General features: G+C 36.6%; 1 protein-coding gene across 10 annotated transcripts; it reads left to right on the top strand.

Moving 5' to 3' along the window:
* Positions 1–20,856: 20,856 nt before the first annotated feature.
* On the top strand, positions 20,857–196,537 carry FOXP4 (forkhead box P4). Of its 10 annotated transcripts, none has more exons than XM_039339780.1 (17): positions 20,857–21,054; positions 70,325–70,547; positions 109,828–109,917; positions 130,939–131,061; positions 136,977–137,063; positions 142,605–142,755; positions 149,872–150,076; positions 152,595–152,699; positions 155,188–155,275; positions 158,246–158,329; positions 161,327–161,528; positions 161,622–161,698; positions 166,852–166,953; positions 182,018–182,139; positions 184,601–184,667; positions 185,717–185,883; positions 187,014–187,158. In XM_039339780.1, the coding sequence occupies exons 2-17, from the start codon at positions 70,341–70,343 to the stop codon at positions 187,156–187,158; spliced, it is 2,022 nt and encodes a 673-aa protein (XP_039195714.1). In that variant the 5' UTR covers positions 20,857–21,054; positions 70,325–70,340. The 10 variants fall into 10 exon arrangements, with proteins under 10 accessions (XP_039195714.1, XP_039195748.1, XP_039195723.1 ...); XM_039339814.1 differs by lacking the exon at positions 20,857–21,054 and adding an exon at positions 21,085–21,314; XM_039339789.1 differs by lacking the exon at positions 20,857–21,054 and adding an exon at positions 21,560–21,991.
* The last annotated feature ends 16,076 nt before the right edge of the window (positions 196,538–212,613 follow it).

The following is a 212,613-nucleotide window of genomic DNA, read 5'->3' on the forward strand; positions in this document are numbered from 1 at the left end:
GCAAGTAGGAAGGTGGAAGAGAAAGAGGAGAGGAGGAGAGTGGTGAGGAAGAAGAGGGAGGAAGAGGGAAGTAAGGCAGGAAGTCAGAGGGAGGATACGGTTTGGGGGGAAATGAGTGAGCAATACCGAAAGTTGTGTGTATAAATTTATTTTACTCTTTATCTGAAATATTTGTATGAGTGTAATGAAAAGTGGAAAATAAAAACTTTTTTAAAAAAGAAATGATTGATTTTACTTCAGTATATTACAAGTACACTACAGTGGAATCACTGAGGTTTGAAGCTGATTTTGAACTGGCTCATAAACTATTCAATGGTGCTATATTCAAAGCAGGAAATGACATATTTGATAAGCAGTAAGCAAGCAAAACTCCCTAAAAGGATCTGCAACCTTGGCAACTTTAAGACTTGTGGCTGAGGAATTCTGGGAGTTGAAGTCCACAAGTCTTAAAGTTGCCATGGTTGGAGACCCCTACCCTGAATGTTTAAGGTACATCTTCTGCTTTGTATTAAGCTAATCATATTCCCAGGTCTATGCGTAATCTTGGAAGAAGTTGTATATGCATTCACATGCATAGACAGCCAAATATAGCTTCCAAGGAACAACATGCTTTAACAATTTGAAAAGAGATATGGTACTTTGTATGCTTTCCCATACACTGTGGAGAACCTTTTTTCAAAGCTTTAGGCAGGTTTATTACATACGTAAATAAAGATCCCATACCTGTTTTGGAAACCTGGACATAGTTTTATGGTTGTCTGTGTGCAGGTGTGCAAGCAAAAGGTCATGATAAGTTAGGATGACCAATGACACACACACACACGCACACACACACACACACACACACACATGTGCATATATTCACATTTATAAATACACTGCATAATCTGGAGGAATAAAAAACATCTCACTTTATTGAACAGGAGTATGACCAAGTGAGATGAGCATCTACTCAGTCTGTTGTACATGTGCTCATTACCAAAACTAATTCAAGGTTCCTGCTTTCTGATCTTTTGGATCTTTTTCTTCAAACTGGATTTTGACTGGACAAAAACAAAATCTGGTTGTTTTTTTACAGCTCTTCAAAGAGAGGACTGTCTTCTATGCAATAGGACCCTCAGAATAAGTTCAGTATGAGGACCACTGCAAAATCAAAGCTGAGAGTCCATTGTTCTGATGCTGAGCTCCATACAGTATATCCCTAAAATGAACTCTGAAAATTACACTTAAAAGAAAGGAGTATACTTATTGAAGATTGTTGTCATTGGGATAAATAAACTCCTGAAGCAGACAGAAGCCTGAGCTTAAGGAAATCCAAACCTTAAAATGCTTGCCACTGAACCAAAAAATGAAAGGGGGTGGGGGGAAGCCACTGTATGGGAAAAATCAACTGTTTCCTGAAAAAAAGAATGTGCAAAAATGCCGACGTATTGAGCTGTGACATATGGTTACACAAGTAGAAACCACAGAGGGGAAAATCATGTTTTCTCTTTCATTATTTATCACTCTCTAACCATCTCCAGCTGGGTGAGTAAACAGCCTCATTGGTCTGTAATGAGAACAGTCTGCTGCCACTGTGCACCCAGCTGCTGGATTCCAAGGGTGTGAGGGCAGTTTGGTATGTATGAGTGTGCCTCACTGTGTGTGCACACAGCTAACCTCACCCAGCCTCCGTCTTGAAAAGTAAACAGGGTCCAAATAAGTAATTCTGAATCCATTTTGCCTCCAATCCATGGCAATTCAGAGTCTATTGTTTCCCTTCTTTGCTCTCTCTATGAGAAGCCTACCATCCTGGTGTGCTCTCTCTTTTCTACTGTCTTGTACTCTTAATGTATATGGGAGATGCTAACTAGTGAATTCTGAGAGGTGTAGTTTCAGTGTATCTGGAACCCATGGGAAAGGCTTAATTAGTATATATTTCACAGTCTTTCCATGCCACATAAGGAGGAGAAGAAATTCATGCAGGAATTTCATGCACTGCTGATAAATTTCTAATATACTTTAAGTTTTTTCCCCTCTCTTTGCAACTCAGATAGACTGCATATCTTCTGGTCCCAGTCTGGACACATACATAAGGGTTGCATCTCAATTAGGAAACCTGCCTTCTAGTGGTTCAGAGGAATTGCTGCCTTGTTCTCTGAGGGAGTGCGAACTGGCTACAGGCTTTGAGTTAAATTAACCACGCAACTCCGTTATTGTTCAGGGGGAATTAGGTGCCCAATTTTCCCCCACTGCCGCATTGCAAATTGAGTCCTAAGTGTCCCGTGAAATAGCTGCATAATTTGTGCATTTAGGAACTGGTGGCATAAATGTGTTCAGAGCTGGAAGGCAACTGAGATCCAGATGGTTTTCCCTTTCCCCTACCTTCTTTTCTTGTCTTGTTAATTTAAATATGCCGCTCTCTTCCATAAATTCATCATTATTATAGTCAATTTAGATGAAGAAAATTGAATGCAAATATCCCTAATATTCATCATATCTGACCTGCAGATCTTTAAACTCTTCGCCATCCCCTCTCCATGTATTTGTGAGATTGAAACCCCTTTTACAAAGGATACATGAAAAAAAAAAATCATTCCAAGTCACTTTTCAGTTCACCTCTTTTCACATATTATAAAGATGACTTTCATCTCAATCTTTCTCTATTACAAAGGGACACAACTTGAATATTGCCTTGAATAAGAGTAGGGTGGGTGAATATACTAAAACGCATCATGAAAGGCATAAATTCCCTCTCAGCCATTTTCTGTTAATTTTGTTTGCTTCTTAGGGTGATACAGCAGTCCCAAGAAGTAAAACTGATGTTGAACTCTGCAACAGAAATGAAGTTAGATGGCAGCTTTTTTATATCTAGCCAGAAGTAAGCTCCACTAAGTTAGATGGACCTTTCTCCAAGAAATGTTTTTATGGGAATGCAGATGCAATGCTGTTGCCAAGTCAACAGGAAAAAAAATGGTCTGACTTTCTGATGATTCTTCCAATCTACAACATGACATTTTTCATGGTTTTGAGATAAAGATGGCTAGTAGTGTAGGCAAGTGTTTCTCAACCTTGGCAACTTTAAGACACATTACTATGCTGGCTGGGGAATTCTAGGAGTTGGTCCACATAGTGTTGACCAATCTGGTACTATATTCAGAGGAGCAAAAGCTGATAAAGACAATGTCCATTGAGAATTTAATTCCAGCGTGGAATAGTTATTTTCTGAGATATCATAGTATTCCTTCCCATTATGAATTGCAATGTTGCTTACTATTGCAAGTCTTATTTGCACAGTTATTTTCCATCTTTTGTTTAATGTGCCTAGGAATAGTTAATAATTCACCTTAACAGGCTGTAGTTTTTCAGGCAAACATCAATAGGTTAAGCATGCTTTGTTGCAAAACGTCAAGAATAAATACTTAGGGCAAGGAAATGAAAGGTGAGAGAGAGAGAAAAAGAAAAAGAATAATGTACAAGTACCCACATAGGTCTCTTTGAATACAATTTTGCACTCTTTCCAGATCATTATTTTCCTTTGAACTCTGAGAGGAGTTAGTTTATGAATGATATTAGATCTATTTGTAAATAAATTGCAAAACGAAATCAATAGACAAATATGATTGGCAGGAATGTTGCAAACAGAATTTACTTTCTGAGTTAATTTGTGCAAGTATGTCTTGAAATCTTCCAGTGAAAAAGAAAAAATAAAATTCTAAAAGAATCTGAAAGAACTCTCTTGCATTTGCCTAACTGTCTCCATAAACCAGTTGATCTGGGTGCATCAGATAGTTCTTAAGATGCTACATTTTTTTAGACATGCAGCCTTTTGATTCTTAACAGTGGCACATCTGGGAGAAATGAGCCAGAAAAAAACTTCCTTATTAATGCCTCTAGATGCCAGGGTAATCTTTACCTGTTGGCTGTTATACAAGCTCTGCCCATTAAAAAAAATATTTGCAAAACCCATGGCTTCTTGGCAAGGTTGACCCAATTATAAGAGGCAAAATCATGGAATAGGCAGTAAATTTAAAGGTACAATACAGGCTGCATTTTTTATTTCTTGTTTTTAAGAAATATGAGATCATTATATGCCTGAGAGAATAATACCATCAGGTAGAGCAATCACACAGAATGTCCGTGATTATGTGGCAGAAAATCTGCCTTATTCCAGCCCTTTTGGTTTGCTGATGCAAGGCTGAAAGGCACAGTGGGCATTTTTTTGCTGATTTTAAACCCAGTGACCTTTTATTTTTTGCTTTTCCTTTTCCTTTCCATTGAATCCAATTGGAAGAGAGATTAACTATGTCTGTTAAAATATCTTACCATTTAGGCAAATTGATTTAGGATGCAGCAATCACTTAATTCATTGGAGCTTACACTAGTTATAAAATTAGAATCATCCTGTGTCTAAACTACCCTTCATACAGACATGGCTTTTCATTTTCCTGAAACTTAATACTTTACTAAAAGTTGATAATAAAAATGGCAATTACAAAGTGGTAGTAATGCACCCATAGTGCTTTCCAGTGAGGAATAAACAGCTTAATCAATTGCTGTTTATTTGAGTAAACATGCTGAAATACTTGGAGACTATTCTTTGTTGTTGTTGTTAATTGCAAAGTTGTGTCCGACCCATCGCGACCCCATGGACAACGTTCCTCCAGGTCTTCCTGTTCTCTACCATCTTCTGGAGTCCATTCTATCTTTCATTAAAAGGTTAAAGCACATGTTTGTTTAGCAAACAACTAGGTCCATGGAAGAAATTGTTGACTATCATAAGCATCTGATACAAGCCGCAATTGTAGAAAAATGACAACCGTTCACCCTTGTCCTGTTTGCAAACATCTACATTGGCAGTGGTGCACATCTTGAACAATTTGGCAATCTTCAGGGAATTACTTTCCTTCTGTCACTTTTACTCAATATGTCTGAGCATTTTTTTTACCAAACAGCATTATAATCCATATACTGTGGGATTACATAAATGGAAATTAACCTCCACATTTTGAGGCATCCTTAATTATACTATATTAGAGATAGGAATACAATTATGAACATAGAAACTCCCTTATCTAGCCCAGGGGCATGAATGGCAGTGGTGGTGTTAAAAAGGATAAGATGATGTCAGTGGTGGGATTCAAATATGTGAACAACTGGTTCTCTGTGTGGATGCTGCTTCTGGGAGTCCATTCTGGGCCTGGGCAACAAAAAATTAGCTACCCATTCTGCTGAAGTGGTGTAAACCAGCTGAATCCCACCACTGGATGATGTCCATGTCCTCATAATTAAAGACCTGACCCTTTTTTTTATGGACGTTGCATGTAAAAATGGGCAAGTTTTAATTGCATGGTAATGGATACTGTTTTGATCTTTTTGATTCCCCAGCCACGAATTCCCCAATCAAACACCAAGTAACACCATTGGTCAATCTAGGCATGTTCTGAAGTATATAAGACCTTTATACCGTCATCACCTGGTGATCATAGAAGCACTATAAAGCCTGTCCTTGTTACTGTTGCACTAGGACAAAAATGATTAAATGATGATTAAAAAGTACTATAAGTCACTACTGAAGAAATATCATACTAATTTGTCTTTTTTTAAGTCAAACATAATTTCCCATATGTCCTTAAATTATATAGCTTTCCCTCCCAAACATACTACTTGGTGGGCATCTTGATACCATTAGATATTAGAATTCCTTTGGTTTTCATGGATGCCACATTTTCAGATCACCAGGAATTAATGCCATGCTAGCTAGCCTTCCTGCAGCCACCTTTTAATGATCTGTTAACAGTTTTCATCTTGGGCCTTTTAATTAATAGTGATCACACAAAAGTAATCACCAATCATCACCTTTAATTTTATATTTGAAAAAAAGGAAGTTTAATTTTAACTGATGGAAAATGGGTTGTTTCTTGACAAGTTAAAGTTCATTTCCTGGTCCATAATGACTTGTGCTTCCTACCAATCAGAGCACAAATCAGAGTTCATATAAAATAGCTGTAGGCTTCCCCTGCCATGGAACTGCATGCTACATAACCTCCTCTAAAATCTCTTCACCAATTCATGGTGAACCCTCAGAGTACCTACTAGCAACCCTGAGACTAGCAGGAAACATTTACCTAAAATATCCTTCTTGACTTTGCAGCTCATATTGCAAAATGTGCACGTGCAAACAAGTAATAAAAAGAAAACTCATGTCTAGCAAACTTTTAAAATCTTTCCTTTGCCCTCCAAATGCTGTTAATTCTTGCCATGTCTGCAAAGACATATGAAGCTTCCATGCAAAACCCTGCTTGGATGAATAAAAGCCATAGACCAGTATGTTTAGTGGACTATATCCACAATAATAAGAGCAATTTCTAATCATATAGAAAAAGGAAAATTTTGCCTTTCTTAAAAATGCAATGGTATTTTGAAATATATGGAACTTCATGTTGATGTTCTTATTTAGGGAGTGAAACAAACATATCCATCTCTCTGTACTGAGACTTTTGGAAAAACAACACCCACAACTGTCTCACATGTTCTTGATTATTGTTTTATGTATTTTGAAATACATACAGAATAAAACTTAAAGGATTCAGTTCCATCCAGAATTTAGCTATGCTAAATCTGGGGTAGGCAATTGCTGGTGTTTTATAGCTCCACCAATTTTGGGTTTGGTTCCACCTATTACTTGATTAAAACTCACCCACATTGACACGCAGCCCTCAGCAGATTATTTTTCAATGGAATGAGGCTCTTTGCTGATAAAAAGTTGCTTACCTTTAATCTATGTAAACACATATCCATTTAGACATCTTATAGAATCATACAGGAGAATTCTATACAGAAAATGTAAGTAAATAAGTATTATTTTTCCATGTCATTCCCAATTTCCATTACAAGCTGTTCTCAAAAAGTGCATATTCTACACAGGCTATTACGGTAATTTGATAAGCTAGTTCTTCGTGATATGAATCTTTGCCTTTGTTAAGGGGAGGAGGGGGAGAGAAGCATTGCATTTGATGGCTCACAGGGACAGTTCATTAAGCAATCAACCCTTTTAATGAAATAGTTCTTTGTTAAAATATTCATTGATCTGCTGCAGTTTTGCATGGAAAAAGGAATGGGCTGTATCCCAAATGCTTTTCTGTCGAGTCTTCCCAAGCGGTTAAAAAAGAGTATGCCCCAGCATTCCAAACATGATAATTCACGCATTAGACCTTGTCAGACAACTTCACAGAGTCAGACCAAGACCTCTGAGTGACACAAAGATTCCCTCCCCCCTTCATTGCATCAGTATGCTTAATGATTATGGAGGTTTCACCTCCTAGAGTATGATCTTCTTTTGAGAGAAGTGAGGAAGAAACACATAAGAGCAACAGAAAGGAAATGGAGTAGAAAGCTGCCATATTTCGTATGAGAACTCACTCAATTCATTTGTAGTGTTGAGTAAAAACCAGTTAGCATCACTCCAGGATTTAACAGAACAACAGAGTTGGAAAAGACTTTGGAAGCTTCTAATTCAACCCCCTGCTCAAGCAGGAAATCCTATAGCATTTCAGACAAATGGTTGTCCAATCTGTTCTTAAAAATCTCCAGTGTTTGAAGCACCCACAACCTCTGGAGGCAACTTGTTCCACTGAGTAATTTTTTTCACTGTCACGAAATTTCTAGGTTGGTTCTCTCCTTGATTAGTTTCCATTCATTGCTTCTTGTCCTGCCTTCAGGTGCTTCAGAATAGATTGACCCCCTCTTCCCTAAAGCAATTTAAAGAAAAAGCATGTATCAATGCTTTGGCTACCATTAAACAACAGGTATGAATACATCAGAGAGTTGCCTGGCATAAATGAAGATTTTCAATTGGTATTCCAAAGTAGATTTAATGATGGTTAGTAAGAGAAAAATAAAGCTGACAAGAAAACTTTCAAAGTTCCAAGCAAAAAAAATGCTCTAATGCTTAAATGTTCTATTTAGCCTTAGTATTGTTTGGTCCATTTGAAAAGGATTACTCACAGCTGACCCTAAAGTAGTAAGAGGAGAAGAATTTAAATCTAAGGAAACAATGCAGACAAGCTCCATGAGTGGTGTTGTACAGACAGCCTGATCTGTATGAGTAACATTATTTAAAAAACAGATAAATGAAAAATGAATCCCCGATTTCCTTTATCTAAAGAGGTGAATGATAAAATGTTTATGGCTGGAAGTGGGTGGCTCTACAGCCTTGATCTTTTCCTACCTGGCATGAAGCAAAGAATAAACACAGGTCAGCTTCTCAGTGATCTGGCATTACATTATTCTCTCATGCTCAAACACAAAACCTCCAAGCTCACCATTTTTCTCCTATAGGCCTGAGGTTCTGGAAAAGTGAAGCAGATTAATTGATTGATTGATTGATGCCATTTATGCCATTTATATGGCTGCCCAACTCATTCATGATGACTCAGGGTGGCTTACAGGAATAAAGCCCCAGATACAAAACCCAACACAGCCCACATCCCTGGCAACATTTAAACAAACCAGATCCCTGTTGAGTAAGCCCCAACTGTAATGAAGCTTCCCAGGTGACGGAGAGATGGTTGTCAGGAGGTGGCATGGGGCATCTGAGGAAAGTGATGTTATTTTAGCATCCTTCCAAAATTAGTTTCCTCATACAACTGGCCACAAATCCTTTGAAAAACAGTGGGCAGCAGAGAACAGAAATCTGTTTTTTGTAGATGCATAAACATGACAAAACAAAGCAAAACCAAATGTCATATCTAGAATAAACCCAGCTTATTGTCTTGCTTGGTGTGGTAGCTTATGTGCACAACAACCAAGAAAATAAGCTTTAGGAGCGGATGGAGAATATCTTTATGAGATGTTCATTAGCTGTGTTGTTTTCCCAGTCCTCATCATTTTTAATTATTGTGGATTTCCAGGAAAAAGTCAGGAAAAGATTTAGGATACTCCCAAATAAAATTTTCATTGAATAATAATGTTTTTTTCTTGCAGAATTGTATGAGAAGTCCAATTTATCATACTCCATTTGTAAATCTCTCCCTTATTTTATACCCTTATTTCTGATGCTTTTTTTCTAAAGGGGAAAGAAAAAAAGAGAAAAGATGGAATAGCTGCTTATAGCTCTTAGAAGCTTCCTCTAGTCTATGAGATCACTCTTACATTTAAAAATTAGACAGCTCCAGTTATTAACTGAAATTCAAAGGAACAGTTAACATTATTGCTTCTAAAAAGTTTTTTAGCAAGCAACAATTTTATTTTATATGAGATGGGAAAATCTTGCTTTTGAAGATAGGAAGAAAATATTTTTATAGTATTCACTTGCTTTGGACAGAGACAATTAATAGCACAAGACTTGGTTGTGCTTGCTAATTTTGAAGTCATTTACAGCTTCTGTTTGTACCAAGATTCTGTCTCAAAAAAAAAAAAAAATCAGAATGAAAGTTCCTCAAGTGAATCTTCACACTCGCTTTTTTTTGGCACTAGAATCAGTAAGGAGGACCACATTCCCTGCGGATATTTGTTTGGGAAAACATGATGCAGTCTCTTGTTGACTAAGTCTAGTGGGTTGGCTTTTCACCCAGTGCTGAGAGGAGTATGTTGTTTTTAAATGTAGAGCCAGGAGATTTCTCATCATTTACAGTAAATGAATCACATCATTTCATTGCCTTATTCAACTGGAATGTGGTAGCCAAGTGAGAAATCCATGGCCACCCACCTAACTGTTCTATCTTAAGCAGGAGGCAAGATTTCACATCCATTTAGGGAAGGCAGGTGATGGTAATACCCATGCACTGTGGAAAGAGCCAATTGAAAAGATGTCTATCACTTTCTCTGGTTTTCAGGCACACACACAAAAATATCATCTCCCTTTTTTCCGTATCCTACAGAGCACATAATCAAGAAAATCACTATTTACAAGCCCAGAGTTAATATAAAGTTGAGTTCTGCTTTTACTTTTTCACTGATGCTAAATTGCTTTAACTTTTCTTGCTCTCATGACTTCCCCAGACTCTTCCAGTCTGTTGATCATGCTATTCTGAATCCAAGATTAGATCCAAATGGGGTAGAAAGTTTAGACTTAGACAGAAGGGTCAAAGCAAATAAGACTGGATTTCACCATGCTTAAATGAATTTGTCAATGTGTTATGCTAACTATTCAGCTTATTATCTCCACATATTACTGCGAATAAGAGAAATCATTTGGTATACACACACACACACACACACACACACACATATATTTACATGCCATTTGTTGATATTGAGGGGAAAATTCTAGAATCAAATTCTAGAAATTCTAGAATCAAAATGCAGATTTGTAAAATGAAAAGGATTTGATTCAAACCCTTTCCTAATTGCTAATTGAACTGCACACACATCCATTCTCCCAAGCAAAAGATTAATGTGACTCAAGACAAGGAGGGCCTTGAATAATATGCAATACTTTTAATAACAGAGGCTAATAATTCTATGATGGAAGATTCAACTTTTTACTTGAATTTCTTGTTTCTAGGCAATTATTAATTATTTTGAAAAAAAAATGTCAGAGCTAATGCCATAATTGAGAGTTATAAAGAAAACTTGAAATATAATATGGGGTCATTTTAGAAAATTGTTGCTGAAACACATTCTTCACAGCTTTAAAAAAAGTATTTATTTAGTATACTGCATGCATGCACATAGCAAACTGCAATTCCTTATTGCCAACAGACAGTAGCCAATACTTCTATATTCTGGAAAATAATACAAAAAAGTCAACAGAAGAATGGGTGGGAAATGGAGGTAAAATGGAGGTGGACATACTTAGATTATGTAATCACAGAATAGTGATACTTATGAATTGTGCAAAGGACAATGAAGGAATTTAAAGAGGACTTTAAAGGAAACATTACAGTCTACAAACTAATACAATCTTTGATTGTATAAACAGAGGCATAGAATCAAAATCACATGAAGTATTAGTGTTGCTTTATAAAACCATAATAAGCCCACACCTGGAATACTGCATACAGTTTTGGTTGCCACATTATAAAAAAAGATGTTGAGATTTTGGAAAAAGTGCAAAGAAAAGCAACTAAGACGATTAAAGGCCTGGAGACTAAAACATATGAAGAACGTTGTAGGATTTGGGTATGGCCAGTCTAGAGAAAAGAAGGACTAGGAGGGACATGATAGCAGTATTCCAGTATTTGAAAGACTACCACAAGGAGGAGGGGATCAATTTATTTTCCAAAGCAACAGAAAGCCATATAAGAAACAATGGTTGAAAACTGACCAAAGAGAGAAGCAGCCTGGAATTAAGGAGCAACTTCCTAACATTGAGGACAATTAACCAGTGGAACAGTTTGCCTTCAGACATTGTGAGTGCTTCATTACTGGAGGTTTTTAAGAAGAAACTGCACAGCCACTTATCTGAAATGGTATAGGTCTCCTGCTTGAGCAGGGGGCTAGACTAGAAGGCCCCAAAGTCTCTTCCAGCTCTATTTTTATTGATTGATTGATTGATCAATTGATTCTGGGAGGCAGAAAGGACAACCAAGGAGAAAAAGTGGAGCAATTTGTTGCTGGAGGAAAGCTTCACTGTGAAGATCATAGTAGTATATAAATAGTAAATGTTTGGGCAAGGGTGGCAAAATTATGGATAGTTTTGAAAACAATGAGAAGTTTCTGTAGATTTAGAAACAGAAATAAATTATATTTAATTCAATATGAAACTTAGTTAATTATTGAAAAAAACAGGTGGGACTTCATGACAAGTCACAATGACTGAGACTTAGTTGTAATTAATTTTTGTTGGATTTTGCCTTAAAGATTTAGTTTTCAAAATGGGGGTGTTATCCAAGAATATAGTACTGAAGGAAAACCATTTCATAGAAACTTTAATTTATAAAACAAAACGAGCAAAACGAAACATTAACTAATAGTTTTGTGCAGACTCTTAGATGATCCATTGCACTTCCCCTTTATTCTGGAGGAAGTGTTTTTGGGGTCTTCAAAACAGTTGTGCCTTTGGATTGCTGTGGATGTTCAGTATCTTCCTTCATTGGACAGATGCACAAGTATATTAACAAGCATTATTTGAGACATGGTCACTTGCTGATACGGTGATATGACATTTAAACCTTAACCTAAGCCTTGAACTTTAAATTTCTCTCTCTGCGTGCACCTATTTCATAATCATTCAGTTGCTTCTTCAAGAAAATAAGGCTAAGGTCTAAATACAGGGAGCAAAAGCAAGCTGAAGACAATTTACCCTAGTCGTGTGGCATAATAATAATAGTAATAATAATAATAATAAAAAGTTGGAAGGGACCTTGGAGGTCATCTAGTCCTCTGCTCAAGCAGGAAATATTACACCAGTTATGGGGAACCTTTTAGAGACTGAGTGCCCAAACTGCGACCCAAAACCCACTTATGCATTGTTGGGTGCTGGGTGGGTGTGGCCCATTGGGTGGGCGTGGCTGCAATGGTAACATCAGACTTGGTGGGACTAAAAAGTTCAATCAATCAATTCCAACTTTGCAAGATCTTTTTTTTTCCTGTGAGAAGTTGAAATTGACTGATTGATTGAACCTTTTTTTTTGTACAGGGTGGTGAAGGCCTAAAGCGAAAAGGTTTTATAAAACCCAGCTAAAGGCCTAGCACTGAGGCCCACGCTCTCATGCGTGCCCACAGAGAGGGCTCTGAGTGCCGTCTCTGGCACCTGTGCCATAGGTTCGCCACCACTGTCCTACACCATTCCAGACAAATGGCTTGCTTTAGCTTATTGCTGTTTAACAGCTGGATTGCCCCTCTGGGTTGGTCAAGTCATAATTTTTTCTTCAGGCAAAACAGAAATGGTAGAATACAGAATTTTTACCAGACCTGCTATGAGTTCATGCATGACAACATTGCCCTCTGCCCTGCTCCCATCCCCCCCATTTATAAATCTTTCCTAATATCCTGGAAGTCTAGCCCATCTTCTCCCTATTACAACCTCACATTGGAGTTTTTCCAGTATGGTATTATCCATAAACTCAGTCTAATGAGACCAGAGTCATTACTCAACTCAAGTTAGCCAACAGTTAAGTCAGGGGTTGTGATCTCCTAGGGGAGTGGGGATACAGGTTAGTTAGAGAAGGATCACAATTTTTTAAAGAAAAAAAAAATCTCCTGATCAGCTTTGTGCAAGCAGAGTTGGAGTGCTGTCAGAACCTGCTCCAAGCTTTGCTCCTCACTTTGTCTCTGCAAGCCCTGGTGAGAATCCTATAGCAATAAACCGAATTATTGAAAGTAGGAAGAAGCCAGTGTGATATAGAGGTTGAGATACTGGTCTGTCATAAGAACCAACCAGGTTAAATCTGCTGTCAGCTATAAAAACTCACCAGGTGGCTTTGAGTCAGTCATTTTCTCACAAAGTTGCTGTTAGGAAAAAAATGGGAGGAGGAGCAGTATAAGCATCACTTTAAACTCTTCTCTATAGAAATCAGATGAACAAATAAATACAAGAGTTACATATATTTCCTGCCCAACCCTAACTGAAGTGAAATAATTTTATTCACAGAAGCAAGAGAATCAAATAATTCATTTATCATTTTGGGTATTTCCAGACAATTAAATCTGAACAGCCATGCACTAAGGACACAAAATACAAGACAAGAGTGCTCACCATTCTCAATTTCCCAACAGTTTCACAGTTTGTAATGGTCTATATAAAGTTTCCCCGATTGCTGAATCCATTAATCTGTCCCCCTTTCCTCATACAAGAAAAAAAAAGTTTCCAATATATTACCCCACCCCCATTAGAAAGCAAGCACTTACTTGATCACCTATTTGTGTTCAACTGTCTGCTCATGTATAAAAGCATGCTTTTGAACCAGCTTGAGTCATTGGGTTCTAGAAAGATCTGTATACATATAATCCTAGACCTCATTTTTTTTGTCCATTGTTTGCATAGCTTGTCCTAGCATGCCTGTTGGGAAGCTGACAATAATGATATTTTAATCACTGAAATCATTTCTACAATAATGTTCCTTAAAATACTGATGTACTGTTGGGCCAGAGGTAGTAAGATTTAGTTCTCAATAAGTCAATACCCAAAGGATGGGGATGAGAAGGGGATAAATGCAAAAAAGTCATTTGCAAAACCCTAACATGTTATTGGATAAATTACACTTTATGCATCTTAGCAACTTTAAGATGTGAGGATTCAACTCCTCAGCTGAAGTCCATGCATATTAAGTTGCTGGGATTAAGGAACACTGTTCTAGCTTCTAGTCTCCTTCCTCCATATTTTTGGTGCTAATATCCAAAGATCTGCATGGCTTCAAGCTCAAAGAAAGCCTCTCTCTCTCTCTCTCTCTCTCTCTCTTTTTTTTTGCTAATAACTAGCTATTTGAATACCTTCCAAAACCAATTTCCAAACAGCCCTGTTAAAGGAATTGAGGGAAATGGACACAAGGAAAAGGTTTTCTTAACAAGGACAATCACGGGGGAAGAGAGTCAATGGCTTAAAAATGGTAGATGCAGCTGGGTATTTGAAACTAGGTCACCTTTTGCATGTATGTAATTTGTATAATACTAAAACTCTTGTATCTGTAACCTTTAGCTGGGTGAAATAGTACATCATAGGACAATTTTTGTACCTCCTATAGGCTAACTTTCAGAATGCATGAAAAATCTGGGACCCATTATTCCTGTAGGATTGAAATCTGGCAAATTTGTGGTTGCTTCAGGGTTACCCTGTTGCCCTGCCAGTCAACTGCAGTCAAGCTGCTTCCATTGCTTTTTGTCTTTGGTTAGATAAGGAAATATCTCTGAAATGATGACTCAAGAGGGTATCTAATGCATATTAAAAAGTGTCTTTCAGATGCTTCTGCCATTTTGATGGTGTTGATACTTCCCCCCACCAACTCCTGCTTCTCAATATGTGGTTTCATTTTAAAAATGCCCACCCTAGAGATATTTGTTATCTGCATTGCTATCCTTTTAATACCAGGCCTAAGACATTTGTTCTATATATTTTTTTATTTTAAATGTTATTCCAAACTGAAAGCAATAGCATTTAGACTTATATTCCGCTTCATAGCACTTTACAGCCCTCTCTAAACAGTTTACAGAATCAACATATTGCCCCCAACAATCTGGGTCCTCATTTTACCAACCTTGGAAGGATGGAAGGCTGAGTCAACCTTGAACTGACCAGGATCAAACTTCTGGTGTGTGGGCAGATACTGAAATACTACATTCTAACCACTACATCACCATGGCTTTGAAAGAGTGTATTTTAAATTATTTTTTCCTATGATCTTTATTAATTGTATTTTATTTTTAGTATTTGTTACTTTAATAATTTTTAAAAAGTTGTAAGGATTTTGTAATCCATCCAAGAACAGGTAGATTAGAAATATAATAAAGGAATCAATGAATGTTTACCTCATTGTGCAATATTAAGAGTTCGGTACACTAGTGTGAAGGGCAGTGATTATTCTATCATAACTAGTTGGTACAATTCCTTGGTAGAGGGCATGTGTTATATATCTCAAATTCTTTGGTTTGAGCTTAGTGTTACTACAGTCACCACAACTATTGACTATCCAAGCTTTGCACATAGGAACTTTTGATCAAATGTAAAAGGCAAGATTTCTGTTTGTTTGTAAGTGGGAAAAATCTTCATAAAGAGTAACTTGCTTGCAGACCTACCCCTTATCTTTCTATTTGATTTTATTTGGACACCATATTTTTACCAACAATTCCATGATAGCTATATATCAAAGCAGATATATTCAAAATAATTTGGACTGGAATCAGTATTTACTGCTGAGTAAATATACTTGGGACAGTATTGTTACAATTCAACAATTGTTCTTGGTATACAGGAGGTCCTTTAACAGTCCCATGTTTTTGTATATTTTTTTATGTGTGCAAGTACTGAAGGGTTTACATTGCCATTGTGTAAAAATAGATTTCTACAAAATGTTACATGATAAATTAGATTACAGGTTATTTTCATGCTTAATCAAAAACCTATCAAACACTACCAAAGTGTTCAGGAAGCAAAATCTTTGTTGTCCAGTGTTATCAAACAGCATTACTATGAACATTTAGATAGGCGTTCATTAAATAATAGGCGCCAATAATAGGCATTCATTAAATAATAGGCGCCAATGTTAAATAAGTCATGCCAGACTAACTTGATCTCCTTTTATGACAGAGTTACTAGCCTGGTCAATTGGGGAAATGCCATGGATATAGTATATCTTAACTTCAGCAAAGCTTTTGACAGCTTCTCATGGCATCCTTATTAACAAAATAGCCAAATATGGCATTGATAACTCAACCCTTAGAGGCGTCCACAGTTGGTTCAAGGATTATAATCAGAGTGGTTGAACATGATGTCAAACTTGCCTGGAGAGACATATTGAGTGGGGTGCTACAAAGTTTATCCTGGGCCTGGTGCTGTTCATGTTTTTATAAATGATAAAATGATGAGGGAGTTAAGAGAATGCTTGCCAAATTTGCAGATGATACAAAGCTAAGAGGGCTGGCTAACGCTCAGAAAAAAGGGGGAGGAAAAAAGGTAGAAGAGTAGGCAAAAACAGAATAAAATTTAACGGGAAGAAATACAGAGTTAGGCATCTAGATAAGAAAAATTCAAGAAACATACACAGGATAGGAAAAATCTAGCTCAAGAGCAATATATATGAAAAGGACTTGGGTATACTAGTAGATTACAAACTCAAGATATCGCAATAGTGTGTTGCAACTGCAAGGAAGGCCAATGACATTCTGAGGAGCACAGAGTTCAGTTTATAAGAAGTAATAATTCTTGGAGTATTGTGTTCAAGGCAAGTCTAGAGAAGATCTACTGAAATGGTGAAAGTACTGGAAATCAAGTCCTACATGGAATAAGGACTTTAGCTTGTAGAAGCAAAGGTAAAAAGGAGACATGATAGCTACTTGAAGGGCTGGTAAATTGAGAGGGTTCAGATGTATTATCATTTGCTTCAGACTAGAACTAGAATAGTAGAACTAACAGGACGATTTAGATAGATTTAGATTATACATTAGAAAGAACCTTTTGGCAGTAAGAGCTGTCAATCATCAGAGCAGATCACAGCACGGAGTAGTTTCTTCCATTTCACTACAGGTTTTTTTTTTTGTTTAATTTGGATAATTTGGAATGATAGTATGCAGAGGTTGGACATGATGGCCTCTTAAGTCCCTTCCAACTTTATAATTCTATGACCAAGTTTCAAGCCAATCAAAGATACCCATCTACTTATCTACTTGAGTATCTGTAATGTAATCTGGAGGAAAGTTTATTTGAAATTCTGGTAGTATTTAACTATGGATATTTTTTAGCACTGCTACTTTGTTGCAAGTGCTTTTTCATTGTTAACCACATATGGCATTAAAATTTTCAAAAAGTATTCTTAGCATAGTAACCATTCAGCTGGTTAGGAGTCAACTGGTTAGGCAAGACAAACAATAAACAATAAGAGCAATGTCTTGCCCAATTCTTCCTGTAAAGAAAAAAAAAACCCAACAACTACTGAGTGAAGGTCTAGAGGCAGCAGTTGCTTCTCTTCATTTCCTCAAACTATTTTTGTTTTTGCAAAAAACTGCAAACTTTTAAATTTTGTCATCAAAGTAGCAACTGCTCCAGCCTTTTCCTTCACTGAATTTCTTAACTAAGCAACCCAATAGTGAAAACTATGCTGGTGAATCTCATAGTTTCTATTCTTTTATAGGAGAGAGCTGGGATGTTAACACCAGATGTTCTGGACTGCAGCCCCCTCTGATCACCTACGACCGATATATGGGTCAGGGCTGACAGGTGAAATCCAAAGTATCCAGAAGATAAAGGATGCTTTCCATAAGTACCGGTAGGTAAAATTCTCTTCTTCACTTAAGTTATGATTGGCAACTTGGCTGGGTCTTCCACCATTAACATGTTTCATAAGGAGAGAGTCCAGGAAGAAAGCTCTTTCAGTAACTGCTTTTTTTTTTCCAAGCAAAGGAGTTAGCTTGTGTTCCCAATTTTCCGCTTGTGCAGCCTTGAATTATTCCAAGAAGTCAGCAGGAGAGAGGAGTATCCTCTTTTCTCTCCTAAAAGTGGTACAGTTCAGGAGGAAAGTGTTGATGAAGATTAATACAATGTGGGAGGGGACTCTCTCCTTTTCTGATTGTTTCTAGGGTCTCCCAGATAGAATTTGCTATTTAAAATTTGATAGTTTTCTCCTTACCCTTTTAGTTGCTTTTCATTCAAAATGTGAGTAGAGAAGGAGTAATCCTGTCATAGTGCTGTCATCTTGATCTGAATTAACTTCTGTCCTAAGGCTGTCTGATCTTTAAGCAAATACTGCATAAAACCCACAGAAGATCATGGACTTTCTGTATCCTGTCTAGCTTAGATTATTTCTGGATCTTTGTTTGGGCTTTACATCCTTAATAAAATCATGAAGTAGAAAGGAAAATATCAGTCTTTTAAAGTGATAAAATATAGTTATGCATAATAATGCACCATATACTCTATATTTTAGTTCTTTATAACTAAAGGAATGAGTCTTGAAAAATTAATGTATTTGTGTATATATATATATATATATATATATATATATATATATATATATATATATAGTATCCAGAAAATAAACTGATGTAATATAAGATACAATCTAAGATATGTCTACTCAAAAGTAAGTGCCTTCCTTTATAGTACAAAATTACAACCAGGTTAAGTGACTTAAATCAAATTTTAGACAGAACTTCATATACTTCCTAAAGTAGCAGCAAACCAAATTCTATTATAATTTTAGTGTTTTACTTACTCTTTCATTCTTTCAACTACATCTATTTATCACAAGTTGCACAGCACTTTTAACTTATAGAGGGATAACTAATAATTTTGTTTCAAAAGTATTGAATTAAGTGTGCTTTTTATTATGTTTTAAATTTTATGTTTCAAAACAAAGTGAGCAAGGATCAAACCAGAATAGTTTGTGATTCAGATATAGCAATCTTGCAAGACTGGAGAAGCATAATGCTTTGGGAGGATAAACTCCAAATTCTTCAGGCGTTGCATTAGCAAGGTAGAAAGGATGTGAAGTCTTCTTTTCCCTCAAACCTCTCTTTCCCTTTATTTTTATATTTGTTTACAATTCTCATATTTATCCTGATGGAAGAAAAACTAACCACTCAGAGCTGGTATAATTCTTCCCACTCTAGCTACATTTGGGTTTGATGTACTACCTTTTTGCCTTCTCTTATCATCCAAGCACTGTGGCAGAGATTAAACATCTGTAGACGTTCCCCCTAGCACGATAGAGAAGCTTTTTCCCTAACTGCAGTAAGTTCTGCTACATTCTTTGACCCCAGCACATATCCCAGGTGCCCTATGACAGCTCCCCTCATATGAAATTATGGCAACTTTCACTGGATTATTTTGTGCACTCCCATTCTTACCAGTGTTGCTTCTTTCAGATTCATAACGCCTTGATGCAAGCCCAGCCTCACAAAAAGAAAATAGTGAGCAAAAGTGATGCCCATAATTTATAGATTACATTTTTTCAGTCTAAAAAAGAAAAAGCAAAATGTTGAAAACTGTTTTATATTTCTATAATTTAATGTAATTGGAAGAAGGCACTTGTTAAGTACAAGCTAGCATGCTCACATTCAGACTATTTAATAATGGCAAATCATTTAAAGCATCTGATTTTAAATTAAAATAATCCAGTTTGAAAATTCACAGTCTGTTTGCAATATATTTATCTGTTTAGTGTTGTGGGTAAATAACCCTGATTATTATTTTTTTTACAAACTAGTTGCCAGCATTTTTACCTATTGACCTGGTTTCAATCAGACCAAAATTTTAAAGGAATTTGGAGAGACCTATAGAACTTTTACAGTGTGAACTAATTTATACTCCAAAGTAATCTAATTTCATTTACTCCTGCATAAGTTTAGATAGTATCCAATTTTAGGGAAGTTAAAAGGGGTGTACAAAATGAACAAATAAAAATTGCCAGTGTTTTCACACAACTCTCATCTTGCTACAATTTTCAGTCATTGCTTAATTTTAGGGTACACTCATTGCTTATCTGCTTCAGTTTTGCATTTTGAATATTTTCATGCATCAACATAAAGCATAAACCTGAGCTTCACACTGTGTTTCTGCAGTCAGCTGAATCTTTTTGCAGAAGACAAAATGCAGGGAAGTCATTGTAAAGTGTTGATGTTGGCAGTGCAATGACGGAGTTAAGCTTCACATGTGAAAATCCTTTATTCATTCTGCCCTCTTTGTAAGAACTTTGCATTTTACACAGTTGATCTCAAATATGCAGCACCGCCTGTATGTCTGAAGAAAATCCTTCCACTTGCATCAGTATTATACATGCAGGTTTGTTAAACAGAATAGATTGTATACAGTGAAATGCTTGGTTAAAATTGATCAGCTAGGACACAATCACGCCACAGGCCATTTCACAAACTACAAACTCAATATCTGCATTCTTTTAGGGATTAATTTATCACAGTGGCCACTCATAAGTATAGAGTAACAAAGCAAGGAGAAAGGCCAAAGAGAGAAAGTACGGATCGCCTTCATTATATTCAGCAGCATGGAGAAATAGCAGCCCGCTCAGGTACTAAAAGAAAAGGCCCCAAAGTGACTTGACAGATCGCAAGAGAGGCCTCGTTTCCTTTAACTCCTCTTGCTTCAATAGCGTCCCTTCCCCTCTCATTCACCTCTTTTATCTCCCCCTCGCCGTGGCTTCCTCTTCTATTCAGGACCCGTGGGCTTGAAAACGAGCTGCACCTGCTTTAGATGAATTATGGTAAAACTGGAAGTAACTCGCTCTCCCACCCCTCCCTTCCAAGCTCTCAAGTCACATCTCCAGTACAGACACAACCCCTGTGATTAGACGCTGATCTCCCCGTCTGAATGGGACAGAGAGAGGAGGGACCCAAGGCATAGCGATTGACTCCCCCCCCCTTGAGACTTCCATTGAGGAAAGCGGAAGAGAAGAAGGAAGAAACAGGCGCCCCCCTCCCCACTACGATACGAGAGAAGGAAACAGCCAAAGCTTGAGCAGGAGAAAAGTATGACCATGCCCGAACTGTGTTAGAGCTTTCTTTTCTCTCTCTCGGCCTCTTTCTCTCCCCCCCCCTCCTCTCTGTGTCTCTGAGGTGTTTAACTTTGGGGGATCTCGGGCATTTCTGCACCGCAAGGGACGAAGCTGGAGGACGAGGCGGCGGCTGCGGCGGCGGCAAGACGGCAAGAAAGAGGCAGCCACATGCGCCGCGAGTGGGGGGGTGTTAAAAGTTGAGTCTCGATTCCGGGCGCCGTAAGATCAAAACAGGTTGGTGGGATTTCTTAGCAACCCCAGCGTCCCCCAACTCTCCCTTTCTCTTAAACTTTCGTTGTTGGTTTACTTTTGAATCCAGGCAAAGGACCTTTTGTAGTTCCTTCCTCTTTTTTTTTTTCCTCCCCTTTGCTGAAAGGGCTGTTCTGCTTGAAGTCTCGAGAAATTACCCAGAATATTTGCGCCCGGGAAACCCGTAAAGTTGCTCAACTGGCCGAGCTGGTGTCCTTTCTCTCTTTCCCCCCCTCCCCAGGTGTTTTGGAAAACAGGTGTCAGGGGAGGCTGAGATTTCTGCTTTGTCGGTTCCGTCTCCCGCCCCCCTCCCCTTGTCCTTCCTTGCAGTGTCCACAGGAGGAAGCAAGGAAAACCCCTCAAGAATGTCGCGGGAGGTTTTTTTTGGGGGGGGGGGAGAGAAGAGAAACGGCGCCGTGAACATATGTAAAGAAGCCACTTGGAAGGCGGCAGCTGCCCCGCCGCTCCGAGTGTTTGCTTTGGATTTCTCGGTGGCTGTTTTTTCGCCAAGGAGGCGCGTGAAAGTTCGGGGCACCCGGGACCCGAAGCGAGCGAGAGACAAAGGGAGGTTCTGACGGAGGCAACTTTTCGGGATTTTGCCGAGCGGGGATTCAGGGGTGCGGAGCCCCAGGATGGATGGGGCATCGGCCGGCGACGAAGTGGCACGTTGGAAGGCTTCCTCTTTGTTCGGGGGCGGGGGTGGTGAGGAGAGGGGAGGGGGCAGAGATAGGAGGATCTTGCTTGTGGGGGGGGGGAAATGAAGAAGCGGCGAGCCTGTGTGTGTGTGTGTGTGTTTGGCTGTTCTGTTTTTGTGAATGTGGCGAGGGGTGGGGAGAAGATGTTGCAAAACCGCTTTGGGGTTTCTCCAGATCAATCAGTTCGGTAAGTGTGTCTGTGAATTACAATTTATTGTGATTGACAGGACGGGTTGACTCCAAGGTTTTCGCGTTTATGGCCGCCTTGAGTACACACCAGGGTGGGGGAGGGGAGGGAGAGGGAGACGGAAAGCTTCGGATCGGGACGGCTGATTCCCGCTCCCCCACCCCCCCCCCCACCTTCAACTTCACTTCGTGGAGGAACTTTTCTGGCAGTAACTTCGATCAAATTCTTGCCTAGCAAAAAAACAAAAACAAAACAAAAAACAAAACAAAAAAAATCCTCCAGCTTTTGAATTCGTCCTCCGGGATTGTAAAACGTTGGGATGGTAGAAATACATTAGCTAGAAAATTCCTCAGTTGGGATAAATTTTAAATGATTTTATTATAAATATTTTTTTTTAATTAATGGGTCTCTTTTTTGCAAGGGTAAGTGGAATGAGAGTTACAAAAAGAACATTTCCTTTTAGTGTGACTTTAAAGGAGATTTTGTTTTGCATACATTTTTATTGCGCAGAATATAACACTGTCAAAGAAGCTCCATCAGTTAAGCGTTGCATTATTTTCTTGTTGGCTTTTCTTCTTTTTAATATTACCTATGACTAGAAATGTTAGTTTAGGCTAAAAGTATCAGGGAAGCTACTGGATATGTTATTATCCCTAATATAGTGTACTAGTTCTAATTCTTTCTAAAGAAAAAGAAGTGACTTCTATAAATGAATAGAAGCACAAAAACGATACAAATAACTATAATGTAAACCCCATAGTTGATTAAAACTTAAATAGCAAACGGAGGGGCACTTTAATCATATTGCTTAGAGCATCAACTGAGATGTCTCCTAATTTAAAAAAAAATCTTGAAAAGCAAAATTTCATTATTAAACTGAATCTGAAATGGACAATTTTACAATAATTGCTTCAGATTGGATGTTTAGTTTGCTGACTAGCCCAGTAAAACCTCAGCCAATATCCCCTATTTTCACGTTTCTTTGGGCAACTGAGAAGTTTTAAGCAAGCTATTGAAAGAATTTTAGTTTGCATGGATTTGTGAAATGTATTAATCAATTTTTATAATATTCATTTTCCCACAACGGGCAAATAGTTTTAAGATCTATTTCCTACCCATATTACTAAAGTTCTGTTTTTTTCCCCCTAGTTCTTCTACACATATGTTTACGCCACCCCATACAAAGTTTTGTAAGGCAGATTAATTTAAATACAATAAGTGCATTTTTTCTTTGATAAGAATTAATGATGGCACCTTCCATTTTTAGTATGTACCTGGAACAAACACTTTCTCTTGAATTTCATATGTTTAAAGCTGTTTAAGCACAATTTTCCTCAAATTCATAATACATAAATAGGAATAGGCATTATATTCTTTTTAAATCAGTATCAAGAGAAGTGTGTTTTGTGGACACCTTCAGGTTAGCTTTAAGCCCTTTATTTATAGATCTCTTTCCAGAGTCCATTGATGACTTCAAATATGTACTGCAGCCAAAAATTGCATTTGTCTCTTGAAGGTAAAGTTTATAAGACAGTCTTCTACTATAGACAATTCCACTTTTTAGCTCTAGATTAGACCTTTAATATTTTCAGATATTGAATGTGGGGGTGGGGACGAGAAATAGAAATATTGCTTGATATAATATAGAATATTATCCAGATGTACTATTACAAGAAAGGGACTTGTTCCACTAATAGGCCATTTTGTATGAAATTGACAGTGTATGATGTTAACACTTCAGCCAATAGAACTCATCAGTTGCATATGTTAGCTTATGCAAAAGCATCAAGCACTCTATTGAGAAAGTTCATACAAAATTAACTTTATTTAATACTATATACCAGTTCATATAAAAGTAAAATCCATTGAGTAACTTCTAAATGATATAAAATATGCCAATGCTAAAATGAAGAAGCACTGTAGTCTTAATTTTTATTGTGTTTTAAAGTAAAACTAAAATCTAAAGGTAAGTGATCCTCAGATAATTTGATTTTAAAATATTTAATCTTTTTCATTCTGAATTAGTAAAAAAAAAAAAAACCAGGCAGATTCTATGAAACTGGGCAGAAAACAATCTGAATCAGATATTTATTGTGCAGACCAAACAAATAAGAGCAGAAAAGTGATTAAGAAAATTATTTTTTCTCATTTGGGAATGAATGTTTTAAAAGTCATTCATTTGGAGATTTCTTAGAAAGTTATTCAAAGTTCAACTGAGTCCTTGAAATGAGTGAATATTTGATATGTGTGTCTGTGTATAATTTATATGTAAATCTGAAATGTGCGGAGTATAGGTTTATAAAAATAATGTCCTAAAACTACAACAGTTTTAATGTGTGTACCTTTCATATAATTAATTTGGGAACAACTTTGCAGTGCAAATTATAATCAAAATCCTAGGTAATCTATTCATTTATGCATTATAAAAAAGAAAAAAAGTTCATTGAGCATTGGGATAGAAAAACTTCAGAATATGAGACATACAGTAGGTATAAGGATGTCTTACCATAGTTCCATTGTGCAATATTGTTAGAAAAGAATTCCCTTCTTCTCAAACTGATAACTTTTTAAACCATAAAGATGCTGAGTACCCTCTTATCCTAATGTCACACTGTTTAAAAATGTAATAAGAAAGTCTGCATTTAGGATTAAAGGATATCAACGAGAAAATAGTTTAGATGAGTAGTTTAGGTCTAAGCATATCGATTTAGATTTAATCATTAACATTTCCATTTATTGTTCCTTTATTAGAAGAGATTAAAATCAAGAACAGAGAAGAATTTTGGTGTATTCCTAACTCAGATTTCCCGTATAGAAAGAATACAAAAACAAAACAAAATCTTAAAATCTTTCTTAAAAAAAAAATCTATAAAGCAAAGAGCAAATAAAATAAGCACTTCAGGCGCTTTCTCTTTTTCGTTTCTAATAACCAAGCCGGGAACTATGTGCAGTCAGTTGTGAAGTTTTTGCCCAAAGAAGCCTAGGAGCATTTCTTTTCTCATGGCACAAGGGATGCTTTTGAATCTGATAATGTTTGTGTGTGTTTTGCTGTGGGGTTGGAAAAGGGATGGGGGGGGGAGGGAAGCTGAAAATATATTTCTGTTAATATGTGGAGAAGAAGATTGAAAAAAGAAAAGATGTTTTATTTTACTTTTAAGAGGAATTATGGTCTGTCCTATGCATACTTACTCAGAAATTAATCTCATTATGTTTAATGGAACTTACTTCCAGGCAAGTGTGTATATGATAGTTTAAATCAAATCTTTGTTTATATTTCAGAAGTATGCTAGTGGAAATTTTTTAACCTGTATGTTACAGAAGACTGAATGTGGGAAAGGAGCACACATAGATTACCCATGTATGCTATTTATTTATTTATTATTCTGTGAGTCTCTTTAGAAAGAATGGAATTGTGTAGATTTTTACCTGACCCCTACCACAGCAAGCAAGGTTTTTTTTTTTTCTCAAAAAGTTGAAGAGCAGAGGGGGGGGGGGAAGGGAAGGGAGGGAGAAAGAGAGAGAGAGAATTTGCTTCTTCAAATCTTCCTTCCCTGGTAGCATGTGTGTTTTTTACTAAGCAAGGCATTTTCTCTCCCTAAGATTGCACATCTGTGCTTTAAGAGGGCAACTTAATGTTACAGCGATACTTGATTTTGAAGTTCTGCAAGACATTAATTGCAGGCTCTTAATAATAAAACTTTAAGATAGAAATAGGTTACTTTATTAATACCTTATGGAGAAGGTCACTTTTGATTGCAAAAATACATTGTTTTATCTGAGGTATCTTAAATTGGATAGCAAACATTTTTAGCATTATTTATTGGCAACTTCAAATCTCAGTGTTGCCCATTTTGATTTAATTATTCTCCATTTGGCATTGTTGTACTCTTCTATAGAACAGGATGCCACCTTTCAAACTTGGCTACTTCACTTGCCTCCAGGGCTGAGTGATTTCCTCCTTACTCTGTGAGTAATTGCTGCAAGGCAGGTTATAGCACACCTCCCAAATGTTTGATAGGAAGGAATGATGATTTAAAGTTAAGTGAGAACTAAAAAAATCTTTCTTCTGGAAAATGTGAGTAATATGTAAGTGTATTCTAAAATAAACTTATTTTAAAAGTTTTTTTAAATTTTTTTAAATTTGCTAATTTCAGGTTTCATGGCTATGCTTCGAATTTGCCAGGTATTCATAGTCACACTTTCTGATTTGTCTTAGTTATATTTTCTGATTCTTGATCCTTAGAAGCTATATCATTTATTAGCTGTAAACAGTTTTCCATAGTAATCAAAAGCTTTTGAAGTGTTTGTTTTGCTTTTAAATTAGAAATGTTAGTTTTCTTATTTGACTTTGTTTTTCTCACATAGCAGTTTTGGACCTGGGGTATATAATTTGCACATGAAATTTAAAATAATGTTGTTGTTTTTTTAAAAAATAAGATCTTATGTACAAAGGATTTTCAAGAAATTTAATCAAGAGTGTAGTAGATACATATTGAACTGATTTTTTTCCTATAAATTCTTAACATGTATTATATACGTAAACAACTGATTATTATTAAATTTCCATCTATTTAAAGTAACTGTTCTTAAAATTAGGATATGCATGGAACAATTTAAATAGCCAAAATAAGGAAGAAGGAAACATTTAAAAGTGTAATTGTGCCTTTGAAAATGTATTTGTGTAGGGTGAACTAAAATTCATAGAGCAGTGATTCATAGCACAAATTTGATTTCTCATTTTGTTTATATGGAAGAATGATTATTGAAGATAAAATGCAAGTACATCTGGTCAGTAGGATTGTTGGATTGTGCTGTGAGCACTATTACTAGATTTTTTAAAATTTTGTATTCCATAACGTGCTCTGTTGAATTGCCTTTACAGCAATGTTTATCACCAAATAGTCTACATTTGTTTTATATCTTTTGTGTCTTTGGAAGGAGACAGGATCAAATCCTTTTATTCCCATTTTCTTTGAGCCTCCTTATTATCCCTCAGTGAGAAAACTTGCAGTAAAAAATGGAAAAAATATGAGAATTTCTGCTTTCCTTTTGGAATTATTACAAATCTTCTAGCTGCATTTTTAACTATGTTAAAACTTAGATCCATTTAAAAACTATAGGCATTTACAAAAACATAAATTTCTAAGGTTTTGAGCAGAAGGAGAAAAGGCACAGTCTTTTGATATATTTGGTAAGCTTTTCTAACTTACTGGCATGACTGTACATCTAACATCACACAAGTTAGGATGGGAGCTGGCACATTCAGGGTAGCAAACAGGAAGAATTTGTTCTAAAGTGACTTAGTAACAGTAGTTCATGAAATAGATATGTAATAAGTAAGAATCTTACAAATTGTAGTGTGTACTATTTACATAGTGATTAGGTCTGCATACCCAGAGACTCAAATGTTATTTTTCAAATGTGTAGCTTGCAGACTCTTCATCTGTACAGTATCTTGGCTATAGCAGCTTGGTGAAATTTAGAAGAAACTGCTACTTACCTGCATAAAAAGTAGAAACTGAAGTGTATTATAAAGCATGGTGCATTAAAAGGATAAAATGATCCATGTGCATATGTGGTGTTAGGCTACAGAGCATGTGTATAGTGTGTTCCTTGAGGGCAGGATAGGAGTGAACATGTTTCTGGATTTATCTGGCGGTATTTGATCCTTTCAAACGGAAACTGTTTGTGTAATGACTCACACATGCAGGAGTGAACAAAGCAGTTTTAGGGAATTTATCCATCTCTGCAGAGGAAGGTAGGCACTGCCTATTCCTTTTTAAAAGTCCAGAATGAGCACCCAGGAACTTAGGACCTTGCTTCAATCCCCCATGGCCCCGTTCAAACAAGTTTAAAAAAGAAAAGGCGGGGGGGGGGGAAAGAGTGTGGCTGAATTACTTCCATATTTCCAGGCAGCGCTAGAATAATAAAGGGTTGATTTTCACAAGCATTGTTGCAGGAGATTTGGCATGCACGATGACTCTGTTTTTAGCTTGGGTTGAAATTTGAATTTGGCTAAGTAATATAATAAATACTCCATTACATGCCAAGCTGCAACTTTGTTGGATGGTACAAACTATTTTTTGAGGCTGATAAGAGGGCTAATTTTGGTGAAGTATTAACTCCAAATATGAATCTGTAATCTGATCCCATGTAGCACATCTTACATTGTATTGCTTAAGGAATTATGGGATTTGTTTACAATAAAATTGAAAATAAAAGACTGTATGTAGCTTTTAACATTGTAAGTTTTCATATATACTTTTTTAAAGTATCTATTTTAAAAGCTCATACTATCTTTAAAGCAATGATTCTTTAATAGTGACTAAATCCAGGTATATTTAATTCAAACATGTATTTAATTTGCTGGTTTTGGAATTGTCTGGTTTCATTAAAAGAAAATGGTAATCTTAGTTTATAGTCCGAATGGCAAGGAAGTCCTTGAAGATGGAATAGATCTTTTAGAAGAACTTTTGTAAAATGTACAATTCCTTGGATACAGTAAACGAAACTTGATGTTATTGGGTTGTGTGAAAGAAAGGTATTTCTCTGATTCTAATATAGAAATAACTAAAAGGGGGAAATGGAAAATAGTACTATAGATTCTTTAGTTCTACAAAATGAAATTACAGAATTTCAGCTATGAGCATGGCATTCAGGAACAGCTAATTTTTTAAATGTAGGAAATATGCCTTTATGGATGTGATGAAAGGAAAGCTTCTACATCTTAACTATAATTAGCATTTATTCCAATATAGCACCTTATATCAAGGTAGGCCAATATTATATTTATTGCAAAACTGCTTGAAATGTCAAGACATATCCACCAGATTCTGATATAATATATACTTAAAACTAAAAAAAAAGTGTCTCTGAGTATATTCTGAACTTAGGATTTATTGCAGTACCAAAACCAAAGTGAACTCTTAGTCAATTTATGGAAGTCCACTCCTAGTGACCTCAAATTATTTTAAATTTCACATGCTATTGTAAATAAAAAAAGGCCTTTGGGTGCTAAATGGAGTTAGAAACCTGATTTGTTGCAGATAAGCTAGAGTTCTAAGTCTTCTAGTAGATCTAAACTTGTTTCAAGTATGTCTTTTCCTAAGATTGATCGCCTCTTATGTATTTACTGTTCCAATATTATTGTTGATTGCAAGTTCTTAAAGTTGGCCTGAATATATCTGAAAGTCCTGAATTTGTGAAGGCTGCTTTGTAACATCTAACAGAATAACAGAACAGAATAGCAGAGTTGAAAGGGACCTTGAAGGTCTTCTAGTCCAACCATTTCAGACAAATGGTTGTCCAATCTGTTTTTAAAAACTTCCAGTGTTTGAGCATTCACAATTTCTGGAGGCAAGTTGTTCCACTGACTAACTGTCAAGAAATTTCTCCTTAGTTCTAGGTTGCTTTTCACAGATCTCTTTGTATAGCTCAGTTGTATCAAACTGATTTAAGATATGAAACATTATGTTTTACATGGGAAAAGGTTGACTGAATTTGGGAGGCAGTTTAGGGTCCTATATATAAGATATAGATTAGAAAAGGATAATGCTAAATATCAAGTGAGTGAAACTTAATATTAGCATTTATTTGTAGCAGTTATTCTGCAATCTGACCAGAACATCAATTTCTTAACAACCTTAATCAATTGGAGTTAAGAAATAATCTTATTTCAACAGTTGCCTGTCCTTTGACTAGTCAAGGCAATAGAAATAGTACCATTAAGACATTCCAATGATTGATTCTAATTCCAGTGTTGTCTCTAGAGTGGTACAGTATTTGACATAAATTGCTTCTAATTAAAACAGGAGGGAAAACTTAATCCAACTAGCCATAAAATATAGTTTTTGAAACTAATTTCAGTATAGTAAAAATTACTTAGAAGAACCCTGAGATCCAGTATGGCTTTCCCGACTTACCCTGACCTTAGAATTTTTTTTTTTTTCATTTTTAGTCTCTTCCTCATACTATACCATATGCTGATAGAGGACTAGTTTATATAGAGATCTGGTATTACTCCCCTACCATCTTGTTACAATTACTGGAAGTGTCCAAATCTACCACCACACCACTGTTCTTTTAAAAAGTGTTTTCCTTTGTATCTTGTAATTGCTTCACATTTGTTTGTCAAGGGTTCCTTAAGTTTCTCAGTAGTGGTCCTTGGCAGCCAGTGGAAGACAAATTGTTGCCAGTACCAAATATTTACAGCAATAATAAATATTTAATTGTGCAAGTCCCTTTCTCCTTCCCCAAAATCAGTTGTATTGGCTTAAGACTGGCTACAAGATCTGGCAGGTTGGGTCTGCTCACTAATGAACAGTGCCCTGGTTTTCCTCTCTGCCTTTGTTTATTACAAGGGTGGATATATTAATCAGAAGGGGTATGGCAGTTCATAATGCCAAGTTATTTTCTTAGCGAGCAGAACCTAACAGACTCTTTCCTCTTCCTTCAAGGAAAAAAAAGAAAGAAAAAAGCTGGCTGACTTTTTCAGTAAATAGAAGGGAAAAGTTGGCACTGCAGGATGGAGAACTATGAGGAAAAATAACAAAAATATGTAGTCACTTGAAAGCAAAGCAAAACACCTAGAAAAAAGTTTAAAGTGGTACATTTAGATCATATCTGTACTTTTAGTTAGACCAATTGACATAGTGACTGGAAAAAGTCTTGTTTGAACCTTGTAATGTTCAGTTTTGTCATGGGATTTTTAAGAGGTCAGAGGAGCATGGACTCGGCTTTTTAAAGTTCTGATTTTAAAATTCTTTAATAAATTACATCCATGATTTTCTTTTCACCTATTTTTGTTTCCGATGTTGCATATCATTTTTAATGGACAAAAGCTTCTCTTTTTTTGTGGCGAACAGAAATTCTCCCGCAAGATTTTACTCAGTGAAATAGGTTTCTTACCTACCATCTTGTTTATTTTGATAAAATTATCCTTTGGTAATAAATATGTATTTACTTTCAAAGCATCCCACATAACTGTTATGTAAATCCTCCAAGTTATCTTTGGCAGAATGAATAATTTCTGTCTCTTCAAACTCTCAATTAAAAATGAAAAAAACCCAACAACCTCTGTTTACCTTCTTGATTTCAAATGGATCCATATCCCCTTCTGTTTATTTTGCACTTGATTGTTTCACTTTTATGTTATAAATGAAGTACTTACTTTTGTGAATTTGTATTTTCATTGATCTTTGAACATAGAACCTTTTATTATAGAATGTTTTGTTTAGTTTTACTGATATCCTCTCTATGGCAGATTATTTCCCCAATATATGAATGTAGAATTGAGATGGAAGCTACATTCATGCAGTATGGTAGGTGAAAGATTTGTTTTCATTGCTGTTCTCTGGACAATCCATAGTCATGCAGAAGAGCAAAATAATCATGGCTTGTTTAACTTTTTAATCATTCCATAGGCTGGCTGTTCGTCCAATTCTTAGCCTTTTTTTCCCATCCATGTCTTTTCCTAATATCATTAGACTATGATCTCCCAAACATCCTAATAATAATGGAGGAGTTTTCCTTTATGCTTGCTTGAGAGAAAGATTTGTATATTTTGCTTATCTATTTATTGCAGTTCTTTATGAGTGCAGGTTTTTTTTTAATGTATATGAATCTGGGCTCTTGAATTTTTATAGACTATTTTCTTTTTGAAAAGTATGTGTTTGTGCCATTTAAAAACAACATTGGATATTCTTGTTGCTTTTGTTTTTGTGCGGTATATCGTCCTATGTTTTCTTTGAGGTGGCATGCTGGTATGAATTTTCCCCCCCTGGGAAATGTAAAGTTTACATCTTGTTTGTTTGTACTATTCCTTTTGTTATTTTGTATTTGTGTGGGTTTGGTGATATAGCTATGAATTTTTATATAATGTATGTATTTTGCCCATGTGTGTTTTTCTGAGCTTTACAAGTTTTCCTTCTGTGACATGGATATTTTTTTGTAGTCTGGGGAAGCCATGATTTGCATTTAGTGATCAATTCTTCTCTTCTGCTTTCAACTCGGAGAAAACCTAGATACAGACACAGTTGTTATCAGAGAAAAGTTGGGGAAAAATGCAAGAAAGTAAAATTTAACTTGAGAAATAGTACCTTTTAAATCTGCTCCTGTCTTGCACTTTTGGACTGACAGAGAGCTGACTCACTTAAAAATAAGCCAAGAGTAACATAGGATTCAGAGTTTCAGGTGTGAAAAGCTAAGCTAGCGTTTCAGAATTTAGTTTAGATTAGGATTTGTTCCCAAATTAAATTCTGATTTGTTTCTTAGATAGATTCAGATATTAAAACAAAGCATGAAGCATATGGTTTGTGGAATAGCATTCTGTATGACCCATGTTAAAGAGATATTCAAAATTACCTAGAGAATTTAGCTCAGAGTGTCACTGGTAAATTCAATTCAATATCAGGCCCAGTTTCAATGATTGATGCAGAATTCTTTTGAAACAATTCCAATCTCTGTTTCTTTGCTATGCAGAATATATACATCCCTTTGAAAAGAAAATTACTTTAGCATTCCATCAGCTCATTTCATATCTAGAAAAGAGGATGATTATTTTACTTGCTCTCAACTTTGACTTACTGTTGGATGTTCATAGATACGGTATGTAAAAGTAACCATAATGTGGGAATTAGTATCCTTCTTTCATTAGGTACCCAGATAACATTTCTCGGCAATATTCTCTGAATATCTGCAAAAAAAAGCTCATTGTGATGAACAAGAGAAGTCAATGTCTGGTAAGTTTTTAAAGTAGAAAACTCAGTGGCAGGGTGCCTTCAATGATGTTATAAATTGCTCAGAGTAAACTGATTTTATTTCTGGAAGGAAAGATTTTATTTCTGGAAGGAATAATCATTACCCATATAAATTCAAAATGTGCAGTAATACTATCCTGTATGGTAAATAACTGTGCACCTTGGTGATATTACAAACAATATCAATGGTCAGCCAAGCCACTATATCTAGAGCAGAGCTAGGGCAAAGTCATCCTATATTATATAATTTTGGCTTTTAGCGATAATTGTTTATCTTGTAGTCTTTTCTCCTTTATCAGGTTTACAGAAAAAGTAAACATATTTCCATCAGTTTCTCACTCCTTTTTTCAAGCTTGACATTTAGTTGGTTTCCTTGGCAGTGACAAGAGGTTAAAGGGTTGGTGATACAGTTTCTTTGGAAGCTGCAGAAGACCTTTATACAGGTAGTCCTCAGCTTACAACCACAATTTAGATAAAAGAATTCCATTGCAAAGCAAGATGGTTAGGTGAGTCATGCCAATTTTGCAATCTTTTTAAGTGAATCCCTGTGGCTGTTAATTGAATCATGTGGTTCTTAAGCAAAACTGGCTCCCCTCATTGACCTTGAGATCCTGAAATCATGGTAAATGCATGCCAGTTGTCAAGTGTCCAAATTTTGTTAGAATGGAATAAAAACTTTATTGTCACTCTACTTTAAATGTACACTAATCAGCATACATTAAAAATGAAGTTTCATTCATTCATATCTCAAAAAAAACCCATTATGCATATACCTACATACACACACATATATGACACAGAGAAACACCACAGTCTAGTTCTAATGTATACATATACATGGCGGAAAAACAGAAGAATCCTATGGATTTACAAGACAAATGGCATAAGGAACAAAGATGTTAACAGAATCTAGTAGTTCTGCTGTAAATACTTTGAAACTTCCTCCCAGCGAGGACCAACAGAAACAGACCATGAAGTAGATGTGTGGGTGTCTCTAACAATTCTCTGAGCTCTAAGCGCATAGTGCTTACAAGCAGTATCCTGAATAAGGGGAAAGGAGTTTCCTATAATGTTAGCTGTCCTTACCACTCTCTGTATGGACCTTCTAGTTGAGGCACTGCTACCACCAAACCAGACAGTGATGCAGTCTGTTAAAAAGCTCTCAATCGTGCCTCTGTAAAAAGTGGCCAAAACAGAAGGAGAAAAATGTGCTCTCCTTACCTGACGCAAGAAATGCAAATGCTGGTTTGCATGCTTCACTAGAGATAATGTATGAAGAGACCAAGATCACATGACCGTTGGGATGCTGCAACTAATGTAAGTGTGAGGACTGATTGTAAATCACTTTTTAGTGCCATTGTAACTTTGGTCACTTAATAAGTGATTGTAAATTGAAGATTACCTCTATATCTGTTATATTACACAACCGCTTTTCAAATGAAGTACCACTAGTATTGAATTCTGAGGGCAAGAGTTAGTCAAGATGTTCTAGATTCTCTATTTTAATCTGCATTTAGCAGTGAACAATTAAGAGTGTACCTGCTCAGGGGGAGCTTTCCCAGTAGAAAACAGGAAGCTTATTTATATCAATTTTGAAAGATCACAAAGCAGGAATAAAATACAACTGATAAAAGTCTTTTCAACATGCTTATATTACATTTGGATATAAATTCTAAGTCCTTTGTGCGTGCTTTCTTTCAGTGAAAATTGCAAAATGTAATATTCAGAGTGAAAAGCTACTTATCTATATGTATGTAAGGATGTCTGAGTACACTTATGTGTATGTTTTGATACTATTGATATCACCAAGATTTCATCTAACCCCTATGTGGAAAGAAATGGAAAAAGAGGATGCCATGGCTATTCTCTCTATTTTAATTATCATTTGTAGTGTATGTATGTGTGTGACTTTCTGTGAACAACATTTGTCTTGACAATGTGTCATCAGAAATAAAGGTTTCTGCCCTTTTGATATCAGCAGAAGTTCTTAGGCTTGTCATGTTTTTACAGGTCAGTTACTAAGTCTATCAACAACTTATTGTTTTACCACCACCCTGATTTTTGTTTTGAAGGAGTAATTGTATCCATGGGAGTTGTAGAGCTATTCCTTGGAGGGGGGAAGCATATCTGTGAAAACTTTGAGAGACTTTGTCCATAAAAGAAATTGGAAGGGAGAATCGTGAAGGAACAAACTGACTGTACTGATTAAAGAAAAGAATTCAAATACTTTTATTGTTATGTGGAAACCGCTTCTAGACTTTGTGCTTAAGGTGGAAAAAAAGGAAATTTTGATTTTGGGTTTTACCAATTAGATAGACATGATATTATCAAAATGGTTAGTTTATATTATTTTGTAAAAGTAAAAAGTTGAGGTTTGATGTTAATATTCTACTTTACTGCACCAAAGGAAGTCAGAAGTCGATGCCTTTTTTTCTTTTTTTCTCCCTTTACCTCACTTCTCTACTCCTTTTCCCCTTCCCTATCTTTCCTGCTATTTACTTTTGTGCTTACATTGTACCATATATTATAAACTAATAAAATTTTTGGAATGCATAAAAATATATAGTTTTTGATAACTACAACTAAAAGTTGGGGCTATGCGTGACTGGTAAACTGGTGGTGTCTTGGGGTTTTCTTGCAATACTTTGTTAATACATTTAATTAATAATTATTTAGTACCGGTTCAGGCTATTCTAATGCCATGGTAAGATGACGACTTTATATTTATGATACTCAAAAACCTTAACAAACAATTATGTGCATGCATATGTTTTGGGCAAGAGCCTGATTTTAGTTAGAGTAACAATAAAAGATCTTGGATTCCATAGTTCATAGGGTTATATAGAAAAAATCCTTCCCAGGACTGTAATATTTCAAACTGTAGGTAGCTAAGTTACATACATGAATATTCCTTCTGGGTACTTCTGTTTAGTCTAGATTACACTATTTTCCCTGATGTGCTGGACTTTTGTCTCTATATAGGCAGTAAATTATCCCGCTATTTACCATTCTATAACTCTTTGTTTTTCCTGACTATAAATTGTTGTAATGTGATTTTTCCCCCCTAACTCTGCTTCACAGTGCATTCAATGCAACAGTTTCTAAAGAGATTGAATTAGCATTATACCGCACATGGATCTGATAGATTGGTACGGCAAGACAGTAATGCAATCAGTTTATCTCAGAAATTTTTGTGCTCTTAATTTTTGTGTGATTAGGGAACTTCTCTTTCAATTCCCCCCACCCCCAAATCTTGTTCACAGAGCTGCATGAATCTGTCTCTACAATTTATCAAATTTGATACTGGTCCTTTAGTCCCGTTGCCCAGGAACAGGCATTTCTTGCTTGATTTTTGATGTTTGGATCTAGATTGGAATAGTTTTCTTCTCTCTTCTACTGCTTTTCTATTGGCTTTATTGGCAGTGAATTATACATTCTTAAACATTGATATTTTACAACATTCTTCTGTTTTAGTATTTGTATTGCATTGTACTGTGAAGAAGAGCATATGAATACTCAAGTCTGGAGAAGAAAGCCTGCCCTATTTCTGAACATAACTCTCTGCATTCTTAATTTTTGGCTTCGATGGCTGGAGGTTCTGTAGTTATAACTCAGAAAAATCTAGCAGGAAAGAGCTCCATTGGCCTCTCTATAAATTGCCTTGTCTAGATGAGTTTATACCACATTTTTCAAAGTACTCTGATTAAAAGTAAAAAAATCCACATAGTTGAGAATGATCTTTATTAACCATGGGAGTATTAAATAATGAGAATTATGGTTAACATTTCCTTACTCTTTATTATTACACGATAGGAAAAAAATCTGGATTGTTAAACCACAGATTCTTGTTATAGTTAAAGTAGGAACTGTGGCTTGATTTCTGATTATAAATAGAGGTAGAAAATAAGATCTAATTTCTCAGTACATACATAATAGGAAATTGAGGTTTAATAAAGTCTTGCAGTTTCTAATCCTGATACATAAGATAAAAGGGAATGAATAGAAAACAGTAATGTTTTAATTCAGAATTGTACAATGATATTTTCCCATTTAATCCTAACAATTTCTTTTTGTCTAAGAATATGTTCAAAGTTTCAGTATATTTTTATTGCAAAAATAAGTTGGGAAACCACTTAGGTAAATTCTCTTTAATATATCATCATCAGTTTAGAAGATAGGTATACTGTATGCACGGTGAGCTTTAGTGAGATTTTTTAGTACAGATGGAATGCTGAACTGTCCTTGTCCCTCTTAGGTGCTCCCATGTGGTCAACTCTGGAGATGTATGTGCATTTTGTATGATTCATTGTTATATAAAATAATGTAAACTTAAAAAGTACCCACGTATTGTTATTTCTCTTCTCTCAAATGTTGGATAATGCATAGATACGCATAGAGCTACTCATTACAAAAATCCAGCTGATCACTAGTCTATGCTATTAATTTAAGTCTATGGAGGTTCTCAGTCATCCAGGTACGGTTGCCCCAAAGGTGCTTTTTTCAGGAGGCAACTGGACTTTCTAGTGTTTCTTTTGAAGACATTTCTCTTCTCATCCAAGAAGCTTCTTCAGCTCTAACTACTCTTACTACCCACCATCTAGTCAGAGCTGAAAAAGCTTCTTGGGTGAGAAGTGAAATATCTTCAAAGGAAACACAAGAATGTCCAATTGCCTCATGAAAAAAGCACCTTTGGGTCTATGCTATTAACTTTACATACTGTGGTCCAATATCCAGAGTTCCATACTGTGGTCCAATATCACCATTGCTTTATTCCCCCCCGCCATGAAATGGGTTGTATCAGCGTGAAAATGAAGTTATGCACTTTTGAACTCCAGATTGATATAGTGTTCACTGAGGTAGAATCTGCTGCCATTATATGCTTGGTATGGTAAGTTGCAACATTTTTTAAACGACTAATATGCTAATCTGAAAATGAAATTCCACATTGATGCCTGTAGAGCAGGGGTGTCAAACTCAATTTCACTGAGGGCCGCATCAGCATTGTAGTTGCCCTGTGGGGGATGGGTGGGTGTGGCCAGAGTGGGTGCAGCCTACTGGGTGGGCATGGATGGAGTGGGTGCGGCCTACTGGTTGGGTGTGGCCAGTTCCACATCATTCGCGTCAAGGGTGCCTATGGGGGCCTGGGCAGGAATGGGACAGATCTGAGGGTCTCTGGCAGAAGGGGGTGGGGGTGGGGCAAGTGCCAAGGCATGGTCCACTGGGGCAAGTGCCAAGATGGCCACCTCAAAATTGTACATTGGCTCCCGTCCGGCCTGGGCCAGGGCCAAGGCAGCGGAGGCCGTTCCCTCACTGTTTCCAGGATGGCTTCGTGGGCCACATGAAACCACTTCGCGGGCCACATCCGGCCCCCGGGCCTTGTGTTCGACATGTCTGCTGTAGAGCTTGTCAGTGGAGAAGAGATTCCTATGTGATTAATAAGCATAGAGGGGAACAATAACCTCATTTTTCCAGTTTGTATTGTGCTGGATTGTGAAAATCCTCTCAGTTCTCAATGGAACTGAAGGCCTCATCATTTTAAGCTGCCAATGTAACTGGTATTTAATTTGCTGCCATGTGGCATTCTTATTGCAGGTTAGAAATTAAATGGATAGGGAGATTCATTTTGTGTTATGGAGATGGAGGTGTTGCTCAAGATATGTGAGAAACTGGTTTTTGTACACATTGATGCTTACTTTACCCGGTGGTTATATATGTTCTAAATCCTTCAGAATTACAAGTCTAATTTGTTTACTCTATAAAATTGTGGTAAAAGTCTTCAGAAAAAGCAATAAAACTTAGAACTGGGCTGCACTATGTGATATATGTGTTTTGTTTTGGTGTTCTTGAGAACAATTTCATATAGTCCCTGTATAAGAAGATAAGAATGCATAGGGATAGCTGGAAGGTGCCCATTTTATGATTATCTTTGTTTTTGTTAATGATTGTCTCCATTTGCTTTTCAGTCTTAATCCACCCCCCAAAAATATTTTTGGCCTTTCAAAGCAATATGGAAATGCTTTCAGCAAAAACTGTTCTAGCTGTTTTTCTGCCTCTGTATATTTTATACTACTTTTATCTTTGGCACAGTTGCATTTGCAGAACTTCAACTATTTTGAAATGAAAAAAAATAGTTTTAGTTACACCTAACATGTATACATGTAATATTTAATGATATAAACTGTTTAGCTTTTGCTTAATAGCTTGTGGGAGAACTAGTAAACTAATTTACCATGTTGTTTCTTGCATGACTGAAGTCGCTGATTCAGTTTCTTTTAAAGTTGAGGAGAAAATAATGTGGCCAGAGTTCCACTAATAAAGTGTTAGTGTTTTGCATTGTATGGACCACAGAAATTGTTATTAAAAACACTGTGGCTTAGTAGAATGAGTGAACTGCCATTATCTACGGTCCACATCTTCTGCACCAAAATGTTTGTGCAGAGATTTTATGTGAAAAATCAAATCAGACTGAAATTATAAAGTGTATAACCTGCAAAAAGCAATTTAAAAGTTTGTCTTTCAGGACAAACAATAAATGATACATACCCAGGGTTGTGGTTGCTTGAATTTATGCAATTTCAATTGGCTTGACTAATACTTAGTCTCGTAACTACATTACAGAAAAATCATGGCAATGTAGTGTTTGATCCTGTTAAAGTTTTGAGTTTCCCAACATTGCTTTGCAGGTTGGGGAATGAGATACCTGAGTTGAGAGAACTGATAAAGCATTCTGTGGGTGTTGTTGTTGCCCACAGTTCATAAGGTGTAGTTTTTGACTTTGTGTTCCTTCCTTGGATGCTAGATTCAATACAGAAATTCTGACCTTCATTTAATCAGAGCTTTTGCCTGCGAATTGGAGATCTGTGGCTTAAAGTCAGGAAACAAACTATAACAGTGGTTCTCAACTTTTTTAATGCCACGACCCCAAACTGGTCGTAAGTCGAGGACTACTCAACCGGTCGTAAGTCGAGGACTACTCAACTGGTGCAGCACCGTTTGCAGAATGGGACTTTTGGCGGGCTCAGCAGGGCAGAGACAGCCTGGACAATTCCTATTGGCTTTGAAAGCCAATAGAATTAGACTCTATTCAAGAGAGTCTATTCTATTGGCTTTCAAAAGCCAATAGAATAAAAGGGAGTAGCACAGCTAAGGAAAAGGGGGAAAAAATGGCGGACTGCGTTGTTTGGCGACCCCCGTGAAATGGTCGTTCGACCCCAAATGGGGTCCCGACCCACAAGTTGAGAACCACTGAACTATAAATTAACATTAAAACAGAGTTCTTTAGTTTCCTATTATTATGTGATATTAATGTTGCTAATTAAGAAGAAAATCTTTTTTTCCAAATATGGAAGAATTCTTCCCTCTGTTTCTCCATGTACCACCTATCTAATATTAGAAGATGACCTTGGTATTTGGATAGGAGTGCAAAGGAGAAGACATTTGTCTAGATACCATAGCCCCAGATAAAGCTATTGCTTTAAACATATAATACCAATTTTATTTTGAAATAGTTCATTGAAAACTAGTGACAAAGTATTCGTGACTGCTAATCAAGACATGTAAAAATAATCATAAAATCCTTCGTGGCCTAATTTAAATTTATAGTTCCATTCTTAAGTTAGCCCATGTAAAATGTATTGCAATAATTAAAATTATGGAAATATGGAAAAGGGCCAAATTATATTTATTTAGATATGAGCACATATATAGTATCAATTTAAAGAGAGAAAAGACACTTCTGTAACTGGATCCAAAGGGAACTCCAAATCAAGACACTTTAGAGGCAAATTCTCCCATACTAAACTCGATGTAACTCATTTGATAGCCATTATGTGTACACCATCTTATTTGGAGTGATTATTTTGTTTATTGGTTTGCATACAACCAATTATTTTAGATGGAATCTGTACAATAATAGATTTGGATATGTCTCTTTTGGTTATCTGATCCAATGGAGGACAACAGAGATAGGCAAGTTAAAAGTTGAGTCTTATCTATATTAGTAATATTTCAATCCATATCTCAGGTAGTCTCTCCCTGTGATTTTATATAAAAGTTAAACATTAAAGAAAATACAAGATGCTTTCTAAAACCCCATTGTTTAGCTACCTAGAGGCATAGCAAAACTCTTCCTTTATCACTTTCTTAAGCCAATCATTCAAGTGCCACAGTGATTGTTTCTGTGACACTATCACATTGTAACCTAGATGAACTGCCCAGAAACATATTAAGGCTGATGGTGTTGAAAGTTGTTATCAGAACAAGCAGAGCTTGTTCTTTCCATCCAGATAATTTTACCAGTTGATCAGTCCAGTTCACTTTTGAAATCTGATTAAATATGAGGCTAAAAAAATAATTTCATCCAAGACTACAGTATATGTAGTTCCCTAGTGACTTTTTTTCCCAAGCACCTTGCTCATTCATTAGCCCATATATGAGCTCTTGAATGTAAGAGGATTATGTTGGATCAGACTAGAATCTTGTCAGATCCATTGTTGTTGATATACGTAACCTTTGATACTGGAAGAATATATAACCAAGTGGCTGGTAGGTATGGATCCGGTGGCGGGATTCAGCCAGTTCACACTAATTTTTTGTTGCGTAGGCCCAGAATGGACTTCTAAAAACGGCATCCACACAGAGAACCAGTTGTTTACGTATTTGACTCCCACCACTGTATGGATCATATTATTCCCCTTGAATTTATATAATTCACTCTAAAAACTCTCCTTATTTATATAGGTCGCTATATATGAGATAATCTTTTTTGTAGAAATAATTCCTCTGATCAGTAGTAGGAATCTGTAGATATAGGAAATGTGAGAATAGAATTTAATCTAGTTCTTACAGTAGACTTAATTTTTCTAGTTGGAATAGTGTCCATTGGTTTATTTTGGAGTTATATAAAGTGGGACACAGATTGGAGAGATTTTTAATATTTGAAGATTTCATCAATTTTCTGCTGACTTACAACTTTGTATATTTTGACAGTTTATCAATAAAGGGTGAAAGTTGAAGAATTTTAGGAGCAATTCTCTGAGACTTATTTTGTTCCACAACATGAGAAAGAAAGAGCTGAGGTGACGCAGCAGTTAGAGTGCAGTACTGCAGGCCACTTTAGCTGACTGTGTTCAGCAGGTCAGCGGTTCAAATCTCACCGGCTCAAGGTTGACTCAGCCTTCCATCCTTCCGAGGTAGGTAAAATGAGGACCCAGATTGTTGGGGGCAATGTAAATATATATATACATTGCTTACTGGTGTACACCGCTTAGAGAGTGCTTGCACTTAAAGCGGTATATAAGTCTCATAAATAAATAAATAAATAAATAAATTTGAATTGGGGAAACTGATTTGTAACTACAAGTAGTTGTACAGTAGATCTTCCTCTTCTTAAATTCTGTGAGTCTTACTTTCATAATACTTATCATTAGATTTATATCCCATCTTTCTGTTTATGTAAACATTATGTAAGGCTTAGAATAATTAAAAATCTAATTAGAATTTAAGATATGATACTTGGATGTCTTACTTCACAAAATACTAAGTCTAAAAAATAAATATATCCTTAGGCTTAGAAACTAGAAGCTCAATTTAATGACTATTAAAACTTATCCCCTGAAGAAATTATGGCTATTGTAGTAGGAGTCATAATCACTAGTTGCATCTGCAAGCTTGTTACTTCAGCTTCCTGGCATGGTTCATTGCTGATGCTTCTCCCATCTGATATTTGAGAGTATTGGACAACAGCCCCTTTGTAGGGACTGGACCCTTACGCAGTCTAGAAAATGTTACAAAGAATACACTGTTTATTAATATGCCTCCCCATTTCTCATCTGAAAATAATTCCAGATTTTTGTAGTGGTTCAGGGCTGGCAGTGTTTTGGTACTTGGGTATTTTTCCAAGCACTCATCTAATTGTAACCCTAAATATATGGTATAAAATTATATTTTATATACAAATTTGTATTATATATTAAATATAGAGAAGGGAAATCTATTATGTCTTGGTTCTGTTAACAAAGACAGCAGAACCCCTTTGTCTGTGAGTGATTAAGCCATTAGCTATAGTTAATACTTGAGATGATGATTTAAAAATAAATGAATGCATTTGACTGCCTCTCTAAGTGGTGGAGCAGTATGTTTTAATTTGCCAATGAACTCTTTCACTCAATGTGACCATATATGAAGACATAGGGAGAAAAAACAGTTGCTGGCTCTGAACTGAATATCCCATGGAATAATTTATCCAAGTGCTGGCAGTATCTTGTATCAGTAAAGAAAGTTAGATAAAATATGTAAAAACTGATTGCCTTTGTCATCTTTAGTATTGAATTAAGGTTATTGTAAATGAACAATCCTATTTGATTAGCTGCAAATGTAAACATATAATATTATTTTATATTAATAAATATGTTATATATATTTATTAAGATGAGAAGCAAGGCAATCTCCTGTACTTTGTTTCTGGGGTTTTTCCATTCAGCTAAAATTTCCTAAGTATTACAGGGTACTTCTCAAAGTTTATAAGTGTCAATGGTAGGTTTCAACAGCGGGAAACACTAGAAACATAATATGTATAAGGGGTTTTATTTCATTGATTTTCTACCCCTCATAAATTAATTTTTACTCTGATACGTTCTCTTTTCTGATTAATTAGGTTGTGAAGAGAAATTATCTCTATACAATGGTAAAACTCTGGTCCAGGCTGAAAGCTTGCATGAGGACATAATGTCAGGAGAAATATTATTTTAAAAATAATTTCTTTATAAAAGATTCTTAAAAGAAACTGTTTTCCTTTTCTGATGCCACCATCTCCCCACCCCCCCTAATTAAACGGTTTGAATTTGCACGTTAACCGCTTGGCGTTTCCTCCGTGCCTCAGATGATTAGAAAGGGATATTCATTTATGCTTTTTAAACGCCACCCCGATTAAAATCAGAGAGATTTTTTTTCCTTCATCAAAATCTAACATCCTTGAAAAATTAATTTGATGCCTCTTGTTATCAATTAATTGAATCTCGTTGGGAAGGAAGCTTGTTCAGCGGGTGGTTAGAGCTGGTCCTTCTGTTCTTAGCTTCTTTTTTTTACATAGTCTTTTTTTCTCTTTTCTACCACTTCTTCTAAACAGTGTGGCATTATGCAACTTTATTATTATTTTACTCTTCTTATACAATGAAGGAATAAAATTTGGGTCTCTACCATCTCCCTCCCTTTTCTGGGATTTCTCCATATAAAAGGAAAATATCTCCTCTATATCCAAAGGGGGGGAAACATTAATATTTAGCACTTTCTTGTTACTAAAGGTGGGTCTTCATTTGCTTTCAAAAGGTGAAATTAGTTATTTCATTTGAATCTCTGTTCATTTAAAAATGTATTGTACCTTCTCTTAAATGTATGCCTTTTCTTTACCAAGGTAGTTTTTAAAACATGGATTCTTTCCACAATTTGAATAGACTTTTTCTTTCAGGTTGAAGTGTAAATAAGTTTTTGTCCCATTTTTATTTTCTTAGCTAAAAAGCTTAAATACAAAACACAAGTTTGTATTTAAGTTTTTTATCTACGTTTTAGACAATTTAAAAATATTTTTAAAAGAAATAATATATAGTACATCTAAAGTTTTGACCTCTCTTCCCGTATTACAGCAAAAGCATGGTTTTAGTTATGTATCCAAATGTACGGCAGTATGCGTAATAGTATGTAATCCAGAGTAGGAAGCTTTACTTAGTTATATTCCACGTTTATCATTATTTTAAATAACTCAAAGTGGTGAGAAAAATTTGCTTCAAACAGAAAGGCATGAGTAGTGAATGATCTATCTGACCATCTATTTCCTCCCCCCCCCTCCACTTTCAAACTCCTGATACTCAAACATAAAGTATCTGTTATCCTGAAAGATTAAAATCTTGTATTTTCTATTTAAAATTAATATTTTTATTCTATGTTTTCTTACCTGGTTGCTTGGGGTAACCTGATTAAAAGCATTTTCAAATTACAAACTGTTTTTACTGCCTCTATACATATATTTACACATGGATGAAAATGAATGCTGGTGGAAGAACATTATGCAAGGCAACTGTGAAATGGTAGCCTGAACTATTTCAGGGATAAGTTTACCAGAAATTCTACATAAGAAAAATATCACCTTTTATCTTGGTTAATTTTTGTCTGTTACTTAATTTATTTTTGAAAAGTGGATCTTTTTTCTAATTCTTGATAATTCTGATGAAAAGTAGAGCTTCAGAGATTTTTCTAGCAAAATCAAAATGTAGAGAATAAGAGTATAAGAAACTTTTCTATTTTCAAGGGAGGAGGGGGTATCTAGGTAGACTTAATGGACAACAGTATCCACGTACTGAGAAAATTGGTACTAGCTATTTTGAAATAGCTTTTCTTAAGGGCAAGTTGTATATTATTTCATCCAACCCTGTACTTTATACATTAAATCCCATGCATGTGAATTTGAATAGGGGTATTTTGTATTAAGTGCACTCAAGTTAACATGAAGCTGGCATAATACTTAGATACTGTAATTTGTGTGGTAGTAAATGCAAAGCCTCTTTCAGAATGGGGATGGGAGACTATTGTTGGTCAATGAATGTCTTTCATTATAGGCAGAAGTAACATTGTTAATATTTGCAAGAACAGAAGGGCATGGAGAGATACAGTGAATGGTTCTGATCTAAACGGGATAAAACCATTTTTTTTTCTTAAAATGTCTTCCCTCCCTCCCTCCCTCCCTCCCTCCCTCCCTCCCTCCCTCCCTCCCTCCCTCCCTTCTTTCTTTCTTTCTTTCTTTCTTTCTTTCTTTCTCCCAAAAAAGATTTACCAGATCGATATATACTGTATGTATGTGTTTATGTATGGATATGCTGGAGGTGTATGAGTGGTTCAATATGTATTGTGCATAGTCTTCATCAATAACTCCAAATTTGTGTGTTTGTGTAAAGATTAGGAACTTTTTTTTTTTTTACATTAAATCAAACCGTTTTGTACCACTTGCTGCAGTGGCTCTCCAAAATTCAGGTAAAATTTTGTTTCCTCATCCTATTTTTAGATATTGGTGGATGCTTTACACAATATGTGTTGAGTTACATACGTACCTCCAGTTTTGAAGCAATGGTGTATTATGCTTTCTGTCACTGAGATTCATTGTGTAAGTTGTGTGTTGCTCCATGCCTAGTCAGAACCTTTAATGAATGCTGTGGGGATATCAGCATAGAATAGCTTTTTAGCCAAGGTCATGTTGCAGCAAGCTATATATTGGAATATTGTTTCACAAAAAATGTGTTATCATAAATGCTTCTGCATGTGTGTATGGAACAACTATATTGTTAACCTAGCCATGAAAATGTTGTACTATGACTGGATAAGATTTTTGCAGTCAAATTATATCATGGAAATATGGTGTATGTGTGTGTGCACCCACACACACTATTAGTTTGAGGTTCTGTCTCAGGAACATTAAAGAAAGTGATTTATCAAGGTTTCTATGTTCTAATATATTTTGTTACAGAATGAATTAAAATATTTAATAACTTTTGCTGGAGGTAGCTTGAATATTTGTGCTGTACAATCATACAATGTATGGATTGGAAGGAATGTAACATCTCATCTACTCCAACCCTCTGTACTCTACAGCTATTCACTAAACCAACTTTGTGAGATGGCCATCCGGCTGCCACTCGAAAATATCCAGCAAGGGAGAGAATATATATTCATCTAGATAGATTGTATTCTGCTGCATAATAGTTTTTATTGCCAAGAATTTCTCCTTGTATTCAGCTTGAATCTCCTCTCTCTCTCTCTCTCTCTCTCTCTCTCTCTCTCTCCCTCCCTCCCTCCCTCCCTCCCTCTCTCTCTCTCTCTCCCTCCCTACCCACCCATCCATCCATCAATAAAATTAATTTGCTGCCCATCTCACCATTCAGGAGACTCATTTCATCCTGTTGGTCTTTTTCCTATTCTTGGTTTTAGTAGACAGTTTAGACTGTTCCATGTTACATAGGACAGCATTTTAAATATTTGTAGAAAATTGTTGTATGTTTCTTAAGTCTTCTCTTTTGCAAGCTAAACATGCTCAACTTCTTTAACTATTCCTCGCAGTGTTTGATTTCCAGATACCATATCATTATCTTCTTAATCATCTTTAGCTTATCTGTCCCTTTAACAATTTACCGGAAGTAGATAGAGAAATGCTTCTAAATCTTTTCTTCCCTTTTAACTTATTTTAATAGTATTTAATCACTCTTGCCTCCTTTTAAATTTTTAACTTTGATATATACTATTTTATATTTTAACATTTCATTGCACACTGCTCAGGATCCCTCTTTGAGATGAGAAGTTCAGAAATGTGAAAAAATATTATTATTAATAATAATAATAATAATAATAATACTATAACCACCTGCTTGAATTCCTGTTTTTTTCTCTCTAGCAAATTAGCTAGAGTGATGGAAAGAGAACATTAATCTCTTACTGTTGGCTTAACTATCTCTAGAAGTAGCCTTTTGATTGTATAGGTAGAAGATCTGCCTTCTGCCTTCTAGCACATACCTCTGTGACTTCTTATGAGAAAGGTCTCATCAAACTCTCTTTAGACGCCCCCTGTAGCTTCTGAAAGGATAGGCAGGATAATTTTGAACAATATGTTCCCTAAGGTAACATGATACCAGGCTACATAAAGAACTATTTATTTATTTAAGATTAATTGTTCTGTATCTTGCCCTGTACATAATGAAGTATAACTACTTTTAAGTTACATATTTTTTACTTCACATAAAATTACATGCCTATATTTTTCTTAAGACATATTTACTGATTTATGCTTGCACTTTCTAATATGAAATTTAAATTTACTATTTGTTTATATCTCATTTTAACCTGTCTGTGATTTTATTTGTGTTTGTCTCAATATTGAATGTGGAATAAGAAAGAGAAGATAGTTTAAATTTCTGAATTCTAGCTAGTATACATTTAACACTTGCACCAGAGGGCATGAAATATTAAGATTCAGGATCTATACATTATTATTAGTAAACAAATTGAAAACAGTAGCCATGTGCATAGAATGAATTGGAATAAAAACTAGTCTTAAATGTTGTATTTAAAAGTGTTGTGTGCGGAATATTAAGTCTTGCTATTGTACATACAATATTGTACAATTTATTCATATAGTTCTTAAGACTGAGTTACAAAAGTAGTTTTAACATATTCAATTAGAAAATCCAGCTAAAATTGATAATGTCCTTTTTGTAGTAGATATATAGACTTGCATGCTGACTTTTAAAAATGAGCCATAAATATTTTTAATACTCTTTTTCTCAGCTACTTTGTTGTTATTATTTTGATGGTTCAAAAATATATATTTGAGGAACTTATTAAGTGAATTGAGAGAAAGAAAAAATTATATAAAGAAACAGGTAAGCTAAAATCCAATAAGACAAAATATTTTTATGTATAGAAAATAAATTTATCTCCCAAAGAACAGCAGTAATATCCTCAAAACAAGCAGATAGTCCAAACCTAAGCAGGCAGTTGAATGAAGCAAATTTAGCAATCCTTTTAGAGCTTTCACTGGGAAGTATCTACTGAAGAGAAATGAAATATTTTGGCCTCAGCCTTTCACCTAAATATATCAGTGTAAAATGCAGAAATAAGGAGAAATTTCCTGACAGTGAGAACAATCACCCAGTGGAATGGCTTGCCTTTAGAAGTTGTGGATGCTCCACTACTGGAGATTTTAAAGAAGAGATTGGACAACCATTTGTGTGAAATGATACAGGATCTCCTGCTTGAGCAGCAGGTTGGATTATAAGACCTCCAAGGTCCCTCCCAACTCTGTTATTCTATTAATGTGCAGTGCAACAAGATGTCAGCTACTGACTAAGTGGCAACTTCCAATCACATGAAATGGCATTCTAAATAGTAAATGTTATAAAATCGTAGAATTATGGGGTTGGATGAAACCACAAGTATCATCTAGTTCAGTGGTGGCGAACCTATGGCATACATGCCAGAGTTCGCCAGAGTAGTAAGCACGTGGCATTTGGAAGTGACAGGGCAGAAAGTGAGTGAGCAAGCGGTGTTGGCCCCCTGGGGATGCCCTGGAGATGGTGAGGGATTGGCCCCGGCCATGCTCACCCAGCCTGCCATGACCACTGCAGTCACACCCACCCAGTAGGCCACGCCCCCCCTGAGGGCACCACAATGCTGATGCAGTCCTGGCACTTTGCGATAAATAAATGGATTTTGGGTTGCAGTTTGGGCACTCAGTCTCTAAAAGGTTCGCCATCTAGTTCAACCCACTGCAAAGTACTGGAAAAACAATTAAACTGTGAATGGGTGATTGTCCAACCTCTTAAAACCTCAAGATTAAGAACTCATGCTTTCTATGAGTAGATTGTTCCACAATTGTACAGATATTACTATCAGGAAATATTTTCTCATATTTAAGCAAAACGTAAGTACTGTACTTGATGTTTGTTTCCGTTATTTCTGGTCCTAGTTTCTGAAAAATAGTTCCTGCTTTCTTGCCTATGATACCTTTTTATGTACACTATATCTTCCCCCCCAATCTTCTTTTCTCCATACTTTGTTTATGTGCGCCTTTGAACCACTCTTGACTCTGGCTGCTACAAGCGCATATCCATGTATTTTTCTTGGCATGATTATTATTTTTTGTTTTCTGTTTTCTTCCTAGGGCTGAGAGAGAATGACTGGTTCAAATCACCTAGCTGGCTTTGTCCATATGGCAAAATTAGAACTCATAATATCCTTTTTCTGGCCCATTGCCTTTAACAACTGGACTAATCATCTCTAATTCCTTCAGCGTACTCCCCAAATACTTGTTCTCAGGTCCTTGTATCATTCTTGCTATTCTCCTTTAATCTGTCCATATTCTTCTGGAACTGTGGTGCCTAGAATTGTATATAGAACTATAGACATGGTCTCTACTGAAGAGTAGAAGGACGGAAGGACAATCTTTGATTCAGTGCAGTAGCCGTTCTAGGAATTGTCTCTTTCAATAAGCAGACACAAGTCTTTGTACTATGTAGTGCTTCCAAGGCACAAAACATGCATCTTAAGTATACAATCTACATTTTCCTCCCAAAATGTGATATCTTACATTTCTCCCTACTGAAGGATTTCTTGTTCCTCTCAGCCCAGTCTTTCAGTTTGTCCATATTAGATTTCTATTTTATTCTGTCATCCTGAGTGTTGACAAGGCCTCTCACATTTGTCAAGCAGCAGGTCAAACCTTTTATTCAGATCATTAATAATGTTGCATAATAAGGAATACAAGTCAAATCCTTGTGAGAACCCCTGTCTTAAATGTGGTTAGTCAACCAGTTTTGGACTTTGTTGTAGTGCTATTCAAACCGCATTTTATTGGTGGTCAGTGGGAACAACATGTGGCCCTTGTCAGTGGCTTTGCTGATTTTGAAGTAGATTATATCCATAGCATTCCGTTCTTTTGCTTTATGACAATTGGCTTATAATGCTTGTTACCCATAGTTTCTGCATGAGTATAAAAACATTTAAGAAAAGAGTTGGATTCCATGTATTTAGTCTCCCCTTTTTTATGCCAGAAATTCTTTTATTATCCGTTACATGTTAATTCATTAATCACCAATGGTCTTAAGACTGCTGTACCCAGTCTCTGCTCCTGGATGTTTGTACCATTGTTGAAAATCCACAATCTCTTTTGCTTGCACCAATGTTGCAATAAGGCATGGGTGTCAAACTCACCACGTCACATGATGTGATTTGATTTACTATATATCCTTATTGAATATAAAATATTTAATATTTGATTGAAATTTGGGTTGTCTTTGCTTTCTTTTATAATTCTGTGCTGATAGACAATATGATGACTGATGACTGAGGTATCAAAAAATATGAGAATCTAGAGGTAGCTTAAATACATATAAAACTCTTGGAATTTCTTTATGCCTGGTACATGTCCAGAGGTTTTGTATCTGTACCATACATAGCTAGGGGATTATGTTAAGGATCAGCAGTTTTTTCTCTTATATCTTTGCAGAGGGACACAGTGGGGAGATTTGACCACTTTTGTCTTGGGCTGCTTCCTAGCTGCAAGTATGCAGGGTTTCCTGTTTCTTCTAAACAGTGAGGCAAGAGCCCTGTGTGTGCAACGTCACTATTTAATTAGTCATCCCTGATTAACAAAACTTGGCGTTCAGCTTCCTTCTGCCCTCATCTTTCCTGGCTTTGAATCAATGGCTTTGATATGCTAATTAGTGAGTAATTTAATTTCAAAAGGCCGCAATTAACAAGGGTGTTGTGGACATGCTGTAGTTAAGCGGAGTAATCTAATTTGCATTAGTAACAAGCAGGGACTAATTAGAAGCTTAATTAGACACTTAGATGGCTCTTGTGTTTACTTTCTTAATGAGATGGAGTGGGGCTCTTTTTTAATCTTTTCAAGAGCTCAGCAGAAAGCAAGCAGTGGGTGAAACTAGAATGCCAACGCCTGGCACCTTTTCAATTGCTGTAGGCAGCAAAAACAGGCCAGTTGCCTTACCCAGCCACTTTACTTTTCTGTAGGGAAAAAGGCTTCCTAATCTAACCTGTAGGTTTTCATATACAAGATTTCTAAAAAATATCATATCTTTACTTGCTGCTGGATTTTGGGTAAGTGAGTGCACCTGTGGATTTTTTGATTTTGACAAATTAGAATTCTTCCTGCTGTTCACTTCTGAACTGGCTGAATGAGGCTGCTGGGAGTTGTAGTTCCACATTTGAAAGGCTATAGTTTGCTCACTCTTTCCAGTTGTTTTGAACACTGAATGATTTTTTACTCTTACTAGAGAAAGCTACACTGGAGCCATTTATCTATCCAATTCAACATCATCTTCCATTTTCTTTCAAATACAGTATCTTTCAAATACAGTTTGGAAATAAAATAAATTAGCACACTTTTATTTTTAAAAAATAAACATAAAATAAATCCAACATATTTGGAAAATGCACAGTTATGAAATATTATGTTTATGGGAAAGGGATTTTACAATCCTAGATATGTCAAGCTGAGCATGAGATGTGGGGCCTTGAATGCAAATAATTCCTAAGGAAGGTGTCCTGAAAAACTAAGCATATGTTTTGGAAGGACTAATTGTTGATAATTGCTAGCTGCTATTGACTTGCCATAATTTTAATTCAAATGGTTGGAGATGCAGGGAACATACTTTTGAGTGAAATGAAAGAGAATCTGTTTCTTCTCTCTCTTCAGATACAATAGCCAAATATTTTCTGTTTTTTATTTTCTGTTAATGTATATATACTCTGCTACGTAAACCTAATTTTAACTAGCCAGTTCTTTTATCTTTAAATAAAAGTCCAGGGAAGAAAGAAGCATAGGAGCATTGGTCATGTACTGGAAGTGCATGTGTGTGTATGTGTATATGCGTGCGCGCGCACATGTGCGTGTGTGCTTTGCTGACATATTGGTATATGGGGAAAACTCAAGGGTGACTGTTGTCCAAAATGTGAGAAATAAAAATTACTACTAGATGAAAGTATACCTGGTAGTGATCCCATTAAAGGGGAGCCTTGACCAAGCCTATCCTTCTTCCTTAAATCTCTTCTAATTTACTGTAATGGTTTAAATTCATTTTAGCTCTTTTAGATTTTGTTTTCTAATCCCTTTCTACATTTTCTGTGTTTGTGTGTTAATTAAAGGGTAAAAAGCAATATGGAACAATCTCAGGTTCTTTTTCTCCAAATCATTTTATGATTAAAGAACTGCTTTTTAAAGTCATTCTGGTGCTTATACCTGGGAACAAAGTGGTTTATACCTGGGAACAAAGTGGTTTATTTCTCTTCATTTAAAATAGACATGTCAGATATCGGGACGATTTTGCCATTGCTGGCAATGGGGTGGGCGTGGCTTCCGTATGATGCGTACGGCCCATGGGCCAGCAGTTTGACACCCCTGATTTAAAAGCTGGGACTGTAGAAATAAAGATACCCAAATAAATTGTCATTTCCAGGGGCTTTTTATCATTTATATATCTGGAAAATACATTCTTGAAAACTGTGTATAAAAGGGGGAGAAATGACATTGCCATAGGTGTATACTACAGGCCACCCAACCAAACAGAGGAAATAGATGAATTTTTTGCTAGTCAGCTAATTAAGGTATGTAGGAAGCACATCACAATAGTAATGGGGGACTTTAATTACCCTGACATCAACTGAGAAACAAACTCTGCACCAAGTGGAAGATCAAACAGGTTCCTGGCAAACCTAGCAGACAACTTTGTTCTCCCAAAAAGTAGAGAAGGGAACTAGGGGATTAGCCATTTTGGATCTAATTCTCACTAACAGAGATGAAATGACAGAAGGTGTTGAAGCCATAGGAACCTTGGGAGGAAGTAATCATGCAATATTGGAATTCAACATTATGGAAACACAAGCAATAGAACACAGTCAAACTAGAGTCCTGGATTTAAAGAGAGCTAATTTCAATAACCTTAGAGAGGGCTTGTGAAGGATTCCATGGATGAGAATCCTCAAGGGGAAAACAACTCAAGAAGCTTGGGAAATTTTGAAAAATGAGATAATAAAAGCCCAGTCTAGCACAATACCAACAAAGAGGAAAAATAACAGCTCTCAAAAAAACCCAGCATGGCTGCATAAAGAACTTTCTGACAAATTGAAAGATAAAAAGGACAAGTATAGAAAGTGGAAAGAGGGGCACATAACTAAGTCAGAATATCAGCAAATAGCCCGAGCCTCCAAAGATGAAAGGAGGAAAGCTAAGGCTTAAAATGAACTAAGGCTTGCGACCAAAGTCAAAAATAACAAAAAAAGGTTCTTTCAAACAAGAAAAAAGTGAAGGAAATGATTGGTCCATTAGTGGGTGAAAGTTGCAAGAAGGTGACAAGCAACAGGGAGAAAGCAGAACTATTTAACTCATTTTTTTTGCATCTGTCTTTACTCAAAGGGAAAAAGCAGACCAACCTATCAAAAATAGTGCCATAAAAAACAGAATAGAAACACAAGTTAAGATAGGCAAGAAAATGGTAAGTGCGCACCTGTCCAGCCTAGACGAGTTCAAATCGCTAGGATCAGATGGATCAGGAACTCTCAAGGAACTGTTCTCAAGGAACTGGCAGATGTGATCCTAGAACCATTGAACTATATTTTTCAAAGTTCCTGGAGCACTGGGGAACTACCGGAGGACTGGAAAAGAGCTGATGTAGTTCCAATCTTCAAAAAAGGGGAAAAAATGGATCCAGGAAATTACAGACCTATCAGCCTGACCTCAATACTTGGGAAGATTCTGGAAAAGATAATCAAACAACGAATCAGCGAACACCTAGAGGCAAACAAAGCCATTACTAAAAGTCAACATGGGTTTGGTCTCCGGAATGGAAGGCTGGGCAGGAAGAGGCGACACCCCTCAACCAGGGTCCATGCCCTCGATAGGTTCCTCCGTCACCCAGAGTCCAGTAGGGGCTGGAGGCCACCTTCACTCCCACGGTAGCTAGACTTCATCCCACTGAATCTCAGGGGCTGTGGCCACAACAAGTCCAAGCGTTACTCATCAGGCATTTGCCCAGGGCATGGCCTCTTCATTCTACCAGCGGCCCCGGCATGAATCCTTAGCTCCAATGACTCCCATCTCACTCCCAGGCAGAAGCTCCAGAATATCCAGCTTCTGTCTATTCTGACTGGTCCTCTCAGGACAGGGAGTCGGATTCTGAGGAGTATGGGCCACGGGAGGTACAACTATCGGAGAATGAAGAATCATCTCCAGACCCTTCCCCCTTCATAGGCCTATTTGACCCAGCGCTATTTAAATTGCTGCTCCTTAAGGTGACTACCTCTGCCAAAATTGATATTGAGCCGGAGCCACAACCAGTTCCTTCCACCTCCTAGGGCTCGAATCCACTATTCTCCAAACCCATTGTCACACAGAGACATATCCCCTGCCCGCCCTTCTTTCTCAATACTGTACACAGGCAATGGGGAACACTGGACAACCTCCCCGCACCGGGGGGAACGGAAAAGAAACTTGTTTAATGTGACCCCCTCCTTGTCAGAACTACTGGAGGTCCCGGTTATGGATAAATCTTTAACACCACTCTTTTCCTCCTCCACGGTGTCAGGGGACATGGCTGAAAACATAAAGTGGAGGACAATAAATCTGAATTCTCCTTACACACGTCTCACCAAGCCTCAGCATGGTCGGTGAAGACATCCACATCCTTCTTCGCCAGAACTTCTATCATTTGGCTTCAAGAGCTCCAAGACATGATTCCCCTGGAACAGAACCTGGGTAATACACTCAGGTGCGGCCTGTCTCTAGAATTTCTGTCCAGACCCCCAGAACGCTTTATTTCTTGCCCAGCCCCAAGGAATCAGGCCAAGTTCAACCTCATAAATGAGGCCATACGCCACCTCTTAGAGATAAGGGCCATAGAATCGATGCCGGCTGGACAACTAAAAAAGGGGTTCTACTCCATCCTTTTCGTGGTGCCAAAGGCCTCAGGAGGATGGAGAGCCATACTCGATCTGAAGGGACTAAATTCCCATCTGATCTACAAAAAATTCAAGATACAGACACTCCAATCTATTCTGGCCAGCATCAGGAGGGACGATTTCCTGACGTCCATTGATCTCACGGAAGCATACTTACATGTCCCCATCCTTCCCGACCATCGTAGGTTCCTCAGGTTCTGCTACATAAACCATCACTATAAGTACAGGGCCCTACCATTCGGCCTTTCATCTGCTCCAAGAGTATTCACAAAAATCTTGGCAGCATTGGCTGCCCGCCTGAGATTGGTCCCAATAAGGCTCCAGTGTTAGCTGGGCGACATCCTCATCCAGTCCATCTCCACTCAGGCGGCCCAGTCAGACCTGACTTTATCCATCAGGGTCCTCCAGGACCACGGGTTCTCAGTGAACTTCCTGAAGAGCCAGATAGCTCCCTCCACTTGCCTCCTCTGGGCACGATCATAGATACGAGACAGTCCATGGTCTATCGCAGGAGCACCAGGACAGTATCTGAACCCTGGTCCTTCAGGTCTGAAGGGAGCATGTTGTGTCTCTGGCCATCCTTTACCAATTGTTAGGGAAGATGGTTTCTTGCATGTCCATAGTACCATGGGCCAGACTACACTCCAGGAGCCTGCAATGGTTCTTGCTTCCGTTTCAGAGACTGGGCACCAGCTCCTTCAACCGGAAGGTCAAAGTTCCATTTCAAACTCTGAATTCCCTTCACTGGTGGACCTCCCCAGCGGTAGCCAGAGGCTCGTTATTCAAGGAGCCAGTCCGGCTCACTCTGTCTACCGATGCCAGTCTGTTCGGCTGGGGAGCTCATCTACAATCACAGTTGGCTCAGGGACGATGGTCCCGAACGGACCTGAAGCACAACGTAAATTGGTTGGAACTCAGAGCCGTACATCTTGCCCTACACCATTTCAAAGACCATGTGGCAGGACAACATATCCTAGTCCTCACGGACAATGTAGCAGCCAAAGCCCATGTGAACCGGCAAGGGGGAACCGGTCCAAGTCCCTCATGACTGAGGCCTGGTTGTTGGGTTTCTGGGCAGAGGCCAACCTCTCATTCAGGACAGAGCACATTTCGGGGGAGGCAAATCGACAGGCGGACTTTTTGAGCAGGTTGACAGTAGATCACTCCGAGCGGTGCCTGCATCCCGACCTATTCGTGGAGATTGGGGGAAGGTTCAGTCCCGCAATACTGGACTTGTTCACCTCTCCAGTGAATTCCCAGCTCCCGAGGTTCTTCTCCCAGTTCCCTTCTCCAGGGGCAGAGAGGGCGGACGCCCCCTGCAGCCCATGGCCCAGGGAACTGTTATATGCCTTTCCTCCTCTCCCTCTGATCCCAGCAGTCATTCGCAAAATACTGCAGGAACAGGCAGAGGTCATACTAGTTGCTCCACACAGGCCAAGACAACCGTGGTTTGCCGACCTCGTGGGCCTTTCCATCTCCCCCCTGTGGAGAATCCCTCCAGGTCGCACTGCCCTCAGCCAGGGAGCCCTGCAGCATCCAGAACACCAGTGGCTCCAGTTAACTGCCTGGCACTTGAGTGGCGACTCCTGGCCCGAGAGTCCTATTCGACAGGAGTAATCACCATGATTCAGGCATCCAGATGCCCCTCTACGAACAGGATCTACGATGCCATTAGGAAAAGCTTTTGTTTATGATGCACCAGAAACCATGTCGATCTTTCGTCCATCACCATCCCGGGGATCCTGGAATATTTGTTGGAGGGGCTCAACAAGGTCTTAGTGCTTAATAGCATCTGCAGGCAGGTGGCGGCTCTGTCAATGGTGCTTGCATACGACAATTCTACTCCCTTAGTGCAGCACCCAATGGTGTGCTTCTTCATCAGGGGAGCGACCAACATGAAACCGCCTGCGGTCCATCGATATCCCTCTTGGGAACTGCTGCAGGTCTTACAGACCCTTACCTTACCACCATTCAAGCCCATTAAGACCTGTACACTGTGGCTCTTGTACATGAAAGTAGCCTTCCTAGTAGCTGTCACGTCAGCCAGACGCATATCGGAACTGGCAGCTCTCTCTGTCAGAGACGACCTGTATGTTTTTCACAATGACATTTCACAATGTCCTTCGATTGGATCTGTCATTTGTTCCCAAAGTAAATGCCTTGTTCCACAGGTCACAGGAAGTGATACTACCAGACTTTTGCCCTCGTCCATCTCACAGCTTAGAATGCCAGTGGCACACTCTGGATGTACGCAGGGCACTACGCCAGTACATCAAGTGGACCTCTGCCTTTCGCAAGTCAGAGGCACTATTTATCTCCTTTCAATGAGGCAGAAAGTTTTGTCATCGATTATAGGCAGGTGGATCAAAGCTTGCATTGCAAGGGCATATCAATCACACTCCCTATCCGTCCCAAGCCGTATCACTGCTCATTCCACCCGCAGCGCTACAACATCAGCAGCCTGGGCAACACAGACATCCATTGGAGATATCTGCAGGGCGGCGACTTGGTCTTCGCCTTCTCTATTCATAAGGCACTACAAGATAGACAAGTTTGTCTCGGCGGATGCTTCATTTGGCCGGAGGGTGCTATAACAAGTAGTGTCATCAAGTGGGACGCAAGCCCTGATTATTTCCTTCCCATAGGGACAGGGCAGCTTTGGTACATCCCATTCGTGGATTCTCCATCCTCATGCTGGAGAAGGGGAGTTGTCTTACCTGAACGCCTTTTCTCAGCATGATGATGGAGAATCCACACTGCCCCTTCAGTGTCTGTCAGGTTCTGTGTCGGGTAGGAGGAGCCAACGCGTCGGACTATCATCTGTATCTTTGCCTTCATCAAGACTGGGTGGGACTCTAGCCCAGCAGGAGGCGTGGCAAGTTTCAGACTTAGTCTAATTAGGCAGGAAGATGAAGTAAACCCATTCATGGATTCTCCATCATCATGCTGAGAAAAGGCGTTCAGGTAAGACAACGCCCCGTCTCACTCCTCTGTGGTTGCAATATCTTTAGTGTGGTTGCCTTGCATATAGCATTGAACTTTGACTCTAGAAATTTTATAAAGATTTGCAACAGTAACTGTCTATCAGTGGTAATATTCTTGGGTTAGTCCATAGTCTTGCTCTGGGAACTACTATAGATAGAATGTGTACCTAAAATCAATAAATGCAGTATATAATATTGAACCTGTTTTAGATGTGTATTTTTTGATCATGTGTTGAATGTCATCTTATCTTTTGGTCATTCTGGTTTAGACTTAGTGGATAATTGCTTCTAATTAACCCATACTTCATTCTTTCTGATAATGATAAATGCCCTTTTTCATAAACCCCTAAAAAAAACCCCCTAAACTGATGGATACATGAATTAGATTTTCTCTTCTCCTGAAGCAGCATTCATTCTATAGTCTTTTAAATATCTCTGTGAAGAAAGACGATTCATTTTACATCTATTTTCCATGTAAATTAAGATTTCTGCAAATCTTTTGGAACATTTCAAAAATGGTTTTGCTTAATATTTTAGAGTCTTGCTATTATATCAATAAATCTCCTCATGTACTTTATCTGAAATTCCGTGATTGTGGTAGATGGCATGAAGATTATGTTTGTGGTTCTACATTTTCTGTGATTACTTTAAGAGTCAAGTGTGTGGACATAGTGAAGGCAGAACCTTTGGTGACTGGAGATTCTGTGGCAGTTGGAAGTGGCATTGGGAAAGAACAGAAGATATGGAGATTCTGGTTGCTCCTTGCAACAAGTATATACTTGGCAAGATAATTATTTACCTGACATTTAGAAGAGGAGAAGCCCAAGGATATGAGGTGATAGATTTTTGCTGGCATAAGAAAACAGGGCCAAATATATGTAGAGATGTATTGGCAGTTGTATCCATCATTTAACTTGATTTGGATAAGGTATCATTGCAAGTCTCAACCAAATCAAGAGAAGTACTGCAATGAGACTGGAATAGAGAACTTGAGATATATCTTCCTGGTATAGGGAATAATGTTCAGAAAGGAGAAATAGTATTTCAGAAACACATTTTAGTTGACTAAAACAGTTTTGATAAACAAAAGGATAGATTAAGGCAGGCATATCAAACTGCAGGCCCGCGAGCCGGATGCATCATGCCGAAACTGCACCCACCTCATTGCCGGCAATGGGGGGAAAGTCCCGATACGTCGCACAATGTCACGTGATGTCACGAGTTTGACATGCCTGGATTAAGGGGACAAGAAATGAAAAGGAAATGTGGCATATTCTTGCTGCTTCTTCTTGCTGAAAAGAATATATACAATATATTTGAGTATATAATTGTAACAGGTTTTTCTATGAAAAACAGTAATTCATGACAACTTAGAGTTTTGTAGAATTTAAATATATTAATGCTAATAAAGAGATGGCATAGTTATTGGTAACTACACTAATGTACCTTCATATATTTAGGATAAAATGTGTATGAAATAAAGCTCCCATTTAAAATTCAAGAGGATAACTTGGGTCCTCAGCTATGTGTATGCTTATTCTCAGTGGGAGATCTGTCCACATAGCAAAACCAACTGATCTCTGCTCTCCCTCCTGGGAAACTCCAGGCATCCATCAGTCTGTTAATTGCACTAATTAGAGAGTGCTGAGGTGTTAATTGGAAAACCCTGGTATTGTGCCTGTTTAGGGGAAGAAAATGTCAATAAAAATTAATTGATGACTTGGCATGGCATGTGCACTTCACAGGTTAGCAGAGAGTCAAAAGATGTCAAGGCAAATGTTACTGCTCAGATTAAGCAATTGTTAATTAAAAAGTAGCAGTAATTAATATGCCTATTTGCCATATGGTATGGGGTCTGTACTCTAATAGTCTTTTTTTCTTCTTTTCTTCTCTCTCCTGGATTCTTTTTCATTGCCAAATAAAAATGCATTTGAAATAAACAAATAAGGATAGTAAAATGAAATGGCAATTATTGAATACATTTATTTTGATTCTACCTAAAAAGAACAGTAATTAGATATTCAGCTACAGTATTTCAATTAATCATTGTAAGATGAGTGTTTGCTCCTTTTGTGAAAATACTTTATATTCGCTTACGTAATTATTTTTTCCAAAGAGCGTGTAAACTACTAGTGTTTATTTAACATTGTCATTTTACATTTTATTTTTTACATGCCTAGCACCAGTTAGACTTTATTTTTACAACAAATAAATGGTATTAGCATCTTTTAAATCTAGCAATTTTCATTGATATGCCATTCAATACAGATCCAGAGTTCCAAGAACATATATTTTTGTGACCATGCATACTATATTTTGATTACAGATCTTGGCTTAATCATTGGTCATATAATCAGGACAAAAGGGGTGGTAATCTCACAGCTATATTCTGTGTCTTCATGGTGCTTCCTCGCAAATGAAAGAAAATGGACCTGCTGTAGATCAGTTGCCAAGGAGCATTTTGCACAACTGTGTCATTTGAGGCGGTAAAATACTTCATAATGCTTTATCTCCTATTGGCGTATTTAAAAATTAAGAATAATTTAGAAGTCTTTACTCATACAATTCATGGTAGACTGGGTCATCAGAATAATAGAATAACAGAGTTGGGAGGGACCTTATAATCCAACCTGCTGCTGAAGCAGAGACCCCATATCATTTCAGACAAATAGCTGTCCAATATTTTCTTAAAAACCTACAGTGACCAAGCACCCACAATTTCTGAAGACAAGCTGTTCCACTGAGTAACTGTTCTGCCAGGAAAATTCTCCTTATTTCTATGTTGGTTGTCTTCCTGATTAGTATCCATCCATTGCTTCTTGTCCTGCCTTCAGATGCTTTGAAGAATAGGTTGACCCCCTCTTTGTGGCAACACCTCAAATTTTGGAATGCTGCTATCATGTCACCCCTAGTCTTTCTTTTCACTAAACTAGGCATACCCAGTTCCTGCAATATGTTTTCGCCTCCAGTCCCCTAATTATATTGTTGCTCTTCTCTGCACTCTTTCTAGAATCTTTTTTATATTGTGGCAACCAAAACAGGATGCAATATTCCAAGTGTGATCTTATCAAGGCATTATAAGGTGCTATTAACATCAGAAAGGATAGTTCTCTTTTTCTTAGCAGAATATTTGTATTCTTCTGACCATATTCTATGAATTGGTATATAGTGCAGAAATAAGGAATTGAAGCAAACAATTAAACCCCCATGCTTATAAAACGTCACATCTTCATGTAAAGTGGACCTTTGATTTCTTAGACATGACATGCAGATATACATTATAATTATAAATATAATTTAAAAAACTGTTACAAGCTGCTCAGAATTGCCTTGAAACATGAGATGGACGGCAAACAAATTTGGTAAATAAATGACATAAAAACACATTATAGAAAATAAGCTTCTGGTAAACTGATTCTTCCCAGTTGTTATTGTTATATAATAGTACTGGGAATGTGACTTTTTAAAGTTATAGTTTCCAGCCTTTTGCTAACATGGCACATTTAAAAAGCAACTTTGTTAGGGTTGTTTTATGATTGTTCTGGGTGTAGATCTACTTTCATGGTTGTGTGATAAATGATTCTTTAAAAACTGGAAGAACAGGAATAAGCCTGTTCTTTCCTCTTCTTTTTCCAGCTGTATTTTTTTCCCCAATGTTCCTGGTGTTTGTCAATAGAGGGTTAACTATCTGACATATGTTTCTAAATCTGTAAACAGCTTTTTTTTTCTTAAATGCTTTGTAGAATATGCTCTCACTTGCTTCAGTACTTTTTCTCTTTACTTGAAAATTGGTTTTCTCACAAAATACATATGCTTGACAAAAATGGTCAAATGCACAGATGTTTGACAATTGAAAGTAATAAATGGAAAAAATCTAAAAAGGAAGAGAGAAAAAACTAACGTGCAGGAATAAAAAAAAGATGAAATATGTAGGTTTAGCTGTTAGCTTTGTGGAAGTGGTAAAACCTGATTTCAATAAAACTGTACAACTTGCATACCAATTCTGCAAGGTATAGGCCAGTGATGGCGAACCTTTTAGAGACTGTGTGCCCAAACTGCAACCCAAAACCCACTTATGCATCGTCGGGTGCCGGGTGGGTGTGGCCCATTGGCTGGGTGTGGCCAATTGGGTGGACGTGGCTGCGGTGGTAATGGCAGACTAGGTGGGACTAAAAAGTTCAATCAATCAATTCCAACTTTGTGAGATCTTTTTTTTCCCTGCGAGAAGTTGAAATTGACTGATTGATTGAACTTTTTTTTTTGTACACGGTGGCGGAGGCCTAAAGCAAAAAGGTTTTATAAAACCCAGCTGAAGGCCTAGGACTGGGGCGACGGCACGCGTGCCATAGGTTCGCCACCACAGGTATAGGCAAATAGAGCAGGCTAAACTGACTCTGGAATGTTCTTGTCAAAACTAGTTGTTCTCCAGGTACCATCTTTTTAGCTACCATCTAAGTCCAAAATAATGGTTAATAGTGACTGCTGGTCCTCAAGTTAATTTCCACATTGGCTAAAGACACATTGTTTTCATGGAAGTACATATGTCTTGGGATCATAGATATGTCCATGCAATTTTCTTTTTAATATGTAGTAATTTAAAATAACTGAAAACCTATTATTTGGTGCATGAGGTGCTGTATGTTAAAGTACTTTTCTTTTAATGGAAATTTTCTATATTATGGTAAGTGTTTCATGCTAATTTCACACCAGAGAGAAGTGTTTATCATGTTGAAAGTATGCTCCTCCCTGATAGTGGAAAGTCATTCCCTATATTTTAATCAAAGTTGTACTGGTTATCCATTTCATTCAGTATTTCCTATTATTGTCAATGCCAGCAGACATTTTTCAATAGAATTGCTACTTATCTTCAGTTATCATTAAAAAAATGGAGATGTCAAATATTGAATCAGGGATCTTCTGCATGTTGACTATGTGCTCTTCCTTTCAGAGTTTATACAAAATAGGCAATGACAATTCTGGTATGATTTTTCAACTGTATGTTTTCCTTCTGGGTCTGCCATGATTGGGATCTTCAGCCAAGCTATTTTCACCTTTACTTGCTTTCCTATCCGTGTATTAACTAAGTCTGAACCTGCTTAGCCTCCAAATCCAGACACAATCAGTTATGTGCTGCCACCTTCTGAAACACCATATTGTGGGCAAGACAAGGCTCCAGCTCTCTCCCCCCCATTTTTATTTTAAAATACAAGTTTAGATAATGCCAATTATATCCATTTTTGTATATAAAAGATGCTTGAATGGTCTATGTTCATACATGACACATGTCAATATTCTACGTAGAGAGTGAAAGACAATATTTTTAATTGAATTTATATTGTAGGCTTCCTTGGATTTATTATTATATTGTAAATGCAAGAAATGCATTAAAAGAACAAGACTTGTTAAATGTGCTATTGATGATTATATCCTTGAACCCAGTGCTATACCAGTAATGAATAATGAATGGCTTGATTGTCTTTCATGCTATCTGTCCATTACATATACTGTATCCTCATTCAAGCACAGCCTTAGATCTAGCCATGGAAAATATAAACAACAATGCATTTGTTATAAAATATATCTGAATTGTAGCAAGACATCCCTTGGAAGGTATACTCCACCTTGTATGAGAGATATAAGAGAATTCTGTGGATATTCATGTAGTAATGAATGTTATAAAAATGAAGTATTTCAAATAAAATGTCTATTTTTGAAAACCTGAGAGAAAGGAACAAAAAGGCTAGTAGAAATATATAAAACAAGAGAAGTTAAATCGTAAATATGTCTTAAGACAATATTTGTCATGTTTACTGCTAGGTAAAGAAAAATGATAGAGCAAGTTTTCTTTCTGACAATTGGTTTTACACCAGAGGTCCCCAATCTATGGGCCGCAGCCCACTACCGGGCTGTGGCCTCTTGCCCACCGGGCCGTGTGAGTGACTGGCCAATACATGTGCATGTGTGTGCACGCTCAGCCCCCCCTTGCACCGGCGGTAGTGTTGCCACAAGCCTCGCTCTGGCACTAGCAGCCCCATTTGCGGAGTGTGCATGCTCGTGGCCCTATTCTGTGCACGCATGTGCAGCCACTTTTGCATGTGTGCATAAAGGTTCCTGCCCTTCCCTTTCCCACTGGGCTGCCAACCCAGAAAGGTTGGGGACCCTGCTTTACACCATGGAGGGTAGTTTCTTATGAATTATGCAACATGTAGAGTTAATACATGCTAAAAGTAAAGTTTGGTTTGCATTTTGTTTTCAAAATGTTTGCTATCTTTTCTGATAACTTTGTAACTTCTGTGTTCCAAGAATTTTGTTTGATTTCATCTTATCCTTTATCCAGCATAATATTATTAACTAGAAATGTATATTTTCCATAAAACCAAGTTACAGTAATGTTCTGTCCTTGAAGTATGTACAAGTATGTCATTCTGTGTCACTCTGTGTGTACTTGATAGTGTGAAGGGTTACAGGAGGGAGTCGACAACTCCACACGTGAATTAATGTTATTCATACACCCTGTGGAAATGACTTTTGAAATGCATATAATCTCAAACATGCAAATGAGAAGCTTGCTTCATCCTGTTTAATATGAATGATAGCTTCTAAATAGCTATTATTACATGCCACATTTCAGCAATTATGTTGTTCCCAGTTTGTCGGTCTAACGTGCCAAAAAATAAAAGGCAAAATCCACATGCAGTAAAGAAAAGGTGGTAAATCCCACCCCTTCTTCTTCTGCCCCTTTTGCTTTCAAACTTTCACACTTTCAAGTGTGAGCTTTGTGCTTCATGTAATCTAGAAAACAGCAGTCTTGAAGGAAGCATGAATACTGTTTTCTTTATAGAGGAAAAAAATGAAAGACCCCAGTGTGTCTGTTTTTTGTTACTGTTAGTTTGATTCTAGACTTCTGAATGTAATTACAATAGCAGAAATTACTCATTGATTATCACTTAAAATTGGTGATAATCAGTTTAAAGCAATTGGCATTTCCTCCTCATATGATATTACCTAGCTGAGTAATGAAATGTTTGCAAGAAAATAACGAAGCTCAGAGAGCACTGAGGACCCCACAGTTCAACCCTGAGCTACAGATTTTCTCTCTCTTCCTTAAATTTCAATTTTCTAAATTACTGAAATACTTTGAATACATATTTGAGTCTGCTTTTACTTTGTAGATGAATAACTCATTTTAATAGTGGTAGAGGAAATACTGATCATGATTAGAAAACATCTTTAAGAGTTTCAACTTAAGAACATAAACAGCAGTACCTTGCAAGGACTTCTTTGAAGCTCCCTTCTCTTCCAGCCTTCCTATATTAAAGACATACTGGTACCAAATGCTGGGACTATCCAGAGACAATTCTTATGATAGACAAGCCTTGCTGGCAATTTACTCAGCAAGTAACCATTTCAGATTTTTGTTCATCTCATGATACTGACTGTGGTTTGAGCTGAGGGCAAAGCACACAAATTACTTTCAAAATTATTAGTTTGACTATCTGGGACAAATAAAAGTAAAATTTCTGCACTGTATTTTTTCATTTGAGGATCTGGGTATTTTTGCTTTGGTGAGAGGGGAATGGGAGAAATGTTAAGTTGTTATTGTTCAAACATTTAGGAAAGCTTTATCTTTCCCAAGATCACACATTCAAACTGGGAAGTGTATTGCCCCATACCAAGCAGGGGAGAACAGCAACACCTTATGGATCTTGCAATAATGAAGATTGTTGTCTGTGTACAGAGCTGAGAGAAGGAATTGATGATTGGGAATTTATATTATTCTCATTTTACCATGGGAGAGGGTGGCAGCATAAGGGCAAGCAAGTTTGCTTTTTGTTTCTCTTCATTCTAAGCCCTAACGTAGTTGAGAGGAAGGATTGACACATAGAGAGATGAATGCCTCCATTCTTCCCCCTCCTTCCTAGCTTTTAAAAGTTGTAATGGAGACTATCCTTTTACAGTTTAGAAGTTTTTAATGGGAAAATACATATAACCTTATTTGCATTATTTAATGTTAAAAAATAAAATTGGATGATATTCTGAACCTTTCTATAAAGGGTAGGAGTAGAATTACTCTCTGTTACTATATTGGAGAATTCAAGTATGACTGTCTTTCATAATGAATTCACATGCCATGGTGTGCTAATGGTTTTGAAGAAGTGAGCAGTCTTTCCCACTGTTGACCTCTTTATGCTGTTTAAGTACTCTCTTGTAATTTTTGAGTAGAGAGGTGTTGAGAGCCAGTGTGGTATAATGGTCAAATATTGGACTGTGACTGGGAAGACCCAGACTCAAGTTTGGTTTCAGCCAAGGAAACTCTCTGGTGAGTTTGGACATGTCACATTTTCTCAACCCAACCCACTGAATAGAATTGATCCTTGAGGTCAGAGGAATTGGAGCAGAGAATCCTGTGTAAGCAGCTTTGAGCTCATTGAAGTAAAGTGGGATACATATTTAACAAATAAATGAATATCTTTGTGTCCTGTGTCTGGAAGAATCATGTATCTTTGGTCATAATTGTGTGTGTGCGTGTGTGTTTCTCTCCTGATTCTTTGTCTTCACAAACATTTTGTGATGTAGAAATTGTAAACTCTCAGCTTTCCTAACTATTTTGCTCTCCAATTGTGTCGGCATGCAGTTCTTATCTTCACTAGCACAGTCATAGTTGCATATTATGGTAGCTATAGGTAAATATTCAGTATCTGAAGACACCATATGAGAAATCTTCTTCTGTATTTGGAACAGTTTCTTACAGTTTCTTTTAACCTAATTTAGCATTGCTTGTCTCTAATGAAAACTTTGAATTAGATAGCTGGAGCAACATTTTTCATGACAGATGATTTTCCAGCTTTATTCATTTACTTTCACTATGCCCAGCATTCTTCCTGCAAAGTGTCACTAATATGAGAGTTCTAGAGCTCCTTTGACAATACTTTCCTAACTACCTGATAGTGTCTATGAAGACACTATGTGTGCTTTCAGATCTCTCTGTGTGTGTTCTTTCAAATCAGTGTTTTGCTCCTGGTGACTGTTCCTGCAGTTTTCTTGGCAAAGATTTTGGATGTGGTTTGCCATTGACTTCTTCCTAGGGCTGTGAGAGAAACAGACTGGTCCAAGATCACTTAGCTGGCTAAGACAGAACTAGAACTCACAGCTTCCCAGCTTCTAGCCTCATGGCTTCTACCCATCACACCAATTTGGCTCTTCCTAATTTGAATACTGTCCACAAATAGGACTTTTTAGGAAATTTGTTGGACAAATGTTAGATTACCTACAGATGCCTTCAATCAAGCACTTTCTCACTGGTTTACATCCAGAAGTGTTCCTGTATAAAGAATGAAGGCAAATATACATTTCCCAGGATCCAATCTGGGTCAGTCACTGGGACCAGAAGTTTAGTCTTCTGTGTTTTCAGATTCATGCTGTAGCCCATCCTCAGGGAACTTCCCTCTCACAGAATGTGTGCTTTGGGCTGTACTATGAGTAATATTTATGTGATGCCTAGATGTGTGTAGTTTTTTAGTTGTTGATTGGGTTATTGTTGGCTGGTTATTAAGTTGTTGGCTCTTGTTTCCTTGTGCTGCCAAGTCCTTTGCTCTTAAGTACCTGATAAGCTGATGGTAAATTAGCACTCCGATTGACTGACAAGGGGCATGTTTCCCAAGCTTCAACCATTTTCCTGGATATTTTTGTACCCGCTCAGCCAACAATCTTAGTAGCTGTGAAATTGAATGTATGCCTTTGTTTGTTGCAATGTTCCTGTACAATTTGCACATATCAGATAGTAGTTGTGCATTACTGCCTGTTTTGTTAACAATGCTTGAACACAATGCAAATGAACAACACTCTGTCTCTGTATTAATTTGGATTGAAAAGTTGGGTTTAACCTGTAAGATCTCATGAGGTGGTGGTTGTGTTATACTACTGCTATATAAATTGCCCAGTTCTTGCTGTATGTACTTTAAGAGCAGATTAGTACCCAATGTAGATGATTTAGTATGCTGAATGCTGAAGTGGGGATATTGGTGTGTGTGTCTGATTAAAATATTTTATGATCCCCTTGTTAATTATAATAAATGTTATATTGTCTATTTTTCCTTTGGGATAGAATGAAAATTCTATTGAAAGATTTGTGCAGTATTTGCACTTAAAACATTGTATTTCCTTATATATGGATATTGGCTGGTTTTGTCTTTTTTTGGGGGGGGGGAAACAGATACAGATGAAATAAAAAATAAAATAAAATAATACATTTATTTTATTGATCAAATTATATAGCCACCTATTTCAGTGAAGGCGACTCTGGCTGGTGCATAACAATAATATAATAATAATTGTTTCTTGGTGACATAGGATTATACAAGTTATAGAAAAGAAAGGAAAAGAAAAAAGAAAGGAAAAGATAGGAATAAAATTCATGTTTAACAATACACATGATATTTACTTGGTATTTGTTAACTAGTACTATATAAAAGGGGCAGAGTTTTTGAACCACCTTCTTGCTTTCTGGTGAAATTGTCATTTCTTCAAACAATTTTTTGTGGTGACTAGAGAGCTAGGTAAAAGACTCCACAATATTATGATTAAACTGAGAGCATCATCAATTCACACTTACATTTTTATTGTACAATTTGCTATACCTCTGTGAAAGAACTTTATACAAGGGAGAGGTTTCTTGACATCAGAATGGGACAGCTTGCCACGGCCAATTCACCACAGTCAACTCACCATGGCCAATTCACCACAGCCAACTCGCCACAGCCAATTCACCATGGCCAACTCACTGTAGCCAACTTATTGCAAGACAACTTCCAACAGCCAACTTGCTACTCCCTATGGGACAATTCCACAATTTAATTTATTTAAAATAATTTAAAAATATATTTTAATTTTTGTCATTTACATTTTATTTTGTACCTCGTTTTGCATCCTTTCTTTAATGACCCTATTCCATCATTTCTTTCATATTAGTATGACTTTTGACCTGTGGCAGGTTGGCCATGGCAAGTTGGCCACGGTGAGTTGGCCATGGCGAGTTGGCCACGGTGAGTTGGCCATGGCAAGTTGTCCTAGACCAGTGGTTCTCAACCTGTGGGTCGGGACCCCATTTGGGGTCGAACGACCATTTCACGGGGGTCGCCAAACAACGCAGTCCGCCATTTTTTCCCCTTTTCCTTAGCTGTGCTACTCCCTTTTATTCTATTGGCTTTTGAAAGCCAATAGAATAGACTCTCTTGAATAGAGTCTAATTCTATTGGTTTTCAAAAGCCAATAGGAATTGTCCAGGCTGTCTCTGCCCTGCTGAGCCTGTCAAAAATCCCATTCTGCAAACGGTGCTGCACCAGTTGAGTAGTCCTCGACTTACGACCGGTTGAGTAGTCCTCAACTTACGACCAGTTGGGGGTCGCGGCATTAAAAAGGTTGAGAACCACTGTCCTAGACCTTCTTGACATCACTGTCTTCTATCTGAAACAATCCTGAATTTCCCTTTTTCTAACAGTCCTGAATTTCCCTTTCTCATAAGAACAATATTGAAAGGAAAAAAGAGATGTATTTGATTGGTAATGTTGGTTCTGCATTGATGGCCTTGTTTTATTAGTTTTATTATCACAGATGTAGTACACCAGAAATTATTTATCAGAACAGGAATGCATAATCTGGTTATAAATTCAATAATACCAAATGGGTCAAAAAACTATATTTTAAACACAAAAATAGTCAGTGTATAAATCTTATTCTCTGCAAATCTCCTTTGCAAAGAGGATAAAGGAATAAAACATCACCTGTTGGAATGCTATCCTCAAACATAATTTGGAACCTGCAGCTCACACTTTTGCTCAGATATCTTGTTATTTCTTTCTTTATAAAGGTGCTGCTAGCAAGTCATGATGGTTGAATCAGCCTCAGAGACAATACGTTCTACTCCTTCCAGTCAAAATGGTGTCAGCAGCCTAAACAATCCGACTGATGGAGGAGGAGGAGGTGGTGGTGGTGGTGGTGGAGGAGGAGGATGTGGAAGAGAGGGAGGAGCCAGTGGAGAAACCAATGGAGAAATGAGCCCAGTGGAACTCCTCCATTTTCAGCAGCAGCAGGTACTGTGGACTTGATTCTTTTATTTTCTTTCTTAATTCTCTTTCTCATTTCCCTTCAGTTAAGTAGGTCTTAACTTTAGGAATATTTCCCTCTTTTTTTCTTTGACTTCTATGCTGCTTTCTGATGGAAAATGCAGATAATGGAAATGCAAATAGAAAAGTTATAAATCAGGTGAATAACCTGTAGATGGTAGGTCTCACGTTATATTTGTTTTTTTGCATTCATAAACATGTTACCCCTGGATGAGAAGAATCATCCTCATGATACTTCTCTGTTGGTGTGGTGATGTTTTTAACATAAACATTCATCCATGAGGATATTTGAGTGCATCTTCTTATTAATAAATCTTGCTAAGATTTCAGGATTTAAGATACAAACCTGGTGCAAGTTGTTCCCCTATGTAGTTCAGAAACCACATGTGGCCATCCTTAGAAATACTAGAAATACTGCTTTGGTGACAAAATAAAAGCATTTGAAATGGCCATAAACACTCTAGAAATATTTCAACACTTTCCACATTTTTGATTTATAAAAGCAGTTGTCAGTTTAGTTATGTGTTTATGCTCTGTATCTCTATGCTTGGTTTCATTAAAACTATTGTTCAACACTTAACTCTTGTGCTTCTTTAGTTTGTTTTATAAATAGCATTTGAACAATGGCTTCAAACAAATTTTGCAAAAAAAATTTGTAAAGTTGTAAAGTTCCTTTCATTTCAGTTATTATAGTCAATAACTTAATAAGCATTCATTAGTACATATTTGAATAATTATTCTATAGGTGAAGACGTGAACAAACATTAATTTGAAATGGTACTTCATGTTTCAAAAAGCAGTGAAAATAAACACGTTAGTAATAGCCTATCCTAACATCTGATGTAATGTAACACATCAAGAAAACATGCATATAAACATATTGCACATCTAAATCCTGTTCACTGTCATAATCTGATATTTGTGTTCCCTCCACCATCCAAGTCTTATATTTCTTTCTTTATTTTTAGATAGCTGTGTATTGTTGTTATGCAGAGGCAATTAAAAAGTTCATGAACATCTAATTGCTTTACTTTGAAGACTTATTAACTATAGAGTTGATAGCACTTCACTTTAAAATGCGATATCATATGTTTGTGTGTGTGTGTGTAAAACCACTCATCTCCCTTCTTCCCATTTCCCCAATTTCCTACTTGCTCAATTTACTATTTGAGTAAAATGAAAGAGAAGGCTTTCCCCAAGAAAATTGCCAAATAACTGAAGATTCCACCAACAGAAAATGCTACCTGTCATCTCAACCATTCAAAGCAATACAGTAAGCAACTTCTGCTTGCAGCAAAAATGTTGTAATGCAACAGTTATGTAATTTGGTGTAGTTGCAGCCAGATAGGGTCCAGGCAAAATCTTTCAAAAGGATTTAAAGATTATTTGAATAACTTGCAATTAGAAAACTTCTGTTCATTAGCAGAGTCACTGGAGGCATCACAAACAATAAACATATTAAAACATACCCATGTATGTTCCTAGGGCATCATAAATATAATAATTTGCCATATCCAATGGCTAATTTTAACAGTGCGGGATATTTTTAAGCACAGTTAGGGAGGTATTGTTAAAGTTCCGTTATCCTGCAGCTATATTAAGTACATAAAAATGGACCAAGGATCATTTGCATTCACTGTTTCTTATTGGAATTCTTAAGAGGGACAGTTTGCTTGCTTGCTGTTTGTCCATATATCTATCCATCCATTTACCCTCTTCTCTCCAAGCCTCTAAGAGGAATTGACAGTGAATGCCTGTCAATGTAGTTCTGCATTACACAACTGAATGTGGTTGTTATATTGCTGTGTATGAGTTGTTTTGTATGCTGACTCTTCTGTTAATTTTGCTTTGCCTGCACATTTGAAAATGGCAGTCCCAGTGATTCTAGAACTGTTTGTGAAGTAGTATGTACTTGCTACATTGTATATTAGGCATTCAATAATATTCCCAAGCAGTGTTCTACTTACCAAGCACAACGTCATCTTATCTATTATAGTGAGAGTGTAATCAATCAAGAAATAGCTGGTAAAATTTTCAAATACATAGATAACTTATGGCTTAGTTAGATAATTAGTGTCTACATATAGAAATGCACTTAAACATGTCATCCAGTTGATTCTTCTGTTAGCTGACTCTGCAGTTGTCTCGAAAACTGCAGTTAAAGAATACTCATCATAGTTTCTCAATGCATTGAACTGAGTTTGCAGAGTTCTATTCTTGGGACTGATTCACTTTAGCATTCTTATTAATAAATTGGAGAAAGAAGGAGAGGGATTGCTTATCAAATTTGCAGATAATACAAAACTGGATTAGTAGTTTAAAACAGAGGTCCCAACCCCTGGGCGGTGGCCCACTACTGGGCCTTGAGCCTTTCAAAACTGGGCCATGGAACTGGCAGGTGAGCACTTGTGCACGTGCGTAATACCATCCAGTTATAGGGTGTAAAAGAACTGATTTGTTAGTAATGCATATGAAATTTATATTGGAATTATTTACTATCTCACTCAATAGATAGCTTGTTTTTATTTCAATCAGCAGAGTGGCACTGCTGCCACCCCCCCACCCCATTTTTGTTGCATGTATAGTTATGGCTGGCTGGTGCATATGTGTGCGCACAGCTCAACTTGTGTGAGTGGCACAAGCAGCAAGCCGGTTCCCCTCTCCCCACCGCTGGGCCACCAAGCCGTAAAGGTTGGGGACCTGCCACCTTAAAGAGACCTCAGAAATGAGGAAAAATAATGTGGCCCCTTTGCCTTTAGAAGCAAAAGGCCACGTTGCTTTATAAAGAAGTGTTGAAGAAGTGCTTCACACAGATTTCTATCAAAGCAGCTCAGTCGTTTGAAACCTTGCACAGAGATTGTATATACTTTATTAAATAATCAGATAATTATTCATTTGCTGTATCTACCATCTCTTGCTCTTCAATTACCTAAGCTTATAATAAATCACTTTATAGTTCCATCTTGTAGTTACTGGTTTTTTAGATCAGCTTTATGGGCTATGTCATAAATCCCTACTATCCCCTGTTTGAAAGATTGGCTATACCATGCTTCCGTAAGTTCCATTTGCTCACAAGAAATTCAAATAATTGTCTAGTGGGATTAAATCATTATGCTACTTTTGATTCTTTCCCTGGTCTTTGCCCTAAAAAAACATGATATTCTTTTAAAAAGCATGTGTTTTCTAATGTATTATACCTTTGACCCAAATTTTAGGCAGATCTTGTCAGGATATTTTTTGTGTGAATTGAAAAGTCCACATGGGGAGTTTTCGCTCACAAAATGTGCATTTACCCATGTTCAGAAATGATGTGTGTGCGCGTGTATGTGTATATATTTCTCTATAGCTCTATCTCTGTCTCTATTTCTATCTCTATCCCAGGAATGACATCAGAACTCTCTTTCCAAAAGAGTGCAATGTTAGGACTACTTAAGATACTGAACAGAACCCTCAAAATCCCAGGCCTCTGGTAGAAGACCTGAGATTGAGAAAGGACATACTCCACATAGGGCTGAGAAGGGTTTTTTAAAAATCAACAATGCAATATGCTTGGACTGTTTTGATATGTTCTTTTAAATAAAGAAGTATGTACAGATCTTGCTACGTTTGCTGCCTATAAAAGAAAAGTGTAGGAACTACAAGGATTTTTCTGCTTGCATTTTTATTTTTTCTTAGACATTTAGATATTTATTTAAAGATACATGTGGATATAGTATTTACACAGCAACTGCCCAGATGTGTCTGAATATGTATGCATATATAAATACATGCTAGTTAGCTCTAAAATAAGTGAAGGGTCCTTGGTGCTCTCTGAACTTGGTTGTTTTCTTGCAGATGTTTCATTATCCAAACTAGTCATTTCTAAAATAAGTTTAAGAAAACATAATATGTCGTCCTCATTTACTAAATAAAGCGATGAGTTGAACTATATTGGAGATTGCCTCCCTAAGCCATACGTATTAGTGTCAGAGCTGTAAAAAATGTCTATGATACTTTAATAGCTAACACTGTAAGTTCATTACCTGATTAACAACTATTTCTTATTCAGTCAAGCCTCTGTTTTCCTGATCTGAAAGGAAATTGTGTGCGTCCTGCTTTTTGGAATCCCCTGCAGAATGATAGAGATGCACTTCCCTCTCCTGTTACAGATGAGTTTGTGCTTGTGGCTTTAGTAAAGTCTGTTTTCATAATGTCTAGAATCTTGGCACTGTAATTCAATTAATTACTTTGTAGGCTCTATTTCACTACGGGTCTAAGTACTGCAGTCTCAACGAGCAGAAAGTCCTTTACTGAGGGGTGCTGATTGGTTGGGCCATTAAAGTTCACAGAAGAAAAATTATGTCATGTTTACACAATGCCTCTCCCAATCAATGTGGGAATTGCCAGATATTTCCAAACAAGAGCTTATACTATGATACAGTTTGACTTGGTGTTGTACTGTGCATGCCAAAGATGTTCAGACTCACCATGTACCACTCAGAGGCAACATATACTATGTTTATGTATTTATTACACTTATTTGTATAGGGTTACAAAAAGATCTGTGGTGTAATTATTTTGAAGAGGTGCTTATGAAACATTCAGTTAGATTAGTTAACCATTGGATTTTTGGATTCCATATGAACTGGCCAAGTGGATGATGGTTCTCTCCAAATATCTTTTCATTTATAAATTATGTATTTTTGAAAATATAAGCAATTGTATTAAGTTTAAATGCTTTTTCTGTTTATAAGATGGCTTGTCTACCTGTTCAAAGTAAGTGCAGAAATATGTTTGCTTCCCTTCCTCTTCTCTGCAGCATACTTAGCATCATTCACTGTACCTTATTAGGCAGATATTTCTTTATTTAATTTATATGCCACCCATCTCACTAGCCAAAGCAACTCTAGGCGGCTTACAGTGCCATAAAATCATAAATACAAAAGTATTGAAATCAACCAAGAAAGACTAAAAACTAAAAGCATGAATAGTAGTAGCCTTTTGTCTTCTCAGTCCACCAACCACCTCCAGTGTAATGCTCTCCCATCGAGGCCCCAAGTCAACCATCAGAGCCAAGATTTTAAGGCTCTTCCAGAAGGCTAAAATGGTTGTGCTAGATCTCACCTCTGGTGGCAAGATTAACAGAGGTCGGGGCCCAGCAGAAAAGACTCTTCTCCTAGACCCCACAGTCTGAAATTCTTTGACCGACGAGGTCTGTAGAAAACCTAACTTATGTCCCTCAGAAAGTGCTCTAAAGGCAAGGAAGGTGGAAGTTGCTTTAAAATGCAAGTCCTATAGGTACGCTATCATAGTGGGATCAGACTGAACAAGATACGTTTGACAGGATTGTTGCAATTTATGTAATGTTCCCTACTCCTTTCTTGTATTGGAAGCATTGTAATTATTGTTGCTATCATTATGGGCAATATTAACTGCAGTTTATTTTTTTTTCCCCTTAGCCTGCAAGGATCATAGTATTGTCTCCATTATACAGGGGGGGAAAATGCTCAGCCTATATCTTCCCTTTGTAGAATGGATTGAGATATGAAATAATGTGCTAAATAATATGGAGGTTTGATGCATTTTTAAGAAGAAGAATGTGAAAAATTGGTCTATTGAAAATTTGTATGTTTTTTTAACAAAATGTTATGTGATTTGTAGCATTCCGAGGGCTGTACAACTCTACGTGGGATATAAGTTATCCATGCCTCCAATATAGTTGAATGAAGTGATAGAAGTGATAGAAGAAATGAATATTCTTTAATGTCCTTTACTTTCTCAGAAAAAGGCAGATCTAGCAAAGATGGTTACTTAAATCTATCCTTCCATTTATGTAACTTAACTGAAAAAGGAGGCTGTAGACATATGTATGTGTGCACAACACACATGCACACTTGAAATTATCCCAAATAATGTTTGCTTTCACTTAAATGCATTCTCTGATGTATATAATTAACCTGTGGAACTCATCAGTGCGAGACAGTACTTAAAGGCAGAGGAAGTTTTGAACACAGATGGCATCTGCAGTGACAATAGCTCAGATGAGAATCATTGGTGCCATCAATCTTCATGCTTCAGGAAACAAGCTGAGCAGCAGCTGGGGTCAGTAATAAATGTCCCCATCTATAGAGTTTTGCACAATTAGGTACTTCATGAAGGATTTACACCTTCTCCAGAAGTATCCCATATCTGCCCCTGCTTAAAAGGGTAACCTAGCCATAAGCTTGTTCCTGTCTGACAACTTCTGTCTTTTCATGGTGCTTTAGACTCCAATACACTTTACCTCAATGCTTTTTCAATGCTTTTTCCTTTTGAACCCTAATTCTCAAGAGGAAAAAGGAGAAAAAGAAAATATAGACTATAAGGAAGACTGCAAGAGAAATATTAGTTTATTTTCAGGTATTGGGCCAGTGCAAAATGCAGTGTCTAATAATCAGTTAAAAAATATCTGTGCTATAAGATGAAAGAAAATTTGTTCTGAATAATTTCTCTCTGAGGATAAATAGGTAATACCAATAAATGAGGAAATTTTTCTGGTATAGGACTGAATGTAATTTAATTTGGATTCATTTGGAAAAATACAATGTCAATGCATCATGGGCTGTGTGTATAATGTTCTTCATCAAATTCACTGATGACAGTTTCTCTTAACTTGGTCTTCGCCAACCTAATACATTTGATAAGTGGGAACTTCATTTCTAGGATAATCTAGCTAGCATGGGTAATGTTGAGAATTCTGGGAGATGAATTTCATTAAGGTGGATAAGATGTTCAAGTTGTGACTATATCTTCTAACTACTTAATGAGCATTCTGGAACCATGAGTATAAATGTATCAATTTAAATGGTGGCACATTGGTTGGAATGCAGTATTCCAGGGTAGTTCTGCCGACTGCCAGCAGTTCAATCCTGATTGGCTCAAGGTTGACTCAGCCTTCCAACCTTCTGAGATTGGTAAAATGAGAACTCAGATTGTTGGGGGCAATACGCTGACTCAATAACTGCTTAAAGAGGGCTATAAAGCCCTATGAAGTGGTATATAAGTCTAAGTGCTATTACTATTGCTAATTTCTTGGAAGGTAGGCTGAACTTAAGTAATAGATGTCCAACAAATCATATACCCTATGAAATGATGTTTCAGAAATGTTTAATATTGCATGGAGGATGGCAGGACACAACATCTGAATGGAACTTAGAGTCTCACAAATATACTGCATGTGCTATGTTGAACTGATACTCTTGGAGTGAAAGTGTTGGCTATGACTCTTCAAGATGGCAACAAATAATACCTTGACAAGCTATATATCAATGTGATGATAGATGGTCACAAATGCTAGCATCATTCATTTGCTTCCATCTGCCTTCTAAAATTAAGAAAAAGTATTTATTCCAGCTTAATTTGCTGTTGCAGCATGGATAGCTGCATGTTAAAATGCGGATAGCTATGAAAGTATTCTAATCCTTTCTTTCAGTTGAAGAAGACAGTCTGAACAAAGATGTCTCAGGCATCCTAAGCTCTTGAAGTGTCTGGAAGGGAAACATTCACCTGATTGCTAAGCAGAGTATGCTGTAACAAACTTAGCTATTTGAATTATAGTGGACCCATTCACATAACATAATAATTGCATATACACAACATTGTGTGTTTCTGGCTTCACAGTCTCATCCAACTGACTAACCAATGGGGAGACGCCTTCCTTAGTCACATATCCAGTTGAGCAACTTGTAGCCCTTGTGCACTAAAACTACTGATATATGAAACAATAAAAACCACAACCACAATCCTTGGAGTTCAAATCAGTCCTGTGTCTACTATCATACTTTCTTCTTGTGGTGACAGAAAGGGGGATTTCCCCTAAACACAAATGTACCTGGCCACCACTATAATGCCTTCACCAGATAGATCAATGCATAATCCTTGTTTCCAATATCAAAAATATTTTGTGGAAGCTGCCCATAATTCCATAAACCACCTACACATCTCATATATCAGGTGAGTTGATTGTGGAATACATTATGTTGACCAACTATTCTTACATGGAGCTGCTCTGGGCAATGTGATATATAGATTTAGTCTACAGTATCCAATATGTGGCAATCATAACTTTATCATAAAGCATGTTAGTTGAAATAATGCTTCTTGTCTCAGTGTATAGCCTCTGGCTTATATTATTGAATTAAATTGTTTTTGCAGATGAGCATTCAGTAATGCATCCTATCATTTTGTTAGAGGGAGAAATTGTCAAATTCCTTCCAAGTGGTAATATATTTTTACAAAATAATTGAACATCTGGCCTAGGAGAAAACAATTACACAACCTGTGAGAGATGTACACCAACTATCTTTCTATAAAGTGACAAAGTCATTTGCTCAAGCCACAGTAAAGGCACTTCTGCATGGCAGCCTTAAGCTGCTTGTTTGTGCTAAAGCCAGCTGGAAATTAAGCTAGCTTAAGAAACAGCTGTCTGGAGTTCAAACTCTTCATCAGCTTTAGCAATGATGTTGGATAGGTGTCTTGTCCAGATGGTGATTGCCATGGCCCCTGATTGGTAGATTCCCCTGCTTCTTTGCCCCTCTCACCTGGTCTGGAAAATCAAGCACCACTCACCATGTGGATAAGTCTTTAAACGTGTGGTTTCCACTTTTAGACCCCTTTTTCATTAACTCCCCCCATATTTGTGGCATCTTCCTTTTTGTATGCTGGCGAACTAGTCTTTTGAAAAAAGGAAAGACCACAATTTCCCCATTCTTCACTTGGGCTGGAAGGGTTCAGCTACCTACGAGACTGCCTGCTTAGAAAAGGGCATGCAGGCTGGCAGCCCAGGACAGAATGCCAGGGCTTGAAGGCATTTGCTCCACAAAGCATAGAAGCCAAGCAGAGTGGAGGCATTTGCTGATAATAAAATGAAGGAGAGTGGGTGGATCACTCAGCACTATTTTTGAAAGCAGAAGTCAAAAAATGCCACTTTTGATGCAGAACAAGGAAAAGCAAGTATAGGTTGCTTCAGCAGTGGGTTGTAGTGAAGAAGAGGGCAAGCTAAGGATGACATTATGCATTACAGTTCTTATCCTCATGTTTGAGAGAGCAGTGTGGAGGAGCCCTAAATGCTGAAGCAGTGAATCTCTGGCTTTTAGATTGCTGTTTGGTCTGAAATACGATTTTTTGATCTTTTGGTAATTTGTCCTTTTTGTATCAATACATAAATAATCTGCAAACTGAAATCAGTTGATAAAGATATTGTGAAGATGTCTATTCCAAACATGGAGTTTAAAAGAAGCCTTTAGATAATATAGAAAAGAATTTTGTTGTGATTATTCCAACTGTTGTACAGGTATAACATGTTCTCTCCACCTCTTCCCAGGCAGACAGAGTGCCCAACTCCTGAGCTTATGGTAAACAAGGTCTGGAAACGTGAGCTGGGCTGTGGAGTAATGAGGTGACAGAAAGAGAGAGAGATAAACAAAGAGAGTCAGAAGTCAGGCATCTGACAGGAGTTTAGACTGAAACAAACAGCATTGGCAAGAGAGCACACGTCACTTTTGAACAAGACAGAGTGTCTGTTTCCATGCAACGGGCAGAACTGAAGAGCTTGTTTAAACAGAGATGAAAGGAGCAGGGAGACGGGCTGACCTGTAGCCAGTGCATGGTCCTGATGTTAGAAAAAAGGAAGAGAGGTGTAAGGAAAAGAAGAGAGTTGCTGAATCCTAATTCAGAGTGTTTTAAAAAGATCTGGGATAGGTAAGTAATCACCTTGAGAATTCCATGCAGAGGTATCAGGAAGTTTGGGCTGTTTCATCAATTTAACAAAGAGGAAAGTAGAACCACCTCTGTTGCTAAATCTGTGCCCTCAGACTGACAAATAGGACAGCTACTTGGTATCTAAGGGAAGAGTATTTGAATCCAAAATCAGAAATCAAATGTTTTGGGATTTATTTTTATTTTTATTTTGGCTAATGGTGGTTACTTCCCACTTCTGGACTCCTGGACTCATAAGTCTAGTTAGTTTTCTGTATCTTCTGAAAACTTATCAGTTTGTCATACTTTTCAACCTCATATTCCTGCTGTTTATGGCATGTCTTTTAGCTTTTCATCTTTTTTTTTCTACAGCCTTTCTCTGTCCACCTTGCCCTTTCTAATTTAATGCAGGATGGTCTCTAAGGAAACATTAAATATTGTGTGCAGCTGTTAAAAAAGCAGAAACAGTTATTTTATGTTCTGCATTTTACTAAGAGTCTATAGTCAGGACCTGTGTTTGTGTTTATTAACTGTAGAGCAGCTTGAAATTGAAAGTACTTTTATAAGTAATAGTACATTTGTATAATAACAGGTACATTTGTATAATAACAATTTGTATAATAACAATGTTCTTATGTAGATATATTGCTAGAATACATTAGGCCTCTGGCTACCTTTGAAAGAGATATTTTGGAACACATGGAGCATGAATACAGTTCTTGTCTGTGATTCATTAAAACAGTCATGTCTGTTTCCAGAATTTTGTGGTTTCATCAAATATGTCTCCTGCTTTCCCTTTGCAGATACTTAAAAAAAATATGTTTGCTTGAATGACTCATATATAGATACCACATTCTTACTCCTGCACATTCTGAAGCTTTGCATAGTCCTTTATAGATATTATCACTTGCCCAGAAAAGCTACCAAAACATATATAGTGGTGCTAAGGAATGTTTTAAAATGCTTCTTCCCACATTTCCTATCCAGGCACCTATAGATCATGCAGATTAATGTTTGAATCTGAAATAGTAGTGCTGCATGAACAAGTTTCTTATGCAATAAAAAGTATTATATATATAAAGCTTCTACAAGTAATCCTGGTACACAGTAAAGCTTTTCAGTGACCTGCATCAGCAAATAGATCTGAATTGATCCTTCACAAATTGCTTGTGGAAGCTGAAACTAAAATACTGAATTCTCAAATCTTGGTAGAGATTTAGTTGGGCTCCTAAGCACATTGTTAAAGAAATAAGTACATGTGTTTTGCAACCGCAACCTAGATCAAGGGTTGTGCTTTTGTTGGAGAACTCTGGGCTCATTTGTGCTCCTTACACTGGTTCATTTAAGTGTTTTTTTAAATAGGAAATATGTTTTAGAACTACTTCTTACATTCTGAAAGACCAGGGGTCAAGAGCACTTGATTGTAAGCAACCCCGATTTGAAATATAGCTCCAACAATGTGCTGTGGCGTGTCTTGTTCATTTGAATTGTGTTCACTTTTAAAATAATTGTGGAATGTCTATTTATAGCCCCACTTGGTGTCTTAGTTCACAAGGGTCAGTATACCTGCAATCTAAAAGCCAGTTTAGCATACCATACACATACAGTTCTGTTGTAATTCTGTTCTGAAATGTCTTCAGGGAATGGGGAGAACAACTCTCATCTCTTTCCAAAGATGAAAGTATTAAATGCAACTTCCAGAAAGGCTTCTGCAGATCTTTTCTGAGAATGGGAAGAACAGAGGAATCACTTCCCAGCTTTCTCTAACAAATTTGATGGTGTTAGGAAAAAAAGCTTAAGTTTCAATGGTGGGGCCCAGTTGAAAAATGTCCTGAGATTCAATAGCATGCACTTATTTTGTGGCAAAGGTCACGGGAGGTGAAAGGTCAGTCAGGGTCATGGGAGGGTTGCCTAGCATCTGGGAACTCCCACAGTGGTTGCTGTGGGAACACAGAGAGACCTCCAGTGTGCTAACATCCTGTAACGAGATTCAGAAGAGCTCCAATCTTTTTACAATAATGAGTTTTTAACTTGGGCTAAGTCCACCCCTCCAGAACCATGTCCCTTTAATCTTTAGGAAAGGAGGGGCGGATACTGCAGAGACTGCAAAGTGAAAAACAAGGCAACATGGTGAAAAATAACCCTCTCCCTCGCTTAATACAACAGGATTGAGGAGGGTAAGAATATAACCCTGAGTAGCAGGCTTAGGACAGAATTATGCTGCTCTTGACTTCCCTAGGAGCCTTTGATAAGAACATCTGGAGAAAGATTAACTCTTCAGAAACCTATTGTTTTTCTCCTGTATTTGCTTGACAGTATGATCAATCTGGTAACTAGAATTCTGACACAAATGTCCTCTCTGCTGGAATGGACAGACTAACGATGTTGTAAAGCCAATGTTTGTTTCAGTGTGTCTGGGATATTTGTAACTGTTACTATGATCCTTTTTCTCTCAAAGCAAGGATCTTTGCCAGATGTCTGCAGGCACAAGTAAACCTATATCACAAGGCAGTTATGTAATGCTGTGAAGACTATCCTTTATAGTGAATTATATTTGACAATTGTTTTCTGTCTATACTCTGCTGAAGCAACATTGAAAATCTCTGACAAAGTACAGAGTAAGTTGTGAGAAAGAGGCTGCATCTTGTTTTCATATCTTGACTTTGAAGGTGGACTAATAATTTTCCTCTATGCAGTATTCCCCTCTCTCCATATATCTTTTAAAGCAGAAATCTGCCAGTGTATATTTGTTATAGATTTGGCCTTCTGATGGACTAACTAGATTAGTAAGTATTGAGTTTTTAAATTCTGCAAAAACATCATTTGTTCCAGTAATCTTTTAAAAAAAACTAAGTGTCAGCTCAGGTGTTGCTAATTTCAAAACAAATTAATAATTACAGTGATGTAATGATATTGAAATGTTTCAATAAATTATATATTTAACATAGTTTTATAATATTTTCTATGGTTTTGAAAGATTAGAAACATGTTTTCTCACACAACTGATTTCTAATTTAGTGAATCCATACTACACATTTGTTGGAAAAGTGTTGTGGATAATTAGGAAGACAGTTCCAAAATGAGCATCTTTTGACTTTTCTACCTTTAAACCTTTGATGTAGTAGTAGCAGAATAGAAATGGAAAGTAGGCTACCAGGTGATCCTTTCTCTATTCTGTACCATGAAAAAAGAAGTTGATGGGATGGGAATGATACATTCAACAACATTCAGAAGGTGTAGAATAAATCAGAGGATGGATAGTGAAATGGTCATTCAAAGACATCTAGAGGGGACCAGAATGATGGAAACATTTCACCATACTAACACAAGATTGAAAATAGATTACTATTTACTTTTAATACTGCACTTATCACCATGGTATAATGAAACATTTGAAAATGGTTGAAGTACATGGTTAGCTATTAATAATTGACAGTGATTTGCTAATCCTGCAAAGATTTCAGAAAGTAGTTGTTCAGAGAAAAGTTTCTAAAACAAAATCAGTATTTTTAAAAGAAGTAAAAAAAAGAATAACAACAAAATAACAGAGTTGGAAGGGATCTTGGAGGTCTTCTAGTCCAACCCCCTGCTCAAGCAGGAAACCCTGCCATAGCAGACAAATGATAGTCCAATCAATGGTCACAAATATACAGGCATCATGGGAGCACAGAAAGATCTTTCTTAATTGATGATGTCATAGATATTACCCATTAAGTGCCCCTGGCAACTGCACTCCACATTACACTTAGTAACTGCACAGTAGTAGGAATGCTAACTGGTAGGGGAGAATGTCATTTATTCTGTAATCCTAAAGCAAGAATATAGTATTCAAAATAGATCTAGGTGGGATGTTGTGACAGAGGAATGAAGCTCAAGAATCTAGAGCCAGTTCCATTGGACACCTGGGAAACTATTTGGGTGAGAAATGTCAAATTTACACAAGCACAGAACTTAAGGGAGAATTTTTATAAAATGTTTTATAGATGGCACCTTGATCCACAAAAAATGTCTTTTATGTACCCTGACTTACAACCTAAATGTTGGAGATGTGGTTGTATGGACGCTACTTATTATCATATTTGGTGGTCGTGCAGAGAGATAAAAGCATTCTGGATTAAGATATGGTGGAATATCCAGAGAATTTTTAAAAGGAGGGTAAAATTTACTCCACAATTATTTTTGTTAGGTATAGTTATTGATTGTGATACAAAGGAGGTTATATTGATGTTAAATTTGATTACAGCTGCGAGGCTGTTAGTAGGACAATATTGGAAGAAGGAATCTTTGCCTACATTGCAGGAATGGTTTCTTAAAGTGTCTCATTTGGCGGAAATGGCAAAGATTTCGGCTTTCTTAAAGGGTCAAACGCAAGAGAAATTTCTTGCTGTTTGGGATAAATGGATAAAATTCATACAATTTAAATTTGATATAAAAAAATACTATATAGTTTTTTCATAATTTTTAACTTTATATATATATATATATTTTCTATTTTATATTCTTTTTTTTATAAATATAAATTTTTTTAACTTTTTTTTAATTAAGCCTATATTCTGCTCTGGGAGGCCCTGGGGGGGGGAAGGGGGGGTTTGGGTAGGGGTGGGGGAAGGGGGGTTTTGTTGGGTAATGTTTGTTTTTATTTGTATATGTTGTTTTTTGTTTTTGTATTGTCTTTTATTTTCTGTAAAATTTATAAAACTCTTTAATAATAATAAAAAAAGAATCTAGAGAGTTAGGACAGACTTATCCTTAAGATTTTTTTATTAGTTTTTTATTTTTTATTTAATTAGTCTGGCAAGCAGGCAAAAGAAGTAGCAGTTCCTTGCTAAGCCTTACCTCCATGGCCACTTATCTAGAAAGCTCAAGAAGAAGCAGGTAATCAACTAATTACTTCAGAGGAATTAGATACTGGTTAGATTAGTGGAAAAGAATATTAAGAACCATTGATTGGTTGCTAAAAAAAGAAACATAATACAAAACTGTAAAAATACTTCCATTTTGCAATTTTGAAAAGAATGAAACTTTCTAAAGTCTAATCTTTGCTCTTAATCTATATATTTTAATGACAACTTATATTTAATGATGTAAGTTTTCCACTACAGGAGATAACTGGATAGAATAAGAGTGTGTGAATCTGTCTATATATATTTTTTAAAATGTGACACACACACACACGAACACACACACACTGTATACACACACATACTGTATATATACACATATACATATAAATAAATACTATATATATAGTTCCTAAAAACTTATTTAACTATTTTTACTTACAAAAAATACAGCTTAAATACTAAAAAAAAATGTTAAAAGTTCTTAAGGGAAATGTTTGCTATATTCTCCTCTATCTACCATCCACAACAGTGTTTCTACCATGTGATTCATATGCTTTCAAATTTTTGAACTTTGGGGCTAGGAAAAGTGGATTTCAGAAACCTTTCCCTTCTATTGTAATAGCTGTAAATTTTCAAGTAAATTTTCTGTTGCTCAAACCCCCATTGGATATTGGTTGGGCACCCTATTGCTTCAAGCACCAAAAGAAAATATCGAATTATTTCATCCCATTATGGAAACAAACTATTCTTTCCTGAGATAATTCTGTTGATTCCAAGTGACTACTTTTTAAAAATACAATGAAATAATACTGGCCCATCTGGAAAAACCATTTCACTGACAAGGTATAATATTTATTTTGTTTTTTTTTTTTTGGAACCAGTTTTATGACAGACATATGTTATACTAATGTTGTGAAAATAAGCTTTTAAAATGGAGCAGTTCATATTAAAGAGAGCTAAGGTGTATCTACATAGATTGGAGAGTAACTTGACCACATAAAACTCTATTCAATGGATCTGATCACATTTCATATATACGTTTGTAAAACATTATTAGAGTATTTTAAGATAAAAATGAAAGGTTGGAGCACTTAAGTGATCATCAGCTTTCTATTACTTTGCCTGATTTATAGTTCCTAAATGAATATAAAACAGATTTTTGTTAGAAAATGAGGAGAGAACCTCATTTCTTCTATTCTTTGTTAGTGAGGTTTTTGACCAAGGAGAGTGATAGATAAAAATTGAAGTCCTACATAGACTTTGTAAGGAGTTGATATCATGTGACTCTAAAAAATAATGAGCTTGGAAGTTAGATACATTTCTTTCAACAAATTGGAAAAATCTGACCACATGTTACTGTTTTTTTATACCATTTAGTTCTGATCATATAAAAATAAGCAGATGTAATTGTGCATTTCAGGGTGATAACATGTCTTGATAATAGTTACCCAAAATATGTGATCAAATGTTTTAAAACAGCTAAATTCGGAATACAATGTTATTTTTTTATGAGGTTAGTATAACAAAAAGTGAAATATGTGTGGCTTTTCCATACTTTTCTGATTGAGAATTTTGTTTAGTAGTTGCACACACATATACAAAGATATTTAGCCATCACACTGTTCCTTTTCAGGATAAGTAACAATATGCAGAGTGCATTAAGAGTTAGAATTATACCATAGAGTTTGATTAGACCAAAAACAGAAATAAGGTTACAATAATTTACATCAACACAATTCACTGTATTTCTTTATATTTTTCTATCCTTGGAAACTGTTCTTGCTTCCATCATGTCCACATATAGCTTCAAACTTTGCTGTTTGACCTTTAAGCTTTTTACCTCTCTTTTGGGGGAATTAATTCCATTCATCCATGACTTGCTCAGTCTTTCCTTTTCTCTCAGTTCTTTCACTCTTCCTTTATATATTTGTTTTGTGATTTGATTCTGCTTCATTTTCATTATATGACCAGATCACCTCAATGTACTTCTTTCATACTGACACTCTTTTTTGCATTCAAGGCACAGTCATTCATGACCCATTCACCTTGATCCAGTCTTCTTTTTCACCATAACATTTAAGTGCCCTATTCCCCATTGCATTAACTTTTTGTGTTTCTCCTAACAAACCTAACTCCCTCTTCTATATTAAAAGTAGCAAAACCTATGCTTTTTTATATAGCCACTTTCATATCTTTCAATATTCATTTCTTAAAATAGGACACAGACTATTCATTATTTTTGATCAACATTTGTATATGTTACACTTCGACCTCTATTATTTACCATTTTAATAATCTTATTATTCCAAAGTACATGCATTTATTTACTTGCTGTGGTTTTTCAGCAGTACCTTGTACTTTGTGATTCCATTTTCCCTGTCAAATACAGCTTCACTGATGTGTGATAAATTGATAGATCTTTGTTGCATTATATACTATACCCAATATTTGTTGCAAATCATTTATGCAACATCTGTATATATTTATATCCCCATCTATAACCTATCTCTGCTGTCACCATAAGCTTTTCATAAATTATCCATTAATATATTAAGCCATCAAGGGGACATTAGACATCCTTATTCCATTGTGAAGCATTCATTAAGCTGCCTTATTCTCATGCATAGTTTATTTCCATAATATGTTGCTCTTATCTTTTCAGAAGTCTTAACCTCTACCTTCATTTTCACATTTAACCAAAATAGTCCATAATTCAGGCATGGTGACTTTAACATTTTTTTTCCGCTAAATTAACAAACATGCAAAGATTTTCTTTCAGAAAACGCTCAGAATTTGCATCATCCTTATATACCTCACTAATTCTTGCAATCTTTCATCATAGGTCATTAAGTCAACCTTGCTTTCAGATTTATTTCCTTTCTTATGTGAATATATGAATAAACTTATAGCTGCATGCAGAGGTTTGGTCAAACTATATATTTAAATAAATCCAGAAGTAAATGTAAACTGACAGAACCTCAGTAGGGTATAAATTAAACATATCGTCTTTTGGCAAATTTGAATGCATGCTTATTATTATGTATTTGTTATTGTTTATATGTAGTTTATAAATTAAAAATAAGAAAGCAGTGAATATGTGAAGTGGAGAAGTTTGGATGGTTCTTCATTTTAATTTGTTAATGAGTGCATGTGTGCACACACACATATAACAAGAGACACCATTGTCTTCGGTCTACAATTAGCTGTGTGATGATAATTTCACTCTGACCTATCTCAGATTAGATATTATTTTTCTGTCTGCTTTAAATGGGTTCTTCTAAGCAGTTTCTTCATTAGATAAAAATACAGCTTACCAACTCTAACAAAGCAGAGGAAGAATTATTTAAAGTGGTAGTTAAAAATTTGTGATGGTTTTGAATTTTCTATATTTCTACATAAATATGACTTAAAATACAAACTGTTATTGCTGCCAAGGAGTGTGGAGGGGAAGGCGGCATACCAGTTACTGGAAGCAAAGGTTTCACATGTCTGTGCCACACCCAAATATTGTGTAGCTTTGGATCATTGTCCTCAATAAATAAGTACAATGTTTTTATCTCATTTGTTTAATTGGGCACTGTTTATCTAGTTTTAGGATTTGGGTGAAGAAGAGATGGTTTTGGTCACGTTTATGGAAAAGTATGAAAAATATAGAACGTTTACAAACCTTTAAACACCACCATATATAAAATATATATATTTGGACATTTTCAGTTGTGATAAAGAAATGGAAATTACATAGAACTTGTGGAGGTCAAAGCAAGTCCTGGAAGAATAAGAAAAAATCTCTGTTAGAATTGACTCAGAATTGTTCAGAGCGGCAAAACAGAAGCCACAGATCATCACAGATTATCTGATAAAAAGTTAAGCTGACACCAGAGTAGTTGTTCATAGGTCTACAGTAGAATATTGTAATTTTGTCAGAAGACTTTCTCTGTTGTCATAAAAGTAATTATCTGCAGTATGTGAAATAATATTTTGATATACATTTTGGAACAAAAGTGCTTTTGACTGATGAAATAAAACCTGACATATTTGGCAATAATCACACAAGAAAGATCTGGACAAAAGAACAAACGTCATATTTAATAGAAAATAATACCTTGCCGACCATTAAGTATAATTGATGGGTGTGCATTATTCTGGGTTTTATGGTAGTCAGTGGCATAGGAAATAATGTAGAAATGGAAGAAAGGATTCAAATATCAACATATGCTAGAAGCCAATGTCTCATTGTTCTCAAATGAAGAAATGAAAGAGATTGGATATTTCAGCAAGGCAAAAATCTGAAACATATCTCCAAATCAATCACAAAATAAAGAAAAAATGGTGTGGAACAGACACCCTAGTCCTGAGAGTTGAATATTCTTGAAAATCTGTGGGAACATTGCATGCATGCATGGAAACCTATTTCTGAAATAGAGATATTCTGCATGAAAAAGTTTTATAAAAAATCCAAAAGCAAAAATAGAAAGAGTCTTATTTAATTACAGGAAATGATTGTACATTATTAATTCTATTAAAGGAGGTATTATAAAGAATATTCAAACTTCAGTACCTGCTGTGTTTCTTCATTCATATATGTTTAATACCAACACAACTTTTTAAAATGTTCAATTCTAGGTGTAGGTGAACATTTTAGTTGTTGCTTAATGCTTAGCATTATAGCCGTCTTATTAACAAGTAGTTCTTGAGTTACAACTGTAATGGAGCTGCCTATCACAGTCATAACTCATAATGGTTGTAAAGCAGTTCAGTCATATAACCCACTTGATATTACAATTTTTTTTGTAGTACTCATTAAGCAAATGTTGTGGTCATTAAAGTGAGCTAGAGGTTTGCTATGGCATGCTTTTGCCAAAAATTGAAAGTAAATTTTGGCAACACCATCATAAAATGTGTAATTGTGACTATGGGATGCTGCAAATGGATGTAAATATGATCTGGCTGCCAAGCATCTGAAGTGTAGTTATGTAACTGTGGGAGGGTGTGTGTGACTGAGGGAACTCCCAATCTGGGTTGTAAATACTCTCCAGGTAGGTCCATCAGAACTTTGAATGGTCACTAAGTGACTGGTTACAAGCCAAGGACAAGCTGTACTCTGATTATTTGTAGTTACACCATAAAGCAGCAGTTGAGAGTTAGATTTACAAACCTGGATGCATTTGCTACACTGGTCTACAGTCCAGAGCATATTGGAAATTAGTATCACTTTGAGAAATTCAGTAACTATAAAGCTCCATTTCTCCCCAAAATATTTACATTATCATAGTAGCTTAGCGTTGGAAATAGAGTGATTTTGAAATAGAAAAAATTTTGGTAGTTGTCTAAACTGAAGTTTGCTTACTGTTTTAGATCTTGATGCATTTTGGATAATTTATATATAGAACAGAGTTCCCCACCCTTTCCGGTTTTGTAGACTGGCTGGGAAGGGGAGAAGGGATAGTTCTGCATGAGCAGTGTGTGCAGCTCCATTTGGGCAAGCAGCAGGCATGCACGTCTGCCATTCACACAAATGGAGCACGAGCACAATGCTCGCCTGCTTCTTTGGCCAAGTGGGGATTCACATGTGCTCATCCACCAGTTCAGAACAGCTTATGTCCCCAGTAGTGGGCGATGGTCTGGGGGTTGGGGACCCCTGATAGAACATTAAATATGCTTTGATTAAATGAACTTATCCAGAAAGGGTTTTAATATGATATATAAAATATTTTTAAAATGTCAAAGTCTTTCAATTTCTTACTGTTAAAAATGTCTACCTTTTCTTTTATTTTGAATACTTCCACTGATATATTTCAATGTATCCAAATAACAATAACCACTACTTGTGATATTAGGTTAGATAAGAACACAACTGGCATTAAGAACTGTAGTGGGTCTCTTTTCCCTTTTAATTCTCGAATTCAGACTTTATATGTGAGCAGTTACATGAAGAATATCTGAAGAATGAAAGAATACCAAGCCAGAATTATGACGGCAATTGCTCCTGTAGCGAAATGGAATTATTTAAGTCTATTAAATTATTGTAGAGTGGTCTCTCCTTTGCCCTCTGGTGATGAACAAGGTATGGTTACATTAGAACATACAATGTTTACTTCTCATAGTGGGTTGTGCAGATAATCCTTTTCTTTTCCCATAACCTTATAGGCTTTATTGCTGGTATTAAACTATAAGTAATTACTAAAGGGATGCTAAGTTATAAAATCCCCTAAAAGATTTTTTTCTTATTTTTTTGTTCTATTTTGTTTGTTTTAGGAGAAGGCAGGGAAAAGATAGTGCCTCATGTCTGCTTTGGCAACTCTCCCAGACTGCTCAGGGCATCAGTTTGTAACCAGTAGCTCAAGTGATTTGTAGCCAAGTTCATTGTTTGGATTTTTTTTATTGTTTTTACTGTCTTGATTTTATCTCCTTTGTTTATTATGTTTTAATTTACAAATAATATATATTTGGCATGTTGCTTAAAGGATAAGCATGCTTCAGTATTACCAATCAATGTAAGCACCAAAAGATCAAAGTAAAATATATAAACCAATTCATTTTTTTAGTAATGGACATTAACTTTCTAAATACAAACTAGATTTGAAATCTGAAAAGAAGGCTATTTAGGCCTGTCAGAAATAAATTAATGTGGGCATTAGGCAGGTGTCCTTTGGGCATCATAGATGGGCTGTCACTGCGGTGAAAATCTAGTCTTGTTTGGTTGAAATGCTCATTATAAAACTAAACATGAAAAGTGAAATATCCAGGTTCATTTTAGATATTAAGATGGCTAAGATAGTATCATTGTGTTTACTTCATGAATATTGATGGCGAACAAGTAAAAGAAACAGATAATTTTGTTCAGCTGGTCATAAGAGTAAGAAGAATAAGGACAGTGCTAGATAAAATAAAGAGAAGCTTAATCTTAGGGAGAAAGGCAAGGGGTATTTCAATAGTATTAAAGAACAGAATAGAATATATGATTGTGACAGCTGTACATTGAGAAAGCATGAGAGAAGGAAACGCATTTTAAACTCTGGATTGGGAGTTGATAACTAAGAATATGATGGACTTCAAGAAGACCCAATCTGTCAGTTCTGGGCCAGAAAAAGGCTGATGACTTGAAATAATGGGAATTTGGGGATGGTATTTGAACAAAAGATTGAGTAAAATAATGATTAAGCTTGTGAAGATTTAAAGTAATTGAAAAAGGGGAAGGCAATAGCTATAGTCAGTGGTGAGATTCAAATATGTGAAAAACTGGTTCTCTGCATTGAGGTGGTCTCCCATGGAGAATGAGACCCACACGCAGCAGGTATCTCGGGATGGGAGCCCAGAGCTGACTCCAGCACCCTCTTTTATTGTTACTAAGGTTTTTACATCACACAGCGTAATCAAAAGATGTATATAGGGGTGGTTACAATATATCAAATAACAGACACTTTCCAGATGCAAGGCTCCTGCAGGTGTTCTTATCACAGTCTGTCCAAAATGGTTGATGAATGCATCCTGTGTCTAGAGCGGTCCCGTTTGTTATCTCTGGGGCCCTTGTGGGAGATGTCCATGGGCATTTGTGCAATTAATCCCACATCTCCTCCTTTTCTGTTTTTTCTTTAATGTTATTCACTTCCAGTTCCAGAAGGGATCTTGATTCACTGATTAAAGCGTCCTTCCTAGTGGAGGGCGTAACATTTTTGCACATTTGCAGGAGGGAGGGAATACATTGAATGCAACAACATAGCAATACAATTAATATCAAAATGGTTACTATAATAGAAATCAAAGATCGTAGCCAGGATCCATCCGGTAGCCAGGACCAAAGGGCACCCCAAATATCCACGGTGCCTGATCCATCGCTGCGTAAGGGATTATTTTGTAGCAGAAATTCCATTTTCCTGGCTGTAGCAGAAATATTAGGTTGAAAATCATGTATATACATACAACAATGAGAATGAATTAAGGCACATACACCGCCTTTTGCTGCTAAAATAATATCTAAAGCATACCGATTTTGCAAAACTACTTCCCTTATTTCCCCCATTTCTTGATTAATCATTTTAATGCTGTTAATTGTTTCATTAAACATATGAACAGTCCAATTGTTAAGCAAATGAAGGTCTCTATAGTTCATGGCAACTCCTAGATTGGGTAGAATCCCTCTGCTGATTTGAGTCTCTAAACTACCACCCAATGTTAGGGGTGGATCCGAGGAACCAGTATCACGTTTGTTCCGCAGGCGTCCATCAGGGAGATGAGGCAAGGCATATACAGCAGGAGTCAAAAGGCCCAGTGTACAGGTGCCTTTCCAATCCTTAGGCACCTGGCGATAGGCTCTACGGCCACATAGTAGCCACATATCGGGTAACTCATAATAACCCTGGTGAGACTCATTAGCAAATGTTATTATGGATTCCATGTCAAGGCAAGCCATGTAGGTACTGATGTTTGTCCATTGATTGCTTTGATAAGTGTCATTTATCTTAGTAAGGTTGCTTTTGATGGATTTGCATTTCTTTGCTGAATTCCATATAATAACTTGTTGACAATTACTATAAGTTCCCAAATAAGTGGCAGTACGGAATAGTCCTGTGCTATAAAAACAAAATCTGGCAGGTTCCATTATACGAGCGCCCACAGCATATGTCATATTCAATGTCTCTGTAGTTATGCTCCATAGCTGCTTCCATCCTGTTTCATTGAACGGGATGGCATGGAAAATAAGGCCACCACGACTGTCACCAGGAATTTGCATGCAGATCCAACAGTTCATGACGTTAAGTGTAAGAGCAGTGCACCTGGCATCCCGTACAAAAGCATTAAAAGCCCACAGTCCCTGATCCTCATATGCCTGGCTGAGGTGGTGTACGTTGAGCCATATAAGGATGAACACAACGAGCTGGAGTCCAAACAATCTCGCCATGGTCGTCTATTGCAGCATAGCCTCGACCCCAGGTAATGAGGGAGGCAGGCCCTTTCCAGGTGGGATCAGGCAAACGTCGATAGTATACCTGGGGGCGTGAAGAATCTGTGGGAGAAGCAGAAAAATGCCTGCTTGCGGCAGTTGAGCCAGGAGTGCCAGAAACATTCAAAAAGTTTAAAGTAAAAAGTACAAGATTAAGAGTGTTTTGTATCCCAGGCAAGCCAGGGGTATTTTCCCCTTTCTTTTTTGCATGCATGTCTAGAGCCCTTTTTACGGTCTGATTGGCTCGTTCCACGATCGCTTGACCAGTGGAGTTATATGGAATGCCATTGATTAAAAAAGGCATCACCAGTTTTTGGGGAGTAATTTGCTTTGTTAGTGCCAATAGATCAGAGGAAGAATTCCCAGAGTGAGGTGCATATGCAGCCTCTGGAATGGGTGGTGCTGGACATGGTAATAAGACCAAGCGTGCCACCGTATCCCCCCGGTTCACTGTGACAGGGAGATTGGTATAAAATTGGACTTTTAGGGTGTCTTTATACGTGGGATCTATCATACCTGGAAGCACAAACACTCCTTGTTCCCGAGCAACAGATGTGGGAAGGATTATTGCCTCCGTTTCTGGAGGCAAGGGTCCAGAATAAAGGGTTTCAGCAACCGTGAGTAGGTTAGGAAAAGTAACAGAAAGATCAGAAGCCTATTTTAAATCAATGCCAGAAAAACATTGCGAAGCTGGAGTAAGATCTGAAAAGGATGCAGCCTTTGGAGAGGGGTTAGCTACAGACCCCTTTGTTAGTTTCCCCGATTAGACTGAGAGGAACGGCACTGATTGGCCCAATGAAAACCCTTTTTACATTTTGGGCACACAGTTTTGGGCTTGGCTCCGGGGATGGCAGCGGGTCGAGCTGCGCCGCCTCCTGGAGCTCTGCATTGTTTTTTAAAATGACCAGATTTCCCACAATTAAAGCAAGTGCCTTGGGGTTGATTCCCCTTTTGGATTGCAGCTGCAAGAGTGTCCATTTGAAAAGCATTGGTTCCCACAATGCGACAGGCTTTAAGAAAGTCTGCCAGAGTGGCCGTGGGACTGGAAACAATTGGTTTAAGAATGGACTGGCAGTCTGCATTTGCATGTTCATAAGCCAATTTTATGAGGATTTCATTTGCTGCATCTCTGTTTGAAATTTGACGCTCAATGGCAACTTGCAGGCGATTCACAAAGTCTGCATAGGATTCAGTTGCAGTTTGGCGAATGGCAGAAAAAGATTGAATCGGGGTGCCAGACTCATCAACACGAGCCATGGCAGAAAGAACACAAGCATTAATGATAGGAAATGCAAAGGGAGTAAAAGTTTGAGCTTGAGCATTAAGGGTAGCAAAATTGCCTTCTCCAAAGAGTTGTTCTGCTGTCCATTGTGAACCTGGGTGATTAGCTCTGCTTTGTGCCTCTCTTTTATATTCAGATTCAAAAACTACGTATTGTGTTCCGTTAAGAAGCATGCGGAACAGATCTTTCCAATCTTGAGGCAACATTCGATATGCACTAGCAATTGAATGTATCAGTCCTCTAGTATAGGGACTGGTTATGCCATAATCTTTTGTAGCCTTTTTCAATTCTCTGATCATAGCCAGGGGAAGTGCTTCCCAATCAACTATTAAGCCTGTTGCAGTCTGTTGGTAAGTAACAGGGAACAACTCTGTGTCGGATAGTTCAGAAACGCTTAAATCACCATTGTTTAAAGCCTTTTGAAAAGCACCACGGATGATTCCGGGCCGGGAGAGAGGTGGCAACGTGGCAGGAACAGGAGAGGCTGTTTGCTGTTTATCAGGATCCATAAAATTTGCAGGGGCAGAAGGAGGGTTAAAACCAGCTCCAGGGGGTAAGGGAGTGGCCAACATAACAGACGGATTTTTATACGGTGGAGAGTCTAATAAAGGCTGATGAGGCGAGTCAGCATGGGTTTGAATCAGGCTATAGGCAATTTTCCAAAGGCATAAAATATCTGGGGGGGGGGCTCTCGGAGACTGATGGAGAACAGCGCCGATTTTCCTCCATGTATCTACTTTTAAAGATCCAGACTCCGGATAGGATGAGCAGTTAGCCCATACATAAGCAAGCAATTTAACAGCCTCAGATTTAGAAAGGTGACGGGTTAATTTCTGTTCCTGATCAGTAAGATATTTTTCCTGCCAAGTAGCCTCAGCTCTTCCACATGCTGCTTTTGAGCGTGAGACATTCCACCCCCCATACTTACGAAGAGGAGTCAGTTGCCAGCAACTTTGTCGGGTGCACCAAGCCTATTCCAGGCGATAAGTAAAGGGTCGGCAGGGACGTATCCCTCAGTGGATCACGTCGGGGTCACCAGATGAGGTGGTCTCCCATGGAGAATGAGTCACGCACGCAGCAGGTATCTCGGGATGGGAGCCCAGAGCTGACTCCAGCACCCTCTTTTATTGTTACTAAGGTTTTTACATCACATCTGTTACTGGACTATATCATTGCTGATGTGAGCAAGAAGGGAAATACCTAAAGACGAATGTGCATTTCCATAGCATGTAAAGAGTGCTCAGCACTTTTGGTTATTGGCCAGCACTCAGTCACTTACAGTGTTACTAGGCAGACTATCGTTTTATACACTATTGATTTACCTATCTCAGGTCACTCTAATGATCATCTTCCATCATAACCATGTTGCATTGACTTTCACATGCACTACCTGATTAATGCCACCATCACTTTGCAAATGGGATCTTAAGTAACGGATGGAGTTTGTTGTCACTAAATGTCTATGAAGATTCTGAGTCATCCAGATCATAATTGTCTCAAAGGTGGTTTGTTTTTATTTTTGTTTTAAAAAGGCAACAGGACTGATCTTTTTGAGGAGGAAGAAGAAAAAGATTTTTCGCTTCCCATCCAGGAAGCTTCATCAGTTGTACGGAACGGTGAGGGAGACGGAAAGACAGCTGCTGATAGTTGAGACTAGATAGTGGGGGAAAGGGAAGGATAGGTTCTGACAGGATGGGGGGAATAGGGAAGGATTGTGTTTCTTTGCAGTCATCTGTTCTTAACATTCTCCGAGAGCCATTGAGGCTACTTGGGGTTTTATCTGTGCCCTCAGGGTCACCTGAATCAGAGGTGTGGAATCTGCCTGGAACAGCCAAAAGGACTGCATTGTACTGGAGATAGTGGTGCTGAATTCCTCCCCCCCCATTGAGGGAGGGCTGTTCAATTCTAACATTATATGGGCTCTTTTACCTCTCTTTCAAACCAATGGTCCTCTCTATCCAAAATATTGCTGTCCTCCAAAGAATGTCCTTTCAAATGTAGATGGATTGCTGAATCTTGTCCTGATGAGTTAGATCTCCTATGTTGTGCCGTGCACTTGTTAAGTGGTTGTTTCCACTAGCTATCTAGAAACCATTTGGATTCATTTTCTGCGTTGGACCATTAAAATTGTTACACTATTCTGGTAGAGAGAAAAAAATAGTGGAATTTCAAAGGTGTAATTGTTCCTCCATGTTTATATCACATATAATTTCCAATATATGTTGAGGTGTTACTAAATTGGAGAGTCCTATAGTTTTTTTTGCATTCTTTTGTGAAATCTACATATTGAATAACTTTTCTAGGATAGTTCAATTCCAACAGGACAATCAGTTTGAAAGTGTCACTTTCTTGATCCTATGTCTAATCTTATTCATAAATCAGTTAGAAATGTTCATAATCGTTCATCTCCCCCCTTAGTTATCTTCTGTTTCATCTTGTTGTTTTTCCATCTTCCCATAATTAGATGTTTTACAGCGTTCTTTCAACTCTTAATTCTTTGTTCTCATTATCCTTTTTCCAATTCACAATGGCCAGTTTTTTTCATTTGTTTAACACTCTCTCTTGTACTTAATATATGGAATGTTTGTGGTTAGGTTCAGACTATATACTGCTGCTTTAATTGTTTTAAAATGCTTAATTTTTTCCTTTGTAAACAACTTTGATATTTCAGAATTTGTTTTTCCTTTCTCTTTTTACTTTATTACTACAGCTAAACTCTTAATCCTTTCTTGGTCTTTTTCATAATAGATACAATTTTTTTTCCTTATATTAAACAACCTTTGACTCACTGGGTCAGCAAAAAACAATAAACATTAAGTTTTCCTGAATCATAGTGCTATTGCATTGGTTTCCCTCACTCTTTCCATATGGCATATTTTTTTTTACCCCACACTGTACAGTCTTATCATATCAGATGCAACTCAGAACAAAAAAATATTGTGCTACGATACACCATTTGGACTAACGGAAGATTACAAACAGACAGGACAATATTAATAGTATATAGATTCTTAATATCGTTCTTTCCTGGCTTTGTAACATTTAACTCTTGGCTTTTTTAATTTTGTTTTTAATCTCTGTTATCTGGATTTTCTGTTTTTTTATTTGCATAGGCATAACTTGATTTGATTAATTCGATCAAGTAATTTACCTTTCGCGTGTTAATATGCACCAATTTGACTCCCTAATCAGTAATCAATTAGTTTTTTCTTTCTGTGGACCAATCTAGCAATTAGCAACAATGCTTATTTAATAACAGTAACCATAAAGAAAGAATTAAAAATACATTGGGGATCAGCAGAAATGATGGACTACATGAATCTACATCCCTTGTTATTTGATATTCCTTCTTCCTATCCTTGTGATTTTCACCTGCATTCACCTTTGTAAATGGCATTTTTACATTATCTGTTTCCTTCATTTCAGGAACATCTCCATGTTTATAAACTTCACAAAATGTTCCCCTCCAAATGTTCTTGGTAAGAGTAAAATAATTTCCACAACTAAACTATGATTAAATATATTTTCCCTCAAGTATATCCACAGATGCTATGAAGGATGTGTTGTAGGAGAAGATCTAAGACTTCCCTTAGGCTACTAAACCAGTGCCCCCCAACCTTTTGGACACCAGGGACCAGTTCTGAGGAGAGAGGTTTTTTCGTGGACCAGAGGGAGTGTGGTTTTGCATTCTGCCTGCATCCCACAGATGGAGCTTTGCTTATTTGCACGGGCCGGTTTCTGGCATACCACAGCCCGGGGCCGGTCTATGGACCAGGGTTTGGAGACCCTTGTACTAAACTATGAAAGTTCTCTTTTATCATATGTGCAATCAAAATACTCATACTTTTAGCCCTAGAATTGGGCTGCCCAAATTTTTCTTTCTCTCTCTCTTTATTTCTTTTTGAGGATCACATTCTTTTGAAATTATTCAAAAGAATAATTATTATTCAAATAAAATTATTATTTGTCACTAATGGATGGGATTTAACCATATAGCAGTTAGAGCTACTTCCTCCTTTCCCACCCCATAGCTCTTTGTCTCCATTTCCCCCATTCTGTCCTCTATCTCTTCTTCCTGTTTGCATGCAGATACATTTGATATCAGTGTAAGGATTGCAGGATAATTGCTTTCAAATTAGGTAATCCTCATATGATGCCAGCTTTTCTCCTAATGCCAGTTCAACATTTTCTCCACTATTCTGGCACAGATAGAGACTATAGCCCCTTTCTTACAATGCTCACTCTCTGTATGTTCTATCTTCAGTTCGGCAATTGCATAACAAAAGTTTAGACTCAGGTGATCACTTTCATATATAGAACTTCCACTTGTGTTTTCCCTTATATATTAAGCCTAGCTTGTTCCAAGTGTTTCCATTGCCTGAAAAATCTAAATCTCTTTGTATATTGAGACACTTGATCTTTGTCTAGTTGTGCACTGCTAATGTAAGTATTTCAGAGCAAGGCATCTTGGGGGTCCTGCCTTTTGAAATCTATCAAGAAAATTAATTTTCTCTTCCTTTTGTTCTTTAATTATGCTACCATTATTATTATTATTATGGATCATCGCACAGACAGCCAGATGTTCAGACTGGATTTGGCATTTTGTCTACCTATCGAGGCCTTACCCAGGACCTGGGATAGGCAGATGTGGATGTTTGATGGTATTACAGATATCGTCACAGGATGGAAGCAGTTCCTAGTAAGGCCGCCTTTTGCAATTGACTAATAGCGAATTTGTCAATGCCAATGGTGTTCAAGTGGTGCTCCAGTTGTTTTGGGATTGCACCCAAGGCACTTATCACTATTGGTACTACCCTTGCTTGCTTTTGCTACAGTCTTTCTATTTCTATTTGTAGGTCTTTGTATTTTGTTATCTTCTCCAGTTCTTTCTCTTCTATTCTGCTGTCTCCAGGCACTGCCACGTCCACTATCCAGACTTTTTTGTCTTTCTTATCGACAATTGTTAAGTCTGGGGTGTTATGTTGCAGGTGCTTGTCTGTTTGAATTCTGAAGTCCCAGAGCAGTTTAATTTTATCATTTTCTATGACTTTCTCTATTTATGATCCCACCAGTTTTTGCTTACAGGCAAATGATATTTTTTGCAGATCTTCCAATGCACCATTGTTGCTACTTTGTCATGCCGCTGCTTGTAGTCAGTCGGTGCAATCTTCTTGCAACAGCTTACCAGGTGGTCCACTGTTTCTTCAGCTTCTTTGCATAGGCGGCACTTACTGTCTGTTGCTGTTCTCAATTTTGACTTTGTATGCATTTGTCCTTAAGGCTTGGTCTTGTGCAGCCAGAATTAGTCCCTCGGTCTCTTTCTTCAATTTTCCTGCTCTTAGCCATTGCCAGGTCTTGTTATTATCTGCTTTCCCAGCTATTTTTTTCATGTATTGGCCATGTAGTGCTTTGTCTTCCCATGCCTCTATTCTGTTCTTCATTTGGTCTTTCTTGTAGGCCAGTTTGGTCTCTCCAGTAGTTAGTAAGCCTTCCTGATATACTAATTTCAGTGCATCTTCATCATTGTTCTTCAGATATTCTTCCAAAGCCATTTTTTCTTCTTCAACCATCTGATGTACTTGTAGCATTCCACGCCCACCTATTTGCCTTGGTAGATAAAGTCTGTCAATGTCACTGCGTGGATGAAGGGCATGATTCATTGTCATTATTTTTCTGGTCTTCCTATCCATTTCTTTTAGTTCTGCTTGAGTCCAGTCCACTATTCTAGCTGTGTACCTAATGACTGGAATTGCCCAGGTATTGATTGCCTTTTTTATATTATTATTATTATTATTATTATTATTATTATTATTATTATTATGCTCTTAATTTCTCTTCCCTTAACCTTTAGTTTCTGTTTACATGTACTTTACTGCCCACCTTATTTAGGTGATTTCTGCACATTAATGCAGTGTTCCCCCTTTAAAAAAAATGTTTCTCACTGTACTTGTTACTTTTGTTTGTTCCATATATGCTTCCATACTTTTCTTACTAACCTTCAGTTTTATCCTCTTGTATTATTCCCTTGAATCTTTGCATTCCTTGATTATGAAAATCCAATTTCTCCTTTTCTTTTGTTTGTCAATGGAGATTCAAGTCATGGTTATCCCAAAGGAGCTTTTTCCAAAAGGCAACTGGATTTTCTCTCTCTTTTTCTTTGAAAACATTTCGCTTTTCATCCAAGAGGCTTCTTCAGTTCTAATTTCAGATGAGAAGCAAAACTTTTTCAAAGAAAAAAATCAAGAAAACCAGTTGCCTTTTTGAAAAAGCACCTTTGGGACTCCTTTTCATTTCTGTCTAAGTTTTTTCTTACTTAAAAAAATTGTTATTATCTAATTCAACCAATATTTGTCCCTTGATAAACAAGATAATACTAGTTTTTATTCGTGCTGTTTTGATTATAAGGCTACAATCCCAATCTTATTTTCAATGTATATGCACAGACACAAACTAGATAGGGGGGGGGGAGGAGAGAGAGATGGATAGATGAGCCTAGCAGAAGGCTGCAAGTTCTAGTCTTGCCTTAAGCATGAAAGTCAGCTAGATGTTTTTAGGCCAGTCGCATTCTCTCAGTCCACAACATCAGATTTGGGTGGCAAGCTGATCAGTCAATTGCTGTCACAGCCAATGGATCAACACTCAGTTGATCTGAAAAAGAATCTGCACTTGTGGGAAAATGCTAGGAAGAATGTATATAATTAGAACTAGAGAGGGTGTGGAAAGTAAAGGCCAAAGTGGTAGTCCGGCAGAGGTAGGCCAAAGTCCAGCAGAGATAGGAGCATTCAGGATCATTTGGATAATCATCATCAAAGTATTAATCATTAGATCAATATGCCATACAGGTAGTCCTTGTTTAATAAATGGTCACTTAGCAACTGTTCAAAGCTATGAAGGGAACTGCTTACAACCTGGTTCCAGAATTCCAACAGCTGCATATAGACCCTCTATGTGATCGTATTTTTGACACTTAGCAGTCAGTTCACATTTATAGACATTTCTAGAATCCCGTGATCCTGTGACAGCTTTTGTTCTGTGCTTTTTGCTGGTTTTAGGCACTTAACTTTTGTTTTCTGGCAGAAAAATAGCCATTGAAGAAAACTGATTCATTTAACAATTGCCATATCCACTTAACAACTGCTGTGCTCATTTGCTTCCATTGAGTGTGGTTAGGTGGTGACTGCCACAACTTACAACCATAATTCCAGGCTCAATTACAGTCATAAGTCCAAGACTACCTGCATTTAAAAAATCATAAATAGGAAATATTTTGTATGACATATCTTTGAAAGTTAAATTAAGCAAGATAGAGAAATTGAGAATATATACAGTGTCTACACATTTGCCTATGCATATGTTCCTCTTAAAAATATATAGATTAAATACAGATATGTTCTGCAAGGAAGGAGCAAGTGGACAAACAATTTCAAAGTTTAATATAGAGAAATTGATTTGGCAAGTTTTGTTTTTTGTAAATTTATTTTATTATTTTATTTTTAAAATTTATAAGCCGCCCCACTCCCGGAGGACTCTGGGCGGCTAACAATAAAAACATAACAAAACAACAGTACAAGAACAGTCATCCAGGGGTCAGATTTTATAAACCCCAGGCCTGCCAGAAAAGCCAGGTCTTAAGCAGCTTACAGAAAACCAACAGGATGGGAGTGGTCCTAATCTCCGGGGGGAGCTGGTTTCAAGACGTGGGCGCCATCACAGAGAAAGCCCTCCGCGGCCCCGCCAAATGGCACTGCTTGGCCGATGGGATCTGAAGGACCTAAATTAATTACTAATAGTATGAATTTACCTCCATATAATTCATGCTAAGTGTAATTAATTTTTAAATAATACTGACTGGAAATTTATTTATTTTCATGTATGTTTGTTGTATTGCTTATTAATATGCTGTCAACTGATTGCTCAAAAGGAGCCTGCATTTTAATCCTCAACATTTTTTGCTGCTATTTTAACATTATTAAATTATTCCTATATAACAATTTAAAATGTCAGTTATAAAGCAGCATAGGAATTATTTAATAACTTTATATTTAAAAATTGGATCAGGTGAATCTAGCCTGTTGATCACATGCTGATTGACTTTAACATTTATTTGTTTGTTTGTTTATTTATTTGTTTGTTTATTACATTTCTATGCTGCCAATCTCCCCTACAAGGTGATAGAGCGGCTTACAAATTATCAAAATAGGTGAAAATAATTAAAATAATTAGAGAAACTTGAAACAAATTTTGAGACTTCTTGAAACCTATTAGTTTGAAAGGAGTCTGTGGCTAATCCTTAGTCATCAGCAGTTTCTCTGGCCATTAATTGAATAGTATGTCTAATGGTTTATTGATTTATTTCATTTTATATGTTTATTTGTTGCATTTGAACCTACCACCATTGCTAGGCTTGTTATGAAGCTTTTGTAATAGTGAAATTGTATTTTTTCTAAGACTATCAAAACATAGCTTTGAGGCTAGGGAAAGACGATTTTAAGGATAGAAGGAGAATTCTTCCCCACTCCCATCTGACATAGGTAGGATGAACAGAAAATAATGATTAACTCTATGCTGACAAGAGCTTGGAAGAGCATGTGTCTATACAAGATTTTAATTCATTGTGTGTGTGGTTCTTAATTTGTCTATATGATGTCATAATTTTGAGAACTGCACAAGGTCACAATCCAGAGTGTAGTGTCAAGTCTAAAGCTTATAAGGTTCAGGATTTGAGTAATTTTGGGACCATCCATTCCCAATTATATCCGCCCATCCAATAAGGTTTGGTATTATTGTCTCTCCCTGTATCTCCTTCCCCTGGAACCAACAGTGAATACAAAAGTCAGCTTTTCTCAGTTGGTGCTCCATTCTGAGGAACAGCATTCTCCTGGAAATCTAAATAGCTTCTGTCCCATTGGTTTTTAGGAAGATGATTAAAACTTGACAGTCCAGCAGGCCTTGAGTGCTAAAGTCTTTTAATGTTTTTTCAACTTTGGAGTATACATCTTACATAATAAATGTTCCCAATATTTATATTTGTTAATATACTTCCTTTTTAATTTTATAGTTTGCAATAATTATGATTTTTGAATAGTGTATATATATACACACACAGAGAGACACTATTAGTTATATATTTGTGTATATTAGATAGATATGTGCTTTGTAACATAATTACAGATGATTGTCATCTGTTGTGATGGAATTCACTCAAGATTAGCATATTTTGGAGAAACAATTCTAACACCAACCTTTCTGGAACCTGGAGCTACCTATGCAGCTGATTCCTATCATTGAATGCTCTGTTTTGTTCTTCTCCCTTTGTTGACTGTAGCTGAGGGAGGGGAGGAAGTATATCTGTGGGTGAGCTGCATAATTGTCACAAGGAGACCCTGATGTAAGACTGTAAAGCCATGTCATTTTTTTCCTGTAAATCTTGTAATTTCGTGCTTCAGAGCACAACAAAGTGAGAGAGTCAGCAGGGAGTGAATTAAATTCCCCCACGATTGCTCCTAAGGGATGGGCCTCTCCATTCTGTTCACAGTTCTCTTGGCTCTTGTGCACCATGCTGTGCATCCTCACAATCAAGCACCAGGCCTTATGCTGCCTCCTGTGTACCAGCCTGGCTTGGTGCCCTCTTGACATGTTCTGGCACTCATCACAAGTTGTATTCTTGTTGCACAAGCCACAACCAACTTAATAAACTCACACTGTCTTTTACAGGGTTCCCAAAGCCCATAAAACAGGGGGCAGTCCCTGCTGTCCCCTGGTGAACAATGATCCCATTGGGTGGCTAATGCAATTAAAATAGGGCCTTTTGGAGATTTTATACAGCTGGTTGCAGCATCACAATTTCTGCTGGCAAGCCAACTTTCCAATCAGTATGGCATTTGTGCTGTGTCCTAGACTTGCTTAGAATTTGTTTTAAACTTTGGTAAATGAATTCAGGAAATGAAAAGCACCCATGGAAGGTATTAAAGATTGGGTTATTTCTATGGAAGAGTTTGACAAATAAGAATTCAGTTTATTTGGTCCATCACTATTCTTGTTAAAAAGTAAAAGCACCTCCTTTTGCAGAATCTTTTTTTCTTTGGCAGTGTGCCTGATGCATTTTATAGTGATCCTTAAAGTTATTGCATTAGGGCAATAATATTTTAAGAGGGTCTGGTTTAGTCAACAGTGTCACAAACCTGTATGAATCCAAGACAGGTCACTACAATCTATCATGAATGAAATCCAACTGTTTTGAATTGACTTGCCTTCCTTAAGCAAAGGAAAACAAGCATTTGGCAAAAGTTACTTCAACAGGCTGTTAAAAGAAAAACAAGCTGTTTAGGATACAGTTATAATGCATAAAAATACTCTATGAACAATTGCCACAGTTGTTTGAAAGCCAGGTGGTGCAACTGAAACTTCAGACTGTTGAATTTTGAATGGGGGATTTCTTTTTATTGTTCTTATTTTGTCTTGCATCTATGTAATAGTAGAAAAAAAATAATTTTAAATTTCATTCATAAAATGGCAATCTCAGTCTCCCTGATTTATTCAGCCATTTACACTTGTTTCTCCCCTTCCCCATGGCCAGGAATAGACTGTTGAGATTTTCTTTTCTGTTTTTCATTTTTTCTTTCTTCTAACATTATAAATAATAACAGCTAACAATATAGTGGAGACTTTAGTATTAAATTCACAAATCAAAACCTTTCTTGTATTGTAAAATAATCACATTTTGCAGTTGTTTAATTATACAGTTAATCGACCTTAAGTTCATTACATTTTAGAAATCATGGTTAACTTTGTTAATAAAGTTTTTTTCTCATTTTTAAAAGTTTAATTTATCTATATCATCACAATATTAATAATTTTTAGTTTTTATTGTGTAAATACCACTGTATTCAGTTACTATCTATATTCTGTAAAGTATTATCTGTATTTTATAATACAATATAATTATTAACTTGGGGGAAAGGAAAAGAAAAACAGTATTTTAGATTCAGGGACTTAAATGTATTGGCATTTAGTCTGTGATATTTTTCATATTTGTTGAAAGCCTCAAACTGGATGTGACTTTTGGCTTTACTGGTTCTGTATATTTTATAAACATGATTTTAAAGTTACTTTAAAGTGACAGTTATGTTCTAGATTTTTGATACAGCATCTACAATTACTGTATGCAGGGAATGGGGTTAGAAATTGATTGCTATGGACAGCTTTTATAGGCTTTTGTGCAAACAAGGGAAATATCAGTAAACTTACTTTTTAATCATTCAACTCCTTTAAATGTGTAACAGCAACATTATTCTATTTAGTATTTAGCATAGTTTTAATGAAACACCTGATTTTCCTAAGAAACCATTCTAAGAATAATAAAATTCCATAACTTGGAATTTTAAGGGTACTTTGTGGAAGATTTGCTTTTCAATAAATTTGCTTAAAATATGAATTAGTCCACTTAACATAAATAGTATTAACTATTTGCTATTTAGAGCATATTTAAAATCAAAATCCATACATGCTTTTTACATATGTGTAAATATGTAAATATCCTGAAATTTAACATCTTAATTGGTAAACTTTTAAAATTATATTCCTATACAATCATGAAATTAATTTTAGAAACGTTAAGTTGCTGTGTTCAGAGATAGAATATATATATATATATATATATATATATATATATATATATATATATATAAACATAAACTCCAAAGTGTGCTCTGTATGCAACTTTATGTACGTAGATATATTTCTGCTATGTGTTTCTAAAATGATATGGTTCATATTTGTGTATCTTCCCTGCAACTCAGATGGTTCTATTTTTCGATAGTATAATGCAATATCTCTCTTGTATTTATGTGCAGTTAAACTGCGTAAGTGATAGTTTGTGTAGAAAATCAGCTGTTCCTGCAAACAGAGAAAGTACGGTACAGTATGCAGGATTTTAAATGCCTGACGGAAAGTAACTTTGTTCTTTATGGCTAGAAATGTGGAAAATTAACAAGCGACTCTTTCTGTGGGACACACCCTGCAAGTGCCTCTGTTGAGGGGGGGGGAGAGCACAGCCGGCCTTTGGAAGCCAGAGCCTTGATTTACGGCTGCAGTGTTGACAGCTCAGTGGAACCCACATGCTGTTTGCAGCACCGCCAAGCTGGGCTATGACCCGCCGACCTCTACCCTGTGCTCCCCCCTCTTGTCTCTGTGCTGTAATAAAAACCTGTCTTGCAGGCAGGGCTACAATGACTTTGTTGTTCAGAAATGTACCAATTTTTTTTCATGAAATTCTTTTCAAAGCAAAAATAAGGAATGTATGAGGAAATGGGGCTTTGGGAGCAGGCTTGTTTGTGCTAGAATTGATTCTCTGCTTGCAGTCCTCTGCTGTTGGCTCCTGAATGGAACTCCTCTTCTCGGTATGCTCTCCTCCTCCTCCTGGGGACAGCCCCTCTAGTCTGAAACACCAGAGCACACTTTTAAATGCTTGTATTCTTTCACAAGTTCCCTGCGTTGTGCACACCTTTTCCTATTCTTTTTTTCCTTCTGAGTGGCTATCAGGATTATGCTGTTAACAACTGAGAACCAGTCATACTGCCTTTCTGAACATCTTGTGTCTCTCAGGCTCCAGAATATGTTCCATTTTGAAGCTGAACATTTGATAGGGCACAAGTTGATTCATGTATACAAAATGAGAAATTAAGAGAATATATTTGGCTCATTTCATTCACTCATTCTCACACCTTGGTCTAAGAAAGGTGATCTTCTGTTAGACCAAGTAGTAACATATTGAACTTTTGGTTGACTACATAGATAGATCCTGTTATTTTTTTTTCTTTTTGGATAATGACAGAGGAGTGGTTTACCATTGTTTTCTTAATATAATAGATAATAATCTCCACTTTTCTTAGCCAGCATAGTGTTTCGTACTGGCTGGAGGGTATTAACTTTATCCAGGCCCACACTAAGAAAAGGCAATATTTCTTGTAATTATTTTATGGATGTGTGTGAGAGAGTTTAACTTCAAGTTCCTTGAATTTTAGAACTGGACAGACTTTTTTTGTCCAGAATATCTGATTTGAGAGCTCACTGGTTTGCCAAACCACATAAAAATTGAGATGGGATGGTAACTAGAATTTAAACTGAGTAAAGTTTTCTTGTAGTTGTGGGTATCTGCCCACTAAATAACTATACACAAGAAATGGAGACTTTTCTTGAAACTGCTCTCTCATCAGATGGAGGGCCAGAATTGGTTTTAATGAGAACTTGTTAAGTTAAAAGCTGCTTTCATTTTGGTAATCAACACTTTCTTCTAGTTGCATGTTATCAATTTACTGTAGAAAATTATTTACAGATAGCTTTAAGCCCTTTATATATAGAATAGAGATAAAGAGAAATATTTTGAATGTGTATAGATACTAAATCACCCTTATCTAAGCTACAGTCAAAGTACAATATGTATCTAAAATATAATATAGCCCCTCCTAGTATGCAGTTGCACATTTCTGATTCTTTCTGCATTTTTAGCAATGCCCTTTTTACTGAAACAGTTTTAAAAGTAACAATAAGGAAAACTGTGCCCAAATTCACATGGGTCTTAGGTCAAATGTCATATGCATACGTACAACATATATTGGGAAACATCAACATGAAGCCCAACTCTTCTTCTAAGATATTAATGGTCTGAAGAAGGAATTGATGAATTGCATGCCATTCTATCCACAATTATGTATCATTTTAAGAAATAAATCCACAGTTATAATTTTAACTTTTATCCTAATACATATTTTGCATCAAAAATGAACTATTCTAAGCAATGCATTGTATTGGGAAAGGTATGGATATATATACGGTGTGAAGGAAAGCAGCGCATAAGTGAAAGGAAAGCCCTTTTCTGATCTTCCCTTAAGAAATATAAATTATTGGTTTATTTAAGAATGCCAGTTCCTAATCTGATTGCATTGTCTTTTTTACTTTGAAACCAGCTGAAATCATAAGCATTTATGTAATATTTACCCCTGAGTGGGATTTGAACAGGAAATAGGGTGCATAGAAAGAAGGCATCAATGGAATCCAATCTGCAGATGAGGAAAATCTATGGAGGTCCCCTCCCCGCATTTAACATCATGTATGTACGTTAGGTTTGTTGATTTGTTTGTTGGATGTTTCAGGGTATTCCCACTGGGTTTGCCAATCTAGTCTATTTCCATTCAGTTCCATTATGCAGCATTTGAAATTGCCAGATTATTCAGTCAGCCCTAGGAATTTACATAGAAGAATACTAATAAAACTGCCTCACTATGTAGGAATCATGCTATTTTAATTAAGTCTATACTTTTATCGATGATACAGATTTTTAGGAACACTTCCCTGTTCTGATAACTTAAAAATGTACATTGTTATTGTAGTTCAGAGTTTATTGTTTTTGAAGAAAACTGGAAAGAAAATGTAACTTTTTTCCTCTTTATTCTATTTATTTTTATCAAGGCTCTTCAGGTGGCAAGGCAATTCCTTCTGCAGCAGGCAACAGGGCTGACTTCTCCTACCAGCAATGAAAATAAGCAGCCAGCTGTTCAGGTAAGGGACAGCAAAAATGTGGGTACCATTAAACTATTAAACTTAATAGGCCATGAGAATGTTTAAAATTCTACTTCAGATGTATACCTGAAAATATGAGCTTTCTTAGTGTAGCTTTAAAAAGCATTAATAATTCTGTAAAACCTTTTAGCGATTGAAAAGTATTTTTGCTATGCTAATATTATAGGCCTGCTTTTTTATTGCCATGATCTCATGGTGCAATGCAGGGGCCCCCAACCTTGGCCACTTTATGACATGTGGGCTTCAACTCCCAGAATTCCTCAGCCAGCATGGAATTCTGGGAGTTGAAGTCCACAAGTCATAAAGTGGCCAAGGTTGGGGACTTCTGGTGTAGGGCACTATTATTGTTCTCATTACACTCATTATAGATGTGGTGATGCTTACTCCAAGGGGGAAGATTTTGTACCTCTTGAGAATTTGTCTTCTCACTTTCTAAGGGAGCACTTATTCAGTAGGCCTTTTCTATTGCCACTCATTGATAATGTGTTCGGTTTTGACCGTCTTTCTTGGTGGCCTGAAAAAATAATTGTGATACCTATTATTAGAATCTCTTTGTCTATAAAATAGTTTTTCAGCCATTGGGGATAGAAAGGCATTTTCTAGATTGCTGTACTTTTTAAACATTTCTGCACCATTATACTGCAGTGATTTAAATCATTAAGACTTAGTACCAGGGAAGAATATAGAAATGACTGGACTACCTTAAATGAAGCTTGACAGTTTTCTCTTTGTTTGTAGCCTTATACAGTATTTACTTTTCATGATAAAAGCCATGAGACTAGCTTGAGGTAGCAAAAACTATTAAAATAAAGTTTTAAGTAATCAGGATCATTCTTTGGATGTAGATAGAAATTATCAGAAGGTATAGGTGACATGATATTCTGCACTGGAAGAAAATAGAAAGAAGAAGAAAAAAAAGGTGTTCTGATTTTTCCAGGCAACTTTGGGCAATTTCTGGTTCTAGTATTTCGGTAATGAGAAAATAGCTTTTCTTTGTCTACTTTATCTACACAGTGCAAAATTGTATACACTTCAATCATACCCCTTCTCATTTGCTTCATTTCTAGATTAAAAAATTCCAAATTTTACAACTTTTCTTCATAGGAAAGCAATCCCTTGATTGTCTTAGTTTTTCTCCTCTGAACCTTCTCTAGCTTCATTATATACTTTTCAGGTGCAGTGAACAGAACTACACACAATATTGCAGGAGTGATTACACAATTGATTTACAGAAGGGCATAATAATATTGGTATCTCTATTTTCAATATATTATTTCTAAAATGCTGTTGACTTTTTTTTTTTTTACAACAGATGCATGCTGTGTTAACATCTTCATTGAATTATTTACCATTGCTTCAAGATCTCTTACTCATTATTCACTGCTAGCTCTGATCCTCTTAGTCTATACAAGTAGTTAGAATTTTTGGCTTCAATGTACATCACTTTACATTTACTCCTATTGAAAGATCTCTGCTATTTTGATGCCCACTGCTCTAATGTACAGGCATCCCTTTGGAGCTCTTTTACAGTCTCTTATTATTTTTACTAGTCCGAACAAGTTAAATCTGACCGTTTCACTAGTCATATCCCATTCCAGATTATTTATAAGTATATTAAAAAGCACTAATCCTAGGACATTCCATTAGTTACATTAATTACATTCCTCCACTATAAGAAATTGATTTGGTTTTCTCCTACTCTTTTCTATTTTTTAGCTTCTTTCCTGTTTAAGCCTGCTGGGAAGTCTTTGATGATAAACTTTATCATAAACTTTGAAAGTCTAAGTAGATAACATCTTGTCCTTATCCGCATCTTTATTAATATCTTCAACAAATTCTAATAGTTTAGTTGTGCAAGACTTCCCTTAGTGAAGCCATCTTGGATATCCTTGAGCAAGACCTGTGTCTCCAAATGCTTGGTAATTTTATCTTTAATAGCAGTTTCAAATATGTTCCCCAGAACAGATATTAAACCGACAGACCTAAAATTTCCTGGATCTCCTATGAGCCATTCTTAACAATTTGAATTATGCTGATCACCTTCCAGTCTTCAGTGACCCAGGCCAAGTAGAATCAAGCTGCATATTTTAGTTAGGAGGACCACAATCTCAGCTTTAAGTTTATCAGAATGTATTATTCTGTTTTGAATTTCACAATAGACTTAGATAAAAAAGGTAATCAGCCTTAAAATCATCTTCAACATTGGACTGATGATTTTGTAAGGGTTAGGATCAAGTTATTGGAGGCAGAGAATTATTTGAGTACGAGTACAAAGCTGGAATAAAAGGTTTCAAATTGGCCTGGGTACTTTATGACGATCCCCAGAATCAGCACAGGAAAAGGGAGAAGTCTGAATCCTCACCATGTTCAGTTAGTCAAGGTTTCAAAGGCTTACTGAGAAAGGGATAGGGTGAGAACATTTCTGTGAATAAATTGAAACTATTCCACTTTTAAGATCACTGATTTTGTTGTTAAATCTGTTAGCTACATAGAGGGCTAAAATAATGGGAATCCAGTTCAGGAATCCAGGAGAAAAGTGAACAATATGAAATTGTTCCACATAAAATTTAAGTGCTATGCCTATCTAGGACATTGCATGACATTGTTGAAAATATTAAATAAACATTTTTACTAACCAATTGAAATGTTTTACATTGAAACAAAAGCTTCTGAAAATATTTTTTTTCCTTTCAGAAAAGCTCATCCCTCTTCAAATAATGTCCAAACTTTGGCTGAATAGTGTTGTTGGTTTGTGTATGATTCAGAAAGTATTGAAGCTCCCTTCTCTGCCCATTATGTGACTTTGGAACTAGAATATTATCACAGTCACTGAGTTGTTGCTGTTCTGGCATCTAACATTGTGTGGAATATCATGTTGTCATATTCTGCACTGCCCTTCCCCCAGAAGTGATATCTAGCGATTGCAGTGGGAATGAGGAAATATATAGCATGATGTCATCACATCACACTTTTGTAGACATTACAAGGAAGAGTGTGAAAGAGACAGAGAAAGAGGTAGCAGCTTTGTGCCTTTTGTAACATCTAATTACACCCCGAATCAGTTACACCTCAAGCATCAAGCCTGCTCTTTAGCTTTAAAATGGTAAAACTGCCCTCTTTTCAGCTTCAAATGTCCCCAGAGACATTGCCAAAGTGGAGGTCATTGTACATACCAGCCAGGGCAGTGGACTTGGGATATGCAAAGGGTTGCCAAATGAGCATAAATTAAAGTCTAAAGGAGGAACAGAAAAAAAGGAGGGGAAGCCCAAGTAAGTGGAAAGTGACAATTTTAAATAGCTGTGTGGAGAGACACTCTCCCTTTAGGCTAATTAAATTTATTGGCAAACAGCAGGATACTTTATTTGAGCCACGCAGGTTTAATTAACAAACGAAAGTAATTAGTATGTGCTACCCTGGAACTGAAGGTCCCAACTATATCTGCCTGAATTCTTTCTCAAATCTGCTGGAAATCACAGAAATCCCATAGAAGAGGACATGGATAAAGAGAGCTTGTTTTCTGATTATCTAGATGCTCCAGATGGTTAAAACCTTGTGATAATCTTCATATTTATTGATCTCATGTTTTGTTTAAATGCATCTCAAATAAAACAAGAGGATTATCTTGTCTGTGGTTTCTCATTCCGTTTTGCATGCGCACACCCTGTCCTCGAGTGAATATGCTCCATTTCCTTCTTAAACAGGTTCTATTTGTTTTTCACAGAGGCTGTCTGCCTCTGAAATTGTACAGCATTATGTTCCTTTGAAAGCAGAAGAAATTATCATTCCTTGTTGCCCAGCATTATTCATTTCATGATCAGATGAAGACATGATTATTAGTGAGACTAAAGTTCATTGTGCCAAGATTCAGTTTTCAGAGAAGGCTAGTCTCTGGACTTTTTTCCCCAACTGTCTACATGTCAGTAAAGAAAAGCCAGATCAGAAGCCATTTGGGAAAAATAGTTTAACTCACATGTTCTACTCTCACTTCACTTGTATATAGACTTTGCTTTATTCCAATAATTTTCAAATGAAGTCCTGCTGTGAGTTTTCTGCTAACTTTCTTGTTTTTCTGCTGGTGTTTTCAAAACACCATAAACATGATATTATCTTAAGAAAGTTTGTAAAACATGACAGAATCCAGATGCATCCAGAAACATTTTTTGGTATGTTTCCTTTCCTTCTTTCTTCTCCTTCATGACACCTGACCTGAAAGGAGTAGCCGTTCTGTAGAGGGAGCAGATAGGCCACCAGTTTCATTAACGAGTTTAACTGAAAGTGAAGAAGGCAAAATCATTGTTGATATTAAGAGCAATAATTCATCTGAGCTTCTCCTGAGCCAACAGTCAGCTTTTTCCAATAGCTTTTTCAGGAAGGAAATGCAGTTACTAAGTGAAAAACATATTTAAAGAACAAAGGCAGTAAGGATGAAGTCAGATTCCTGTAATCTGTAAGTCTCTCTCCTTTTTATTTTTGTGTGAATATACATGCCCATATTTCCTATATTTTTCCTGTTGTTTTTCTCCCTTCTGTTTTCTCGTCTTTTCTTTTTTTTTAGTGATTAAGTGTGTGAATCTGGATTCTATCTAGCCGTCTTTTTAAACTAGTCTCATTCTGTCATTATGTGTTTACCTTTCCTTTCACCTTCACTTGTTCCTGGTCTGTTTTCTCTCTCCCTCTATGGTTTTTTATGGCCCTTTTGCTTTGTCTCTTTACATTACCACCACTCTTGGTCCAGCCTTTTGCAGTCTCTTTTCTGTCTGTCTTGATAACTTTCTCAATGTTAACAAAGCCTAATTTTCTCTCCCTCCCTCCCTCCCTCCCTCTCTTCCCCCCTTCCCCCTTCCCTCCCCATCTTTTTGTGTTACAAAAGCACTTGTGAAAATTATAGGCATGAGTCAGGCATAACTCAAAACTCAGCAGCCTCTCTCTCCTCCATATTCTCCAGCAGTGTTACTGGAGGAGGATCCAAATGAAGAGACAGGATCAGGAGACTTTTTTTTTTTTTTAAAGAAGTTTATCTAACAGTGGAATGGTGTGGATGAGATTGACCAGGAGTTTTCTTCAGGTGGGAGAACTGATGGGAAGTATGTTTGTGTGATTGAAGAATGTATTGAATAAGACTAAAAGGTGGATTTGTTGATAGAATATGTAAAAACGACTGTAGAATATCAAAGTATTTTGAATTTGAACTATTATATAAATTCTGCAGCCAAAGACAAGTCCAAATGAAGCAGGTATGCTATCATGATTGTAAGAAAAATTATACTTGCCCCCAACCTTGCTTGCCAGGCTTCAGTAATTGTTTTCCACTCTTGCCCAAAGAATGGAAAGTAAGCAGAACTCTTTCTTTCTTCAGCCCAGTAGCCTCTGAACACCACTATAATGTTTTCCTTTACAAAGAGGATAGAAAGTATTAAAAACAAGCTGCACAGCTAGAAAGGAAAGTAGAGCTTTCTAATGTTGAAATCAGAGTTATTGCAAGTGTAAATATATTAATTGGCAATGGTGTGGCAGAATGCAGCACTTTTAAACTTTTCCATTCAGGTTTGGTAGTATGAATACTGTACAACAGGGGTGTCAAACTGCCGGCCCATGGGCCAGTTGTGTCATTCGGAATCCACGCCCATCCTGTTGCAGGCAATGGCAAAACCGTCCCAATACGTTGCACGACGTCACGTGGTGTTAGGAGTTTGACATGTCTGCTGTACAGTGTATTCATGAATATTGAGAAATGCCAAAACTGTAATATTGATCTTACTGAAGCAAAGTTTGAAGTTGAGAAGCTTCCTACAGAACAAACTTACCAAGCTTAAATTGTCTCACTGATCACTCTTGTCTTGTCAATTGTATTTTCTGGGGGTCCCAGCACATGCCAAGACTAAACCTCCATACCAGGCTTGTATAGGCACAAAATATTAAAACACTGAATTTATTTCAGTTTGATAGTTGCATATTTAACATGGCTTAGTGAGATAAGTGAAGTGCCTGTCTATTTTATTTACAGTTCACAAAATTACTGTAAACCAAAATCCAGAAAGAAAAAAAAAACTTTAGCCATTTTTGTTGTTGTTGAAAAAGGTCACTCAGATTAGAATAATTTGTGGAACTTTAATGTAGAGGAAATTCAGTGTATATGAACTTTGTGAATCCTGAGCATATCATCCAAATTAATGTGTGAAAAATAATTATAATGTTTTGTCAGGTTTTTTTTCAAAGTTCACAGTGTAGTTTTTAGCTCATGAAAACTTCTTTTCAAACCCGTCTTACGATAAAAAAAACTTCTAAAACATCACTTTGAACAATACATACATATATACATATAAATTACATATTTAGATATAAATTGTGTGTATTTTAATAAAAATGATAAATATAGAACTAAGATTTGAAATGTAATGTTGAGATTATAAATGCATACTTGTGTAGTGAAACAGAAATGTTCTGGAAATTAATTTAGTCATACCTAGTCCAAGAAATAGCCAGCCTGATGGTTAAGACAGCAAGCTAGAAACCAGAAAATTATGAGTTCTAGTCCTTCCTTGGGTATGAAGCCAGCTGAGTAATCTTGTGCAGTAACTCTCTTTCAGCCCTAGGAAGGAAGCAATAGCAAACTACTAATGAAATTTGGGCAAGAAAACTTTAGAGATTAATCCAGGCATTTGCCAGAGGTCAAAAAGGGCAGGGCGGAAGGGAAGGGAAGGGAAGGGAAGGGAAGGGAAGGAAGGAAGGAAGGAAGGAAGGAAGGAAGGAAGGAAGGAAGGAAGGAAATTAGTTTAAGAAAATCAAACAGTCATTGGGAACATTTTACAAGAGAACATTTTACATCCACTAGATTTATATCATTTGCATTTTATTGTGAGATTTGAGTAAATATGTGATACTAGGAAAAGTATCTTTTTTATGGATTTAATGGATTTTTAAATTGTTTTAAAGGTGATTAACAGCTATACAGAAACATTGTAACTGTCTTTTTATCCAGGATTTCTGAAACTTGAAATTAAAATTAGTTACATAGATCAGTGACAAACTCTTCCTTCCTTCCTTCCTTCCTTCCCCTCCCCTCCCCTTTTTGACCAAGTGAATACATCCTAACAGTTCTTGGGATTCTTAGCCATCTGCTATTTCATTTCTTCCTTGATTTGTTGTATTTGTTAATTTTTTTAGTTGTTTCCCTTTTTATCTACACATATCACATATACATCCATATGCATATGCACTCACTCATTTACTTGCTGTTATTTCCAGTTCAGTAATTACACTTTTGAATATTTTATTAATGATTCTGTTTTAAAGTCAATATCTTTCCAGAAAGGTGCAGTTATTTTATTTTTTAAAAAATTCTCCTAATCCAAAATTTCAGGTAGAGGCTTCCATGAATTTTTTTTCTTACCTCAGAATACAAATTTGTAGGAAAGTGTCAGTATCTATTTGGCCTTTGAATTACTTTGAACCACCTGGCAGGTTCCAGGTAAATTGATAATGCCTATTTGAAGTAGATGTAAAACGTTTTGAAATTCAACTGAGATGAAACAATCAGACTTCAGCGATCATGAATCTGCTATATTTATTTTGATAATCTGAGGTAATTTTATGTTATAATTTATTATTAATTCTATCTTAAATCATTTATTGTTTAAAAGGAAAGCAGGAATAACTGAATTTATTCCAGGAGTAAGATTGAAATTCAACTCTTCATTCTGACCTATGGCATATTATGAGTTTTATGTATATGAGAGCATAATGCTAATGTAATTCACTCTACATCCCTAAATCAGTATTTTACACTTGGAAGTTCAATTATGCAGTGATGACAAATTATGAAAACCAGGTTCTTTCTGTATAAGATCACTTAATTCTAATAGTCTATGTAGTTGCACATTTGTATTCATTCCTTTTCTTTTTTTCTGTTTGTTTGTTTAGAAAGATGTTACATGTACAAACTAAAATACGAGGACAATTTGAAAATAAACCTTCGTTTGGTTACCAGTGACAGACACTCGCAGATACAGAACTTTTATTATACACATTAGAAAACTACAATATTACATTATTTTTTGACATAACCGCCATTCAAATTGAGGCATCTGTCATAATGTCTTACAAGATTTGAAATTCCTTAGTAGTAGTCGCTCGGCACCAAATCTGGACTATGGGGGGGTGATCAAAAACATCCCACGGAACTACTTCAAAAGTTCTTAGGTGCATCTAGCATTGTGCAGGTGAGCATTATCTTTGAACCAACACCACACCAGTAGTCAGCATGCCCCGATGCTTTGTTATGAGGGCTTGTCTTGAGTTTTTGTAACATTTCAAAGTAGACTTCTGAATTGATGGTCGAACCACGCTCCATGAACTTCACTAACAGCACTCCTTTGGCATCTTCACATTTGTCAGGATTGTCTATGGCACCACTTCTGGTGTGGTGTTGGTTCATGATAACCAGCTAGATGCACCCAAGAATTTTTGAAGCAGTTCCATTGGGATGCTTTTGATCACACACACACACACGACATCCCAGATTTGGTGTCAAGCAACTACTAACTAAGGAATTTCAAACCTTGTAAGATGTTATGACCAGTGCCTCAGTAATGTAATGTTGTAGTTTTCTAATGTGTATAATAAAAGTTCTTCACGTGTCTGTCATTGATAACAAAACAGAGGTTTATTTCCGGATTGCCCTTGTATAAGATATTTATTTCATGTAATCTCTTACAATATGAAAATGTCCCAACCCCTATTTAAAAACTTCTAGTTTTTCTGTAACTATACTGATCATGGTTATCTCCCTCAACGCAATATAATTTTCATGCAAAATTACCTATTTTATTTATAGGCTGTTAGTTTGATTGTAACTTTTATGTATTAATGCTTTTACTTTACCTTATACATGACTTTTTTTCTTGGTTTTGAGATCTCCCTCCCCCCCAAAAAAATGTTAAATGTGACTCTTATCCATCAAAACATGGCTCAAGCCTGACTTACAATGGTGCAATACATTTCACAAATAAATGAGAACTTAAACTGCATTCCCAATTTATTTTGGCAGTTGTGCTCTGATAGAATTTGATACTTTTATTCCCAACCATTTGGGCTGTAGAAGTTGAAGAAGTATGAGCCAATGATATGGTTTCAAAAGAACTTTCCAAATTCTATTTGGGAAAATGAATTGGTTGCAAGATTATGGCCATTTTTAAAAGTTCTGGCAATGAGAAACACTCTTTTCTTTTTGAGATTTTGTCCATTTCTAAAAGAAAACTGAAGGGTATATGTGCCATTTCAAGACATTTTTGTAACCAAAGAAGAACAGTACAGGGAAAGAGTAGTAAGTTTGGAGCAACTGCAGGAAATTGCTTTTCTTTTGTCTGCGTGACAAGAGAGCAGTGGTGTGGAAAAGTGTATTTTGTTGATCTGAACTTGAGTGAAATGGGTAATGAAGACAGATCAATATTAGCCCTTCTACGTTCACTCACTTGAGAAAAAACAGAACTTCCTCTATACGTGTTGTTCAGCTGATTTTTTTTTTTTTTATTTTAGTTGGTCACATTAGAGCTGATTCTCTTATTTTCTCCCATGCCTAGATCCTCCTCCTTTTTTATTCATTCTGTCTTCTTGTTACAGCTCTTACTTTTGCTTGGTATCCAGAACATTGGTAATGTTGGCATAGAGACACTAAGAAACAAAACTATATTGCATAGGTCATTCAGGTGTAATAAACTATTGGTTTAAGTCTGATAAACTTAAACAGCGTCACAGGAGACTGTAAGGTTTCATGAAACTTTAACTTGAAAAGCACATAAAAACACTTTTTTATCCAGGCATGCTAAGATATCTCCCCCAACGTTATTCGAATTCTGTTCTTAGAATAATTCCCAGAGTTCAATGGACCTTAGCTTCATTTGGATTAACGGTACGATGTCCATCCCAGGGCATCTGTTGAGGAATATTTTTAATTCATCTTGTAGCAATTAAAAATCAATACGCGTAGGATGTAGTAATAGTACTCATGCAAAGTTAAGCAGTTGGAATGCTTTCTTAAAATATAAATGGAGTTAGCAATTAGATTTTGGGTTCATTTTATAATAATTAGAGAATACAGTAAGACTTAAATTTGTATAAATACCTAATAAGCATTTATATATGTGTACTACACTATAATAATTTAAAATATTGTGATTCTACTACAAACCCAAAGAAAGTTTCCTACAGCACTTACTTCTTCTGATGATATTATGTTTCCCATGACTGATTTTTTTTTAAGTATGACCCATATCTATGAAAGAGGTGCCAATCCCTGGAATAAGATTTAGCTCAGAATGAATATCTAGATAAGTTGTATTCAGCATTGCAATTATATCTTTGAATCACTTGATTTCTTTATCCCCGTTCCTCAAGACAAATTTATGTCCTAGGTATTTATTTCTTTGAGGACTACAAATATGCCTAATCATATGCAATCTTCCCTATTCCTAATTTTGGTTGGCTGAGTGGGATAGAACTCTCTAGTTCACTGGTATCAAGCCCCGCCACATCACGTGATGTGTTGTGACGTATCACAACTTTTTTTGCTGAGGTGGGCATGGCCTCCGCATGATGCATTCGGCCCACTGGGCTGACAGTTTGACACCTCTGCTCTAGTTTTATGAAAGTCAGGCTTCTGCTCTTGTCAACCAAATGCAAATATAAAAATCCCCTTCAGAACCTCTGAGGAAGTTTGCAGTTGAACAGGTGAGTTTGGCACACAATATACTAATGTGGGTGTATTGTGCATGACCTTATACCATTACATGTGTTTGCAAATCCTGATTGGTATAATCTTGAACAGAGCTACCATCCCTTCATTAATATGATACTTGTTTTCTACCCAGAAGCAGGCTATTCTTTTTTTTTTTTTTTTGTCTTTAATTAGGGCATAATGGGCTTCCTGCTGAAGCATCTTGAAAAGGCATCTCCATTCTGATGCCTTATCAGAGCTTTGTTATAAGACTAGAACTGTTAGTAAGCAGTTTTGTGGAATGGCAACAGGCCAAAGAGTGAGTCATTGCCTGTCCCAGCTTACTGTCTGCCAGATGCCAGCTATGACACACCCATACCGACAAACCATTACTGAAGAGAGAAATTCAGCATCTCTGTCCGCAGGCATAATGCTTCTGTTGTTGCTGAGAGTGTTAATTTTTTAGAGAGGAGAAGAGCCTAAGATTATAAAACTGCAGGCTTGGGGCTAGTCAGTGAAACTTCCGTGGTAACTTAATTACTCTTGAACTCATGTTAATAGTGCAGAAACTAGCTGAAACTGCAACCCTCCTTAGAGTTTGGACTTGTGTGTAATGCTTACTGGGAGCTTAATTAATAAATAGTGGTTTGAAAATTTAAGTCAAAATTGAAAGTATATTTAATTAGCTATCCTAAAAAAAATGATGTGCATGTGGCTTGTTTGCTTGCTTGCAAATTAAAACTAACCAGAGGTTAGCAAAAATGGATTCTGAAAAGTTGTTTGGAACTTATTGTAAAGAAAGAGGAAGAAGAATGACTTTCGATTCACATCTTTTTTTTCCCCACTGCACTTACCCAATGGACTGACTAAGGATTTGGAAAAATAGTATGTATATTTTAAAACAATGTCCTTGGGGGCTTTAGAAATGATACTTAGTAACCCATTCCCTCTTTTTATGTTGCAATACTGTATATGTTTCATCCAAGGGAGATGAGCAGTTAAGAAACAAGAAATAAGAATGAATCAATGAAGGAATGAAAGATGATAATTCTTAAATCTTTTCCCTATTTCTACCTCAGTCTACTCTTTATCTATATGTACAGTTACAATAATAATCAAATTTATTGGCAGTTAAATTGTTAGTATTATAGAATTCTAAGTCAAGTACTTCACTTTGCCTACTATAGAATAGCAATAAATATTGTTCATCAGAATGTTATTTTACTTTCCTCATTTGCTTCTACTTGATCTAATATAGCTCCAGCTGAGTTGAAAACTACAACTTACATTGCTATTAATTTTTGTTAATAGCATATAGATTGTATCATGAACTGAAAGTTTCAACATCTATCATTGGCCATGCTGGCTGAGTATGCTGAGTAAAGTTCAACAACATCTGCGGAATTGTTCACACCTACTTCAGGCAATCTTGCTGCCATTTTCACTAGCTGCTGCTATTGAAAGTAAAAAAAAAAAAAAAAAGACTCCCTTTAATATAGCTACCATCACTAGAATTGTCTTGTGAAATAGGTTGAAGTCATTTCTTTTGAGGAGTTTTAATGTCACTAGTGCCCCATGCTGTCTGGGACTCATTTAGTTTCTTTTACATTGTAAAAATTAGCAGGAAGAAGAGAAATTAATGTGTACAGGAAACCTTATTACCAAACCTTTGTGTAAGATTTAAATGTGACCCCCAAATTAGCTATATAGAATGAAATTACTTGACAAGACCACTTCCATATTATTGATGTGGACTTTCTTAATGTTAGGTAAGATAAGATAACCTTTATTGTCATTTTTTTTTTACTGTGGGCACAACGGCACACATCAAAAATGAAATTTAGTTGCCCTCTCTCAAAGTGAATACATACCTGACACACACCTAACATACTATATACAACATATGTATAGACCCACACCCTTACATATACATAACAAATAAATATTAAACACTGTCCATCTTGAAAATATAACAGAAGGAGGAAGTTTGAGAATTTACAAGGTTAATGCTATATGGAATGAAACTATGGCTGAATCTGGATGTAGAAGCAGAAAAAGTTCAAGTAATGCCTTACCTAATGTAATTTTGGTGATTAGTACAATGTCTTCTTCAAGAGGAATTGAGTACAAATAGTCCTCAACTTACAACCATTCATTTAGTGATGGTTTGAAGTTACAATGGCACTGAAAAAGTGATTTATGTCCATTTTTCACACTTACAACAGTTGCAGCATCCCCATGGTCATGTGATCTAAATTCGGATGTTTGGCAGCTGGCTCATATTTATGATGGTTGCAGTGTCCTAAGGACCTTTTTCAACCTTCTGACAAGCAAAGTCAATAGGGAAGCCAAATTCACTTAACAGCAATGTTATTAACAACAGCAGTGATTCATTTAACAACTATGGTAAGAAAGCTCACAAAATGGGGCAACACTCACCTAACAACTGTCTTGCTTAGCAACATAAATCTTGGGCTCAATTGTGGTCATAAGTCAAGGATTACCTGTACTAGATTTGATGCTCCATTGATAACAGAGATTTGGTAGTGAAAGTAGATAATTGAATAGAAACCACTGTTTAACACTCAGCATTGATTATCAAATAAATGAATAGGGAGTGTGTCCCATTAACATAAGAGGAGTTTTAAATTCATCAGGTAGTTAATCTCATTATTTACTTTTCTCATCACCCCTTTGATTCCTTTTAAGATATGAAATGTGATTTGATGTTAAGAAAAGAGATAAAATAACTGAGCAAAATATTCTTCAATACCCCATCAATATAGCCATTTCAAAAGCTTCCAGCACTTTTCATTATTACACTCTATTCTAAGTAGCTGTGCAACTTCCAATATCTGCCATTTGATAGTCATAGCAAAATTTCTTCCCATCCACATAAGGGCTAGGCAACCTTGGCTCTTTTATGACTTGTGGACTTCAACTCCCAGAATTCCTGATCCAGCATAGCTGACTCAGGAATTCTGGGAGTTGAAGTCTACGAGTCATAAAAGAGCCAAGGTTGCCTACCCCTGGGGTAGAGGCACAAATGGATTTGAGAAGTTTTAATATATGTGGTCCACAATGCAGGATTAGAATGTGAAGATAACAGAATTAGCAGAAATTGGAAAATTGACCTATTTGATAAGGGATAAAGTAGTAAATATTTTCTTTAAAAAAACTGGAAGCCCTTTATGGACTTTTTGCAGAAAATAGATAAAAATGATGTAATGATTTCTGGATTTGAAAAGAGTGGGAAATGGGAAGATTTGGGAAGAAATTACCTTTGTGATATAACCTTGATGGGGGGAGGAGTGACAATAAATATGATTGTAACTGTTGTGTGGAAGATTGAAAGTTGCTTGTTTAAATATTTCTTCTCTTTTTCCTTTATCTACTGCATTTTATCTTTTTTTCTTTTTCTTAATTTCTTTTTCTTTATTTTCTTCTCTGCTAATCTTTTCTCCGCTTAAAAATATTCTAATAAATAAAGATGATTAAAAAAGGAAGTAGGTTTAATATATGTGGATTTTATATTGGATTCTATATTTGGGGTAAAGTATTTCATCTCTAGCTGTTCAGCTAGCCAAATGTCTTGCTTTTGACCCAAGAAGATATATTCATTTACATTCTGCTTTTCTGTTCCTTTTAAATACTCAAGTTACTTATATCAGCAAGTAACACTTAAAATTAAAAAAAAAGCCCATAGTGGAAGGGATTAGCCTTCAGAATGAGCTGCTAAAACAAATGAATGAAGATCTGTTGTAGTGTCATAAAGTGTACATTTCATAGCTTAAGAGTAATGTAGAAGAAGGTCCTTTTCTGCATGTCTGATACACAGCCTCAGAAACAAAGGGAGTATCTTTGGATGGCATCTACTGAATAATTGTATACCACTCAGAGCCACTTCTTATGAGACAGGCAACTATATAAATGTGTTAAATAAATAAATACATTCGTAACAGAAGAGAGCATCTTTGAGATACTCATGTTTCAAGCCATTTAGAGTTGTACAGTTAATTTGTCTATTCAGGTACTTAGGAGGGACAGATTCTTTCTGTAAATGAAATGCACAGAAAGACATTATTAGATGAACAATTCACACAATCTAATTGAGAACAGCCTTCTCCAACCTGGAGCCCTCTACATTTGTTGGTTTACAACTCTTCCATTCAGCCAGCATTGCAACTACTAGGCTGGCATTGAGGGAATTACAGTCCAGCATGCTGGAGGGTCCCACACTGGGGAAGGATAAAGAAGGTAGGGGAGAGAAAGAATCTAATCATGATAGAGCAGTCATTAGTGACTTTTTCCACCAACTCTTTGTAAAGTAGGAAGCAGGAATGTGAGAATCATAGCTCATGTATATCTTCCTTCATGACCCTCCTCTAAGAAACCCCCACCATTCATGGTGTCAGCATAGCATTTTAAGAGAAAAGGGGAAGCTATTTGATGTAGACAAAGGTTTGTATGAAAATATAATTCTGCTTTGTTAGCAGCCATCACACTCTAAAAGGCGCCACTTTTGTTTTCTTGTAACGTTGTGAAAACCTCATGTCGGATCGAGAGCTGCGGCCCTCACGACTAATCGCCTCTCCTTTGTGTTTTTAGATTATAGGGGCAATTAGTGTTGTCAAAACCTCTGGCAAGTCTCTTTGCTCTTGACAGGGTGTCAGTCCGACGGGCGCGAAATGGAAGGTGTTATAACTCTCCGGTAATTAGAATGCCTCCGATTTTGAAAATGCCAGCCAACGTGTATCATGCTGGATGTACAGTGTGGTGGGGGGGCTTGGTGGTGGGGGGAGAGTTCAGATGGGGGATTCAGATGAGCAATTAATTACAGGCTCTCATTCAGAGCACATTGCAAGCTGATGAGCAGCAAAAGGAAATTATCCTGATGCTTGTCTTCTAAAGAGTGGGCATCAACTGCATTCTTTCTTGTTCTCCTATTGCTACTACCCAAAGTTCTTTATTGATTTTCATTGCTTCTTGCATGTTGGAACAGCCATTCTGATAGATAAAGCATGAACTACTAGCAACTTGATATACTAGCCAAATACAGATTGTGGAGGCTACAATAATAAGTCTTTATGTTAATTATTCCACTACAGTTCATTAAGACTCTTCACTGTTGCTGTCCTTGTGATAAATTTGGTCTTCTACGAGCTTTCTTACTGTAAAAGCTGGAAGAATGCTGCAATTATCACAAGGATTGCTAGAGTCTCTTTCTAATAGTAGGAAGCAGTTTAAGTTTAAGCAGTCTGAATTTTGTCAAGATGGACCAAGGTCCGATTGCCTTGATTCATTGACTGATTCTAGTTGTCAGTGCCTCTTCAGCAGTCTTGGAGCAAGTCCAAAGGCAGTTAATAAATAACTTCATAAGTTAACTTGGAGTGACTTCTAGAATGACAAATGAAATTTGGTGCACCTCCCTCAAGCCAGCAACCTGAGTAAACAGATAAGCTTTTAACATGCCCCAAAGGTCAGCAAGCTCCTGCTTGCTTGAACTGACAGGACAGAAGGGTGTAGAAATTCCCTGGTGCAATTCTGTCTGCTTCAAGAACTATTAAATCTAAAGGTAAGAATGTCTTCCAGGTTTTTTTTTTTTTTTACTTGCTAGTCTGATGACAGAGTTGATATGCTTCATGTGCCAGGGTGCAGCCTTTCTCTTTCTGAATAGATTGAGAGAAGAGAAGAAGGCAACATGCACTGCATAGTCTTCAATGAAAGGAAAACAAGCTAGGGCATCTTTAATAACAAGCAATGCTGGATGAGATGGAAAATATGTGACTATCTCTAATACTGTATACATCATGTGGAACAGCAACATATAATGTTTCTTTGAAAGTACTCCAAATATGATACCTGTTCCTCATAGTGCTCATTTGACATTTCCGGCTTGGAGAAAGGCATGGCTGAAATAGAGTAATTTACATTCCTTATTCAAGTAATTTATATGCCATTTTTCCTGTGCTCAAAGTGACTTCAAAGCATATATTCCAAAAGCACTGAAATGTTTGAAATGTACAGCTAATTACCATCAGAAATAGATTTTCCTTACACAAGACACGGAGGGAGGAATGGTACCCAGCTTAATCAGGAAATCTTTCCACAATTTCATGACACCTGGGTTAAAAATCATACCTTTTGATTGAAGGCACGTAGAGCTCATCTGACATGTTTGGAGATGTTACCTTTTCTAGGGCATCTTCCAGCATTAGAAGAAGCAATAACTTAATTTTATTCTAAAAATTAAAATCCTCAATCTTCCATTTTCCTTTGCTCTTTATATTCCTAGCCAGGATCTATCAGACATAATTCTGAAGAACCTTATTCCACAGGAGCTAGTATTTCTGTACTACAGGAATTGTACATTTTTTGGGATTAAAAAATGGAGAGGTTTTTCTTTAACTGAAAAATAAATATGTCAAGTAAGAGTTGTATAGATTTTTCCAAACTTTTCAGTGTTTATGTTCTTGCTTGATGTTTATGCAGAAATGCATAATTATTTATATCTATGAAGAAGTTTTATAATTTTCACAAACCCCTGGAAATGAAGTAATATGGAGACAGGACAGTGAAAGGAAGCTTCTATTCATTATTGGTATTTCATATTTAGACTCATGAACATACCTGATAGATTCAAAAATAGTCCTTCAGTTATACTTACAGAAAGATATATTCATTCCATATTCTTTGCGACATCATCAAAGCACATCTGGGTTTGCTCTTGTTCTTTAAGCCACATTTCTTCCTATTTTACTTCATTATTACAGCCATCCTTAAGCTAATACAGAACTTCTCATTTTGGTATAAGGATGGGTTGATGATCCTAGAAGATGTCTTAGTCACTGTGAGAACCCTGCATAATACTAATACTTCTTCACACAAGCGGTGTGGTTTTTGCTAGCATGGAGTTTCATAGTACATTAATTCTTCTTTAATACATTCATTCTTAGAAAGCATATTTCTCATTTCTCTTATATTTCAGGCAGTTGTAATAGCTGTAGGAAGGAATATAAAAGAAGGACTGTGACATTGATTGCAGAAAAAATGTGCTAAGTGTATTAGATTTAAGATATTTATGGTTGAGAAGATGCCCAAAAGACCAGGTATAAATACTTAACTACTTTTAACACCAGTATTGAAATGTAATAACTGGCATCTGCATTATACTGATCCAAAGCAATAACAGTATCTGGAATAGAATTTTATAGAGCTTTGTGTGGAAAATGCTACTGTCAGTTCCATTAGTTAGACCAGTCCAGGAAATGAACTCCATAGGAAGGCTAAAACTACTTTACTGAGATTGATTTTATCAACAGAATCTTGCAAATCTAATTATAGCATATCTCCTCCCCCTTTTATTCTCCAATGAATCAGGGAGGAGTCTGCCTGAGTCATTTATGAATATTATCTCATATCTCTGGACTTCAGTTCCTTTGTCTTCGCAACAGGTTCTTGTGTATTTCTGCCAAGATCCTCTTCCTCACTTTCTACAGCCAATCTGTTATCTGCTGTTAGTTTTTGTTTTAAAAATGTATTATGCATATCTTCAGGATTTAAAGTGTACAATTGGTAACTATCTAAGCCACATGTCTCTTTAGCATCTTCATAAAACTATGGTTCAAGAATTCCTTATTGGGTAATTAAGGTGGGAGTTATGCAATATGAGCTACATGGAATTTATTTCAGATGAGTTCAGGGAGGAAAGAGAAATTATGTTTCACAGGCAAATGATAACAATGGAGGCAGGCTATATTCCAAGAGTGTTTAATGGTATTTTGAGGATATTTTATTAGAATTTTAGTTTATTATTGTTAGCTTTCTTGAAATATGATGTGCTGTGTGTGTGTGTGTGTAGAATGTTTTAGAAATACAGATTGACTTGGAAATCAGTTGTATTATTTCTGGAGCAGAAAGACCTCCAAAACAACCTTTTCCTTTTAAATGCTGTTTGGAGTAGAAGTAAGAGCTGCCAGGGTGAAGATACATTTTTTTTCTTATTCCTCCCACCTGTATCTTCTGGGCTAGCATACAATATAAGGTCCATTAAAAATGGAACTCTTTATGGGCTATTCCACCAACAACATAGGATTAAAAAACTTTCCACTACATGGTAAATGGCTTTAATTTCAATACCCAATTGGGCAGGTGAAATGTTTTTTATTTTTCTTCAGATGGTTATTGCGGAGAAACAAGACATTTTTAATTGCATGTGAAGATAATAAAGCTTTTTATTTCTATATAATATGATATTATGTAACATCAGTGTTCTAAAAATACTTGCAAGAATTTCAAAAAAAATAATTACAAGATAAAAGTTAGAATTTTGTTTGGGATATAATAATTTAATCACACAAGTGGTTGAAATGTTTCTTCCTAATGAAATATTTCAGTTCAAGTATTTCTGATTACTGGAGGGAAACTCAAATATGGATGCAGCATGAAAAATACTCTGTGCTTCTCTTAGCTTTCTAATTGTTGATAATAATTACAGTCATTGGTAATCAGTAAGATGTTGATAAGCATGTAAAATCTGATTCCATTAACTTACGGACACAAGCCTTCATGAAACTTTTCTGAATAATTTTTTTTCTGTTTCTGTAATGGGGTACTAACTGCTTTAAGTACTGCTTTAAGGATGCCACATGCTTCTATCTCCCCACTTTATTTAATGAAAAGTACTTTTCTTGCAACAAATGCATTTCAGTCTGAAGACTGTATTTAGTTCACAGTTGGCGTTTTCTCCCTGCCTTGCACCATCTTATGATAAACATGTTACCTAATTTTTGTTATGAATAGCAGTACAATTTTACATTCCACAACAACATCACAAACTTAGAACAAATGTTTTCAGTACTGATGGATGTGTTGTCACAAATGGCTTGTTGACTGGAAGCATTATTCACAAATGAACAAAGAGGAAATAGTGGTCAACCACGAAGTGATTATGTGACTTTTTCTTGATCTCCCTTCTCCAGTAAGGATGAACACTCATTGAAGTTTTTGTTTAACTTTTGACCCACTTACAGGGCATCATGAATTACAGTGACCTAATTCTGACTTGTCTGTTTTGATAGTAATGTAGGCTATAAGAATAATAACCTTTGGGGACTTAGAGAAAGCAGCACTATTTCCTGCCCTTAAACAAGGCATGTTAGGACAGGTGGTTTATAGTCCACAGACTAGAGTTTTTTCAAAGGCAGGGAAACAGTATTATGAAGCAATGACTGAACGTTAAATGTACGCTTGGGTGGGGGGACGGTATCAAATCTCAGTATGAATCTGTTCAAAATATTTTGTAACATTATGTAATATTTTGCTGCAACAGAAATGCCTAACTTTATTCTCAGGAATTCAGCTAGTGCGGCTATATTACATATGTGAACAGTCACTGTGGGCATCTGTTAAATTGTGTTAAATAGACAACTTGCCACCCAGAAGCTGTTCTGATTGTGCTGCTAGATTTTCATGGTCCAATTGCTAAGAACTATTTTAAAATGGGATACTCACAACATTCTAGATTAAATCTGGAAACAAAGTATTTAAAACTAAATGAAATTCCCATTAAAACAAAAACAAAAGGATTGACAATTTGTCTCCATTTATGAGTGGGATGTAACTTTGCCTCCTTTAGCCTGCTACCAGCTGCAAACAAATAAGTGAAACTTAAAATATGGTTTCCCATCTACAGCAATTGGTAAAAGGGAAGTCCCACAGAACTTTTCAAAACAATGTATGGTTTCATCTTGCAAATAGGAAAATAGCATTTTCTCTTGCTTTCATTTCTCTCTCTGTGTATGTGCATGTGTGTGTGTGTGTGTACATAGCTCTTTGAATAACATTCATTCACTAGCTTCAGTATTGATTTGGGGAGGTAGAATTAAAAAAAATCTGCTAATTGAATTACCTGTGAAATATGAAGTGGAATTTTGTATTTCTGTCTACAGCTTTCCATCTGTAGTGTTAACATCAACTTTTGTTCAGGTTTGCTTCACTGTGTGCATTCAGACTTGGATAAAAGTTTAGGATTTGACAGAACAATCTACCTCAAAACTGAGATCATGTTTTTTTCTGAACACTAAGCAGCTATTTTTGTTCTGCTGATTATGAGCACTTAAATGCTCTAGCTTTACTGCACCTGCAGAAAATACATGTATTTTCTTCACATCCGCATGTCTGGAGAATAAAGAGTATGTATGAGTGTATACATTATCTCTGTAAGTATTTTTTTTCCAAACTCTCTCTTATCCCTCTACTTGACATCTCCTGTAACCCATCTTCTGTAGGTTCCAGTGTCTGTGGCTATGATGTCTCCTCAGATGATCACACCCCAGCAGATGCAACAGATTCTGTCTCCACCTCAGCTTCAAGCTCTGCTGCAGCAGCAACAAGCAATTATGCTGCAACAGGTAAAGCAGCTCGCATTTGAGCAAACCTTTTCATGTCACAGAAGCTGACATCTATGTCTGAATTTCTCTCCTGCAAATGCAATGTGTTTCCTGTTTGTAAATTTGCAGGATGGGCTGAAAACTACTGACTTGCCCAAAATTGCTGGATGTAATAGTTGAATAAAAACATGAATCCTTGACAGTAAAGTCCAACTCTTTTCAGTTTAAAAGAAAATTCTTTGTCATGGATATGGGGATTGAAATCTTTTGGATAATTCAAATATTGGAGGTATATAAAAAGATAGGCTGTATATGAGGGAAGATTGAAGATTTTATTTGCAGGTGAAGATTTTGATTGTGAATTTGATTTTTGTTTTATTTACCGAGATATATTACAGAGGACATAGGGATTCCAATGCCCCAGTTTTGTTTCGTTTTACTTTATTTTTCTCTTAATGATGATCTGGAATTGGTCTAGTTAGAAAGTCTAACTTTGTTAAATATGGTTGGAAGTTAAGTCTTGTAAAATGGGTTCAGGTTTTAGTTATACTATAGTTGGATAAAATGTGGCTGAATTATTTTTTCCACATAACAAAATTACCGTGTTCTTAACCCTGGGTAATACAGTCCCCTTCCCATAGCACAGTGGTTCTCAACCTTTTTAATGCCACGACTACCAACCGGTCGTAAGTCGAGGACTACTCAACCGGTCGTAAGTCGAGGACTACTCAACTGGTGCAGCACCATTTGCAGAATGGGACTTTTGGCGGGCTCAGCAGGGCAGAGACAGCCTGGACAATTCCTATTGGCTTTTGAAAGCCAATAGAATTAGACTCTATTCAAGAGAGTCTATTCTATTGGCTTTCAAAAGCCAATAGAATAAAAGGGAGTAGCACAGCTAAGGAAAAGGGGGAAAAAATGGCGGACTGCATTGTTTGGCGACCCCCGTGAAATGGTCGTTCGACCCCAAATGGGGTCCCGACCCACAGGTTGAGAACCACTGCCATAGCAGGTTCCTCTCTAAATCAGCACTAATTTTAGGATAATGGGTAGTTATAAAAAGTTCTTTATTTCTTGTCTTCCTGCATTGATTGTTCCCATGAAATTTTAAGAGTCAGAGAATAGCTGGATAAAAACTGAAAATGAAAAGCATAATAGAGATAAGTCCTCGACTTACAACAGTTTGTTTAATGACTGTTCAAAATTACAATGGCACTGAAAAAAGTGACTTATGGCCATTTTTCACACTTAAAATGACCATTGCAGCATCCCTGTGGTCACGTGATCAAAATTCAGATGCTTGGCAACTGCCTCATATTTATGACCGTTGCAGTGTCCCAGGTCATGTGATCCCCTTTTGCTACCTTCTGACAAGGAAAGCCAATTCACTTAACAAACCCTCTTACTAACTTAGCAGTTGCAATGATTCACTTAACAACTGTGGCAAGAAAGCTTATAAAATGGGATAAAACTCATTAACAAATGACTCACTTAGCAACAGAAATTTGGGACTCAATTGTGATTGTAAGTTAATGACTACCTGTACATCTTTCAATTAAACATTTGTGCTAAACAAATGAGGACTAAATGAATGCCCTATTTAACAATGCCGACTGTGTATTTTGCATTGAAACCCCATTCTAGACATTCTATTTCAAAGCTTTTTTAATTTTTTCCCATATAATGACAGTCAGCTTAAGAGCTACATATAAAGCAGTTAGATATAATTTTCATTTTGGTTTTGGTGACTGAGCATATTCTGCGCTCTGGAACTTTTCAAGTTCTGGCTTCTTCTGAATTGCAGCAGCACGTTTATCATGTTAGCTTATGGCTCTAAAATATGCTTAATCCTATAAAACTTTACTTTAAAGAGTTCCCTTAGGAAACATTTTCATCCACCTCTATATAGAATTGGGAGTCGGATGGGCGTATATTTTTAAACTAAATACAAGTGAAAATAATTATTAAAATGAGGGAGGAGATTAAAATCCCCAAGAAAACACAACTGTTTGGACAAACATTTACACCAGGGAAAGGAGAGCAAACATAAAAACCACAGCATCCTCCACACCCTTCCTCCTGCCTTAAGTACCTGTTTATTTCAAGCATGCTGATAAGGAGTCAAGGTTAGCCCCAGGGGAAGAACAAAAGGTAAACACTAACCTGGGTGGGGTCCTTCCCTCTCAGAGCCTTTTTGGAGCCAGATAGAGAAACACGTCTGACTGCAAATTAAACAGCCTGGACCGGAATAGCTGGCATTCTCTGTGAGAAGAAAACCAAACATCACACCTCTCACCTCTTGACCCAATGTTCTCAGAATCCCATATAGAGACCTGGTTTTGATTGGCTTTTGGGTAAACAGGAGGCTTTCCAAACCTGTTCAGCAGAGTTAAAGTGAAAGGTTTCTGCTGTCAGTGCTGTCAAACACAAGCTGATAAGGACTCTCCCAGAATCCCTGGGGACATTCCTCAGAAGTCAGCTTTCCCCTGCTTTGCTCCTCCACCCCCATTGAGGAAACCTGTATTGATCTCTTCCCCCCCAAAAAACAAATTACATCTGTAAATCATTTATTTTAATATAATGAAACTAAAACTGACATGCTTAAGAAAAGCTCAGAGCCACTTAACATACACTAAGCAAAGTCCTTTAAATGTCTCGTCACACTGAAGAGCTGAAATTCTTCCATGTGCTAAATATTAAAATTTTGTAGATAAATAATTAAGGAACTAAAACTGAAGTAATTTAAAATTTCACATCCTGAATCTAGAAATAGTCACTAGTTAAAGTTTTAATTTTGATTTGTAAGTTTCTTTCGGAGAAAAAAAGTAGAGCTTGATGGATAAAAATAATTCATTTTAGATTTTTTGAGGTAATATATAGATTAAATAAATTGAATTCTATTCCTAAATAATCTAACCAAAATTGCACCTGAAAGAAGGCATTGTTAACCTGGAAATGGCTCTCTCCAAAATATTAAACCTTGTATTTAGGCAAGATAAGTTCAAAATCACATTGCCAGTCAACCTTGTCAACTTTAAGATGTGTGCATTTTAAGTCACAGAATTCCCCATCCAGCATACCTAATGACATAAAAATAGTTTATATAATTAGTTTCATCCAGTACTTACTAAGTTTGCTAAACAATAATAGGTACACATTTTTACTCTGGCCACTAAAACATATTATTTGAAAACTAAGTGTTTGTGGAAACAGTTTCATGTATTGGTTTATCTGTATAGATTAGGGAGTATCCAAAGCTTCTTTTAATTGAAGCTCACGTGTTGCACAGAACTTTCCAGAAACAAAAATAATAATTTAAAGCAGAAGATTTGGCTTTCTTAAGTCCAAAAAGAAACACTTGTCTGTTTAACTTGTGAGTGGTTGCTAAATTCACATAATTTAGAACCAAGTTTACTAGCTATAGCCCAGGAAAAGCAATAGCTTGTGAACCAGCCAGATTTGAAAATAAATCTTCCTAACAACTTCAGGCACCTGGGTTTCTAGAGACAAGGCCTGGAACATCATATATTATAAAATGTTATAATTCCAGGAACACCTACAGGAAGGAATCAAATGCTAGGACAATACTGCAGATAGATAGATAGATAGATAGATAGATAGATAGATAGATAGATAGATAGATAGATAGATAGATAGATAGATAGATAGATAGAGTTTGTTTTCTGATGCAGATGCTCTTTCCCAAAGAGGAAGGGAGTAGAAATATGGAACCTGTCATTTGCCCCTAAATCCTTTTGACACAATTTTTAATTCTCATTAAAATAGCCAAAGTTTTTTATAAGCAATTACATTCACGTGTATTCATGCTTTCTATCCTTTGTCTCATCCCAGAAAATCGTGTCTTTCTTTTTCATTTAGACTTTAAGCTCCTTTAAGGGAGAGACCAGTTTCTTTTCCAATCAAGCATTGCATATAGTATAAATTATTCTTCATGGTCTTTAATGACTTTTGGGAGTCCTCTGCATGAAGCCCCTTCATTTGCCTGTGTACAAGGCTTCTATAGCTGTTCTGTACTTGAACTGATTAACTTCTGGCCAGTTGCAATGCAGGAGTAAACCTTGCAAAAAAGTGTTTTCAGCATTAACTTCTAAGCTGTGTAGCAGGTTTCTCACCAGCAAAACTCTTACCTTGTCTCAGTTTTTTGGCTGTTCCTGCCATCTTACTGAAGTTACCATGACACCCTACCAACGTTTCAAAGTGGACTTTAATGAACACATTTTTTTTTATTTCACTATAAAGCACACCGGGTGAGACAAGAACAAAATGCAAAGCAGTTGGAAAAAGCCCTGGTTGACTCTGGTTATCATAGTACTAAAAACACTTGCAAGATGGAACAAAAATGTTTCTTAGAATTAGGAGATTCCAGTGGATGTGTACCCCCAGGTACTAAACCAAAGCTCAAAGGAACAAAATGTTTGAGAATCTCTCACTTTTACTGCTTGTTTTACTATAGCTACCATGCTTTGCTTTCAGTTTGTTATTTCTATATAGTAGGTCAGTCTCTGAATTTATTAGATTCCTATTGTACTCAGTGGTTTATTATGTGTTTATCTCAAATATGATTAACTATTTATATTATGGGTTTTAAAGTGTTATAACTTGTATAGGCTTGTAACTTAAAGACAAGTATAAATGTTTTAATAAGCAAAATAAATAACATTTGCTCTAATATGAATATAAACATTATTTAGGCAAGAATGATTTTTCTTCTGTGACTTCATCCTGTTAAAGCAATATTTGTCCATAAATAGTGCCAGATAAGCCCTGGGAACTAATTATATCTAACAAGCTTTGGTTTGGGTCAAGAGCCCCTCCAAAAGTTGCTATTAAAAATGTTATCCTTTTAATTCATCAAAAAAGGAAAATTAAATAAAATGACTCATTGAATAAGTTAATTAAATTAAAACAAATAAACTTTCTGTCTTGGACCCTCCATTTTTTTCCCCTCCTGATTTTTCTAATTTGGTGTGCAGCAATTTGAATGCCATGTGTCACATGTGATAGTCTCTCCAAAGTTCAATATCTCTCAAATATGGCATAATGCAGCTCAGTGCATTCCAAGCTAATTCATTTTTGTCCAAAAAGACATAAAAATACACAAGATTTTATATCCTCTCCTGCTCTCTTTCCTCTTCTGTCTGTTTCTCTTGTCCCAAATAATAATTGGCAAGAGAAGGTTACAGCCTAGGTCTCATGTAATTCAATAAAATGTTAGTGAGTAATATTCTTTCATTTCTGGGAATGCTTCTTTTGATTGACTCTTCTAGTCTGTTGACATGTATTCTCTACACCCTCTAGAAAAATATTGCAGTTGGCTATCTGCTTTCATTTCAAGTTCGGTATTTTGGGGAAAATAATTTCCATATCCTCTTTCTCAAAGAAAGATATGTTCATGGGAAGATCAGGTTTCATGAACTTATCAAGGTTTTAGTCTCTGGGTTTGTCTGTAAAATAGAAAAGTTAATGACCTCTTTTCAATAATTATTGTGACTGTACAATGATTATATATTAAAAAAGCAAAAGAAATAAATGCATTTGTTTCATTGACTTCTTTTATGATTCTATTCATTATGAACCTATAGACCAGTGGTTCTCAACCTGTGGGTCGGGACCCCATTTGGGGTCGAACGACCATTTCACGGGGGTCGCCAAACAAGGCTGTCTGCCATTTTTCCCCCTTTTCTTTCGCCACGCCCCTGGCACCCCATGATGTATAAGTGGTTGGGGGTCACCACAACATGGGGACCTGTATTATGGGGCCGCGGCATTAGAAAGGTTGAGAACCACTGCTATAGACAATCATATAATAACTTTATGGTGTGCTCGCATCTTACTAGATAGTTGCAGAACATTCAAGTACTGCAACACCAACTTTTATCATCATTTTTTCTATTTTTCTTCTATTTTTTCTTCAGCTTCAGGAATACTACAAGAAGCAGCAGGAACAGCTTCACCTACAGCTTCTGACTCAGCAACAAGCTGGAAAGCAGCAAGCCAAAGAGGTGAGATTTGATTTGAGTTTAGGAAGACACTATACTTTGCAAAAAAAATAAATAAAATCTGCAGAAAAGAAAAAACCATTGAGGGGAAAAGAGAGTTGCTAGAAAAATTGCATTGCATTGCTCTGCATACAAAATAACAGGTGTGCTTCTTTTCCATCTGAGAGAATAAACTGGAATGACTCTGGTTATTTAATATAGAATTAGTTTCAAAAAATTTCTCAAGTCACTGCTTCTGTGTTTTGTAATAAGCAAGTTTAACTGTGACTAATTCACAGGTAAATGTTTTGCAGGGATTCTCAATAATTGGCCCTTGTTTAAGAGATTTATCTGCCTCGAGTATATGATTTTTGCTGTAGAATTCTAAAATAAAAGATACTTGTACCATTCCTGCTATTGGCACTTTTGCCAGAAGCATCATCATAATGCAGAACGTTGTGAAAGTATTTCTAGCATTTTCTGGTATTACTTGAGAAACATCAATTGAGATTCTATGATAATTTGGAAAATCTATTATATTCATTTTAATAGTCCGAGGAAAACTTAAAGGGTTACCTGTTAGATCCAGGAAACAATACATTTTCAGAATGCATATATCCATGTTATGCAGCTATTGTTTATGATTAACTTGACAATATGTATTTTTATGTTAGTTCCAAGAACAAAAAATGGCATACAGAGCAAAATCTCCTTCCATTTTCGTCAGCATGGTTAAACAAGATTGAAAGAGAATGTCTGGCCCAAACTCAATCTGTGAGTTTGTGTCTCCCTGAACCCGGATTTCCCAGTTCCTTTACAAAACTGTAATCATTACAACACATTGACTGAAAATTTTAGTATATCCCACAAATTTTCTGTAAGGCAGTACTTCCCAATCTATGACTGGAGTGTCTATTGATGGTAGAGGTTACTTCAAGTGATCCCTAATATAAGTATCAAAATGGCCCAAATCCCACATTGTTGTATTTTCTGAAATTTGTTGTCCTGCTCTAAAACTTTGTGAAATTTGATTTTGACCAGCTATATTTTTTAAAAAATTGTAATTTCCTATAAAATCACATTTGCTGACAGGACATCTGTGGCATGATACCTGCAAATGAATGCTTTAACCTTCAGCTTATGTGGTTTCTTGGATGAGAAACGAAACATCTTCAAGTCCAGTTGCCTCCTGAAAACACCTTTGGGATAACTTTAGAAATATTGCTTTGCTTGAATTAAAAGGGAAAATGTTGGCAGGTATAATAAATTCAGTTCTATCATCACATACTGTGCCTAGGCTAGTCCTTACATTGTTGCTTTGTACTGATGCATTTGAAATGCTAAGGTAGATTCAGGAAATCTTGCAATCCTAATTTCTTCTGTAACTCCAGAAAGCTTGAGAGTGACAGTTGTCCCAGTATACCACCTGATACAGCATGGTTAATCTAGGAGGGGAGCAGCACATGAGGATTGGCCAGCAAGTAACCTGGGCATCAAATTAATGAAGTGCTCCCGTCAGTCCACAGTGTCACGCTGAAACTCCTCTTGATGTACTCATAAATCAAAGTGACTGGCGCCCTGTTACCCCAGTAACTGCACCCACTCAGCTGCATCTAATGTAAACAGAGCAGACAAAATGCTTTAAGAAATTCAAACCCCATCACCAGGGAAAGATCAGGGATCAAAGAACATAGAGTTGGTGGAACAAGAAGTGAAGGTAAAAATCTGGGGTTTAATCCAAATAAAAGCTTTCCATAGATACCTGCAAGTATTAGAGGAAGAAAGGATTGTGAACAGTACGATTAGTACACCAGTAATTGCTAGTGACTGGCAGAGGTAGCTTCAGTAATTATTTTCTTGTGTTTAAGATTTTTATCAGTGTGCAGATAAGCTTCATTGGTTCTATTAAAAGTACATGGAGGATGATCTCCAGAAGTGAAAATGTTCAGAGAAGCCCACAAATTCTGGTAAATGGTAGCTTCTAAGACAATGCCAGATTAGCTGTTATTATTTCAGTTCTAGTGATGAGGGAGAAATCTTGGAGTAATATGGATTAATAAAAATAATATAGAAGGAAAAAGTGAAATGAATCTAATGGACTGCATTTTTATGTATACAACACTCTGCTGGGCTTAATAAAATTACCAATATTTCAAAGTTCTAATACATTTCCAACAATTCCTCAGAAAAAAAGGAGTTTAATTATGCGACTTACTTTGTCTTGCATTCAGTTTTTTTATCCAAAGGATTTAACATTAGGACTGATGTTTGTGGGTTTTTTTTTTTGTTTTGTTTTTTTGGGTACACTGTGGGTTACTTTGGCTGTACAACCTTTGGCAACTGAGAAGAATTTGGGTTCAATAAAATTAGCTATTCAAAAAAAATTCATCCACCATAAGTAATCCAATATTCTACCTATATGTTCATGACAGTGTCTCATTTAGAAGGAAAGTCACATTTGGAATACTGTACTTTGGAAGAAAGTAAATATTAAAGATACTTCCAAATCAAGCTTTTATTATATAACCATCTGCTTCACTCATGAAGCTTTATATCAACAGAGGGAATCCAAGCATCACAATTATCTATTTATGATCTCCCCATATTTTTCCATTGCTTTTATTTTTCTTAATATTTAATATATAAAACCCCATGTATAATCCATGTAGAAGGATAAATCAGAATAGCTTGGCCTCTTGATTGATGAGTGCTGAAAGCTATTCTTCTATTCTTCTGGAAACTTCTGAAAAAGGAGGCTTCTTCTCAAACATAAAGAAGATATATAAGAAAAGCATAATAAAAAAATAAAAATTAATCATTCATATGCACTTTCCCATTATCCTTAAGTTAATTCAAGGCCTAAAAACCAAGGTACGATTGGTCCTTGACTTATAACAGTTCATTTAGTGACCATTCAAACTTACAACAGCACTGAAAAAAGTGACTTATTACCATTTTTCACACTTACAACAGCATCCCCGTGGTCACATGATCAAAATTCAGACACTTGGCAACTGATTCATATTTATGACGGTGGCAGTGTCTCGATGTCATGTGATCATCTTTTATGACCTTCTGACAAGCAAAGTCAATGGGGAAGCCCGATTCACTTAATAACCATGTTACTAACTTAACAACTGCAATGATTCACTTAACAACTGTAACAAGAAAGGTCATAAAATGGGGCAAAACTCATTTAACAAATGTCTCACTTAGCAATGGAAATTTTGGGCTGAATTGTGGTCGTTGGTGAGGACTACTTGTACTTATAACTTATAACCATCCAATTAATAGGCTTGGATTTCACTGAATTTGTAGGGAGAGGAAAGGCTATAATTATGGGGAATCACCAAGAATGTCAGTCTTTGTAATAATCTTGTTTCTTGAACTTGAACCATGCATACTATAAACACAAGATCATCTTTGGCTGATAGCAGGATGTGTTCTCATAAAAAATGATACTCCATAAATCTTGTAAGCATTCTGAGGAAAAAAGAAACATAAAGAAGAGACGGGCAAATGTTCTGGCCATGCTCATACTCTTGTTCTATTTGTGTTGATTGGAAAGACCTGCAGAGAAACTGGAATTCTATTCAGTTTATGTTGTTTCAATTTTTTCTGCATTTGAGAACTAAAGCAAATGAAACAAATTGTTGACAGTGTAATTACAAAGGAGAAGGCTGGAGTTCCCTTCTTTTTCTCCAGACAACTTGGTGCATCTGTCTCACCCATAAAAATGGCTGAACATGAATGCCTAACCTTTTCTTGGTGTACAATAGTTGTTAAGATATTCGCCTAGAAATCAGGATACTGTGAGTTCTAGTCCCGCTGTAATAATGAAAATCAGTTGGACCAATCACTTTCTCTCAGCCCAACTGACCTTACAGATTATTGTGGGGAAAATAGGAGGAAGAAGGAATATTAGTGAGTTTGCTGCCTTGAGTTATTCATTTAAAAAATAATAAAGAAGGGTTTTTTTTTAAAGACCTTTTTTTTTTTTTTGCTTTTCTGCCTGCAGTACAATCCCTGCAGGGGTTGCCCCTTCCCATTTTGATGCCTCTTTGCTAAAAGTCCTGATGATTCATTGGAAAGGAATTCAGTCCCAATCAAAAGTGAATGAACTTATCTTGATATAGGCACAATCCGTAATGATGTAGTCTATTTTGCTCTTCAGAAAACTACTAGTCAAATGCCTTCAAAGATGAAATGATAGACAAATTTAATGTTTGGGGGTTTGAGTATGTCATGTGTTAATACTACCAGTTCTTGATTCTCTGAGGTCCTCTTCAGACTGAAGCTGCTGCAGGTCTCTTTGCCCTCTTAAGCACTCTTAGCTGCTCTGCTCATAAGAGTATACATAATCCTTGAGAAGAGGATAGGAAGAATTGTGACAGAGAAGAGCTACATTATTGGAGGGTGTGTGATTTTGTTTTTGTCAAAAAATTATTGTCTATTATGTTGCTTATAAAATAAATATTAAAAACCTTTCTGATGGTGCTTATAAAATAAGCCCTAATAATTTAGACTTGTGAATACTTTGGCAGTGGCTATTACTACAGACAATATGGACAATATGGACATTTTGATTAAAAAGCCAGTTGTAAAATGGCTACAAGACAAAAATACATATATAGTCTATAGATTATACTCAAAGATTGTCTGAATGATTTATAATATTTTGCATGCTACCCACCCCTTTAATGGCTCAAGACAATTTACAGAATTCATATATTCAGTGCCAGTGGCAAGTGTACTTTGCTTTCTGTATATTTTCACCTGAGAGCAATACTCCAATGTATATGTTGTAACAACTTTAAAGCAATTAAATAACAGTGGTAGATAAAAATGGGAAAATTGTTTGGAATCTTTAATTAAAACTTCATTATCCCTGCATCATTAATATCTAAAACATCTATATACTTGATTTCTTCCATGTGTAACTCAAGGTGGCACAATTAGAATTTTCATGTATGAGAGTGACCTAGTGCATCAAATCAATTAATATTGAAAGTTTCTTTTTATTTTGAAACCTCCAGATCTCATGTATTCTCATTTCCAGAATATGTGCGGCCCAGGCAGTGCTGAGTTTCTGCATAAAAAGGAGCTTTCTTGCCTTTAAAAGCCTCCTGGGAGACTGCTTGTATGCACAAGCTTTTGGCATTCATAGGAGTTTAATCTATATATATATTTAAAGTAGATAGGTTCTGCTGACATATAAGATGTTTTGTCTCTTATAACAATTCAAATAACAGATTTAATGGAAAGGCACATTTGAGAGAGAGGGGGGGAGAGAGAGAGAGAGAGTGTTTTCAGTGCTCCGCCAAGCAAGCTCGCTGTCTTCTCTTCCGCCACCCTCCCTTCGTTTCTGCTGCTCTGATAGATCAAAGGCTTTCAGTCTTGGTTATATGCTGGGTAGCCACAGAGGATAAGAGATCAGAACTGTGAGCTGTGCTAGCTGTAGCTAAAGCTGAGATCGGGCTGCTTATGCGAGACCTGAAGAAAAAACTAGAAGGCCCGTGCTCTGGGAATGAAAATGTGTTTTAATTTCTTTCTTTTGTTTTCCAGCAGCCATTAGGGAATAAGCAGCTGGCATTCCAACAACAGCTCCTGCAGATGCAGCAGCTGCAGCAGCAGCACCTGTTAAACCTCCAGCGACAAGGGTTGGTCAGTTTACAGCCGGGACAAGGCACCGTTCCTCTGCAGACCCTGCCACAAGGTAACGCACACAAGCCTCCTTGTTCTTTAATTGCTGTAGGGAGAACCCACCCAGCCATTGCAGCAATTAGCTTTGTCAGTTGCTTTTTGGTTAATTTTAAAAGCTGCCTGTTGTCCATGGACTTGAGGCCTGATGCTTGTTACACTGCTACGTTTTGCTGTCAAACAGCCATTGATAAAGCATTATTAGATTGCAATGCAACGGGCATCTTATTCAGGAACAGTTCAAGGACTACCTGAAGATGTGCTGCTGATAGTAATGGGAGAGAACTGGGCCTAGTGCACCTTTCATGAAAAACAGTCACTGGCAAGTAGTAGCAGCTCCTCCTGGGTGCTGCTGCTGCTACTTTTTTGATAGATTAAGAGAATGTGTATGTAATAATCTTGCTTTATTCCATAGACCTTATGCCTTCTGTATCAGAAACACTGTTTTTAAGGGAAGCAGCAGAATCTGGGCTGAAATCATGCTAAATATCCGAGTTCCGAGCATAATAATATGTAAGGGGAGGGATGGACAAGATGAGAGTGAAAGCACTGTTTGGGTTTTCTAATAAATGGCTATTGTTAGCAGCATGTACCTGAAAGCTATTTTCTTATGCCTTTCTCCAACCCTTGTACATGCAACACCTATCAACTTCATCACATTCATGATTAAGGAAATTTGAGATGGAAAGTCAATAAAAGTCCATGTAAACCATTGAAATTACAGTGTGACATTCTGGAGCCATCCTAATTATAGGAAGGAAAGAAGTAGCAACAGCATGTTGATATGGAATGAACAATTAATTCCTAATTTATCCCCTAAAAGATAATATATCTACTAAGGGCACAAGTTTCATCTATGAACCTGAAAGATATTTAGATGCTGCTGGACAATAGACACCTGAACCAATGTTCAGTGGCCATGTTTCTTCTATTAAAGTTATAGGGCTAGCTACCAATAGATTTCATAAATAGATTGATTCAGTTTGGACAGCAACCTCTATAATCCAAAACCACCCAAATGAACTGCAACAAGTCTTAAGATGTTTAACAATCCTGATCCATTCTCCTTCTGTGGCATGTTCATGTGAAGTTTGCAATCAGCTTTCTATTATGATTTCATTTAATGTAGTTTAGGCATTTCTCTGAATCCTAAATTGTTTGATAAATTGATGCAACAAGATAGATAACAGTTTGTGTGTTTGATGAAATGACAAAAAAGAAATCAATCTAACTTGAAAAAAAAGTTTCTGAATACTTCTTTTCATCCATATGAATAAATCAGAGAAGGAAGCATGCAACCTCCCCACTCAACTGCATTATCTCCTTTTCATCACTTTACACTATGCTTTATTGTGACCCCTTATTTATTCTATCAAGGTATCACCTTATAGCATAAAGAGATTTTCTCAGATATCTATAAAGCTAGTATCCCTGTAAATATTCCCAATTTATCCTAGTAGGTGAGAAACAAAATGCCTTTATTATTTTTTGTAGAAGTAAAGTTTTTATTGGTTTTTTTCCCCTATACATTCAGTAATAATTTTTCAACAAACGTGCTGTCTGAGTTTACATTCGCTAATACATATTTAATTCCTAATCCTTTATTATTTCCTCTAGTCATTGATAAAATAAGTCCCAAGTTTGATAATATTCTGTTGCTTCTTTTTCTTTCAGTTTCATAGTCAGTCTATCCATCTCTGCGCATTCTAGTATTTTTTTAATTATTTCTTCATCTGATGGTACTTCATTTTTCCACTGTTGTGCAAATATAATTCTTGCTGTTGTGACATGCAAAATCAAATACAAGCTTTAAAAACATGTCAGATAGATATTGGAAATGTAAACATTTTTGCTAGTCTTGCTGGTGGCAAGTGCCATCTATAGAACATTTTATATAAATTTTCTTTGTAGGAAGTTGACATTGTCAGTTTGTAATTTCTTTCCCATAAATTTTGCCATTTTTCTAATTCTGTATTATATCCAAAATTTTTCGCCCATCTTATCATTGTTTCTTTAACTTGTTCGCTTTCCATTTTCAAAGTTAATAGAAAATTATATATTTTCTTAATTAAGTTTCTCATCAGAAGTTAACAATGTCTTATCAAACGGAGTTTGTTCTTTATAAAATCCATACAGTTTAATATCTTTATCATATCTAGCTTGCATTTGTAAATGTGCCCACCATGATAGATTGTTACCCTGATTTTCCATTTCTTGTTTAGATTTTAAATTCCCTTCAAGTTTAGAATATTGCTATATGTCCAGATTTTTTCAAGGTTCACTAAATTTGGGTGTACAAATGCTTCCATTGTTGACAACCACCCTGGAGTTTTCAAATATATTTTACATTTTATTTTTTCCCATGTTGTTAATAATGCATTTCTTATATAATGATTTTGGAAATATTTATGGACTTTATTTTTCCCGTACCATAAAAAAGCATGCCACCCCAATTGTAAATCATGCCTCTCCAGATATAACACCTTTTATTTCTAAGAGTTATCCATTCTTTTACCCATGTTAATACAGATGCTTGATAATATAAAACCCACTCTGGTAGACCAAGCCTCCATTTTCCTTGGCATCTTGTAACATTTTCATCTTAATTCTAGCTTTCTTTCCTTGCCAAATAAATTTCAAGATTAGTAAATTTAAGTCTTCAAAAAAATTTTCTCAAGTCTTATAGGTATTGTTTGAAATAAGAATAAGATTTTCGGTAGTATGTTCATTTTCACTGTAGAAATTCTTCCTAATATTGACAATTGCAAGCTTTTCCATTTTTCCAAATCCAGTCTTATTTGATTCAATAGTTTTGTATAATTATCTTCTGTTATCGTTGAGCATCTTGCTGTTAAATATATTCCCAGATATTTGACCTTTTTGATTATCTGCAGTTCTGTTTTTTCTGACATTTTTTTTGTTTATCTATTAGGTTTTTAACTATTACTTTAGTTTTTTCTCTATTTATTTTCAGTCCTGCCATTTCTCCGTATTGTTCTATCTTTCCCAATAGTTTAGGAATCATCTCCAAAGGTTTTTCTAAAATAAATACCAAATCATCAGCAAATGCTTGTAATTTATGTTTCACTTTTTATTTCTAGTCCTTTAATTTCTATATCTTGTCTAATATTTCTATTTAAAACTTCCAGAGTGAAAATAAATAACAATGGAGATAATGGACATTCTTGCCTTGTGCCTTTTCTTATCTCAAAATTCTCAGTATAGTCTCCATTCACAATCAGTTTCACTGTTTGTTTATTGTATATTGTTTTTATCATGTTTATAAAGTTCTGTCCAAAGTCCATTATTTGTAATTGCTGAATCATAAATTGCCAGGAAACATTATCAAATGCCTTTTGGGCATCTAGAAATATTAGTGCCAGTTGTTTCCCTGGATGTAATTCATAATATTCTAATACATCCATTATCACTCTTAAATTATTTTTAATTTGTCTCTTTGGCAAAAAACCATTTTGGTCTGAATGTATAAATTCAGTTAAGAATCTTTTCAGTCTCTCTGCCATTATTTTTTTTATTTTTTTTTACAACAAGTTTTATTGTTTTTTCTTTTTACAAACAAGTGCTTAGGAAACAACGTGATGACAGGTTAATCAATTATCCAAGAGCAAAATCATACATATGTAATTCAAATTAGATCATTAAAAACTCCCTCTCTATTCCCTCAAATAATATATTCAAATTAATGTATTTCAATACAGTTAAGTCAATCAATCATCAATAACATTTCATCTATATGAATCCAAATCCTGTATTAAGCTTTACTATTTTCAATGACCATATTCTGTTTCGCTACAATAGAAATGTTATTAACACTTCAGGTGTCTCTCCATTTCCTTTTTCCTTAACATAGTCAGTAATCATTTATTAATATCATTTCTTCTTTTTTCAAAAATCCCTCTTATTCTTCTTTCATTACCAAATAACTATCCTTTCTAACAACAAAAATATTATTCAAAAAATACATTTCTACTCTATTTTTAAATCTATAATCTATCAATCAATCAATATCTATATCAAACTCCTTTAACCCCCACCCAAAATTGCTATATCCACAAACAAACATCTTCTTACTAAGTTCAAATATTTAGTTAATCTTTATTCAATCTAATGTCTTATTCAGCCATCTTAAACCATGAAACAATCCGTATCTAGAAAGCCTTTTAAACCTGTTATGTAGAGGTTTGGATCATACTCTTAAATCTTATTCTAGCTTTCTTTTTATGCCAAGGAGGTTTCCATAACAGAGCCTCAATATCAACAAATAAGTCTCTCTTTGTGCCTTGTAGTATCGTTTGGGTCAAGAAAGAGCATCTCCTCCTCTGTTTTGGAGACCTGACTCCTTTGTAGATAATCCCTTGTTGTTTTAGAGATTCAAATTTCAACATTTGGATCTGTTGAATAGTACACTCAATTATATCCAATTTTGTAATTAGTAGATGATTATCCAAGTTATCATGGTTCTCAATTAGTTGTATTTGTATATCCATTTCTGTTGGTTTTAAGATTGTAAGTGATTTAATTACAGTCATTTTTTGTTCATCAGAAATCTCATTAGGTTGTCTATAAAATGAAGTAGAATCTTCTTTAATGTTGATTGGTTCCGCTTCTGTTGTTTTTTGGTCTGTAGAATGTTCAGATAAGATCTGGAGGTCAGTTTGTAGGTTCAAAGTAAAATTTCTGGTTTTTGTTTCTATAGTACTCTCTTTTATTTGAAGACATATTTGCTCAGTGGCTTCATAATTTTTTTCCAATATAAGTTTACAGTCAAGTTGTGAATAGGATTTCTCCATTTCGATAGTGATTAGAAACAGTCCTGTTATCTTTTAGTGGAGGCTGTATTCAAAAAACATTTAACCAGTGTCCACCCCCACAAATACAGCTGTTGAATTTCTTTGTCTTTTCCCTTTTATGATGATATGAAGGTCAAGCAGTCTCAACATCGAACAGGGGAAAAAGACAGTTGCAATTTTACCTTGTCCACAAGATGTCCTCAGTAGACTGTGAAATCTCTTCCCAGACACCAAAAATAATGTTAACAAGATCAGAAAAAGAAAAAAAGTATTCTTCACATGTAAACTAAATCCATTAATAAGTTCAATAATAGAAATTTTTTCAAGACCCCAAAGTAGATGTAAAAGTAAAGAATAGTCAATTAAAGTTAATTTTCAGTTCATTTAAGCTTCTTTTCCCACACTCACAAACGCCGCTTTCTTAAAGCAAGGAAATAGTTCCAAAAACGCTTTTTACAGGAAGCAAAAAAAGAAAAGAGGACTAAGAGAGGAAAAAAATCTCACCTGGATCAACCACGCTGGTTCTTACACTTAGATGATTATCAGCAGCAAGTGATCAGCCATTTTACTGGCTGATCTTTCCTCCATCGGCCCTAAGGAGCATTCTTGGACCGCGGAAGGATCTGCCGCCCTTCCATAGTCAACGAGAGCCTCCTCAACAGTAGTCGCCTCTCCAGGACGACTATTCGACCCAATTAAGGAACTACCGGCAGAGTGAAAGCAGCCGGCGAAGAGACCAAGTCTCTTCGTACTGCTGCAGAGGCCGCAATCCGGAACCGGAAGTCAGTCTCTCTGCCATTATTGAAGTAAAAATTTTATAATCCACATTCAGTAACGATAATGGCCTATAATTTTTTATCTGTGTCAAATCTGAGTCTTCTTTTGGTATTAAGGTAATATTTGCTTCTATCCATGTATTTGGGAGTTTAGCCTCCAACAAAAGCTCATTGCAAACATCTTTCAGCGGTTCACTTAGTATATCTTATAAAGCTTTATATAATTCCGCTGGTAGTCCATCTGGCCCCAGTGTTTTCTCATTTTTTGTCTTCTTATGGCCTCTGTTATTTCCATCATTGTTATTTTTTTCTCTAACATAATCTTACAGGTTTCTGAAATTCTTGGAAGGTTATTTTCTTCTAGATATTGGATCATTCTCTCTCTTGGAATTTCTTCTGTGTCATAAAGTTTCTTGTAATATTCTTCAATTACCTTTTTTATTTCTTCGTTTTTAAATTTTAGGCAACTTTTCTCATCTACTAAATTATTTATCATTTTGTTCTCCTTCTGTTTTTTAAGTTTATAAGCTAACCATCTTCCTGGTTTATTTGTATTTTCAAAAAAACTTTGTTTTGCTCTTTTTATTTGCTGTGTCAATTTTTCTGAATCCAACAGATTTAGTTTGTATTTTATTGTTTCCATTTCTCTTTTCAGAATTTTCTTCTGCGGATTCATTTGCAGTTCTGATTCTAATTTTTTAATTTTTTCTTTTAATAGTACATATTGCTGTCTTTTCTGTTTGTTTGTTTTTTGCCATGTATGTTATAGCTATACCTCTAAAGTATGCTTTGGCTATATCCTATACATTTTGCAATGTTGTATCTTCTTTTTTGTTTTCTTTGAAGAAAAACTTCATTTCTTTTTTTGCTAGTTCTATAAATTCTCTTTCTCTTAATATAGATTTTCTTTTTGGTATTCCATCTTGATTTTTTTTTTTTTTGGTATTCCTCTCCATATCACTTTTAAAGGGTTGTGGTTTGCCCATGTACCTGGTTCTATCTCAATTTCCTGCATATTTATCCTCAGTTCAAATGTCATCCAGATCATATCAGGATTTGTGACTGTTTGAATAAAATGTATATTGTAATTTTCCTGGGTTAATTTCCCTCCAATATGTTTAAGTATTGTAAAAGGCTCAGTTGCTGCAATTTAATAACAATGTGGAGAGTTTATATGTAAGGAGTCCTTGGTGCTCTCTGAGCTTTCTTTTTTTCTTGCAAATGTTTCGTTACCCAAACTAGGTAACATCATCAGTGCTAGTATGATGATGTTACCTAGTTTGAGTATTGAAACATTTGCAAGAAGAAAACCAAGCTCAGAGAGCACCAAGGACCCCTCATGTCAGCCCTGAGCTACAAATATTCGCCTTTATTAAGAAAATAATATCTATGTATAAGAGGCTGATATAAATGAATTCCTTTTTGTCACTTAATTGAATTGGGGAGCCAGACCTTCACAGTTGTAGAGTTGTTCTGAAATTCTTATAAATAAATCTCTCTCTCTCTGTCCTCTCTCCTCGTCTTCCCCCTACAACACTTATGAAGCTGTGTGTCCCTCAGACCTTCAGCAGCTGTGGAAAGAGGTTACTGCTACTCAACCTGTAGAAGAAAGCATCAAGCAAGAGGGACTTGACCTCAGCACCAACACCTCGAATTCTACCTCGTTTTCGGCTGCCAAGGTCTCTCCTCCAATTTCCCATCACCCTCTCCCCAATGGACAGAACGCCATGCTCGCACAAAGGAGGGACAGGTGAAGCTAATGGACCTTTATGTGAAAAGAACATAGATTTTATAAAAAAGCAGATTTAATCTCTCTATAGCAGAGGTCCCCAACCAGGATGGAACTGGTCCCTGGTGCCCAAAAGGTTGGGGACCCCTGCCCTATAGAACTTCTATATGTTAAAGTCTGCATGTATAATAGGACAAACCCTAAAATCTATTTTTATCTCCTGCATTCAAATCTAAGGCACTAATGCTATTTGCATTTCAACTTGGTATAGAATCAGCAAATGGGTTTAGAATCAAATTCTGATTTTAACAGTTTAGGGTAGTAACCTATGGCTACAGAGTAGGGCCTCCTGAAGTCAGCTTTGAGATTTTGATTCTATCTCATCAGTTACCAAACAGGCCCTATATCAGTATCTAGAAAGTAATAGTTCTATTCAAAAAAAAAAAAAAATCTGAAGGTGCCTGGATAAGTATGTCTGTAGTTACAGAAACTCATTTTATTTTATTTTTATTTTGAATTAAAATATTTGTTTATTCAATAAAAATGGTATAGGTCCCCAAATATCAGTGTGCAGCATCAGGCCAGCAGAGAAGTTAAACTAATTCATGATAGTGCTATGATTTGAATTTTCTGAACAAAATGGTATATAATCAGAAGCCTTTTTTTCCTTTTGTTCCAACAAATCAGATTTTTAGAAATAAATATAATGCATAGAATGATAGTAGATGGGACAAAAGAAACAAGCTGTCAAGATACAAAGCAAAAACAGTCCAAAAGGAAACAAAAGAAGCCAAAAACTGACAAAACAAGTCGTGATTATTTTGCTTATCTGCAAAGCTTATTCTGTCTTGTTGAGCAAACCATGGTGTAAAAAGTTGTTACTGTGCAATGTATGAATATAGTCATGGTCAAATAAAGAAAGTTCCCCTTAAGGTCACTGAATTCAAAATGTATAATTAATTAGCTACAGCATTGTGGAGGTAATTCTTTCCTTAATAGCTCAAATATGGGCTGTTTTTCAGTTTGCAAGTAATCCTCATTCAGTGACTACAACTGAATCTGGCAGCTCTGTCATTAAGCAAAGTGGTTGCTAGGTGGGCAGTTAAGTCACTGTTAATTACTAATTGATAATTAGTAAAAAGGGAATTAATGCTTGTATTTACATTCAGTGGATAGGAAGGGATTACAAGAAAGTAAGCAGGCACACAATGGGGAATATACCTGCTGGGGCTGGGAGTTGCAAGAATGCTCAGAGCTGCTTGTGCCACTGCATTTCTGTTAATGTGTATTCCCCATTGTTTACTCTCTTCCTGTCCAATCTCTCCACTCTGCAAGGGGGAAACAAAAACAAAGATCAGGACAGGGCAGGCACAGGACAATGCATACTGACTGTAATGGTGATCATGTGACTGAGGAACATTGTGAAGGTCATAAATGTGAGCATTGATCATAAAGTTATTTTTTTCAATACCACTGCAACTGTAAATGGTTGCTAAATGAGGCAGTTAAATGAGGTCTCCTTTATTATACAAGATTGCCCATCCTCCCCACTAATCAACTTGTTTGCTAATGTCAGGGAAATGGTCAGAAGTGAAACTGTTACCGGTGGAGAATTTCCCACACTCCCAGATTTTCTGCACTCTAGCAGACAGCTAGGAATGTAAGGGCTTGAAATTGTTTTTGGGGATAGACTCATGGCAATGAGAGGAAGGTTGGTGGTCAGTAAAGTTGTCAACATCACATAGATTCAAAGTACATTGTGATGATGTTCTACATCAGTGCCTCCAGTCTAGGAGACTAGAGCCATCTGGTAGTCCATTTAAGGTGAATGTGCAAAAGAATGACTATTTCTGTCTTTGGAATTTTTGTGTGTATACATATGGATGTGCCAAACAGATTGCCGTTTTTTGTTTTTGTTTTGCTGGAAAAAAATGGAATTCTTTTGCACTGAACTCTGCACCCTGGTTATATTCCACATCAGGATATATAAGTGCAACTTTATTGTTAAAATCATTGCTTTAAAATTTTTGAGATAATTTGTATGGCCAAACTGGTGGCAGTTTCTGAATGTATGTAATCTGCATGCAGTAAAAAATTGAGCTGGATGACATTTTCTCCAGAAGGGTCACATTTGCCATCCCATCTATAGAATAAATCTAAGATGAACCAAGATGAGCAAGTTCTTTCTCCTAGCATTCATCTGAAGATTTATGTCTGAGCTACTAAACAATAACTTGTCTGCACTTCTGTTTTGATCATGCAGATGAATGACTGCAGATCACAGCTGCTCAACATAAGGAATGCACCTTCTGCCAATTTGGAAAGCATATCAAATTCCTCTAAATTTCCCAAGTAGATATTTCTTTTGTTGACCAGTACAAATGCATTATATAATATATGCTTAGTCCAAAAATCAGATATATGAAAGGCTGGGGAAAATATCCCCTTTCCAACTTTATAGTTCCTCGTTGGCAGAAGAGAGATGCCTTTAATGCTCAGCAGTGATGTTTATTTTCTTTTTCTTTGTCCTCATTTACAGCTCTTCTCATGAGGAGACTCCTGGCTCACATCCCCTGTATGGACATGGGGAGTGCAAATGGCCTGGATGTGAAACCCTCTGTGAGGACTTGGGACAGTTTATCAAGTAAGTGAACCCTTCAGCTGCTATGCTCATTAGCCAAACTTATACTTTGTTTTCATTAATTTGTAGCCCAGCATAGAGCTAAATGTATTAACAAGAAACACAAGTAATTATTGCTCTTGGATCATGAGGATGGTTTCCTCTATGCTGTACTTTGGCATTACAAAAGATAAAGGATCCTTGATGCTCTCTGAGCTTGTTTGTTGTTGCTTTTTTTTTTTTTACAGACGTTTCATTACCCAAACTAGATAACATCATCAGTGCTAGTAAGGAATGCGGTTTGCTGTCAGTTTATATCCTTACTAGCACTGTTGAGGTTACCTAGTTTGGGTAATGAAACGTCTGCAAGAAAACTTAAGCTCAGAGAGCACCAAGGACCCCTCCTTTCAACCCTGAGCTACAAATATTCTCCTTTATTGATAACAGAAGATAGTTTTGCTACCTTTAAAGCAGGGGTGTCAAACTGCTGGTCCATGGGCCGGATCCGTCATGCTGAAACCACGCCCACCCCATTACCAGCAATGGAAAAAAAGTCACAATACGTCGCAACACGTTACGAATGATGTTGCGAATTTGACACCCCTGCTTTAAAGAAATAGTTGCCTAGCAAGTTTTGACAATTGACCCCTTTTTGGAACTGAAGCAGAGCTATCTGCCATTGTTATATATAGAGACATTGACCATGGTATATGTTTTCAAAATTTCATGAAATGGAAGTAAGTCACTCTGACCCTCACTTGTGAAGTATAGTTAGGTTCCCATTATATACTTAATAGAGAGAATGTCGAAAGCTGTGAGGCACCATGGCTATACACTAAGAAAGGGATGTACAAAAGGGGTGTAGACAGGAGGAAAAGAAGATGAGGGATCTACAGAAATGAGACCAGCAAAGTTTATAACTTGTCCATGTTAGGCAAAGAAAGGCAGGAAGGTGGGGGCGGAAGAGAGAACTAGAGAGAAACAGATGGCAGCACGGCAGCCTGCTGACACCGCTTGTGGGCTCTGTCACTGACTGATTAACTCTGCTGTCTAAGAGCCCTCTGCTAGCGTCAGGGTCAAACAAATTGTTTTCACGCTTCGTCAGAGGTTTACTTAATTAGTTCATTTGCAATTAGATCTCTTTGTAGCCAAGATTTTTAGCAAAGACATCAGATGAAACTGACGGGTTTTCTTTTCCTTGCCTCTTTGGGATTTTCCCCTCCCCTTCTTTGCTTTGTGACTACACATGCTCCCCCTCTCTCATGCACATATACCTCTGCTTGTTTTCACCCCCCCCTTCCCACTCTACTGCCTTTTTGAACAGAATGTTGAGGAAGGGGGTGGAAATGATGTTAAGAAGGTGGGAGATTGGGAAGCACAGCCTGTGTGCCTAATCAGACAGTGTGTAATGTTATTCTGCAAACGGAGCATTTCAACAAATCTTCCTTTTACTAATGGAATAGTTTATATAGTCAACAAGTGTCAACGTAAAAGACTTGGATACTCCTTCCAAACTCCTTCCAGCATTTTGCATTTTGAAATGAGGAGGGCAAGTGGAGAATTGTTTTCATATATATGTGTATTTTTTCTCTGCCCCTTCAAAGTCTTCCCAAGATTAGAGAATGCTTCCCTTCATCTCAGTCTTCACAAAAAGGATGTCTTGACATTGCTGTGATTCTCTAATACTGCACAGAACATCATTTAATTACTAATTACTAATTACCAAAAATCTTGCAATGAGATATAGTTTATTTCATTAGCTGACATTAGGATAACTTTTATTTAGAACTTAATTTCCACTTCAAAGCTTGCATCTCCAAGTTCAGGTTTGTTCTGGCTTTATTTAGTATAGCAATAAGTGTGATGCTTCAGTTATTGCCCTGAACTTCACAGCAGATTTCTTCAACCAGAGAAGTTTGTTTAGGAGTCTACAGCAGAGAGATTGCTGCTAAGAAATAGAAGAAAAGCCCCTATTTTTTAATCCATCTCACCAAGATGAAAAAAATAAAAAAAAATAGAGACTGATAAATTGTTATTCTGTTAAATTGGTTTGTAAACATGACATTGTGATTCTGTGATTCAGGATCTCCACCTATTCCTTTGATTGTCTTATCCCTTCAAACTATAAAAACCTGGGCTTGAATGTGTTGTGTATATATAATATGCCATTAGAGAATTAGCTTTGAAAGAGGAAGTTCTGGAGACAAATCCCTGCTCAGTTTATTGGGCTACTGAATCAAAGTTACTGATAGACTAGCTAAGAGTTATTTCCCCATAGGATATCTTTCACAGTTACTGTCATGATAAAATAGAAAAACGTAATGTTGCCTTGAGCAAATCAGAAGAAAAACAGAATGAAAATCTGATAAATAGGAAAATGTAACTGTATAACATAGACTGGATTGCAGCTCTCAAACATAAAACATTAAAAGAAAACTGCATAAATGAGTTCTGTTAATTAGGCACTGTTCATGTCAAATCCTTAGAGAAAAGTTGATATTTTCCATTTTAGACACCTCAATACAGAACATGCACTTGATGACCGGAGTACGGCTCAGTGTCGAGTTCAAATGCAAGTGGTACAGCAGCTGGAAATACAGGTCAGTATAAATGTATGCAATAAGATATATACTGCTCAAAAAAATAAAGGGAACACAAACGTATAGGATCCTATACTTTTGTGTTCCCTTTATTTTTTTGAGCAGTATATTTAATTCTGTAAAACATCCTAGAAGCTGTAGCCTTGAGTATCCGCTTACCTGATTTAAAGTTTACTTAAAAGCTATTTCCCAGATAGTTTTTACTCCTTTATTTAACCATTGTAATTTTTGAATTGCATTCTGCCATCTTGATTATAGTAAATGGAAAATGGAAAGTACAAATTGGATTCAGCGGGCATAGTTGCCACAGTCACCATGGAACATGTGTCATTGTTACAAAAATGGCAGTTGCTATACCTCTTTTGAATACCACATGGTTCATACCTCATTTTTCCACTCCACAATGCATATACCTCATCATGTGTTAGAGAACTGCTCTTGTGGAGAGAAAAACTCCCTTAGTGAAGAGCAGCTTGAGGTTTCATGATTTGCTCTGCTGTAGCAGGTTTTCTCATTAGTGACATGTTTGTCAAATCAAGGTAGGCTACTGTGGCTTTGAAAACTTACTATGAAAGGAAGCAAAAATATAGTGGACAATTTACTTGATATGTTGTATTTCTAACATAGAAAAATCACAATTTACAGAGCAGAGGAAACTGATTTAATAGGCTGATTATTTGCACACCTCAAATGTTGAAAGATTCTGAGTTGTGTGAACCAACCAACAAATAAATCCAGCAGTGCTAGCTGAATGTGCTTATATGGCATTGAACTGATTTTCCACAATCTTCCCTCACCTGAGTTTTGTTTTATGGTTCTAGAACTGAACATATTTTATGATGTTTCATATGAGTTTATAGATTCTTAATATGGGTAATGGGTTTATCAAAACTAGGTAGCTATGTTCAGAAAGCAGCAGCAGCAAAATTTTCTTTCTTTTTGATTTGGGAATATCTAGTAATGTAAAATTATGCAGATTTTCACATTCTCCCAAAAGTGATTGCCAATGAAGGGGAAAGAATTTAAAAAACAAAAACAGGCAACTCAATATCTTTATGTCACACATTTCATCTTTTGAATGTTACCGCTCCATGAGTAAGGATAAGTGGTACCCTGCTACTGATCTGTACGGCAGTCATGTAACAACTATAACATTTATTTGAGGGCCATAAATTATAAACAGTGACAGAAGGCTGTAACATTAACAGATTGAAAGTTAGCATCTCAAAGGGCGATGAGAGAAAGTGTCCATGTGGAGGTAACTATAAATGGCTGTTAAATGTATGGGATGTGGTGAAACAGCATGTAATCTATGATATGTAACAGGGAATGCCCTTTGTTTTTAAACTTCTTCTGCAGGCTCTGCCAATACTGATGCTTGCTTGATGAATTCCAGAGAGATGGAGCAGGAGTTTCTTTTTATCCATGTTGTTACATGAATTATATATGAGCGGATGGGGATGGAGCATTTCATGGGGCATGACTCTGCAGCAACAGAATTAGTGACAGAGGAAAGAGACTGCCAGGGAGATAGCCAGTTATAACATAGTGGAGGCCATCTCTGTTGAAAGTTAAATTAAATCAGTAGGTGCAAATGGGGTTGATTAGAAGAATGCATCATTTACGCCAAGTAAAACAGACTAAGAAAGGGCATTTAAAGAGCAGAGTTAAGTTTTTTATAGCCTTCAGTCAACTATGTGAATTTCTCCTATTCTCAAATAGACTTTCAAGCAATTACTGATCCTTATGTGGGAGACAATCCTTTAAGAGAGCAGAAAGTTGTATGTGTGAACAGAAGAACATGCCATTGCTCCCTATTACAAAGTTTTCACTGCAGAGATCCTACAGTGCATCACAGGAATGGATCTGCCAGCTATAATGAAAGCCACAATACTGTCAGGTCATTCTTGTGTCACAACCTCTAAAGCCTTCAGCAAACTCAACACTGCATTTAATTCATGCCTTTTTAGCCCTCATTTTTTTCTTCTGAGAAGGGATTCTGGAGATAAATGTTCCTTTTTACATAAACCTTGCAGTCTGCCTCAGCACCCATCAGGTCTGGGTGGAACTAAGGAAAAGTTTGAAAATTTAGAAAATGAAGGTGACAGTAAGATACTGCAGGTTCCACTGTTTTTACAGCACCCAGTCTCTCCAGTGCCATAGCACATATTTCACCCTTCCCCACACCCTGAGAAAGAAAGTCTCTCTCACACAACATAAAGCATGCAGCTAAAATAATATTGCACAACTGGAGAGGTAGGGTAGGCAGGTGAATGGATAAGTTGACAAAGACAAGAGAAAAGTGAACAGATTTCTGAGAGGAAAGGATATTAGAAAGATGGTTGATCTAATCCAGCAGCATTCCTTATGGGACAGGATGCTAATACCAGACACGTAGAGAAAATAAACCAAGTTCTGTTGGATGTGAAGAAGAAAAACTGAGTGAAAAGGTGTTTGTGGATGCTGAATTCTGCATATGGACATAGTTTTACTTGCTTATAATAGCCTATCTCTGTACAACCAAAACTAATTTCCTTACAGTAGATGCATCAGAGCTGAAAGCATTTCCATGCATCCTGAATCTGACATCCACTTGTGAAAGACAGTAATTTAGTGGCCTAGAAATGTACTGCTCTTGCCAGAGTCATAATATTAAGGAATAAGAAAAGCTAGTTTTTTCTTTTCAGGTATGCTCTAAAAGACAGCAAGACAAGAGTTAAAGGAACAGCTTTGTAATGCCACATTACAGCATGTAAGAAGAATTAGTCAAGATGAGAGGAGAGCATGCGTACTCTGAAGCTGAACAGGGCAAGCTAAATAGCTGGTTTTGGTTCCTGCTGATGGAAAGGGAGCCATTCTAGGGAGTGATTATCAAATGAACTTTTATCTTGGCCCTTTTTCTAAATAAATGGACCATTGTAAGGGATGTTTCCTCCAAACAAATAACTTCCTGTTTGGTTCTCTCCACAGCTAGCTAAAGAAAGTGAACGTCTCCAGGCAATGATGGCCCATCTGCATATGAGACCTTCAGAGCCAAAACCCTTCAGTCAGCCTGTAAGTCTGGTCATTTCTGACACATATGCCCCAACTTATCTTTATAATAGGAATTATTCTAAAAGATGATGTCATGATCTTAGGGGATTGATTCAGGGCTGAAAACCAGTGTTGACTGTGACATTATTATTAAGTTCAAAGTGGAGGTATTGTTTCCACGGAGCACATTATGAGCTACCCGAGTTTGAGATGACAGCATAAAGATACTGTGGAAGACAAAAAGATTTTTGTTCCTACTGAAGAGGCTAAATAAGATGTTACTGTTTTCTCAAGCAACTTGTTTGAATGCTTGGAGATTACTCTCTTCAGATGAAATCATGGAGGTCAAATGAGAATATAATAACTAACAGACCAATTATCGACAGTACTCCAGTTTTATCATAGTGATGCTCTTGTTCTAATGGTTGCCTCCAAATCCTCTGAAAGTTTCGGACTTCATGGTTTCCTAGAAGATTGATCCAAAGGTTAGGTAAGCTCTTCCAGGCAATGACTTGCCTCCATGTGACTTCATAAAGCGCTGTAATGTAGTTGCATGCTGTATAAATAAAAATAAAGGTCCTCTGCTAAGTCTACTTTAGGATTGTTAATCTGTTCTTTCTATATACAGACAGCATAGCTTAGAAGTTGCGTCTAGTTAGCCAAAATCACTGATCTACACCATTAATAGAAAAGAAAATGTCATTCTTGAACTGAGAAAAATAATAGAAAGAATACACTGCTGCTTAAGTGAGGGACTACCAGCAAGAGCTGAAAAGCTTTGCTATCTGAAAATGTGGAGACAGCAGACACAATCCTGATGTCATGACTGATACTAACAAGAGCTAGGAACTTGCATGTAGGGTGTGCCACTGGCTCCTTCCTGATCTGTTGCCCATTTAAGTGTTTATCAGCATTCCATATGGCTACTAAGGAAAAGCCAACTTATGACATGATGTCCTAGACCACTGCTAGAAGAATTTGCTAGGAACTCTGCTAGAAGAATTTGAATTGTTAACCTAAATATTTAATATTTTCCTTTTGCTATCTTATTCTGCATTTTGCCCATATGGCATTTGGACCTTGTTACCACAGTCCATGAGAAGGAAGGCAGCTGTAATCATAACTTGAGGAAAGAGTAAAAAAATATATTGCTACCAATGCCTCAGAATAACTTATTGGAAGACATTTATGTCCTATCTTTCTTGCCAAAAGCATCAAATAGTGTGGTTTATATCATGTAAACATTGCAAAAAAATATTGTAAAAAAATAGTATAAATCGATCAGTCAAGGAGCTAAATCAAACTGTGTCTTTAGCACATAATGAAGACTAGTAAAGAAAGATGCAGCCCCCACCAGGGTAAAACATTTTTTAGTCTGAATGCAACCATTGAGAAGACTTGTTTTTCCCTTTCAAACATGTTTTTGTGATAAACAGGAAGTAGAATCCCCTCCCCCTTCTGTTTTTAGCAAGCAAAATGCAGGAAGGAGAAACATGCTAAGTTATGTATCTCAGACATCAGTATTTTGAATCAGACCTGGAAGCTGTTTGATTACCAGTGCAGCTCTTGCAGGATTGATATAATGTGATTGTTTGTTTGTTTGTTTTAGGAAATTATCTGTTTTTAATTTCAAAGCCACCAGAGAAATTCATGTTAAAAACTATGTGTGGAAACTGCATAATAATCAAAATCATAAAATCACTGTATGCATAAGTGTTAATAATCAGTTATTAGTGTAAAGATAAGTTTTGCAATCCTATTGGTAGCTCTTATATGCTGTAAAGGCAATCTGGACCAAGGTCAGCTTCTGTAGGCTTTTCAGAGATACTCCATATAAATTGCATTCTACATGTCCAGTAAGAATATGAATGAAGCATGTGCAACTATGTCAAGACCTGATCCCCAGAAAAATGATCAGACTAGTTTCAAGTGACCAAGACCCTTCTCACTATATCTGCTAATGATTGTTAATGTGTAGCCCTAGCTACACATGAATGTCACAGATTTGTGACCATTTTAGAGTCACAGATTTGTCTGTCTCTAGAGGTGGGTAATATAATTCCTCCTTCAAGATTGTTAGCACAAGCCTCTTTTTCAAAAAAACATTATTATCTTTCAGATCCAGTTCCTATTCCCACCTTGTTTGCTCAAATAAGTTAGAAGACCAATGATCCAACCTACAGCAACTGATATCATGCTTGAAAGATCCCAATCCACTTCCTTGGATTCAGTTCTGTACATTCACTAATGTGCCCTCCAGCCATTTTTCCTATCTATATTCCCACCTATAAGAAACAAGAGCTGTATCTGCTTTTTTTCCTACTCTTTAAAACAACTTTCCTAAGTTGTGATATTTCTAATATTAAAATAAGATCCAGATCCTTGTCCAGTTGGATGATTGGTTCATTACTGCAGTGTGTGATTCAATGTTGATAATGAAAATTTAAATCAGTTTACAATAGTAAGGAATTTGGGTATACTGTTCTCAATATATAATAGTACATCACACCATTGTTCTTCTCTGCAGAGAGCAATTTAAACTTTTGCAAGCCTGATTCCTTAACTTTAGCACTAGTTGTGATACAGATTTAATAATGCTGAACTTTGAGGTGATAGAGTTGGGTAATCATCACTGAAAATTATTCTTCTTAAAATATACCAAAACTAATACTAGGGATTTGTTGTTGTTGTTTTAAAATTGGGAGTATCTTGTTTTAGGTGGTAATATTTTTTTCCTATACCAACCAACATACTTTGTTATAACTAAAGTTGGTAAGAGTTTCAAGAATCAATTTATCATGACTTGGTCCAATATACTTGAAATACAGTGGTTCTAATATCTTGAAATCTGTCTCAACCAGTTGTCAATGAATGAGGCCTCATTGGCATATATTTACTTTCACTGGTGTAATCTCTATTGATAAATTATGATCACCACCTGCTTTTTCTTAACAAATATTGTTTACCCACTTCTGGACTAGTTCTAATCATGGTCTTCTTTTAATCCTCCTTGAGTAGCTGAATCTGGTTTCCAGCGCTACAATGTCCAAAAGCACTTCTGATACCTTTCCTGATGGATTACCTCATCCCCCCACCTCTGCAACTGCACCCATTACTCCATTGCGACAGGGTCCTTCTGTTATCAGCTCCTCCACTTTACACAATGTAGGGCCTATTCGCAGGAGAAACTCAGAGAAGTTCTGCACACCAATTTCCTCAGGTGAGATAGTTGGGGAGAAGTTTCAGTTACATCAGATATTGTGCTGAAATTGATCATTTGAAATGTCTTTATAACTTGTTTTCTTCTGTCTAGAACTTGCACAGAATCATGAATTTTACAAAAATGCAGATGTCCGCCCTCCCTTCACATATGCCTCACTTATCCGACAGGTAAAAACCTCTTTATTTTGTAAGAATGTACATAAATACATTGCTATCTGGAAAAAGCAGCAATCCTTCTTAGGAAGTGCTCACACTTGTTAATTGTACTCAATTGTTAATTGTGGCAAGTGTTTCTAATAGGCCAGTAACATACTCTTAAGTTTTTGCCTTCTGTCCTAACTCTGGGGAATGCAGTATGGCTAAGCTGCAGATTTGACTACTGATTTACATTTTGAGAGCAGAATTACCTGTGATCTTAAGCCTTTGTTTGTGCCTTTCACTAAGCATTCTAGTACTGCTGGTAAATGAATCAGATACATATTTTTTCTTTTGTCTATTTTGTGTGAAGAGACCTAGAGACAAAAGCATAAGGGCTGTATCTCTAGTTTTTATTGCTCTTTAATTTATTTATAATTATAGTTGTATCCTGCTCGGATCATACAGCTCTTGGCAGTTCTGACCTTAGTGCTTCTTAATGCACTGCTTTATATAGTCAGGTTAATAGCTCCCTGAATAAGGGTAAAGAAGGAACTTGAAAAAAAAATGACAGTAATATGCTCAATTCTTATTAGTAAAAATCTGCCCTTCAGTGTCTTCCTGAATTTATAGACATACGGCAATGTAATGTTAAAGTTATTTTGGTTCAAAATGAACTAAGGCTTGCGACCAAAGTCAAAAATAACAAAAAAAGCTTCTTTCAACATGTAAAAAACAAGAAAAAAGTGAAGGAAATGATTGGTCCATTAGTGGGTGAAAGTGGTAAGAAGGTGACTAGCAATAGGGAGAAAGCAGAAATATTTAACTCGTTTTTTGCACCAAGAGAAAAAACAGACCAACCTATCAAAAATAGTGCAATGAAAAACAGTATAGAAACACAAGTTAAGATAGGCAAGAAAAGTGAGCGCCTGTCCAGCCTAGACAAGTTCAAATCACCAGGACCAGATGGATTACACCCCAAGGTTCTCAAGGAACTGGCAGATGTGATCTCAGAACCACTGAACTATATTTTTCAAAGATCTTGGAGCACTGGGGAACTACCAGAGGACTGGAAAAGAGCTGATGTAGTTCCAATCTTCAAAAAAGGAAAAAAAATGGATCCGGGAAATTACAGACCTATCAGCCTGACCTCAATACCTGGGAAGATTCTGGAAAAGATAAACAATGAATCAGCGAACACCTAGAGGCAAACAAAGTCATTACTAAAAGCCAACATAGGTTTGTCAAAAATAGATCATGCCAGACAAATCTAATTGCATTCTTTGACCAAGTGACAAAATTAGTGGATCAGAAGAATGCTGTGGATATAATTTACTTGGACTTCAGTAAGGCATTTGATAAAGTAGATCACAACCTACTACTCGATAAGATAGAAAAATGTGGGTTAGACAGCATCACCACCAGATGGATTCGTAGCTGGCTGACCAGCCGTACTCAGCGTGTGGTCCTCAATGGAACTGCATCTACATGGAGGGAAGTATGTAGTGGGGTGCCCCAGGGCTCTGTTCTAGGCCCAGTGCTCTTCAACGTCTTCATCAATGATTTGGATGAGGGGATAGATGGGGAACTCATCAAATTTGCGGATGACACCAAGCTGGCAGGAATAGCCAACACTCCAGAAGACAGGCTTAAGACACAGGAAGACCTGGACAGACTTGAACACTGGGCACTATCTAACAAAATGAAATTCAGTGGTGAAAAAAGTAAGGTTCTACATTTAGGCAAGAAAAAACAAATGTACAGGTATAGTATAGGGGGTACCTTGCTCAATAGTAGTAACTGTGAGAGGGATCTCGGAGTCCTAGTGGACAATCACTTAAATATGAGCCAGCAGTGTGCTGCAGCTGCCAAAAAAGCCAACACGGTGCTGGCTGCATTAACAGAGGGATAGAATCAAGATCATGTGAAGTATTAATACCACTTTACAATGCCTTGGTAAGGCCACACTTGGAATACTGCATCCAGTTTTGGTCACCACGATGTAAAAAAGATGTTGAGACTCTAGAAAGAGTACAGAGAAGAGCAACAAAGATGATTAGGGGACTGGAGGCTAAAACATATAAGGAACGGTTGCTGGAATTGGGTATGTCTAGTTTAACGAAGAGAAGGACAAGGGGGGACATGATAGCAGTATTCCAATATCTCAGGGGCTGCCATAAAGAAGAGGGAATCAAGCTATTTTCCAAAGCACCTGAAGGCAGGACAAGAAGCAACGGATGGAAACTAATCAAGGAGAGAAGCAACCTAGAACTAAGGAGAAACTTCCTGACAGTTAGAACAATTAACCAATGGAACAACCTGCCTCCAGAAGCGTGAATGCTCCAACACTGGAAGTTTTTAAGAAGAGACTGGACAGCCATTTGTCTGAAATGGTGTAGGGTTCCTGCCTGAGCAGGGGGTTGGACTCGATGACCTCCAAGATCCCTTCCAACTTTATTACTACTACTATTATTATTATTATTATTATCGATCATCGCACAGTCAGCCAGATGTTCAGACTGGATTTGGCATTTTGTCTACCTTTTGAGTCCTTACCCAGGACCTAGGATAGGCAGATGTGGATGTTTGATGGTATTACAAATATTGTCGCAGGATGTTTTATTATTATTATTGTTATTATTATTATTTCTTTCAGAGTTGCTAACGTTGCACTGAGTAACAAAACTCTCCCTTTAAAATAACATTTATTGATTAATGCTGTTTTCTGATAAATTTTGTTGAAATATTTTTATTAATGCTAATTAGTAGGTTAATTTAATTTAACTAATCATACTCAAGCATTTAATATTTGTATATATTGTCCCTTTATACACAAGGAAGAGGTCAATGTTTACTGTAGATTCATTTGTATCAAATGTTTCTGATTTTTAGATTCAGTATAATCACCTGCTTCATTTATGTAAGACTGTAGAGTTCCTATATATTCATATTAGTGGTTCGTGACTACTGATTTCTCCTTCCAATCTTAATTTTCTGGCAGAGCAGATACCATTTTCTTTGGGTCATAATGTCCTGTATGAACTGCAAACTTCTATAAAGTTCAATTCTCATTTCTTTCTCTATTCTGCCTTCTATTCTATTCCTTTTCTTAACTTAATTTTCTATTATTTTTTTTATTTTTATGTTACTTTTACATAAAAAAGTTAATATAACTATTTTTTTTTAAAAAAGCTAAATTCCCTGAGAAGATGGCTACTGTTGCTCCCTGATAATACTGTATAGTGTTGGCATGTCCATTTTACAGTGAATAGAAACAAGCTTGGTAGCTTACAATGTTTTCCTGTGGCTCTGACCTTATAGCCCTATTTCCTTCGGGCCAACTAAATGCTTTTATAAACTCTTTATTTTGCATTTAAAATATGTTCAGAAGGACAAGCTAAGATCATTACTCCTATTATGTCCTTCTTAGCATTAGTCTTTTAAAGACTATGCAAAAAGTCTGAATTAGATCATTTCCTGGGAACCTATTCTTCTTATTTTCAGGTCTTTCAGATTAACCACTTTGGGATATCTCTGATTTGATCAACTTTTCCAAGAGATGCTTTGAAAGTTTAAACAAATATTCTCACTTACCAGCTCCCCAAAATATTTTTCCCCTTGGTGCAGGTAGTGACATGTGTAGAAATATTTGGTTAGATCAAATGACATCCCAACCTTGCTGAGTTAAAAGCTGATACAAATTTACCGTCTCCATCATATTCACAATCCTGCAAATTTTGATTGTGTTCCATTTTTAACTATACCACCACCCAAAACTGATTGTGCCAAGTGCCTGAAGCATTTTCTCATCTGAGTTATAAACTTGAAAGCCATCATGTTATCTTTTCTCAGTTGACTTTGCTAAATTCTGGGAAACATAATAAAAATGAAAAGAAGAAAGAAGGAACCATTTTAGGGAAGTTTTCTTCTTTTGCTACATAATTAGAAACAAAGGCATAAGAATCATGACCAGTTTTTGAAGAATGTTTGAGTGCCTATTGACAATCTGTCTTTGTATAGTACAGTTCTCAGTTTGGAGACATGATTACTGTACCTGCCTTGCTTAATCTCCATTTTTGTACTTTGGGAATAATAATTAGCAATTTTGTACTTATTATTTAACAAATCTTGTTCTCAGCACTTAAGCCTTCAGTATTGTATGTAGAACAGAATATTGTTATATTTGCATAAGGGAATCTTCTGCTAAATGGAACTATCTAAAACTTGTATTCCCTGAGCACTGCTACTTCTGATCTACATAGATTAGATCTACTTTTTTATGTGAGATGGATGACCTTATTAGACCTACTGGCTTATGTGAGAGGTAGCCATATAAACTGAAATTAAAATTAAAAGTAATGTTTAATTTAACTAACAATTAAATTAAAAAAATAAGAAATACTTATTTTTAAAAAAATAAGAAATACTTTAGAATCATTAAGCCTACAAAATGGTATTCTACATTCAGACAAAGAAAATAAATGGATAGGTTGGATGGTCTGGTTACTTTTTTAAATAAAATATTGAAAGAACTAATTTTACTTGGAAAATTTGTATATCAGATCCTGGAATTAATAATAATCTAATATTAGCAAATATTGAATTTCTCTGAACATACAAATACAACATAATTAAAAAGACCTTGGAGTATGTTCTTTACATTTTCTTTTGCTACTCAGCTGCATGGTGATACATTATTGTGTCCATAATACCTACCTTTACTGGCTTCTACTGCTGTGTCTTGGAATAAATAATGTTAAGTATTGATGTTACAGTATGTCATTTCTAGATACTTCTACATTTTTGAATGTCAACTGATTGATTCACAAATATGTATGTAACACTCAATGCTTTGTCATATAGCTCACTGAGTCATAAATTCAATTTACTAAAAACCTGTGGTTTCTGGGTAACATCATTCCATAGGAAAACCTGATAATATAGAATCTATATGGCTACTTTGCTCACACTAATTCTCACTTCATTTTCTAATCATTAAGTGAAGCAAAATAAATATGTATGCACTTGTCCTAAGTTCAGCATTTTTAACAAGTGGTTGAAAGTTTTGTAACCATACCATAATGTCAGTCCCTTTTGATATTGTTAATAGTAGTTCACCCAGGAATGATGATGAGAAATGCTGAGTCTTATATCTGAGAATGACTTTTTCTCATGTCTAAATGTAGGCTATCCTTGAGACGCCTGACAGGCAGCTAACATTGAATGAAATCTACAATTGGTTCACACGGATGTTTGCCTACTTTAGGAGAAATACAGCTACATGGAAGGTAAAATTTAACCTAAGATTTAAATATAGCTTTGGGATATATAATATTCTTCACAACAATATCACTTTTTAAAGAAACATGGAATTCTATTAATAGAATGATTAATAAATATAGAGAAATGAATGAAGTCAGAAAAAATTAAGAAATACTAATTGTATAAATGTAGTGGGTAGTATGTAGTGTGTAATGAAAAATTATGTTTATAGAAAGAAATGAAAAATGGCTATAGGTAAGTGTGTTTCTACCTACTTGTATTGATTGTATTTTATGATATTAAGAGCTAAACATGTTATGTAATACACAGGAGTCTAACGCAATGAGAATATATTTATTTATGAAGTGTATGAAGAAACAATAAGTAGGAATTAATAAGAAATGTATGGATATAAGTACAAAAGTGACCAGTATGTAAAAAAGATTTTGATTTGATCATATGTAATGAATGAATGAGAAGTACATTGCAATATAAATAATGAAGGAAAAGTGAAAAGATTTAGAAGTTGCTGGATGACACTGATGAATTCCTCAACTTTAACTTGTAAAGGAGAGGTTACAAGTTACAATTGAAGAAAAAGCAATATGTGAAGCACGGGACGGCCATGATGAAGATAAGAAAGGTCTGCAGAAAGATTATGGAGAAGTATAGTGAGCAGTCCAGAGTTCCTTTGGATAGTGAGATCAGCGGCATATAAATTTAATAAATAAATAGTGATGATGTTAGTGTAAATTAAATTTAATTGAATATCTTTGTTTTCCCACTTTAATTTCTTTGCCTTATATTTCTGACATCATTTCTGTGCTCTGTCTAATGTTGTTAACCACAGAATGGAATTGCGTGTTGGTTGTATGTATGTGTCTGTGCATGTGTGTACATGTTCTAAATGTAGAAGACATATAGGATTGAATTCAAAATTCTTAGAAAAGCAGTATATGTTTATGGCTGAACTGGGTTGTATTTTATTTGTATTCTGAATGTGGACATGATTTTAAGAATTTTACAGAGGTTATATACAATTGCATGTCAATACAGTCACTCTGTGATTCAGTAGCAGCATGGTTGAGTTTCCTTATTTCATTCCATGTTCCACAAAATCTGCATTGAAGATCTTAATATGTAAAGGTAAAGAGGGAGATAATAAGAATATATTGTGCTATATAATGCACTTGGGTGTTTGAAGTAACTTGACATGACCCAATGAAATAAGTAAAATGATATTTGAGTGACTTGTGAATCTTTTTCTTTTCTTTTTTTGCTTCCACTATAATATGTGTGGAAGACAAAATTCTTATCGCTCCTTCAATGAAATGTATGGGTATTCCATATCTTCCACGAGTAAGGTGATCTCTTCTTTAGCCATTACCCAAAGTGGAGAAAATAGATATCGTGAGTCATTTTGTATCCATTATTATGTTGCTTCCAGTTATGATGAAGTGGTTCTGAGTCTGTCGGGACTGATGAATTCCACCTTCTTGAGCACGAGATATTCCTTTGCCCCTATGGCTTTCTTTTTGAGCTGTGGGCTATAGTTTCTCTTGATGAGAATGTATAGTTCCTCAGCACAATAAACAGATAATTTAACATAAAATGTGTCAAAGTGCATGGATGATTAAACAAGATTAGAGAATTAGATTCCATCCCTCAGAACAATGTATTTTAGCTGCTGAGGTGGGGATAAGGATATGTGGGTTGGTGACAACAGCATGTGACCAGTCTGTTCCATTATAAGCCTGCAGAAATAGGTCTGCAGCTGCATGCATGTAGCTTCAGTACAAAAAAAGCAGAAGGGAAGTTCAAGATGCTGAAATAGAAAATAAGGTTAATGATAACCTGGGGGTTGGTATCTCACTGCATGTGGCAAATAGATGTTTCAGTCAACCTAGCTATCATTTAGGTTAGTTTCCCAGATTACAAGGAGTACTTGCCATAATACAAATGGCATCCTAATGTGTGTGTGTGTGTGTGTGTGTGTGTGTGTGTGTGTGTTCACAAGAGAAAAACATACAATACTCAACTCAAACTTCGTTTTCAGTCCTGGTAGAGAAGTTAAGCTTTACAATGCAAGTTAGTCTTATAATAGTTTCCAGTATCCAGTCTTTTATCCTGAATAAACTCTTGAGGTTCTAATTAAGATCTTATCACTTGGTATATCTATTCCTCCAATTGTAAAATAAAAAAGAGGAAGTTACTGTTACTTGTATCATCATAAATCTTTGAGGACAGTTGAGGGTTTAAGTCTGGCCATAATCATGTTTGTGCATGTCTCTATTTCACTTTTTTAATTACCTCATGGGAATTAAAAAATTATCAGAACAAAGGCAGAATCTGAAAATTTTACGTGGAGAGCAATGGAAGATGTCCATAGTTCAATCATAGAGAACAAGAATTCACATAAAACAACTGTGGTCCATCATTGTAGATTATAGGGAATAGTAAACTAAATGGACCAAGTAGGTTGTGTGTGTGTGTGTGTGTGTGTGTGTGTGTTTCCCCTAATTCCAGCCAATTGTATCTTGTGTCTAGAAAACTAACAGTTTAAAACTATTAGATGACAAGGCTTGTTTATATTATAAAATCCAAAATACCCTCTTTTCAGATTTATTTTTTCTGGTTAATATTTTAGAAAAAACACATATCCTTGAAATATGAAATGTGTGTGTGTGTGTTTGTGTGTCTTTTTCTTCATGTGAAATAGTACTCAATTTCCATTTTTAATTTGTATCTTGACCTGTTAATAACCTCTGTCTCTGAATCTATTTGCCCTTCCTTGCTTCAGTGATATCTGGAAATAGAAGAGACTATTTCTCCTTGGCATGTAAAAATGGGGGTGGGAGAAAAAGAAAAGCAGTGGGCTGTCTCCAGAGCAGAGGAGGGGTGTCATGTTCCTGCAGCTGGGCATCTTTTGCCTTTCAGACAAAGCCCCGATAAGATTCCATCCTCCAGACATGACATAATTCTGCCAGTGTCACACTCGGGCCGATACAATCACTCCCTTAGACGGGAAGCCAGAGTTATTGTGTAGCCGTCAGACTTTGATAACGGGCAAGCAGAACTTGCTGCTTGTTAAGCAAACACAAGTCTGAGAGCAGCAAATTACTCTGAGAATGAAAAGGAGGTCATGGCATTAGGCTGTTGTGGGAAGTGAGTTGATTTGGATCAATCCAAGAGGGATCAAGGAAGTCTGAACTTGCCAGTGAAGTTGGTTGGAGAAGGCAGCTGCCCTGGAGTCCAACCCATGCTTTGAGAGGATCACTCTCTAGGTTCATCTGTGAAGTAACTCAGTTATGAGATTTCAGAGAGCAGGTGGAATATAACCAATTCTTAAGATACTTCTTGCTTCCCTGGGAAAAACAATTTTGATTGTACTAGTTAAAAATTGCTGCTCGAACTTGCTACTTGAGCATTCTTTTTGGTTATGGTGTGGAATGTTTGTGAACAGTTTGTTTTTTCAGAAGATGAATTGTAAGGTTTCAAGAAAAGAAAGGAAGAAATCATTTCCTACCTTCTTTCCTTCCCATGAAAAAAAACAACAACCCCAACCTACTGTATACGTGATTCTAAGATTGATGCATGATTATTTTTAAGATTAAACATGAAATGCCAAATAATAGGACTTCAACTAACACAAAATCTTTACTTAAACTTCTAAACATAAACATAATAATATCAGCATTCCCTTATTGTTGGTTTTTGTTTCTATCTTTGATGTGAATTTTGAGTCATTTTATTCCAGGAGCACACATGATATTCAAATGGCTGTGTGGAACATGTTTTAGCCAAGTTACATAATAACTGTAATAGATTTTCTATACAGATAGTCCTCAACATGCAACCACAATTGAGCCCAATATTTCTGTTGCTAAATGAGATTGTTGTTAAGTGACTTTTGCCCCATTTAATGACCTTTGTTGCCACAGTTGTTAAGTGAATCAGTGCAGTTGTTAAATTAGTAGCAGAGCTGTTAAGTGAATCTGGCTTCCCTATTTACTTTGTTTGTCAGAAGGTTGCAAAAGGTGATTCTGACAGCCTGTAACCATCATAAATACATGCCAGTTGCCAAGTATCTGAGTTGTGATCACATGACTGTGGGGATGCTGATGTGGTCTTGGGAAAAGCAGTCATAAGTCACTTTTTTTCAGTGCCATTATAACTTTGGTCACTAAAATTGCTGGCTGTAAATTACTTGTAAAATGGGTCTATGGCAACTCGCCACGGCCAACCCGCCACAGGACAACTTGCCAGGGCCAACTCACTGCAGGACTAGAGTTATACTAATATCAAAGAAATGGTGGAATAGAATCATTAAATAAAGGATGCAAAAGGAAGGACAAAATGAAATATGAATGATAAAAAATAAAATAATTTTTAAATTATTTTAAATAATTAAATTGAATTGTTGAATGTCCATGGTGAGTTGTCCCATGGCAAGTTGGCCATGACGAATTGGCTGTGTTCATTTGGCACTGTAGCAAATTGTCCCATTCTGCTGTAAAACAAAGATATTCAAATTTCATATAAAAGGACAGTCTTTCGCCTTTTCAATCCTATTTCCTCCCATTTTTGGTGACATGAAGATACCAAATCAAAAGCATGGCAAGTTCCTCTATTCAAGTCATCCATTATTTTCATGTATCTTTATTCAGCTACATTGTTTGAACTGTGCCTTCAAGTTCACTAGCTCATTTTTCTCTATATATCCTATAACACCCACCCAAATCATGCATTAAACATGGATCTCAGATACAGATGTGGGATCTGAAACACATATAGATTGAAGTGCCTCTGGGCAGTTCAATCTGTAGTTCATTTTTCTTGTTTCCTTCACAACAATGTACCTGTCTGTGACCCATATTTCTTCAGTCCCCATATACAGTATCTCTTTGTCCCTCTCCACCTCAGTGAATACAGGTAAAGCATTCACTTTCACATCAGTTCAGTAAAGGCCTTTAGTAACTAACTTGGGTTTTCAGATGAGCAGCAACCCACTGATATCATCTGGGCAGAGAAACTAAGAAAGGTGGGAATCAAATAGTAGACCACCAGGAAAAACACCAGGGCTCTAAACCAGGCTGAGAAGTTCAAAACCATCTCAGAGTTAAGCAGTAGCAAATCACTTCAATGATGTAGCCAAAAAAGCTGCACAGTTATATCTATACATGTAATCAAAGTCCAGCTTGGCTTGAGAGTTTTTTAAACTTTATTAAACCTCATATGTCATTGGAATGTAGAGCTCAGCTTACCTCTAGACACATTAATATTTCTGACACACATTTACATTTTTAAAGCATGTCAAATTATTTTGCTACTTGACATCTTAAGAATACAAACCATATACTGAAAACATGTAGGAAAACTACAAATTTTCTGTCTGTAGAAAGTTGGGAAAATACTGCTGTCCATTCCATTGTATGTCTCTGATTTGGGGTGGGGAAAAAATAAAGGAATTTATCGTGTGTCAGAGAAAGGAATTGCAGTTACTATCGCAATTGGCTGACTGGCTTTAGTTTGTGCAGGCCTGTCCCGGTAGAAAGACTTCTGATTATTTAATTATATATGAAAGTCCTGGATTTTGCTAGTCATCTGCATCTATACTTTCTCTTCCTTTTTCTTTATTTGAGAAAAGGAACCCTTGCTTTGGTTAATGTAAACATTGTACAATATTGGGCTCATATAACAAATTGCTGAAAGCTCTAATATTGGGACTGACCACATCACAACGCTTTACCCATAGATGGTGTTAAATCAGGGGTCCTCAATCTCGGCAACTTTAAGACCTGTGGACTTCAACTCCCAGAATCCCCCAGGCAGCCATGCTGGCTGGGGAATTCTGGGAGTTGAAGTCCACAGGTCTTAAAGTTGCCAAGGTTGGGGACCCCTGTGTTAGATGTTTAACCTATTCAAATATAATATAGAGGCCTTAAAGAATTTTCATTTCTACTTGTTCAAGAATTATATAATCTTGGTTGTTGGAGTCTAGAAAACAATTATTACCTGACACCTAGTCAATTCACTTGCCAAAGAAAGAATTTTTCCTACTATGTAATTATTTACAATACAACAAATTTCAGCTGTAATAGCTTATGTTATGCTATAATCATGTTCTGAAAACACCAGATATGAAAGTGCTTCAGGGAATACAACTGCTGTGAAATTCACAAGCAGCATGTGATGACTTTAGCAATGGTATCAACTGTTTATAGCCTTGTGGTTTTATGTTTTGCTTATAGTATCTGTTAACAGGAATTAAAAGTATGTGTACTGACATTTCTACTATATGCTACATAGGCAGATGCAATAGTGTTGTAATATTTCTGGTGTTATTGCCATTTATTTTTTATGCTATGTATATGTATGGTATTAAAACAAATTTAAAATCCATTCTGTAGAATGAAATCCTTGCAAATTATTATAGGAATGACAGAACAATTGTTGTTCCAAGTGATGTTGATTTAAAAAATGGGAACTTCAGCCTCTGTTTTACCTACTTGCAATATTATTTAATAACTATATAGGAAATATTATTTACTATACCTTACAGTTTATCTGAACTTTAAACTAGCTTTTGACGTCCCAAAGGTGCTTTTCCATAGACATTTAGCTTTTGAGGTAAATCAGCCCAAGGTAAAAAGCCAAAAATAAGCAAGATGCCCTGGGAATATTGTGGGGTTTCTTCTCTCTTATACAGGTCTGTAAGATGTCTTATGTCCAATATATCCTCCTTCATGAATGAATTGGATGAAAAAGAATCTACTTGATCCCATCATTCACTTCAGTACTACCCAACTTTCCTTGTCATCCCAACCAAATATCTATACAAGAGATTTATATACATTTACATTTACATATACATTTATATACATAGAGATTTATATACATAAATGTATATAATACATTTATATACATTTATATACAGAATGATCTTGACAGACTTGAACATTAGATGCTATCTAACAAAATGAAATTCAGTGGTGAAAAAAGTAAGGTTCTACATTTAGGCAAGAAAAACCAAATGCACAGATATAGTATAGATGGTACCTTGCTCAATAATAGCAACTGTGAGAGGAATCTTGGAGTCCTAGTGGACAATCACTTAAATATGAGCCAGCAGTGTGCTGCAGCTGCCCAAAAAGCCGACACAGTGCTAGGCTGCATTAACAGAGGGATAGAATCAAGATCACGTGAAGTGTTAATACCACTTTACAATGTCTTGGTAAGGCCACACTTGGAATACTGCATCCAGTTTTGGTCACCACAATGTAAAAAAGATGTTGAGACTCTAGAAAAAGTACAGAGAAGAGCAATAAAGATGATCAGGAGACTGGAGGCTAAAATATATAAGGAACGGTTGCTGGAATTGGGTATGTCTAGTTTAATGAAGAGAAGGACAAGGAGTGACATGATAGCAGTGTCCCAATATCTCAGGGGCTGCCACAAAGAAGAGGGAATCAAGCAATTCTCCAAAGCACCTGAAGGCAGGACAAGAAGCAATGGATGGAAACTAACCAAAGAGAGAAGCAACCTAGAACTAAGGAGAAATTTTCTGACAGTTAGAACAATTAATCAGTGAAACAACCTGCCTCCAGAAGCTGTGTATGCTCCAACACTGGAAGTTTTTAAGAAGAGACTGGACAGCCATTTGTCTGAATTGGTATAGGGTTTCTTGCCTGAGTAGGGGGTTGAACTAGATGACCTCCAAGGTCCCTTCCAACAACTTCTTCTTCTTCTTCTTGTTATGATTATTATTATCATTATCATCATCATCATCATCATCATCATCATCTACTACAGGGCAGCCTTTGAACATTGACCTACAGACTTTAATGTTTTAGGGAAGTCTCAATGTTTAGCAGCCTAACTACATGGACCTTTCCATGACTGAAGTTGTTGTTGTGTGAATTAAAGATTGCAGTAACAGAATTCTTGACAAGTGAATTCAAAGAACAATCTTGTTGCATACTGAATCTGTTTGAATTATTAATTTATGAAAAAGGCTTATCCAGGGGCAGGGAACTTAAGGAACTCATGTTGATGCTTAACAACAGTTCCCAGTAGCTTAGCCAGTTTTAAGTAATGTTGGGAATTGTGGGTCAGAACCTTTGAGGAACCTTTGTCTATTCCTATATTAGATAAGTATAGACATTCAGATAGAAGAGGATGTATGTAGCTCAAGGTTGAACTGTGGAGTTCTTAATATTCTCTCAGCTTGGTTGTTTACTTGCAGACATATAATAACATCAGTGTACATAATATAGAATATAGAAATAATAATATTGTTCTCCAAATGTATACTGTATATATCTTAGATCCTTTAATGAATAAATTAATCTTTTTTTCTTTTATCCATAACCTACAAAAAAAGATACTGGTGCTTCAGTTGTCAGACAAACTGTCAAGATTGAAAGGAAAGGTGTAGAGTTACTGTGCCATCCTGATTGACCTATCTGGACTTTATATTGTAATACATATGACTTAGGATTTAGGTTATAGAAAATGAATATTTTTTTAAAAGCATGAAAAAATTTTTGGTGGGTTCTTAAGGGTCACAGTGATTATAGCATCTGCTTTCATCTTCATTTTAATCACAAAACTAGTAAAGTTTATGCCACTGAAAATTTTATTGTGAAATTTGCCGATGCAACCTAATTACGAGGCCCCAAAAATGAAGGCTGGCGACCATATGTAACCTATGAGTAGAGAGTATTGTAGAGATGCAAAAAGAAAAGGGCAAGGTCCTTGATATGAAAATTAGAAGCAAGGCTAGTAATAGAGATTCAGACTTTAAAAAGAGCTGCTGGAGTGGTGGATGAAGGGAATAAAAACTCATGAATTAGAATAATCTAGAGTAAGTAGGCAAGTGGAATGCTGTTGGGTAGTGGGATGAAATGTGCAGCTGGCTGATGTATTGTTGAGAAATAAACATCAAAAGGGATGAAAAAGCAATTGCCTGTGGATAATATGGCGAAGCAGTCCTCCGAGTTAATAACAATATGGAAGTGGGTCTCTGTAATTTTGAGTTGCAAAAAGGGATCTCAATTGCCTTTTCTACAGTTTCCTTTCCTTACTGAAAGGAGAGAGAAGCTCCAAAGTGGCTGCTCATGTTTCTTGTCTCATTTAAGGCTTTCTGTGCCCCAATCCTGAACAGTTTGCCTCATTGTCTATCACTTGGATGATACGCAGCACAATCTGAGCATTTTCTGGATTGCCATTTAAAAAGACACCTTCACATTCAGATGAAAAAGGAGGTGTGCATTCTATATTGCTCTCCTATTGCTTGATTTAGAGTGGATCGTATCTTTGGCCTGTTTTGAGTTGGTAGGTATTGGTGCCCTTTTCGGGAATGTTTGAAGAGGAAAGCCTCAACTTGTTAATTTTAGCATAAATGAATTAATGTATTTTTTGTGTTTCAATATCTGACTCACAATGGGCTATCAACTATTTCTGATGAAATGCTTAGTCTTTTTGCTTGGTGTATTTTCCATTGTTCAGAGTTTTCATTTCTTCGGTATATCTATTTTTGTTTTATAATGGCTGCTAACTATTCATAATTAGTTTTATGTGTTCTTACTGCTAACTGTTCATTGATGCTTAAAGTGCAAATCAATCGCTGAACTTGCCACCAAGATTACAAATTATTTTGTTACTAATGAGGAAATAGATGATTCTATATTAATTAATTTGAATCCCACCTGACAATGAACTGTGCTGCATTTTATGAGGAAAGTTTGGTATAGCTTTGCATCTTCCTTCCAAGTTAGTTGATTTGATAGTGACATGTTATCCCTTTGTTTGGAAGACAGATGATGATGTCAAGGAACGGGAACTGCCATTAAGTTCCATTATCCTACCCTGCCATTTCCTAACTTTTTAAAACTAGTTTTTCTTAAAGAATCTCTCCTCTCCCCAACAAGGAATATAAAAAACTGTAATACATTCATTTTATTCCCTGTCCAGACTATTTTCCTCATTTTTGGAATGATGAATATTCACATTTATTATTTGCATCTCAGGTAAATAATTTTTTAAAAGTGAATCCCTGTGCATAGGTTATTGTTGGGGGAGGGTTGGCACACACACACATACTCATGGGGTTGTGGTGTGAAAACAGCATTGGTGATAGATGTAGTGGTGTCAAGTGACTGCCTCAGAAAGTATGAGAATCTGGAGAAGTACTAGGCCTGAAGAAAGAATTAGAGAGGATGTGGAAAAATAAGGCCAAAGTGGTCTCAAAATGATAGGAACACTCAGGGCTGTGACTTCTAAATGGCTCCAACAGATTCCAGACTCTTCTGACCAGAAGAGTACAGTGTTAGGCACAACTGTGGCAGCGGCCCTCAACCTGTTGGGCACTACCGACTAGTTCCATGGAGAGAGGTTTTTCCACGGACTGGAGGGGGGCGCGGTTTTGCATGCTGCCTGCATCTCGCAGATGGGGCTTTGCTTGTTTGCGCAGCCCAGTTTCTGGCATGCCGCTGGTCCACAGGCTGGGGATCCGTAATGCGCACAATTTTCAAACTCCCAGTCTTCTAGTACAGGACCTGAGATTAGAGGAAGACCCATACCACCTACAGTGTTTTAATATTTATTTTTTATGATAGGGACAGATCTGAGTCAAGATGTGGTTAGATAACACTATTATTTTCTTTCTTTACTTTGAAGCAAAAACCACATCGTTAATCAGAATAGGTGTCTATGAAACTGAAAGTTGAAACAAACTGGTCTAATCATTGACCAATCATTGACTCCCTCTAATGGTTTGGTTCAAAAGTACAAGTACAAGCACACTACTAAACAAATTATATACTGTGCATGTTGCAAGTGGAGAAAATGGGGTGAGAAGAGAGTCCTGGAAAAATGTCAGACAGACTTCCTTTTAGAACTAGTGAGGTGAGGCTAGAAACTGGACATCCAAATGTTTGTGTTTATACCTTTGCAGGAAGTGGTGAGGAGAAAAAGTTGTCCATCTATGTGTTCTCTATTGATACACACATATAAGCCATCCTGTCTATATTAGAAAAAAATGTTACTGCAAATTGAAGAATGATACTTTAAAGTCCCTGTCTGTGAAAAACTTCTTTTAAATTATTTTTGCGGGTTTTCTTCCAACATGGCTGTTTAGTTATCAGAGGAAGTTCTAGATATGCTTTTCTTTTTCATTGGAAGAATTAAAGCAAAGTGTCTTTTTTTTCCAAAGGGATTATCGGTAGAACAGAGATTTTAACACCAGGACATGTGTTTTTTTTCTGCAAATACTGTATATATTTTGTGTGGTACAAAGAAAGTGTTTCAATATTTTAATGATAATAACATTTAGATATCCTTCTAGAGCACTTTGAAATATTCTTTTAGTAGAAGCTGAGCAAAATGCAAAGTAAACAGGTGCCAAAAGGTAAAGTGGCCAGTGCCTATAAAGAGACAGGTGTGAGGAGGCTTTCAATGATATGACAACAGCAGCACACATGGTAAGGAACTGAGGGAGATACTAAATGGCTGGGATTTGAGCTGGAGAGACCGGCTGGGCCAGAGGCATAAAGCAAACATCATTAGAAAAGGCAAAGATAAGAAACAAACAGAGCAGCCAAGGCTGATATTAGACAAATATTCTGTAAAAATACAAAAGCTGCATAAAATCAGGCAAGAAGGCCTCCCTAGAGCAGAGAGTCACAGAATTGAGGCAAAAAAAAAAAAAGCAGGATGTGCTTGACAGAACCATGCTACCACCCACTGGTGGGAAGATAAAGAAGAATAAAAGATGGTAAGTTCCAAAATGCTAAAATGTTGAGGATCCTTCAGCAGCCAAGTTGTGTCAGCTATCAGGCTGGAATTGTGGTACAAAATTATGCTTATAAATTTGAACTAACATTCTTGTAAAAAAATTCCAGAAAGATGTGAGGATAGTATAGAATGAAAGGGGATCAATAATAAATCACAGTCATTATGTTACTATTACATTTCTTACTAGGTATACAAAATAAGATAACGTCACACCTCTGTTTACAGGATATGGGCCAAAGCAATAAAATAGCACACTGATGCTAAATCAAATCTTGGTTTGGAACTGGACCTCTGATTACCAGAAGAGCAAGACTCACTTTTAAATCATAGCATCTGGTTAGTTGTCTAATTAGAAAACAAATGTGCACAGGATACTGTCCCTACAAGAAAATCACAACCCTATCTTGAGAAGAAAACATGAATGGTATATTTCCAAATGCATTATCATTCTTGTGAGCCATAAGAAAAAAAATGCATCATTTGTTTTCCAAATATGTGTTCCAACCAGATATCGAATAAGGCAACAGCATTTTTATAGAAAGAGGCTAACATATCTTTGATTTCAGTGTTGGGATTATGTAGAGATATAGATTCGATTCTTATCTGAAATGGAATTGTTAAGTTTTATAATTTTAATTCTTTTCCTGCCCTCTTCAACTCACTTCTTGCTTTCTTACATACACATGCACCATGTCCTCTATTTGTAAAATATCTATTACAGGTAATCTTCGGTGAGGCTATTCTGGTTACAGATAATCTACCAAACAGTATTTAGCATTTATCTGAACCTCACGCTACCATCAATGCCACAGAAAGTGAAAAGTTTAAATGTCATTGAAAAACATGCAGGAGAAAAAATACTGTCTGGGTTTCTGAATTAACATCAGCAAAGCAATTAGGGAAAGCATTTTATTAGGTTGCAACTTATTTTACTATTTTCAAACCAATGATATCATGCAGATTCCCTGAAGCTATTGCAAAGTTCTGCACAGCTGGCCCAAGGAGCACGGAGTCCCCACAATATAGAACAGGGGTCCTCAACCTTGGCAACTTTAAGACTTGTGGACTTCAACTCCCAGAATTCCTCAGCCAGCTGAGGAATTCTGGGAGTTGAAGTCTACAAGTCTTAAAGTTGCCAAGGTTGAGCACCCCTGATCTAGAAGGCTTCAGTAATGATTGAAGGCTATTGACAAATTCTTTAGCTGCCAAGGAGTAGCAAAGCAAAGTCAGATGCAAGCTTTTTAACTTTCTTTTTTAAAAATAATTTTATTGATTTTTATAAATGGAAAATTTAAAAAATAAACAGACAAGAAAAAAGGTTTAAGAAAGAGAAAAAAAAGAAAGAAGCTAGAAATGCAAAAGGAAAAACGATAAGAAAACAAAAAAAGGAATGATTTCTGATTTTCTTTGATATATGGATGAATTAAAAAAATACATCATACTCTTACTCTACGGTTAGCCTTTGTCTACTTTATTTCTATAATCTCATATAAATATCTTTTTTTTTTAAATTGTAATAGGCATGCCAGTATGAGAACTCACTCTTACCGTTTCTGTCAATTGGTGTGGTCTTTTTCAGCCCCAAGAAGGAAGTTTTTTTTTTCTACTGCTAAATTCTTTCACTAGTCAAGTGATGTGTCAGCAATATCAAACCTAATGTGGTTACAAACATTTATGACAAAAATGCCCTTTATAACAAAAAATAAAAAAGAAGGCCTTCCTTTCTAAATTTGGGGAATAGAGGCATTGAGGAGGAACAACTGCATAATTACAATTGGATAACTAAGTGGGGAGAAGACCTTGAAAAATAAACAGTATCCAAAATTGGAGGAAAAGTCTAATTCATTGAGTTTCCAAGAACTGTAACATCTCTAAGGTGGGGGGATTGTTTCCCATCTCTCGCTTTTGCCTTGTTGTCTTGGCCAGCTCTTTTGTTTATACGGCCCCCATTCGACCTTTTAAATTGCTGTTAATGTTTTAGCGTAACGAATTAGTCTCTCATCACGAATCAGGGCTCGAAATAAAAAAAAAAAAATCCTCTGAGGCCAACATCCTGAAATTGGGGTCATTCTCATTTGCAAGGCAGAGAATCTGAGAACCTTAATGCAAGGAAATTTATTCAAAGGCAGAGCCCCAACGTGATTAGGCCCTTTGTAATTATAGCTCGGAGAGATTCCACTCCAGCCTCCTGCCTCCCTCATGGATTAGCAAGTGAGTCGGAAAAATACACAGGATTTAATTAGAGGCAAATTAAAATTGGTAATGAAATAGGGGCAGTAGCAAATGGCAGGGAGCGGCGGAAAGGGGGGGGTAAGGAGCTAGTAGCTCTCAGGGCAACACTGCCTGTGTACGTGCATTTTCTTTATTTTTACATTTAGAAATGTAAAGATGGGAGAATAAAGAGGAGGGATGTGCTGTGAAAAAGGAGGGAGAACTTGGGGTTTCAGAAAGAAGATGACAATAGAAATTCATTGCAATATCTGAGCTTACTTTTCCTCTCCCCCCTCTTCCCCTAATTTAGCCAGTAGTAAACAAATAGGTAGGGTGGTTTGTGAATATTGTTGATTGGTAAGGAAAGAAAAACAATAGCAATAATAAAAAAATTCCGTAAAAATTAGATTGCAACACATGGTTGTTGTGTGGAAGGTTTATTACTAGATGTTTTAGAGTTTAAGAAAGAGTGGTTGCCCATTTCATGAGGTCCATTGACTTTCAGGAAAACTAGACTGAAATTGTCATACAGTAATCCTTTCCTTTTGTATCTCTAAGTAATTGTCTTTTTCAAGCGGCTGTGGGCACTTGATCTCATTGCAGTGATGTCTCTTGTAACTCGTGATCATATTTTTTTCCTGTTGCTGACATTCTATTTCATGCAGCTCAGATCTCATAACTGTTGAATTTCTTCAGGATAGTCCATGAGTATGTCTGTGTTATGACACGTGTTAACTGGGACTGTTAATGTTTAGTAGCAAAGATTTCATACAGATCAAGGGGTATAAATGAGCAATATTATAGGACAATTGAATTGAGATAATTCAACAAAAACCTGTCTGCTACAATAATTACTATATGTTGATTTCAGCATGTGATAAAGTGAAACCAATCCTTCCTTAGAACACTGTTATATAGAGTTGTTTAGAATATAGATATCATTTTGCTGGTGACAGCTCTGTAGGAGGCTATGTTTGGTTAACACAAAAATTAATTGGAAAATTTTATTGGAGAGGAACTGTTAAATGGGAGATCTTCGTCTACTTTGATAATATTCTGTTTTTCTCTCTACTCTGCTTGTAGAATGCTGTACGCCACAACCTGAGCCTGCATAAGTGCTTTGTGCGAGTGGAAAATGTCAAGGGAGCAGTGTGGACAGTAGATGAACATGAGTACCAAAAGAGAAGGCCACCAAAGATGACCGGGTATGTCTGATAGCTTGTCAGGTAGCTTTATGGTTCAATCTGAGAACAATTTTGAAAAAGTAAAGGTGGCCTTGAGTATAACACTTAGTGCAGGCGTCTTCAAACTTAGCCCTTTTATGACTCGTGGACTTCATCTCCCAGAATTCCTCAGCCAGATTGGCTGAGGAATTCTGGGAGTTGAAGTCCACAAGTCATAAAAGGGCCAAGTTTGAAGACCCCTGACTTAGTGACTAAATAAACATAACACACAAAACCTAAGTGGTTTTCTATAATATTAATATTGAAACTGGCCTATACTCGTGTTATTTTCTGGTGATCTCAGATTTATATATTACCCTGCTTAGTTTCTGAACACAGACAAGGTAAGCTAATGATGCCATCTGCTGAGATATGAGAATAGTTGGGCGTATGCAAAGTCCAGACTACATGGAGATGGGAAGTGCACGGGAGCTCTGGAATAGGAGCATTGGCTTTCATACCGATATATATCTGTCATAACTATTAGTCATTCATAGCTTCCATGAATGCTTTTAAAAATATCTAGGCTTATGGCCATCACTGATATATTATAAGCTAATAGTACATAGCATAAGCTAGTAGTATATTTTTGAAATGAGTATTTAACCCCAATATAATACCCACCAAATGATCCAGGGAAAAGAGGTGACTGAGAGGCTTGTTGGATTATTGCATTCTTGAGGGACTTCATTATACATTTAGGTTTTTAGAACCATATTTTAACTTTTGCTTTAATAACTAATGCTTCTGTTGACATGTCGGCTTATTTGAGTGAAGAACCACAGCACACTACTGAATGATTTTATAATCATTTGGCTGTGTGTTCACTTTCACACTCCATGTGCATATAGGTGTGTGCAATGTAAATTTTCCCTATCAGCATCAGACCCTTGTCACTAAATGTTCCCTTGGGAATGTCATAAAGATACTTTACACAACTATCAATAAAGAACAGTCAAAAGAAGACCAGGTGGAAATGAGAAAAGAGAAAGTATCTGGTATATGCAATATGCATTGATACCAGTGTTATTGCTATAGCCATACTATTAATCTCTGGAAATTTGCATGATCAAAAGAATTCTTCTTGGATATGTAGAATTGTGCTGCAAACGTCACCTCAGCAGGTAGAAGCAGTGGTAAAAATACACTGAAGCATTTCGGCAGAATGAACAGATACAAAGGTCAGATAGCAAACAGTAACTGAAAGGGGCTAATGGTATTCCATAAATAAGAGGGAACCACTGGTAGCAGTCCGGTAGTGCTGTACCTTATTGTGGACAAAATGTTGTTAAATAACGCTAAGCCATTTTTTGTTTTGCCATTAGCTATGTTTAGAGGTTTATTTATACAATAAAAACTGAGGCAATGTAAATAATATAGATAAAAGAGAAATATTTTAATTTTATAGTTAAATCACTTTTAAAATCTTTAATAATTAAAAAATATTAAGCCAAATATCTAAGATTTAGAAACAAAGTAACATTTGTTTTCCAATTGTAGCTTTCTGCTTAATTATTATATTACTATTTTTATATCACAGCTAACAGCTAAATCTACACCAATTTACACCACTACCATTCACTATATTTCATATGTATGTTTGTGTACATTTGTAAATGGAAAAACATTCTGCATTTCAACAGTCTTTCAATTTCCTATATGCCATGGTCAACAACAGATGGATTCACAGATACTGATCTCCAATGCCTAATGCCTATCATGGCTTTGATTAATCAAGAATCAATGGGGTTTTGGGGAGGGGAGGAGAATAAAATAGAGAAGGTTATCAGCCATAGTCACAGTTTTACCACATACAAAATTCCCTGCTAATGGTAAATGTCAGCCAGGTTTGGCATTTTGTCCAGTATGCTATAATTTCTACAAGAGCTCAGTTTTACTCTAAACATGCTAATATTATTCTGTGTAAGACTGCACGCCTACGTAACTCTTATTTGCCTTCTACCACCATGGTTGTATACACAATAGTATGAAACATCCTTAAGTGTTACAAGTAGCTGAGAAACATCAACCATAAAACAGGATGAATAGTATTTTTAAAAAAGTAATAAAAAATACCCAGAATTGTTCCCATAATGATAATGGCTATGTTGCAAGGAGTAGGGAGAAATTACCTTCACCTATTTTTCCCCCTCTCTTTTCAGGAGTTCTTCCTGAATAGTCTGGCAACGTGTAAAATAAAACAAGACACACTGTAGCAGGACTTAATATATATTGAGAGTAAATAGCTGCATTATAAGGCTAGGCAAGCAATATCCCAATACTCCTAAACATGCTGGTTTTGTATTATGAGAGTTGTAAATTATGGGAATTGGGAAGGACTAAACAATAACGGAGATAAACAATGTGTTCTTTCCAAGACATCTCTGCTATCTTACTCTTGTTTTTGAATAGGAATGTTAAAAACTGCATCTTTTGTTTACAGGAGTCCAACTTTAGTGAAAAACATGATTTCTGGCCTTAGTTATGGAGCACTTAATGCCAGCTACCAGGTAAGTCTTTATAGGTGGAGAAGTACACTTGTTTCTATTACAGCAAGCCATCTTTGTTAGGGGAATATTGGGTTGGTTAAACTGCTGCTCTATTGGAATCTTGTACTACTACATTGTAGAAAATCTTCAAAACTCTTTCAATGATCATTGAAGTCATTATTTCATTTAGTTTATATTCCAGAATATTCAGTGTGGTTTTTTTCCTCAAGATAATCAGAGGAACCAGATCACTATAGCCCACACCACTTCACCACCCCTGGGACTCCAATATCCACCTTCTTGTTGTTTCAGTTACATTGCAGTGTTTGCTTGTTTTTGCTTCACAGTATAAGTTCTAACTTTTAGCAAGGTGAGAAGAAATCGGTGACAGGAAATGAGAGAATAGATAGTCTCTCTTGGAGCTGAATGCTTTGAGCTTTGGTCAGTGGATTGATCCCTCTACTATCCTTCTCCTCCGATGGGGAATAACAGACTGGAATAAAAGATAGCATTGGATCCCAACATGGACTAGCTTTGTAGATGTTTTAGGCATATTTTCTGTTAGGGAACGAGTGACATATAGCTATTTAATGAATCTCATTAAATTAAGCTTCTGATCATCTTAGCCAATGACCAAAAGCTTATCAGCACACCTAGAAAGCTTATATTTCTGACATCTGCTTCAAACAGACCAAGGTTTTTGTCTTAATATTTTTAAATGGATAAAATCGTAAAGGAATAAAACCATAGAGGTGAAACTGATGGGACTTTCAAATGTCTTTTAGTTATCTAGGTTGAATTATTTTTCCTTGTAAGCCATCCTATTCCTTGTAAGCCATCCTAACTAATATTATTGAAATAAAAGGTAGAAAATAAATATTCTTAATAAAGTAATAAATGTTTATTAGTCTAAACCTTTGATTTTTTTCTGGAAAATAAAGCTACTGTTAGTATAAGGCAAAATATTAACCATTTTCTAAGTAAATAAATATCTGGGGTTGTTTTCTAAACATGTCATATCTGATTTCTTTAAGAATTTGTGAATTATACCAGTTGCTGTTTATGTTTAGGCAGCTCTGGCTGAGAGCAACTTTCCTCTTCTGAATAGTCCCACCATGATCAACACAAGCTCCACTAGTGGCATGCTGCACATAGGCCATGATGATGTGAGCAGCACTGTAGAACAAGTCAACAGCAATGGCAGCAATAGCCCCCGGCTTTCACCACAGCAGTACAAGTAAGCCCAGAAACAAGGTGTTTTTTTAATCATAAAGGCAGTGGTGGGATTCAGCTAGTTCGCACCAGTTCAGCAGAACCGGTAGTTAATTTTTTGTTGCCCAGGCCCAGAACGGACTTCTGGAAGCAGCATCCATACAGAGAACTAGTTGGTCACATATTTGAATCCCACCATTGCATAAAGGCTTCATATATTGAAATTAAATGAAGTTTCTTGGAAGTGCTAATACAGTGCTATTTCCAGAAGCAAGATTACTAGATGCAGAAGTCTTTAAATGTCTCTTACAGTTTAGTAGAAAATCAGTTTAGGTTTTTTTCAAGAGTTTATGCAAACTGGAAATAGATCTAGAACTTCTATTGTTAATGATGTCCAAAAATAGTCATATTAGGCTTTTACAGCAAAAAGAAAATATATTGAGACAGTAAAAACTAAGAGATTTATTATCATGTGAGCTTTCATGAATTAGTCCACTTCATCAGTTGCTTATTTTTGTCAATAAGTAGGCATGGCCTGGACTTTCATACAAGGTTCTTAGTAATACTGAGATAAGATTTGCAATTCAAAACAGTTATATATTTTTTCATAACAGAGCTTACAGTGGCAATCTATAGGTTTGTTTGTTATTTGTCTTGTATCAATAACACTATTGATTAAGAGCTCCAGTGAATATTGCCCTATTTATTCTTAGTAACAGGTAGATATTTTTACTATGGTCCAGTCATCAAAAGATATCTTGAAAAATGTATTTGTATTACTTGTACTGACAAAAGGAACTAGTTTACAATGTTTAGAAACTATGGAGAAAAGGAATATTTTTCTTAATGTCAAAAATGTAATCATTGGAAAAATCTCCTAGGAAACCATAGATTAAAATTACAATGAAATACTCTATAATTGACTAAGCTAAACTGAATATTTCTGTTTCACTGAAAATATATAGAGACCTGGGTGTTTAGGATCTGGATGAGAGTCAGAAGAGTATTGCTATCCAGCTAAGCAAATACTCCGTTTAACCTCTGATCCTCTGTTATATACTGTAGTTCCATCTGCTAACTCTCTTGCCAATCTCTTGTAGACTGTTATTGTATTTGTTCTAATTCCACCTGATTCTCCAAAATTTTGTTCTTCAGCCATCAAGTGCATGTGAAGGAAGAACCAGCTGAGACAGAAGATGACAGCAGACCTGTTTCTCTCATGGCAACTACCAATCAGAATGTGACGATTCCTGATGACAGAGACCTAGAGGAGGAACTGCCAGTGGAAGACTTGTCTTAAGGGCCCTTCATCTTCATATAGGGCCCATCATTTCCCAGAGACAAAGCAATGGCTCCCATCTCCTCAAGGTGACCTTCAGCATTACTTAGTTAAGGCACTTCTACAAAGCAAAAGGCTTTCCACGAGCCTACCCACTGCTGAAGGCACACACTTTTTTTCCCCTTTTACATCCCAATGACTCTTAAAAGACATTCACAGAGGGGATGTGGAAAAAAAACAAAAACCGGAGTTGAGCTTTTTCCTTTTCTTATTTTTTTTTTAAATTTTGTAATTGGTAAACGAGGATGGTAGGTTGTTTCTGTCCGAAGACTTCTTTGCTGCCTCCCCTCCCCATACCCCCATCTCATGGGGATAAAAAAGAAGCTGTCTTGTATTGTCTGCTCTGTGTTTTGTCATTTTCAACCCATATGCCTGGTTTCTACAAATCAAGATTTTGGAAGCATCCAGTATATTAAGGGACAATATCAAAGCCAAAGGCTTCAGTGAATGTCCCTTATTTTCCCATGGAAAGCATTTTCAATAGTTTGCCAGTAATCCCACTGAGAACTTTGCACTAGGAGGAATCTATTCTCACTTTTTCTTACTTTCACACATGCACTGTCTCCATTTCTTACACACATACATCCTTGCCACTGTAACACCACTTCAGAGTACTGGAATAGCAATGGAAGCAAGACTTCTGCCAAGGTCCTAATGTTGCAATTTATGTTCATTTTCTGACTGGGCAAAAAATGAAAAACTGACCTTACTTTGTTAAATACATTATAGGATAGCAAGGGGTTACTGCCACATATAAAACCACTTGGTTATTCTTTTTTCCAACCTGTGTTTGCGTCTTTCCAAATTCAAGAAGCATTCTTCTATCACCAGTCATGATTGACAGCCAGTCTTCAACTTACAAAGCTTTATTCTGCACAAAATCCAGGAATGAATGTCCATTCCCTGCCATGACATAATTTTAAACACTTTCAGAAGCCTATATATGGGCAGCCAGCAGACAAGATAATGGTTGAGACTGAATCAGGGGAAGACTTCTGCAAGATGAATCTTTTGCTTGCTTCTATCAGCTGCCATCCTGTTTCTTCCATTCCAGCAAATATTGAAGCCAGAAAGCATGACTCCTTGATTGTTTATGTGACCAATGGGAAGGTTTAACAGATGTAAATACCGCTGATTTGGCAAAGCTACCAACATCTCAAGCACTTGGGGTAGGAAAGGGGGGATAAGCTGAAATTTATGGCTGTGGGGAACAGACCAAAACTGGGTTGACCAAACAGAATTCAAAGCAATATATCTGTATAAATGTAAGATAAGCAATTCCCCACCTTTGTGACCAACCAGAACAAAGCTACAAAGGAGCACTCAGTTTCCTCTGACATTCTCTAGTAGAAACATATCCTATCTCGCAACTCTTGTGCTACTCATTAGTTCTTAGCTGTAAGCCAATGTGGGAAAAAAGATGCTTCAAAACTAATAACAAGAATTAAATGTGTCAGATGAATAGTGTTGACCCAAAGTTTCCCCTTACTTGATTCTATCAATTGTCTGATGCCTCACATCAGAATATTTTTTTTTTAAATCTAAAGAGCATTTCGCATGACAGAAAACATCAGGTTTCCAAAGGCTACTTTGCTGTTCCCCCCATGAAAGAACAACCCAAATGCCCCTCATTGATTACTGAGACTGTGACAGTTGCTGATTGAGAAACTGGTTTGCTTTCTGTATGATCAAGAATCCAATATCTCAAGGAAGATGGATATTAATGTTTCTAAGGAAGTCTTTCCACAACAAACCAACACATGCTTCCCTTTCCCATCAGGAAATCTCTGAAATTTATTTTCAGGCCTAATTGGAATATAGGAGTTCCTCCCATTATTTTGGAGAAGAGCTGATCCAGGCAATTTGATGTTTTCTGAAATGACAGCTGTTCCTCTTCTATACTCTGTAGTCCATGAAGAAAATAAATCATCACAGCTATGTGTGAATAGTCACATTCAATATTGATAATTATGCTAAATGACCTCCCCAAACTAAGATGCTCAAGAATACTTCGTCAGCATATTTCTGATTAATTTAGGATTGCTTTCTACTCTTCTGATTTTCATTGTTAAATAATGCTTTTTCATTGCTCCAAACACTATGCAGCTCATGGCAGTTGATAATATGTAACATAAGTGTTTTTGACTTCGAAGGGGAAGAGAAAAGAGGGGGATTGTATTTTCCTTATATGCAGAATTGCTCCATTTGTCTCAAATACAGTACATTCTTAGTGTCCTTTTCCGCAGCTGGCCAACTATGGTAACAGACCATCTTTTTTAAAAAAATGCTCTTAATTCCCAAGATTATAATAAATCAGGTAGCACTTGAGCCTTTTTACCTATCAGAAAAAGGAACATTATTCCTGATCTGTCACAGATTTCTGTTTGTACGTGATTGGTGTCAAATTTCTTAGCCCAAATCAAATTTTCTCTCTTTAAAAAAAAGATGCAGGATTATTCTTTGCAACAACTCTAAAGCACTGGATAATCTCTATTTGCTCAGTTTTTAAAATAGATCTATCTCCTAGTTAGGGCTATGGTGTGTCATACTAGCATTAAAAAAAAGGAAAGAAATGGTAGCTGGCTGATCTTGGCCAGTCTTCATCTTTTTTCCATGGTGGAGAAAATGTCTTGACTTCAAACCTCAGATCTGTTAAAATTTGAAAATGTTTAATCTAACTCTTGGCATTGTCCATCTAACAAACAGTTTATACTTCCTTTCTAAAATTCCCCTTCTCCAAGATTCTCAATTTACTAAATATGTCAAAATGATTCAAACTGATTTTAAATCTAGGTAAAATCAAGAACACCAAAAATGAAAAATATTTTCCATTTCTGAATTATGACTGCAAGAAAATTTGTCAGGATTTGATTCCTAGAGCCTACAGTACAAGAACACCAAAAATGAAAAATATTTTCCATTTCTGAATTATGACTGCAAGAAAATTTGTCAGGATTTGATTCCTAGAGCCTACAGTATGGGGCTCTACTGAACATGCATTTTCCCCTACTTCGTTTCTTACTATTTCTAACAGGCAAGCAAAATTGTAAAGTTTGTTATTTAGATAAAATTAATTGCTCGGCCAACAGTGTCTAAGCTGCAGAAAACTGGAGATGATCATGTTTATGGGGTGTGAATCAAATTACAACAGCTTTTTTGAGCCTCCTTAGAGAACCATCAACAAGTGGCTTCCTTTTCAAGGACCACAAAGACAGGCAATATAGGACTGCAAGCACTAAGAATACCTCAACACTTTTATTATCCATCTCTCGGGTCCCAGCTTTACCCCAGAAGCAGCTCAAGAAAATGTATCCTCCTTTTACTAAAAACACACCACACCTCATTTTTTTCTTGGGACCTATTTAAATGTCTCCCTGGTGTCCTCTATAGAATGCTTTGCAATTGGCTTAATCATTTACCAAAGACCTTGCTTAGTCAAGAAGCATAAACCAAAACACTTAATATTTTTGTTTGTTTGGTGCTTTTATTCTGACTTATTCTAACTTTTGGCATCAGCCAAAAAGGAAAAAAAAAATCACAAAGATCCTGCATCCCCCTAGCCCTTTTGTCACTTTCTTTTGATTTTAAGTTATTATTTAAATCAAAGTTTACAGGTGCTGTTTTGTACATTTCTGATGAAGTTGTATCGGGAGCATGGATTGCTGCTTTGTGTTTGAAGTTTCTTGAACCAAGGGTACGCTGTGAAGCCTAGGGTGATTGGCATTCCATGGGTCTCTTCTGAACCTACTTCTATCTTGCTGCTGGAGATTTTCTTTTTCTTTTTTCTTTTTTTCTTTCTACAGGTCAGAACTGTCTTTATTTCATGTTAACTTTTCAACTGTTTTTTATACACATTGGAATTTTTCTCTTGTTTTCCTCTTTTTTTTTCTTTTTAATTTTCAAAGGGTTAATTGCCCTAACCTCTTCTTCTTTTCCCAAAACTGAGAGCCTGGTATTTTCTTTGAAGCACTGTTGGGTAACTTAAGTTTCTGAAATACAGCAGATTCATTGTAACATCTGAAACTTTGGACTGTTGATCTACAAATGCACTGTGCGAATTAGAGAACGTTGCAGGTGTTGCTGAAGTCACATCCTGTAATTGTTTCCCATAAATAAGACCTCCTAGTTTATAGTAAAGTCATGCATCAGAAAAACAAATTATGCATAGTTTATTCATAAACATATGCAAGTTCTCTTTTCATTGATTTTTTTTTTTACTTTGAGTTGCATTTTAAAAAAGCAGATTCTTGCAACCTAAAATGGTAAATTCTGGAATGTGTAATGTTTAGACCCAACTCTCTGCACATGCACTGAGGTGCTTTTTGGAACTTTGACTGCATCACAATTTGTAGTCCTCTATTGTGTCAAATTGCTTTGCAAATAGTTTTAGAACTAAATGGCTATACTATGGTGCTGTTGTATTTGGTCTTTGGCTCCCTTTTCTGTCAATCCTAGAATTACAGCTGCATTATTATAAGTTTGATCTTCTCGAAGTTGCTACCATCCTGATTCACTGATTTCAGTTTTTTCTCTTGCCTGATCCTGGTACAATACCAACCGTTTGTTGGACATCTGCAGCTGGACCTGAGATGCCCAGGATATACGTTTTCTGCCAGTATTAAAGTGATGTTTCCTGGTACTGTACAGTCAAGAGTTAAACTGTTAAACCATCCCAACATTGAGAAGAGATTCTTTTTACAAATATAATTGTCTCTGTTCAAACCAAAACATTTGCCTTGCTGTTTGGGTTTGTTCATCCATACCCATTTAAAGAGAGAGGCACGAGAAAAAGAAAGCATGATACCCTGGGGTTAATAAGTGAACTACCCATTGTAAATTGAGAGCTAAATAGTACTCATAGACCTAGGGAGCACTTCAGATTTCAAGGGGAAAAGGTGCTTTGGCACATATAAGGGAACTAATGTAGTGTCTTGCTAGTATAGCAACCCTAAGAAACATATTTTGAGTTTAAGGCATTCCAGACAAGCTACCGTACATTCCCACCTTTGTGAACTCCAAAGCATATTTTTGCCTTCAAATCCAAAGCATTGTACAGCCTAACTTGGCTGTCGTTGCAGTGTTGCGCAATATGTATTTAGCAGTTAAAACTTTTCTAATACTATCTCATTCCAGGTAACAGAATGGGGAAAGGTCATCTGGGGCTACAGAACAGGAAAAGTTACTGACAGACAGAAAGTTAGTCTTTAAGCCTTTCCCACTATATACTAAACAGTCGTTGGACAGAGTTTCCCCCCAATGCATAATCAAGCAATATGCTACTATCATTGTTCTAAAGAAACACTCCAAGAAACAACAATTCTTTGGTGGATATCTGTAATCTAGGTTGGCTTTCTGATATAACCCCTGTTAGGGTAGCCTTCCATTTTTTCTTGAGAATCTTGACAAAGTTTGGGATGTTTCCCTTTCATCCTATCCATACTTCATTAGGCATTTACTATCTCTCAGGGGAAATGATTTCAGCCCTTTACTGCTGCATAAAGGCAAACAATGCAGCCTCTAGAATTCCATTTTGCCCAGGATGGAGCAACTCCAGATTGTATTTCATGACTAAAATAATCCTGCCAGTTACAGCTCTTTCCTGCCTTCATGTGACAGTATTAATATATGTATATCCTCAGAGGACTGGTGTTAAACTAGCCACGCCACATGACATATCGCGACTCTTTTTGCATTGCTGGCAATGGGGTGGGCATAGCTTCGATGTGATGAAACCGGCCCACAGGCTGGCGGTTTGACACCCTTGCCTCAGAGGATAGCTTTAAATGTAGCTCTCACAGGATCTGTCTGTGGTTAACTATGTCAGATCAGCCTGCAAGAGGAAAGGAAGTCATGTGACTAAATATTCTTTCATCTCACAGCAACTTTCTTCCGTGCAGAATTTTTTTTTAAAAAAATGGAAAATTTAGCCACATGATCTGCTACTTGAAGCCTGAAGTGATTCAACTCAAAGACAGGTTTATTCTTTGAGAATCAAGTCATTGTGTTAGTGATTATTGAAGGAAAGCGTTTTAGGTCTTGGAAGCTGTGACAATATTAAGTTCCTCAAACAAGTGGCCCTTTCCTTCTGATGCTTTCCCCATCTCTTTTTGTAGTGGATGAGGTTTAAAATATTGGGTGTACTTTTTTCAAATGTCTGCCTTATGTGCCGAAACTAGGCTTCTATTACCAACTTGTCAATATGAGAGGTAGATAGGTAACTCTTACAGTTAGATTGGCTTAGAATCTAGGCCTGGTCCTAAAGGGAACCAGCACATATCTAAGAATTGGAAAGTAAGTAATGAGGCTTTGGAATGATGGATTTTTCTTCATATTTGTGCCTGTGACTTAAAGCAAAATTATTGTATATCACCATAGTTCTTGTTTTATTTGGTGGTCCTAGCATTCCCAACAAAGATTACTTAGAAGTGTAATTTCATTTATTCAATATTGTCATACTGTCCCAGCAGGGGGAAAAATTGCAAAATAATTTTTTTCAAAACTTACAATGAAATAAATTGAGAAGCAGATCCTAAATCTATTGACTTTCAGTTAAAGACTGTCTGCTGATTACACTTGCAATTAATGAGGACTTGCATTATATACATTTGTCTTGAGAGCGTTGAGAAGCCTACAGGTGTTTGCACAGTTTATAGGGCTTTAAAAGTATTTTTCTAATCCTGATATGTCTCTTAAAAGTACACTGAAGAAAGAATGTAATTCAGTATCACTGAATAAATATGCGGTTCCCTAAAGATCTTCAGTTTGGGGTGATTTTGTCCCCCAACATCTTGGGAATTTGAAATTTCTCCCAGATTGAACTGCTAAAGCTTTAGTTCCCAACATCTGACATCGCTGATGCCATTTTGTTTAAATGTATCATTTGACCCTTTTTTTCTAATTATGACTTTGAGCATTTGTGTCCTGATGGAATTCGATTGCATATCATCTATAAGGTGGGTTGATTTATATAAAAAAAAACCTTAAATAGTGTGAGCAAATCACAAGCAAATGATGACCAATTGGTTCTGCCCTCTTCTTTGGTCAGTATTTGTTCTGTTATAATAGCATAAATTCAGATAAACTAAAAAATAAATAAATAAATGGCACCTAAGGAATCCAAGAAGGGTGGGTGAGGAAGAATGTTTATTCTGTATTAAGAGACTATTTAAATTTTAGCAATAACATCTGTCCTCCTGGTTTCCTTCCTAGCAAAATCAAGCAGTTAAATGAGAAGGATATGCCTATTTGAGTAAGCAAGTTGAGTAGGTACTAAAGCCATGATTTCATCTGCAAGAGTCTCTTCTAACATTTTCAAACTCATTGGTCCTTTATTTAAATTACATTTCTCCTATAAGGGTTTAAGGAATTAGTTCTAATTCTATTTTTTTGTTTGTGATCAGCAAATTCAGTTCACTTTTTCACTTGAACGATGTATATGCAAATATACATGGACACAGTAAGAAATAAACAATGGCATTTATGTAACTGCTTCTACTTTGTCAAATATGCCCATGTATTATTGTTCCATGGGTCCTATGGAAGAATAGTATTTAAAATTTTGTGTTGGTGGCCTCAAGCTCTTGTGATTTTATTTTCCTTGCCCCTTATTCCTGACTGCTGAAGCAACCCACTGGTGTGAGCCTTGAGGAGCCTCCTTTCTTTGGCACCTGATACCAGTGCCACCCTTCCCAGACTCTTGCTTACATTAGGTACATCTATTTTTGCACATTTATGTCCACCAAATTATTTCATTCAAAACTGCATATAGTACTTATTTTGGGGGGATTTCTTTTTTGTCTTAAAAAAATATTTTATTTTTGTTGTTACCTCAAAATGGCTTTTAAAGGGGTAGTATGGGAAAGACCAAACACAATTTGTGGCAGGATAGTATATGTATATATTGATATATATGCTGGTTGAAAACCTACTAAAATTAGATTATTGTCTGTTTAACTATCCTGTGATGAGACTAATGCAGGGAATATTTAGGAAGGGTTTTTTTTTCCTTGTTCTGGAATTTAGGAAGCCATTCTTATATTTCTCTTTGACTTGACTTGGATGCTGTTCCAGTTCCTTATGTTGTTTTTGGCTTGTTTTCTCTCTTAAATTAGTCAGTAGAAATAGTGGAAGGAGATAGATGGTTGCTAAAAAAGAAACTGGGACAATGATATAATTTCCTTTCCCTCATTGGTTCCTGAAGTTAGAAAAATAGGAACAGAATTTAAAATACACATTGTATTAAACCAAAGGTGTCCGTATTTCAGTTTTGTATGTTTACATAATTTTAATATAGTTATTTTTCAGGGTGAACGACAGAAATCCTTCTCTGAAAAACCCCTAGGATTTTGCCCTGTATTATCCATATTCTGAATTCCTGGTTGCCCTGAGCCACATAAATGTGGAAATGCTCCATAATTTCAGGGGAATATTTTGTTTGTTTTTCCAGATTTAGATTTATTCCAAAGTGCTGAAGGTTTGTCAGTTTGGAGTCCTCTTGTTTTATTTTATTTTTTTAAATAACCATGCGGTTCTACTATAGAAGTAAGATTTGAAGACCCGCTGCTCTGCCCCTTCATTTTGATGGGATGCTCTACGAAACAATGTTTCTCTGGGCCCTCCCAAAGAGTTGAGGCTCTGCTTCACTTGGTGTTCTTGTCTTCCAAATCTCTCACTGAATCTCAGGTGGCAGGAAAACACCCAAGAACCAATGACTGGTGACTCTAAAATTGTATCAGCGTGAGCAGTTCAGCATGAGCCAGCGGGTCTCTGATCTCACTGAATGAAAATGGGAGGTTAGCATGTCTCCTGCAATGATCTGATTTGTTCATTTGTAATATTTTATGTTGGCCCCAAGGGGCTTCTTCTAATTAAATCTTCTCTATTGCGAATAGGTATCTTCTCCCTCATACTAGTACCCAATGTGTGGTGGGAAGGTGGGGAAACACTGACATGTCAGCACTCTGCTATCATTTCCTTTTCCTGGCACTCAGGAAAATATAAGGAAAGAGGCGAGACATGCAGTGACCTTTAATATTGTGGGTTTTTTCTTCCTCACATTTGTTGGTTTGATGTGATCATCCTTTTAGCAGGTGGCAAGTCAGTGTGAAGTGAAAGATTACTGGGAAGGATGTCTGTAATCCTTTGATCCATCCTCCTCTTACTGCTTCACACTGCCGTATATCCATGCTGTATAAAGGAAATAGCATTGCTGTGTATTTGTATTCTGGACTTCTGTGTGTCTGCTCTGGCAGACGGTAAACCCTTGTACAGTAGATCTAGCTGCATGTAATCTGTATGGACAATGGCATTATAAAATGCAATAAAATTAAATTACCTATGAGGTGGCTGTGACTTCTTAAGAATATAATTCCTCCAGTTTCTCTATATCATTGTTCCTTCTGCATACAGTTCTCATGTTTCCTTCATGTGGTCTTACCTTAAAAAATGGCTTCACTCAGTATTTTAATACTCTGTGTATGTTAGCAACAAAGACACAGGTTTCCACATGTAGTATTTTCATGTTGCTTTGTTCTATAAATTGAGTTCTTATTAACTGCTTTGTGGGAGCATTGTAAGTTCGTTTCCCCTACCAATGATATTGATGGGTGATACAGTCATAAAATCACAGATGGAACTATTAAATTGCTCATTGCTTTTTAAATAAGTTATATTTTCTGGCAACTTCTTGATTCATTTAAGCTAACAATGATCCAGTTATTAATTATTATTATGCTCAAATCCTACTCATCAGCAACCCAAAGGAACATCGTCTCCTGTAAAGAACATCTTCCCCCTTTTTTTAATATGTCCAAGATATCCAAGACCTTAATGTAATAGTATTTTAAAATACTCTCTTGAGAACCCATGATCTATACAGCTCCAGTCATCACTTCCAGGTGCAGAACATTTATACAGTAATGTATTTTTAATAATTGATTATGATATACACTGACTGCCAGGAATCTACAGTACATCAAATCATCTAGAAAGATCCAGGAATCTGGAGTAGATCAGAACATCTTGGGGTCATTTTTAACTTACTTGGGGTGGCATAAACAACTTAATCTGTTCCGTCTCTGATTCAAAGAGCTCCATAGAGCCATGGTGACACAGTGGTTAGAGTAACTCTGCCCACTACCAGCAGTTCGATGCTGACTGGCTCAGGATTGACTCAGCCTTCCATCCTTCCAAGATCAGTAAAATGAGGACCCAGATTGTTGGGGGCAATACACTGACTCTATAAACTGCTTAAAGAGGGTTGTAAAGCACTGTGAAGAGGTATATAAGTCTAAGTGGTATTGCTATTGCTACCCTATACATCCCACAGTTGCATTCATTTATATATCCTCATTTTTTCAGGAATAATGTGCTTAGTCTTGTGCAATGCCTTGATAAGAAGAGGAGGAAAGGAGAGTATTTGATTCAGTAATTGACATATGCACCCTCAAATCAGACTGATTCTCATAACATTACCATCTTTTTGTCTATTGCTACCATCTTGAAGGCTAGATAGAGAAAAGATGTTGGAGAATCTTTGACTATTTTGTCTCCTGTGTCTGTCTTCCCATTTACATAAGCAAAACTTTTGTAATGGTTAACAACCTGACTGGTTTAGATATTATGTTAAGTTTATATTCTTCCCCACTCTTAATACTTGACAATCAGTTCACTGCATTCATAAAATAATATCTTATTCTTTACTACTGCCTCCTCTTTGCATCTGCTTGAATTTTTAACACATTTATCCCCTATAAAAGACTTGTATATCTTACACATCTTCACTCAAGATAGAAAAGTATTAGCACTTTGTAAAATACAAAATTAAAATTTAAAGGAGTACAGTTTGAAAAAGAGGCACAAATTTCTATAAAAATGATATGCTTTATTCATAAAAATCTAACTTTCCCTCTACATTTTGTTGTGTTCTGGTAAAAAAACAATTAACAAAATAAGTATTCAGCACTTTAGAAACTGATTATAAAGATATTTCACTTTTTGCTAATATTTATGATGAGCAGTTGGTGAGCATCCTCTATTTACAATGCTTTCCTGCATGCTTCATCCAATTCTGGTTTTTGGGAGGAATGGGGGGGGAGGGTTTGGAGGGGAACACAAAGTAATTGCTGTTTGGTTTTCTATGCTAGATAATGAAAGAGGGGGGGATTTTTCTCCTAATTTAGACAAGTTGGACTGTATTCTCCCCCCAGATTGACATAGTGTGGATTGGTTTTTCAGGGCCAAATACGTAACTACACAGATGGAGCACACTGAGTGAGATCAAATAGTTATCTTCTACAGGCAGGAAAACAACAATTAACTAGTTTAGTTTCTCAAGGCAAAGGCAGGGATTTTTTCAGATTCCTAGTTATTTAAAGTGCTAAACACTTACTAAAACTCTTATTGGTAGTCCAATTTGGAAATGGTAGCAGTTTCTCTACCCTTTCCACAGGACAAACAGTGCTGTTTCTGCAAGATTGAGGGGAGTTCCAAGAGTCTGAAAGAGAAGATTCAAACAAAATGTTATTCTTGCTTGCTTGAAGACAGATATCTTTTCGAGTATTTTTGTATATATTTAGCAACTGGTGTGCATTTTTGAAAGGAGCCATCATTCATTAATGAATATGCTCCATGTTGAAAACCAGAGCCTTAACCTGTGACTTAGAAAGAGTCAGAATGGGTACTCATTATAATAATCAATGGAAAAATCTTTCCTTATTATGGTCTTGCTAGATCCGTGGTGGCGAACCTAGCCATACCACAGGTGGCACGCAGAGCCCTCTCTGTGGGCACGCGTGCCGTCGCACCAGTCCTAGGCCTTCAGCTGGGTTTTATAAAACCTTTTTGCTTTAGGCCTCCGCCACTGTGTGCAAAAAAAAAAAAAGGGTTCAATCAATCAATTTCAACTTCTCGTGGGGAAAAAAAAAGATCTTGCAAAGCTGGAATTGATTGAATTTTTTAGTCCCACCCAGACTGCCATTACCACCGCAGCCACATCCACCCAATGGGCCACACCCACCCGGCACCTGATGATACATAAGTGGGTTTTGGGTTGTAGTTTGGGCACTCAGTCTCTAAAAGGTTCGCCATCACTGTGCTAGATTGTTCCCAATAAGTTCTTGTCCCAAACAGACAAGTACTCTGAATTATACAGTTTGGCATATATGAACCTACAGCCTCCCTCCATCACTTCCTCTTTAGTGACCAATTTTGTACCAACAGTGAATCATATTTTCCTCCAGTGACAGGGGAGTCTAGTCTGTCCTAGCACGTCATCAAAGATAACATGGCCAAGTTATGTCTGTGTTGCATTAGTGCCACATTCCATTTATTGTATTCCCTTCCAAAATAATGAGAAGGAACTAATAAGAACACAATGATAAAAAATATTGTGCAACCGGCAATGTTCACATTGATGCAGCATACTAAAATCCACTCTTATCAGCCAGGCATGGGGAGAGCCAGTATGTAGCAACACTGACATGCTTCTATAACATTGTGATATTTCTATATATTTCTTATTAAATTTGAATCCCTCACTTACATGCTTACACATGTAAGCACTGAAAGTGCTTTATTCTGTGTCATTTAGAATAAAATGGTTTGTAGAATGGGCTGAAATAACTGGTTATAACATTATGCAAATGTAGCCTTGCCACACCTTTCCCAGCTGATGCTCAGACATTGTGCCATGGAGTTCTTAGCTCCGGGAATGAAACAACTAAAGGCATAGATATAAGGGCACTGAAGTGAAGATTATTTGGGGACTCCTACATGCTTGGGTTTGTACTCCTGAGATTTATAAATACATGCAATAAATAATCATGGTTTTGAGTAACAGATTCACAGGAAAGGAAGTAGAAGATAATGTGCTAAAATGTTCAGTAAGGCTGCTTCAAAAGAGGCTTGTATAACAGTGAAATTGGTTTTGCTTAAGCAAGTCCTGCTTAAGAAGATTTTGTTGTATTGTGTTTTGTTTTGTTTTAGAGAGAAAAGTAAGAACCCGAACAAACAATGATGAGAACTTTGACCATTTTCTTATAGGAATGAATACTAATATACTGTCTAGAATCTTGTTCTGATTTGTCCATTTCAAACCTACGCCTTTCAACTTCCAGAATATTTAGCAGTGATCAGCCCTACTGCTCACTCCACAGGATAGCTAAAATCTACTCATTTGGAGGTACTCGGGTTGAGGAAGGCTGACCTAGAGCACTAGGGTAGGAAGCACATGGTGTAAAATACAAATTTAAACCAGAGAGTTGAAGAATTGAAGCTAAATCATGTTTTTCATACCCAGCTAGCTACATCTATGAAAGGACAGAAGTAGAAGATAGGGAACAGGAAACGGAATAGAGCCCAGGCACTGCCCACTTCATAGCCTAGTCCTTTACACCTAGATACATTTTCTTAACCATAATGACATAAAAGGGACAAAACATGCAACCTGATATTGAACACAGGTTTGTAAAGGGTGAGATTTATGACACATGTTGTCATATCCCTCCCCTTGCAGATCATTTTGCCACATATATAAAAAGATTGATAATGAGGTTTAGGTAATTCTCTCACCAACAGTTTCGGTTCCCCATACTAAGACTAAATAGAAAAAGAGGTATAAAGAGGATATGCAGAAACTCTTGGGTTTAAACTTCAGAACTCCTATTGGAAAAGAGTGAGAGCACTAACAGCACACCTGAGGTACCTGTTACACAAATGAATTGCTTTTTCCTTGAGCCCCTACCTATTAGTCAAAATTCAGGACAGCAGAGTATAACTAGATCTCCTTCTTGTCCATTCATTCACATATGCTTAATTATCTGGGCTAGCTAATTATTTCCATTGCAAGAGGGAAATCAAAAGAGTTGGGACAAAGAAGGATTTCTACACACACCCCAGAGGAACTGCTGCAGAAACAAAACAGGAGCTGAGTCCACGGGCTCAGTTTTCAAGATGCATGACGGGACGGGGAAGGGGAAGGTAGCTCATGATTGTGGAAGGGAGCCTGCATATTTTATTACATTTTTTTGAACGGTGGACTCATATATGCTGTACTGCAGCCTTGTTTAATAATGTTCATTTCTTGTTTGTCCCATGGATTTATGAAGATAACATGACAGTCTCAAATTCTCTTACTGAGGTAGTCCCATGTCATGATATTTTGCCTTACTATCCTCCCAATAGGTCTGTCAGAGTAGAATACAAATCAGTTCAGCAAAGGGTCTGCTTGCCTTGATTCCATTGCTATCTGACATCTACCTCTGTTTATGTTGCTGATCCTAGGGCTTATCCAGATATCTCTTCCATTGGACCAGGCCAGCTACCATGAATTTTTTCTTTCTGTCCCTCACTTCAAATCACTCATATAAGGAATGGTGCTGGAATTCTTATACTGAAGTATACTTTTTATATTCATATTAGTAAAGTTGGAAGGGACCTTGGAGGTCATCTAGTCCAACCCCCTGCTCGGGCAGGAAACCCTACACCATTTCGGACAAGTGGCTGTCCAGTCTCTTCTTAAAAACTTCCAGTGTTGGAGCATTTACTGCTTCTGGAAGCAAGCTGTTCCACTGATTAATTGTTCTCACTGTCAGGAAGTTTCTCCTTAGTTCTAGGTTGCTTCTCTCCTTGATTAGTTTCCACCCGTTGCTTCTTGTCCTGCCTTCAGGTGCTTTGGAAAATAGCTTAATTCCCTCTTCTTTATGGCAGCCCCTGAGATATTGGAATACTGCTATCATGTCCCCCCCTTGTCCTTCTCTTCGTTAAACTAGACATACCCAATTCTAGCAACCGTTCCTTATATGTTTTAGCCTCCAGTCCCCTAATCATCTTTGTTGCTCTTCTCTGTACTCTTTCTAGAGTCTCAACATCTTTTTTACATCGTGGTGACCAAAACTGGATGCAGTATTCCAAGTGTGGCCTTACCAAGGCATTGAAGAGTGGTATTAATACTTCACGTGATCTTGATTCTATCCCTCTGTTAATGCAGCCTAGCACTGTGTTGGCCTTTTTGGCAGCTGCAGCACACTGCTGGCTCATATTTAGGTGATTCATTGACTTCTGATTACTCTCACAGTGGGATAATCTACAAGGAGTAACAATAAGGTGTTTAATTCTACTGCTTAAGGCCATCCTAAGAAAAGAAAAAGAAAGGTGTCCCTGCAGATTTTACTCTGCTAGTCTTTGCTGACTATAGGGGGTGGCGTTCATCTCTGTTTCAAGGCTGTTGAGTCAGTGCCATCCAAAGATGTTTCCATGGTCATGTGGCCAGGATGATATCATGGAGCGGATATTTCCTCTCCACCAAAGTGCTATCCATTTATCTATTCTCCTTTGCATGCTTTCAAACTAAGTGGCAGGAGCTAGGCAAAGATCCCCATTGCTCACCCCATTGTGTGAGGTTGGGTCTTGAACCCAGTCTGTCAGCTTTCCAGCTGACAAGCCCAGCATCTTTACCACCGAGCCATCGCGCTGCCATCCTAGGGGAACTTGGGGTAATACACTCTCAAGAATTTTCTTTTTCCTCCTCTGTGTAGAACTGCAATTCTTCTTCTTCCAAGCCACTATTTCACTGTAGGATCAATGACTGATTAACTGAAGTTCCTAACTTGTTTACGCTAGTTAATTCCTGAACAGATTCTATCTCTTGACTTGCAATATTTAACTGCTGTGTTCTGCAATCCAACCTGGCCAGCCATCATTATCATCTGTTGCAGGGATGTCCAACCTTGACAATTTAAGACTTGTGAACTTTAACCCCCAGAATTCCCCAGCCAGCATGTTGCCAAAGTTGGACACCCTGCTCTATAGCACCAAAAGTCCTTTCCCTTGCATCTACCCCTATTCTGGCTAGTTCTAAGGCAAAACAATTCCAACAGGGGTGACTAGTATGTTGGCTAAACTCATCCAATTTTTACATTTTTACTATTAGCTATATCAGGAAGGCAGAGAATATCATTACATGTTTGTAACCTTTCTGCCAACCCATTTGTCCCAAAATCTAGACACTTCACCATCATTGGCCACCAGAGGGAGATATTGGATTTGAACTATGGACCTCTTCTGAGCAAGAACTGCTTCTAGGAGTCAGAATGGGGAATAGGAATAAGGTGGGTCATAATTTGTTCCATCAAGATAAGTTCTTTTATCATTATACCCTACAATCTAGACAGCTCTGAAAGAAGCCTTAATATTGTAGCCTGACTTTGGGAAATGGAAAGGAAGGAATATATGTGGTGATGACGTTTTGGTTTACCAAAGATCATGGTATTCTTCATTGTCCAGCAGGTTTCCTACCACTGTCGGACTGCTCTGAATCTAATCTCATTCAAACTTTGTAGACACATTATATAACTAATGACTAGCTAATAAATATTCCTTTGCCAGTGAAAGTTGTGTACGCAGCTGGCCAATTGTACAGTGACTACACAAGATCCCGAAGCATGGATTAATTTACAGTTTAATGCAGCTGTCTGTCCTATTCATCATTCTTTCTTCACCCCCATTGTAAAGCAAATAAAACACGTGGTGGGGTTCTTTGCTTATTTTCATGCATATTGATATATGAAGTGTGAAGTGCCTACACCAATAGATCTTAGCTATTCTTGATTGATGAATATGAAGAACGTCTGAACTAATATGTGCAAAATGTTACTGGGTGAAGGAACGGATTTTTTTTTTTCCAATTAAACACAGGCTTTTGTGTGTTCTCTGGGAGAGGGGCCTGATTTAAATTGCAGTTATTTAAATAAATTGGAGTAGGCAAAACTGAAGCTATACTTTGGTACTGAGCACCAAATTAGAGTCCTAGCTTATTCAGCTGTCACTCCAAACCGTCTCTAAGGTTTTCCCATTTGACAGAGTACCAGTCAGAAGTACTTTGCATTCAGAAATAGCTCAGATTCAGGTAGCCACCTCTGTCATCTTACCGAACTTTTATAAAAATCCTGGGATGCAAATTTTAGGAAGTAATCCAGCTATTACTGAGCTGACAATGAAAGCAATTAATCAGTGGAACGGCTTGCCTCCTGAAGTTGTGGGTGCTCCATCACTGGAGGTTTTCAAGAAGAGATTGGACAACCATTTGTCTGGAATGGTATAAGATCTTCCTGCTCAAGCAGGAGGTTGGACTAGAAGACCTTCAAGATCCTTTCCAACTCTATGATTCTTTTGAGCTGAGGCTGAAACTATATGGGAATATATTTTCTAAACTCATTGTCCCTATAAAAACCAACAATTGATTATTACTAACTCATATAATTTCTATATATAAATTGATTGTATATTCATCTGTATTTCTTTAAAATATTAAATTTTTGAAGGTATCTTCTCTCTCTCTCTCTCTCTCTCTCTCTCTCTCTCTCTCTCTCTCTCAAATGAATTTTTAGGGATTTTTGCTATGCGTTATTTTGCTTTTCACCTTTAGCTTCATACATTGTAGCCATCGGGGGCAATAATAAGAAGATCCAATATCTATATGTTAATTTAATCTGATAGAGGTCAATTCATATTGGAATTTCAGAAATGTTCCTACTTGAACATGTTTTCTGCTTGACATATCCTAGAATGGTTCAAGAACCATTTGGAAAGGCAGCAGTTTTATTTTTGTGCTGCTCAGCATTATAATTTCTGCTGTTAACATACTGGAACTAAATATGACAACTGTTTGTGCCAGTAACCAGAGTTTATATTCCTTCCCTACAGACCAATTGTCACAGAGCAGCAATCATCACATTTAATGGATGAAGGCAAAAGGATCCAGGTTCAGTCTCTGAAACTGGCCAAGCTGTCATTTGTGGAGGGGTAATGCTGAGCTTGGTGGACCAGTGGCTTGGCTCAGATAGGGGACCATCTTGTGATCCCATGGCAATAAAACAATAGGTAGTACTATTAGCAATTTCCTTGGACAGATGTACATATTACTTTTGGGGGATAGAGGCTGAGACCTGAGATGCATGCCAAGAACCACAACCACCAGGTTAGAAAAGACAAAAACTAATTGATTTTATTTATTCTATTTAAGTTGATTAAAATAAAGTCTCCTTAATGCAAGTGTCTGATGTAGTGGTTAAGGCACCAGGCTAGAAATTGGAATGCACTCCAATTCCATCTTGGGCACAAAGATAACTGGGTGACCTTGGACTAGCTACTCTTCTCAACCCTAAGAAGCAGACAATGGCAAGATTCTACTTCTGGAATCTTACCAAGCAAACTGCAGGGATTTGTCTAGTCCAGGGGTAGGCAACCCAAAACACTCAAAGAGCCACTTGGACCCGTTTCCCACCAAAAACAAAACACCAGGAGCCACAAAACCCTTTTGATATCTAAAATGAAGATAACACTGCATATATCCTTTTTTACCTTTATTATAGGTGTGTGTGTGTGTGTGTGTGTGTGTGTGTGCGCGCATATATATATATATATATATATACACACACACATACACACATTAAAAATAAAAGTAAAAATATGACTCTTGGGAATATCCATACTATTAAAACAATGATCACCAAGAGAATGCTTTAAGAGAATAAAATTACATACACACAAAGGTAAAAAAGGATATATGCAGTGTTATCTTCATTTTAGATGTCAAAAGGGTCTCTCTCTGTGTGTGTCTCTCTCTCTCCCTCCCTCTCTATCTGCCCTTGGTCTGCCACTCCTCTTCCCCCACTCTCTTTCTTTCTCTCTCTCTTTCCTCTCTCTCTCTCTCTCTCTCTCTCTCTCTCTCCCTCCCTCCCTCCCCCCCTCTCTCTCTTTCTCTCTCTCCCCCCCCTCCTATCTGCTGCTCACCTGGCAAGCTTCAAGCTGTTGTCCAACAAGCTCAGGGGTAAGCAATCTCGTCTCTTTTATGACTCATGGACTTCAACTCCCAGAATTCCTGAGTCAGCCTAGCTGGGCTAGCTAGCTCTCTCCTGCCCTTCCTGCTTCCTGCAGAGACGCAGCAAAGGGAGGAGCTCCGCCCAGTGCACTGTGAGTGCACACTCTTTTACACATACACACACAAAAACACAAAGAGAGAGAGAGAGAGAGGGAGAGAGAGAGAGAGAGAGAGAGAGAGAGAGAGAGAGAGAGAGAGAGAGAGAGAGAGAGAGAGAAGCAGGGAAGCCCTTCCAAAGGGTGGAGGCCATTACAAAAAATGCATGCCGTCTAGGTCTCTTTGATAGAACTCCTTAGTACATGGCACCTGTAGCATACCTCTCCTGCCTGACTTGATGGGATGGAATCTAACTGGTCCATCAAATAACCTGGTCCCATGCCATGTCAAAACTACCACCTTGAATCCCACCTGGAAACAAATTGACAGCCAGTGCAACTCACAGAACAGAACTGTAAAATGTACCATACTAGGAACACACATAACTATCCACACATCCACATTTGGCACCAGTTGAAGCTTCCCTTAATTAGCCCTGTGAACTAAGCACAATATTTAGTCTAGTATCTTTCCAGTGAGCCACCCTATTTCAACAACTACTATTGATCATACAATGTACAGATTTGGGTAGTAACTGATGACAGGCAGGGCTGTTTCTAGGCTAAGGTTGAATAGGCACCGGCTTAAGGCATTCAAATTTTAGAGGGTGTCAAAAGTTACAGTAAAAATTCTGAAAAACACAATAAAAAAGCAAATGGCATATTCTGTGAGCCAGGGTACCTATGTGAGGGTTAAATATAATTTCACACTGTAAATAGGGTGAAAATATCTGAGAAAAGGAAAAAAAGTCTAGGGCTGAAAAATCATAAGTTGTTGTTAGTTGCAAAGTCATGTCTGACCCATTGCGACCCCATGGACAAGGTTCCTCCAGGCCTTCCTGTCCTCTACCATTTTCTGGAGTCCATTTAAGCTCATGCTTACTGCTTCAGTGACTCCCTCCAGCCACCTCATTCTCTGTCGTCCCCTTCTTCTATTGCCCTCAATCTTTCCCAGCATTAGGCTCTTCTCCAGTGAGTCCTTTCTTCTCATTAGGTGGCCAAAGAACTTGAGTTTCAACTTCAGGATCTGGCCTTCTAAAGAGCAGTCGGGGTTGATCTCTTCTAGGACTGACCGGTTTGAACGCCTTGCAGTCCAAGGGACTCACAGGAGTCTTCTCCAGCACCATAGTTCAAAGGCCGCACTAATCTATACTACTGAAAGTCTATTAGCCATGCAAGTTTTAAAGATACTATATTTAAACATATGATTTTAAAATGATGGAAGTTTATTAAATCATTTATTTTTTAAAAAATCACATCATCTTTGGTTAGGTAGTGGTATCGATGCAATAAACATGAATTTGGGCAAACTCTGGGAGACAGTGGAGGATGGGGGGGCTGGTGTGCTATGATTCATGGGGCTGTGAAAAGTCAAATATGACTTAGAATCTGAACAACAAAAAACATCATCATCCTAATATAATAACCCAGTTAATCATTCTTTATCAGCCACTGAAATGGAGTGTGGTGGCTCACATGGTTAGGACACTGAGCTGATGATTGGCAGGCTTCCATTGGAGATCTGGTTGTTGCTGCGGGATGGGGTGAGCTCCCATCACTTGCTTCAGCTCCTGTTGACCCAGCAGTTCAAAAGTAGGTGACCATGAGTAGATAAATGTGTACCACTTTGGTGGGCAGCTTAATGGGGACATTAAAGGATCTCCCAACTGGGTGTCCTCCAAACAACAAGAAGCATTTTGGTGCTCCTGACATAATTGTAGTAGTAGCCGCTGAAGAAAGTAGAATATTCCTTGTGTCGTCTGACTTTTTATCTTCTCTCCACACAAGGAGAAGGGTAAAAAAAAAAAAATCCAGTTGAGCCCTGTGGTAGTACTTCTCCAAATACAGTTCAGCTTTGCATGACACCTGCCTTTCCCCTCTAGTCCAGCTTTCTTAAATTGGTGCTTTTCAAGTCTTTTTGAGACTATGAATACTAAAAATGATAAACACTGGATACAAGGATCAAAAAGACTCTTTTAATATTATATGCATGTGTGGACATACTGTATTCTTTCACTGATGATGGAAATGTGACATGAATGAAATAAGGTCCAGTCAATTCATACAGCATTGTAAATAAGATCTGAATATACCATGATAAAATTTGGCTAGAACTAAATCTTTTATTATAGACTCCTATTTTTTCCCAACAACAGACACATTGATTTATATCAAAAGCAAATAGAAATACTAATGTCTTCAGCCTTCTGCTTTTAATCATTAGCAAAACTGGGGTTGAGTAAGATGGCTTCTGGTGAGATACCTGCCTTTTATTTATTTATTTATTTATGAGACTTATATACCGCTTTAAGTACAAGCACTCTCTAAACGATGTACACCTGTAAGCAATGTATATATATATTTACATTGCCCCCAACAATCTGGGTCCTCATTTTACCTACCCCGGAAGGATGGAAGGCTGAGTCAACCTTGAGCCGGTGAGATTTGAACCGCTGACCTGCTGAACACAGTCAGCTAAAGTGGCCTGCAGTACTGATCCTATTATTTAGCTGAATCAGGAAAACTAATTTTATTTTTAAAAGAAGAATCTTATATATAGGCAAGTAATAATTTAGCTCAACTTATTCTTTTGTCGCACACATTTGCTGCCCTCAGGTGGTTACATATTTGTGATTTCTCTATACTGTAAGTCTAGCAGATATGGAAGTTAATCTGCAAGTGTTTATGTACATTATATGTGTGTGACAGCATGAATTTCACATTTCAGAACTCAAATTACAAACTCAGGTTCAATGTTTGTCTACAAGTACTTCATACTATGGAACATTTCTAATTTATAGCCCAAAAAACATGTTTGTGTGTGAATAACAAGATTGTTCAGGTCTGCACATATTAAAGATGAAAACACCACTATAACCAAAGGTGGGATGCTATAACTTTAAGATTTTTATGCCCAGTTTTGAAAACAGATTACATGGATATGGTTATTATAAAACACAAAAATTGGCTGTTACAGTTTTATTGCTTCTCCAGTGTTGTCAACTCCACTAGGTAGACCACAGCAGACAGTCAACTCCAAAGGAAGAACTATACTTTATTGAGACAGGCTATAATAACAGACGTTTGCAAGCCTGGTTGTGTTTCATTTCACCTCCTTCTTATATCCCAATGAATCAGGGAAGAGCCTGCCTGTCTTGCTTCCCAGGTTTTAAATAATTTTTCAGCTTTCTTTGTTTATGTAATTGTCCTTGCATACATTTTCCTTGAAGGGGCGCAGTGGCTCAGCGGTTGACACTAGAAAGCCGGCAGCCCAGACCAACCACATGACTGAGTGAGCTCCCATCTTCATCCCAGGTCCTGCCAACCTAGCAATTCAAAAGCATGCAAATATAAATAGATAAATAGGTACCTCTTCAATGGGAAGGTAACAGCACTCCATGATGTCATGCTGACTATATGACCACGGAAATGTCTTCAAAAGCATTGGTTCAATGGTCTTGAAATGGAGATGAGCACTGCCCCCATAGTCAGCAGTGACAAATGGAATAAAATCCACAGGGAGTCCTTTTTTTTTTACATTTCCCTTACTCTCTACTAATATTGCTAAAGACGTATATCATTGCCTAAATAATTTTATGATTATACAGAGGTCATCAACTACTGTGATAGATGGCCTAAACCATGGCTGAAATAGATGTAAATATTTATTTTCTCCAGGATCCTCTGGAGTTGTAGCCCAATCTTACTTTTATTATGCAAGGAAGGAACCCTGCAAGATATTTGTTTAGTTCACTGCAATCCCAAGACTTTTTTTTATTTTTTGAGAAAGAAACACAAAACATCTGTACAATATAATATCCACTGTACAAATGTACAAAGCCACCTTAACACATTGTTTCAAAAAATGGAAGATTTATTTTTATTTTTCCCATTCTGCAAATAGGTCAAAGAAAGAAGGAATGAAGACTCAAACATTTCAGAATTATTTCATCAGTTGGGTTTTTGGACTGCGTTAGCAAGGCATGGGTTGTTTTTTTTAAAAGAAACCTCTTTGATATTCATTGTACAAAGACTCATTCAAAATAGTTTGGTTAGTTGTGGCTGTAATGGTAATTGAGTGTCAGAGATTTTTAATAAAGCAGAATCCAGCTTCAAAAAGATCTCTGAAAGGAATCCTTGGTTTTATTTGATTTAAGTACATACATGCATATAAATGCTCATATACAAATTCAATAGAGCTGAGGTGGCGCAGCAGTTAGAGTGCAGTACTGCAGGCCACTTTAGCTGACTGTGTTAGAGCAGGTCAGCGGTTCAATTCTCACCGGCTCAAGGTTGACTCAGCCTTCCATCCTTCCGAGGTAGGTAAAATGAGGACCCAGATTGTTGGGGGCAATATATATATATATATATATATATATATATATATATATATATATATATATATATATATATATATTGCTTACTGGGGTACACCGCTTAGAGAGTGCTTGCACTTAAAGCGGTATATAAATCTCATAAATAAATAAATAAATAAATAAATAAATAAATAAATAAATAAATAAATAAATAAATAAATAGGAGGAATATATTAGCTGGCTAAAGCTACCTCAAATACATAAAGGTAAGAAAAGAAAAAGAAAGGAAAACTACACAAAGATATTACCAACAACCAGGTTCATGGTTCAGCATTGGAGAACAGTTTCTTGTCATCTGCAAGTAAACCCAGATTAGATGAACATGGTCTATCTCTAAGCATCACCAATGCTGTAAGGAGATCAACAATTTAAATAAAAAACAGTCCTCCAAGGGAAGCTGGTTGGAATGATCTGCTTGGGGGATGGGGTGGGTGGGTGGGTGGAGGATCAGGCACCATTGTTTTAGGCTTGTCTACACATTGAAAGAGAAATAGCTATGGTCTTTCTACAACTCAAATCATCCTCTTCTCCTGCCTAGAGAGCAGCTAAATTTTAGGAAGCCCCCACCATTGTTGGATTCTATCCCAGCTTTCCTCCAATCTACCTTTCACTGTGAAAATATTTCCTCAGTCAAATATTTGTTTGCTTAATTCCTTCCATTTCACTATTAACCTCATTTCTCTTCAAAGGCTCTTGACTGAGGACCAAAAAAAGCATCTATCAGCTCCCTGTAGCCAGCACATCTGCTTAATTCAGGATCCCCCCACAGATGGTTTATACATGACTATACTTCCAACAGATTCTACTGCTCTCTCTTGGATTGGGGGGAATGAGGGAGAGGCTTATTCTTCTAAACATATTCTTCTAGTTTTAATTGGAAACAAAAGAACAAAGAGCTGTTCCAACTAATTGCCAAATTTAATTCTCCATGGAGGCACTTTCTAACAAGTCTGAGACATGAAGAATGATGAGTAGATTTCTCCATTCTCATTCCAGCTACAAATAGCAGTAGCCACAAGAGCTAGCAGCCAACAAGAAATGTAAGAAATTTGTCATTAATATTGGTGTAAGAGTTTCTGTTCAGTCACATTTTCCATTTCTCCTGTTGCACCTCTTTCTTAGACATTCCATCCATTTTTTTTGCTATCATTTCCAGTCTATACCAAATTAATGCTTTCCAGTCATTACAATACTGCAGTATGTTTGCCTTAATTCAACTATAGAATATGTATTTCCATTTTATATACTGAAACCTAAAATTCTAAAAAAAATGTAAGCTTTGGGAATATAACCTTATACATATGGACTACATGTGGACTAAATGTTCCCTACTTACTTCCTAGTCAACCTAGTTGACATCTGTAGGACATTTTCTCCCAAAAGTTTCTGCCCATCCAATAAGAAGTCCTGTCTTTGAGGGATTGTTATCTTTAAAGACCACAAAGATGTGCCTTTTCTGATGTTGCCCACCTTCTTTAGAACAATGATCCAGGTGAGGCCAGGTCAGCACCAACCGGTCAATATTAAGGAAAGCTGCCAAGAACAAACCTTGCTGCTTTGGAAAACTTTGGGGGAGTGCTGACAGTAAGCAATCATTGTTATAAAAGTTTTTCCTTGGTAGATTAATAGACAGGAAGATTTACTGCTGTTACTGGGTTTGGGTTTTTGTTCTGTTTTCTTTGCTATCCTATTTTATTTTTGTTTTATTTCTAAGCCACTAGAAAGTGATTTGTATGGCTACTAGGAGTCAAAAATGATTTGGTGACATATAATCAACCAATCAATCAATCAATCCCAGATTTTCCAAAAGTATAATTATTATTTTTTTCTCATGGGTGTTACTGTTTGATTCTTTGGTATATATTTGAAGACCACGTGCATGTGAAAGTATCTAAATGGGCAACACCCTCATTTTCAGGTTGGTCCATAGCTCTGTTAAAGCTCGGCTAAGTTAGTTCAGAATTTGCAAAAAGCTGAATCAACCAACTTCCTCTGCATTATTTCAGTGAGAAACATTTTGTTTAAAAAGATCAGCCAAGGAAGCATTTTTGAAATTCACGTAGCAGGT

This window comes from Crotalus tigris, unplaced genomic scaffold, assembly GCF_016545835.1.
Source record: "Crotalus tigris isolate CLP2741 ecotype Arizona unplaced genomic scaffold, ASM1654583v1 scf7180000017550.10884619, whole genome shotgun sequence".
NCBI classification, from domain to species: Eukaryota; Metazoa; Chordata; class Lepidosauria; order Squamata; family Viperidae; genus Crotalus; species Crotalus tigris.

What these genes read in the sequence shown, in the direction of transcription:
- FOXP4 (XM_039339780.1), top strand. Translation starts at nt 70,341, where the DNA reads ATGATGGTTGAATCAGCCTCAGAGACAATACGTTCTACTCCTTCCAGT. An exon ending in ATAAGCAGCCAGCTGTTCAG is followed by an intron (nt 109,918 to 130,938) that starts GTAAGGGACAGC and finishes CATCTTCTGTAG; the next exon opens with GTTCCAGTGTCTGTGGCTAT. An exon ending in CAAAACCCTTCAGTCAGCCT is followed by an intron (nt 158,330 to 161,326) that starts GTAAGTCTGGTC and finishes CTCCTTGAGTAG; the next exon opens with CTGAATCTGGTTTCCAGCGC.